This window comes from Lutjanus erythropterus, chromosome 13 (assembly GCF_056507025.1).
Source record: "Lutjanus erythropterus isolate fLutEry1 chromosome 13, fLutEry1.hap2, whole genome shotgun sequence".
NCBI lineage: Eukaryota > Metazoa > Chordata > Actinopteri > Lutjaniformes > Lutjanidae > Lutjanus > Lutjanus erythropterus.
Genome location: NC_139329.1, coordinates 32,654,267 through 32,860,358, shown reverse-complemented (window position 1 = coordinate 32,860,358; position 206,092 = coordinate 32,654,267). Strand labels below are relative to the sequence as shown.

At 40.2% G+C, this 206,092-nt stretch overlaps 2 protein-coding genes and 1 long non-coding RNA gene across 14 annotated transcripts; all 3 read left to right on the top strand.

Moving 5' to 3' along the window:
• Positions 1-2,920: 2,920 nt before the first annotated feature.
• LOC146316907 (pleckstrin homology domain-containing family A member 5-like) lies at positions 2,921-108,497 on the top strand. 9 transcript variants are annotated; one of them, XM_084733304.1, is made up of 28 exons: positions 2,924-3,113; positions 3,217-3,293; positions 6,099-6,156; positions 60,922-61,005; positions 71,809-71,929; positions 72,070-72,174; positions 75,858-75,930; positions 78,817-78,917; positions 80,418-80,533; positions 82,666-83,175; positions 85,081-85,561; positions 86,828-86,911; positions 87,615-87,734; positions 89,222-89,275; positions 94,270-94,332; positions 94,420-94,500; positions 95,468-95,617; positions 95,747-95,848; positions 96,476-96,631; positions 97,479-97,634; positions 98,186-98,300; positions 99,761-99,876; positions 101,360-101,575; positions 101,685-101,846; positions 103,467-103,600; positions 104,025-104,167; positions 104,442-104,541; positions 107,345-108,497. In XM_084733304.1, the coding sequence occupies exons 1-27, from the start codon at positions 3,022-3,024 to the stop codon at positions 104,531-104,533; spliced, it is 3,762 nt and encodes a 1,253-aa protein (XP_084589430.1). In that variant the 5' UTR covers positions 2,924-3,021; the 3' UTR covers positions 104,534-104,541; positions 107,345-108,497. The 9 variants fall into 9 exon arrangements, with proteins under 9 accessions (XP_084589431.1, XP_084589430.1, XP_084589432.1 ...); XM_084733305.1 differs by lacking the exon at positions 104,442-104,541 and having other exon boundaries at positions 2,921-3,113; XM_084733306.1 differs by lacking the exon at positions 87,615-87,734 and having other exon boundaries at positions 2,926-3,113.
• Positions 108,498-110,269: 1,772 nt separating this feature from the next.
• LOC146316906 (zinc finger protein aebp2-like) lies at positions 110,270-138,242 on the top strand. 4 transcript variants are annotated; one of them, XM_084734305.1, is made up of 7 exons: positions 110,275-110,928; positions 112,524-112,734; positions 114,354-114,461; positions 115,269-115,444; positions 118,148-118,272; positions 127,422-127,489; positions 138,102-138,223. In XM_084734305.1, exons 1-6 carry the CDS (start codon positions 110,384-110,386, stop codon positions 127,481-127,483), a joined length of 1,227 nt encoding a protein of 408 aa, XP_084590431.1. In that variant the 5' UTR covers positions 110,275-110,383; the 3' UTR covers positions 127,484-127,489; positions 138,102-138,223. The 4 variants fall into 4 exon arrangements, with proteins under 4 accessions (XP_084590429.1, XP_084590431.1, XP_084590430.1 ...); XM_084734301.1 differs by having other exon boundaries at positions 110,279-110,928; positions 115,269-115,455; positions 138,102-138,242; XM_084734303.1 differs by lacking the exons at positions 127,422-127,489; positions 138,102-138,223 and adding an exon at positions 121,728-123,035 and having other exon boundaries at positions 110,270-110,928.
• A 1,917-nt stretch (positions 138,243-140,159) lies between these two features.
• LOC146316905 (uncharacterized) lies at positions 140,160-142,019 on the top strand. The gene is made up of 2 exons (XR_014771757.1): positions 140,160-140,224; positions 141,624-142,019. It is a non-coding gene; the product is annotated as an uncharacterized LOC146316905 (long non-coding RNA).
• Positions 142,020-206,092: the final 64,073 nt, after the last annotated feature.

Genomic DNA, 206,092 nt, shown 5'->3' with positions numbered 1-206,092 from the left:
CTTCTCTTGACTAAGAAAGAGTTTAACTAACCAGTTCCACTCTCCTACTATGTCATATGGTTTGTTGATCTGATTGATTTAATTTAGTCTGTCATTGACAGGTGGTTCATCCAATCACCTGCCAAGTACTTTATGAAAGGGCCTGGCCTTTTCCAAACAGTGTCCAAGGCTGACTTCTGAGATGGATCTGTGTGACAAACCATCTGGCATGTCAAGTGAGTGAAATTTGGGCACGATAAAAGAGCAACTCAGTTTTCTTTGTCCAAAGAGCGGTTGAAAAGAATCCAATCGTTCACAAACACTACTCTGCCGCAGGTAAGTAAAACAAAGAGCTCAGTCAGAGCTTAACATCTGACCAGGAGAGGCATCAGAGCTTAACTGCTTTCCCACCCTTCAGAGTGAATGACCTGGCAGTTGGCAGATACATACACTTCCCACCACCACCACCAGCAGCAGCCGCCTCAAAAGCAGTGGCTTACCATGTGTCCAGAGCACAATGCAACACAATGCCAACAAACAGGCCAGGCACAGTGGTGTTGGATGACTTGTCTTTGTATGGTGTGAAAGGCTGATGCTGCAGTTTCACAGCACAATGACAGAAGGTGGAGACCAAGAACCTGCAGGTAGAGTTGAAAGTTTGTGTTGTCCAGTGCATATTGTGTGTCTGTCTCTCTGTGTGTATGCCAGTCTGTCTGTGCCCCCATGCAAGGCTGGATTACCAAGCAGGCAAACCAGGCCACTGCCCCACAACACCAGAACTCCAGGGGCCACAAAAGCTGCAGACTTGTGCGTATCATCTGGTTTTCACTTGATCGTTTGTTTTTGAAAGTACCAATAATGCACAATACCATCCAGTTAATCAAATTTCATACCAGTTAATCAAATTACCAAAACAAACTGACATGCATTCAGTGAATTTGAGGCTTTTGAGGACACTGGGTCCTCGGGTCCCTGGGTAGCTGACGATCCAGAATCTATAAATTGATGTGCTTAATCAAATTACCACTGAGAAAAATAGCATTCCAGCGAAAAAGTGTAGAGCAAGGAACAAACAGGCCTTTTTCACCAAGGTTTAGACATGTCACAATAGGAGAAGCACGAGAAATAATCAAATTAAAGGGTGGGTCCATTCTTCTTCTTTTTTTAAAACAGGCTTTTATATCATTCTCTAACTTCCCAATAGTGTTCCTTATGTATTAAACCTGAGCAATCAAATTTTGGTCAAAGTACATATGTTTTAGTGTAAAAATGCTATTTTCCTAAGCCCTTCATACATCAGAATTTTTTTTGCTAATGGCTGAGTGGGAGTTTCCATTTGACAAACCTGAAGAAGAATGCAGATGGAACCGCTCCTTAATGATAGCTGAATTCTGTATTGCTTTTTCCTTTTGAGGATCCCTGTCGTGTGCACACTGGCTCACTGTCACACTCTTGTGTCTTCCCGGGACACTCGAATAAAGGAGCCATCGTTAATCGCATTAATACCACCTGTGATTTTTCTGTACTATGACGAGTCAAACTGTCTGCCTTGAAAAACACATATAGGGGTCCAGCAGATCAATTTTGCCCTGGGGCCCCTAGGCAGGTTAATCCTGCCCTGCCCCCATGGTTGTTCATCCTACAGAGAGGTGTCTTTGTTTAGAACAATGTGCATCCACGGCCATGCAAAAGGCAACAATAGCACAGCCAGTTGAAAACAATGTGCATCCAATATGGCATGGCTATTGCAAAAAGGAATAGTTTAACCTTTTGGAAGAAATTATGATGTGTCTTCCTTTGAGAACCGGCCAGCGGAAATCACAAATTTATTTCATATGGAGAGGGTCTGACACAATGTTTTTTGTCAACTCTACAGCCTTTGATAAAATACGGCAACTATTTCTGTCTTATCTATCAAGAATGGCCTAAAGCGTTTGTGTATATGTATGTATATTTGCCCAAACATGGGCATTCATACTTTATATATGCTTTTCTTGGTTAGTGTATCATATTTTAGGCATCTATTTAGTGGCTGGTGCTGATTGTCTTGCTAACTGCATTGATTCTTTTGTTTGTTTCTTTGTTTTTATCTTTTTTTTTTTAGTCTGTTCATCCCTAAAGGTATGTGGTGGGCATTTCCTTTATTGTAGCACTTGATCGATATATCAGTTGACCAGCCTTATTGGCCTGATATTGGTCCATCACAGCTGTAGTGATCTATATCAGTGTAGGCATAAATGTTGTCTGATATGCACCTATATGAAAACTTTTTTTTTTTTTACCAGATCATACTGCAGATTGTTGTTATTTGTGAGCTTTATAGGCAGCATTCTGTTTATCTTTGATAATTTTTCTTGCTCTGTTTGTGTTGTTTTTTATTTAAATATCAGTGCAAGTTTACTGTTTCAGTGCCCTGATATCAATTTGGACATTAAAGGTTATTGTTAAAATACCCTGCCACGTGACATATCTTTGTCACAAGTGTTTGATGATCACATTTAAGTGACTGTTGCAAAAAATGTGTGTTTATGTATATATGCTATATATTATTTTCTGTAGAAAGAATACTGGTTGATATATTGACACTGGGAATTGTTGTACTTTCTAATATCAGTAGTGGCATCTGCCGCCAAAATCCACAATTGTTCTTTATAGATGTGTCACTTGTTTACAAAACTATAATAATAAAATGACCAAACAAACAAACATAAGAAAAAAAAAACAACAACAACGTGCATCCATGAGCACACAGAAGACAACAATAACGCAGCCACCCTGCAACAGCAGAGCAAAACAAGTTTGAGGGCATTCATAAAGGGCAAACAAAAACAATGTTTAAATGTCTCTCAGTGACCGTATTTAACATGTGTGTCAGTGAAATCATGTCCCAGTCAGATGAATGGAGTGTACCTGGCTGCCCTACCCCCTGCAGGGGTTCCTGCCCTCCTCTCAGCCCTCTGCCGTTGCCAAGGTTTCCGTGTACGCGCTGCCTGCCTGCCTGTGAGAGCGGAGCCGCGCGATTGTCATACAGTATTGCCAGACATGGCGGCGGATCTACAACCCGAGTGGATTTCTTGTCTCCCTTCTTCCTGGAGTTACGGGGTTACTCGGGATGGACGCGTCTTCTTCATCAAGTAATTACCCCGTCAAAGAAAACGGCTCAAGTGATTTCTTTCCGTCTGCGGCTCGAACAAAGTCTCGGTGTGATAATGAATGATTTTTCTCCTCTCTCAACAGCGAAGAAGCCAAGAGTACAACCTGGCTGCATCCAGTGAGTGGCGAGGCGGTAATAACCGGGCACAGAAAAACTCCAGGTAAGGTGTCACCGACTTAACGGCTGTCAAGTTTCTCTCGTATGCGTCTCATGTTCGCCGTCATGTGCCGTTTGCTTGCCCGTGGACCGACACTTCCCACACCGAGTGAAAGGCTGTGACATCCGTGCCCCTGTTTTTTAACGCGCGAGTGGGCTCGAGTCGCTCCTGCTGCGAGAAGTGATCCCCCTCGTGCCCACCTCTGCCCCCTCAGCCTCGTTCTCAGGTCGGTCAGGTAGTGAAGTTGACGAGTGGACGTTTGCTAACTTATGAACTTGTTAAAACGAACGACTTTGACCGTCAACCGGCAGCGCCTGAATCAATTTCCCCAGCGGTTCGTTTTGTTTTGAACAAACTAGCGGCTTCTGTCGACCACATAGCCCGTCTGATGTACACTTGATAGGCTGTTAAAATGATGAGTTAGCTAACAGTGGCTGAGCCCGCTAAACGGTGATACCCAGCTTGACAGGTAACTACACAGCAACAGCTGCTGTGGACCCAAGAGCTAATAAAGGTTAGCCGTAAATTTACATAATTAGCTTCCCTTTCTTCACCACTTCAAAAAAAAAAGCTCTTAACCAGTGTGTTAAATGATAAAATGAGCTCTCTTTGCGGTGTGTTTTACTGTTGACAGTAATGTGCGACTGTAGCAGCCTTCTCGTGTCTCTGCAAAGCTTTCCCACTAATGTTGTTGAGTGGCTGCTACATCTCAGCAGGGCTTAAACTAAGGATGGGGTATCCTGAGGACTTTATTGATGGCAATATCGACGCTGATACTGCTTACAGATTAGGGCTGCACAGTTAATCACAGTTGCAATTAAACCGCAGTATGGTAAGTGCAATATCCAGATCGCAGGAAAAAAGGGGGGGAAAATAATGAGAAAACAGCATTATAAGGAGGTATTGTAGAGCTGCATAGATGACCTGGTCTAAACATCTTGTTCTCCAGGTGAAAGAAAACGTGTGTGGTACAGACCTCAGTAAATCATTATCACTAATCATATGGCATGTCACAATTGCAATTTCAGTTAAAATAATTGCAATATGACTTTTTTACCAAATCGTGTGGCCCTATTACAGATACTGATACTTACTGACAGTCTTATTGATACTTGATGCAAAAATAGACATGATAAGAGAAGATGGGAGGAGATTCAACAGTTATTTTAGTTAGTTTAGTTTTAAATTAGCCCACAAAGTGTTTTCAGGGATCTAGTGGTATAAACAGAGTTGGGTAAACTGTAGTTTATCCACCTTGTTTCCCTTCATGATACAGTTGATGTGAACATAGGTGAGTAAAGGCTGGGCCTCATTTCAAAGAGGTGGATAGACTGAGTTTGTTTGGGTTTGCCAACCACTGTACCCCTGAAAGTTTTGCCCTGTGCAGGTAATTTTACGTAAATACAGACAGCAGTATTGTTTGTCCAGGAGCTTACTGATATTTTGGTACTGACCAGTCAGGAGCAGGTACAGGTTTAGTACCAGATCTAGACTAGGGTTGGGCAGTATATTGATATAGTATCAATATTGCGATATAAGTCTAGATGTTGTTTTAGATTCTGGATATTGTTATATGGTGATATAGCGTAAGTATTGTCTTTTCCTGTTGTTTGAGTGATGTAATCACTTTGAGTGATGTAATCTCTGAACTTTCCAGACATTTGTTGCTCATCTGTAACCTGCCTTTACACACTTAGTCATGATATCCACATTACTGATGATCAGTCAAAAATCTCATTGTGTTAATGTATTGTGAAAGCATCCGTACAGTATTGTTGCAATAGTGATAGTGAGGTATTTGGTCAAATATTGTGACATTTAATTTTGTCCATATTGTGACATTGTAATGTGTATATGGAGATGTATATCATTAAACACAGAAAAGCCTAAAATATCAAGATATTATTTGTATCAGGTACCAGTGAGGTACCAGATACTCATCGCTAGCTTCAAATAACAGTTGTTTTCATTAGCAATGAATCTGTTTAGTCTCTAAGATGTCAAAAATTGTGATAAATATCAATCAGAGTTTCACATAGCCCAAACCCATTAGCGCTGAAACAATTACTTGATTAATTAATGTTTAAGTAATTTTTTAAGAAAAATTTCAAGATATTCCTTAGTTCCAGCTTCTCATTTGTGAAGACTTTCTGGTTTTATTTGTCTTATGTCATAGTAAATTGAATATCTTTGGGTTTTGGACTGATATTTACAGTACATTGAGCTTTAAGAAACTTGATGGGTAGGTAAAATAAGATAAAATAGAAAATAAATACATAAAACACAGGGATACTAAACAGTTTAATTCTAAACAAATACATTTACTCTGCATCCACAAATCTATCTTCTAGGGGTTAGACAAGTAATAATATTATAGGTGATACAGTCACAAGGCCACCTGGATACTTGGGGTAAGTTGAGAATATCACTGCATTAATGGGTTCATTATAGGACTGTGGTTGATCAAGATAATAGTTGACAGATTCATTGATGATGAAAATAATAGTTAGTGGGACCCCTTAAAGTGAAGTTTGCAAATTGCTTTAGTTCTCCATTCATTGACTGTTATATAAAAAGCATCAAATCCTTGCATTTAAGAACCTGAAAATCTTCAGTATTCCAGCTTGAAAAAAATGACTGAAATGATAAATCCATTTTCAAAATATCTGCTGATTCATGTTTTTTTTTGGTCGACTAAAATTTACTTATTAATCGGCCAATTGTTGCAGCTCTGCATCTCAAACAACATCTGTTTGTTCCACCAGTTTGTATTCATATGTTTTTTGTCCACCTTTCCCTCTCTCACAGACCTACCCACTGGATGGGAAGAAGGATATACCTTCGAGGGAGCGCGGTGTTTTATCAAGTGAGTTTAACACTCTCCCTCCACAATACACACCCATCATAACCCCAGAACCTGCATAGAATATCTAAACGTGCCGTATGAATTCAAAGCACTTCCCCCATTGCATGTCAGCATGATTGCAGCATGCCTTAATTATAAACTGGATTGTATTTATTACCAGTTTTATCAGCTCAAATAAATGAAAAGCTCCTTCATATGCTGCCTTATTCCTGAAAACATGCTGTGTCTTAGAAGTAAATACTACATGGTCATAAATTTGGAACCTTTACTCCCTATTTCTGTACTGCAGAGGCCTATCGCAAAAGTTAATGATTACATAGGAACATTGTGCAAGTACTAGACAGACACGGGCAAAGTGTGGTTGCTGTCTTCTTGAGGGCTGTTTTTATTTATTCAGACTTACCCTGCTTAGAGCTGAGCCTGCTTGGAGAGTTGAGCCAAAGTATAATGTGTTCTCCTTTTCTGACAGTTATTAAACCGTCAAAAAAAAACAGTTATCCTCCCTGTTTAGGTTTATATGGTCTGCTTATAGTTTTAAATGACACTTGTCTTAAGTAGATGCTGGAAAATATTTCTGAGGAACATGCCAGCCAGTGGCATTAAAGACTTCTTATTTAAAGTCTCCTTCCATTGATTTTGTTTGAACATCATATCCCCAGTTTGCTCATTTGTTTGTGGTGTGTGGGCAGGAGAAAATGTGATATATCCTCCATGTCCATGAAAACACTTTGGTTTGTTCAGTTTGTGCCCCTCTCTGTTTGAGGACCAGGATCTACATGAATTACATTAGTAGCTGGCTATGTTACATACCCGCTGATCTACAGTATAGTTCACATTTTCCTCTCTCCTCTCCATGGTAGCCTGATGCATGCGACTAATAAAAAGAGATCACAAGCACTGTCATTCAGTCAGCACTGATTCATCATCTGTCCTCAGAATGTTTTAAATCCAAGGATATGAGCTGAAATATTTTATTTTGTATATCCTAATGAAATACTCCTCACATACACACAGCAGGTATAGATATTTTGCAGATGAATTTTCTCTGCCAAAATACAAGAATGCCCCTGTATGATTGAAGACACTGCAATACACAGGCTACGAATTTAGGATATTATGTGTTATTATCCTCACTGAATCCTCTCTCCGTCTTTGACTTCCTCATGAATTTGAGCCGCTTCATGTGGCAGGTTGCCAGGCACTCTGACTGAAAGGCAGTAATTTTATATTCCAGTATTTTATCACAGCTTCTCAGTGCAAAACAGACTTGGGGACCACATTCATTAGTTGATCACTGTGATTCTGGCACAGTTCAATGACATGGTAATGTTCTTTGTGAAACAAGTCACAAACTAATCATGCTGTCCTACTAAGTTTACAGACTACATTTTGCAAGTTAAAAACTATTGGTTTTATGCATTAGATGCATTTTAGTCACATTTTAAGTTTTAAGAACTAATTTGGATTCAAGTAATGCATCCTTAGAAACTTGAGATGAATTTGCCGTCTTGTTATTGTGTCTTCCACAAATTATTTAGCTGTCAATAGGGGTCAGTGTGTGACCCCTGTATGCAAATTCAAGATAAAAATGCTTTGCACAAAGTTTGACTGCAGTGTAGACTCTAAAGGGATTAAGGGAGCATATATGAGGGTTTTATTTGAACACCATTCTTAAAATGAATAAACCAACACCAGTTTGATTGATATTCCCCTGAGTGTACAATAAAAAACATGATTTATGAAAAAAGAGTTATCTTATCAAAACAACAGCGTCAGTGCACCCAACACCCCACGATTTATGGAAATAAATAAAAAAAACTGAGCTTTTGTTACATGAATGATAAAATATCATCTATTTGTTTTGTTTTATCTCAGCTGCTGACACTTACGTTTGGAGCTAATGTGATATTGCGTGATTACAGACATTTAAAATCTGCCCCAGTCATCTTAATAGGAATGGAAAGTCTATTGATTATCTGACAAACTAAAAAGACGATTTACAGCAAACCATAAATTAGCTGATGCACCACTGCTCAGCAACGAGGCCTCATGGTTTTATTTGTTTGTCTAGAAATAAGCAGGTGAACCACATATGACTCTTAGTCACCTATAATTACAAGTAAGATCCACAATAAACAAACTGCAAACAAAAAACATGTGTTCAGATGGTTTAACTGGGCCACAGAGAAACAGACTCAGCACATCTCCCTGTTTTGACCTTAATCAAAATCTGACCAGCGATGTGACCATAACTGTGCAGTGAAAAAAAACATTTTTTACAATAGAGCAATTTGACAAATAATTTCCTAACATTCATTTGTTTAAGATATTTTTAATTTAGCAAACATGCACCCCAAAAATACAAATTGCAGTTCAGCTGATTACCTCTCCCGCTCTCCATTATGGTGTCTCTAAATCCTTTCACACCTCTGTTCCCCCTCTGTCACTCATTAGTGCTGCATGTCGCTTACCTATGTCTGTCATTTATTTTTCTATACTGCATTAAAAAAAACAAACTGAAAGTTGAAGTGTGAACTCACATTTGACATGAAAATTTGTTTCAGTATAAAGAAATGTTGCATATAATACCCTTTAGTGGGCCTACACAAAATACAAGGAGGCATACAAAATGCAGTACTGCCTGCTCATTTGGTACACCGCACTGTTTAATTTGAATGAAAGCTGATGCAGATTTTGTGGGTGAAGTGCAGATAATTAGCCTACATGCAACCGAGGCTGCCACAGTCTGGTTTGTTTGGGCTGTTTTTGCAAGACACATTTTCCCAGATTGTTTACTGGGACTGGCCCAAGAGGTTCCTCTTTGTTGTTTTACTTAGCAAGAACTTTTAGAATTGTAGTTATGTGGTCACCAGAGTATTTATTTATGTCATTAAGCTGGCTTTGTGCACTGATGAACTAGGATTCAAGGCACAAGATCAATTTGTCAGTCTTAGATGATGAAGACGTATCTTAGCTGTACTTAAACCTGAGTAATTGGACTATGTAAAACCATGCCTGTTAATTTCATTGAGACTTATTGTTTTGACATAGAGACTTGTTGACAGGTTTATGTGATAACCGTCTCGGACATTACTTGGGGCATTTTGAGGCTCTATGTGAAGCTGCCAATAAAATCCTCTGAAAACTGTCCAAAACCATTAGCCTGATGACAGCTGGATAAGTCTGTGCCTTATGTTTTATAGTAAGTTATCATTACTTTGCCATAAATTTAGTATTTGCATAGTAAAGGGGAAATTCTGCACAATGTAGCCACTTGAACCTATAAATTTCTCAGTGCATGCTATGGACAAAATGGCATTCTGCTGCAAAATCTGTTCTTCTTCCTGCATATGTCACAGCAATGTTGTAAGGAAGAGCTACACACTACTAGGAGCATACTAGATGAGTATTTTTGTGGCAACAAAGTAATAGCTATAGGCAGGAGTGGTAAAAAAAAATACCTCATCACAATTTCTTAGAGCTCTAAGTAACGTCTTCAGATTGCTTCTTTTCTCCACTCAACAGTCTGAAATCCAAAGACTCTTCATTTACTATCATAAATGGCGATGAAAAGCGGCATATTGTTTAACATTTTTGCTTGAGAAATGTCTGATTTTCTTGGTACGTTAAGGCACTGCCTGGCCAGTGCAGCTCTGCAAACAGGATAACTCAAATTTCTTGGTCAATATAGCACGCACTGAGGGATTTATTGCTTCAGTTGACTGCATTTACCATCATCTCTGACCGGACAGTCTCACAGAAAGTGCTTAATTTTCCCTTTAAGTATTGTAAGTTGCGGATTATATATTTGCATTTTTAATGCACATAAACAAGGGGCAAATAGTTTAAAACAACTCCTTCCTCTTGTTTTCAGATGCTGGATCATTGATTAATTTCTATGACTCAAGGCTTTTTTGAACCTGCAAAAGGATCTGGCCCATTCACATGCTCGCTGTGTGGCTTGGCTGTTAAAATTGGCTGCACACTGTGAGCATCAAGAAGCAGATTGTGCTGACGTAGACCGTCCTCTGACGGGATGTGTTCAGGAGGATGGAAGGTGCAGATTGTTGTTGTGATACTGTGGACAGGAGGCATGGCCCATCACAAGATTTGATTATTTTATGGTACTGTGAGTGTCGAATGAGTGAAGATCAGCGCAGATGCTAATTGAATCAGTCATGGCTTACCGCTCTCCTCTGACTGAGCAGCTCTTCTGAGTTTCTGGGTTGTTTGCAAGTGGCTCAATGCCAACACGCCTTTTTAGTTTGGGAAGTGTCACCCAGCCAGCACTCGCTCCCCCACTGGCAAAGAGTGAGATCATGAGGTGCAAATCTGCAAACTGTTTGCCTCTTAATTTCATTCACAGGCAGACGTGTACTACTCAAATCAGTATGTTGTGACTGTTTTGTTTCTAAGTCAGATAAGATTGCATGCTGTGAAAAATGTGCCTTTTGTTAAGATGCTACAGTTAAAAACTGCCTCTGTTCAACTTCGCTATTAATCTTCTTTTCAAGTATGTTTGTTTGTTTTTGCCTGAAGAGCACATATCCATCTCACACACACATACACAAGCAGTATCATTGTATCTTCTCATCTGCTGTGGTTCAACGGTCAATAGTGCCCACCCATTAGTCAAGTTTTTTAGCCAGTGGCTTTTGGCCTCGGCCTCAACTGCTGAACTTGGCGATAAATCAGAGAACACTGAACTCCATCCAGCCATTCTGCTGCTCTGGTCCTCCAAGAGCTGAAACAATAATCCACACATTAGAGTAACAGGCACATACTCCTTTAGATTACCTGTCTGTTACTTTCTACCCTGTGTCAAGAGTTGGGAGCTGGGAGATTTATCTGTTAGTGAACTACACTTCTGTGCAAAGATCCACAGCTTGGCTCTCTGATTAGGAATGGCAATCGAGAACTGCTTCCATATTGTCCAGTCCGTTGGAATCACATGCCTCTGACCTAATCAGTTTCTTTTGTTGATGTTGGCATGTTTTTTTTGGACAGTTGCACATTGCAAAACAATGACATCAAATTCATGCATCTTTGCTGCTGGAAACCCGCAGCATGATGGAGTCATGATGGAAGAAATGGTCCACAGTGTGGCTTCAGAGTGGCTTCATTTCATGAAAACAGTGCTAGTTGTGATGTCTGTAAAAAGATCATTTCATGAAAGGGTGGAAACACTGGCAATATGCTGAAATATATTATTATGCAACATTGACTTAAATTCTAGGAATGCAGTGTATTTGATATTTTGCACGAGTGCTGCTTCCTAACTGATCTGCATGTCTGTTGCAGAAGCTAAATATTCTGTTACAGTGAAAAAAGTGCCACACAAGTAGGATTAAGAACCTAAATGAAAACAAAATCTCTATATGCCTACTTTTTTCCCCACAGAGAAAATAGATCAGGAATCACTAAAATCCTATTGATTCCCATTCCTGATCCCATCACTAATGCTGAAGATGTTTTGCAAAAGCACCGAATGCTGCACAGGCTCTGTGCAGAGTACTATATGGCAAGTTTGGCATTGGACACTTTTATTTTCAGGACATTTTCGCTGTGTCCTTCTCTCTGGTCTTCTAGTAAATTCTACAGCCACCCAGAGTGCAGTATCTGTTCAGTTTGTTTTTGTTTGTGACGTAAACACCATTTTGATGAGGCTGTGCCATCTGGCAGATTTGCTTATTCCATTTTATCTCTGTAACACATAATCCCACATTTTAACTTAAGCCTCATTTTGAACAAGACGGAGGGACATGATTTGGGCAATTGAGCCAGCGTTTAGTCAAAATGGTTGTCCATCACTGTCTGCTAATGAGGATTCTTGACGACTTTTCAGTAGTTTGTATCAGGATAAATGGGATGAAGTTAGCTTCACTTGAACAAAAAGCTTAATATTTTCGGAGAGTGATGACCCTAATTATGGGTTTGTTGCCTCACGGAAGCAGGAAGTGTTTACAGCAATTATGTTTATGAATAGACAGGTGCAGATCTCCTGCCAGCTCCCTCCCTTTGTTCCCTATTCTTGTCTCATTTATTCAGTCTGGAAAAGGAGGGGAAAAAAAAAACCTAACTGCTGAAGCCAAGGCTAATTGCATAGGTTACACAATGAGAAAGCTGACATCTTGTTTTGAGGCTAATGAGTAAGGCTCTAACAGCTGACCCTCACAGGGCTATAGAGCAAGAGTCTTGCTTGATTACTGCCCAGTTATTAATGTTTCATTTGGTGACATTTTGTCAGCGTCCTCTGAGGGCAATTTGCCGCTTCCGAGTCCTCATCAGGATAAAGTGCAACATAAAATATAAATATTGTACTAGACTGCTCTGCAACCACCACTTTCATTAAAACTGTTCACTTCTTCTGCTGCATAATTCATCACTCAGCACAGAGGAAAGCATGTCAATTGAAATTTGGCCAATTATGACAAAAATCTCTCTAGTGGATCTCTGTTTAGCTGTTGGCTCGTTTTGTGCTTTGAAGGCCCACACACTGGCTGACTGCACTTTTAAACGCAGGAGTATCAGGTTACAGTGATTTGGATCGATATTCACTTGTGGTAATTGTCATTCAAAGATAAATTATCAAATCATCTTTTTTGATGACTCTGTGGTTTCTTATTGATAATCTATTAGAGCCTCTGCTTGTCATAATGATCCTGCAACAACAGCAGACACAAACTGGGAATACAACACTGACATATTAAAGACGCCACGGTGAGAAAATGTTCCCACTAGTTAATAAACTCATAACAACACCAGTGTATTAACCTTTAAGCATAATGTAATTTAAGTGGTCTAAGAGAAAACTAGACTTCTGCTGCTACTAGTCCATGTTGGGAGACTTTGGCTAATCACAGGTCAGTAATTGTGGGTCCACACCTAAAAGTTTGGTTCCTGAATTGAACCAATGAGAGGACGAGACTTTGTTGCAATTCTTCATAAAGTCAAAACTCAAATGGTTCAGAAATTTAAACACAATTAATGTGATAGAAATGCCATTTGGTTATTGGTTATACAGTTGTTGGGTAAAAAGACAACAGACAGCTGAATCTCTACCTGGATATCGTACATCACAGACCACCATCTGGTTCTGTTCATGATTGTGATGATCTGGAATGCATATCAGCAGACTTTAGAGGCATACGAGTGTCTCTTAAGACAGTGGGTATTAAATAATTTAATAATACAGGCATGTCTCACTTCATAGTGAGAGATAACTTTTTTAAACTAATGAAATGACACATACAATGGCATGCGTTCAGTATAGAAATGAACCACTTCAGAGTTTACTTGATGACCTAGGAATGAGACTCAAGAGACTCATTCTCCAGAATTGGTTACTGCACCATAAGTATATTTTTGTTGTAATGTAAATTAGCACCAGCTAACACCTTCGTAGTAATGTACTGAACAACAGAATACTCTTACGTCTGTCCACGCCCCACAACTGTTTGGTGTTGCCCTTCCGTCCGTCATTCACATTGTCATTTGATCCATTGTTATCATAAAAATATTGATTATAGCCACTGTAAAGAAACATTTTGGTGGATAGATTAGACTGTCATATTACGTACAGCCAGATGAGTAAATGATTATAACAGGGAAGCTGTTTGCCTCTGAACCTAGTATAATTCAAAATACCCTACTAAGTCTTTCAGTAATACTTTCAGTATAGTTGATGGTAAGCTCAGCTAGCCTTCGCATAGTTAAATTCATGTCATTTCTCATGCCATTTGTCCATACCAGTATTTCTGTTCCTGTCTTTCCTCTTCTCTTTTTAAGTTTCATCTCTGCAGTTCCCGACACTTCAGACACTGACACTTAAGGGCATCAGTAAAATGAGGCATCTTATCAGAGATCTGAAGAATGGATTAGCATGTCACAGACTTCAAGCATAGGGGATTTGTTTTCATTTTCATGATTGACATCAGCTAAAGAGAGAACAAATCCCTAATGCTAGGGGACAATCTGAGGAATGAGCTCACAATGATCCTCGTGTTTCTGTGTCGTGATTCTGTCTGTGTGGGCTTGCAGTGGCTTTGTCTGTAGCCTCACCTGGAATGCAGTTGAGTGTTGAGAGTTGAGGTCTTGATCTATTAGGGCAAACACAACAGGAGTCCCATCAAACCCTCCATAACTGTCAGACACTCAGTTATGGCAGACTTTAAAGGCTTTCCCTGCTCTCCAGGGAATAATCCAGGCTTCTATCTGTGAGCAGAAGCCTTATATCAGACCTGATTATGTAACCCTGAAAATCCAGTGACAACAGTGATAATGTGGGAGAGGTGACCAAGTGTTTGGACTCTGAATTAAATTAAATGCAAGATAGGGCTGTATAATTAATCTTTTAATAAGTGAACTTCCATATTCAGGCTAAAGTCGCTCAGGTGAAATATTAATAACACCTGCTCTTGTGCATCAAATCAAGTTCTCCCCAGTGAAAAGAAAGCTCTGACCAATCACAAACACTTGTTTCAACTAAGGCTAAGCAATATGGCCTTAAAATTATGTCACAATATTTTAGGGTATTTTATGTTGACGATATTCTTGATGATAAACAGTATATTGATAAAAGATTATTGCTTTAGAACTCACAACAGCTGTTGTGGCCTCTCTTCTCCTTGTACTCAGTCAGATGCTTCTGCTTGAGATGCTCCCTGTTGCTGTTGCCATCTTGGACTTATTACATATTACTGTGGTTTGTTGGATATTTGATCTTTATAACCAAACCACTTCCACGGTACTGGAAGTCACTTCCCATTTTGGAAATAATGCCTCCACTGTAATATTGTCATTGTCACAATATGAAGTCACGATGTTGTAATATTGCCATTATTACAATATGATTTTTTTATTCTGAAAAACAATATATTGTGAACCATATGATATGGCACACACCTAGTTTCAGTTATGCTTTCATTAATCCTGCATTCATGTGGTGTTGGGATAATAGGAAAAATTAGCTCCCGACTGGGAAAATTCACACCCAACTCAGAAAATGTTGTTATACATCATGCTAAGTTGTTGTCTGCTGATGTCATATGTGCAGAAACATGGCAGATGAAAGTAAATGTTAGATTGAAAACTTTATGTATTAGCACTGACCCTGATAACAAGTCAGCCAGAAACAGACTCAGCACCCTTGAATAGCAACATGAATCTGTAGCGGGATGCTAATCTCAACCAACCATCACACAGATACTACATCAAGTACAAGAACAACAACAACAACGACCATACCTGCCGTGCGCTTTGTAGCATCCATGTGTTTTCGATGTAGGACTTAAAGGCACATGATCACACTGAAGTTGGACTAATAACTTCCCAACTCAGGAAATGGGACCATCTGAGGACTTGTGAATTAGCCTCTCTGCATCCAAAACATGATTGCGGCTGCAGGCAAGAGCATTGTCATGTCATGTCACAGTTAACCTTCAGTGTAATGTGTGATGCCTATACAGGGATCAATTAGTTTTATGCCATGGGCATAGAAAATACTTATGTCTGATGAGGTGGCAGGTGTAAAATGTATATCAGGACATCTCAAGGATAGCTCTAATCACAATTAAATGTTAAACCACTGTTGTAAATCAGCTTTCATAGTATATTGCCTCTGAATCTCTGCCAGGTCCACCAGGGGCTCTATAAAAGGTGTTGTCCTTGTGCTGTTTCATAAAATGCAGACAAAAAATAGACAATATACTAAATGCATCAAAAAGTGTCAAACGTGACCAAAGTTGTGCACAAAACCATGACCATAATGTTTTCATTTTATAGAATTGTTTAGCCTTAAAAATTTCAAAGTTTTCATATTCAATTCAGTAAATCTTCATAGTCCCCAGAGGTATTTCTGGTTTAGTTTAAACATAACATTAAAAAAGCATAGACATCTGGGGAGAAGCAGAGGCTGATTATACTATAATTTTTATATATTGTCTAAAAAATCATCTGACTATGTTAACCTCAAACCTAATTGAACCTAATTAACCACGTCCTGTGCAGGATTACAAATGTTTTTGTTTTTGCCTTTTCTTTCAATTAAATCAGTAGCAACAGTCTACTTTCCCAAACAGATGCTTCTCTGGCTCTGCCTTCCTCAGCATGTGTGTCCTGGCTGGTAGCACCTTGAAGTGCTTCAAGAGATTTATTATAAAGGCAACAAGTAGAGCCAGTTTCTTTCATTTGTTTTGTTGGAGCTGTAACCAATCCCAGCACACACTGGGTGAGAAGCGCTTGCACACTGGACAACTCGCCACCCTGCCAAACAAAGACAGACGACCTAATTCACACCTATGGGCAAATTAGTTTCCAGTTCGCCTAACCTGTGTGTCTTGCATGTTGAAGGAATCTTGCCCACCCATAGAAAATTCACACTGACACAGAGACAACATGCAAACATCTAAATGGACTATAACCAAACCTTCAAAGATGAATGACAAGTTAATATTTCATTATTGCCTTTGTATAGGCAAAGCATTATAATCTGAAGTGTAATCCGATTGAGAATAATGAGCTTTCAAGGAAATACAACCCCGTCTTCTGCTGTGCCTGTCTTTGTCTTTACCATGTCCACTATAATTAGCCTATACAATGATTTAATAGTGTTAGTGTGCCTTCAGTATTGAATGAAATGATCCTGATGATTATCTTAACCATAATTATGAAGCCCATATGCAATGTCTTAATGGTATGTTTGTAAAGAAGTAAGATGTTTGTTCCCGTACAAATGGCACATCAGGGACAATGTCTTATTCAAACTGTAAAGCTCTGAGAGAGTATTTACTCACCCCCTTGGCAGAAGGAGGCTCTGATGGCTGTGGCTGCTGACTCACTAACTCTGTCAGTGCTCGGCACTCATGCATTTCACTTGTGTGTGTAATGTGATTTAAGAGGGAAACCAGCGGACCTGGATCTGCTGTACATCATCCTCGTCTCTAGCCCCATAACTCTCTGTTCTGAGGCTGGGTGCTGTCTGGGAGGCAGACAGTCAACTAGGCAGGCTTTGAGCAATTCAGGCTGCTCTCACGCGTTGCAGCCTCTGTGGGGTCCCTGCCATCTGGCTCGCACTGGAAGAAAATTGTGTATGTGTTTTGGTGTTTGTTTGGATGCTGTGTGTGTGAACATATGTGTTAAAGATCCTCTGATGTCGGTGGCTGCCCCAGGTGCTGATTAAGACGGTTCCTCAGTGAAAATCCACATCAGACCAAGTTATCCTCTGTTGTTGTATTCTTGGCTACCTATCCCAGAGTTCTGTGCTGCATGTGTTGTTTACAAATTGTGTTCACTCTTTTTATCCTATGGGAAAGATTTTTCTCAGGATTAGAAACTAAAGGTGTTTCTGCTTTTAACAGGATCAAGAGACTCTTTTTCTGCAGTGTTCTAATTTGCTATCAGTAAGAAGGTGACAGCTTTGTAAGTGTAATATGATAGACATTTTTGTAATTTTTAGACTCTCAGAATACGCACAAGCCTAAAAGCCCAAATGCACTAAAAGCAATAATTGATGCGAGTCAAATGATGCTCCTATGGCACGCTGCAGATTTCAGATTTGAAATGCCAACACAACAGAACCAGCAGGATTTTGGGAAAAGGTTGTTATTTACATGTATCTATTGATTTATTTAGTATTTTTTATTAATAATATTTTTTCTTTATTAAGACATTGTCTCCTGAGGTGCTTTATATTCATGATATTAAGGCAACCAGGATCATTTACATCAGTTTCACTCTGACAGTTTAGATCAATGAAAACAATTTACATGACAGCAGAGAGCAAACTTCAACACCAACATACACTGAGGAAATAAAGAGGGAGAGACAGCGTGTGGGCACTTCATTACAGTTAATAATAATGCAGTGCAGTGACAGATGTCACATAGAGGAGACAAGCATCTGTCTGTCTGACGCTGTAACAGAGACTCAAGTCTGCCGTGTATAAACCACAGAACTGTGCAGTAAACATTAGGATTCATGATCTGATTGGATCCCTTGGGTATTTACACCCTTGGTGCAGTTTGTTTTGGTTGGTAACGCCGGACTCAGGCTCTGGTGCAGATCAAACAGCTACTCTCTGCTCCGCCTTGAAGTTTCTGGAGTGAACACTAGTAAAACAAAATTCGGAAGTGTACCATTGTTTATGTCATTCCATTGGTTAGAAAATATTTTCTCTTCCTTTTTTTGGTGGCTGGTAAACTATTACTGCATTTGCTACCAAGACGTGGACTGGCAATGGACAAGCCTGGATTCACAGCGAAGTGGGAAATGCCAGCATTGTTAGTCTTTTGACTCACCGACTATATGACCAGTAATTGTAAGACATTTCCACCACATGACTTGTGTTTGCAGTTTCTGGACTGTTTTTAAGTTTTGTGAATTAAAGAGTTTGTAAATACAAATTGGACCAGTAGGAAAATTGGTTCACAATGGTTTGATTCAGGAATCAGACTTCTAGGTGTGAACCCGCCCTCAAACTCTGCAATGATTAAAGCACAATACTAAAGAATATGTGTGTAATCCCCAGTGGTATAGAATATGTTGATTAAATGTAGGCCTACCTCTTGGGTTTAGTAATGTAGCATACAGCCTACAATAATTCTTTGGTTCTAAAGCCTCTTAGTTGTGTGGTGTCTTTGATTTAATGCTGATGGAGCTGTTGAACTTAAGTAATCCCTGTAGTAATCTGCAATGAGCCGCCCTTTGCTGATGTTGTGCCAGGTTGAATTGAGGGACAGCTGCCTTCATGGGAGGTCATGCTGCTGGTCAGCTATTATTCTGCACTTTATTAATTCTACATATTCTTTATGAACTTGGTACTTCAACCTTGTTGCTTTTTTGTTTTTTGTTTTTTTTTCAGAACAGATCAGATAGACTTTTCACAATTTATAATTGTAAGGGAACCAGTATGTTTTGCCATGGATACCAGCACCTTACCTTTGTTTTTTATCCATATAGCTGGCAGAGAGAAATGTGAAGTCAGAGAGGCACAACTTAGACCATTTTTGCAGGATATGATCTTAAGCCATGTGTGAGACTCCCCTATCCTGGTGGTTCTCTGGACTCATCTGATGTCAAATGCTCCAAATACCCATCCAGCCTGACTGACTGCTTCAAATGATCTGTTTAGTTGAGGAACTCAATATTTCTTGAAGTCCAAAGCTGAGATAAAATGGAAAATGCCTTTTAATCCTTTTAGAACATACCCCTGATCATATTGTGTGCCTATTTAACAATACATGCCAAAAAATACCAAAACATAGTTGTCCAACCCTAGTGATTGTTCTTGTTAAGTAATATGACGCATGCTTACTTAGCCTTGAACCACAGTCTTCGTCTTTTCATGGCACAGAGCTAAGATTCTTGCCCACTTTTTAACATTCTTGTCAACTGCCTGCCTGCCCTGCTTCACTTAGAAATACATCACGGATAGATACTCTGAAAATGCTGTTTCATCTGGACTTTAAACAGGGGACCATTACTGTGATCATGGTGAGATGCTGTAGAAATAAAGCAAGAGCTGATCAGTGCTTGTGCAGGTGGCTCCATGATACTTGTTTTGTGATCTATGTGATGGGCATCTCTTAAGCTCCTAAAATGGTACAACTGCAATATCGTGCCATGGCAAACTCTCTCTCTATCTCTTTTCCTTCTCCCTCTGTTTCTCTTGTCTGTCTACCTCAGTCCAGTGGACAGTGCACGGCCCAGTTGTTTTCCAGATGGTCTGTGATGATTAGGGAGCTTTTGGAAGCCGTCACTCTGCTCAAATGTTCTACAGCTGTGAGCTCTTGGAGCACCATGTTAAAATGTCCACAGAGGGCTTTGGAACAGAGTACTGTTTCCTGAAACAAATTGTTACAAATTCAGCCTCTGAATTTGTCTTTATCCGCATCCAAACAGGCACTCGGTGCAGTCTCCTTTTTTTTTCTTAACCGGCTACGCAGAAAGGGAACCCAAGCCTCTGTTTTCACAGTGGTCACACCTTCACCAAAAGTTTCCACTAAAATATTGCAGCGTATCTTCTTTTCACACTCTTCCAGAGGATTGAATAAAGGGTGTAGCGCTATATTGATGTACAGGTTGCAGCCAAGTTTTCAATTTAGCAGCAGCAGTGGAGGGATTAATATCGTACCTTCCTGGTCCTGTGGCTTTGGCTTATTCCCTCCTGTCTCTCTCCTGGCAACAGTGTCAGCTGCACCGTTCCCCCTGCAGACCTCACATGTCCCACACTTGTCTCTCTCCAGCACATCATTCAGGCTAGCAAGACATACAATAATGCATGCTATCAGCAGAACATGACTCTTCTTTATGTTTTTTACCCTCTCTCAGTGTCTGTTGAGCTCAGTGACAGCATAAATGCTTTTGGGTCTTTGGATGTCGTCTTTCTTATAGTGAGTGCTAATGATTAGGAATAAATGTCTGGCTGCCCTGTATGTAGATTCGATAACCCTTACCTTATCTCTAATGGTGTAATCACTTCCAGGAGAGATTAGATCTGCTGATAGGCTTATTTCGTCTCTAGTCCATCTCCAGGGCTGGCACTTGTCAAAGCCATTCATCTAAAAAGTCCTTATGTAATATCATAACTGTGTGAAGGACTTCCATAGTTATTCCCAACAAACTTCAACCAAAATTGAAACTGCTTTTTACAACCACTTTGTTCCTCTTGTATGTCTGTGTGCATGCAGATTAGTGCGAGGCCCATCATGCCTTGAGTGCACTGTAAATTCTGCTGCTAGATGGGGCACTTGACTGATATAAATAGTAGCCAGGTCATCACGACTGCTGCAAATAGCACCAAGTTCTCTGAGGTACCATCAGACCCATCATATTCTAGAGAGAGAGTGGAGATATTTCAAACTTACTTAAAAATAAATCCACATAATGTCAGAATATCTGTATATTATGCACAGTACTGGTGGGGATTTGGTTCTCTTTCTGAGGACAGGGAGGGTTGCATAGTGGCAGTGATTGGATAATAGACTGCATTTATTGCTCAACTGTTGGGTAGTGACTCTTCTCCTGTCAGAGTCCTCTCCCACGCTCTGTCCTAGGATCTGGCTGTCCCTGCTTAAACAAATATTTGAACTCTGTGCCAAGTACCTCAATGAATAATGTATACCTGCTGTGATTGATATTGTACAATTGTGTGTTCCCAGAAGCTTAATGCCATCACTGGAGTTACCGGAAAAAGAATGTGCTATAGTGTGGGTAGAGTCACAGAAAACGTGCTGAAATTGCTCTACCTCATTACAAATTAACACAAGCTATTTGTCCGGTAAACACAAAGCCCTGGAAAAAACAAACTGCTAAACGTGCATCCCTTGATCTAAATTGGTGCTTTGGAGGCGCTGCATGGTTCCTGCTTCCTGGAGTCTGAGCCGTCTGTTTGAGGTCAGGTGATTCACAGATAGCTGAGGAGAATAAAATGGCTGGGTGCTGGACATAGCCTCACTCCAAAGTCTTACATCAGATGTTTGTCAGAATCCCAGGTAACCTGTGTTTTTGCTTTTGTTTCACTAGAAGAACAAACATTTTAGTCCACCTTGCGATCCTTATCAAAATCCACTCTACTTACTTAGGCTGAGGTAGATTTGTAAAAGAAAGTTTGAATTGCTTCATATATTTTTAATGCTACATACATTGGTTTTTGTCTTTCCTCTTTCATAATGCAGTTTGACCTTTTACAATGGGGCTGTAGTCAATCAGAGAAAGTCTTGATTGGGTGAAAGTCTGCCTACTCTTCAACCAATCAGTTTGCAGGGGAGAAAAAAAACTGCATGCACTGAGTGTACTTTACCTGCTAGCCTAAATGGGTGCAAATTAGGGGTGTATAAAAATATCAGTACACTTGAGTATCGCAATATTATGTTTTATGATAATGTATCCATTCTCAAAAACACTGTATCGTGATATTGTGATACATGCAAAGATTCGTGCAGTAGTTCGTTTTGTTTTTTGTTTAAACCCCTGACCACTAGACAGCAGTGTTGTTATCTGTCTTCACTGATCTGATTGCATAAACAAGTTAACTAAAACTGTGATTTTATGCATTTGGTTATATTCTTTATACTGTGACAGTTTTATGTAAAATTAGATTTAGAAATAGCAATAAATCGCCTTGCTCACAGTGACACAATATAAGATAAGATAAGATAAGATATTCCTTTATTAGTCCCACAGTGGGGAAATTTTCAAATGTAAGAAAGTAGTAAAGAACGAAAACTAGTTAGGAAAAGGCTCGACGGTGAGCAGGAGCTGCTGCAACAGGCTGCCACTAGTGCGGCGCCATTTTCCGACCTTCCGATATTGCAATATACTGAATAGTGACTGTTTTGTTGTGATACATATCGTATTGCCAGATTCTTTCTAAAACACAGCCTTAGTTCTAATCAAAGTTAAACAGTTTTGCCAAGCACATGAATTCCTGCAGTTTGACAATATTGTATTCGATTTTTGTAAATTTAGTGTCACGTACGTCAGCAACACAGCAACAAGGGTCACACCAGCTTCTGTATACGAACAAAGCTCAGCGCTAATGCAGCTTGCGTCGCACTATAAACTTTAAACAGTAAGAACAGTTACCAGCATCTGACCTACTACTGCAGTTACTTAGTTGGCTTCAGATGAGGCTTGACTTTCACACAATTTTTCTCGACTGCCTCCCAATTTTACAATATTAGTCCAACATCACTCCTGCTGGCGGGAATATCCACACAAAAGGTGTATAACATGCTAATGCCAAATTCAGCTGGATAGCCTACAAATTCAACAGTAAAACAACATAAAACAGGGCAAAACCTATAGCTTTAAAGTTTGAAGTTGGGTCACAGACAGCAGGTATTGGATTGATCATTGAGCTCGAACTGCGAGGTAAAATCCACACACATGATTTCATCAAAAATAACTTTTTATCCCTCCAGCTATTCTGTCCCCTGAGGCTGGGGGCCGATATAGCGATTTGTGCTGCTACTTTGACATGGTGTCAACTAGTTTGAAGCCAAGTAAATGTTCAGTAAATTGGCCCTAGCTCAAAAATAAAATACATCAGGTCTGCATATGTCTCTCGCCCCTCATATTAATGGATTAAGAAGTGCCTTTCTCCCAATTAAAGTAACACCAACGACTGTCCAACCAATGAGAATTTAATTAGGCCACAAGTTATCAGTCCAAAATTGTCAATGTGTATCACTACACCCCAGGCTTGTGTATGTGTGTCCTGGTGCATATGGTGGCAGACATCAGGATACAAACAACACAGGGACCTACTCATCAAAACATCACTCTATCTTGCCACTGTTGGTTACAAGCTCCATAAGTTACCTTTAAAGATGAGGTGCAATGAAATCAATCAGTCCGTCCTTTCATACTGCATATCAGCTCTGTGCAGCCTGCTGCTTTCGGTTTCAGTTAGAGAGTGTGTGAGAGTATGAAAGATGAGGCCACAGTGGAGGTAAGCTGACAGGGGCTTCATAACTGTAGTAATGGTTGCACCACACAGCGATCCATCAGTCTAATCAGCTGTCAGGCCTCTGCAATATGTTTCTGCAGCAGTAGGGATGAATGTCTCTGGAAGTCAAGAGTCTGGTTTAAATATTAGCACTACTTGCTCAAGGATAAATGCAGCCTTCCCACCTCTGTGCTGCTATTCACAAGCCGATGTGTGCAGGCATTCCTCCTCCTCGCAGGATGAGAGGCATCCCACTGTTTTTCACTGTAAGACCTCTGCTGGTGGTTCACATAAATGCACCCTCAACTTTGACGATGATGTTATGATTACCACATCTCTGCCTCTGTGCTTCTTGTGTAAGGTAGTGGGATTTAGCAGAGACCATTTCAAGATGTCTTCCCTGTGTGACAGCTTTATTACAGCCTGCCACTGGACTGATGATGGCCCTTATTGAGTGTGTGGGTGGTGTGGTGTGTGTATGTAGGGGTGGGAAAAAGAAACCGATATAAATGTCACAATGGTAGAGAGACGAGCCATGATATGAATTTGACTATACTGTTTGCAACAACATAAGGTTTACTTAAGTACACTGAGAGGATCAGTACAACTCACTGCATGTTAGGATTGCAGGTGTAATACATGTTATGTTTTCTAGGATATAAAAAACAAGTGAGCATACTGCATTTAAATCACATTCTCTTGAAATGTGTGGCAAAATTCTCTGATTCCAGCTTCTTAAATGTGAAAATTATCTGATCTCTTTATTCCTTAACGACAGTAAACTGAAAATGTTTGGAGTGTGGGCAAAACAAGACATTTGAGAATGTCATTAGGGACCATTTTCTGACATTTTATAGACCAAACAACTTATGAATTAATTGAGAAAATAATTGTCAGATTAATGAACAATGAAAATAATCATTAGTTGCAGCCCTAGTTCCATGTACTCAAATGTGACAGTTATCTCCCTCTCTTGTTCTTGCATCAATGTAACTTGAATGTTTTTTTGGATTTGGAATGATATTTGATGAAGTTACCTTGGACTCTGGGATATTATGGTATTTCCAAGTGAAGCCTCATTTTGAAGCCTCAAGATTGGCATTGTGGGGGTCAACCATCTTGTTTTTTGCAACCCAAGCATGTGCAGTCGATGAGATTGTGGAGCTGGTGGGTGACAGACTGCAGCTTGGGTGTTGTTTGGTTTTGGCTCATCCATTCAGCGGGAAAAAATGGCGGCCCATTTGGGCACAGAGTTTCTCATATTTAAACTAACCAGTACATTAAAATATGTTTTGCAGTAACAGAATCTTGATTCATGTTTGATCAACGTTGTTTGGTTTGATCTGAGTTTCATGAGCCTGGTGTGTTGCACTGGACTGGACACACTGAGAATGACCTGTCAGTCGCACGGTAGCCCCGCCCTAAAGCATACCCTGCCTTATCGTCTATTTTACACTAAATGGGACCATCCTTTTCAACATTAACATCATGCTGTATTGAAGAAGACTTGAACGTAGTGATTAAGACCATTAACTCATTAGGAAACTGTTTACTAAAATAAAAAATCAAATGAGAAGTAGGGTCATTTTTCCATAAGAGTACATACAATCTGACCTCTTATTGAACACAATGAAGTTGCCCCTTTCAGCTATTAGAAAGAATACATGTTTAAGGCACTCAGGGGAAACTTTGGTTTTGGCTTCATTTTTCAGACCCAGAAGCTCCATCCACTATTTAGTATACAGTGTATGAATATTTCACTGTTTTCAGATGTTTCATAGACCAAATAGTTAATTTATTAGGCTATTAGACACAACAATAGGCAGATTAATAAGTTGTGAAAATAATTGTTTGTTACAGCCCTAATTGTATTGTCTTTGTGTGGGTCTGTGTTTCATTTCTGTCCGGGGTTCTTTTGCTGGCTTGGTGGTTGTTTTTGGCAAAAAGTGTATGTTTTACTATTCAGTTGTACGCCCACAAGTAAACCCATTTTCTCTGTTTTTCTCCTGTATCAAATCATCAACAGTCAGCTGGTCTTTTGAATGTCTTTAATTCACAGCGTAACAACTCACAGTAAAATACAAGACGTCATCTTTAATTTCATTAGGCTCAGTTTTGTATAACAGTGATGTCATTCACTCTCAAAGGAAAACTTCTACTCCTTTGTGAGAGTCTGCATGTGTAGGAAGCCTCTCTCAAGTCTCTTTGAGTATTTTTAGTCCTAGTCAGACGTGATGCGCGTGATTTTGAAAGGTTTGGCCCTTGATGCTGCAGACTTGCATCTGTTCGTCTAAGCAATCTGAAACGTTCCCCAAATCAATAGGAAGTTTCTGTGTAGTGATTTGGAACAAGCCCTAAGTGGACTGTAAGATCTTGTGAGATGTTAGATTCGCCTCTCTCTGCCTATTTGTTTTCATTGTTTATTTATGGAGGAGGGAGTCTCATTAGTCATTCAGTGTGACAGTGTAAATGTGTACACAAGAAGTTTGCTCTTTGCCAAGAACTAAAGCACAGTTGAAGCTGGCTCACTGCCAAACTTAAAATTGGCTTTACCCTACCTACAGTCAAAATGGCAGCACTCTCAAAAACATGCATTCATTCTTTTTAGAGACCTTTGCCAGGACAGTGCTTGACAGGAATTAATGTATGTTGTAATTTTTTCATCTTTAAATCCCCAGCAATGTCTTTAAATAATGCAGAATTCAAATTGATTTTTCTCTATTTTCATTATTGGCAAAAGGCTTCAGTAAAAAAAAGTGGTATTTAGGTGTGGCTATTAAATTTTGTACTGCCCCACAAAAAATCCGAAAGGAAAATGAAAATAGGAAGCTGTAAGGATTCAGATTAATCCCATATAGCACTAAAGTTATGAAGTGAGAAGAGCTGTTATGGGTCTTCAGTAAAAGTTCAGTTTATTTTTTGCATAGAAAGTGTCAGGTAACTGGCAGCCGGAGCACTTCTGAGGCTTTGTTTGGCACAAAACTCTCCCTGTTGAATCATCAGTACAAGAGATGAGCAACTGTGTTGGAAAATATCTAATTCTTAGATTGAAAGCCAAAGCCGGTGTACATGAAAACCTAAAGATAGTAGTCAACTGTGACTCCAAAGCAGCATTTTAATCAGATACATAAAGGAGGAAATTCTGCTGCTTGTGTCACTAGCAGTTGTCTACAGAAGAGTATTAGGGCCAGAGGGTGAAGACAGTGAGAGGAGGAATATATATATATATATATGTATATATATATATTTAATCTTGCATTTCAAGGAAAATGTTGAAATGTTGAGAATAAGTTGAACTCTCAGTATTAGTGCCAGGCATCAGAAAAAATAAATCGGACAAGGAAGATTTATTTATTTATTTATTTATTTATTTGCATTTTAAGAATAAACTTGAAATGTTTCAAATAAAGTTTAAGGCTTTAGAATTAAGTTAAAATGTGTCAAATAAATTTGAAATGATATTTCAACTTAATTCTTAACATTTCACTCTGAACTTGAACTGAAATAAAATTAAAAAAAAGTTTTCTCCTAACACTCATCTGCGGTTTAAATCAGTTCACTTTCTGAATTTAGATCACTTCTAGATTAATTCAGTAACTGCTGACACCGATTCAACTTGGTAATGAAACAAATTTAAGTCCTACCCACAGTGGCTCTGATTGGCTCACTTGTTTCTTTCATGGAGCCAGCCTTTCACCAAAGTAACGCCAGATCTGGTTGACTCGCTCGACAGAATTTTAATTGCGGGCAGGAGATTCCACGTCTGGAGCCAGCCTGGGCAAGATGTGTGGGAGACACAGACACTGATATCAGTGTACCGTCTTGGTGTTCATGTTTCTTGTTGTCCTCATAATGACCACACACCTGAAACCTCTTTAGTCAAACCTGGACAGAGACACTTTGGTGCTGTCCATGGCGTTTCAGATTTCACCAAAGTACCACAATTACAGCTTTGTATCTCATGCACTTAGTCTCATACTGTTCCTCTTGAAGCATGAACAGGTCTTTAGTTAATGCTCAGCAGCCATATTGAACCGGGAGGTTGTTGGTTGTGTTCCAGCAATGTTAACAAGGCTATCCTAATAGTGAGGTACTTATAGACTCATGTTGAGAGATTTTCTCAGGGAAACATGTGAGACGTATGTAAATTAGACCAGGTTGTCATTCATATACTTGCAGAACTCATTGCAGCACTGCACACAGTTTTAAAAACGCACAGAATTTACCTCACCTTAGACCTTGGTGATAAAACATCTTTCCACTTAAATTAATTAAATGCAAGCTGCCATGAAAGCACATAACAATAAATAGCCTATCATATAACATAAGATAAAGAAGTGTGCTATGGGTGACACCCAAACAGCCCATCATTTAACAGGTTTGTTTTTCAGTTGCATCTTTGACATGTGGCACAACAACAGAAACAGAGTGGAGTGAGGACGGTGTAGACGGTGAGGAAATTCTTAATTAAGAGGACAAATCAGCTTGCCTGTATGGCAGTTCTTTTTTTTTTTTAAAGGTCTGTTAAGTGTATTACCTTTGTGCCTCTATATAAAAAGTGGTTGAAAAATGAAGTTGTTAAAGTAAAACTTTTTTCTCCTGGTCTTTATTAGAAAAAAAGTCATTAGAAATGATCAATAATTGCTGATAGTGACTGAAATGAAACACTTTAGAAATAATACATTTTTAACTATATCGCCCAGACCTACCTCAGCTCAATGCAGTATGGCTTGGGCATTAGCGCATGTTGCTAAGCCTCACTTTTTCATGCTAATTGTGTTTTAATTATTGGCATCAATGTGAAATGTCATGTCTGTATGTTATGAGCCTCAATCATGGAGTTATTACTTTCCTCCAGGCTGAGGATACACAATTGAAAGGTGTGCCTGGATTTAAACAGGGCTTAATTTCCCCTCCTGGATGAATGCACTGACTCTGTGTGACCTGATGTGACTTCAGCAATAAAACCAACACAAGGAGAGATTAGTGTGTCGCCTGAGAAAGGAGCTTTATTTTGTTGAATAAAGCAGGACTATTGTAGCTCGGTCACTGCCAGGGAAGCAGCATGTGGAGCTACAGTGGAACAGACATCAGGCATTATGATAAATCAACAACAGATTTTTTCTTGCAAATTTGTCAGTGTTAACGCTGCGGAGTGTTCCTGAGTAGAAGGCTTTAAAATCAGTGACACACTACAAGCAATATTAGTTATTCCCCTCCTATCACAAATTCAGGGCCACCCTGTTGCTGTCTTTGTATTTACGTGGTTTTCGTGTAATCTTTAGCCGTCACCACCCTCAGAGGTGCAATATACATGGAGATATGAAATCATACAGTACTTCTCGATTCAAATATCATTTCAATAATGCAGCTGGTATCACAGTGTTTTGTTGACAGACCTATTGGTCATGTTCATTAATATGGTGTACTCAGGTGTGTCTGTGGCTCATAGCTTCATTTCCTAGTTTTGTGATAAGGTGCAGTATTGTTGTGGACACAGGCAGTGAATGCTGTAAAGGCTTCTAAAGGAATTTTAAAGGAAATTTTCTCTCCACCACTGCAGAGATTTTCTTCTGTTCTTCTAATGTGACTTAACAAGGTATGACATTCCTCTTTAGAGGACTCATATTATTGTTTTGAAAATATTTTGTTGGGTTTTGTGGAGAATATGAGCTGGCACTAGTTATCTTAAGTCTAGGAGCTTTTCTACAAATTGAACTGAATTCCTTTGCCCTTTAAGTGGATCTCAATTACCACCTTGTTTTACAATTAGGCTGGCTGATATTGTAGGGGGAATCAATCAGGCCTGTTGGGAACAAGTTCATGCTCTGTCTGCAGAATTTGTCCCTTTTCAGTCTCACTTTCTCCAGTCCTAATTCTGTTATTAATGGACACTAGTGCTCACACAGATGTTGTTTTGCCTTGCTCTAAGCTCCCTTTACCCTACAAAACTTCACCAAAGATGATTCTGATTATCCGTGAGTCATGGAATTCTGCTAATCCTGTTTACATATGTTTTGTATATGGAAAAGGCCCACGCCACAGTTCCTCACAGTATGTGGCAGGAGATGCTGTGGGTGCATGAGGCAAGAGTTACCCTTGGTCTACTGCAGTGCTCTAATCAACTTGTAATGAAAAGAGAAGAAGGCATAAAATAAAAAAAAGGGATATAACCTTAAAATGTGATTAAAATTGGAACATCTACCAGCCACTGACAGATAAAAGTTCAAATTCACCAGCCACTGAATAGTTTTCATTATTTTCTGGCTGAACTCGACCAGGCACTCTCATATTTTACCAGCCTTTGGCGGATTTTTGGTGCTAATTTTCCACCATAGATGGGACTGAATATAGTTTTGATGTGCTCTTTTCTAATACTGTGCTTTAAAAGACTTGTGAAATTCTTTTGTGATGGTTTTTAGGTCTATTTTTTCTGCAGGACTTAGAGAAGAAGATGGCTATTAGTTTGTCTTTTATCGCCTGTCTGAAGCATAATCAATTCTTCTCTTATAAATGCTAGCAGTGGCACAGGAAAAGCAGCGCATATCTTGATTGTGCTTACTTGAGGTTTATTAGTCCAGTGTCTAAGATTTACAGGGATTTATTAACATAATATAGCAGAAATTGAAATATTCCGAAGTATATTTTCAATAGAGCATAATCACCTGAAAATAAAAAGTACGTGTTCATTAATGTAGAATGAGCTGTTTGTATCCACAGAGGTATCAGAGAACTTTTTATTCTTAAAAACATTGAATAAACTGATTGGATTATCAAAACAGTTGGCAATTAATTTAATGATAGATTAATTGAATAATCAATTAATCAGTGCAGCTTTAATATTTCTGCATTGAAATGTCTAAAAACAACTCGACCAGGGCTATTCAACTTCAATAGCAAGTGAGTCAAATACTTACTTAACACTTACAGTATAATTTCAATAAACATATTCATCCAAGCCCTCAGGAAAACTGACAGAAAACTAGCCATAATTTATAGAGCCTCTTCATGTTGTATTCTTCCATCACAGTAAAGCATCCGTTACACAATAAACCCACTAGTTTTTTACTCATTGCAACTGGCAAAGTAAATAAATGATTGTCAGTCCTTTACTTCTGGAACTGGTGATTTTCACAATCAATTTTATGTCTTGTTAGCTTTGAGAGAAACATTTTGAAGCCTCTTTTTAGATTAGCTAACATGAGTTTCTCTGTTGTCCTTCAGCCCAGAACACAACATGAGGCTTGACTGAGTGAATAGCAGGTGTGGAGCAGGTGTGCTATAATCCTATTGCAGTCAGTCACATGAGCAGATGGCTCATTGCAGTACATAAGTGCTTTAAAAAGACAACCAATACTTCGGATCATACAGTCTATGGTTTAGATGTTTCAGAGTAGCTTTCAGAGATATGTAGCTTTTTATTAAGTACATCATGCACATGCCAGCCTGATTTGTAGGCAGCCTCCTGCGGGTCATGGATAAATTCAAAAGGGCAGGGAAACACTGGGGGCAGCAAGCCATTTGGTATATACACACTGGCAACATGGCAGCGTGTCCTCTTTATTTATGATATCAGTGTAGAAAATACTGTATAAAGGAAAAGCTGAGGCTTGAAGAGCAAGAGTGTCTTTATTGTCTCCTCAATTTTTGGCTTCATTTGACTGTTACCTCCCACTGAAATAATATTGTTTTCCTGCTGAGTGGGATGTAGTCAGAATAAGATCCAACATCTTCAAATCTAAGACCATTTTCCTCCTTCTAAAAAGGGTGGTGTTTTCCATTATTTCACAAAGCAAGCAGATGTCCCAGTTGGAGGTGGTAAGAGCTTGCGAGAGAAAGAGGGACTGTGACACTGAGTGCAGGTTTTGTACAGAGGATGTAGCGATGTGGTTGTTATGTCTGATTGTGGGGTTAAGAGAGAGAGCACAGTAGTAATTCAGACCTCTTGTCATCAGTCAGCATTGTTCTGACCTCTACCTCAGGTCAGGAATGAGATCGGGGACAGAGGCAGCCAAAAATAGTAGCTTGCATCACTTTTCAGAGCAGAGTGACAGGGAGTTTAGTCACCCTGGTGGACCTTGGAGTTGAACAGCTGATTCATACTGTATTGAGTAATCTGAGGTGATTTAGGCATGAGGAAATGATGTTTCCTTTTCGAGGTTACCAGGGCAACTGATGACTGAAAAGAGACCTTAAGGTGCAGACCTGTGACTCAGCACAGAGGCCACATGTTCAAACTGGCCTGGGGCACCTGGGGATCCCCCAGAAGCAGCTGGAGGAGCCTGCTGGTGAAATGATGTAATGACACTCTACCTGCACCCGGTGTAGACAGACAATGGAAGAATGAATGAATGTTGCTTATGTTTTTGACGATGCCTGGGCTGTGTACGTCTGTGTGTCTGACTGTCTGTGTGACACATACGGCTGTTTTATTTCCCCCCAGCGCAGCCATTAGCAGAACGGGTTGCACATCTATGTGTGCAGCAGCAGAGAGATGAAAGACACTTTGATCTGAATTATTTTGAGGTTTCCTCATTTGATTGAAGATATTTTCAAAAATTAAATGCAGGCTATTCTTTGATCAAGGTTTAGTTTCTGACATTGTCTGATTGAGTTTTAAGCATTTGTCTCCTCTTTGATCTAAATAATGTCTGTGCCCCTGGGGAAGTTTAAAATGCATGAAAATATTATCATGTAAAAAAACAACAACAACAAAAAACAACTTAAAAATTTTCACAGGTTGGCTGTAGCGTATGCTCCAACACGCAAACAATAACATCCCAAATACCAGTCTTGCTTTTGTGATTTGGTTTGCATTACCTGGCAAAAAACAAACTGTGTTTCCATATTGCTCAGTGTCAGAATTCATAAAGAAAATCAATATCTGCATATGTCTAGTGCTGCTGTATTGGAATTTGTGCAAAAATACAATGACAAATAAAACATGGGGATATTTTTGCATTTAATGTCTGGATTAGTGTGGCCACTGTCATGGCTGAAAGTAAGCAAGATGATGCCGTTGCATATTTGCATGTGAGGGAAAAGGTAGTTGACAGAAAAAAAAAATATGACTCATTTCTGCTTCGGATTTACGTCTTGTCTGTTTGTGAGGCTTCTCTCCTAAACATAGACGGGTCTTAACAGTCAAGCAGCCGTGCTCGCAAATCTCCCTCTTTGTGCTTTCTTTGATGAATATGCATAGATTTAGTGAGATCATCCAGTGGCTCCTGTGATGTGGGGTTAATTGTTTATGCCTGCATGCATTCCTTTGCTCATCTCCACAAAGTGCTTTTCTTTGCATCCTTTTCCAGCTGCAGGGGTAGCTGACTGCGCTGCTGAAAGTGAGAAATAAGCACTGAGATTAAGACCAGATGTCAGCCTGCATGCGATTAGTGACTTTGCTAACCAAGTAAAAAAAATGTAATTACTGATTTTGTCCAGCAGAGGGCCTCAATGTAGCACAACATGGTAATCCTATAAACCCAGTTCCTAACAAGACAATAGAAGAAAGGAGGTCTGTGTTGCACAGTTCATTTCAAATTTAGTATTTCATTTCACATATTATATTAGTATTATTCAGTTCTTGGAAGTTGGTTTTGGTAAACTTTGAACAGCTTTCATATCATTGGATTTTATATCTATTGTTTGTGGTTGCACACCCTTGATAAACAGAAACCATTTCTCCCAAACTTGTACTGAAGTAATTTCCAGCAGCTCTATTACTTATTCCTTTTGGATTACTTTGATTAGTAACTCTGTGTAATAACCATCATAAATAAATGGTAAATTGGTAGTTAATTAAACTTAAGTTCATTTTATTGTAAACAATCAAACAATGAAAGAATAATAACATTTACTGTTGTAAGTAGTTATATATTTGACATTGTTTGAGATGTTTTTGTTAAAATTCTTAACCAGTGAATCAGACTGTAATTATATGTCTCCTGTCAGGTATGATACAAAATGTACATTTTGTTACTCATATTACACAAGCCAATGATAAAAACATAAATTATAGCATTACTAATACTTAGTAGACATTATTTACAATAATTTAATTGTTTGTTAACAGTAAAAAATATATTAACTAAATTTAATTATCTGTCAATTTGCTGGGGCTGCAACTAACCATTATTTTCATTATTAATTAATCTGTCAGGTATTTCCCAGATTAATCCAACAGTTATTTGGTCCATAAAATGTCTGCAGAGGCTGCAATCAGAAAAAAATGTCTCAGCCTGATTGAACAATTAGCAAAGTAGCTGGGGATTAATTTAATAGTTGACAACTAATCGATGAATCATTGCCAAATGTAATATTTTGTATTGCTCTGTAGATATTTAGTGTAACTAATGATTGTAGCCATTGGAGGGCAGTGTTGTAGTTTGGCCTTAACATTAAGCATCTCTGTGGACATTGTAATTATACCTAATTAAAATCTTTACTCTGTTAAAAAAATATACTCCTGAGTGCAAATAACTGTGAGAGAAGGGGTTTACATTACTGTATAGACAATGTTGTGTTCTGTTATTAACAACACATCTTCTGTTTTCTCTCCCTCCTCGCCCCCACTTTGTGTGCCTGTTGCATCATCAATCCAGGTAAGTGGCACTTAAGTGCATGTTTTACTTAGAAAATAAAAAGCCTTGCCTCTGCACAGAGTAGGCGGATGACTGGGTGTATTCACCTTGAGGTGTTTACAGTAGAGTATGGTGCCCAACAGGGACCATTTCTTCATACTGTCTTACTGTTCACTGCTTCTCACACAGGTGCTAACTCTATTTTTATGGAAATAACTGTGTACATGTGTCCCATGCTACTGTAGAAACACTTCTTGATGAATCTGTTTGCAGGTCTTTTTAGTTTCACCTTCCCTTAAGGAAAGCATGGTTAAACCATTCCCCCAATTTTTTCTCTGTCTCTCTCCCTCCTGTCCTTCCATGTAATTCCCTCCATTCTCATAATCTATGTGCTTGTGAGGGTGTTGATGCATTGCCTTTGTGTGACCCCTTACAACTCTGCACCTGACACATGCAGCTGTTGGACAGAAGGCTGTAACCAGGAGGGAGTTGCAGCCAAAAAGATTTACAACAGATTCTCATGCTTGTTTGTCTGAAACAATATCATTCCCACACAATAATCATGAATAAGCTGGACCTGACTGCTCAGTTGTAGGCGTGCTGAGCTTTGAAGGAACAGGATTTGAACCCTGACAGAAGCAGCTTGTTGTTCTTTTTCTCTGAGGATTTGAGTAATGCAGCTGCACCTACAAAAACAGCAGCGGGTGAACTCAGAGGAGACACTCCCTGTTAAAGTGATAAAAATTTGGCCTCTCCCTCTGATGAATCAGTGCTCTTATTTCAAAGCATTACAAATTTACTTCATGCTATAAAGTCAGAAATAGACTCTGTTGATCTGAATGAGGAATATGAGGGAAGATGACAAGAGGAAAGAAACAGGAACGTGCCAAACTCCCATCGGAGTGAGTCACTAACTCAGTTGACTGCCCAGCTCTGAAAGCTGTCCTCAATTTGTCAGCTGTGCCTTCCCCTGCTCACGCCCAGGCCTTGTTTTAGAGTGGCATTGATTGCCCCCATTTCAAATATGGATTAACAGGGTGTCACATCAGAATGTCACATCAGGATGTGGGAAAGTTCACTGGAGACATGGTCTGGGATGCACTTAGGCCTTTTGCTTTTATTTTATTTACTACCAATACTTACAGGTTCATCTGCTACTTTTACTAAAAAACAGCATATAGGTACAAACTGACTACTCAAGTGCTAATGATGTACAACTAGAGTAGCAAACTGGAGGAGATTTGCAAAGTTTTGAATCAAGTTCTTTGTATAATAGTATAGTAGTGCAAGTTTTCTTATCTAGATGTCTGTCAAGTGCAACATCTTGATCTGGGATGCTTTGATGGAGCACGTCTCTGATGTGGACACAACAGTCTGTAGTTTCCTGTTGTGTGGTCGGCCTCATTCCCAGCCTTAAATCCAAATGCTGGGGTGGGCTGCGGTGGTGCATCCAGCTGATCTGACTGGTGGTTGAAAGATGCTGTGTGCATATTTAATTGTCCCGAAGTTGCTGCTCTTTAATCCAAACTCCACGCTTCCTTTTCCAACCTCTGAGTGTTTTTCTGTTATAGGTGATTCAAGCCAGAAAAATGACAGATTTAAAGAGAAAAGTAGCAAAGTTTGAAAAGATGTACCAGCGATCTACATGCACAACTGTTGCCATAGCAAATAGATAGAGATGTGTATAATAGGGGTGTAATGATCGATCTGGATTGATATATCAATCCACTGTTCAATGATCCAATATGATCCATGCAACGTGAAAATATCTACAAGCTTTTATTTTGAAATGGCATGGCTGTGTCACAAATGTCTGGAAGAGTTCAGTTCTAAAATTGTTGAATCATAATTTAGTTTCTTTTTGTGAATTGACATAAATGTAACCAAATGTGTTATATGTTATCGTCTGATGTTGATCAGAGGCCCCAGAATTGAATCAAATCAAAATCTTATTGAGGCAGACTTTGTAATATCAGCAAATATCATATCATTGTTCAAAGAATAGTATCGTGATGAAACTTGTAATTTACACCCTTAGTTGATAATAGATATAGAAATCTGAATTTTGAGGTGAGAGGTCAAGAGCATACATGTTTTTCTTGCTTTAAAACTGAGGCTGTTACAGCCTATGTAAGACGAACAGATAAAGCATTCATGCACACAACATACACACACACACACACACACACACACACACACACACACACACACACACACACAGCCAAATGCGTGATCTCTTTCAGGCTTATACTTTGGCAGAGACAATTAGAAATTCACCCTGCACTGTTTTGAAACCAGCTGACAGACAGTGATTGCCGAATGACTTAAATGTCATTATGATTATTAACTTTAAATACTAATACACTTAATACTAAGTAACATGTTCTAATTCACTGACAGAGAAATTAAATACACATGAGCTTCTGTGAGTGTTGAGCAATCATGTCCTGTGCCAGTGTGTGCTTCCAGTTCACCGCAGCTTCTCTGTGTACATCTGTTGACTCGGATTAGGCTTGCTGACTAGACAGCCGTCAGGTTGGAGTTTTGAAGCTGTAGCCAATCCATTTTCTTCTAGGATTCAGCATTCAGCGTGACGTCTGATCCGTTTGTTGTTGTGTCTGCACAGAAGTTTGTGGCAATTTTCGTGTTCAGAAGTTTTATCAGTCGCTGATCTTTTGCCTTTCCATTTTACTTTGTTTACTTGATACATTATTTTGCACCCAACAGAGTAAATGCACAGCAAAGGTTACAATCAGATAGGGAAACAAAAAGTAGGCTGTAGAAATGGTAGGTAACTATATGCTGTGTGGCACTCATACTTCACATGACTGAAACTGTAAGAAAGCGAACAAACTGGAATTCGTGCTCTCCACTCTGTTTGTTTAGTCATCTGCTGTTTGCGTTCCTGCAGCCTGGAGATGATAATATTTGACAATCCGCAGCACATGATGAGTGTTTTGTGCTTGCTGTCAGAGAGCTCATGTGGCTGGAAAAAAACAAAAAGCCTGAAAAATCATGATTGCCATCAACAAATGTACATGTAATTGTAAGGTAACACTCATGTCAGTAAATATCGCCTGGCGTGATTACAGGCTCTGTTTACTCCACAAATCCCCTTCCTTCAAATTTCCAAACTTAGATAATTTTTTGAAGTCATACACAAACTGTCCCTGTGGCTCTCACTTTTCTTTTCTCTCTCTGCCTCTGAAAGTATCTTGTTCTGTCACTCTCGGGGCTGACCCATTTCTGCTGGTCATCTTTTCTATAATCAGTTGGACCGATGTCTGAGTGAGGCAGTGCTGCCCCGTCTCTCTGCTCACGCTAGCAGCTATCTTTGCCCGGGGACTAGAGGAACTAGAGCTTAACAGATCCTTTATTGCATTTCATTACAGTGTCAGTTAAAGGCTGCCATTTTCTCAATATCTTAAGTACTTTTCCTTCAGCTGCAATTGTACTTGTGGTTTTTCCAACTAGAGTATGTGCTTATCTTTGCCTGTTGAAGTTCTGGATGATAGACGGATCAATAACAGCCATCACCAGGGGTGGTATTATTGTTTGTGGCTGCGGTTGATGATATTGGATTTTGCTCCTATATTGAGGGCACACACGCTCCTCTCTGTCACACACACTGTCAGATTTACACACACACTCGCTGCAAAGAAACTTTCCATGACATTATTGGTTTTATCAGAAGTAGGCCAAAGCAGTAGTCTGGCCCTCTGGCAGGCCTACTGAGCATGCTCAGCACTGCTGAGGGCTAGGTAGTGGATCAAAACGCTCTTCTACTACTACCACCACATTTCTCCCTATTTCTGTTGATCACAGCACAGGCTCAATGAGCTAAATAAATGGGGGGGGGGGGTGCAAGATTGAAAGAAAGTTAGCCAAAGTTTCATTCTAGGGGCTACAACTGTGTTTCACCATTACTGATATTTTTATTAGTGATTTTCTGCTGATTATCTTGCAGTTTAACCGATTCTGAGGGTTGTTGAGTTCCCAGGTCATGAAATAGTCTCATTTTGGGAATGAGACTAAACAATAACCTATCGTACTGACTTCTGACTGGCCAAAGTCTTCTGTTGTGGGCTAGATTTTCTAATGGCCAAAAACAAAGCCAAGAGGAGGAGGAGAAGTCTAGTTTTCCCTCGGATCACTTGAATTACAATGTGTTTAAAGGTTATTGTGAAACTTTTGTTGCCAAAATAAACTGCCTACCTCAGCTTTAATCAATTACTCTTTTGCTTTATGAAATGTGAGAAAATATGTCTACAAATTACTCATTTTGTCCAAAACCCAAAGATTTAATTGCTTGTTACACTCCAACTCTGTGGAGTGGGCGGATTAAAAAGTCTGCGCCCAGGCAAAATGTTTGGCACTTTTGCATGAAAAAGAACTGAAACATTCAACTGGCTATCAAAATAGTTGCAGATTATTTATGTAATTGTTTCAGCTCCACTTTATTCATAACTGTGTTAGAATTCCACTTCAAATTAAACTTCAACAGGAAAATGCTAAGTGTCTCTCTAAGGATTTATAGCTTATTTTTATGTTTTCTGCAGAATTCCTGGACTTGTCTGAAGCCCATTTGCAAACTATTTTTATTTTTTGCATCTGTGAGTAACTTTTCCATTTTCTCTCCACTTCTGCTACTTAATTTAGTAAACATACTTTTTTGATCACACTTTATTCAGCCACTTTTCTGTATTTTGTCTGAACACACAGTCTTAGAATTAACTAGGGCACAGATAGTATCTCTTTCAGCTTTGTCTTAATTTTTCATGTTTATGTTGACATAGTAATTTTGTTCCTATTCAACACACAAACTTAAACTTAAAATAGGGTATTAAGAATCAAGAGTTGCCGCCACAACAGCACAGAGAGAAATATAAGATACATAACCATATTTTCAATCTATATTTGAAGCATCTATGATAGCCTTTGCTGTAGGACCTTTCATGACCTCCGATACTCTCTTCCCATCCCTCTTTCTCAAACATACAATCCTGGTTGCATAAGCTGAAGTAAATAGGGGCTGTGACAAACTGATTCTAAAGAAATTTCAGTTCTTTGTTCCCATTCATGTGCATTCAGACAATTAGCTTGGTCTTCAAATAAGTGAGTGTCATAAAATCCACTTGAACAGCTGTGTTGAATAGACAGTTTTCACCCAGTTTCTTAGCAATGAAGGAAGTAGTTGTGAGGGGAAAAAAGGCGGCCTTTTCAAGACAATAAATTGTTCTCTTGGCTGTGATGAATGGAAATCTGATGTAGGTCTTGAGTCGCTCACTGAGAAAATAATTTTTTTGTTTCCTTGGAAGAGCGATCAATGTTATTTTTTGAATATATACATAACTAATCTTTTAGTACATGCAGACTCACATTGCATCAAGTCTGGCAAAGCCGAGTTGATTATGTTCAAGTTTGTCTGAGCTTTGTAGCTGCACTGTATATAGTCAACGTTTGTGCAGCAGAAGCTGATGCTGCATCTGAAGTCTTCACCATAATCAATCTAAAACGACAACATAATCTCTGGAGGGAAATGAGCTGATAGGATGGGCGATGATACATGCTGTGCTGTGCTCTTCCAGTGCTGTATAATCATCAGTTTTGTAGCTGGTTATGGAGGCTCCCTGTGTATGTGGATTGGGTTGCTGTTATTGGCTCTATCAAATCAGCACCATGCCCTACATTATCCACTCCCAATGGGTTCATTACACCCAAAGACAAGAGTTGATACATTCATTAGGCTCACAATGAACTGTGTGCATCTTTTTATGTGCCCGCTGTGGAAGCTGAAAGTGAGTGAGGCTTGACTTAATCTATAACACTTCTCAGCTAGCATTTACCTGGAGGAAGTGTGAGTAGATATTAAAGCGTCTGTGTGGTTTTTCTATTGCTTTTTATAATTAGTTCATGGCTTAACGATGATACCACTGTGACTAAGATGCCATGGTTCGTCATGCATTCAGAGTTATTTTAGTATTGGCTTGTGTTCTTCACATAGACTGTATATGGTTGTGCTGCAGTAATGTCTTCAGCTAATTTTATGGTGAATTTTATCATCCTCTCATTAGAGGACTTGAGAATTATGTCCAAGTCCATGATTTTCTTATAATGCTTTGCATTATTTATTAGTTTTTATTCATGTTGTTGGATACTGGTGCTTCTTGTATACAGTATATTTGGATATTTATATATTCATATTTACACTTCTTTTTACATCCATGCAAACATAACACTCCTGGTTACTCTTTACCTTTATTTGTTCAGCTTTTTGTTCTTCTTCTTAGCTACTGTAGTCTATTCTTGTGCAAGTACATTGAGAGCAATGAAATAGTGGAGTGAGACTCTGTGTTTCTGTACACACACTTGGCCAGTAAATCTGATTGGAATTTTGTTATGTCTACTGTGACTATAGAAAGTCAGCCGACATGCTGTTCTCACACTCATGTTTATATGAGAAACATCCATATCTAATAAACTGGTCCACTGAATGTATTGTCAGCCTGAAGTTTGACTCAGTTACATGAGACTGCTTTCAAAGGTTAAGCCCTTGTCATAATTGTTTACAGTCTTTCTTGAGTCTGCAGCTGTTTTTCCATGTTTACTGCAAACAGACAGAATTGCATGTTCAGTAACAAGTAACATTTCAGTTTCACTTCTAACTACACATGCTTGTCTAGTCTTGCTTAACATTGTTTAAATGTTGCTTATATGTCAATAGAAATCCCCATTTTTGATAGAAACACCTGTCCACTGGGTTATCTGCTCAGGTAGTGCATGTCAATCCATTCTAAATAATCACACTGACCCTGATTTGATTTGCATAATTGTGTTTATCTTTTAGTTAAGGGACAATGGTGTGGAGCAGAAACCTAAATTAAAGTATAATTGCAGTGTAAGTATTGTAATGTTTACACAAGAATGTTCAAAGTTATTTGCAGGGCCAAAACAAAAATAATCTTTCTATACTATACTTTTTCCATACCACAAGTTTAAAATGATAATATATCTGTTAATTATAGTGCTGAAAGTACCAAAGCTATTAAAAAACATCCAAGTGGTCATTCAAGACCTCAGTACTGTTCAGTCTTTATTGGCAAGCCTGAAATTTTGCTTGCTGCAAAACCAGATTGTGTTCAGTGACTTTCTCTTTAAGGAAAAATGATCCTATTTTGTGTGCCAAGGACATTTTTTTCCTTTTGTATCAAAAGAATTATTGAGTATCCACGTTTAATGCCAGTATTCTGGTATTGGTAGAGTATTTCACAGGATGCAGTATAACATACTTTTATCATCATTCTGCAGAACTGAGACCCCATAGATTGATGCTGTGCTTACTCAAAGGTTTTTGTGTTTATCTTCAGCAGTTTAACTATAAATTATTCATAAACAAATAATTACCTCTGTGTTTGGTTGCCCCGGTGTTGTAAACACAAAGTTGACAGGCTGATGCTCTCATCAGGCTGTCATGATCCAAGACATAAAGGATCTATAAATATTTCTTGGATAACTGGAGTTGGGGGGCCTCTGTACCCTTTGCTGATACTGGAAAAAGAAAGTCAAGCCTGGTCAGCACACAGCAAGCAGTCATGAGTTGGCTGAGTTGTGCTGAAGGGGGCTGGGCTGTGTGAGGGCTCATGCTAGAGTGCATCGCTATTGGTGTTTTGACTTGCAAACTTTGGAATTTGTGACTGTCAGTGCTGCCAAGGCTCACAAAGCAGCCTGAGCAGTGAAGCGAGCCTGTCCGACCCCACTGTTCTCTGTTGACCCTCTGTGATGTCACTCATCAGGGCCATTGTGCTTGAGAAACACTCTGTGTTCGCTGATCTGCAGGCCTAATCTTCCTCCCACTCTTTTGCTTGATCACTGGTGTGACTTGAGCATCTTGGTGTAATCCCAGGACTGCACATTGCCTGTGCCGCCAACTCGCATATCTGCTCAGTTTCTAGACAGATCCTAGAAACTGCCTTTCGATTTTCAATGTGTCAGTAGCAGTGATTTTTGGCCTGCACATGTAATTATGATCACTGGGGTGTTGTAATTCATGAGAGGATTCAGCTCTCCTAAACTTCCTGACAGCCTGGAGGGACTGCGAGTTTGACTTCCTCATTGATTGGTCCATTTTGTTAGCCTCTGCAAAACTAGTCATGTTCTTTTTGATCTTTTTCTAATTAGTCTTTTCTTCAGTGTGCTAGTGTAAACACATTTTCTTTGCATTATATCCTTCCAAAAAGGCATATGGAAAAGATTCATGGATAAAACAGTTGAATGAAGTCGATCTTTAGTAGCTATACATTCTGTACACTTTGAAGCACTGACAAATCAATGCAACATTTAAGAGTCATCTCGGCTGGCCTTTTCATTCAGTACAGACATTCAGTACAGACAGTGTTTTATTGTAAGTTTTCATTTGTTTTGACAGAAATACTTTCTGTTCACTATCAGATTCAAATGCTTTCATCTCTGTAGTTAAAGCAGATAATAAAACCTGTCTTGTTCTGAGAATTCTCAAATCCCAACAACTGTGTCTCCATGGATATGGAGATGGAAACTGCTCAGGAGGTTTGGAAATCACGTCGGTATCTTCCCTGGGGCATGCCATGGCTTGTCATGACTTAGCTAGAAGTCTTCTGAATATATCAAGTTATCTTCTCAGTGTTTCCAGACTGTATTAGCATGTGCGTGATCTCTTGGCTTAATCAAAAGTTAATATTCATTGTATATTTGACCTTTGCAAAGTAATTTTCAATTCACTGATGTGAACTACATGTCGGTCTTGTGTCTCTGGATGTGACCGCTCAGGCACCCAGGAGTCTTTTGTTGTTTTTCAGCTCCATTTGACACACACATCTAATTACCGGAGCAGGAGAGACCCCCTTTCTCCACATACTCAAACACCAATGCACCAAGAAGGGTGGCCATTTCAGCTCATCTTCTCGCTGGCTCCCTGAAGACGAGCTGGAAACAGAACTGTTTATGCATGCAGGATTCTTTCGCTATCGCTCAGTTGGAACAGAGGCCCCTGCAGAGTGCTGGCAAATGCTCTGATTCAGGCTGTCTTCTTCACCATCAACCCCGGGCTACTGTTGCTTTCAGCTACTGTACCTGCAGCTGTTCAGAGCACCAGCAGGTAGGTAATAACCTGCAAATCAGTGACAAAGGAGAGAGCGTGGGAGTGTAGGTGGATGAGGAAAGAGCCAGAGACGAGAGCGAGTGGGCAGGTAGAAGAGGATCCTCTGAGAGTGGATAAACATGTGAACACTTAGCGATTCCCTCTCCCTTCCTGTCTCTCTCTGACTCTGTGTGGGCAGTTAATGAGTCTGAAAGCTTCGCCTCGGCATCTGTCAGCTGAGAACCGGATGAAGCCTCTAGAGCAAGCTGTAGCTGCAAAGAAACGCTCTGTTGCTCATTGATAATTGGTACAATGTATAGGAGATTTTTTTTTGTATTTTTGTGTCTGAGCTTCCGCCATAGACTATCCTATAGGCACAGTTGCACTGTACTGCACAACATGACTGTTTTTAGACACAAAACAATGTTATGCAGCTCACGGTGTACTTGCTTTCAGAATGGAATAAAAGGTGGAAACAATACAACCACAGGACATATCAATTAGCACAGCATGTTAGAGCTGCTCACACTTTGGATTTATAAAACTTTGTTCATGAAAGAGTTTTATTTTCTACCTTTTTTTGTGTACAAGTGGCTGACAGAATATCTAGAACAAAAAATAACGATCAAAAACAAGTTGTCCTGGAAAAAAAAATACCAGAGATGACTCACCTGCCTGATGCTGTCTAAATAAAGACAGAGCACTATAACCTTTTCAAGGATAGTACAAAACCAATCACAATGTTTGTTTACAATACCTTGTGGGTAGAAATACATTCAATTTAATGGCAGCAACCGGTGTTAAAAATTATGTTAAGGGGACAATAAAAATGGCATCTGGGACAATTCTGGGAAAGTCGAGAAACTTATCATTACAACATCTTTGTAGCAAATTTCCAAATAGGTGTTAATTGGATAAACTGACCACATATCAGGAATATAAATGGTTGCTTACTTGCCTGAAAAAACATTAAAACTTAAAAATATTAATATGCAGTGTTTCTCAAGGATGCTTTGTTATATTTGTGTTATACTTGCTAATAGAGCTACACCATATTGATCATTGTCAATACATGTGTTCTCTTATATGTCATCTAATGTGCATTGAAAGTGTCAATGCAATAATAATTGCACTGTTAAAATTTATGGAATTGTGTACAACCTATAGTACTTGTCTGTAGTAAAGTTTAATTGAGCAAAGGGGACACTGAGGAAGAAAAAATCATTTTGAGCCATTAATGAAGTTTTCTCAAAGGGTGTAATCTCATTCATCTAAATTGTATGCTTTCATATCGCATTAAAAGCAGCAGTTTCACTAACATTCGGTTGGAGACCTAATTTACCCGTTGAGCCACTGACTATAGAAAATGACAGCTTAAATTTGCCCAAAATGAGCACAGCAATTATCACAGGGATGTGCGGCAGTGTGGGGGTGTTTGTTTGTGTTTGAACATAACTCCTGGGAAATAATCAGAAAATAACTTTTTCCCCCTGAATCACTGGATTTCTCGCTACTACTGCTCCCTCTCCTCATTTTTTCAGGAAAAAAAATCAAGCAAGGAAACAACTAGGAGAGTATCGTTGTTTGGTCCATGAACTCCATCTGGATAGAGCCCAGTTTCAGAGATATTTCAGGCTGGGCGTAGTCTGACTGGTGGTGAGATATCACTGTTCGGTGGTTTACCAAAGACATTAGCAAAGCAACACAGTACATAAAAGAAGCACAGCCGCAACGTCAGATAGGTCAATCCAGTGTGTTCAACTATATATCTTCAAACTTTACAGTTACGTCTGACAACAGAAATAAACAATTTTACATATCGCCACAATTCACATCTGTTGTGAGTTGTCTACCTGGAAGTGACTGTTGTTGTTAGCCCAATATCACAGTGATTTGCACCACTGAATATTGCAGGACTGTTGTATTAGATTTCTGTTATGTTGTGCAGGTGTTACTATTGTTCATAGTCTCTGTATCTGCCTTCACGCACAGTGCATCGTTACTTTACGAGGTCCTCGGCTTTGACGGCCAGACAGGAGTGGTGGTGGTGGAGCCAAACCTCTGTGATAACATCAACAGATATGAGCTTGCCCACCATGTTATCCTTACTCTGTCATAAAACCTAATGGTGTGTGGCCATAAAATGGAGAGTAGTTAACTTTTGTTTGAGATGAAACAGAGTTTGTATGACCTTGGCATGGTCATACTCCCCCCCTTAAACAGATTCTTGGAACAGTAGTTCAGTCTCCCACTCCCACTGAATGCCTGATGAACTGGTCTAAGGACTATTAGGGGTTTTTCCACTATTAAGCCAGAGCTTGGCGTGTTTCCTAATTTATATAAAAGAAATGAAAATAAATAGCCTACGGTTGCAATCAGTTCTAATGCTCAGCCTCTGGGTTGATCGTGACAAGTGCTTTTGGTCTCCTGACAAAACATTTTCAGCACGAAGAACCAAAATGTGAAACACCTTAAGCTAATTAGGTCACTGCGTCTGTGATTTTGAACACATCCTAATGTGTAGATGTATGTTTGGGATAATTCAGGGAGGCTCAGTGACTGTGACGGTGAAATTTACTTTTTAATCATCGAGCAGATGCCCTCAGTCTGACTTACAATGAGTTAGAACTTAAGAACGCTCTGCCTAGGAGACTTCTTTAATAGAACTAAAAGTTGTTAAACACAACAAGGGAATTGTGAGGTATGTATTGTTGTCTGTAACCACCCTCTCATGTTATTTGTAACACTGGCTGTGTTTTTTTAGTATTGCTTTATAAAAGGTTAATGGAACTGATAATCGTCAATTTTGCAGAAACATTTTATGCTTGCTTGTGGGGTTTTTTGTCTTTTTGAAAAAAGAGTTAATGCACTGATTGGGGGATGGAAACACTTTTTCCAAATAAATTCTGATGTAGTGAACATTTAACTTGCATGATTGATCAGCCACTCTGGCAGTCTTCTCATTGCTCCCATGGCTCTATAATACATCCATAATTGCTTCACACGAATCTGATGTAATATTCTTCACATTAATACATGAAAAAAATTCTAAATTTTTTTTAGCATTTTATTTTTGATTGTTTTTTTTTAATTAGGTCATCGTGCTGTGCCCTCTCCTTCTGTATTGTTAATAATGGTTTTGACTGGAGAGTTGGCACTTTATAAGGATAGTAAAAGACGATATCCACCCCAGCCACAGCCTGTTCACCCTGCTGCCATTTGGCAAGAGATACAGAAGTATCCACTGCTGTATCACCACACTACAGAGCAGCTTCTCTCCTCAGGCTGTAAATCTGCTTTATTCATTCTCAGCATTGTCATTGTCTTATTATTTTTTATATTTTTTTCTGTCTTATTTTTATTCAGCTAATCTACTGCATATAATTTTACCATTTTTTTGCAAGTAGCAAAAACAGAATTACAACTTAATCTTATTATACGATCCTGTGTTGTATAATGAGAAATTAATCTACATTGTACCTTGCTTACCTCGATGAGCCAATTCTAATAATCGCATCATTGCAGTAGATGGAAACAAGCATTAATTCACATTTTCTTTTAAGTCAAAATTCTGTTAAAATTTGTTATACATTTAAATAGAAGCTATTGTGAAGTGCTTGGCAGTGGAAATAATTTTCTTTAGAGCAGTAGACTGTTGTTTGATTTGGGCGTTGACACCACTCCTGGATAAAAAAAAACATTCTCTCCTGTGGCAAGACAACACACACACACACACACACACACACACACACACACACACACACACACACACACACACACACACACACACACACACATACATACATACACACAGATGGCTGAACAGCTTGCTTTGACTTTCCCCTCTGACACCTTTTTTGTGAGCATTGGAGCACAAGCTCCTTATTGGCTGTGGATCCCTCTTTCATGGATTTGGTCACTAAATATCATATCACATATCCTCCAGATATTTTTCCCCTCTCTCTCGGGGTATGGTGTCCATTATGTGCCCCAGGTGGTGGCCATATCCCCTGGCTCCAAGCTCCAGCATGGGTAGGCCTCCCTGGAGAACCAAGGATAGCTGAAGGACTGAATGTTTTAGCAGACCCCCACACCCCCCCCCCTTGCTTTATAATGGAAGCACGATGCATTATTTATGCGGTTGGGCTGGTCAAGGTAGCTCACGCATTATTACTGATGGTGTTAATATCTGTAATGCCTCTTTACTGTGTTTTCAACCCATAAAAAATTCATTCAGTATTTGTGTTTGGTTTTTGTTAAAACTCAGTGACACTGATCACTACAGTACACTCTTAAGACATGCTGAAGGATCTCTAAAAAGGAGGGATCAGAGGGAGAGAAGCAGCCACTAAGAGTGCATTGACTGTCTCTGGGTGTCTTCCTGCACCATTGACTGCACTCAGCAGGTTGATGAGTGGAGGAGCTGTTTGGCTTCTAGGTTTGGGCCGAGGTCATTGTCCGGGCTTTCATGTCTTCAATAGCTGCAGGCTCCCTGCTGCACCTACTTGATATTCAGTTCTTTCTCTCACTTCATCCCATTGAAACTAACAAGCTTCCACTAGATAGCATAGCTCCACGCAGTGACTGGGATAGACAAGAAAGGAAACCAGACTGAGATACAGAATATCAATTCCTTGAGCCACAACTTGGTTTTGAACCAACTGCTGTGATATCGCTAAATTGCCTGTGGATTGTCTGATTAATTTGTTACCATCATAACTGTGATTGGATGTAAAACTTTCTGCTTCAGATGAAACAAATAATTTGACTCTTCTCTGAAATGAAGTTTTTGTTATTATTACTGGCTGTCACCCCTCCCCTTCACACACAGTCCAAGAAAGTGAAAACAGGATTCGGAAGAAAAAGAAGAAAATCCACAACAGCATGCAGATTCTGCAATACAGAGCCAACTGAAACGGCTGGGACTGTATCAAACTTTTATCTGCACTTAGAAAGGAAGCAATAATAAAAGAGCAAAATGTAAGTGATGCTAGCAAAGCTAGTTAGTAAGTTAAATTTTTGCTTTTGATGAACAATAGTAGACAGACCACATAAAGCCCCCTCACTTTAACTAATGTCAGGTCTGACATGAATGCCACATGCTGCAGTACTGCTCCCTCACTTGAGTGAGAGAACAAGAGATGTGACAGCACCTGGTCTTGACATGGTCTAAAAGTTTTGGTCTGGTCTCAGTCACTCTGATCTTGATCATCTCCTGGTCTCGGTTTAGTTGTTCTTGACTACAACACTGCAATGTGCAGCGTCTGTTTCCCGTTTTAATGTGTCTGACTCATTCATCCAACATTTTTTAAAAGGGATTTTTGGTAGAGGACACGAGTATGTTGTTCACAGTTAAATGTGGTTACTCTAAATGAAAGTGTCTCTGTGCAAAAAGAGAGATACAAAAAAGTTAAACTTTGTTCCCTGCTCTCCCCTACTTTCATGCTGAGCCGTTTAAAGCCTGGTGCTGCCAGAGTTCAGTTTTCAACATACCCCTTTGTCAGGACTTGCTGAAGAATGAGCTTAAGGAGGTGCAGCTACAGGGAGGTAAATGCCAGAAATAACATAGCTCACTGAGGAAACCAAGCTCAAATTCATTTATGTGCATATTATTGACCTGCCTGGATACAGTCCCAAATAAACAATGGAACAACTTTAAACCTGGGATACGGTGTCAAACTTCACTTCTTCCATGTGGTTTAGCAATAATGCCTTCAACTGCAAAGGAGTATATTATGTTTTTCCATGCTCTTTTACATTTCTTCGACGTGTGGAGGGAGGAAATTAGTAAATTGCATGTAAAGAATAAATCCTGCGCGGCTTCTGTTGAGGAAAGTCTTTTATTCATTTCACCAGGGCACCATCAATCCCCCTGTCTCTCTTTCTCTGTGTGTGTGTGTGTGTGTGTGTGTGTGTGTGTGTGTGTGTACATCCCCTTTTCGCTCGGTTTGTAATTGTGCTGGAAGGGAATCATAAAAGCGCCACCGGCCACCTTGCTTGCTTTACATCCGGACCGTGACATCATCGCGTCGCTCTCGGGTTTCAGTGTGGCTCTACTACGGACGAGCGCACGCAGCAGCAGCAGTCAAGCTTGAGGGCTTCTGCCGTGCAGCAGCAGCAGCCAGTGGACTGTGAGCGGACTTCACAACAACAACACACGCTTCTTCAAAGTGAAACAACAAACTCCCACGTCGTTACATCTGACGGTCACATCTGGATAAAACGGTCACTTGTTTATCTCCGCGTGTCTCTGGCTCCGTTTGACTTCACCGCGAGTGTTAAACTGCCTGTCTGGACATTTATCCGAGCTTTTCATTGTAAGTAAAAAAAAAACCTGCAGTGCTGTTTGTGGATGTGTGCGACATATATTTAGCGTGGTTCGCTGTGAAGATGCTATCAAAGGGCTGTGTACATGCAGCCCCTGTGATTGCCTACTGTATTGCAGATCTATGCAGCTCCTGCCAGGCGTGTTGTTCCTCACATGGCTTCATGTGCAAACAGCGTCTTTTGCACTGGACTTTGTCATCGTTTTGTCGAGGCTCCTCTGTGTTGTCAAGATACAGGGTTGGAGTTCACATAATGGCATACAAGTACCATATTTCTAATGTGGACCTTTTTTTTAGTGCTATCTTCTTTAGAGCTGCAACAATTCATCGATATGAATCAATGTTTAAATTAATGCCAACTATTTTGACAATTGATTAATCAGTGAGCAGTTTTTAAGGACAAAAACTCGAAATTCTCTGATTCTAACTTCTTTAATGTGAATATTTTCTGGTTTCTTTACTTCTTTGTGGCAGTAAACTGAATATCTTTGTGTTGTGAGCAAAACAAGACATTTGAGGATGTCGTCTTGGTTTTTGGGAAACCCTGATCGACATTTCATAGACTCAACAACTAATCGACTAATCAAGAAAATGATCAAGGGATAAATTGTTAGTTGCAGCCCTGATCTTCTCATTTAGTTATATCAATAATAGGAATTTTCCATTGTAGGAAGTAAAAGAAATTGTGTGTGTGTGGTGTTTGGTCTTTCTTTCTGCAATGCCAAAAGGAAATTGCAATTCAAATGTTAGATTTGTATCTTTTTAAAAACTCATATTCTGTTGGTCTTTAAAGCTCAGCCCCAGGAGTTTCAAGTGACTGTGCAGAACAGTAAAAGCAAACCCCTGGAGGAGAAATACTTTTGACTAGCTTTCTCAGTTTCTATTTTGTCCCATTATTCCCTTGCATTTCAGTACAGTCTGATTTTGATGCAAATCTCGGTACAATCAGAAAAGAGTGCTTGTCCTGCCAATTTTAATACACTGTTTGCAATTATCAAAATAGCATTTCCATTTTCCTGAAGTGTTTGCCATCACTTTACTGTAATCAGTCATGAAGAGCCACTGTTTTTCCCTCATGACTGCTTTCCATTACTTTGCTTCACATGATAATTTCTATTCCTGACAGTACTGAACTGTACAGTGGTTCTGTGGTGATCTTTAAAAGCTTTTATGTATTAATCACAGTCAGTTAAGCCATAATTATAGCATTGCCCACTGTCTCTCCTGCAGTGACCTTCTGTAGACTATGTCCTCTTTTTAGACCAAATCACAACCACTGGATCTGCGAAGCAGCATGTATTTTATTGAGCTTTCTTTTTTGATCTTGTGGCATGCAGAATTCTTGGAAACAGACAAGGAACATTTTAACCTGTTTCTCATTATCCAGTAGAATGAGTTTTTATGCAGGATGGTTGTCTGATTTTGTTCAACTTTCATGTGAAACATCATCTGTAAAGCTAGCCACTGTTTTTGTGTCTGCATGCAAAAACTATGGGAAATCTGAAGTTTATATCTTGAAGTATTTCTGTTAAGGCTTGTTGTCCTGTCTGTATGGTCTGAATGGTTGACTACTAAGCGGCTCTTTGCATACAGCACAGTTGTTTGTAATGTCTAACGTAGACCCTTTATATTCATCATAGTAGTGTGGTTTGGCATGTGCGTAGTGTTGCTGTATCACTGTACAAAGCCAAAAGATTAGGATGACACCCGTCAAGCCCACAAGCAGAGGATGAAGGGTGGTACTGTCACTTTCCCTACGAGCTCACTCAGAGACCAGTGTCCACAACATTCAGTGTTTCTTACAGAAGTGGAATCACAGACATTTCAGCAGTGTTTCCTACTGACAAAATGTACTTGTGATGTTCAGCCTGAGGGCGGGCCGCTTCGTCATCCAACACTTGAGTTGACTGCAAAACATCCTTGCACAAACTAGCCTTATGTTTAAGGAAGTCATTTTACCAGTCTGTATGACTTTACATCAAATGATTACAGCCCTCTTGCAGATCTCTTTGACAGTTCAGTTTGATATACTGTTAGGTGTAATATATATTAGATAAAAACTGAATCTGTATAGATGGGCCATCTAAATAAATTGTATATACTTGAGATACTGATATCATTAAAGAGCAGTCAGCAGTAATGGATATGTACAGATGCCCTGTTATTGGCTGCTGGATCAAACCCAGCAGCACTCACTGTGAGCAGAAGACATCAAGGGGAGAGGAGGGCGGGGTCACATTTGATTTCAGGCTTTGAAATAAACCAGCAAAATGGTAAAAACTGCAGAGAGGTGTCCACTCCCATATTCAGCCAATTTACTGGTTGTCAAATACACACTTACCATCCATGTCAAATGTAAAATTGTATTTTTACTGAAGTATGGAGAAAATGAATGTAAGAGGTGCTTTCTGAACTTAGTTTTTCAAGTGATTGCTAGGTGTTTATTTTGCATGATGGCAGCAGGAATGTGTGCTCACACATTTTGTAAGTAAATTTTGGTAGAAGCATGACACTAGCTTGCATGTGCATAGCATTTTGAAATGAAACATTTTTGAGTTTTGCATGAATTCAAATGCTTCTCAGTAATTTGCCTCATTTTTCCTCCAGTATGTGGTTAAAAGAGGAATGGAGACCTGAAAGCAAATTTTACTTCCCACTTCTTACAACTAGTTTAGTCTGTAATAGTATGGAACAAAGCTGAAGGTAGGATTTTAGACCTTTTGAGTCAGTAGTCTAATCATGGCATTTATCTCACTTTTAATTGCCTGCAGCTTCGCAGCATTTCATCCATCTATTCCTTTAAGGAGATGACCTTGATTAGAAGAGTCTGAGTACTATTTTGGGTGCTGCACTTCTGCTCTTTGTCCTGCGGTGGACCTACATATCTACACAGTATGGATGTGATTTCTGTCCCACTTTCATGAACACAAATATGATCAAGGCGTTTCTTGATTCAGTGCTTTGTACAGCCTGCCTTTGGGTTTCTTCCATACACTTTATCTGCCATGAAAGCCACACAGAATGCTAGCCTGCTGTTGCCTTTAATGAAGCCTGAAATTGAACATTGAATGGTTAACAAGGAGAGTTTTACAGGCAGTGAAAGTGAAGATAGAAACTTTAGATGTGTGGTTAATAATGTAATGTTTGGAATTTCTGTTTCATAAATAGAACTTTGAGGAACCAATCCCTTTGTCTGATGAGGAACAGTTGTAACCTCTGGTCAGGGGGGCACGCTGCAGCCTGGTTTCCCATGACTACAATGCGCTGTACTTGTCCCCCCTGATAACTTTGTGAATTTTCTTCATAAATACAGCATGTCCCCTCTTTCAATCAGAGCTTTATTTTTCCTCGAGAAGGCAGCTTGTTTCCATGGCTCTGAAATCTTCTTGAGTCACCCGTTCAGCTGTGTCACCTTGACACACTTTGCACGCCGTCGCAGCTGCTCTGAGGGAGCTGCTAATTGAATTGTTTGTGAAAAAAAGGAATCAGATTTGTAGCCTGAATGAGCAGCTGTTTTCTGTGGTTAAGTAAAAAGGTCTAAGGTGAAAGTCAACGCTCCCACAGCTGAAGCCATTGGCTGTGTTCTCAGTAATGATTGTGGTGTGATCCGGGGTTTCCCACCATTTTTACTTAAAAAATATGTGGCCGAATTGCTTAAGGATATTAAATTAGTCCAGGTATTGCCATTTTGTGATAGCACGTTGCTTCATGCTGCTGCACTGCATTTCATGTGGCCTCTCGGGGACTGCAAAGCCCCTGTTTTGTCTTTTTTGTCTTTTCTCCTGCTGCCCTCCACATGCCCACTCACAAACTGCCTATTCTGCTTATTCAGCTCAGCCTTTGTGAGGAGGGCTATTCATCTCTCCAGTCAATGTCCATGTGGTATTGAGGAGTTCCACTGCAGCCAAACTCTTTTTAATGCTAGTTAAGAGTACTCACCTGATAATGTGAAAGCGTTAATCAGTACTCACTGGCCATGTCCAACGTTGTGCCCAAGTTCCTTCCTGTGTAATAGGATTAGATTTATGGGCATTAACAGGAGGATTAATTATCACTGAAAGGTTCTGTTTGGTGATTTACAGTTGGATTTGTTTAAGGGACCAGTAAGTTTTCCTGCTGAACTCTTGTAGACTTAGCCTGCAGGTTTTCTTATGTGTGTAATTCCTTTCATATTTTTATATTTAGAAGTCAGAGTTAAATGTGACTTTATCAGATGCATAATATGGATGTGGGCTAAGGGAGCTAGAGCTGAAATGTGTACCATGCACTCTGGTTTAAATAGGATGGTATGATTTCATTAGCACAACACTGCGAGGATAAGGGTGTGATCCACAATGTGTGCTAAAATGTTCTCACTTTAGCTTCTGTGAGGGCTGTGTTGAAAGCATCTACAGTGCTGCATGGAGTATGTGTTATTAGATAGTCATCATGCTCAGAGGACTTGAAGCAGCTTGAAAGGCATTCAATTAAAAACCAGAAGGGCACTCAGAAAGCGTAGACCTCCGCAAAGGCCAAATGCATGTATCTGTCCTGTGATTTAGATCTGCTCCAAAATTTAATGGGTTCTTCTTTGGCCCATGCTCCACCCTTTCACAAAGTCTCATGAAAACTGGGCCAGCTGTTTTCCTACCGACAAACAGACAAATGTCAAACAAATGGCACAGAAAACACAACCTCTTTGGCAGAGGTAATAATAAAATTTGCTGTGGTAAGGTAGTATGTATTTATAGACGTTGTGAGGACAGACAGAAAGGCGTGGCACTCTCAGCTTGTGGTTTACCAATGTTAAAAATCACAGAGCTTGAATCTTGTAGCGGCATGAGGCAAACAGATGCAGATAATGGGATCCTGTAATATAAGACATGATGCATTTGGCTATGAATTGTTTCTTCTAATGCAGCATCAATGAATAAATTAATAAATAAAATAACCTCTTAATTAAAAGAGTATAAAAAATCAGTTTCCTCTATTCTGCACACCCCATATTTAGATATAAGCCATATAAACTGATGCCTCGTCCATTTTTAGAGCTCAGCTTGCCTGCCACAAATAGTCCTTAATAGATGTGATTTATGTGACACATCAATCAAAATCTTCCTCCCAGTTGTTTTCTATTTGCCATAATATAAGAGTGTGGAAGTTGCAGAGCTTTCATGATGAGTCTTCATGACATATAGAGATTTTTTTTTCAAGTTTTTTGACACAACACAAGGAAATCCCCTTCAGTTTTTGCAGTTACACAACATGGAAAAAACTGACAAAACAAATGATAGTGTGTTTTTAGTTTTTCTTCCATTTGGTCTTTAGAAAGTCCTATTTAGTTTATTCCACTGCACGTTCAAACAAAGGTCGGGGGAGAGACTGTTTTGAGTTCAGATTTTTTGACAAATTTACATTTACATTACATTTTCTTGAGCTGTGTACTTACATTATCCCTAATGTTTCCAACAATTTTCAGACTCAGAGAAACCCATAACATGTTGCTAGCTGCTATAATTTCCAGGAAAACAAGGGATGTAATAAATTGACAGCCTCACCTACAAGACAGTGTGTTGGCCACTATATGTTCTTCATCCTCCGTTTATTATTATCATTATTATTATCAGTTAATATCTGATTTTGTTGGAAGTCCATTTCATTTTGGTACATAAAAACTTTGTTATATTTGCTTTTGGTTTCCTGTTCCTTTTTACCTGGTTTAATATTTACCGTTACTCTCCTCATCTCCTAGCCAAACTTTAGGGTCATAACAGTGAGATATGTTAAAGTGTGAGGAAGGAAGTTGATGAACGTAACTTAACATAACGTGAATGAAACTTCGTTGTGAACATGATTTGTGCCCAAGTAATGTCAGATAGATCATCAGCTATGGTGGTTGTTTAAAAGTGAAGAAAATAAGTCAATGATCCCATGCCACTTCATGACTTCATCAAACTACGTCTTTTATTATTGTTTTAATGTGATGGTAGAATTCACTGTGCATTTAATGGACTTTTTGTTATTTTGTGAAGAAGGCCCAAAATTAAATGGCTATTTTTGGCTTCACAGATGACATGAGTAAGGTTGAATACTAAACCAAATTTTTCCCCCACCACCTCACTTCCTTAAAAACATATCAAGCAAAGATCTGAACTCCAGGTCTGTTTTCAATTAAAATAATTACATAAAAGAGCCAACAGTAGGCTCGCAAATTCTAGTGTTAAAATCCAATGATATGTTGTCAAAATTCATAAAGACCTTTGCCCTCTCACTAATGTAAATATCCTTTTGGAACCTGAGAGTTGTTTGTGGTTAAACCGTAGGAGAAGAAGGGGAGTGAGGGATCAAAGACCCACCCAGAACAATAAAAGCTTAGCCCGTGGAGTGTTGACCCCCAGGACTTAAGCTCTTCATTACTGCAGCTCACTGCTAATTGCTGCAGACAGGACAGTCCAGACCCCAGAAAACTGGCCAACCCTCCACACTACAGGGTGGTCAGCTCTTACAGCCGCTCCTAGTTCCCCTGAGGTCAAGAGGCAAGGAACCCCCTGTTGCCCTTCACCCACACCCACCCCATAAACCAACATCTCCCACTCGAAAACAAGAAGAAATCCTAAACGTAAATGAAGAGCATACAATGTTTTTGCCTTCTACTGAAGCAAAAATGTTACCATATGCTCCTGTTACTGTACAGCCCCATGATTTTATGCTAACTGAATCTTGACTGTAGTGACCACAGACCACATCCTCCACAGCATGTGTGACCATTTCAAATGGTGCTGTAAGCTAAGACTGGTTGGCAGAGGTATTTTGAAAAACATATTTACTCAGAAGAAGATCTGAGCTGGTAGCTGTGCCGCATCAGTTGATTTTGATACAACAAAGGCTGCTGTCATCAACTCTGATTACATTATCATCCAGTGTTTTCAGAGGGCCCTTATGTTGTGTGAAACAAGGCAGCCGACCCACATACTCTGTCAATAATTGTTTCGCAATATGATCCCGTCATATTTGCAATCAGTTATTGATGCCATGTGGAGGCAATATTGATTTTGAATAATAAACATATCCGCCATGTGGGCTGGCTTCGTCCTTTTCTCTGCGTTGTCAAGCCCGTCACAGTGATATGCTAAATGTCACTGCTGTATAATGTGAATACGCTAACGAAACAGCTTAAAGAGTAGTTCAAAGGAGGCAACCGCTGATTGTCGTGGGCTTCTTTTTTAGGTTGTCTAAAAGGATTTTTCTGCTGAACAGGAAAATGGGTATTTCTGTTACTCATCCTGCCTATTTTTGCCTGCACACAACCACAGCCATGTTACCTCAGAGCCCCCATGTTTTCCACTGAGGTTTAAAGACTTGCTGTCCTCCCATGCCACATGGATCATGTTGGAAATGTTAAGGACCTTCTGAAATAGCTTCCGTCCACAGAGGTAGAGGGACTCTTTGATGTCACACACCCCTATTAAAAACGGTGACCTTGCACACGTGTCAGTCCGCACATCTGCAAAAACTTTCTTAACGTCAGGAGGGCCTTTAATTTTATTGATTTAACCCTAAGAACCCTCGGTCAACTCCATTTCGAAGATGAGATTTAAACTAATATCTTTGAACACTTTTATGTAGCTAACATGATTTCCATCCTTTTCATAACAGGTTCATCTGCAGGTAGCTTTCTAGCAGATAAATCTCTATGCCTTTCAGTTGATTTCTTGAAGTCAAGCATTTAGCTTTATTTAAAATTAATTTGATGTGACATTTCATTGAGTTTTATAGGGAAATTTGTCCTTACAGTATGTCTGTCCATTATGAGGGAAAACTGTGGGTAGGGTAAGCTGGTAGGGATTTTGATCATGATTAATGAACCAGAGACATTAAATAAATATTGATTAACCATGTAATGCAGTACTTCAGGAAGGAAATATCAAATGTTTTTTGTGCTCAGAGAAATCGGCTGCATCAGCTGGTATATTGAACTGTCTTCTTTGATTTCAGTGTCTTGTCAAAAAGTCCTGATGAACAGGTGTTGCTAATGGGGGTTGTCTTTTAATCAGGGTGGTTTTGGGCCGGTGCCAAGTTTCCAGTATCGAATTCCTATGGCTAATATTTTTGCAAACAGCTGTCTAACATTACTTACATCAACAGAAACAGCAACATGGGTATCATATTAGAGTCCTTTTTTTAGTGTGGACTGAATTGGTCCTTGGTTTGGTCTGCCTTCTGGGAAAAATGTCTGGGTCTCTTTTGTCCAGCTACAGTAAATGTTTTACTTGTTTTCTTTGGCTGTTTTTACTTTGCCATTTTCATTGGGCAAGTAGTGTGCAACCTACTTGTGTGAGCTTGTGTGCTCAGAGCACATACTTACTGTACCACGAATTAGAGTGGTGTACCAAACTAAAACAATGAGCTGAAACCAGCTGAAACCAGCACAGAGCTGCAGACTGGATGCTGGTTCCCAGTGTGAACTGTAGTAATAGCAACCTTCCATAATACAAAAGTTATCTGATTTGGTGTAAATAAAAAATAAGAAAACCTTAAAGGTGCAGTAAGAGATTCTGGACAAAGATAGCTGCTTGTTGAGTCTCATTACCAGGTCGTCAAATACTGACATTTTTGGAAGGAGACTCAGTCAACTGTGATTGGCCTAAAAACGGAGCCAAGAGGAGGAGAAAACGTCTACTTTCCTCTCAGACCACTTGAATTATGCTTTAAGTTTATCATGGAACTTTTTCCCAATGATGCCAAATATAAACTGTCTATCTCAGCTGTAATTGAAAATCTAACAATATTTTTAGCAACATGAAAAGTATGCATCATGGTATATCCAGATACCCTTTTGCATAGTTATTAGGTTGCATGTCATTCTACCCTAAGGAACATGTAATATATCACTCAAATTTATTAGCCTATAGGAGAAAATATACCCACCAAAGTGGATCCAGTGGAGAGATTTTCTTTAATTAGATCATTATTTTATAAAATATCCTAGAAGGTATCAAACGCTTTGCTCTCTTATAATGAAATAGCATGCATTGCCAATTAATAGGTCTGCAAAATGCACCCGTATATTTAAACTTCATTTCCTTTTAGCCATGGCTAAAGTACCACATGAAAGAAAACTTGTGGTGCGTGCATGAAGTCAACATTTGCAAAGTAATCAAGAATATCAAAGCTAAAAGATACTCAAGTGTATTGGATAGTTTTGAATTGTTTAATAAATCCCACCCACTGTTGCACATAACATCATTCTTTCTTCCCACTTCTGTGTACATAAATACCTATACAGACTTTCTTCCTTCCTCTTAAATCTGTAGCCAACCTACATGCAGAACAGTATAGGCATGTGTGAAGGGATACCAAAGAAAAACGGTGCCGTTGGTCTGCCCCAAGACCGCACAAAGTGCTCTGCTGCCAACAGTGCCTCCAGTAATTATAGACCAGAGCTGTGGAGACTGTTGCTCTCCAGGCTAAACTGAAACTAAACCCCCTATTTCATGCTTGGTATTTGCTCTTTTCAGGACACGAGTACCCCATGTTTAAAAACTGTTATTTTTGGGCTGTAGCTCAACTCCATTCTGTTTATAGTGCAGCCTAACTAAATTGAAATATAGAATGACTTCAGAGCACGTAACGCCTGGAGTAGCTTTGAAGACTGTTGTTGACACTGCAGGTCATCTCTTTAATCATTTTATCTAATGTCTCGTTTAATCTCTGCTGCTGTCAATATGTGTGATGAATATATTGACAGCACAGTCTCTACAGTTACTAAACTTCCCCTCACTGTAACTCACTGGCAGAATAATCAAATTACTATTGATTTTCCATCTCTAATTTGTAGGTTTTAAGATAGGAAGCTGATGAACTGGATCATGATGTTGAATTAATGTAGCATTCTAGTCGCTATTCCAATGACACTGTTGAAATAAAAGCTTGATTTAGGATTTACTAGTAACAGTGAGGAAGAATTATAAGCTTACTGAGCTTTCCGCCTCTAGGCCATCCAGATCACACACAACACTGACCACGCTCTGCTTTACTGGGAAGCTGCTGTTGTTGTCGTCGTCTCCAGTCGTCGGACTCCTCCTCTCCAAAGACTGTGTGGTCTGTGTCCTGGTGTTCTATTCATGTTAGGGTGGAAGTGACTGTGGGCCGCCGTAATTGTCCAACAGGATGGGTGGGTGGCATCTTCTGTATCTCTGTCATTACATGTGGAGTGTAGGATGGCACAGCAACCTGCTGGAGCTTGTAAATCCTGGTCATTTTTAAGATTTCTCAAAAGTGAAATGGGCATTTAAAATGGCTCTTTTCTCCTCTTGTTGTTGTAAAAGCTAAAGCTGTAAAGCTCTTATCTGAAAAGGAAAGAGATATTTTTTTTACTGTGGACTTTGTTGTACCCTATGTAGCATCTTTGCTGTATAGGGTACAGCAAAGGCTTACGCCCTAATGCCATACTTTTTCTTTTCATGTGGTACTTAAGCTGTTGTTTTTCCCACAGTCTCAAGCTCCATTAATTTGTGTTTGTTTGGATTTTGGTGTGCCCGTGCTGCAAGTGCTCATTTTGATGTCACACTGACCCAGTATATGTCAGGTTGGACCAGTTTTCACTCTTGACAGTATGGACAGATTTTGAGTGATGGGTTCCTCCTTTAGCACAGCTTGAAAAGATGAATGAATGGATGGAGGGATGGGTGGTTAGATAAGAACAAAAGAGTTAAAAACAAGACAGATAGTATGATGGTACATACAAGATGTTATGTGCAAAACTGCAATATGTGCAATATGGGATTTTATGTGCAAGACTGCATTATGTGAAATACTATAGCAAAGTGTGTTGTGTATGAGGTTATTGCTCACAGCGATCAGTCTTTTTCAGTCTTTGGTAGCAGAGAGTAAGCAGAAGTTCCAGCTTTTGGAAAGAAGTTGTTTTTAGGTCTTGTTGTTCTGCTTCCAGAGGGGACAGGGGACAAACAGACTATCCAGTCCACGGTGGGATGGGTCATTTAGAATACAGCTCGCTTTCTTTTTGTAAGATCATGTATCTGTATTGTGTATTTGTCGTGTCTCCCCTCAGTATTCCCATTTCTACCCAGTCAATACAAACTCTGCCTCAGGTGCTCTAATGTTTTGCAGGTGAAGAGTTCACTCAACCCTTTTCTGTTGTTTTCAAGGCAATAAGCAGCATGTCCATGAATCATTTATAAAGATAGATCAAGTATTATTGATGGCCTCATTTTTACTGACATGTGTCTGCAGTGTTTTATAACATTGATCACTTTTTTCTCTCCCCCCCACCCCCCCCCTCCCTATCCTCATTAGTCACAATGAGCGGAAGGTGACCTGCAAGCATCCTGTCTCAAACTTACCCTCACAAGACAACTGCATCTTTGTCGTCAACGAACAGTAAGTCTCTTGTTTTGGCTTTTAGAATGCCACTGGATTGCATTTTTTGAGCTCTACAGTGTGCCGTCGCAAACTCCTGATGTGTAGGCAACGTTGCACAAGTCTGCGCCTTGACACCATCTATTTGCAGCACTGCCCTTTCAGTTCAAAGCCTCCTCTATTCACTGCTTCCTCAGTTATCTATCTTCATAAATAAATTCCTTAGAAATAAGATCTAACTATCTATATGAAAAAGAAACTTTTCAGATACTTTGTAGATACTCATATATTAAAGATGTTTTATTTATTGCATAATTGTGCTGCTGTTTTCTACAAGTGCCAAGGCAGGAGGTCATAATCTTGTTGCTAAGGGCAGTCAATGAAAAAGCCATTATATCATGAATGCATCAGCGTGTGGGAAAGCAATGAGTCACAGTTCGTCTCTCGTTTTGACCTGGATGAGAGTTCATGGCCTTTTCAGTTGTCATAAGTGCACAGATATGTCCCCCAACAATGTTATGTCCATGTGATCGTCCACACTGCTTTCAGCACAACAGTCATCACAAGTCTTCCCATGTGACTGGGTCAGAGGCCAGTCATCTTGAACTTTCACTTCAAGGAGAATGACTCTATGAATCTGTCAGACTAAACTTAGTCAGTTTATTTCCACCTGAGGAATCATCAGTTCTCTCATTTTATCCACCTTTTACTCTTTAACCCTGTTCATGGGCCACTCATAGTGAGATATGCAAGAGGTCTGCAGAGTCATACACTGCAGAAATGCAGAAAAAATAAGGCAGATGCTGATCTATAACTTTGCCCTCCCTTGCAGATTCCCACTTGTATTTACTTCTGTGTCTCAATCTGTAATGACCAAAGATTCATGATGAGACAAAATTGATCAAGAATGTTGCAGGAAAACGTTTACGCTGATGGCATTGCTTGTGACTAAGCTTGTCAAGCTGCAAGTTGCTGGTTTTAGAATGTAAGGCACATCACCTGTTTCAAACAGGAAGGCTGACGAAAGCATGGGAATCTTCTGTCTCAGGTTCAGGGCATAAATTTACACCCTGGGTGTTCTGCTGAAGCACCCAATGACCGCTCCAAATTCTCATTCTTTCAAATCTCTTGGTTTTTTTTTTTCAAAAATGTTGCTGTCGTTTCATCAATGCTGGAAATGCAACTATAGCAAGTAACTCGCTATCACCAGCCTCATTCATATTTTAATATGCTACAATGATATTCAGCTACAAAAACATGAAAACCTGGCAGTTAGAACAGAAGTACAGAGAGTTGTTATAAAAGGAAATTATACTAGGGCTGTAGCCAACCAAAGAAAATCTTGGTCGACTGAAATTCTACCTGCTTTTCAACCAATCAATTGGTCACTGGGGGAAAAAACTGGGTGCTAATCAAAGTTACACAGTCTTGACAAGCAAACGAATTCCTGCAGTTTGACAATTTGCTTTTTACACATAGCTATAGCGTTACCTTAAGGACATGTAATACTACATACAGCAGCAAAATAAACACACACACATTAATTAAACCCTAAAAAAACATAAAACATGGCAAAACATGCAGCTTTTGAGTTTGTCAGGTCACAGACAGCCAGTATAAATTTATCATTGAGCTTGAACAATTACCTGCTGACCTTGTTGAGAAAGCAGCCCAGCAAAGTAAAATCCAAACATGTTGTTATCAGAAAGAAAATGTTATCCTCTCTTCTCTCCTGTTCTCTAAGCCTGATCTATCGATTTGTCCTGGTACTTGAGCATGGTGTCAGGTAGTTCGCAGCCGAGTAAATATTCAGTAAATCTTGTTGACAGTAATGGACTAAGAAGTGCTTCCCTCCTTATTAATGTAACACCAGCGACAATGTCCGAACAATTAGAATTTGGTTAAACAGGAGCATATCGAACGTTACACCATCTCATCTAGTCACATTTGTGTAAGCTGGCAGATTTCAGAACATTGCAGACCGGCTCATTGCAAGTAGTTGCAAGTTTCAACTTGTCTCATCACAAATCTTTAGTCTGAACTGGCCTTAAGTGTCCTAAATATACATGTACTAGACTGTTTGTCTCACAACCCACACCATGATACTGGCCTCAACTTTCATCTTCCACCCGAGCCATCTTAGCTTAATGCTGCATGACATGTATCAGTTCCACTTAGTTTCTCACTTCCTGCAGAAACCCCTGTCACAGCAGACTCTCCATAATGTTGCATTGAAGTCACGTCATCACAACTGGTGGCAATTATCTTATTGAGCAATGAATGTTAAATGAAATATGTTCTGCTTCAAGACAAGAAATTTTACTCCCATTTGGGGAGCCAGACTCCCAAAACTACTGGAAGATGAATTCCCTGATGGCCCATCATGGGCACAAGTTTCAGCTGTTTTTTTTTTCGCAATATGTGGCTTAGAAATTAAAATCCTGGTTTTAATTCTGCCTCACCAAGCTGCACTTTGTTCAGCAGAGATAGAATATTCAGAAAATGGTTGTGAAGAAGCTTGTTGTGCCAGAACCGTCACGCCGCACTCTCTTGACACATTCCTCCCCTCGCTGTGTTACTCTCACATCTCTGCCGTTTTTCGCACCGAGAGGCACAACATGCCCCTGCAAGATGATATCTAATTTAGCAATTATTGTTTTATCGTTGTAAGATAATCTGCAAAATGGATCTAGCATATCAGATGTACTAGAGGTCAACTTTGAGAAAGCAACATCAAAGTCATTGTTATTTTTTTTTTTAGTTTATTACAGTGGTTTTCATCCAACAGTTGGCTCTGTTTGAGCAAAAGTAATAAGGGGGAAAATCTTCACACTGGACGAGTAATAAAAGGCAAAGACGGATTTAAGCTGCCACAGGGATAAAGAGGCCAGGCTGAAAATCACTGCCTAATCTGCTCTGCACTTTAAGTAAATCCAAAACACCGAATTTACTTCAAATTTGGCATTATAGTTTTTAGTAGCAATCTAGTGTAATGTGCAAAGAACATAAACTCAACCTTCCTTAAGACACACTATAATATAAAACACAAAGCTAAAAAGGAAATCTGAGTAATTCAGATGAAAGAAACATGAATTCGTTTTGAGTGAACAGATCTGAAAAGCCTTCTCAATTCTGAGACTGCAGTTCTATCGCTGTCTAGGAAGCAAATGTAGGTCTGCCATGATGTGTGAAACTTATTTACACATCAGTGATCAGTTGCATAATCGTGAGACGATGGGGCAACGATGACATTTAACAGTCTAAAAGAAAGGCAAATATACTGTAGCTGTACCACACAGTGTTAATGATAGTTAACATTGATCAGGACAGATTCTCAAGTGTCTGCTCAGTAAGAATGACTCAATCACAAACTTAAAAGTTGATGCAGATAAGCAAAACTCTTTTAACCTTTAACCCAACCAGAACAGGTGAATCAGTGCCTGGGCCTTGTTGTCTTTTGTCACTTCAAAGTTCAGTCTGTCAGTTTAGTTTTGTGAAAGTGGACAAATCACTGCTGGATAAATGTGTTGCAGGAGCTATGTGTTGTTATTGAGGGACAAATCTAAGCTAGGCTATTACTTGTACATTAGCCATATGGATTACAAAAAGACATACACAAACCCATATACATCTGTCACTCAGACTTAAACTCTCAGTTATCCTGTGATGTAACTTACTGATGAAGTCATGGCTCAGACCAGACTCGCCTTGGCTTTACCCCCCCCCTCCTCAGTGAAGGTCAGCCTCAGCATTCTGCTGTCATTACTGTACATGTCTGTGCCTATTTCTAGCAGTCCACATGATCATTTGCGAGCTGACATGAAATAACTCACATGTAAACATGTTTACCAAAACATGAACTGACCACGTCTGCAGTAATTAAAAAATTATTTCAGGATCGTGTTGGATTGAATTGGGCGATATGACAACATAAAATATGGTTTTACCATGCTGTTCATATCATGCTAGATATCCCTTTGAAATCTTTGGATATATAAAATCATGATAGGCATTTTTGAGCAGGACAACTGTAGTCACTGAGTTCACCCCAATGTATCGGCCAGAACCCCACTTAAGGCCAAAATTTCCAGAGTATGAAATAAAAACCTCAGTGATGGTCAAAGAGGCTTTTTACTTTCTTCCTTTGCAGTAGCACATAAAGGTTTTCTATACAGATAGAAAATAACAAAATGCAGCAAGATGGAAGATGGAAGATAATATGCGTATACATGAAATTCACCCATATGCAGGAATATGCACAGTATTACCAAACTTAACAATAAACAGTAATTGGGAGATATACAAATATAACTAAATGTCTCTCAAGTGATCATAAACAAAGGGAATAATAATAATAATTATTGCCAATGCTCACATAGCACTTCCTGCCATTTCATAATGGCCTTAAATTCTCCCACTGCCGAAAGGACAGGATGCTTTTATTGTGAAAAACTGATAATCACGCTATGTTCAGTCACATAGTTAGCGCAGCCTTAATTAGCAGTATAGTTAACAAAACTTGACGACAGCTGCTTCGTATTTCAGCTCAAACACAGAGCAGAGAAACAACAGGTAATAAATGAAAGAACATGTCCTGAAGTCTAACATGCTGAGTCAGGTGAGCAGAGAGCCATAACTGCCATGCATGAAACAGGCTCTAATTAGCATATCCATCCCACACCTAAACTCTGAATTATCATCCACATTTGCCACCAGAAATCCTCTACAGCTGCATCAACACAAGTAGATATAACACCACAAGCAATATAAAGGACAGTACTCACTTTTGCATTCACACACAAATCACAATAAAGTTACTGCACTGCAAACCCGTCGTCCATCAGTTGAAGTTACATTATAGCAGTTTTGCTTTTTTGCATTAAACCTGCAGTGCAGGACTTTTACATATATGTAAATGAACGTTCATGATGTTCAAGCCCTTGTCAAACGAGTTCGTACAAGGCTAATCAAGCTTACCACTGCCAGGTAAATCTCTCTGTATTTTGCAGCATACTAGAGTGTCTAAAACTGGTATCTGTGGCAACATCCCTACGCTGGGGCAGCGGTTGTAATGCGTTTTAGGTCAACCAGCAATGACTGGTTGGTCAAAGCTGAAGGGAGGAGCAGCTATAGTGAAGGACTAGACAACAGTATGACAGAGCATGTGGCGGAAAACTGTAGCATCCGTCATACGCACGCGTCAACACTGATTTTGTAATTACTCTCACTGCCAGAAGGGGGAGACAGCAGTTCTGCTCTGCAGATTTAATGTGAATAAGTAAATGTAACATTTTGATCACATATATTAATCATTTAATAATTTAAAATTATGCATACTGAGATAGCAAATGTTATGTATGTGTCCAGGGAGGAAGTAGTTGAAAAAATAGCAGTAGTCAGTTTGATTTGGTATGGAAAAATATTGGACAGCCTCAGTAGAAGAGTAAGAGTAGAAGTTTTGGTATATATTTTAACCAGTTTCCCTGTTAAATTGGGATTTTAGCTTGAATGGGTCAGTTAGGCCATCTCTGTGAATTCCTTGTTGTCTTTTTCACGAGAATTGTTCAAACACGCGAGAAGGAAACCCTGAGAAAAAAAAAGAAAGAAAGAAAAACACTATAATGATGGGGATATTGATGTGGGTGTAACTGATATAACCTTTTGGATGTGGTCAAATTTATAGATTCACCACATAACAGCACAGCATCCTGCCCCTGTGCAGCTAGTCTTCCCCTCAAACCTCTCATTTGTCAAAACATTTGATCTTTCATTCTGAACAGGTTTGTCCTTTCTCTGTTTTGTAGTGTGAATTGTGGAAAATTGTGTCATCCAGCGTTTAGCAGGTAATCCACTATTAGGTGCAAATGGATAAATGTGTGTTCTCATTTGTTTTTATTTTTATGTAAAAGACTTGAACGTGTGTGTCTGTTAATAATTCTTGTTGTTGCACACTGCCAACAGACTGTGGATGTTTTGAATGGTGTTTTGCCTGACAACCTGTTATGCATTTGCATTCCAAAGTCCTGTAAGGTGCACTTTACTGTCTGAACCATTTGTTATGTTCATCTAAACCTCCATGAACAACTAACCGCAGGGAGATCATTACTCACTTTTCCTGAGCTGAAGGTCAAGCTCTGCACCCCTGATGGCAGGCTTTAGGACAAATCTTTTATCCCAGCCATTCAGTCCTCTTTGTTGGCAGTTTACTGATTTTCCCAGGAAGCGTTAAATCTGCAGGTTGCACGTTGCACTTTATGATACGCAGCTCAGTTATCTGTTCAGTTTGTTTAAACAAACTGTAAAAAACCTTGACTTTGTGAACACTCCTTTATGCTCTGTCCCTTATGGATGCACGGGCTACACAGGTAAGAGGCCTGACTCTGTTCCTTTGCCATGCTAGAGCTGGGTGATATGACCAAAAATGAATATCATGACAATTTTATATGTTTCCTTGACATCTATAAACTGACCACACATTTCAAAATAATTAAAATTATAAATGATAATTTATTAAATGCAACACAATATTATAAATATTATTTTGACCTACCATCACAACTACAGGACAGCTTTGTAACTTCATAAGATTACCATAATAATCAACTGAAAAATCATGTTTTAAATACGCTAAACTAAGCTTTAGTTTAGAATGCTGTCTTGTTCCTTTCCACCTGTTTTTGAAACATAATTTAGAGCAAAAGTGAAAAATTTATTTTAGTTTTTTTAGGGAATTGCTCTTGAAAGTATCACACTTTTATAGAACATAATGATATGAGTCAAATAAGGTTGGTAAATAATGCTGCTGTCTGTAAATTTTTTTGCTTTATCATCCAGCTCTGTGCTACGTTGCATCTGTGAACTTGTGACAAACGTATACACTGATATCTTGATCTGTGTATGCTTGCCTTGTCTCCTTTTGTTCGTTTAAAAAGATAAAGGTCAGGTTCACCGCCAAACAAAAAGTGTTTGAAAGCAACCTTATTTCTTTAGAAATGCTGTGTGGTCATTTTAAAATGCACCCTCAGCCACTCAGTTCAGTGTTTCCCCCCAGTGTGCTTAGAGCGCCAAGCTTCAGTGGCAGAGTAATCCCTCCTCACTCTTTTTGCACACACAGACCCACACAGGCTCACAGAAATCCATACTGGAATCAGAGCAGGCAGTGATGTGACACTTTAATGCATATAGGTTAGTCTTAATAAGTGGAAATAAATAAGATAAAAGGGCTCTGTCTTGTGGTTTGGTCCACAAGACAATATGAGAGCATCAGTGGTTGTTTGTGCATACACTTCAATTTATTAGTTAACTTTGTATGGTATATACAAATCATTTGATGTACTCTATAGAGTGGTACTAAAGTGTAGCACATGTTGACCCGTCATATTGAAGCTCTATATCTTAAATTTTGATCATGCATGTTGGTAAAATCCACTGACTTAAAACTTGTACAGCTTAAAGCCCTTAACTGTGAGACTGGTCACGGTCATCCCTCGTGAGGCAGCACCATACATGGCACTTTGATCTCACACTGAGAGGGTTCTGAGTTTGATCTATGGGCCTCGATGTGAGGAGTTGGCATGTTCTTTGTGTGTCTACACCTGTGTGCATCTCCTGGGGCATCAGCCTCCTCCAGCAGACCAAAGGCGCACAAGTTATGTTGGATCAACGAAACACACCAAATTACCGCTGCGTGTCAGAGTAAAGCCCGGTTCACACAGGACTAGTATTATCTAGTTTTATCTGGGGACTCCATGTGATGCCTGTGTTTTGTGCAGTACTTTCACACAGAATAAGGAAAGTCTGTGTTATATTTGAATGTATGACATGATGTCAAGGCTCTTCACAGCGTCACCGTTTCAGAAGTGGAAAGTCTGTGTGTTACAAACATACAACATTTGTAGATAAACTTAGTTAGGTATATCTTAAAAAAGAAAAAGAATTAAACTATTTTGATAACTGATTAATGATAAAAGGGCTTTTTTCATGCAAAATGGCAGATAAGGCTGTTTTCAGCCCCTCAAACATCGCGATTTCCTGCTTTTCTGTGTTTATAATTATATTAAACTGAATATCACTAGGTTTTGGTCTGACAAAACAAGCTATTTAAAGACATCTTGGATTAAGATTAAGATTGGATTAAACATGACAATCAACTTTAGTTATTATTTGATGACCGTTAATAAATAAAAGGGCATGTAAAAACTGACATACCCTGAACTGTAGTTAATGTCAGACTGCTGTTCAACATATTATGAGCTGTCATCAAGCACTGCCATACAACTGTAATTGTTAAGTTGTCTGACAACATAAAACAGATGTAAAAAAATATACAACACCAAATCACTGCGATATTATCACAGGACCTGAAATATTGTAGGTAATTTGTGGTGGATTTTCTACTTTAAAAATTACGGACATGGTAGATTCACATGGGATGAAGATCACAGACGACCTCAGCAATTATTACAAATTACTAGGAGTCCCCAGGTAATACTAGTCCAGTGCAAATAAGGCTTAAGTACGCTTAAGTGCTTGTCTGCCTGTGTGTTGATGATGGACATGCAACTTGCCCATGTTTTTTTGCAGATAGATGCTGGGTAGCAACATTGCTTTTAACTGCACCACCATTTTATCAAACTAAACCTTTTGTCTGCTTTACAGGAAATTTTAGCAATCTTTTTTTTTTAGGAAACTGGCCATTTTATTGCCCTCTCAGGCTTAAATTTGAGCTTTATTGTCTTTGCTGTTGACAAGGAGCTGTGCTAAATACAAAAATGGCTGTTGTTTAGCTCTGGCATTTTTTGCTACAGCTATCACCGTGTCTGTCATATCCGCTGTGGGCTGGCACCGTCCTAAACAAGGAGAAAACAGTAATTTAAAGCAGACAGACACAGCTTGTTGTGGATATGAACAGTGACATACTCCATGTGGAATTTCATGCTAACACTGTAGAGGAAGCGAGGGAGAGCACAGTTTCATTTTGAAATATAGATGGAAACATTTGGTGGTCTCCATTGCATGTGAGCATTGTAACTATTTGAGAAGTAAACACTGGAGAGTGGAGTGAAGACTTGTCATGTTAGGTCACATCCTCAAGGCTTTATTTATTTTTTATTTATTCTGTATTTCCCCTACTTTGTGGTAGCACAGTATTAACACTCGCTACTTTGCAGTTTAACTGCATACAGATTGATTATCAGGCCAAACGTAATTATCAACAACAACACACAGAGCCCCAATAACTACAAACACTGCAGATTAGTGGCTGGAAATGGCCTATTGACCAAGTAGAGCAATATCAGTGAAATCAGTCCACTTTGTCCACACCTCCTAACCTGTGTGTCTTGACGGCAGGTCAACACACTATTGATTATGCTTCAGTTAGGATTTCTCCTGCCACTGGAAGCGCTGAAAGTCTCCGCAGCTTAATTTTCTGGAATGAGCTCATTAGATGGAGAAGGTGGTAAATCTCAGTGGCCACTCATCACTCTGCACAAGCAGCTATTTTAGAGTAGGGACTTGAAAATTATGTGCTTTTCAACTCAAGAGAGCATTAGTCACCCACTTGTCCACCCAATGACTTGCTTAATGGTGTCTCCAGGGAATGGTGTCACCTCATACAGAGCCCCCTTATGTTACATATATAGTCACTTAAGACAGGCAGGGAACTCTAATAAGAAAACTTCCCTTTAATGTAAGAAACTCTCTCATTTGAACTTGCAAAACATCTCAAGTATATAGTTGTAAGATGTTGCTGCCTCTTGCAGCAAAGCCTTGCCTTGAAAAATACATGTAACTTTTCCTCTAAATACAGGTAAGACGAAGTCACTCTGTGATTGTCATTGTTTTGTCTCGTCTTTGTTTTGAAGGGTGTGCAGGTAGTATCAGATCTGTCACTATGCTGCACGGAAATGAAAATCCTGTGTGTGTTGCCTGCTGTTGTGAGCCGAGCTGATGTTATCCCTTGTGATCCCGTTTCGTGTTTGTGCACCTTGAGCATAACAGCATGGAGTCTGAGTTGTTAAACCATTTTTAAATTGACTCTGAGTTTCCTTTAAATAATCTCGTCTTTGCTTCAAACAGACGGACAGACTGAAAGATTGATCTAAGTGGTATAGATGGAATGGATATAGAATGAATGGATTCATTATTTCTTATCAAATGAGCTCCTCCTTAATGCTGAATGGTACCATATTATAATCTGAAGTCTGTGACTGTTAGATCATTAATCAAAGGAGCAGGTTCGATGGGGGAGTTTGCAGTGCAGGGTTGGCAGTTTCTGTCCTTATTCAGTGACCTGAAACCAGGACATGAGAGAGATTACTTGTTTCACTGCTGCAGTATTTCTGCTCTACTCTGGTTTTCCTGTCTTGTTCCCTCTAGACCACAACGTTGTTCCCTTCCTAAAGAATGTAGGACATCTCCATGGTCCAGAGACAACTTATTTCACAAGGTGTTCTATCCTATGGCAAATGTATTGAACTTACTACTATCTACTAATTTTCACTTTAAAAAAAAAGTCTTCTAGAGGCATCCTGACCTGATTCACTGCTGCAATCTAGTATGTCAGGCAGAGTTTGCAGACCATTTAAAGCTGTTAGAGGACTGGGAACGTATCTGCAGTGACATGGTGGGAGTAATTGGCTTGATTCATCGGCCCATGTTGAGATCTCATTATTTAGCGAGTTTGAACTTCAGAGGAAGGATCGGGAAACAGACAATAAAGTCTGCTTCCTCCTATTCTCCTTCTTTTATCGAGGTCATTAAATCATATATATAATTCTGACTGCCTGTATGCTCTCGGTATGCTTTGTATCTTCTGTTTAGATCTGCCCCCAAAGTGCCGGCGAATGAGAGGAAAGAACGGCCGCTAAGCACCATGAGTGAAGCCTCCAACTACACAGGCGGCTCGGACTATGCCGCAAACCCCAGTAGCCCAGCAGGAAGAGTGAGTGACACACATGAGGACGGGATTATATCAGCATGCCATATTTTAATGACTTCAGAAGTCCAGAGTCCAAAAAAATGCTGTTTTTTTGTGGATTGAGCTCACTTCGCTGTTTACTCATTCTTTCACTGTATTTCTAGCCCTCAAGACCTTCCAAAAAAGTTCATAACTTCGGGAAGAGATCCAACTCCATCAGGAGAAATCCCAGTGCCCCAGTAATCAAGAGAAACTGGCTTTATAAACAGGTGAGCAAGATTATATAACTTTAATAAATCCAATAAATCCTATGATGTGCTGAGGAGCTGAGTAGACAACTTGGCATCACTGTAAGCCACGGCGCCTGAGCTGATCTTAGCCATTCTGCACAATGCTTGTGATTCCACCAGAAGCACCACAGTGCGTCCCAGAAGCGGCTCTCTGCTCTGCTCTGCACTGCTCCGCGGAGAATTTGCGCTGAATCTATTTTTGACGGATGCCGTGTCAAGCTGCACAGAGAAGATCGAGCTGGGCGAGAAGTCAGACACAGGAACATGATAGAGAATCCAGTCAGTTTTCAAAGTAAAAGACTGTGTGCAGACCAGTGATCATAAAAACAGACAAAAATGAAACTGCTCAACTGTAGCCTACTGACCCATGGCAAGGAAAAATGACCAAATCAGCAAAATCTGAGCAAGTTAACAAAATGAGGCCGGGAAAACGCTCCACTTCTGAAATGCTGGTGGGGTATGAAGCCCTGTGGAGGACGGATCAAATCCGCAATATGCCCAGTGGAATGGAGGCGTCATAATACTGCCATAAGCCTGAGCTGCATTTTGTGTTTAGTACTAATTAGCAAATGTTAGCATTATCATTGCGAGCTCTTTACTAAGCTGACATATGCATTTAGCTATAATCACTGCTGTGCCCAAGTGCAGTCTCAGAGAGCCGGTAGCATGGCTGCAGGCTGTTGCTAAACTGTAGCATTCATAGTGCATACATAGCAAAGAAAGTCTTGCTTCATTGCTGTGTTTGCATTTTTTGACATTAACTCTAAAAGAAAATAGCTGAATTAAATAGGAACCTAAAATAATATGCCAGTAACACAGAAACCTATTTAGCAAAAGAAAATAACTAATTATGATGCAAAACAGTTTAGATGACAGGGGCTGGAGTTTATTCTCTGATTTATTATGTGCAAGTTGTTATGAATGTTATTCACATATTCATATTAGTTTATATTTGTTTATATTGCAACTGATATTTAGAAACAAGTATATTTGGCGTAAGTGTATAAATTTAGCTTCTAACAGGAGGTCATCTTGTGAATGCAAACTTTACTTTTATAAGACTTTCATAGGTGAAGGTCTCCCGCTCCTTGTAAGATTTGCGGCAGCAGCCTTACGATGAGCACAAAGGATGCTTTTTGATGCTGTACAGGATCTGAGCATTTCTTTGTCCAGTGTTTCTGCTCAGCCAGTCATCCAGTGCGGGCAGTGTTTAAATACCAATCCCTCATCACAGCTCCCTGGTTACTTACAGAAGGGTGAAAAGGGGGTGCTTGAGGCCGCTCTTGGCCAGACAGGACTCTCTCATGCTTCTTAAGTGGGAGATTCATTTAGTTTTGATTGCAGCCTCCCGGCGCAGCTTTGTGAACACATGATGGCTTCCTTTAGTACAGCTGCCAGCTGCTATTTCTTTGGGGACCTCAATCAGGGTGACGTAGATCAAGCAAAAGACTCACAAATCTGCTACACGGAATAAAAGCTGGATTTGCACTTTTATTTTCCTGCCTCATTGAAACCTGGAAGCTATTGAGGTCCTTGGCTAAGGAAAAGCTGCAGCCCTTCAGTTGATCCATTGGGAGAACAAAATGCCACAGTGATTGATGTGATGGTGAAAGGCTCGTTTTTCTCCTCCTGCCTGAACCTTGCGAGATCTGACAGAACTTTTGATAAAGTTTATTCATGAACACACTGTAAACGAGTGGTTAAGACCTTCATTGAATGGAGGGAAAGTGATGAATAAATGGACACAAGAAGTTTGAATCTATTTGTTACATTTTTTATGTCTCTCCATTGCGAACATACTGAGCAGCATCTGGTATTGTGACTTTTTGATACTAATGTGTTAAACATGCTGGTTCATGGAATTGAATTTCCATTTAAAGTAAACTGTGGCCCACATGCTGTTTTACCATAATGACAGAGTTGTTGGAGTCCCTCCCCCTGCTTTTGTCTCCGGGTAGAATCCACGATTAGGGACTCCGCTCAAGTTTTCCAATAAAGCGAACGGGGGAGTTAATACCCTTTTCCTCACCCTTCATCCTTTTCAAGCAGCAGCCTGAAACCCCCTTTGATCACAGCAGTTTGATACCAAAAAGCGGGGAGGTTTATTTTTTTTGCCTGTTGAACAACCTACTTCCTTTTAAAATTGAAGGCTGTGTATTTGCTTGAAATTACATACACAGTGGAGCATTCTCTTGTTGTTTCCCCTGAACTGAATTATTTACACTCACCCCATCTCAGGTCAAGAATATGTAAAATTTAACTGGCAGAAAATTTGCAGTACAAAGTGAATGAGTTCCTCACAGTCTCCAACTGAACATCCGTGTACTAACAAAAATTAAAAGTCCAGTGTGTCAGATTTACATGGATTTATTGGCAGAATATGGCAGAATGTAATATTCACAAGTATGTTTTCATTGGTGTATAATTACCTGAAAATAAGAATCGTTGTGTTTTTAGAATAAGGCGTTTATATCCACAGAGTGCACGGGCCCTCTTCATGGAGTCCACCATGTTGCACTGCCATGTTTCTAAAAGTAGCCCAGAATGGACAAGCCAAACACTGGATAGGGTATTTTGCGAGTTTGGTGTCCACTTCTGACATGCTAGGAAGGGGAGAGTGAGCTTAGGTGTTTGCAAGATCGCCCTTAGATAACACTAAATCCTACAGACTGGTCCTTTAAAGGAGTCCAAAGAGGCATTTTGTGTCACTGTGTGCAGAAATACATACGCAGAAGCACAAAAAGGAAAAGACAAAGTGGTGTCAAGTTAGGACCATGATGGTAACCGCTTTGTCATAATACCATGGAGAGGTGGTGCCTACCGCAGGGTTACGCTTATTGCCATCGTCATCGCAAATTTTATTTTGTAGGGTCAATATCTTGTTATTCCACTGCGCAGTGCATTTTAGATCAGAGTTGCACACTAGACATGTCAGGAAAACAGCCACTGATCGGTTAAAAGACTTAAGCCAAGCCATCATGTAATTGCCAGTGGATGGCTAACAACACGCCAACAACAAGAACACTGGTTTGAAGAGGGAAAAATGGATAAATAATCACAGAGGACATTCAGTATTGGATTTATCATTATTATCATGCTTAACTTGCTGTGGTCCTAGCCCCCTGCACTTTAGCATTTTTTGGGAAATAACAGACAAGACTTTTGTTGGTCTTGATAAATGCTTCGGCGTTTATCAACTGACACACTGTAACCTGTACTGTACATTTACTGCCAGACTGACAGCGTACTGCTAACCTTTTCCTGTGCTCCACTAGCAGCACCATCACTCTGTCTGCTCCTCGCTCTCCCTTACTTGCACGCCGCACACACATTACCCACTGCCTTATTCCTTAAAGAGAGCTACACTACTCATATGGCAGTATCCTCCAATATAGGCCAATAGAACCTAATTATTTGGGCAGCTGCAGTAAACTGCCTGTGGGGAAAATGTTGCTCTATCTCTGCGGCAAGAAAAAACAATCCATAATTGATCGGCTGCTGCCCTTTGAAGGTTCTACCCCAGTCTGTTTAGCTACATATAACAAACAGTTAATCACACAGAAAGAATTGAGCTGATTATATTTGAGGTGAGTGGACAACAGTTAGAACATTGTTCTTGTTTGTGAAGTAAGTGTGCCCTGTTCCTCTGGTGTCTTTTTCAGGACAGTACAGGGATGAAGCTGTGGAAAAAGAGATGGTTTGTGCTGTCTGACCTGTGCCTCTTCTACTACAGAGGTGAGTTCTGTCCTGTCACCCTCCGACATGTTTCATTAGTATTGCACTGATTGAATAGTGGCTTTAGATCAGTAGTTCAAAGGGCTGTTGTGACCTTCAGAGCCACAAGCTGTGCACTTGGCCATTGTTAATATATCTGGATCCAAGTCCCTGTGGTAAGCAGCCTGTCAGGACCAACTGAGGAGACGTATTAATTGAAACGGCTCTCCCGTCGTCTGATTTGCCATTTGAGGGATCATTTTTTCCCTGAGCAAAGCCAGGGCTTTAACCAAGGCTTGGATGCAGCCATAATGTTGAAAGAGAGAACATAGCAGCAAATTGGATTTCACACTAACGTTAAGTTATAAACAAGTTTCCAGAGATGATGCTCTTTTTGTACAGTGGTTGCATACTGGCATACATCTTGGAGTCAGTTGCTGTAAACAAAATTTATCTTGCTAATATTTAAAGGTCTTCTTCTAATTCCTCACCAGAGGGATCGTTCTTTTGAATATGTGTGGTGTTACATGGTTCTGTAATTTAGTGAGGACAACTCATACTTTCATAACCAAGTCATAAAAAAGTCAACTTTGACTGAAAATAGTAATGGAAACTTTATTTAAATAGACCATATCGCCTCATTCGTCATCAGTCATAATCTTAGCCATGTTTTTCCATGATAGGCTTATTGTTGGAGTCAATTATTTGAATCTGTCTCTCTGTATAAACCTTCCTCTTTCTATTGTGCAGTGGGGAAATGTTTGCAAGTGTTAAATGTTCTTTTTATAAGATGCTATTGACAGAGCTGCTATCGATTGGGCATTTCAGCCTCTCTCATGCAAGACTAATGTTCATATCAAATATTGACACAGCTGTGTCCAGAGAACATTTCAGACACTTCCTATTTTTTTCTTTTAACGAAATGAATACCATGAATCATTGAGGCCATAAGGTAAAGATGGAGCAGGTTTACTGTTGGGCTGCATATAAGTCTTCACTGGCACAGGTCCACATATCCCAATGCCCCCTGCTTACTGGATGCGGATACAGTCATCATTTCTGCTGATCAGGATGACGTCTAGTCTGTGTTATTTCTGGTGTCTGCCAGTGCTGTCGCCTTCTTTCCGCCCACTGACTGACAAAAGCCACAGACAGCAGCAGCGGACCCAATGGCTTTTATTCAGACGGACATGTGGAGAAATCCATCCATCAGCAGAGAGTGGGCAGAGAGGTCATGAACTGCGCTGCCCCTCAACTAGACTCGACTGCAATCTGCTGTAGTTATCAGACTATTATTGTGCGCTCAGGATCTCCCACAATGTTAGATTATGTCCAGAGACTGCTCTGCTGAATCCTCTGTGTTTGTGTGTCTGTTAGAAAGAGAGAGGCAGAAACTTGATGAATAAATAAACGCAGGGCCAGTTGGCTGGAGGTACAGCTGATGCTTGCGATTGGATCAATCCATCAATTCTTCAGACTTCAGTGTTGGAGCCAGGACTCTAAATCAGCTCAGGGGCAAACGGCTTTACCTCGAAAGTACCAGAGTTCAGATACCACTTATTATTATTTCCCCCAAATGTTCACATTTCGCAATGAATTTTAGGACAGCAGTTTATATTACAAGGCATATATCAGGACGAGGACAGTTCCATTTCCTCTGCTGGCCACAGATTTTTACAAAATGTAAGAACTTTGTACATTTTGGGAGCAGTAAGAGCAATTAGTATATTAGTTATATTAGTACTAGTAAGTATATTACAAGGAGATTGGAAAGGAAATTAAATAAAAAAAAACGACAAACAAAAGGCAATGAAGTTGGCCAGAATAAAACATTACAGGGTCATTCATTCAAAACCTCCATAAAATCTTCACATATTTGACCCACTTGGTCCAGGATTTAATGAGCTAATTTTTCTTAAGACAGAGAGAAAAAGTAATCTTTTCCATAAACTAAATACTATTTTCACTCCTGTATTATAGGGAGTTTAGTAAACTTTTTAACAAGCGGGTATCAAAATGTCAAACATATTCATCAGCACTCCTGACCTGAAAATCAACATGAAGTGAAATGGAAAACTACAAGGGCAGGTCAGAGTCAAGTATGCTTTACAGTGCTTTGTGAAACTCCTCCCAGGAGATCCAATCTCTGCGCCCTCCAAAAATACATGCCAGTTGACTACCTGAAAACCAACATTTAGCATCCTCTCCAGCAAAATGAGCTTTCTGCTTTGCTGTATTAAAGAATCAAATAAAGCACGTTCACCCAAACTCCTGACCATTTCCACTGGAATTTTCACATTCAGCCACTCTTCATCTTATTTTGAAAGAGTACCGTCTCTCTCTCTTTTCTTATTCATAATGAGCTTTAATCATCCCATTTGTCACCAGTATGTGTTGGGACACTTTTAGATAACATCCCCAGTCAACACACAAACATGCACATATGCACAGCAAAGAGAGCAAATGCACATATGGGTCTGCAGCGGCACTTCCCTGGTATATTTTGTTTCTCTGCACTGTTTTGGCCAAGCAGTGCAGATTGCTTATATCAAATTAAGAGGTTAAGCAATTCTCTGCTTAAAACTCGGTACTCAATCTAATCCCCCCTGTGGAGAGCGCTCCATTGTCAATGTGGAGCCCTGTCTGCTAACTTAATGAGGATTAGAGCAGCCTAACTGCATAGGACATTGAATCAATGCTCATCTTTTCCACTGATTGGACTCACCACCAACACACTCCTGTTTTAGTTTTTATCTCACAATCCATATGATTTATCTCTGGCCTTTTTTGTGTTTATAAATTAGTGTTAACACATAAGAGGTTAGTGTAGTATGATGGATAACTTGTTGACTGACAAAGAAAGAAATAGCCCCTAATGCATTATATTGACTTAATTTTTCTCTGCAGATGAAAAAGAGGAGGGGATACTTGGCAGCATCCTCCTACCAAGCTTTCATATATCCATGCTGTCTGTGGATGATCACATCAACAGAAAATATGCCTTCAAGGTCAGTGCATGTTTTCACTCCTGTAAAACTTTGTTAGACTGCACATTCTATGGTTGAGTACATTTAAGGCATAGAAAAGTAAAGCATTAGTAGAATTTAAAGCTCTAATAAAATAAGATTATCAGAACCAAATGTACAGAGGTCTCAAACTGAACTTTTGATCACTGGTATATCGCTTAGAAGTTAGAGAATAGATTTATGCTGTGGTGGTCTTATCTTCTTTCGCATATACATCAACTTCTAGGTTTATTTTGCTTTGAGCATGTTTTGTGTCTACTGTAGGAATAATTTTCAGTTGATTAACAGTGAAGTGCTAAAAATAATGCTAAGCAAGCAAAGAAAGCCCTCGCCAACAGTGATATGTCTGTGCTGGAGTACTCGAGCACTGCAGTATTCTTACTCGAATTGGAAACCCCAAGTTTCAGGGCAACAGGCATATTTTATATGTGGCCTCAGTGGTGTGTAGAGTATTTGATTGTGGGTCCTTCATAAACCCTGAGAGACAACAAAGTTGACCTGCCAAGTACAGCCAAACACAGACGCCCGGGAGTCTGCTCAAGGTCCCTCCAACCACACGGCCCACTCCTTTTCCAACTTAGGCTCAGACTGAAAAAGAGCGAGAGTTGAGGCAAAGAGAGAAACATGAGAGCAGGGCCCGACCTCTTCAGTTTACAGCGATTCACTCAGGAATGACTTTTTGACTGCATAGTTTTCATCCTAAACCTTTCCTGTCCCTTGTTGTTTTGACCAAAATGGCCATGTCATTAAAAAGTTCCTTATTTCTTAAGATTATTCTGGAGTAAGTGGAGTAATGACAGAGCCTTTTTTGTCTTTCAGACATCGGTAAACAGGATATTGAGGTTGTTCACTAAACATTCTGTTTTTCTCTTTCTTGGTCTGGCTGTAACAATAAATTGGTTTGTTCACTGCAAGCGAACAGAGAAACTACGGAACACTGTGTCTGCCATTCAATGCACTGTGTGGTAAGTCCTACAGTACTGTGGTAGATTTACTGCCCTAATGTAGTGGTATGCATGAAACTCAGGTGACTCATTGCTTGATTTATATGGATGGTACAGATGCCCACAGCCAGGAATAATTCATGAGCCATATTTTGTAAGATTTATGACATGTGTCTCAAAAGCTCTACATCTTTCTTATTTGCTGGTAAACCTACTTTTAAAAGCAACCCACATTGACTTACTGGTCAGGGTTAAAGGAGTAGTTCAGATTATTTAATGTGGGGTCCATAGTCAGTACACAGTAGATGCCCGCAGTCCACTAAAAAAAATCAACATCAGTTTAAGTGCACGCTATATTTAGAATATTTTCACTGCTTTACCTTGCTATCAGACAGCCTTTTCTCTGACAGAAACTGCCTTTTTATATGGCAAGTGGTAAAATTCCCAGTTGATTTGATGTTTTTCCTCTTCTTTCTTGCAGGTAATGTTCTCTGTGTGTCTCTTTACCTGTCTCTGATCCTGTCCATCGTCAAAACAGGCTACACATCCCAACATGCGGACATACTATTTTTGCACTGACACAGCCAAAGAGATGGAGTCATGGATGAAAGTAATGACAGATGCTGCACTTGTACATGCGGAGCCAGTGAAAAGGTTTGTAAGAGCATCACTAAAACAGTCAGTTTTACAGAGAGTCTATATTGAAGTTGGGAGGTTGCGCTGGGTTGTGTCGCTTCTGAATGGAGAAAAAGACATTTAAACATGGCATTTGAGCACAGTTCTTAAAACAAGTGTGATTGACTTTGAATCCCTTGGTTCGTTTCTCCATCCCTTTTCTTTTTTAGCATTTGTTCCATAAGCAAGTGCTTTGAAATCCCTCTGCTAAGCCTGTTAAGTTCTTAAGCAACAGTTCAGCACCCGCTTTTGACATTTCTGGTCTGTGGGTTTTGTTGAAGAAGCTGCAACTGTGACTATTTATACTGTCAAAGTTTATTACAGAGTAACATACACAAGGATGCCATGTGCATGTGGGCATATACCAATGTGAATGCATGGTGCGGGTTGTTCAGGGGATGTTGTGCACAGTTGTGCAGGCTGATCAGGATCACTGACTCATCAGGAGAGGGTTTTTTCCTTCCTTTTTTTAAAACTGTGTTAAATGTCTGTCATTTGGCAGCCTGCCTGTCTAATGCCCTCCTTTTATATGGGTGAGCAGAGGCGTAATGGTAAAGTGGTTTGTAATTACACAGAGCAGTAGTGCCTGAAATCAACTGGATAGCACTGTTAAATCGGTCACTGATGCTGTTATGAGGATATATAGGATAATACTATTATAATGTCTGTCTAGACTAAAGGCTATCCTAATTTCAATGGACAGCAATACATTTTATAATATCTTTTCATATTTTAACCAGGATAGTGTTAAAAAAAAAGAGCAATATTCAGTACCTTAAATCCTACAAACAGTCTGAGTGAGTGCACACAGACTTTTCATTGGGCTGAATGTGTGCTCTACTGGGCTGGTGGAGCCACAGAAGGCTGGAGAAGACATTACGTGACTAGTGCTGCTATTTAAAAGGATACAAGTGGAAACTCTGAAGGAATGCCTTTCTTTCTGCCCTCTTATTGCTAACCCAGTGAGCAGTGCTGCTGAGGGAAATTTGCCAAACTTTGAAGCTGTGACCTTGAGCCTGTCTCAGGCCAAGGAGTAGTGGTGTCTATTACTTCAGGAGACCTCCCCAGGGACCACAGAGCTGTAGATAGGTCTTCTACAGAGGGGGCAAAAGGGAGCGGCAAATGGATTACTGGAGTCTGAGCAGCACCTTTGTGATGTGCCCCAGCAGAGGCAGCATTATATTGGAGATATCTGATTTCCTTTTACACGCCTGGCCTCCTCTGGCAGCTGGAAGAAACATTGTGCACCTCCGCCCACTTTCTTTGCACTTTCTTTTTGTTTCGGAGCTGCCACCATTAACAAAGTTCACAAAGGTGGTGTATGCTGTCTGCGTTATACTTTATCCTTGATACAGTGTCTGAAAATCCTTTTGCTGTAGTAATCTATGACACAGATGTTAACAGTTTAACCTAATGTAGTTATCATCTCTCCATCTCTGCTCTAGTGTTGTCACAATGCCTGAATTTCTAACTTTAATACAATACCTTGAAAACTATATTCAATACCATTTTTGATACCACAGGGAAAATTGATGGCATAGATTCTTAGATTTTTATTAAAAGATAAATATAACAAGGCCACAACATGACAACGGACATTTGTAGCTGGTACTCATGTATCAATATTGAGGAAAAAGACTTGATATATATCAGTATTGATGGAAACTTGTTTTTTTTTTTTGCACTGTTTTTTTAATGTATTACACATTTTATACACAGTCTTGCACACTGCATACTTTCTGTTATTCTGCATACTGTCTATTGCACTTTTTTCTTTTCCTTTTTACACTTTTTATACTTTTGTTTGCACTTAACTATGCATATTACATACCCTGTTCTCACATTAATATTATTATTCTTGATATCTTTATTCTTTTTCTTGTATTACCTAGTTTTTGTTTTTTCTTTTTCTTTATTTACTCCTACTTTTTTCATATCCCTTTGCATCTCTGCTGCTGTGAGACTGAAATTTTACCCACGGGGATAAATAAAGAGCTACCTACCTGCCTAAAAAAATAGATATTCTTGATAACACTGCTCTGTGCAGGTGATGTTGTGCGTTTTTATTGACTCTCTTTATTATTCTACTCCCTCCTCTTTGTCTTCACCAGGTTGGACAGGCTAAAAGTGGAGCAGTGTGGACCACAAGAGATCAATCATGTGGCTAATCACAAGCCGCCACTCACACAGCCTGAAATCCAGAACAATGAACGCAACCGTGAGGTGGACCGTGAGCGTACTGTGGCAGTCCCGTCCACCAACACCACAGAAGAAGAGAGGAAGCAGCGAGACGCCGAGCGCTACGGCTTCCAGAAAGATGGGGCGGAGCGCGAGCGTCCGCTCACCAAGATCAACAGTATCAAACTGCAGCCGGCCCAGGCAGCTGCCATCAAGGCTAACATCGCCTCGCCGCAGACTCCGACGGAAATGGACGGGTCACACCGCAGCCCCCAGGTCAATGGATCTGGTGAGCAGGGTCCAGTTAATGGCACTGCAGCCCCTTCTCAGCGAAGTCCCACCCACGAGCCAGACCGCACCCTGAGCAGGACCAGCTCCATGCAGCAACTGGAGCAGTGGGTCCGCACGCAAAGAGGACGCAACCAGGACGATGATACCAGGAGGTTGGTTTGATTATATGACCTTTTGCAGGTTTAAAACAACCTTAATCTGTGTGTTCACGGGTCCTTATAAGTTCCTAAAAAGTCTAAAATCCAATAATCTGAATTGTAGGCCTCAATGTTTACAGGTCTTAAAATCTTTTTAGATTATGAGTTAACATTTCATTAACTTCAGTCTGGCTTTTTAATGTGTTTTTGGGAAAAAATGTATTCATCTTACTGTAACAATTACAAAACAAAACCAACAGGGAACCAGTATCTACTTATTCAAACTGTGCAGCGTGCCCAGCAAGCTTCATGGTCCACCTTCAAGTATGGAAAGGACAAGGTCTTACATTATGCAATTTAGATTTCATTAACAGGCCTTATAAGTCTTTTTAACTTGTTGAAACTTTCCATCATTTTATTGAGTAATATCAAAATGTGTCTGCTGCCAGAGGTGAAAATATGCCAGCACAAGTTGTTCTAAGGTTATTGCTCAAGAGTCCAATCTTGTCCTACCTTGACAACAAGACATGGAACTTGGCTTAACTTGTATAATCCAGAAATGCTGATTCACCTGCATCTTGAGACAGGAGGGATTCTCTTTAAGCATCTGAGTTTCCACACGCGGTACATATGCAGCTTCCCATTTTCCAAAGCTTCTTAGTCCCATTTCTTTCTAAAGCCGTAGGATTCACACGCTCCTCACCATGATTTAAACACTTTGATATTACACTACATGTAGAGTGTGGCAGTAAGTGGAGCAGGGGATAAACAATAGTTGAGCAGAGCTTTTAGCCAGAGCTACTGCCTGCCACTGACCCTGCTGTGACAGCCCCGTTTTTAATTGGTTGAGATTAAACTTGCTCCCTCACCGTGTCTGTCTGCCTGCCCACTCGCCCGTCTGTCAGTGTGTCTGTCTCTCCATATGTTTTATCTGTCTCTCATTTTATCATCGGCTCACTTGTATGACACAGCCTTGCCTCTTTGCCACAGCTATCTCATTGAATAAGTTTATTTTAAAAAATGACACACATTTGTTTTGAGCAATGCATGAAGATTATCAAGAGGAAGATAAAACCACAGGCCTTGGTCATTGTTTCCGTAGTGGTCCTCTGTGATGAGCTCATACACTCCCTCTCCGTTCATCTCTTTCAGCGGCCTCTTACATGCATGTCCTCCAAAATGATGTTTAGTTTCCATGTAGTCAAAAGCCTGTTTTTATGCTACTGGGTTTTTTTAAAAACCAGGAAGAGTCTCAGTCGGAAGCTTTCTCAATGCCAGCTGCACTGACTTTGAACTCACTGTGGGTGTGGAGATTTCAGAGCGTTGTTGTCAATGGAAAAGTCTAATTTTTCCTGGGGAGGTTCTCAGTGAGGAGTCTGGATTGAATCTACATAGACTAGACAGGGTGGGGTTTTTTTTTTGCAACTACAAAGTAAAAAAAAAAAGGCAAATGAAAAACTTCCACTGATTTGCTATTTCATAACATGACATTGCTTTGATGAGTGAGTTAATTATAATTGGGTGTTTTTGTTTGCTGTTATTAAAAAAAAAGAAAGAGAATGAAAGTCTCATTGACTATAAACAACTTCTCTACTTTGAACCTGCCAGGAAGAGCCTATTATTCATGAAACAAGACTGTCTTAGAAAAATAAAGAATAAATGAAAAAATTAAATAATAAAGTAGATGAAGAATGATTAGAATGTTGTACCTCCTTTGAAGACTGAAGATAAAATCCTAATATAAATATAGATATATAAAAGTAGCAAAGAAACTCTGTCCAAATTAAACAAACAACTAATCAATTAACAGAGAAAATGATGATCAGATTAATCAATAATGAAAATAATTGTTAGTTGCAGCTCTAACAATAAGATTTCTTCAGCTTCCTCATAACAACTCTTGTTTTTTCTTTCTTCCAGCATTACGTCATACCAAACTCTGCCTAGAAACATGCCAAGCCATCGGGTACCCTACATGCCCCATTATGGCGACGGCTACTGCAGCATGCCCAGGAATAGCATGGCACAACGGGACAGCATCTGCAGCATGTCGCCGTCATTGTACGACCAGGCCCTGGGTCCCTCGCCGGCCGACAAGCGTCGCTCCATGCGCGACGACACCATGTGGCAGTTGTTTGAATGGCAGCAGAGGCAGGCCTACGGCAGGCAGTCGGGGCTCTACAGCAATATGGCCAGTCCCAAAACCATGATCAATCTGTCGGAGCACGCCGCGCCGAGCCACTCCATCCCCCCCTCGCCCTCCCACGGCTCCCTGTCCATGTACGGCGGCTACTCTCCGATGCGATCGTACAACATGAACAGCGCTCGTTCAGAGGTGTGCTCTCCCATCTACAGAAGAGACATGAGCATTGACCGACGGCACAGACCACCAGTCAACAAGGTCAGTTAAGGCAGCATGATGTTATACTGACTGTTTGGACGATAATATGATTTTAACAGATATCACAAAATCTGCCTCAGTATGATTACAACTCGATTTGATTCAGGGGCTTTCAGTATGTATCAGACAAAATCATTTGTTTACACTTAACACAGTCATTTACACGATCACCAGGACAGCTGAGTGTAACAGCTGTCTTGACACTCACAAATATGAGCAGTCAGTAACAGGTTTGAATGGCAAAAGTCTGTTTCTGTTTCACCTACGTTGGTTTATGTGAAACAGAAAATCATCCCTCACTCTCTTACTGCCTGGTTGATTTCTGCCTCCTTTCACACAAGGCAAACAATTCAATTATTATACTTTTTCTGACTCACATTATCCCCACTTAGTTTTGTTGTGTAGCTTTTGCAATCCGAACTGTAGCACAGCCCCACTACAAGCTTATACAAGCTTATACGTTGCTTTACAAACGACAAACTAGGAGCTCACAGGCCTACAACACAGCGATATAACTGCGTACAAAAGTCTTGCTAGTTATTGTCGGTGTCCACCAGATCTCATGTCAATAACTCACAACCAAGTTGAGGCTCTGACTTTGCTGATTCACCGAAATTGAACTCTACATGAAGATGTGAGTTTACGTTGCCACTGGAAGCAAATGCTCTATTTGCTTCTTTGTTTACATGGAATGGAATTAAATGGGAGGTGAATTTTGATTTTGTGCATCTGTGACTGTGCCATTATGGTTTTTATTTACTCAGACTTTGAAATACCCACCCCTGAGATAAAATGGGGTTGAGCTGAGTTTTGTTTGTGAAACATACCCCTAACCCAGCATTAAAAACTGTGTTTTAGATGAAATAAAACGGCAATATCTCATTCCACAATCAGTGTCAGAACATGCTGTCAACTGTTTCCATTAGAACTACCTTTTATTTCAGAAATAGTCTTTGTAAAAAACGTTGACAGGATGTACTTTGTTTTATCCAGAATAACAGGGAACTCTAGTAGGCTTTTAGAGTGAGTAATTTTCGATATTTTTTTATCTTTCTTGTATTTGTGGTGACAGAAATCTCAGATGGAAATCGCAATAATTTGGCAGATGAAACAAAAAAAAAATCTAAGTGACAGAATACCACTGAGGGTTTGTGCAAAATGCTTCTTTGTATTTGGTTGAAGCGTTCAGCTGTGAATGATTATTTAAAACAATCCATGGTGTAAAATAATGGGCTGTTTTTGTTTTTAATTCGCTGTGTCCTGCAGTATGCCTACCCACCTGACAGGAGGTCCATGCCTGCAGGGATCCCAGTCCAGACTATCACTGCCCAGTCTCTCCAAGGCAAAACAGTAAGTCCTCATCCGTCCCTTCCGTGTCCATCACTTCTGTATTACACCATCAAGTAATTTCAAGCTTGGGCTCCAGTCCACACACTTTTACACTCGGGTTTAATTGGACTTCTTTGAGCGACAAGGCTATTTTCATAACGCCACCTACCCTCCCCTTCTCCCTCTCCCTCTTTCTGTCCTTCATTTCCCCCCAAAAAGACATTGTGGCAGAATCTTTAGAGACAGATTTAGGCAGAACCCAGATGTATGTTCCAAGTGGTAGGATTTAGGGGTATGTTCACTTCAGGAGCTCCTTTGACTCGCTTCACATCAGTGGAGACTTAAAAACCCTGTCACTCACAACTCCCTAAGCCAGATCGGGAATTTATGTCAGAGCCGCACACAGTGCTGTGTCCTCATGGAGCTGGTAAAGTGTGAACTGGATTCTGTAATAAATGCTAAACTGTTCTTCTGTCTTGAGTGGACGTGTAGAGTTTGCATGCTGCTGACAGCGATAGCACCTTGGATAATCTCACAGTCCTGAGCTGCATGAAAACTCAAAGCTTTGATATATAGTAGCAACTGTTCACCTGTTGGGAGGCTGATACCTCTAAATCTCCTGTCCTGGTGTGTTCTCTCCTCTCCTCTCCTCTCCCACTCCCCCCGCGCTGTGTCCCTGTTTCATTGTGGCTGTATGTCCCTCCCTCCCCTCCCTCCCCTGCAGCCTGAGGAACTGACTCTGCTGCTGATAAAGCTGCGGCGGCAGCAGGCAGAGCTAAACAGTATCCGGGAGCACACTGTAGCACAGCTTATGCAACTAAACATGGATGGCGACAACCCAAAGGTCAGGCCCCCAGAGATGCCCCTGCAGGCGTGTGTGTTAGAGTGTGCTGTGTATGCCATCTTTACCCACTACCATTATCCATCAGGATCCAGGGGATTTTGTTTTATTTTATTTATTTATTTATTTTTGCTCACGGCTGATTTAAGGGGAAAAGGCGCTACAGTAGGCATTTTCTTCATAAAGGGCTGTGCTTTGGCTTGAAGTCGGCCGTTCATCATATTTAGGGATCAGCTACCTTGCTTCCCCAGAACTTGTGAAACAACTTCAAACAAAGATAATCTTGTTTTACAACCAGAAGCTGAGCTCGTATAGTTCATCACATCATCGCATTTGATCCATTTCAGTTGGGCAAGCAGTTGATTGAGTCCTTTTACGACCCTAAAGAGTCCAGACAGATGTTAGCCAGAAATAAAACTTAAAGCCATTGGCAAGCTTTAAGAGTGACCGACTAAGGAGGCCACTGGCATACGTAAATGTTAATTCAGGATTTTTGCATTTTAAGTCTCTTCTAAGACGTCAGAGTGCAGATTTGACTGTTGCTGATGTAGGTCAACGAGCCTGAGGTGGAGAGTGGTTGGATATGAAGGATTTAGGTTTGTAATCACTTTCGCAATGTTTTCAGCTGCTACTCTACAATTTAAATGAAGTCTCCTTGTAACAGTATAGCCAACAACTGTAATCTTATGTAGAATAGTGGAAAGTAGTTTAATGCAGTTAAGTTTTATTTCAGCCTCAGCTTACTGCTTTCTTTGTGATTTGCCTGAATGGCCATTTGGTCATTATGGATCTTATCATCTGCTACCTAATGCACATGGGAGAAGTTAGCTTTCAGGGTTTTTTGACAGAAAGCCTTTCTAACACATGGTTAATGGTCTATTATAACCCAAACCATGATCCTTTCCTAAACTTAACCAAGTAGTTTTTGTTGCAAAACCTAACCAAATAGTTTTGATAACTAAACTGAACCAAACTGCATTAGAAAACTGAAAATACATGTATTTATATTTTAAACTGAAGATAATAAGTCAGCAATAAGCTTCACATTTGTAGTCTAATCCTGGTACTGTAAAACAAAAAAAAAATGTTGAGAAAATTCAGTTTCAAGACAACTGCCTTCACTAGATTTTTAACTTTTCAATCAAAGTCAAATTGTTGAGTTTTGCTGTCCTATAATCTTTCCCTTAAACCATTCACACACCACTACCTGCCCCTGCTGAGGTTTTTGTCACTTGTCACCCGACATCCTAGAGCCCTTTCTGGAAGAAAGCTAACCTCTCCCATGTGCCTCCCTGACCTTCCTTCTTCACCTTGACTGGTCCCACCTAGCTTTTTGTCCAATTATCTTTGGGTGCACTGTACATGACATGCTTGTGTGTTTGTGTGAGTAAAAGAGAGAGACATCAGAGAAAAAAAAATGTGAGGTTCCCTTCTTTTGTCTCACTCTCCTTTTGCCTTTTCTATTCTGTTCTTTTTGCTGCTGACGTTAGAACGACATTCTCTCCCATCACCTCCAAAGGAACCTCATGTATTTGGACAATCAGGTGGGGTAATGCATGGATGCATGGCCCTGTCTCCTCCTATCATGAACTGAACTCATTTAATGCTTTGCTATTATTATTATAATTATCAGTACTGTTTGCTGAAATATAGTTTTCCTAGCTAACCTCAGTAGCAGAGTCAGTAATTCGTTTAATGTTAATTTTTGTAGGCACAATTGTATAGCATGGATCAGCATTTTTAGCCTAGTTCCGTTTGCAGCACTCGTCCATAGGCCTCTTCATTCATTCATTAGCCTGAATATGTCCCTTAAACTCACTGTCAGCTATACTAACTGATATCACTCTATTCTGCACAGTTGGGAGACGTAGAAGCTTTATGTCTTTCATATACAGTGCACGTAGAGAGGCGTGTATCACATCTTTCATCTTCTGTTTTATTACACTGAAGTGCTTTGAGAGTTTGAGTAATTACAAAAGTGCAGCGTGTACTACACAGAGGCACAATAACACATCTCCAATAATGAATATAAGAAAGATAATTTCATACATCAGTGAGCTTGCTTCAGATTTGTGTAACCACTGAGAAATGTGTAATTTTGCTCTTCACATTGAAACTAAGGTGATGAAGCTTAAAGGGATAGTCCAGATTATGTGATGTTAGGGTTTTTGAGATACTTATTGATTGTTAGTGAATTAGCTACAGTAGTTGCATAGAAGGGCGCCAACATAGAAGCTAAGCAATGAACTGCTGTGGACCGGGTCAATAACAAAATGTATTTCAGCCTCTTAAAAAAGGTCCACCTAAAAAAATCTATATCAATTAAGTTTTACTTTTTATGTAAATATTTTTATTGCTTTACTTAGCTGTCAGATTGCCTTTTTCAAGGGAAACTGTTGTTATATGAGCCAAATATTGTTCTCTCCAAGCTAACCAAACTCCATCAGTTAAAACAGTAATTTTACCTCGCAGAATACAGGAGTTACTTGACTACTACTGCCTGGATCTGTTAGTTTTTTTTGTGTTATTGTGTGACTTTGGTAATTCTGAACTGTCCTTTTACGCCAAAGTCACACAAGAATACAAACAAACTGATCAGATCGATCGATCAAACAGATCGAGGCAGCAGCAGACGATCAACTTTGAGTTGCCCATGGAGTTTGGTTGATTTGGAGATAGATAGGAAAAAAAAAAAAAAAACTGTCCACAGCAGTTCATTGCTTAGCTTCTGTGCTGGTGCCACTCTCTGCCTCTACAAACTGAAGGTTGCTTAAACACTGACTCACTAAAAAACCCACTTCAGATAATCCGAACTACCTCTTTAACATTCACCATCTACTGCCACATACATCGCTACAATCACGCTTGCTATATTTGCATCATTATAACACATCAAAATTAAACAGGAGCTTTCCGACACTAATAAGTGAGCGTCTTAGAGTTTTGCACCACAGAGTCTTCCTGAATCTGTTTGAAAGCTTCTCTTATTGCTTCCCGTTGCTGTATCCGTCCCTGTCCACTCTGGATGTTTGTGTTTGAGAGAGAGCAAACGAGGTGTAACAACATTGTCGGTGTTGTCTCTGAAGTGAAGCACTGCTATAAACTGACTCTTGCTATATTGCTCCTCTCCACACTGGACTAGATGAAGGAAAATGACCCTTTAATCGTCATGACTCACACTTTGATTGAGAACTCTGCCCCAAGGCCTCAACTTTACCAGCAAGTAAGGCCAGCCAAAGGCTTTGCTCCGCCTCATCCTCACCAGTCGCTGTTGTTATTTTGGTCTGTCGTGCAATGCTCCTCCTCCGGTGTCCTCATGGCATCTTGAGACTGGTCTCCCTGTATCGTTTGTATCGCCAGCACCTCCTCATCCATTGCTTTTGACTGTTCTCCTCGTATTATGAGAAGTCATGCCAATTTGGGCATGACTTGTGAAAGAGTAGTATGGTGTGTATGCTTCACTGTTCGGTTAAATCCCTTCTTCACTTTCAGGTTTGTGTGTGTGGGGGGGGGCTGGATATAGTTTACTCTAGAGGTTTCCACGTGTTTAGAAAACACTCTAGCTAGCTGGGGCTGGGGATGTTCGAAATCAAAAGCTAAAACTGTGGTTGCACCCAGATAATTTAGGTACCACAACAGTCTTTTGTTTTGTCTGGTTAGCCCTAACCAGTGAAGGTTAGTGTGACTTTTCATCACCAAATTGTAGAAGGTGTTTCCTCTTATCAGCCAAACCACCTGGACCTGACAAAAAGACTCTAATTAGTGTGACTTAATTCTGTATCATCAGACATGTCATTTCTCAGTCCAGTGTATTACCAAGTACTATGTCTTTTTGTAGAACAAGAATTTAAGTACAATAAAGGTAGTATTACAGTATATATTTTTCTTTTAGCAGAGTACATGAATATTCAACTGTCCCAACACACCAAAATGTAATGTAATACTTAAATTTGGAGCAAACCAGTTGCTGTTTTATTGATTTGATGTTAGGATTTAGTGGTGTAAAGGCCTCATTGAGATAATCTATAGTGCATGGTCTAAAGTGCATGGGACAAGTGTATTTAGGGTGTGTCTAACTCCACCTTTGCAAGGTAAACAGCACATAATCTGGGCACAAAGTAAGGTGCAAGGTTCAAATGGGTTGTATTTAGTACGGCGGCAATGATTATCAATTATCAGTTAATTAATAATAATTAATTATTAATTAATTATTAATTAATTATTAATTAATTAATAATTAATTAATAATTTTTTATAATCAATTAAGTGCTTTGAATAATTTTCTGAGAGAAAAGTTAAAATTTTCTGATTTCAGCTACTTAAATGTGATTTATTTGGTTTATTTAGTCCTCTGTGTCAGTAAACTGAATATCTTTTATTTGTGAGGACGTCATCTTGAGCTTTGGGAAACACTGATTGACATTTTTCACCATTTTCTGACATTTTAAAACAAACAACTATTAGTCGATTAATCCAGAAAATAATCGACCGATTAATCAACTTTGAAAATAACTGTTATTTGCAGCCCTAGTACTTGGTCTCTTAATTAATCATGGGTGTGTAAAATGCTGGGTTTGGCAATTTGGAGAAGTGAATAGGGACGCTGAAGTTATGCTGCACTATGCGCCACTTTGCGCCAGGTGGAAGATAGAACCCTAAGTATAGTTAAGCATCAGCTGTGGAATAGACTCTATGCCTAATATGACCAGGGAGTCACATTGATGATGAAGATGATGACTCTAGGTAAAGTCTCTCTTTTCTTTTTATCTGTCTGCATTACTTCTCTCACTCCCCTTCTTGTCATTCTGCTGGTGGAAAGGATAAAGAGGGCCGGCCGGCTTGTGTGTGTGTGTGTGATGATGGCTATGACATCACTATGCCACTTTTGTGACTGCCTCTCGGGGTGTAAAAGTGTCGCTGAAGACTGCCCCCACCCTCACCCCTCCCAACCATTCACTGGCGCACCAGCCCAGCAACAGCTGCATTCCCACCTGTTCAGCCGCCAGAAGTCTGTCTCCCTCCTCCTCCTCCTTCTTCCCATGTCACTCGTAATCCACACCACACAACACCACAGAGCTGTGGGAGAGTCTGCATGTTCTGTGTGGAATGCCATGTGATTCTCAGGTCCCACCTGCTTTAACTGTACTGTGTGGTTCAACTGAAGAGAAAGGTGTGAAGAAAAGTATGTGTGAAAGAGTGCAGGTGTGAGTGTGGAATGTCGGTACTTAGTGGAGTCTAAAGATATTTGGACAGTGAGTCATGTTTTGTTGTTTTGGCTCTTCAGGCCAGCACTCTGGATATGAAATTAACAGGAGACTTAAGCCAATCACAGGTCGGTAAGATAGTTGATTGACGAGTCTCAATATCCGTGTCAGCATTTGATGACCTGGGAATGAGACTCCCAATCAACCGTCTTTGTCCAGACTCGCTTATTGCACTTTTAAACCTTAAAGAAGTTCAGGGCTGGCAGTGTACCAGGGGTCTGCTGATGTCTGTAGGTTGTAGACCAGCCAGTCATTGGCTGCAAAGGATTTCAAACCATCTATTAAGCAGGATTACATAATTCAAGTGTATGTTTTTCTGCAATATGAAAGTTGGCACTTTGACTTTTTAGTTCTTAGGTCATTTCATATCCAGTGTGACTACCAACATAAAACAACACAGAAATGTGTCACTGCCCTAATATTTGTGGACTGCACATGTATAGATTTAGAAGGGTGGGTGAATGATGACGCATTATGTGATGGATGGATTTTCTGGAAACACGGGATCCAATGCAGTTGAAATAATTTCCACAGTTTTAGCACTGAGGGTTTTTTTTTATCTTTAGATGAGTTGTATTAATAAAAGTGAAAGAAGGACGAGCTTTTCTTCTCTTGGTTTTGCAACTACATTAATGCACGTGTTGTGACATCAGCAGGTGTTTTAGTATAAACTAGTGAACACGTGACTGCATTACAGCCCGGCATTGAACTGCTGATGTCTGTTTTTTAGCCTGGATTAAAGTAACTAAACATCTGTTTATAATTGTTCTGTACTGTACAATAAGTGTTAAGGACATCTGTGGTTATGTCGTTATTCTTGGAATATCTTTAAGTAATATTGCACTAAACACAACACACACTCAGTTGACCGCTACCAGACAGGCAGAGTCCTTGGACCAATTAGCTGCAGGGCTTGTGCTGGAGAAAACACAGTTGGTGGACACAGCTTATGCGCTGACTCTAGAGTTTAGTAAGCAGGATTGTTTTACATGTCTTCCCCTCGCATTTCCAATAAAACCACTGCGCTGTGCTGATGGAGACAAACGACTGTGGGTGATGAAACACGAGGCACCAGAATCTGTGTTTAGGCTGGCTGCTCTCCCACTGTTGGTTTACTAACTTAGGTTGTCTCATTCAGGGAAATATGAGTTTCCACTCAAGGACAAATCCCGTGGCTCAGTGAGAGAGCCTTGTCATGACACTGCATTAGATCTCCAGATTCTGTGTATGTACATGTTCAATGTCTCTGTCTAATGTTCTGTCTTTCTTCCCAGTTGAGTCCAGAAGACTACAGGGAACACGCCTATACGTGCATGCCAGAAGAGGTGGACATTGATGTAAGTCCACCGTTGTACTCAAGCATGACATGATGCTGTATTTAATTATACATGATGGGTTAATACCCTTTCTCGTTTTCTCTTCAGACCAAACTGAGCAGGTTGTGCGAGCAGGATAAAGTGGTGAGGACGCAGGAGGAAAAACTTCAGCAGCTGTACAGAGAGAAGGTGACTTAACACTCTGCACATCAGTCATCGCAACTTTCTCTCACAGAAAACACAGTTTGAGATGTTTATAACGATGTTGGGGGAAAAAATAAACTAAAAAGAATAAACTGTTTACATTCTGTTTACATTCTAAAATAGCTTAAGTCTAGTTTGTAAGCATAAAACTGAAAAATGTAGAACAAACAAGCTCTTGTGTATCTGATGTAATGCGTAATTATAGCCTAGTTGCTCTCATCAACAGTATGCAAGAGTTGTCTTGCTTGAAAGGTTTACATGGTCATGTCATATTTAGCATATCTGACTGTCCACAGTCAGCAGATGTAATATTTGATCTGGTCACTGTGCAGTGTTGACATGCATACAGAGAAAAAAATATACTGCAGTGATATGCTGTGTTTGTCCACCATGTCTAACTCATCATGGGACTCGTTTTTGCAAACAGAGTCAATGGAGATTGCGTACACCAAACTTTTTATTTGTTTGATAAAATTAATAAATAAATTGTGAAAAGTAGCATAATTTGTCTCCCATTTAGATTTTTACATCCATGCCCGTAAAAACAAAAAGATAAAAGGTTGTCTAACTACTAACATTCAAATTAAGCTCTGAAATGAGTGGCTAAGAAACAGTTTTGCAAAACAATAGTTTTGCTTATTGATTAATGAAGTAATTGCTTAAATACTCAACAACAGCTGTTTCAAGTTCCTCCAATTTGAGTTTATGGAATGCTGAAAAAAACATAAGCAGTTTAAAAACTATATTTTGGGCTCCAGGAAAGGCTTGTGGGCATTTGATATTATTTTTATTTATTTATTTATATTGCAGACTAAAAAAAATCACTTAAAAAAGTTGGAGAGGCTTGAATAATCCATTAGGACTTTGCTGAAGTTACCTGATCTAAAAGGTCACGGTGACAAATTACCTACTCATGCCGTGTGTGTGCTTTATATGTTGCGTGTTCCTCCAGCACACCCTGGAGACGGCGCTGCTGTCAGCCAGCCAGGAGATAGAGATGGGCTCGGATAACCCTGCCACCATGCAGAGTGTCATCCAGCAGAGAGACTTACTGCAGAGCGGCCTTCTCAGCACCTGCAGAGAGCTCTCCAGAGTCACAGCTGTGAGTCATACAGTACATTCACATACAAACTCATGCTGGACTCTGATACTGACTTTATTTTTAAGGAATTCTAATAAGATTTTTTTTTTATAACATTGTCATTCACGAAGTGTGTCTCTCCCACACCAGGAGCTGGAGCGGTCGTGGAGAGACTATGACAAGCTGGAAGGAGATGTGACACTGGCTAAGAACAACCTGCTGGAGCAGCTTGAAGCGCTGGGAAGCCCTCAGGTAGAATAATTCTTGAGACTGAAGCTGTGCTGCTTTACTCTTTCAGAGCTTCTGCTGCCGAACACTGGCATGGTTTAATAGTCAAACTTTGGTTGGAGTACATGTACTGCAGAGCTTCAAAGACAGTTGAAAATGTGACAGATTACCTTGAACATCCTTTTGTAGACACTTTTTTTTTTACTTTGGGGAAAAAGTAAAGACGATTTCTGTGCTCCAGTGCCCTAAGCAGCACCGAGGAGGGAAGGAACTAAGAGATCAAAGCAACATAGTGAGTGATTGATGACTGTAGCGATGATAGAGCTGGTCTTAATTAAGTCTGCCTTTTATCTTGTCCTTCATCGCGGGAGAGGTGTAGAGACAGAGAGAACAGTTATTCCTGGTTGAGCCTGAGTCAGAGCCGATGCTAATTCAGAGTAGAGAAGTCAGAGGGCCAGCAGGGAGCCTGGACATCCTCTACTTAAGTGCCCTTCACTCACAGACAACTGTCATCAGTAAGGAGGAGATAATTAAGCTTCTGTTTCTCTTGCTCTTCTGCTCTTCCTTGTGTCCTGAACACAGAAGTTAAGTGTAACATTTGCAGGTAATGTTAGGTGCATTTTTTTATGTGTGTTTTCTGTGGACACCCAGACGGAGCCTCCCAGCCAGCAGCACGTCCGCATCCAGAAAGAACTTTGGAGGATTCAGGATGTGATGGAGGCGCTCAGTAAACATAAAGCCCAGAGGAACGCTGCTGATGGTGTGAACTCCTTCGGGACCATGAACTTCAGCAAGCACAGAAATGAGGTGAGGCACCGCTGACAGAGACGCCAGAGTATGCTTTGTCATACAGTTCTGCTAGATCATCTATGGCAATAGCTAGCTTGTTAGCTAGCTAGTTGGATGGCGTTTTGCCAACATTAGCTAATTTAGGATGTGACTACATATGTGTAGTTTACAGGTCCCCATAAACATCTTTTAAACATCTTCAAAATTAGCTTTTTCTTCCGGCATGCACAAGACTAGAACACAGAATATCAAAGTACAGGAAACAGGAAAGAAAGTTGGCCGAGGTTCTGTTGGGTACCGAGCTTACTCAACTGTTATTGGAGTACAGAGTAAAAAAGGGACTTAGGAAGGTTCAGTTAGGAATTAAAGCGATTAGTTGAGAAACAGAAAATGTATTGACAACGTCGTTTATCACCATGTGCTGATCCCAGCTTCTCAAATGTGAGAATTTGTTTCTGATATCTTTTTTTTATCTTTTGGTTTGGGACTGTTGATTGGACAAAACAGGCACTTTGAAGACGTCACCTTAAGGGAATTTTTCAATATTTTCTATAAACTGAAAAATTATTAAGCCATTAACTGGAAAAAACTAATGATTGCAGTCCTGCAGTATCTCATGTGTTTGTGTGGATGGTGACCAACTTGAGCTGAGTGCTCAAACTGCCAGCCCTACTCATGGACAGTATGAGTGGTGGTCTCTGATTGGATGTGTCAGTCACCGTGTAACAGCATGTGGAGCTTTCTCTCTGGCCACTCAGCTGGTAGGCAGAATTACTCTGTACCAGATGGTGGTTGCCCTGAGCATGCGTGGTGGCGCCATGTGTCACCTTGCTTTCTGTCCTATCATGCCCTATATAATCCCCAGGAGGAGGACTCGGTACCCCCACGGCCACCCTTACCCCAGTCCTACGAGCCCAACCCCCCCACCGTGCCCCCTCTGCCCTCTCATGCTGGTGTGCGCGCTTCATCCCTCCACAGGCCGGAAGACAGGAAGGCCAATCACAGGAATGGCACGCACAGCGTAAGCTCGTTGACCCGCTGACCTCGTGGTTGCCCCCGCCCTCAGATGTGTCATCACACGTCATTGCTTGCTGTGATGGTGTTCACTTTCATTTTGACGGACATCTCGTGTGTTTTGAGTTGTTTTTGTTGGAACAAATCCCTTTATTTATTTCCATCATCTTTATTTTTCAGTCAGTCGGATGAAGCCTCAATCGCACTTTTTTTTTCCTCTTTTTAAAATAATTTCCGTGTCTTCCTGTTTTGTGTGTTGAAAAGTGGTGATTTTGTTTTGTTGTGTTCTCTCCCTTTCAAATTAGACTATGTCTGAGTTTTAATGTGTCTGCCTGCTGCCTACATTTTCATTTGGCTGTAAAACTTCAAGCTGTATACATTTACACTTCAAGATTGCCGTGTCTGTCAAGCATCATTTTGTAGAAAATGGATGTTTGTTTGTCACTGTCTTTGAAGTCACTCTGTAAGAGAAAATGTAACAAGTTCGGAATCAAACTCTCCATAAATTAGAGCAGCTTTGTATGTGTGTTGAAATTATTCTGTCTTTATCGTCGACAGGGCCCAGACTACAGGCTGTATAAGAGTGAACCGGAGCTCACCACGGTGACAGAAGTGGATGAGAGTAATGGAGAGGACAGATCTGAACACCCGTCTGAACATTCTGGAAACAAAGGTACATTAGATCAGAACGATGCCGGGTAATATGAGGCCAGTCTCTGATAACTGTGCAGTGTTCCAATGGATTATTAGTTTTGTTGGCACTAACAAAAACTCAATAAATCACCCAATGAAATTATACTCTGTAGAACTGATAGTTGCCAGGGTTACCAAGGCATTTACACAGGCATCACTTTGACACAGAGGATAGATACGAGGTTTGGCTTTTCTACAAAGACTAGGTCACTGTATCGCAGTCAAGTAAATCTCATGGCAACCATTATTTGGCCTACAGTGGTTGGTTACCATGGATACAGTGGTATTTACACCTGCATTTGTCTGGATTTAATTTGCACTGTAAACCTCTGTGATAGCACCAGCCGTGACCAGAGGCAGTTTTATTTCTGTGTATCTGTAAGTCAGTCCATTCGTCCCATCTTCCTGAACACGATGCCTCAAGAACGCCTAAAGGGAATTTATTCATGTTTTGCACAGACATCCACTCAGACTCAAGGATGAACTTAGTAGATTTTGGTGGTCAGTGGTCACTGCGAAGTCGAGTTTCACAATGTCACATAAATATCTAGGATATGATTGAGGTAATGGCATTTTATATCCAAAAGGTCAAAGGTCACTTGCAATGTGACACCATCATGCAGAAATAGTCTGTAAGTGAAGGCAGCATCTTCCTCACTGAAAATTAGTCACTGGAATCATACATGTTAATATAGAGAGAACTTCCATTTTTTTGGATTTAAAATGCAAGTTGACTGGTCTGATTGGTGAAAGCAAACAACTTTGAGGTGGTAATTCTAGTTTACTAGGTTAAAATGTGTACCACTGCAGAAATAACCTAGTTATCCTGTTTACTCAGCTGTATTTAGATTTTATGCCACTGTACATTATCTGTGAAAAGGTGGTTTCGAATTTCCAAAAGAGCAAATTGGTCTAAAATTTGGTGAAACAGCTTGCACAGCATAATCCAGGTATTCTGAAACTGAATGATTACACCGTAGCTCCACACTTGTTCTGCACCACCACACAATCAATAATAGCAACCTGCAGATGCTGCCTGCACATGCTGTGGAAAACACTGTAATCGTTGATAGAGTGTCCTCGATGCCAGATTTCATATTCCCAGGGTTAAATTTGAAGGTCTCACTGATACACAGATGATTTATTCCACACGTGTAAGAAAATATGAATTGCCAAACTGATGGGATTACTCCAGTAGCTGTATTATTGACCATTCTCATACTGTTAAGTACAAGCTTATGATTAAGCTTATGTACTAATATGTCTTAAATTTGGATAATCCTCCATTAAGAATTTTCTGGTATGACACAACGGTACTGTATTTTTTACTCAGTTCCTGTAACATAGCTTTAATTTCCTAAAATACAGTATACTACTCAGTGATTTGCTGTTAATGTGTTGTATAAAAGCCAGTGCTCTCTTGTCTTTTCTGTCTGCCAGGGATGTCCTACCCAGTTGGCATTGTCCCACCCAGGACCAAATCTCCAGTGCCTGAGTCTTCCTCCATAGCTTCATATGTCACCTTAAGGAAGAGCAAGAAGCCTGACCCCAGGACGGTGAGCCCCTAAACTTTAGTCTTTACTGCTCTGGAGAAGAAGTGACGTCTAACAGTAACTATAAATTGTTCTTAGCATTTTTTAACCTTTATTGACAAATGGATGCTGCTCGGTATTTGCCATGAGCTGTTGGAACCTAAACTTTAAAATGTGAAAAGGGCAAAACTTTCTAGCACTTATTTTCCTATGTGAAAAACAAGACATCATTGTCTCTAAGCAGCAGAAAAACAGTGACAATAATTATAATGATTAACAAATGCTTTTTACACTTGTATTCTTTTCTTGTTATCTCATCATTGTGAGCCTTCTGTGGGCAGCGGCGAACTGGACACCACTTAGCTTTCCTTAATTGTGTTTACTTGCCTCTTAATTGGTTGTTTTGGTTATTAAGCTGTTGTTTGAAGGCGAACGTGTGGCAGGAGAGGCCACTCGTCACATGGTCAGAGTGTGACTCATGCTCTTAAAACCAGACTGTTGTAAAATAGATGCCAAACTTGGTTTACACAGTTTCCAGCCTCAAACACTATCAACTTAAATATGCTAACCATGTCATTAGCGCACCACACTGTTGGGTGTGTCCTGTTTTTTGTGCGTCTCTATGTGTTTGTGTTTGGAAAAAGAGATGGACATATATTATAAGTGAAGCTATGTGAACGTCATACTTTAGTCTTCCCTTTAGGCCATATTTCCCGCGGTTGTAAGAGAATGTGTCGCAGGCTTGTAGAGTTCAGTTTAGCCCCTTGGATACCAGCCTCTTGAACCATCTGGACAGTGGAGGCTGCGTCCTCGGGCTCTGGACTGAATCCAGATATCCCGGCCCCCTCCAGCGTGGCGCGAACCTGAAAGTGAACAACTTCTCCTCAGTTCACTTCACATCATCAGCCTCTCCTGCTCAGGCATTAACAAGCCCCAGCTCTCTCTGAGTGCACCCATGTGTGCCAGCAGGAGTGCACGCGCGTGTGTGTGTGTGTGTGTGTGTGTGTGTGTGTGTGTGTGTGTGTGTGTGTGTGTGTGTGTGTGTGTGTGTGTGTGTGTGTGTGTGTGTGTGTGTGTGTGTGTGTGTGTTCACAGCAGCCAGTCAGGTTGTTTCCACATGTGTTTGAACTTGTGCTCATTTGAGCTCTAAGTGAGTGAACATTAAAGAGCCATTTCACAGTCATTATTGTGGTTATTATGTCAATCTCAACTGTTTAAAGAAGCAAAACGTTTTTCCAGTGTGTGCAGTATTGCCAGAGAAGATGTGATTATTCTACTTGGTCAAATTTAGACTGTTTTCTACAATATGTAGTATTCACTAGCAGTGGGCGGTGCATTGCTGTTATGAGATCTGACCCAACCACACTGATATGCCATGTAGCATGGTGACACTTGTCTCCCAGCACTGAATATCAGACTGTGGTGCTACATTATTGTTAACTTATATCTATTGTGTGTGTTTGCTGTGTTTCTTTGTCCCTCTGTGGTTGTCGTCTCTGGCTAACAGGAGCGTCCGCGCAGCGCCGTGGAGCAGCAGCTGTGTGCTACAGAGAGCGGTCGGCCCAGGATGAGCGTGGAGGAGCAGCTGGAGAGGATCCGCCGCCACCAGCAGGGCGCCCTCAGGGAGAAAAAGAAAGGCCTCAGCATCCGGGGGAGCAGCCAGGAGAACACGCCCTCTCGCAGTCACTCATTCACTAAAGAAAACCATTTTCGCAGCGTGCAGGTATTGTGGTGACTCCTGCAGACACTGAGGCGGCACTCAAGTTCAGAGAAGGCTGAATTAAAATCTTGGAATCATTTATGTCTTGTTTTTTTTGTGTTTGTGTCTTTAGTCCCAAATGAGGCGCAGAGATGAGGTGATCAGCAGTGACATTCAGGAGCTGGAGGCCTCACTCAGGCAGCAGGAGGTGGTGAGGGAGCAGGAGACGCCTGCTGAGGAGATTGCTCGTCTGAAAGAAGCCTCGCAGGCTGACCACTTAAATGTGGACCGAGAGGTGAGGCACAGCAGTTGGCAGTCTCATCAGCTGCTGTCTTAGTCATCACACTGAGAGGGCTAATATTATCATGGGCAATTTATTTAGGATATGTTTACCAACAGCACATCACGTACTGGGGATTTGAGCCTTAATGCCACACCAGAAAATGTGCTTTTTAAAACTAAAGTGCCTCTATAAACAGACCATGGTGTTACTCTTCTCCAAACCTGCGATTTGTTTGACTTTTGAATCTATAATTCAATTCAATTTTTGATTGAAACATATTTTTCCACTGCACAGCATAGCAGTGACAGCCATGCAGAATCCTGACTTGTTGAGATCAACGGATCATTAGTTTTATGCTCAGACAACTGTCATTTATATTTTCCTCTTTAAAAAGAGGAAAAAGTGCAGCTGCATGCTACCAGTAAGCTTTACTATGTTGTTTTTGAAATGTTTTGTTTTTTTCTTGGATCCTGCTTTTGATTTTGATCCATTTTTGATTGAGCACATTTCGCTCGATCGTCGTAGAATTGAAATCTTGACACCCCTATAAACAGCTCTAATTGAATCTGTGGGCGAAGGACAAGAATTTGAGATCTTAAGCATTCTAGTTTCCGTTTGTAGACCAAGTAGTGCTGTCCACTTATATTTGAGCAAGCCTTGGTTGCATGGAGCTAAACGGTCCATGTGGAGAGCAAAAGGGGCAGAACAAATTGGCCAAAATTTTGAAACCCATCATTTATGGTCTGATGACGATGTAGCTTAAAAAAAGATGCATTCATATGCAGATATCTGTTTATAGAGATTACCCTCCAACTCCATTCTCGTGTCTTAAATCGCTAATTGGACTGTAAACAATGGCTGGCACATGGAAGAGGAAGCCCCGGCCCGGATATCCGCCGTTTACACTGGAAGCCCCAAAATATTGGCCATTGTCCCCAGAGGCTTAATCATCATCAGATGATGGCTGATGGGTTCTGAGACTGAACTATATGAGGAACCATGGCTCTGTGGAACACAGTGTGTTTGACATTAAATTTCACAAACAAAACAACTCTTAAAAATATTAATGAATGAATAATGTTCACTCATACTGCAGTCGCTGCAATACCATATTTACAGAGCTTCCTTAGAAATTAATGACTTTGCTATTCATTTTTTTGGAAACCAATCTAAAGTTGCAAAGCTGCTGCCCAGATTTTTTCGCACTCCAAACTGAGCATGACAGAACGAGCCCAAAATATTTTTGTACTGTCTGTAAGCCTTGCACTTGATTCTGAGATGTTTGTTGTTGTTGTTTTTAGAGGAGTTCATGGCCTTTCTCTGGATTACATCAATGAACTCCTCACAGTTTATGTTCCCAACTGATAGCTGCGCTCTGCAGAATGTCTCACATTTAGTGTTTCTCGCTCCGGGACAAAGCCTTTGGTGATGCTCCATTTAGCTCTTACGCACCCAAAATGTGGAACAGCCTCCCTGTACTGTAGATAATGATGAGCATCTTTTATTTGTTCATTTGTCTTTCTGATTTAGATCTGCATATTTTTGTTGTTGACACTTTTAGCTTATGTCTGTTCTGCACATACTGTAGTATTCCATTCATTAGTGTGAAGGGTTTTCTTTCTGTTCCTTCAGCTTTCTGTGCCTGACAAAGTGCTGATTCCTGAGCGTTACGTGGAGTCAGACCCCGAGGAGGCTCTGAGCCCTGAGCAGGAGGCTGATAAGCAGAGAAAAGTTGATCGCATCAAAGCCCTCATAGCCAAAAACAGGTAAACGCACCTTTGTGATTAGTCTGTACCAGTTACTTTTTATCAGCGAGGACAGCTCAGACCCTTGATGTCAGCGAGGATGCTGCGGTGAAAGGGTTATCTTTGCAAGCAGGGGCTGATATTTCCCAGCAGATGTCATGCATGAAATTCTTTGTAGTAGTGATGGATAAGTCTGGGGTCATAGCAGGACATCACCATATATGGCCTCCCATGCAGATGAATGCTTTAGATGTGCAGAAGCATCCTTGCTCTCATCTCCTCGCCACTGTGACATTTTAGTCTAAATGTCATCCCTCTTGAATTGATTTAAAAGAGATAGCTTGTCTGTCCTGAGGTAATTCTGTTTATTCTGAAACTATGTTTCTAATTAACACCGAATAATGCAGATTACATAGCTTATTTTCTATACGTTTGTGTGCCCCAGCATGCAGAATGTGCTGCCTAGTATGGCTCTGAGCCCAGAGGAGGAGACTGAAGAGGAGGCTACCATACAGGAGAAAGAGAAGATGATTAATATCTCCTACGAGCTGGCAGCAGAGGCCTCCAAACGCAGCAAGCTGGTAGCAGGTATGTCTCTAGAGAGAAGAGGGAGGAGGTTGTTCTTAAAGTTCACTACTTCTTTTATTGTGGTTTATCAAACTGCAGCTGCATGCATTGTGTTTCTGTTCAGTCATTTATCACTGTAGTCTCAGTAGTTTCTTCGTTAATTTCATCGACTTCGGTCATTATCTTTTTTTTGTGTTGTTTGGCTGTTTAGTCATTAGCCGCTGATGTGATTTGTTTTTGTTATTTTGTGTGTTTGCCTGGTGTTTGTTCAACATCTTGTTCTGTTTCATTGCAGTGAAAAGCGTGTCATCCTCTTCCCCACCCCTTCCACAGTCTCCTAACACACCCCCTCAACTCACTGATGGGTCTCACTTCATGTGTGTGTAGTAGCACCAGTAAGGGCCTTCATCCACATGATTTGTCTATACTCACTATAAGTTTAAATGTTGCAATTAATGTCTCTGATGAGAAGAAGCACGTCAGAATGAAGGGATTGATGAAAAGTTGCGTAAAAGTACGGGGAGGGGAAATAGTTGTCATGTGTTTGCATGTATTCTGTGTCACTCTGGACCAGTGGTTCCCAACCTTTTTTCCCTCGAGGGAGGCCCCATTTCTATTATTTAGTAAACTGACAACCTCTGACTAAGTGACACTTTTTATGGATATTCCATATTTCATTCAGTAAATAATGGTAACAGTACAGAACAACAGATAAACTGCACAATTAACCCAAATTGTCTTGGCCAGGTCTCTCTTGACAAACAAGATGTCAATCTGAAGGGTTAAATAAAGCTTAAATTAAAAAATAATCATAAACATTGAGTGCCTGCAGGAAGGTTGTGTCAAATAATCAACTTGAAAGAATTTTGAGCAGATTTTAACCTGTGAATAATGCATCACAGCATTTTAGAAACTTTTAATGCAAGTCTCTGTCTGTATGAGGTATTTTTAAATTTTTAATAATAATTTCATACATACTTAATAGGCTTCTTTTTTGGCAAACTTGACTAGTTTAGTTCTTATCTCTGGCACTTGGCCCATGGCCATAGTTCTATTAGCTCTTTGGTTGTTTAAAAAGTTCTCAGAAAAGTTTTCTTGCACCCAATAATGTCAACCCCACCCCCCTTGGCTTTGGTGACCCCTAGTGGGGGTTGGGACCTCCAGGTTGGGAACCAGTGTTCTAGACACCTTTATTTTCTCATATTGTGGTATTTTTGTGTTCTCTGTAGTCACATGACAACTCACTGTTGCTGTTGTGTAACGATAAAACTCAAATGGCCAGTATACACTCAGTGACCACTTTATTATGTTCACCTGTACAATCTGATGCAGTTTATAAAACAGCAATTTTAAAAAGTTTAAAATGTTTAGTTTTTGTTGACATTTATAGAATTAAAATCAATCATATGTTTGTTAGTGATGTCATAGTTAAAAGTTGTGACATTATTGAGAGGATTATTGATTATATATTCAGGTATTTTTTTGTCCTTCCCAGTTACATACATGTAAACTTTCGAAACAGTCAAAATGGGATGTACGGTGCAAACTTCTTAGAAAAATAACAATAATAACAACAAACAACAACAATAAACAAAAAAAAACTACCCAGAGGGCAGACACTTGTTCATTAGGCCTTTTACCATGGCGAACGAAGGCCATGGTAGTTACATATATCTAGTGATGCACTCGGACACATCAGGCGATGTGTCCAGAAGTGAACAGATGTGCCTGTGTCTGAGAGACACTGGTCCATGGCTTGTCCCTCCAGATCCACAGTATTCTTGAAGCTTTCCTCCGCTGCCTCTGAAGCTCTGCTGATTGCTTTTCTTTTATGTGCACCAGTGATGCCTTGGATGCCTGTGCGCAGTGATTTTCATGCAGAGCCCATAACCCCCATTTCCAGAGGTATGCATTCTGCACGTAACCCCTGTCTGCACATCCACATACTTCCCCTTTTTCCTCTCGCTGGCCTCCTCCCTCCACTGCTCCCAGGGCACTGTAAGCTCCAGCTTGACCACCTGCCTAGATATTTCAGAAACCAGCACGATGTCTGGTGTAAGACCATGATGCCTCCACGAAATCTGAGTTGCTTTCCCAGGTCCACCTTCATCTGCCAGTCATGTGCTTTTCCAAGGAGGCCCGCCAGGCTTTCGGTTGGGGATTTGTTCTCCCGCTCTCACAAATGTAATTCCGCATCTTGGTGGGCGGAGGACCAGGAGTCTGGTCGACGGTACTGCAGATGGACTGACTTGGTAGTGGTGCTGGCGATAGCAACCCTCCCCTGGTGCTTTAGGGCATCTGCTGAGGATGTGCTCTAGTGTTGCTCTTTCTTTCCAAACGGGGCATGATGGTGTTTCAGCCTTGACTCAAAAAAAGAGGTTAGATGTGCTGGGCAGAAGACCAGACATGGACTGGATTAGAAATTTGATCCAGACGGATTCAGCCTTTCACAATGCGAACCAAAAGATGTTGCAGTCCAGCGAGGCAAAATGCTAGAAAAACCCCAATCCCACCACTAACAACAACCCCAGTGTTAGAACAGATTATTTAATTAACTCCTCTATGATGGTGTCAACCATGTATAAAAATGGACAACATGACAGCTCTCCTAAAGTGAAGCCAGAACATCTCAAACACCACCTGGTGGCTGGTGACAGTACAGCTCATAAATCCTGCCCCCTCGGTTTCAGCAGAAAGGACATGGGCCAAACTAAAACAAAAATACACATCAAATCACTTTTTTTAACATGGTTTCTGTCATTTTAGGTAGTTCTCATCACACTGCCGTATGATCACATTTTCATTTTAGGAGAAGTTTGGTTCTAATTAGTTTACTTGATGCTATAAAAAGCGGGTTTCACAACATGACTGACAGCTGAACCCTGCTCAGTACTGCGGTTCCAACACTGATCACTGCAGCACAGACTCTGGCTCCAAAAGACGTCAGCAGCACAAGATGCAGCGCTCATATCTGCGATATTTTGGTTTCATTTTTTGTACTTTATTTATGTCGGTGGTGTCAACAAAAACTGAAGTTATAGGCATCATAAAAGTAGACAAGTATGCCCAATAAAATGGTCACAGAGTGTATAATAGAACAGGGAAAATCTTGGGTATGCATTCTCTAGTATTATTTTTGGAGCATACTGTAATTCGACCTTCACCCTCATTATAAACTCTGCGCTTCTGTTTCTGCAGCACAGGCTCTGGCCTCAGTGAAAACCTACACATGAAGGAGACGGCAGCGAAGGTATGAAGATGCCTCAGAAGACTTCCTCCAGGGACATCAGCACAAGGCCTCGGCCTACAGAGAGACAAACTGCCCACTTCGTACTCTGGGGTCTTAACCTCTGACTTCTGTATGCTCACTGTGACGTCTTAAGCTCCTATGCCACCATCAACAGTTTTTCTGTGTGACATTTCTCTGTTCATACTATTGTTGTTGCAGTTCAATTTTCAGTTTTTACACAGCTTTTAAGGTCATTTTTTTTATTATTTATATGGTTTTATTAGGTTGTTCTTTGAATATGAGCCAACATCTATCTGTATATATACATACAGTATATGAGGCTAATAGACTGAGTTCCGTTGTGGGCCACGCCACATTTTTCATTCATGTTTCTCCACCCGTGCAAAAAAGGGTTCAAGAACAAGTTTTCACATGATTTTAGTTCAGTTAAGTCTTTTATATGTCACTCAATATATTTTTCAGACATTGGTCATCAGCTAACATTCATATTTATCAAACATCGTTCATCAGCTAACCATTCATATTTATCGACTTATTGTAAAGAACATTTGTCAATGCGAAAGATGAGTATATAAGAGATCCCTCCATTATAATGAAAGGAGGGGCCACTTTATTGCTGCAGACTAAGATTATTTGTAATTTCTGGGTTGTAATTATTTAAAAATGGGATCTTCTGTGGTCCTTGTCGCATTGTTGCCGACACATATGTGAATGTTCTGGCTTTAGTCACTCTATACTGTCTTTTTTTTTTTTAATTGCTGAGAGATATATTTAAACTGAGAGAAGGAAGGAAAAAGTCAGAGTTTGGATCTATTTTATGACACGTTGATTTGAAGTCTTGGAACTAAAAAAAAAAAAAAAAGAAAAGGAAAGATTAGCACATGTAAAAAGCAATAAAAATAAAATGTTTGTGGATCCAGGATTATTTTTTGTGTGTGTACAAAGTGTAATTATCAGAGGTTTACTGTGTATATAATGTACATGGTACAGCAGGATGGGAGGATGTATCCAACATATGGTTACATACTAGATTTGATTTGCAAATGTTCATATTCCATCTGTTTTATACCATGTTAAATAAATGTTGCAGTTCTTAACAAACGGTTTCAGTGTTTTTCCTTTTAACCACACTTTTAGCCAGCTGTTAGCCAGCTGTGGTGGACAATAAAGCCATACCATGAACCGTACCATGTACAAGCCAACCTACTTGCTGGACTAATCATTTTAATTATCAGCAGAATCAGAAATAATCAAATGTAAAGTGGGTCATTTGTCGGGTTCAGATAGAGGTGATGTGGGATGATCTCATTTGGTCATTCTGGTTTGACTGACTGCCATTTTAAAGATAAAACTATGACTCCCTCTTGTGGTCAAGCTGCAGCATTGGTGATCTCTTGCTGTAAGTTTGTACATTTATATTGGAGACTTCATCTTTCCAAGACTTTAGATTCACAGGCCCCAAATTGGATGATGTATATATTTCTGTCACCTGCATGTTTTTATTCTGTGTGAACCACATTGTTTTGTGACAGACAATTTTTTTCTGATTCTCTGACTCCAGTTTAGATTCAAGAGTCAAGGTGTTTGTAGTCACATCAGATATGCAAATAGAATTGTGAAAATAATAATTAAAAAATAAATAAATAAAATGTGCACTTATGACATACAATAAGAAAATAAAATATTGTGTAAGAAGACATATAATTATAGAAAAAAAATGACAACATATTCTGGGTCAACTTCCTGAAATGTTTTAATATGCTACACAACAAAACCAGGAGGATAAATTATTCACATCTCCAAAGTATTGGGTCTAACCTCATGACAGCTGAGTTGATGCCAGGATTTAACCGCTTTAAATTAATTTAGGTTTTCAAGCCTCAGGCCAGTGGTTCACTTTTCCCAGTTACTAATCCAGCAATTTATGTAGCTAAACTTGTAGCAGATTATTTATTTATCTTTAAAAAAGTAATAATAAAATGTAGTATTAGTATAAAGTATTACCTCTAAAAAATATATAAAATAAAATGGGTACTGCTATCTAAGAAGGCAACCCCTTCATACAGGAATTATCAATAATAATTAATAATAAGTTGTAAAGAATTATTTTAATAATGGTTTATAAATAATTTGTCAGTGCCCTGTATTTTTGCTTGTTCTGTGGCTGGTTCTTATCTGTCTGGCAAAATAAATATTGATAAACAATTGAATTCTTGTAGATTTAACAGTTTGACCAGCCATCAAGTCTAGAGTTAATAATTATAAAAAAGACATTAATAAATAATCAGCTTTGGTCCAGATACATTAGTTCACAGGATTTTCCAGAGGGTAAGTGATCGAGCACAGTGTTTACCTGATGAACTACATTTGTACAAAATATCCTGTAAATCACAAGTGTCAGAAGTGTCAACCTGGAGGAGGATGAACACCACTTAAGGAAACTTTTCACGACCTGGCAACCCAAAAGTTTTTAATTAATGGCTTATGACTTGGAAACATTTTCAAAATGCATAATTTTAGGAATAGTTGCTGTAGTAATTATACATTAAAACTGTAATTATAATGCAGATATGTGCTGTTTTTTCTTGAAAACCTACGCAAGTTGCATAAAGATTTTATTAGACAATAATATGCACTGCTGTAACAGAAATATGAAGTACTGCATTTTGAATGTGTTCCTTTTCTCTTCTTTTGTTAATGTGTTTAATTTTAATGCAGCTTCTTTCTCTGCATAAATATAATAAAGTATAGTGAAACGTGAGCCTATAGTAAACACTCACTGGCCCACTTAAAGGAAGCTGTGTGAACACATGGAAAGTTTAAATACCAACGTCAGAGTTTCTTCTCCTCGTGCCGCCCTCGACCAATCAGAGAGCAGACAGTGTGATTTGGCCCCGCCCTTCTTCTGCAGTGGAGCGTTGGACGGTGCCACGGTGAAATTTTAATACCGAAAGTGTCTGCCCACGGTACGTGCGTACGCCGCTGAAATGGCTGCTGCGGCTCCAGAAGAAACACCCGCGCTGAGAGCTGAGAGCGATGGACCGTCCGTGGAGACAAACGAGGGCGACGGCGAGGAGAAAGAAAAGGTTCTCGCCGAGCAGGAAACGGAGGAGCCGAGCGGCGGCGTAGAACCGAAAATGGAAGAGGTGGACGCGGAGGCCAGCGAAGAGAAGCCCGCCGCAGCGGCAGACAAGGCCGCGAGCGAGGCGGCGACAGACGACGGCGCCGTAGCGGTCATCCAGGAGGCGACAGCCGCTCCCGAAGAACCGGAGCAGAAGCCAGAGTCGCAGCAAAGCCCGGCGGGAGACGGCAGCAACGAACCAGCGGGCGATAACGCCATGAAAGAAGCGAAGGAGGAACCGGGAGAAGACAGCCGGTGTTCGGGGATGGACTGCGAAAAGAGCAAAACAGTTTGTGAAGACGGTGAGAAACCCAGCGGCGGGGGCGGAGAGCTGGGCGACAAGAGGCGGCCGAGTGTGGAGATCTCCTCCTCGGATGGTGAACCACTGAGCCGTATGGACTCAGAGGACAGGTGGGTCTGGGGAAATGACAGGTCACTGTGGACCAGTGCGGGGTGTGAACGGGTTAAAACAGCTATTGACAGTAGTAGTCCTGCCATCCCAGCACAGGTTAACAGCTAATTAATTTCTGCAGTCAATAGGTCAAGCTGTTAAGAAATAATAATAAAAGCACCTTTCATACAAGAAATGCAGCCCAAAGTGCTTTACAACAATACAATTACATGCATCAAGTGCTTCACATAGGAAAAAAACAGAATGAACAATAAAAACAGGGATTACATGCTATAATTAATGGAAAATAAGATGGAAACTAAAACCCAAGTTTAATGGATAAAAGATGAGCATGCGAGTTGGCATTAATAAAACCCAATTTATAACACAAAAAAGAAAGATAAAAGACGGACGTTAAATGTATATATGAGAGATTGAGATTAAAAATGTCCTTTTCAAGAGTGACCTGGCCAAGAAGGCTGCATAAAACATTTCTACAAGTTTCAAGATCTGCATTATAGTCTGCAAAAACCAACCAAACAAACAAACAAACATAGAATTGTCATATTGGTGCGTGTAGATATGCCGACCGATACAGCTGTGATAGGCCAATAACCAGCCAGTAATATCAGTTAAGCTCTAGTTTGAGTCATTTTCTTTACTCCTCTTTGATAATTAACTGAACATCTGCACGAGACATTTGAGGATGTCATCTTAGGTTTTGGAAGACAGATTTTTAACAGTTTTTCTTACATTTTTATAGATTAAAAAACAAAACTATTAATTGAGAAAATAATCAACACTGAAAATAATTGTTAATTGCAGCTCTACAAAAAAAGTTAACCTCACACTGCTTTGTTAAAAATGCATCTATTTACACTCTTCCTCCCTCATTGAAAGATCCAGAATCTATGTATATGCAAATACTTTATTATTTCTAAAGTTTCACTGCCTGATGCAAGATGTTTCCTACACCACAGTAAAGTCACTTTATCAGTGTGTGTGCTGAAGATTTCATATTTCCCCATCGATCTTTTGTAAGTTCCTTATTGTACCACGATTGGCTTGCAAATTAGTTGTCACGTCACAAAATAATCTTTTACAGAGGGGCCTTCAACTCAGATTTAAGGTGCGCACAGAAAAACTTGCCACCTTCAACAAGTGACTGGGAAAACATCGCTAGTGTCAAACATCTTCCTGAAAATTAATACTGCTGATACCATTAATAAATAAAATAAAATTAAAATATTGGGCTTGAAATTGTAACAGGTAACTGCCGCATCATTTTGAATGATTGATGAGTAAAGTTTTGCCTATGAGCCCTTTGGTGATGTTGACAGCACAGCAAATTAATAAAATAGTGCTAGGAGCAGTGAATACAACAATAAAATTGATTTGGCATGAGTGATAAAAATGGTATGCATGGAAAATCGGTTGCAGCCTGAAAGCTTTCACGCATAGTAACTATTTAATGTGGCAAGTAATATCTGCACCTGTTCTTCATGGCTGTGCCCGATCTAAGCTATGAAGATATTCTTGATGGCCTTAGACCCCATATTTTATAACTCTGTGACTGAATTCTTCCTCCTCCCACTTTCCCTCTCCTCCCTCTCAGTATCAGCAGCACCCTGATGGAGATGGAGAGCACAGTGTCCAGCGGGCGCTCCACCCCTGCCATGATGAATGGTCAGAGCAGCGCCGGCTCCTCCGGGGCTAAGACGGTAGCTTACCCTTGCTGCTGGGACCTCTGTCCTCAGTACTTCAACTCCAGTCCTGATCTGGCAGAGCATATCAGGGGCATTCATGTGGACGGGCAGAGAGGAGGGGTCAGTAGACTTTAAACTTCTGCACAAGCTTCATGTTGATCTCCTTTATCCTACCTGACGGGTAGCCAAGCAAGATAATGTCGCTTTTCGCTGTAGCTCCACATTGACAGCCCACACACCCAAGACCTGCAGTTGGACTGCGTGCATAATCTTGTCCTGAATATTAACATGCTGGTTCAAAATGCTGTGGGCAGTTTTCAGTGGAAGTACTTTCTGCCAAAGAGACAGTCCCTTTGAAAACTGTCCACAGTGTGATCTGTGGATTATTTGGAGTGACAGGGACACTTTATGGAAAGAGATGTTGTTAGTGTTGTGTATGCTACAAATCAGATTTCACTGACCTCATTTTTACTGGAGTGAACAACTAGACACCACCACCAGAGGTGCAGCAAGTGAGAAAGTAGTGTTTTTCTTTATTTAATGTGAACTAACCCTTTGTAATTATAATTGTAATTTGTAATTGGTCCAAACTGCAGATGCTTCAATAGTAAAGCAGACCAGTTATCTAACTTGTAGGCGTTAAAATGTCTTAAAATGCCGAAATGATTTTGACAGGCCTTACAAGTTAATTGTGTACCGTTTCCCTGCAAATGGCAGAAATTGCTCTTTGCTTACATGTGCAGGAAAAACGGGTCCATTAAAAACACAATATATCACATCCAAACAAAACATTTACTTCTATAAAGTTGCACATCAGCCCCTCTTTTAAATGTGCTTTTGGGAAAAAAAAAATGTATGGATCATGCTTTAACAACTACAAAACAAAACCAACATGGAAATGCGTATTGTGAAGCCCAGTCAGAATATTTCCAAGCACACCCAGCTAGTTTGTCACATGTGTTGCGTGTGCAAACATGGTGTCTGCTCTCATTATGAAAGAGCTAATCGTAGAAATTGAAGCCTGTTGCACCTTCTGCAAGAAAAGACTCACATCAGGAACTTTTGGTGTAAAGGCATTTGAGTTGCATGATGAGAAAACATAAAGCTGCTGTATAAAGGCACTAGCAAATGCCTGCTGTCATCCAGTATTGTTCTGTATGCACATCTGGAGCATCGTTAACGTCAGCAACTCTCATTAGTGACCTCCAGACAGCAGTTGAATCTGTGTCAACATAAATTAATTCCCTTTGAAAGCAATGTTGCGACTCAGATTTTCCTTTATGCATTTTGGACATGACATAGGTCTTAAATAGGTCTTAAATTGCATTCATAATGATCTTCAATGTCTTAAAAAGTATTAAATATAAGCCTGCAACATTAATCCGCTCTGATGATTGCAAGTTGCCTTTTTCTCTTTTCTCTTTCAAAAGCAGAAAACACACAGACCTCTTTCACCTGTATGCTGCGCTCAAGAAAGTCTCCACACTCCAGAGAATGGAATTTAGATTTAGGCAACTCCACATATATAATTTGAGAAATCTATCTTTGTCTTCCTGTCTAACAGTCCTTCTCCCAGCTGTCTTGGCAACTAACCTCTTTTTCACTGTTGCTTTACGCTGTCCTACTTTTTTTTTTCCCTTTTACTTTTCACCACTTGCATCGTCTCCTCATGTGTCTGTTCTCTACGCCCACGTAATCTCTTTCTGCTCTCTTCACGTCCGTTCCTCTTTCTCCCTCAGGTGTTTGTATGTCTGTGGAAGGGTTGTAAGGTGTACAACACACCGTCCACCAGTCAGAGTTGGCTCCAGAGACACATGTTGACCCACAGTGGAGATAAGCCCTTCAAGGTAAAAAACAATCATTTGATTACAGTGCACACAATTAGCAGTTTGTCCAAATTCTGTTTATCAGTGAACTTTACTATATGATAATTATGGATAATATTTATAGCACCAACATCTAGACTGAGCCTGTGTTGTTTTGTTCATCTGATTGCACAAGTCACTTCCCTTTTTATGTGTATATTTCATTGTTGTGGATGTTTGTTGCGTGTGTCAGTGATTACATTTAAGCAGTCATCAGTTCCCCAGTACTTATTCTGCCACGCCACCAACTAAGTTAAAATGTGTGAGTAACTTCTTTCGAAGTTGGAGGCGTGTCTCCCCCAGGGGGCTCCAAATAGTTTTAAGGGAGTCCCAGTGAAGAGAACTGAAAAATATTACATTAGTTATAATATTAGTCATCAAAAGGAGATCACATGGAATATCCTAAATGTGTGTGATTGAGTCAATACAGTAATGGGGAAATGTAATGTTTCTAGCCACTTTCCCAGAGTGAGAAAATAATAAATGCCTTTGTACTGATCTTTTTTAGGTATTTAGTGTAGTCTGAAGATATTTCAAACAGCAGTATTAGGCTGTCGTGGCTCTCTTGATGTGTGTCTACAGGATCAAATAACATAATCGTGATCCCATAGGCATCCAGGAACGGAGCTGAACTAAGAAAGTAAAAAAAGGACGGGTCATTGTTCCACGCTGTGAGGGGAGTCCCACTGAACTTTGAAACCCCATGGCTTATTTAAAAAGTTGTAATTTTCTCTTGTTAAGTGGCAAATACTGTAAATTTTCTGGGGTTTTGTTTGTGTTCTGCTGCAGTGTGTAGTTGGTGGCTGCAATGCAAGCTTTGCCTCCCAAGGAGGGTTAGCTCGTCATGTCCCCAGCCACTTCAGCCAGCAGAGCTCCTCCAAAATGTCCAGCCAGGCCAAACTCAAGGAAGAGTCACCCTCAAAGGCCGGACTCAACAAGAGGAAGAAACTCAAGAACAAACGCAGGTGCTCCCTACGTACGTACCTACAATAACAGACACACAAACTAACCCCGATTCAAAATGTTTATTGTGATTTCCCTCTTTGAAGATTACAAGGTGAACACATTTTTGAGGTGCTGCCATATTTGTTGTGCCAAAACAGATTTTTTCAGCTTCCAACCTCCCACATTTCTTTGTTGGAGAAGTTAAACCTGAGCCACACACACACACAAACAGGTACATATGCTTGTGCCTAGCTAGACAGGCAGATTCTCCCCATGGTAATTTTCTGCGTTTTAGAAAACAACTATCTAGCCTTTTCGCATGGGTCCTCTGAGCTGATGCGTCTGTGTTCAGGTTGATAGTGATAGTTACCTCCCTCATGGCTGGTTTTGTCTCAGATGGTCTGTGTCTGCATAATATAAACATAGTCTGATTCCCCTCTAGGTAGCAAACAAAATCAGAATCGGCTTGCAAAGACGTAAAACTCAACTGAGGTAAAGATCCATCCAAGTAAACTCTTTTCTTCTTGCTTTAAGTTTGCATTGTAATCCCTTTGAAAACCCCTCAGTGGTGATGGCCAAATGCCAGAAAGCATTCTTTTCATGCAATATTTTTGCTAGTAAATAGAACACAGAGGACACATGGTTAGAAAATGTACATGTTGATTTAAGGATCTTTCTTGCCCTCAAAAACAGATGTCTTTGAATACAGCAACAGGTCAGGGAACGGTATTAACGAGCCACACCATTACAATAATGAAAAACAAACAGAAAAGCATTAAAAAAGATAAAGGAATGTTTCATATAACCCTAATTCCAGAAAAGTTGTGTAAAATGTAAATTAAAAACAGAATGCGATGATTTGGAAAGTCATTTTCAACCTATTTTCAATTGAAAACAGCATAAAGATGAGATAAAATAATGTTCAAACTGATAAACATGTTTTTTCTAAATATACATTCATTCTAAATTTGATGCCTGCAACACATTTCAAAAAAAGTTAGGACAGTGGCAACAAAAGACTGGGAACGTTGTGAAATGCTTTGTATCATTTCACGGGCAAACAGGTTAACTTTTAACAGTATTAAAGGGCATTTGCAAAAAGTAATGGACTGAGTGAGGTTCACCACTTTGTGAAAAACTGTGTGGGCAGATAGTCCAACTGTTTAAAAATGTTTCTCAACACAAATCTGCAAGGAATTAGGGGATTTCACCATCTACAATCCATAATGTCATTAAAAGATTCAGGCAATCCCTGCATATAAAGGGCTGAACGCTCATGAGCTTTGACCCCTCAGGTGGCACTGCATTAAAAACTTAAAAAGCCTCATAACTGTATGAAGGATGCTACACGAGCTATGGAAAACTTTGGAGAACCTTTGTCAGTAATCAGAGTTTTTTTGCTGCATCTACAAATGCAAGTTAAGAGTTAGGACTTCATGCAAAGCAAAAGTCACATGTGCTGCCATCCAGACAATTCCAAGTCACATTCTGCACGTGTTACAACACTGTGGCTTCGTAATAAAACAGTACTTCAAGTCGTATGTTAAGCAAGAATGACAAAGAATTTCGCTTTCCAAACTTAAAAAATTAGCGTCCTCAGTTCCCAGACGCTGGCTTACTGTTGTTACTTACTTACTTTTTTGGAATGTGTTGCAGACATCAAATCCATAATGAGTGTTTATTTACAAAAAACAAAGCTTATCATCTTGTCTTTGTACAGTAGTCAGTTGAATATAGGTCAGAAAGTTTTTGCAAATCATTGCATTCTGCTTTTATTTATGTTTAAATGTTGTACTTGAGTTGAGTATTCTTATATTAACCACTTTTGTCGTTACTGTAAGTTGAAACTGTTGCTAGCATCGTTTTTGTGGAGCAAATCTGCAAGGCTCCTGCATCAGAGCAACATCAGCAGGCTGATGTTTGGGATTATTATTTATCCATCTACATGTTGTCCTTCATCAGAGCTCATCTCAGGACATGACACAACTCTTACAATTAAGTTAGAAGTTGACTTTAAACGACTTCTAATACAGTATTAAACATTTTAAGACCCTCTAACATTTGATAGTAAAAAATTAAAATGTGTGGAAATAGAATGCAGAATAAATCTATATTTATGTTGCAATTCAGTCTTCTTATCAAAAGTCATGCATTATCGCATTGAGTCTCTCCAAGACGGGTTAGTTTAAAAGTTGTTAAAGGAAATACTGTTCTGAACCTCTAAATAAGATGCGACTGTGAGGTCATGATGATCATATTTCTGGGAAGGGAAGGTGCGAGAACTTGAAAGAGTTTTCTCTGTTGTTTTAATTTTATACTTTTGCATACTTCGACAAAGTGCTGTTGGAGAGACCTCAGTCCAAAATCCTGAATAAATGTATTTTCTAATAACTTGAAACGTCACAAGGTCTTTGTATCTTCACCACTGAAAATGTGCAGCGAGGCAGTTATTCAGAACAGCTAAACCATAAGAATTTCATTCCTGCAGCTCTCAATGGAGAGTTGTACCTCTTTTGTTACACATTTGGACTTTTTTGTTGCTGCAAAGCAACATTTAAAAACCACAAAGGAACAGCATTTTTCAGTCATGAGCAGCTTCTGACGTAGTTATGGTTAGTTACAGAAAGCCTTGGAATTTTTATATATCGGGGTCACAGTGGGGACCCTGGTGTTATGTTTGTTTGACTCTGCTCTCATCTGAGTCTGTCCTTCTCCCCCTCCAGCGAGGCCCCACGACTTCTTCGATGCCCAAACCATGGATGCCATTCGCCACAGGGCCATCTGTCTCAACCTCGCCACCCACATCGAAAGTGTGGGCAACGGCCACAGTGTGGTCTTTCACAGCACGGTGAGTCCGCGTGCTGCTGCGCTACTTTTGCATCATCTCATGGTGTTTGCCTCTGGCTACCTGTTTCTGCTTGAATGAGCTGAAACTCAATGGGATGCATTCCTCTTACTTAATTACTTTTTTTCTTCAAGGAGTCCGGTGCTGACCCCACTTTCATAATCCCAAACTATCCCTTTCAGGTTGACTCCGTGCAGAATACCGGCGGAAATATTAATTCGTGTTGCGAAACGCTCCTTAATCGGCATGTAGCCGTCCATTTTAAAAGGTGAAACTGTCCTACAGAAACAAAAAACAACCAAAGGTATCAGAATATTTCAAATTTAGCATTTACATACTTACTTGCTCCCCATCAACATAAATTTCATATGATAAACTACACTTTTAATCTTTTATGTTGGAGCTCAAGTTAGGAAGGTCTAAACAACGGTGAAGACTGAGAACTCCACGTCACAGAGGCTCAAAATATCCTGTCAAAGGTCTGTGAGTTATGAGCATAATGTAGTAGAAGTATTCCTGTGTTCATAACACTGACATGAAGGTTATTGTTGGTGCTTTTTCTTATCATCTATCTTATGTATAAAAAAGACAATCTGCCGAGTTATTTAACATCCAGTCTTTGTTTTTATTAAAAATATCTTTACTTTTTGGTTATTTTCTTTTTAGCCAACAGGGGGCATGAAAGAGTCACTATTTAAAAAATCAGCCTCTGATAACAGTTGGATTTTCTTTTCTTTTTTTCTCTCGGTGCACTTGAAGTGAACCTTGTGAATTGCCCCGGGGCTTGATGTTGTTTTTCTCTGAATCAGGCTTCACAAGAAAAAAAAAAAAAAGACAATTGGATTGTTTTTGTGTGTGGTGCTCGGTCCACTATGAGCCCGGCGCGTGATACATTATTAATGAGCTCTAAAATGCCTTTGCACCTCACTGTCGAGGGCACTCAAAGGGAAAAAAATACTATTTTTCCAGTGTAAGATTCTCCATCTCTGTCGCTGAAAATTGTCTCAAAGAGCAGAGGAATTCGGCATTAAGGGAGGTTAACTGGAATGATATTCTGAATGTGAAGGGGTTTGAATGACAGGCTTCTTTTATTTTTTTTGTGAATGACTGCTTTTCTCGTGCAGCTCCACTAGAGAGCACTCTGTCTCCTGTTCAAGACCCTCAAGTTGGATGACTGGAAAAAAAACAGCGGGTCATCATCCGCCTTCTCACACATACTGTACATTAGCAAACACACACAACCCCGTTGCTTGTCTCTCAACACAATCTTTCATGGCAATCACATAGAAGCTCGCTCTGTTTGCAGTGACATCGATACTGTTTACAGTGGGGTGCCGTAGGGCTGATATTTGGCCTGTATTATGTGATTCTAGCACTCTGTGGAGAAAATTTTCCATTTGGTCATTTTTCCCCTCAATGAGTTAACTCGTATATAAATTATACATTTAATATGCTGTGCTTTCGTAGCGTGCGACCACTGGCACAACGTAGCAGAAACTATTAGTGCAGTCAGGAGAAGAATCTACATTTTTTTTTCTCCCTCAGAGAAAAGTGAAAATATCTCCCGGTGCACCTCACATGTGATTTGATAGATTGGATACTCTACATTTGAAGGCACAGATACATGCACAGAGTGAAAGGCAGAGTAAATAAATGCAAAATATTGCTACAATTGTTATCATATGATACCAGTGTGTGTCACTATACAGCAAATGCAAGAGTAGAAGTAACAAATCACAGCTACTCAAGTTACTGCAATTAAGTCATTTGTTGTACTTGTACTTTTATGGTTATGTTTTCAAGTCTGTAATTTTATGCGTACTCAAGTATGCATTAAACTATGTTATCTAGTTTGTTAGTTTTAAAATCAGAATTCACTATAGATTAGTCCTACAGTTTCAACTAATATCCAAACATTTTATCTGGGTTTTTCTGACCGTAGCCACCGAACAGGGCAGGAGATGGGGGTAGTTAAGATGGATATTTGGAGAAACAGAATGAATGCCGTTGATAATACATTAAACACCAACAGTTAAAACGTAACTAATACTCTGAGTACTTTGTTGAGAAAAATGCTTTTAGTTTTAGGCATAGTTCACTCAAAAATGAGAACTGAAGGTCGGGTTTAGTATTTTAGTCCATAAAACTCTGCTGGAGTTTCACAGTAAAACAGTGTCGCAGAATCTCCCAAACAGTTTCAGTGAATTGTGACCAACAACAACCGAAAACAAAAATCATGAGTCTAAATCTAAGTCTGGCCTAAATCTTCACTGTAGACCCTGTTTATGTGCACACCGTCTGAACTGGACGTGTGCGGTGTGATGGTGTGCACATGCAACGGCATGTCAGGGCTTTAGAAAACTTAGATTACACCAGACGAGCAGTATGGAGGCATTTTACTTATTTATTTCTTTATTGTTTGAAAACTGGTCCTCATTCACTTCAGTTGTTTGGGAGATTCTGCAACGCTGTTTTCAGTGAAACTGCAGCAGTGTTTTGTGGGGTAAAAAAAAAACCTGACCTTCAATCAGCGTGAAGGTGAGAAGATAATGAATGAATTTTCATTTTTGTATGAACTGTCCTTTTACTACTTTTTAACCCCAGTGGTTTTACTTGTAGTTGGGTAATATTTCAGTAAAAGATGCAACTTATGCTTATTTCTATTATCAGTTAATCTGCCAAATATTTTCAGGATTAATCAAGTAATTGTTTAGTCTTTAAAATGAAAAAAAAAAACTGAAAAATGCTCATAACAATTTCTAAGATCTCAAAGTTATGTCTACAAATTGCGTCTTTTATCTAACAGTCCAAAAGAAAAGAAGCAAATCCTCACATTTAAATGAAATGAAATTTTGCTAGAAAAATGACTTAAATGGTAAATATATAATGAAAATAAGTGTCAGCTAATTTTGTTTTGATTGACCAGTCAATTAATTGACTAATTATTACACCATTAATATAACATTACATTTAGTTGAGTACAGATTTGGGCAAATGCAAAATCAAATCACTTAAAAAAAAAAACTAACATAAATAGTAACCTAGCAGATATTTGCAGAACAAAAATCAGTAAACTGTAGTAACATTGTAGCCCAGTTAGTTTTATCTTTACTCAGTCAGACAGACAGACAATAGAGATCAAAGAATCCAATCAGGAAGTTTAAATTTGTGCGTGTGTGGTGTCCACGAGGTTCATGGTCGGGCACAGATGATGTAAGTGTGTGATAGACCTGCAGGTTATTTCATCATGCACACAGATAGCAGCGAAGCCATGTCATGCTGCTCTTTCCCAATAAATCAGTTTTCACCAGCAATAATTTAAGCACGTCTGAAAATGTACAGTGTTGAGTTCAGATTTAGACAAACTCGCTGTTGATGCTTCTGTTCATGTTTAAGTGTAATTACAGTGTTGACATCAATGCTGTCCTCGCGACAGTATTGTTCTGCTCTTTGCACAGTCCCTTTCAACTCTTTTCTGCTCTGCCCTGCTCCAGCAAACCTCAACTGCTCACCAGCAGCCAAGAATTTTAAAAGAAAAGCTCAGGGAAAAAAAGTGAAGATAAAGCTTGGGAAGAGGTTAAGAGAGGTAACCGCATATTTGGACACAGACTGAGAAGGAGGAAGAGGCAGCCAGGGGAGGGAGAGTAACAAATGGAGAGAAACAGAGACTTGGAGAGAAAGGACAAGGAACAGGGGTTAAGTGAAGGTCAGGGTCGTGGAGTCGGAAGGAGATCTGGACAGTTGGGCATTCATTCTCCTTCTCTCTAACCCCTGGAGGATTGTGGCGGAGAAGTACTGCGGCGCTGCGTCAGACCCCAGGCCCCAGCGGACCCTCCCAGGCCTGGGGTGATGGAGCGGAGCTGTGGGGGTTCGGTGGAGTTTGGCCAGTGGGCCTGCTGACACGCCAGAGCAACTCAGTCATGTTTATGATGGGATATTTTTGTTATTGCGGCAATCTGCGTCATCCACAGCTTGACCCCCTGACACTAGACAGGCACCCAGTTTTAGCAGGCCGGCCCTCCCCCGGCTTCAGTCCTGCAGATTTCACTGCCTTGTTATGGAGCCACACTAATATCCACTGTTCACTCCCTGTTTCCTCCCTCCCTCCCTCTCTCTATTACCTCCGTCTCTGGGGCCTATGGAGGATTAAGATCTGTCCCTTAAAGCACAAACTTCCATCATCAAACCACTCAGCTCACAAATCACTTCATGCTGCTTAAACACAAGCCCACTTCTTCATCTCCGGCCTTTACATACATGGTCATGGCTTCTCCGAGTGTAGCCTGGGCTTGTGATTATTAACCTAGTGCTGTGAGGAGCCCGAGGGCACAGGTTAACAGCTATGCATTTTTAATTAAAAGGGCAGTAAAGCAGCTGCTGGTGTACTGAGCCATAGCCGCAAGGCTTGAGACGCTCATTGCAAGGCCCATTGCAGCAGGAATCAGGCTGCAGCCAGATCTTGTTGTTGTCTCTGAGATGATGTCTCCTCTCTCCGGGTTTACTGCGGAGCAGCAGTAGCCGGCCAAACCCTGATGGAAAGCTAGCAGATAAAGACAGAGGCAGATAAACAAGAAGAAAATGCAGTGACGCTGCTAATTTATGAGGTGCTCTGGAAAGCTTGGAAGGAGTTTTTACATCTTCTAAGGGTTGAGTTGGAAACGTCAAAGAGGGGTCTCTAATGTCTCTGTAAACGAAGGACAAGAAAATGTTTTGATTGTGTATCTTGATGGATCTTTGTTAATCTGCCAATACATATATTTTTTAAAGAGACAGTAATAACAACATTGAGTGGTTCTTCATATGACTTAATAGGCACAAGAGACAGTGGAAGGAAAAGCAGCAAACTAGGCAGGGATTTACAGGATTCGTGTTTGTGAATATAAAATTTAGCCATCAAAATATTGACACTGCATTGAAACTAATCACTTACGTTAAAAAGCTAAATGAAATGAAAACATGGGCACCTGCCAAACAGACATCCCGTAAGTGGAGCAGCAGGAAACGGTGCGTTTTCATGGACTTAAGCAACGAGGTTACTGAGAAACCAGGTGACGTGGATAATCTGAGAACACATGAACTGAAACTGGTAACTGTGCATCCATGTATCCATGCAGCTGGTCAGTAACTAGATTTTTTGACTTACTTTGGGAGCACAACTCACACATTTTAACTGTAATGGGGACGGCAGACGCTGTGATGTTGCTTTCTGATAGATGGAATCATTTAAGACACAAGAACACGTCACGTCACTCTACATGATGTCTTCTTACATCCGGCCGCTCTGCTGTTACTTTTCCCGTCTGCATCTTTTTGTCATGCACATACAGACTATTAAAAAGCTGATTAGAAACCTGGTTTCCCGTATGAATGGCAGAGAGATCTTTGTTCTTTAGGTGAAATCTGCCTGGGTGAATCAGGTTTCCCTAATCCCCTACCTCGATTAACAGAAACCAGGTTTCTCGTTTACAAGAAATGAGCTTAGTCGAGAAAGCCGACTGTAGCCCCATTACTTAATAGACCTTTTTCATGCCATCGCATTGAGATGAAATGGTAGGGTAAACACAGGTGTTACCAATGATGCAAATTAAGGTCCCGTTCTATTTAGTGTAGCACAGCCTTTCCAGTGAGCCAACATATACACACAATAGCTGCATTGTGACTCTGCTTGAGCGGAATGGCACAGAACCTTATTTAGTACCATGGTAACACCTGTGATTACCTTAATATTTCTTATCAATGTGGCTGCCTTGAAAAATGTCCATTGCACGGTGGAGCAAGAGAAGGTGATGACATCCAGTGGTGGAAAGTAACTAAGTAAATTTGTTCTAGTACTTTCAGTATTTTCCTCTACTTTATGTTCATACATCACTACAATTCAGAGCCAAATATTGTACTTTTTTAGCCAACTGGATTTATTTGAAGCGTTTAATTACGTATTAGTTTGCAGATGTGGATTTATAATACAAAATATAATCAGCAAATAAAATGTGATATATTATTATAGAGTAAGATGGGGGGTTCACAAGTGAAATTGACAGCTAGCAAGTATATAAAATAGTTAGAATTAGCTCCGCCTTTATCAGATGCAACAATAATGTGGAGTACTTTTACTTTTGGTAATTGAAATGTGATTTGAAACTATTGCTTTTGTTTTTCACTTAACCTTAATATTTAACATTTGACATATGTTATATACTTTGTTGAGTTGTGTACATTATTAAACATGTTTTCCAGCAATGGTAAAACGCAGAGAAATCCGTAATTTATTCAAGGCAAAGTTGCGTTTCCTGCTTGCTGCTATTTGCTATAACTTCTAGGAAAGCAAGGGATACGTCAAACCTGTCAGAGAGTGAAGAAGCAAGATGGCAAATATGATTAAATGTAATGTGAATAAAACTTTAATATTACCTCGTCCAAGAACGCGATTTCTGGATGTTTAGAAGTGAAGAAAACTCCCAGCATCCCACACCACTTCATGACGTCATCCAAGTACGTCTTTTGTCACTGTTTTTAATGTGAGAGAGACCCCTAGCGACAGACCTTTTAATGCACAATTTTAACACTGTGGATCACTAGTTTTACTTAAGCAAAATATCGACTTTGTTCCACCACTGACGCCATCACAGTCTAACCAGTGAAATCATACCCAGTGTACATGTTCGCAACGTGTCAGAGAGCACCGGCCCAGCAGGATGTCCAGGATTACAGCTTGTACTCATGCATCACTGTATCCTGGTCTTTCTGTGATTCACTGGAGCGAAAATGGATCTGTTTCCGTTTCCTTGTCAAAGCCAGACTGTAGTGCACACATTTGTTTTTTAGGTCATAGGGAGGGTTTAGATTTCACACCAGCAGCACCAGTATTTCTGTTAAAGTGTGAGATGCTCACTTGTTTTTTCTCAGTTTCATCACTCGCGGTGTTCCTGCTGCGTTGCTCTGCCTACTTGTTCTCTTTTGCACTCTAAGGAGTTGTACGCCTGAACACTGTACGACCGACGAGAGGCAACAACTTGGCTGATTTGCCAACTTGGCTGCTGTTTGTAAAGCTCCTCACTGACAAACATTAAGGCACAGAGCCAGCATCAACAAAACTCATATCTGTTGACCGAGCATGTATTTCTCGCTAAAAGTTTATCAAACTCAAACTAAACGTGTTTTTGTCCTGTTTGCTTTCCTCAAAACTTGTGCCAGACAGCTCTATACCTGGAAGCTTATCAGAATATAAATATAGATTTGCACAACCCTCCTGAATTCACAAAAAACATGGGAGGGGGGTGTTTTCTATCACACCAGCTTAGAGAAAGTATGGAAAGAAACCAATACAAGAAGCAAAGCAAGTTTCTGCTTTGTGCGAGACAGAACACAAAAGCATGGACATGAGCCTAAACATATGCAGAAATGTTGGATCAGTTAGAACAATAAAACTTTTTGAGTTTCCTAAAAACAGAGAAATTACAGTAATACACGTTTTGGCTCAAAAGTGGGAGGTAGAGAAAAGCTGTAATATGAGGAGGAGAGTAATTCTAGGTCTTTGTCTGTGTCTCTTGTCTCAGTGGAGCCGTCTCCCTCCTGTCCTCAAACCAGTTTCCATCAGTGCCGCAGCCAGTCCCCAGAGTCACAGAAATAATTTCAGATATTCATGTGCGTAAGCGAAGTTCTTCACATGTGAGCTCATTCCCCGTCCTAAAAATAGACATTCCTAACAAAAACGAGCCAATTGACGCAAGAGGTTATATCTGTGGCTATTTTTGACACTCCTGGTTATTTTTCTATCTTTTCTTCTCCCTACTGACAATATTTGTGTGAATTCCAGACCAGTTTTACTATAAACCAACACAGCGTGATAGATGAAATGTTATGCATGAAGAGGGCCAACTATTCAGGAAATCTGGAGTTGTCTCAACTGTATTTTGAGAAGAAGAAAAGCCTTGTGGTTGTGTTGGCAGATTAAGTCTTGGGTAGTTAAACCAGGTAACAAAACAGTAAAAGATGAAACTGGAAGAGGGCACGTAGTATTCGCCAGGCAACCCGAAAGGAATATTTGAATGTAGCCGCTTTGTAATCACAAACAGTTTGATTAACTGTAATTTAATTGCATATATTTTCTCAGTAATAGTTCCTTTCCTGCACTGCTTGTGTGAGTCTTGGGTTATGGTCAAATCTGTGAGAGATCACAGTAACCTTTGACCACAAAAACCTGTTCAGTTCATCCTTGAGCTCAGGTGGACATTTGTGCCAAGTTTTAAGAAATTTCCACGAGGCGTTCTTGAGATGTCACGTTCACAAGGATGGGATGACCCAAGAACACGTTGTCTCTGGCTACAGCTGTTGCTGGTTGCTGTTGTTTTTAAAAAATAAATGAATCACAGAGGTTCTTACCATGAATCTGCACAAAAAAATGGGTGATGGGTCCAGGAGTATGCATGATTAACTGCAGACTTGTCGTGTTATTGCAGTAAATGTTAATACTAGTCTCTATCAGATCCACTCCTGTCTCAAGCCTTGAAGCGTCTGGTGCTGACATAATCCACAACAAGAACAGTGACTCGTTTACGGTGATAACCGCTCAGTGTGCGCCCCGTGTCTATCTTCTCGACTCTCAAAAAAGTCAGCTGCGATAAGCAAGTCCAGAGATGGGAGGCGATATGTAACTTTTGTCTGGATTTGAATTCCTTGGTTACAGTATGTTGCAGGGGAATGTGGGATTGAAAATAGAAATCTGACTGAGCTCTTGCATGCATTATTAAGAGTGCTCACATTGCTTATTAGTTTAATGATCAGCCACTGTATCACTTGGTGAGATGTTTGAAGCATGTAACCTCATTATTCATTAGAGAGATGGGGCCGGGATGGGGGCACGTCTTTGAAGCCTCTTCTCAACAGACGAGAGAGAGAATGCCGCAATAAGAGCCAAACCCAACACATTTATGCTAATCTGATGCTTGTAAAATCACAAACTCTCTTGAAATTAACCATAATATGTAGGTTAAATTATATGCCTATTCTTAGTGGCAAATCTGCTTTCTTTGTGATGCATATACGAAATGCCAACAGTACAGCAGAGACAGACTGACAGGAGTCGTCATTTTCTTTGGCTTTCCACCCTTTGTGTGTCTTATGACTCAACTTGTTGTTCGATTATGTCCGTGCAGGTGCTCGCCAGGAGAAAAGAGGGGTCTGGCAAGGTGAAGGTCCTCCTACACTGGACACCTGAGGACATGTAAGTAAAACGTGCCCCACGCTACACTATACATCTGCATAAACCTTTACCTCGGCTAATATAGGACATCATTTTAAAAACTGAGAAAATAGAAAAATTTGTAGAGCAAATAGAGTTGCAGATTACCAATGATGGTGCAACACATGAGTGAAAGTACAGGGTACCATCATATAAAAATCATTAGCAAATAAAAAAAAAAAACCTGTACAGAAAGGTGCACCAGTGTATCAGTGTGTCATGTCACAGGTAGGAGTGGTGAAATGTTTTGTTGTTCGGTGTAGGGGATTTGATAACCTCACGAGGAATTTTAGGCCTTAAAATGTCTAAAATACGATTTTGGCAGGTCTTAAAATTGATTGGATAATAAAGTTGACATTACTGTTATAAAGTTTCATTTACTTAAGTCCCTGTTTACCTGTGTTTTTGAAAAAATTGCATTGATCAAACTGTAACAAAACTATAAAACAAAACCAATATGGAACCTGTAATCACTGATACAAACTGTGTCGCCCAGAACTTATCGGAGCACCACCAGCTATTGTGATGTGATGTGGCATCTCATCATGTCAAAAAAGAAAAGTCTACTTCTTGAAGTAAGAAGTTAAAATTGTTTGACCTTACATGAGTGTGAGTTCAGCCAGATCTGGCTTGAGAACACCACATTTAATGCTTGGCTGAAGCCTGCTGAAAATAACAGATTGTAAGCCTGCTGCACTTTGTGCAAGCAGACACCCAAATTAGGAACTTTGGGTATAAAAGCGTTAGAGTTGTATGGGAAATCAGAAAAAACATGAAGCCATTTTAAAACGCCACCAGCAAACACCTGCCATCACCCAGTATTGCTCTGATTCACACAGGGAGCGTCCCAGTCCGGTATAGTGCAACCCTCTCTGTACTAACATTCTGGTTCTCTGATTTTCTTTCATAACCTTTTTTGCCATAATGGCTGGAAAATATGTCTTAAATTGTATTCATGGTGGTTTTAAAAAGATCTTAAAGTCTTAAATGTACTTGTTGAAACCTGCAGAAACCCTGATAATGTACACTGAATGTCTCTGGTTGCCAACAACAAGAAAGGATGCAGCCCTTACATGAATCCAGGCGAGCTCGACGTGTTCGCTTTCTGCCCTGCTCCACAGTCTCCTGCCCCAGGTGTCACTCACTCGACTGACAGTTGGAGTCGGTGTCGCCAACCGTGCACTGAACTCTGTGTTGGGTTTAGTTCATTTAGGTTAATAAATAGACACAGACATAAATTAAACCATGACATCCTCTACTCTCCTCCTGTCCCCGCTGACAGACATTTTAGATTAGAGGAGACCCGCCTTCTTGAAACTTGGCAACTAATCAAATTTGACAAATTACGACTTGTGATCATGATGTATTTTACAAATTTACAAAAATAATAGAAGAAATTAAAGGATTTAGACTTGATTTTTTAATATTAAGTTCAGCTTTCAAGATCAAATTGTAATTGTTAGGATTGTTTATGATGTATTCACTCTGACTGACCAAAGTAAAATATTATGCACTGGAAATCCTGTAGCTGTGTGCAGAGCATACAGTAGATGGGTCAGCTAGCCAGATGATGAAACTACCTGCCTAAGTTATTAATTGTATCTTTATTCCTGCGGGGTCACAATAGGTTGAAACGCTCTTCAGTATTTATTTTTAAGTAAAGGGTTTGTATGCATGTCATATGTGTGTCCATAAACACTTCAAGATTTGTAGATAACCTTTAAAATGTCCCTGATCTACAATCAGGCCACTCAGCATCACATTAACAAATCTCCTGCGCATGCTTACCATGTAAAGCCTGGGACTGTCACACAAACATTTCCTTTTTTGAGCAGCAGATGTTCATGCATGTTCAAGCGAACGTCAACAACGTGTGTGTTTCTCTCTCTGATAGTTTTACGATTCTCCTCTCCATCCAGTTGTGCACTCAGCATGGTGGCCTTCATGTCAGGGTCTCCATAAATCTTTCCAGCATTCTTCTCTTGTCTGATCCAGTATTTGTTGCGGAGAGTGCATGAGTAGTCCAGGTCCCCTTATCAAACTAGCACCTCTACTCGAAGCCCCAAGGCGCTCTTCAAAGGGAGCATCAGCCATGATTATCAGCCACGATCTTCACTCAGTGTTACATTCAGTGGCACGTTCATGCCTGGAGAAAACTGTTTCTGCTCCTCTCTGGGTCTGGCGCCGGTTCTGTACCATCTGCTTGGCTTGGTCTTACCCAGAGGAACCTTAAACTAGTCGAACGAAGTGTCTTTTAAACAGTGGATCAGCATCCAAAATTACTTGGAAGCTTCTTTTTTGTCACTCCTCAATAAAATTTTCATCAACTCCCACAGTATTTTGGTGTAACCTCTGGATGAACTTGCGCTAAAAAACCAAGCTCAGCCCACTGGGGTACGAGCTGCTCCACCCAGTCCTCACTAGCTGCATACTCATTCCCAGCTTAGCCTCATCAGGCTCAGCCCACTTAAGGCAAACCTTGGCACAACTTAAGCTCCAGCTCATTTAAGCATATGGGCAGAAGGGCACGCAGGTCCGACACTGTGCTTATAAAAGGGTCTGTCTCATAGAGAGAGCGGGCTTTACAGAACGCTGTGATATTCGGCGGGGCACTTGCTCAGGGGAAGCTCCCATCACACTTCCAACACTCCCACACTCCCATTAAGGGGTTTGACTGCACGGCTTCTGAGGATGATCAGAGAGCAGAGAGAGGAAGAATGAAAGAGGGGAGGAAAGAGGGTTGGAGATGAGAAGAAGCGAGCAGAAAGGGGGAAGAGGTGAATAAAGAGAGAGGAGGAGGATGAGGGGGGAAGAAGGAACAAGAACAAGGTCAAGAGAGAAAAATGGGTTTGGCGAAAAGAAGAGCAAATATCACATTGGGCAAAGAAACCTGGATGATGCATCATGAAGTATATTGTAGCTGACAGCTGCCGATGAACATACTGTAGCTAAACCCTTGTTCTCTCAGCCCTCTGCTTCTTCATCCTCCCATCCTTCCTCTTCTTCTTTCCTTTCCCCCCTTCTCTGATCCACCTCTGCTGTCTCCTCCTCACCCCACACGTGGGAGTTTAATCTTGTGCATAGAGAAATAACGAGGTGAAGGGGGAGGGAAAGAAAGATGAAGTTTGGTGATCAGGAAAGACTTCTCAGATTAATTCCAAACAGAGAGACACAGATGGAGATTGATACCGAGACCCAGAGACAGATAGAGGCAGAATGGATGAGAGAAAGGATGGTGGAGACGGAGGAATGGAAGAAAGTGAGAAATGAGAGTGGGAGCAAAATGGTTGTGGGGGAGAGAAATGTGAAGAGGCAGAATGAAACCAGAGAGAGTGAATGATGGGGAGAGAAACAGAAAGATAGAAAACAAGAGTGAGATGCCTTTTGGCTCCGTCCATGCAGGAGAAATCAGTGATGCCACTGAGTCATATATTCGCCCCGCGGCAAGCGAGCACTCTGGTTATTAATATGCATAACCGATGCATAGCAGGGTGGTGAAGGAAATGCACAGCGATATCTTAAACTGTGAGGGTGGCTGTATTATCTCCCAGCAGATTAAAGGTGATCAGGAGATTTAAGTATATACAATATGTATGCATGTAACATGGGAACCAGAGGAGTTCTGCAAGCTCGTGTCTCATTTGGCTGATATGTCTGGCCACCGTCACGTTCAGACACGTGTCCATCCATCCTGAATTTCATGAGGCCAGTCACGGCTGTTTATTTAAAATGGGGCGGGTTCGATATGATGTACAACCAGAGCATCAGCGGCCCAGGTTTGGAAAGTCACACAGCTCATGCATAGACAGCAGAATAAGTGGACTGAGCCACTGATTTGGGGACTACTGTTTTGAAGCCATGAATTTGACGTTTTGGGAGTCGCCATTTTGGTTTTTGGAGTTGTGCGGTGGTGGTTTTGGCTTGCCCATTCACCAACAGCTCTAAAATAGGTTTCTGAAAACGAGAAAAGCGAGAAATGGGCAATGTAATAACAGAATTTTTAGCCAGATTTGATCAAGAAAATAACAACTGTGTCAGTCAGAAAATGGCAATGACTACTGTGCTGTGTGCTGCTGTGTCACTGTCTTATACGACTTCATACAGACTTACTAAGCCTGTGTAGATTTCTGTTCTTGCAGAGCACATATGCAGTTCACAGTGACAACAGATTTATCACTTGAAATTCTAAACGGGGTAATATTTGTAATGATGGATCCAGAAAGAGGCTTCTCATCTCCAGCCAACAACATCCATCGATTTTCGAGGGATGAAGTCACAGTTGTCGCTGGCAGATTTTATCAGCTGTACCTAACTGGCTAATTAAGCTAACATAAGGTCTGTGAGTTGGCTGGAAACTTTGCCTCAGCTTAATGTTTCCAGTTGACTCTTTTTAAAACAAGCATCTTGTAAAAGAAAGGGATCTTGCCCTATAAGCACTTGACAGCTACATGAGGCTGAAGCTACATGTCACAGGAAAAAAGCCAGCACCCTCACCAGCTGATCAGCCATATGGAAGTCATGGAAATACTTTTATTGCTCTATAAAAGCAGTTAGTCCCAGTATCATAAGCATGACAAGAAAGCTTGTAAGATAAGCTGATCTTTTGTTCAACACAACCCTGTTTGGCTACTTAACTTACATACTTGTTCATCTTTTCAGTTGAGGAAAACTTTTTAGGCTGAGAACTAACCAAAAGGTTTGCCCAGTGTAATGCTATTTTGGGTAACTCTGGTGGGGTTTCTGGTCTGTAAACTTTGCCAAACTCACTTAAGACTTCAATAGAGCTGTTAAGTCAGCCTGAAATCTGGGAAACCCCCAGCTAGTTAGTCGAACAACAATTACCACTAACATAAGAGGGGATAAACACACTGTTTAGTCTAGTCCTTACTCTTTTGCTTTTGCTTTGTTTTTTGGTTTTGGAAAGGCTAAAAAAACACCATGCACACTCTTTAAACACCAGATATTGCCTTTAGTACATCCTCATGCAGTTACAGTTCTGGGGAGGGATTTGGTGCACAGTAAATTGTTTTGAGTCAGGGATGGTGGACGGTGAGTGTCAATTCGGCCAAGTTAATATTTAGTCTTTGACTCAGTGTAATGTTCTAGTATCTGACAGACGATCTGGTGGTCATTTAGACCGCCATCAACTGTCATGACCCTCAACACCGAGGTCAACATCAAATGCTGCACCGTGTGCGAATGTGTGTGCGTGTATCTCTCTCAGTCACTGAGTCAATGATTAGCCGTGTGAATGTGGGAAGTCATGTTTATTAATGCTGGAGCAAACCATTCACATCCTGACTGACACTCATTAACTCCATTTGGATTAATGAGTAACTGATTAACATGAACCATTCTGAACATGCACGACCAGCAGCTCACTAAGGAGGAGGAGGGCTGAGGGAGCTGAGATAGACAGAAAGAACCATAATTGCTGTCTAATCTTTGATGGATGGGTGAATGGATTCCCCTGCATGCTGTTGAATGCTTTAGAATACACGGTCAGTGACAGTGAACGCCTCGAGCCACTGGATTCATCACTGTGGACAAACTACACGCTGCTTATCATGCATAACATGGGTTTATCTCTTAAACCTTTGTCAGCTAGTGTGTTTTTGTGTTGCGTTGTTTATATCTAGGCTGTTCCCAAAGTGCACAAAGACTAACACAAGCAGGGCTCTCATGAATAGCACTTTCTTTACACATTTCCAATATAATATCAGATTATGCATTCTGGTTTGTCAACAAAATCCAGTTCAAATTTAAGGGGAAAATATACTGATTTAAAGTGTGTGGGCCATTCAAACCTTTCAGAAGAGGCTTCACTCTTAAAACCAATTCATTCAACCTAAACATTTTGTAGTAACAACTAATATATAAACTTATAAAACAAACAAAATATAACTCTAGTCTCAGAATTGTGTGTCTCCACCTGATGTGGCTATGTAGGGCATCACTGTGTAGGAAAACAAATGTGTCAAATTATATTACTTGCATATAAACCTCCCCGACTCCCGAGGGAGAAAAAAAACATCCTGGGAACTTCGTCACATCAAATTGGCAGCACTAATTCAGCGTGCAGAATTAGGGCAGAGACGAAGGATCTCTAAATGCATTTGTGGTCTGTACAGTAAACGACATCCATTGGAGGTGTGAAAGTTTTTACCCTTCTTTGTGCATATCTTTGATCGCGGAGGACCAGCAGTACATTAATGGCATTTTGAGCGAGCAGCCAGTGAATATGCGTGAGTCATTCGTAGGCCTATATATGGCCAATATCTGCTAGCTTAATTGCATTCCTGCTGTGCTATTGGAAAAGTAGGGAGTGTCATTTTGTTCTGCACCATAAACGGTTACGCATTTGATCTATAGGGTAGAGAATAAAAGAAACAGAACTGCAAGAAAACGCTTCAGTGCCTTTTATGTCTGTTATAAAACATTATAGGAATGGCTTCTTTGATCTAATAGTAATAACTAAACAATATTCAACCTTAAACCTCAGGGTTAAACAGTAACACACAGGCAAATCAGTCATATATGGACATCAACCAAACGTAAGAATTTGCTAAACAGTATCTGTCTCTAACTGATACAACCCAGTGCCTTGCCCCTGAGGAGGACCAGTGTGAGGCTGATGAGTGCTGGTCTCGTTTGTAGGTCATGTACCAAGGTCTTTTTGACTCTTTTTTTTTATTATTTTATTTTATGAAAGCAGTACACCTTTTATGTTAACTTGTTTTTGCAGTTTTCTCGCCCGCAGACATGAAATTTTGTGAGGCAAAGATGTGGTTGAAAGAAAGGCGTCACACATTGGCACTGAACTTAAAACAGCTGCAGGCAGGAGTGGATATCAAGCAAGGAAAAAGCACCAAGTCTGAATAGCAGTAACTTGTCAGACTTTTTCTTTCTCCTTTGAAATTTCAAAGCTGAGAAGTTATGTGCGTGGATCTAAATCCATTGATAATTCCACAGCCTGATGTACAATTAAATTTTGATGCAAGTAAGCCCAACTATGAATATGAATTAGCATGGCAGTCCCCCCCACACCCGCCCCTATTATCATTATTTGGCCATGCTTTGTATTTGATGTCCTGGGATTGAGACCAAACAAACAATTATCTTTCTGATGCATTAAACAGCAGCTGAATTATTCTACCTTTAAGCTGTGCAGTCTCACTCTTTTTGCCAGATTTGCCAAGGTTTTTCTTTGGGCTAAAGTGTCCTCTGCAGCCCCTGAGCCTGCTCCCCTCTGCTTTGCAGAATGATGCCGTTTATAAGGACATTAAACTCTTGCAGCTCTTCTTGCTGAGTTCCATATAAAGCCATTTAATGTGTTAGCGATTTAATATACACTTTGCTGCTTTGTGATGAACTTATTGCTCCTGTCACCACTGTGAGCTTCAAGGCCTGAAGCCAGCCATCAATCTAGCCTGGAAAGACTGGGCTCCTCTCTGGCAGGAACCCCCAGTCGCTCTCCCTGCGGAGGCCTCACTCACAATATACATTTCTGGCTCGTAAAGAAGCAAGCCAAATATCGGTCTCCTCTGGAAAATAAAATAAATCCATTTGTCTTTATTTGGCTTAGTGTGACTGAATGGAGTCTTTGGGTGGAGATGCCTTTGAAAATCTGTTTGTGTGTGCGTGTGCACGCGTGTGAGTGAGTGATATGAACACTTTGGTGTGTATGTGTCTGTGTGACATGTGTGTGACATGCTGACCCTCCCCAGTGCAGCCCTCCTGTGTGCCTGACATCCATCAGAATATAATTACTCATCAGTACACAACACACTCGCTCTGACATGTTTACAGTGACTTTGGAGTGGAAGACGTGCACACACGCAAACACACGTGGGTGTTTACTGCGTATTTAACACTCAGCAGGTCCTCCTCTGTCATTTGAGGTTTGCGTTGCACAAGGACACTAACTCAAGACTAACCCAAACTTTAAAGCTGCTTTGAAGGGGACTGTTTCTTGTCTTGTCCCTGCCTCTTCTCAACTTCCTCTTTCTTGTCTCTCCACCATTAAAGGGGATGGACGCACTTTTACCATGCTCTGCAGGATCAAAAAGAAGAGAAACCTGGCTAACAACTTAGTATAAGGGTAAAAAAGTAGGGGAACTATTTCTCTGATACATTAGTGTTCATCTGTAAATCTATATTTAGGGATATGATGGCAATGATATCTGATAATTGTACAGTTGATTGCAGTTTTTGCCTATAAGACCTATACATGATTACTGCCGCATGGGCAAGTTTCTGTAGTTTTTGTTTTATTTGTGTGACTTTCTATTTGAAGTGCTCCGTCCCCATTTTCTTAAAGGGCTAGTTCGGATTGTTTGAAGTGGGGTTGTATGTGATACTTATACAGTCAGTGTATTACCCACATTAGATCAGTACATCCCCGGTTAAGAGAAGCAGAGAAGAATACCGGTAAGTAATTTACTGCTGCACACAGGGTCAGCAAGAAAATGTATTTTAGCCTCTTAAAGGAGGCTCACCTTAAAAAAAAAATCAATATCCGTTTAAATGTACGCTATGTTTAGAACATTTTCACTGTTCTACAACCCTGACGGGTTAGCTTGTTTGTGTAATTGTGTTACTTTGGTGTTTTAAGTGGTCAGTTTGGATTCACTGAAGTCACAATAAACAGAAACAAACAGATGGATGCAGTGGTACACCAGCAGCTCGTGTTCTCCGGAGTTGTGTTCTGTGGAGTTTGGTTGGTCTGGAGAGGGTGATATTTGGCTTGTGTAATGGCACTATACCGTCAGAAAAGGCTGTTTTCACGGCAAGTAAAACTGTGAAAATATTCTATATATAAAGCATACATTTAAACTGACAGTGATTTTTTTTTTTTTTTTTTTTTTTGGTGCACCTTTTTTAAGTGTCTGAAATACTTTCTGTTGTCCACCCTGTCCAGAGCAGTTGATTGATTAGCTTCTGTGCTTGGGCTCCTCTCTGCCTCTCCTAACTTGGAGCATGCCCACTGGCATCTATTGTAGGTAATACTGTATACTGACTATTGATAAGTACCTCATGAAACCCCAACAACAATCTGAACTACCCCTTTTTATCTACAGGATGAGTTCGGCTTTGACTTCATGTCATGTAAGGAGAGTTGTAATTGGCTCTTGGCATTTTATTCTGCTTTTCTGTTTCTGTTTCTTTGTAGTGTGCACATGCATGTTGAAATAACATTACTTTGTTTCTATGTGTATATGTACACAATAAAAGGGCACTGACAGACAGAAATCTAGTCAAGTTCACAACAAATGGTGATTGCAAATTGTTTGTGTAACCTGAAGGTTTTTGTTTAATGCAGCATCACAGGATACTGGTAAATTAAAGGCACACTACTGTGGCTTTCTGAGCTTTATAATGTGTACTAAAGCATCCTATGTGGCTTGCCCCACCCTCCAGGCACTTAAACATGCCATAAAAGGATATGCAACCACTGTTAAAGCAAGTTGTTGTACATTAACATGAGCCACTTAATTTTTTTCTCTCCCTCTCCACTTTCCCTTTCTACCCTCCTTTTCTGTTCTTCTTTTGTCAGTTTTCTGGTACTTCTTAATTCTTTTGTTCTTTCTCTACCTGCCCCCAGTTGCGCTGAATGTGCTGCATGTGAAGCGTTACCTGCACACCATCCCTCTGAATGGGCTGACTGGGCATGTGAATGAGTGATTTGGCTGGGTGGCTGCCTGCTTGCTTAACTGCCGCCTGCAGTGTGTGTGTGTGTGTGTGTGTGTGTGTGTGTGTGTGTGTGCGTGTGTGCGTGCGTGCGTGCGTGTGTGTGTGTGTGTGTGTGTGTGTGTGTGTGTGTGTGTGTGTGTGCGTGTGTGTGCGTGCGTGCGCGTGCGCGCGCGCATGTCTGCATCTCTGGGGGCTCCTGTGATGACGCACATAGTGACGGGGGGAATGCTGGGGGTGGAGACGGGGTGGCTGGAGGAGGGAGGGGAGGCGCAGTCGACTTGCTAAGCTCTTTGTTTCCTCTGCACCTCGCCTTGCCACGCCGGTGCTGGCTAACCCTTCTTTCACAGGGGGATCACACTGCTGCTGTGGGTACAGTAAGGTGCAGCAGAGCAGTACAGTAGATCATGTGCACATGTGTGTCTGTCACTCTAAAGACATCAGCTCTGTACACTAGTGCTTACAGGGCTTGAAAAATCTGGTTAATCATGAAGATATGGTGTAGAAGTTACTTGATAATTAATAACATGGAAGCACAGCATGCTTTGTCCTGTTTGTGTGTGTGTGTGTGTGTGTGTGTGTGTGTGTGTGTGTGTGTGTGTGTGTGTGTGTGTGTGTGTGTGTGTCAGTGTCAGTCTTAGTGCTTTGGTCAAGGCCGTGTTACTTATGGAAATGTACTCGGTGTTCAGACGAAGGTGTTAACATGTGTGCAGGATTCAATGAGGCTCTTTGTCCATCTCCCTCACCCCGCTCCATTCAACCTTCCTCCCATCCATCCTCCCTTTTTCTCTCCCTTCTTCTTGTAAGAGCGTAAAACCTTGACCACATGCCCTCTCTGTGTGTGTGTGTGTGTGTGTGTGTGTGTGTGTGTGTGTGTGTGTGTGTGTGTGTGTTTGTCTTACAGACTACCTGACGTGTGGGTGAATGAAACGGAGCGATCCCAGCTGAAGACTAAAGTCGTGCACTTGTCCCAGTTACCGCAGGACACAGCCATGCTGCTAGACCCCAACATCTATAGGTGAGTTTGTGCGCAAGAGGCTACTGGCGTCATCACACACACACACACACACACACACACACACACACACTGCTGCAGATCCGTCTTTCTTTGCCAAACACATGTTGTCCATGTGGAAACATTATCTAATCCTCAGTAGGATTCATTGTGTGAAGCATTTAAGTGTCACAAGAAAGTGTTTGCAAGCGCTTGCCTCTTCCCCACACACCTTTGTGTGTGAATGTGTGTGTATGTGAGGCTCTGTGTTTGTGTGTCTGCATCCTTTACGCTTTGTTCCACCAGGTGGCACCAACTCCTGACTTCAACAGTTGAGTTAAAAAAGACAAGTGCAGAGAAAACACATTTATGTTTGTCTGGCTGTTTGAAACATTGTACAACCTGATCAAGGATGTCCTTGAGCAAGATATGGTTTAATTTGTCAAAAAACACACGCAATGATAATGAAGAGGCCTGTTATTTATGTATTAGAGATGTTTCCTATATATTCAGACTGCATTTCATGTGTTTAAGCGCCTTGTTTTAATATTAAAACAGAAGACTTATTTGAAGAAATGATGCAGTCGAAATCACTTTGTTCATTCCAACATAGAAATGATCACAGTTACAGATTTTAAACTAGAAAAATAATTTCTTTCCTCTGTGCAAATTCAACTCCGCAGCCTATATTTTCTCTGTCTTCAAGTGCACCACATTCCACTAAACACTAGCTCTGATATTATTTGGATCCTGTGCAGCTCTGCCAGACTTGCACTCATCACTGAGATGAAAAAACAAGGTTAGCTTTATGGTGCACCATAAAAGGCTGAAAATGCATCCTGAAAGAGGAACAATGCGCCTAAAATAACAGAGTGGTCATCTTACCGGAGATATATGGCTCGCAAGTGTGCTGATCAGCACACAGGCTGGCTGATTTTAATTAGACCTGAAGGCTCAGTAACTGCAGGGGCTGCTGCTGGCCTCTGGTTTCATAGTTGAATATAACCGTCAGCACTCAGCCAGTTTATGTCAAGGTTGTCCTAATGCATGAAATCCCCAAACAAATGAGGTGGTTGGTGCCTGTGGCAGTAAATATAGTAGAGAGTTTGAACCCCTGTACATGTGAATGGGATAGACAGAAGGAGACTGACGTAGTGGCAGAGTGGGATTATATTATTTCAACAATGTTTCCATGCCAAGGTTCTTGCATTTTGTCACAAGTCAACTGAAATCAGCTCAAACATTTTCACATTGTGTACAGCGCTCGAAATTAACTTTTTCCTCAATGGCCTGCAACTGTCAAAATTCTACTTTCAGCTGTCCAAGACTTTAACGACAGTTATCCCAAAATGACGTTTGTATAGTTATAAATACTATAATACAGTTAATTTTGTTTCTTTGTTTTCCACATCACTTCATTGACTCACTGGAAGTTCTTTTAGTTGTTCTCTGCAATTCTATATTAATAGAAATTAATTCACCCTGGTTTCATCAATCATTTTATTAATTGATGATAATAATAATTATAATTATTTTAGTCTTAGCTGAGTTACTGTTTCTGGTTCATTTCTCGCTGTTTGATCAATAAATGCATCAGTGCAAATGCAAACTTGTTTCTGATTATATTCAGTGATGGAAATGTACATACACACGCTTTGAAGACACAGACAGGACAGGACACACAGACACACTTAATTTTTGTTTCTAACATCATGACAGTGTGTGTAAGCGCACAGCGCAGTTTGTGCCTGTGACACCTCACATTTTTCAAATTCACCTAACCGTTCAACTGATATTGATGATAATGATGCATGAACGTAATAATTTCATGTGTAATGACAAGTTCTCTATTGTCCCAGCATTGTCCCAGACACCATATCCTTATGTCCCGTGTGCTATTTTTATTGTCCTCGGGACAACAGTACGTCCTCAGTTTCAAACTCTGATTGTATAACAAAGATACTCTTCCACAGTGGTCTCATGAACTCCTTCTGTCTCTACAGGGCTCTTCCTCAGAAGCGGCTGAAGCGCAGGTAAGCTGAAGCAGTTCAACATGTGTACATATTAAATACACATCAAATATATTGATATATATACTGAAAGATATATTTGAATATTGATTCTGCACACCAGCAGTACTATGGTGTGTGATTGGCCGAAACACAGCTCTGTAGTAGCTCACAGCCAACAATTAGAATGGAATTAATCGATTACAATAAGTGCATTACACATTACACAACAAATGCACAAGTTAAAGAGGATCTTGGACGAAAAGTAACACAACGTCACATACTGCATTGTGTAGACAGGAGTACACTTGTAAACTTGTAGACAACACTAATATAAAAAAAACAATACTCAACAAATAAGAAAAAAAAGCAAATAAGAAAAAAAAAGTCCTAGGCACACAAAATAGGATATTTGTTGTTTCTTTTTTTTTAAATTAAAAACCTGCACGCAGAGCTGGTGCAGAAAAAGTCACTGAACAAAGTCTTCAGTGAGCACTTGCATCATTTTTTTAATAGCTGTGGTACTTTCAATACTATTGAACGTATAATCAACAGAAATCTTATTGTTTTAAACGCCTTAGTACACTGTATTGGAACTGCAGCAAGTCTAACAACTATTTTATTTGAACTGCAGAAGTTTACATTTTTTCATCTCTATAAATGACTTAACTCTGTCCTTTTGGTTGTTTTTCTTCTTGTTTTGAATTAAACTTTAAATGTATTTCTAATAAGGGTAGTGTTGCCATAATTTGTAGCAGTGATGGTGTAGAAATAGATGTACAGAAAGGGTAGGCTGATGCACTAAAAAGTATCTTTTATCAACATCTGTGCACAACTTTTGAAGTTCACAGTAATGTTGGTCTTTGTCTGCAGACAGTACAGAGCTTTTTTCTTACTTGTTAACTCAACTGCTTCATGTCTATGCTGCAGTATCACACACACACACACACACACACACACATTGAATTTCCATATTATTTTTGCTATAATGGAGATCAAACAATGCCGATGCTTTGATGGTATGGTAATGTTTTGTGCATCCACAGTATAACCCGTGGCTCTGGTTCTCCTGTGGTGAAACATCATCTCAGATGATTACTTATCGCCCACAGTTTCACAGTTCCCGTGTACCGTGAAGCCAGTTAATTGGGAAGCAGGCCATTTTTGAGCCACGACCCTTGGCATTCCCCAGTCTAACTCCAACGTGAGGTCATGTTTGGACGTGTTCATTATTCCATTAATTGACCTCAGTGGTTCATTGTAGCAAAAGCTCTAAAATACACAGTGTAATGTGTTTGCAAAGGAAGTCAGCTCAGTTTTCTGCACATCCATTATAAAGGCCATTTCTCATACTGTAATCTCTCTCTTGACACACTGAGAACAACTCATTCTCTCCGTCTTTCTCTCCCGTCTTTGTGCTCAGCCTGTAAGGAGTCGTCTGTGGACTCGATACTTAAGGGGAAAACGCTTGTTCATAGGAGGTTTGTCTTTATGGGACGGGACGCTCTTCATCTGTCTCTGCTGAACGGGGGGAGAGTGAAGTGGCGATGAAAGGAAGCGAAACTTGGCTATGCTGCACTTCTCCTGTTTTCCCTCTTCAATTTTGTATATCTGAAATGACTGTTGTAGCCAAGTGTGGTGTAAAATGGGACTAACAATTTTTTGAAAAGTTTGTGTTCATCAAAAACTTAAATGAATGGGTTTTTTTTTTCTAACAATCACCAAACTGATAATATGCTTAATATCCAACGGTGTAAAAAAAAATGTTTTGTGTAACCTTGTCAGAAAACAGCATATTTTATAACTGTTTTGTGTAAAATATTTATGCAGATTTTTAACTTATTTTTATACTATGAAATGCTGTAATGTGGATTTTTGTGAAGGTTTTGAATAGAACCGTATTTACTGTGATAATCAATGTTAACTGTCACTTGTAGGGATATTTGGAAATTTGGAGTTGTAATTACGTTGTACATGACAGAAGTCTTAACAGATAATCCTATTTATACTTACTGAATGCAGTACTTTTACTTGTGTGTGTGTGGCAATGAAGTGTGAGGTTGTAAATGCAAACTGTCACAGGAGCAATAACTCAGTAGTTCAGGACACTACCGCGTAGCTCTGAATCTTACCCAGACTGTAGACAGTGCAGCATAGAAAAGACTGACATTTCAGCACACGCTTAAAGTACCAACTTAAAGGGATAGTTCGGATTATTTGGAGTGGGCTTGAATAAGATATTTATCCGTAGTCAGTGTATTTCCTGCAGGTGATGGTGGGCCAGTTAAAAAATAGGTCTACCTAAAAAAAAAAAAAAAATCTATCAGTTTAAGTGTTTGTTATATTTAGAATATTTTCACCACTTTACCTCGCCGTCAGACAGATTTTTCCAACGGAAAACTGACGTTTTATAAGCTCAGTATGTCTCTCTCTTGCTTAACCGGATTTCTTACAGCAAAAATAAGAATTTTACCTCACAGAACACAGGAGTTGCTGGTTTGCCGCTGCCTTGATCTCTTAGTTTGTGTTACTGTGCGAATTTAGTGAATCTGAACTAACCTTTTAAAACGCCAAAGTCACACAATAACACAAACTAGCCGATCAAGGCAACAGTAGACCGACAACTCCTGTGACATATTTTGATACATATAATGGCGGGTTCCTGTCAGACAAGGATGTCTGCGGTGAATTATTTTAAAGATAGCGTACACTTGAACTGACATAGATTTTTCTGGTGGCTGAAATGACTGCTGACCACCTCTCTTCAAATAATCAGAACTATCCCTTTAACCACTCAAGTAACACCCAAGTAACATGAATTGTTTATCATAATTGTTATGATAAATTTGCATTCTTACTTTTTTTTATTGTTAAAAAAGGTGTGTTTTCTACTGTATGTTGTCCCTGTTGGAAATGGAATACTGTTTTTGTAATAAAATGGGGGAAACAAAAGCAACAGATGTTGACTAACACGAGTTGTTTGTACAGATGAGGATGCGAGGTGATGGAACGGCAGGAAGGAGCGGTGCATCCATTGTGGTGTGAATACGAGTTCCTTATGTGTGCGTTGGAGGGATTGGCTGGATTATTATTTGGCGTCCATTAGCAGAACAGCTTTGGGAGCGTGCTGTGGAGGAGCTAATGACTGGGCCAGCAGGGCAGAGCCCCTGCAGGCCTCAGCTGTTAGTGAACAAGCCTGCAGAGAAAACTCGAGTTCAGGGAGAGGTCCGCTATAATACGGCTGTCCTGCCCTTCAATACACGCTCACGCACAATTCATGGGCATTTAAGACTCCAGCACGTGATGTAACGAGCCCTTCAGGTGCTGTTCCTGAACGCCCTGAAAGTTTTTTTGGCAACCTGTTGTTTTTGTAGGCTTTGTTTTGTGTGTTTTTCATATATATGTAATAGGCTGTGTCAGTTCAGAGAACCGTTTCATTAAAAAAAGATAAAAGATGAGTCCAAGATATGCAGGCAGCACAGTTCAGGGTCATTACAATAACCCCACCATTTACATTACAGTAAATTGTGAACCTTTTCTCGTGTCAGCAAATACATTTCTCTGTGGGTTCTTGGAAAAAGACAAGTTAAAAAAAACAAGCAAACTGTTAACTAAAAAAAAAAAAATCATCTATTTTCAATTTTTTTTTGCCAGATAAACCTTTTTTTTAAACTTCTTGTTTGACAGAGTTGAGCCTTCATATTTGAAAGCGTCTTTTGATGCTGTCATCGCTTATTCTCAAAACTTTAATACTCCAAACTGCAAGAAAAATAACGTGTCAGTGAACATTTATAACTAATACTTGAGCCAAAATAAAATAAAAAAAAGTCCAACAAGCTGTGTAGCAGTCACCACTGGGCCAGTGTGAGTTTTTAAATCCTTATTCTGTATTATATTTGTCACCTTTTCCTTGGGTCATTGCATGTCCAAAAAAATCATTCAGGTTATAGTCAAAAACATATTTCCATCCTCCATAGAACCAGTTTGACATTGGAATTGGGCTGCAACTAATGATTATTTTCATTGTTAATTTGTTGTTTGGTCTATAAAATATCATAAAATGGTGATCAGTGTTTCTAAAGTCTAAGATGAGGTTTTGTCCACAACCTAAAGATATTCAGTTTACGGGGTAAAGTAACCAGAAAATATTCACTTATAAGAAACTAATCAGAAAAGTTTAACTCACTTACTCAAACTGATTATAAGAATACTTGTTACTTAATTTAATAGTTGAGTATTAATCAATTAATAGTGTCAGTTCTAACTGGGATGCTTTTCTTGTGACCTCTGCAGAGGATTTTCATACTTCAATCCATTTAGCAATTTGATGCATTAAAACTGACTGGAAATTTAATCGGCAATCGTTCCAAAAATACTAAGATTTAAAGGTTATATTAAGTTCTATTTTACCTGGTTAAAGTTGCATTTAACATCCACTTACTTTTGCATGTGGTTTGATAAGTAGAACTTATCACAGGAGTAAAGCCGTCGGTGAGCAGGAAACTCTCAGTGATAAGCTCGTACTCTGAGAGCGCACACATTAGTTATTCAGTCGCTCATGAGTCATATAGTGAGACAGTTGAATAGACCTATCAGTTTCTTGTCGCAGTGAGTAAATAACATTCCCACAGTTCTGTCGACAACATTCGACTAATTAATAGCAGACCGTTTGGCTGTGACAGACTTGGAGTCGGTGGTTACAAACAGGAAGAGGGACAGATCTGCAGTGCTTTCCTCCAGTAACGATCGATATTTCTCAGTAGACGGACCACATGTTTACGATGCGTTCTGCTTGATGTGCTCCTGCTGTGAGATCTCCAGTTTACAATCAAATTAAACTTTGTCAGTGACTCAACATGGAGTCTAGCAAAGTTCGTTTCTGCTCTTCCAACTTTAAAAATTACTGTTCATTGTTTCTGTAAAATTGTCATTATTTTAATCAGAATTACTTAAACATGTCCCTCAAAACTACAGATATTTAATTCATTACTTCTTAATTATTGATTTTATTATTCCTTTTTTTAAACTAATTTTATTTAGTATCAGTTTAGTACATTGATCACATAAAGTCTTCCTTGACAACAAACCTCCTCCAGTATATTTGATGACCAATCACAGTTCTTAAGAAGGGTAAACAGAAATTAAAGAAGATAACAGAAGCTAAAAATTAAAAAAGGTATATTACAAAAATCAATCGATCAATAAAAATAATAAAGGTAATAAGGGGATGAATATGATCTTTACTGTGTTCTGTTCAGCCAGATACTGAGTCCATTTCTGTACAAAAGTTTATTTTTTCGTTTGCAGTTTTTTCCATCATGTCTCAGTATTTTAGTCCATTGTTCTGCTGTAGGGGGTTGATGTTTGCCACCAAGAAATAGTTAATTTTATTTATTTATTTATTTTATGTACCATAACTTTTGCCAGGGAAAATAAATTTAGATAAGCAGCACTTGGTAACATCCACATTCTTATAAAATATCCATCTTCACATATAGCCAATATTTATCAGCTGTAATTTAATTATCAGAATAATAAATAATAATATGAATCAGTCTGGATATGAATGAGAGTGTTACCAAGTCATATTTAAATAAAACTTGTGTGTAATGAAGCAAGTTTTGAACGGGCACTCATGGATTGTTGGGACACATTTAAATAATTTATAATAAAATAGATAATTTTAGAGATTTTTAAAGTAAGAAAAACAAAATAATAATTTCTTAATTTAATTTGAAGTCTTTTGGAAATGTTCTATGGAAGATGACGTATGTTATTAATGATTTCACTTTTCTTTACCAGAAAAAAAAGAATTGAAATCTGTTTTCTGTTTTTGTTGTAATACTGATGTCAGTTAGATGTGGTTTGGTCAGAGCTTGGAAATATTAACACATCCATCTTTGCTCACCACATTTTAGCCTGTCTTAACCCAAGGTGTACATAGACTAGAGGTTCTTTTTAAAATACTAAAATGTTAAATTAGTGTTTATCTTGTTGGTATCAGCCATGAGAATCAGGTCTGTTATGGATATCAGGTGAAAAGAATCTGTATCCTGCAGGTTAATAATCTGCTATTGGACTGAGTTTCTTTAATGTCTTAATTTCTCTTTATCACCCTGTGTTTCCAGCATTTCCCACAAATGATTGTTTGAGGGATGTTTTGAATTAAATAAAACCACATTGTTACCAAGGTTTCCCTGAACCATGACTTCAGAGGTGACATCATTCGGAGCGAACAGAATGATTGATAGAAAGACTGGCAGGCAGATTTAGAAAGCGGACAGCGGCTCTGCCTGCAGGACCTAATCCTGCCTCAGCCTGTCCGTGAAGGAAACGCTGGGATGCTACCCTGAAGTGACGTCTGTCCGCTCAACCCATGAGATGAGTTTTCCTCCTTCATCTCCTCTTCCTCCAAACACCCAGTGTGATGCCAATCCCCTCGACGGCTCCGTCTCCACTGGAAAATCCCAGATAAACTGTTTTTGTTTTGGATTAATCATAGCATGTTTGCAGATGTGAATTTGTTGATGTCACACTTTTTAATATTGATCTAAGTTACATCAGTAATGGAAGCACATTCTGTACCGTGACATGCGAACCTCATTAAGCCGGTCCATTAGTCATGTGTGACACTGTATCTGTAAGTCTTGTCCACCGGCTCTGTAGTCCAACTGCTCAAACCTGGACGTCTTCCATCGTCTGCGGCTCTGCTTACACTTGGTCTTGAATCATCCATCTGAGTTTCTCATTGTGCACCGAATCTTGCCTTTGCTTTGGCTACACGCACCGCTGTCTCAGTAAAGAATGAAGGCATTACATCAAGAACAAAAGCGATGAGCTGCTGCTCTAAATCCTGGAGTGGAATTGGTTTTCCTCACTGTTTCACATATTTTAGAGAAAGAAATGCGAGGAAATGAGCAGGACTTGTTCACCAGTAAACCTCTAGTCAGGAGTATTATTTTAGAGGCTGATTAATTATTGTGGCATTAAAAAGGTTATTAACAGCCCTTAAAGTTAGGATCTTATGATCAAAACCTTTTGATTTTGTTTGGCAATTATACTGTAAATTTGTACTTCATACTTGCAGACATATATGGTTCAGCAATAAATATTTAAATAATTTACTTGAGTTCAGATAGTCATACAACCCCAATTCCAAAAGTGTTAGGGCATTGTGGAAAACAGAATTCAATGACATTTAATGTTCAGACTGATTAACTTTATTGTTTTTGTAAATATGCACCAATTCTGAACTTGATGCCAGCAACATGTTCCAAAAAACTGGGCATGTTTATCACTGTGTTACATCACCTTTTCTTTTAACAACACTCAATAAATGTTGGGGGGACTGAGGACACTAATGGCTGAAGTTTTTGCAAGTGAAATTCTTTCTCATTCTTGCCTGATACACAACCTCAGGTGTCCAACAGTCCAGACATGTCAGTCTAGTACTATGAAACCACACTGTTGTAACATGTAAAATATGTCTTGGCATCGTCTGGCCGAAACAAGCACAGACGTCTCTGAAAAAGATGCCGTCTGGATGGCGGCATCTGTTGCTCCAAAACCGTATGTACCTTTCAGCATTAATTGGGCCACAGTGCCATCAGCACTTTTACACCCTCATACCATCACAGATAATGGCTTTTGAAGTTAGCACTGGAAACAACCTGGATTGTCCTTGTCCTCTTAAACCCAGAGGACACGATGTCCCTGATCTCCAAAAAACAATTGTTTCATTTTTGCTTTGATGCTACAGTCTTAACTTGCATTTGTAGTTGCAACAAGAAACTGTGTTTAGCAGTTACAGGTTTCCAAAGTGTCCCTGAGCCCGTGTGGTGTCCTTTATATAATTATATGGGTTTTTAATGCAGTGCAGCCTGAGGGGTCAAAGGTCACAGGCATTCAGTGTTGGTTTTCACTCATACAACTTACATGCAGAGATTCTTCTTATCTTTTGATGATATTATGGATTGTAGACGGTGAAATTGCTTCATTTCTTGCAGTTTTGTGTTGAGAGACATTCTTAAACTGTTGGACTATTTGCCCTCACAGGGCAAGCCTTTCTATGATGCCCCTTTAATACCCAATAATCATACTATCACCTGTCACCAAACAGGTGTTTGAACATTGCACAACTTTCCCAGTCTTTTGTTGCCCCTGTCTTAACTTTTTTGAAATGAGTGAGTGTATATTTACAAAATACCCAATAAAGTTTATCTGTTTGTACATTCAATATATTTTGTTCTGCATTTAATTAAGAATAACAGAAAAGTATTAATAAATCACTGCATTCTGTTTTTATTAACGTTTTACACAACGTCACAACTTTTTTGGAAGTGGGACTGCATGAGCAGCCAGTCAAACATATTCCATTTCATCAACATCTAGCTTTGGAAACACTACTTGTAAATATGACAGAATCAGAGAAATCATATCAGACAAACGTGGCAGTTTCACATGCCTAAAGTGTGACAACAGCCCATATAAGGGATTCATGCAGGGAGCAAGAGCAAGTATACACATGGTGCGTGTCGACAAAAAAATAGTCCTATTTTTGCTGATGTATCAGCTGCAAGAGTTCTTGTAAACTGCCTGACTCTTCCTTTGTAGATTTCATTTTAATTGGGTTTCCGTCATGTTTCTGATTCGTCTGCTACAGCAGGAAACCTTAATGGTCTTTTTATTGAGTGGTCTCTCCATCTCACTGTTTTTCTTTTAAGTCTATTTGAGATGCTGCGAGTCTGTATTGTGGCACAACTGTCTGTCCATAGCTTCATCGCCTTGTATTATTCATCCTGATGGGTTATTCATTTTGTTAAGCGTTGTGCACAAATATATTTTGACAGCTTTGGAGCCGTCCGTTAGTGCAGTCTGAACAGAGAAACGGTCAATAATCTATCCTTAAGTGGCCCTGACTGTTGACCCCTCCTGTCAACACGAGGACCTGATCCTGTCTAAACATCGTCCAGCTGGGGCGGCCAGCCGCTCGGCGATGGTCTCCAGCTCACTGTCCACCAGGTTACCGTGCAGGATATCCCCTCCTATGATTTATCTTGGATTTTGTGGAGCTCAGGATGTTTTCTGTCCTCAGCACAGAACAATCTGATCAGAAAAAGGTGGGAGGAACTGTTGATGCAATGTTTGTCGCAAATAATTTGAACAGTCTGATGCTGAATCTCAGCTTTTTATCAAATGACCATAACATGCTCTGGGGTCGTCCTGGTTGCATGGGTGTGTGTGACAGCTAACATGCATGCACCTATTAATGTTTAGGGTAAACAATATATAAATTGCATGAAAAAATTATAACAGACAGATCAAACATATTGTCCAAATGATCAAGTATATTTAAACTTGTAGCAAACTCAGCTTCTGCTCTATAAAACAGAAAGACACTGTGAAAAATTTATATGGACATCATATATTATTAAAGGTACAGATCAACATTTTGGGAAATACACTTATTTGCGTTCTTGCCGAGAGTTACATGGAGCCAGAGCCAGGAGACGATTAGCTTAGCTTAGCATTAAGACTTGAAGCAGAGGGATACGGCGAGCCTGACTCCCTCCAGAGTAGGAAAATCAACCTGCACCTTTGGAGCACATTGTGTCTTTGTACACAAATGGAAATGTAAGGAGGACTTAAATACTGTAAATACATTTTGGCAAACAACATCCGGACATTGTACTGTAGAAAAAGGGTAAATAGTAAGTGAACAGCAAAGTCGATCTTGTCATCTGACTCTTGAAAAGAACGTTAATAATTCCCAAAACGTCAAACTATGAAAGGAATAGTTTAGACAATATATCATATCTGTCAGTACTTATACACATGATTGCTTCCTCAGTACATTCAGTCCAGTAGACTCAGCTGACTTCATGCAAATATCACACCACGACCGTCTGAAGGGGAAAAGTCAGTGTGTAGAGGTTATATAAGTGGTAATTACAGTTGACCTGCAAGCAATGGGACGGCCTGCATTAATGAGTTAATGTCCAGCTCGCTCTTTGTGCTTGCCCAACACTCATTCACTGCCGTTACAACATTCAGGCTCTGCCACAGTGTCGAATGGCCCTTTGGCCATTTACCCAGCATCACGCTCCCTCTCCACTCTCCCATCAGGCCGCGCAGCTGAACGATAGTACGAGCTTTTATTTATAGACGATAGTATTTCATCAGATCCACAGTGTGTCATCAGCACTGGAGGAAAAACAGCGACAATGGGGAGCGGAAGAAACACAGTGTATATGATTGGGACATTATGTGTTTCCTATTTCAGCTCGGAGTAATGTTCTGTGTTTAGATTTGTTGTAAAAAAATATGTTAATATATCATACAGCATCTATTTTTTGTTGTTTGTTTCTTGTTCTGGTGGGAATAAGGGAGGATCTGGTGGGATTTGATTCTGCAGAAAGATAAAACTGTACGACCTCCAGCTGGTGATCATCATTTGACAAATAATCACCAGTATAAACACAACCCGATTATGCTCCGCTTCCCGACTAGCATGAATTTATGTTTCTGACCTCTACTTATGATTTATGTGTCTTATATTTATCTATTCTTGATTATTTATCAGTAAATCAGGTTTTTACTGTTTTGTACTAAGCACAATGACGTGAGATTTAATTTACTCTGGATTTATTTCACTTCACAACGGAGGACACGCAATTTTGTGTGATTTTTAGGAGCCTGTGTGGCTGCATTCCTGGCCGGCATCAGCATATTTGATTCCAGACAGCACTTAACTTGTCTCAGTTTTGACACCGCGACTTAATCGTGGCAGGTTGACGTGCTGATTCATGAGGGTCAAGGGAAGCGGATGGGATGATAGTGATTGCGGCGTGCTGTGTGCTGATGACAGATGCAGAAATAAATGGTTAGGGCTGTTTTCTGTGTTCTGAACTCAGGCCCTGGGGAGAACCAATTAGTGAAGGCACATTAGCCATGCCTAACGTCAGCTCCCCTTCTACCTCATGTGAAATAGAATAAGTCTCAATCCTTTAGGTATTGTGTGCCATAACACATTTCCCATGCATATGTCTCCGGAGGACGGAGGCTGTGTGTGACCGAGGTCGGCATATGGGAATAATGTCATGCTTCTTGTCTGCCTTTTAACCAATTCCATCATGTCAGATTGCTTTAGATCATCCTCAACCTCAGACGGAGTGAAAACTTCTTTCTCTGTGACGAAGGGGACACGTGAGAGAGATGGAATAACACTGCGCTATTGTGCAAGATAATGTCAAAAGAAATTACTCACAGGACATCAAGTTATACACTAATCATTCCCAGATTAGTGTGGCTTAGATTCATCACCGTTATCTCCACGTCTTTGGCATCTCTCCCATCGTCACGATACAGGTTGATCCGTATCAGTGGGGCACACAAGTGCTAAAAGTACCATTCTTTACTAAAGTAGAAGTATACAGTAGTAGCAGTAGAATTTGGTAAAAGTAGAAGTACTGATTCACAACTTCTTTACTTCAGTAAAAGTATCCCTCTGAAGGACATTTCTACTGTTTCTGTGCAAAGCTAAGTTAACCTCACCTTTTCTCTGCGGTCGAGACATTTGTCACATTGATTCTTACGTCTTTTATTTCATTTTCATCTTACGTCAATTTATCTTCTTACGTCTTTCACGTCACTTTTGTATTGTTATGTGTTTTATGTTGTGTCCAATTTTCCAAGATTTGTCAGAATTGCTGTCCAACTTTTTGTGTGGTCTCTCTCTCTCTCTCTCTCTGTCTCTGTTTTTATCCCTTGCCCTTTTTTCCATCCCCTCCTCCCTTCATTATCTTCTTACAATAGAAGATAGACGACTTCAAGCATGAGGCTGTGACAGCTACAGCTCTCTTTCTCTGGTTCCTCCTCACATTAAGCAATATCTCAGAGCCCATCAACCCCATATGGATTTGGCACGCCTGCCAAACAGGAAATAGAAAATGATGCGTCTGATTTACCGAGTGTGTGAATTGCTCATTTATTGTACATGAGCATGTTTCTTTGGTTACACAGCAGCTTGATGTGTGCGCATCACTGTGACTGTTGACACGTTGTTGTCATGTACAAGTAAAATACAGTAAAAGATGAGCTGCCAAGATGTTTCATTAGGTAGTGTTATGGATCTCAGATTGTGCATAAATTATAAAAAGAAAGGTTTATTTGAAGCTAAATAAACTCTGAACGCTTTCAATAAAATTAACCTTTATGAGGGCAGTGTAGTCACCGAGACAACAGGTAAAAAAAAATCTCTGCTATAGTTACATTTCCTGGTAGAGATTAAACAAAACATCCTCAACTGTGCTCTTCGTCTCTCAATAAATTGAATTTATTACGGCAACATCGACATTTTTTTTTGTCTTGTCAAGTAAACATCACCGAGGGGAACAGGCTAAAATATACACAGACACACTCATTAGTCAGGTGGTTGCGTTCTGAATAATTAATAATCAGTCATCTCCCAGACAAAACCAATCAGAGCAGCACTAGACAAAACTGTCTGATGCATTACTACAAGGTGAAATCTGTGCCCCTGTTAAAGGAAACGGAAGAAAAAGTTGTTAATTTGGTTCCTGGTAGAATCTTATGTAAAGGTTCCACTCGGAGCCTTTCAGAGTCCTACCTAGAACACAACATCAAGAGTTATACCTAGAACCATCTGTGAAAGGTTTCACCCAGAACCTCAAATGAGGTTTTACAGAGAACACTTCTATAGTGTAATGGTTCCTCTCAGAAGTCTCTCTGGAGTTCTGTCCATAACGAGGTTGTGAATTTTGTGCGTTTTTCTTAACTGACTGTTGAAAACAGCAACAACTGATTGATCAATTAATTAAGATAGCATACAAAATGCGTGTTTTTTTTTTCTTTTTTAAAAGTTTTTATGTTTAAGTTTCCTTATTCAACATATAGCAAGCAGATGTGTTCTTCATGCGCAAATGGTTGTAGGTAGAACCCCAGTTGTTCAGGAGGAACCCCCTTTTTTCTAATAACCATCTTAAAATCAGTAAAATAAAAACAAGCTCAAGTTAATCGTTCTCTGCTTGTCACGGTCTCATCTCGTGCAAATCAAAGTGTTGAGCTGAGCTTGTTAGATCCAGCTGACTCGTAAGGGAAGTGTGTAGTTTGTTTTGCACACTCAGGTCAGATTACTTAATGCAGTGGTGACCGGTCTCTCCCCTCCCCTCTCTCTCTGTCTCACACACAGACACACACACACACACACACACACACACACACAGAAGGAGTGGGCATGTCATGCTAACTCTGGCATGGATGCTACCTCTTTCATCTAAAGGCCAGCCCTCCTTTCTGAATGGGCTCCCCAACGCCAGCTGCATTGCCTGATATGGAAATAACTAGTGACTGTAAAACTCTTAGTGTGTGTGAGAGGACGCTTGTCTCTTTTTAAACCGCCAAACTAGCCTCATGCAGATGAAATAAAGTCTTGCCTGTGCAGGACTTTTCAGAAGCCCGAGACAACAAGAGGGCCGCTCCGTTGCCAGGTACTCTGCATCTTTCCAAGAATGGCCGGGAGGGTTTTTCAGACTTGTCAGAATCAGCACTGTTTGCACACAGGTAATAGCTAACCAAATCATTAGCCTCTGATCCTTCTTGCCAGAAGTGACCACTTGACAGCTCTATCCTCCAGATAACACCATGAAGCTCATCTCCTCTCATATTAAAGATGTTTCCTTGAACGCAACATCAAAAGATATCTAATCTCCGATGACAACACCGTAAATCACTGAGCACTATTTTACCGCTTGCTCTCAGCTGACACATTGCTGATACAAGCCCAACATGGAGCTTTTAATGGACCGTCTCGACTGGTTCCTTTCTAAATCTGTTTTCCAGGACGATATGTCATGTTTGTTAGTTGCTATTGGTCCCACTTGTGCGCTAAATCACAGTTAGTGAAACAATGGTTTAACATGGGGACAGAAAAATGGAGGCTTGTATAAATACCTGAGCAGGATTAATGTTGGCTATCTGTCAGTTTTGTTTTGATCATTTTCATCCGAAGGGAGCGACTAATCAGATTCCGGCTCAAAATATAAATACTGACATCATATTTACTCTTTTAATGCATCCCAACGAACATTTAATGGAAAATTTTATTTGTTCTCACGTTTTCACTCTCTCGTCATCGCTCGTCATTGTTGGCCACATGATCTGACCCTAACCTCACGATGAGATACATGACATCCGCACATAGCAGCGGTGGCTAAAGGCATGATGACAAGCTGCCTCCTGCTCTCAGAGAGACTGAAGGAGGACATTGATGATAAGAGCTAAACACAGAGCGCTGCGATGCGTCTTTGCGCTGCAGTTGGGGACGACACGTGGGGAGAGGGGCCTTTGCAGCCTCCTGCCTCTCAGGGCTCCTTTGGCCTGTGTATAATTGATGAGTGGAGTGAATAAGAGATGAGTTTGTGACTGTCAGCCAGCCTGATGGGGATGGACAGAGCTCAAGTTTGGCTCTCCTCATCTGGCTGATGATGACAATGATGGTGATGATGATGCCCGTGCTTCTTCCGCGACACTGTCCTGGACTCTGCCCGGGTCCGTGCATCACCGCTATCGTCACTGCTACCTCTTCTGGATGGCAACACAAAGACAGAGGGACGTGCCAGAAAAGGAGAGGCAAGGAGAGGAGAAAGGAGGCGAGAGGCGGGGTTGGCGTGTGTGTGTATGTCGGGGGGGACGATGAGCGCAAGAATGGAAGTTAGATAAAAGGAGGGCAGAGGATAGGAGTGGGGGAAGGGAAGAGCGAAGCAGCTAGAGAGTGGAGAAAATCACTTAAAAGAAATGATGACATGCAGATCAGGATTTGAGGGGCATTCAGTTAGAGAACAAATAACTCGTTAGTGTCAAAAAGTCTGAAATTTTGTATTTAAGCAGCTGGAATTTGGTAAAAGCAGTGGCAGTTTATAAGCTGACTGGGCAAAATGATTATATCTTCATTCATAATCATACCATCTTCAATCTCATGTATCTTCGAGGAAAGAGGCAGTTTGGGTAGAAAACACTGAGGACGGTTAAAGGTAGTGGGTCTTATAGATGTTAGGACATTAGCGTGCTGCTGTGGTATGAATACATTAGCGGGGTCGTCCCTAAATCATTTTCAATCTACAGTATGTCCCCTCTTTAATAACCATTCTGCCATTCTGAGACAACAATTTACATATCAATGTGTTCCTTCAGAGAGGGATTACCAACAGAAATTGGACTTGTTACAGATTTGATGGAAAGAAGCGTTCTACAAATGGCTCATAAAGGAATGCATTTTCTCTTTCCCTGACATGAATGCTGATGCTAAGTTATCATCGTCGTGTCCAGACCGAGATAACTCTGCTATGTACAAAGTTGCTACAAGATGGACAAAACAGTAAAGGATTCACCCAGTGAGGGCAGCATTGTAACATGTGATCTATGTGTAAATTTGAAAGTATGTATTTATATATTTGAAAGATAGAAGCTGATATTAAAGGTCAAGATTCATTTTATCAGATGGACCATAATGAGCGAAAACAATGTTGTTATTGATCAGGTGGTCACTGTATATTCTGTAATCCATAGAAGACAACAATAAACACTGGAAAATAAGAATTTCATAAAGTTTATTCTCAAGATACAGTATAAAGTTGGGATATGCAAATTAAGAATTTCCAACCTTTGCATACATCAGTTTGCAATGTCAGCATTGCTGGGGATAGCTATTCAATAAAATAAAAATAAAATATTTAAGACTATGAGAGCAACCAGAATTTTTGTATTAGTAACCGCAAGTTATTGGTCGGCGTGTGGAGTTCAGGAGTATTACACCTTCCATGTCAGTGAGTGTGTGTGGGTCCGCGAGGGTCTGTGTGATACACATTTCATCATGGTGTACACATGGTAAAAATTTGTTTCGACTGCATAATGCAAATCCAGCAGACGCTGCTTTACTGCAAGTTTGAAGAATGTAGCTCACCATGTACACGTCCATTTGGGAGTATAAACCAGGCGTGAGGGACGCTGGCCAATGACCAAGTGATTATAGTATTATATCATTATTTCATTATTTCTATCCAGTCCAGCGGTGGGCTGTCGGGGCCTTCTGTGCCAGCCCTGTCAAAATCAAAATCATACATTTTTCAGAATCATATTTATGTGTGTCTGAATGTGTCTGAATGAAATTACTTTTTCAGTAAACTACTATAATATATCCAGAACGAATATGGTTATTTTATCTTGAGATAAAACTGGGATTTCCTATATATCTTAACGCCATCTAAACGCATCACAGTGGTATAGCTAACCCTTCGTTGAAGCCGGAAGCTGCCGTTTGGTTACAACTTTGACTGACCGTATCACCAGCCAATCAAATCTTGACGTATAGTGACAGAACGCCCCCAACGGCCCTGCGACGTGTCGGCGCGAGCCCCCTGATGTCGTCATCAGCGCGTTTGCACCTGTGACGATTTGGGAGTAAGCTAAAGCTACATGCGGATATTTACACCTCCTACCGATTACAAGTGATGGGTGAGTGTTACTGTTTACTCCGTCTGAGAGATAAAGTGCTGTTTTAGTTTATAAATAATCGTTTATTGTTGTGGTTGTATCTGACTGATACTGCTGGATAGTTTTGGGCTGTTTGTTAAATTAACTCGCTCTCAGCTACACCTGGTTTAATATTCTGGCTGGATTAGCTGTGGTAAAATATTTGGCACAAAGGCCTGATTTCCACGTTTCGTTTTTGTAACTGACCTGAAGGCGGTGCCCTGATACTGCTGTGGCCGCAGTTGCATGAAGTGGATGCATGTTTTTGTGCCATGTGGTGTTCAGGTGCAGTCTGGCTGCTGAGTGACACAAATGAAGATCTGATTGTGACGCAGCAGTAGCTGTTATAAGGCTTTGCGGTGCGCATCTGTGCTGTGGTTTTTAAAGATGGACTGTTTTTGATGGTGTTTATGCGGTAGTGGCTGATTTGGCTGTATCAGCAGCCACATGACAACTTTGTGCATGTGTGTGTGCATGTGTGTGTGGGAATGTCAAGGGGTGGTGTTTTCAGTTTGTTCCTAAGGGCCCTGACTGAAATCCCATAGTACACTACTTGCAAATTCCTATATGAGCCTATATGAGTATGTTTTACCTGATCGACTAGCGTTTTAATGCCTTTCTTCATCATCTGTGATGTGATATTATAACATTTTCATACAGTCAGAAAAAAGTGTTTTCGTCCTTCTTTTGCTCCACACTCCTTTATTGAAACAGAGTTTGTTGGGACAGTGGAAAGACGAACCAAGACGTTTTTGTGTAGAATTTGAATGAAGATGATGGTCATGCCAATGGAGTCTGGTGAGTTTGGCAAAACAATTAAATAGCTGCTTCTGGTTACACAAAATGCATCTTTCTCTTTAGAATAAGGTCTTTCACTGTTGTGCTCATTTCCATAATGTTTTCAGGCACTAATAATGACAGTCTGAGCCTGTCAGAGGCAACAATGAGCACAAACAACAAGCGAATGAGCGAGCGCCACCTGCTCTGTGCAGTTAGTTGGCTTGTAGTGATTTTGAGACTCACTTTGTAAAGTTCACAGCCTGTCATGCTGTTACGTTGCTCTGTTTACAATGGCGGATAAACAGTACCAGCTGAAATTTGTTTACCAACTCTTCCTTTCACTCTCTCTCATCGGTCAACTAACAGCGCATGTGGTCCCGGGGATGTTTTTTAATAAGTGCACCGGCTAATATAAAAATAAATTTGTTTCTCGTTAATTTCTCGCTGAAATGTTCTCCCTGTGCCTTTTTCTGAGCTTCTATCTGTTTTATTCTGAAACTGTAATGCGCACTGACTGACAAAGGAAAAAAAAAACACATGCTGGACTGGAAGGGCCTCAGATTGGCATAAAATTCATTGAGCACATAGAAGCTTGTTAATGAACTCCATTTTCTTATCCCCTCAGGCCAAAATGTCAAATTTTCCGCACAAGATATATTGGAACCTAAAAAGAAGACTATCATTGGTGCACATTTATTCTTCCAAGGTGATAATCCCTTTTGACTTTTATGAACAACCGACCTTTCCTCTATAGTGCCACCTTCACAAAAAACTTTTTTTTTTTTTCATTTTTCTTTATAATTGACTTTCAAATAGGTACTTTTGTGGTGGTGTAAGTGGTATAACGGATAACTGATTTGAAAGGAAGACTCCTCAGAAGACTTTTCTATTGCTTAAAGGCCGCAGTCTGCATGTATATATCGTCCACGGCTGTTTGTCTGCTCCATCCTTTGAAAATGAAATGTAGACATGCGATGGGAATCTGCTGGTTTAGTGGATAGCTGCGGTGGTGCCACGGAGAAAGAAAGTCTGCCCTTTACACAACCGCTGGGACCGGGTGACTGACATTTCTGCTAATGCCATCACATGAGCCGTGCCATTTCAGTGAAGACATGGACAGATGCCACCCTGCGCTCACACCACTGTGACCACACAGGAAACTCCATGTCTCTCTGTGTTTTCAAGTGAAGGCCTGCGGAGGTAAATCCTTACAGCCATCTATGGAAGTGTGCTGCCTCCTTCAACGTCGTGTGCTGGATTCTTCAAGTGATCAATGAGTGCAGGTGACAGCGTGGAGGAAACACTATATATTAGCATATAGCACAGTTGTATAGCACAGTATATGCTTGGAGATTGCATGGCCGCACCAAATACCACATGGTGGAGCTTTTATATGTCGCATTTTACAGCTTCAAATGAATCTCAGACACGGCAAGCTGCGTGTCTGAATGTCATTTACAGCTAACATTTTGCACTGTGTTGACCTCAGACGAGTCCCGTTCGTTAACAATACATGGTCCACTTTTGCAGCACTCCTCGTAGTCTGAGGGGAGTAGGAGCTCAGAGAGCTCAAGGACTCTCTCCGCTCTCTGATAGACTGTGTTCTCCCTCCTCTACTTTGTGTCTTTTGGGGGAAGGTGTTAGTTGGATATGAAGCAGGCGAGTACGCAAGCAGTGTAGCGAGGGGAGCCGAGAGTTTCAGCTGAGTCCAGCGTTTTTCTCTCCGCTCCCTGATGGCTCCCAGATGTTTTTTAAAGCAGCCGCTCTCTCTGCGTTTGCTCTCTTTCTATCTTTCCCCCCTCTGTGTCTCTCTCCTTTCACATATTCTGCCCCCTCCTTCTGCCTGTCCTTCCAATTTTCCCTCTCTTCAGGGATCACACCCTTCACAAAAGTGCTCGCTTCACCTTGTCTGATCGTAATCACCCCTCGTCAAATAAACAGTCGTTCTCCACACTTGTTCTCTTTATTTCTCTTTTGCTTCTCCCTCCTCTGCCTCTTTCTCTCTCCCTCATCCTTCATCACTCATCATTCATCTGGTCTGATGTAGGAAAACGGCGTTCAGTTTCTCCTATAATATACCGGCCCGTGTTATGTTTTTGCAGCGTTTAACCACAGAGCCAACTGGCTTCACCATCAAATGCATCGTCCATGCAAAATTCATGGGATTCTAAAGCACTCTATAGCTCTAGTGAGATTCATTCATCTGCTCATTCACCAGGAGTCCAAAACATAGCAGACACTGACTTCAGCCATTGTGTTTCAGCACTGAAATGCCTTTGGCTCAAGTGCAGAAATAGCTGTTTTGCTTGAGCTGTGAGTGCTGTATAAAAGCCTGTTTCCTCATGCAGGAATGAGTGTGTGAAAATGTAAAGACAGAAATATAGAGTGGAAAGGAGGAAGTCATACATCTCTTTCCCTCAGCTCTCCTGAGAACACAGGAACCCGCATGAATGAAAACAACAATCTCAGTGAAGACCGTCAGGCTCCATTCACCAGCAACATGTTCACATAATCTTAGAGGAATACACCTTTTTTTTTTTAGTTGACCCATTAACTGATTTAGCCAAGAAATGAGAGCATCAACATCCAAAATATCTGTGGGACTGGGAAAGTCCATTGTTCCAGCAGCCCGTCATTCCCATTGGACTGTAATGCCCTTTGTCTGAGAGCCTGTCACCTAGAAAAACAAAATCCCACTGTTCTGAAGGCCCCTGAAGTTTTGGAGCAATGGGCCTTTGTTTTTGGGATAACTGACAAATGAGTTTTTGGTCCAGTGGGGCATTTTTCGAGGGTTTGGAATAATGGTCCGTCGGAACAACGGCATTGAACCGTGGGTCTCATATCTCTAAAGCTAACAGACAGATAATTTCAAACAATTTGTACAAAAATTTTAAATGGTGTAATATTAAATTGAGTTTAAATGGCTAGTATGTAATTTTAATGATAGTTTTGTCCCTAAACATATTGCAATTTTTGGGCACAGGTGAAAAAAAGTAAGCGAGGTAAATGCAATCCAAAAATTTAAAGTCAGTTTGTGTATCCATTTCCTACTAATTAGTTTTGAAACCTGACTTTTCCAGTTGGAAGCTTATTTCCACAAGACTTGGAGGTTCATTATGTTAAGAACAGAAACAAGAACAGAAAAAAGAGCATTATTTATTTTTGGGAAATTATACAGTCTGTCGTCAGCGCTAGTGCTGTATTTCAGTGGACGAATCTGCAGTTTAACGCGGAAGCGAGATGGAAAAGCCACCACGGAAAAAACGCTGTACAGTTGAGGAGGAAGAGTTTAATGTTAAACGCTGTTACGAGGCCAATCACAAACCATATGACGAGTTCATGTTTTTTTTTCTCCTGTGCGAGCCTCAATCATATGCTGGCTCCAGACTTTGTCATCAAAACTGTGAAAATCCCTGCTTTAAATCCCCAAAACTAGTCACTAGTTAGTGTTTGCTTGGAGAACTTGGCGTATCCGTTTGTTTTGGAGCGTTTGTTTCATGCATCTGTTTTTCCAGTGTTGTATTTCTTTTCTTTGTTTTTGTTGCCCGTGTTGCATCAGCATTCCATCTTTGTATGGGTTTTGACATTTGCGTCATTTCTTGATGTGAAACTCTTTTTTTGTTTAATGTTTGTGCTTTTGTATGTATTCAGATATTTTATGCACTCCATAACTCAGAGAATATTTCCCCAAATGTTTATCCTTATGCTCTTAAAGCATGATTGTCCACGAGGGCCCTAAAAGTTATACTGTGGCTTGGCTCCAACATACGAGCCGTAAACTTAATGTTGCATCCTACACTTCGGAATTACTGACAGCTCCAGGGGGAATAACAACGTCTTTTTAGTCGTTGAAATATCACACGCAACATGTCAGAGGCTACTAGTTTGATCTCTGATGCCACATGATATTAAATATCAAGTAAAGAAATATATTTTTTACTCACTGATGCATTTCTACATCATTATTGGGCCAAACAGCTGTTAGCAGATTGCTGTAACAGTAGATTGATATGAAGGACATCTGTGACCGACGGCTCCTGCAGACTGTGTGACTGCAGCTCTTCCTCTCTCTCTCTCTCTCTCTCTCGCTCTGCATTCAGGTTTCACATGAGCGTTCACCGACAGACAGAGAAGTTGACTGTAAACACTGTGATCTGTTTTGATGACGCACAACCCAGTGCAAGCTCATTGGTATGGAGAGGGAAGTGAGGGCAGGAGCTTCCTCATCAGCAAACACATTCCTGTGATGTTGACAGAATGAACTCCAGACCATACAGTGTTTAAAAGTGTGTGGGCACATGTGCATAAATAGAGCAGAGCCTTTAAGTTAGTGCACATGGACACCCCGAGCTGCTGTGCACGAGTCCGACATGCTCCAGAATATCCAACTTAAAGGAAGATTATTATAGCATTCTCATGTCTCCCATGACCTCCTGCCTCTTGCCTTTATACTAAGCTAGGCTAATTGCCTGTTGCTCTAGCTTAATTCTTAATAAACACACATGGATTGTCTAATCTAACCTAGCCAAAAAAGCAAATAAATGTAGTTCCCAAAATGTTGAACTATTATGGACTCTCAGTGCCCCAGCCACTCCTGCTAAAATCCTGCTTTTTGGCTTTTTTGGAGGTTTGTGTAGCGCTTTCTCACCGCTGCTGTTTTAACTCTCTGATAGACGTGCCCTGAAGGTAAAAATATGGCTACATGTGAAAAAGAAATGGTCAGTTTACAGGAATTCATTTGCACCGTTGTTTTATTAGGACTAGCATCCTGCAGCTAGCTTATTCAGACCGTAAAGTTGCCTGCTGTGAGGTGAGATCTACAGATAACATTTCACTTAGTGTTACTGCTCCAAATTACTTCATTTATCATAAAGGAAGTAATTTGCAAAAACAAACAGAAGAACAGCACTAATACTGCATAGCACGATGTTGAGCCAACTTAAATAAACGCTGGGGAAATTACGTCACTTCAACAGCCGAGTCAAAAAACCTGAACATTATAGACATCATAAATGTAGACTTTATGGCAGAACAATTGTAATGTACTGCAAGGTCAGAGCCACACACTAAACTCAATATTACTCTGAATTCACATTTGTTTCATGTGAGTTGTGCATCTGAAATACTGTAAGTGCAATCATTTATATTCACACAAACACAAGGTTAGACGGTCTCACACATGCCTTGAGCAATAACACATTTTCTTTCCCTGTTTCATTTAACTTTCTCCGAGTCTTTTTCATTTATTAAATTCTCAAATCCATAAATGAAAAACACGTATGTCTGTGGTCATGTTGATACTGGAGTTTAGAGCGATGTGATGGAAGAAATCCGTAGGGAGGAATGTTCCTCTTCAAAAGAGACGGGCATGAATGTAATTATCGCAGAACAATGCTTATAATTAGCAGGAGTACAAGCTGGTGCACTTTAGCACAATGACGAACCTTGCTCCAGATTTTTTGAATCATATTGCTTTTTCTTCTTGTTAAAATGTTCATTATCATACGATGAACTGTGGACCTGCCTCTTCCTGCTCCCATCTCGCCCTGTTTATTTCTCTATCACTGCAGATGAGCCCCTTCTTCTTCTCTCCTTTCCTTTATTTCATTACACAGCCATATTCCTCACAAAGAGTTTTTATCTTTCTGTTCTCTTATGTCCTTTCACTCACTCTCTCTGTCCTCTCCCACTGATTAACACTTACTGTATCCCTCTACCCCTTCTTCTCCCTCCTTATTCTTATTAAAAACTCTCCCACTTCAGTGCCACCCTGGCTCAGGTCCCACTCTCCTCCGCTAACTGATCCGAAGCATCTTCCAGGTGCTTCCAGTCCTTTCTGTCCTCCTTCCCTCCCTAACTCCTCTCCTTGTCCTCCCTCTCTCCTTCCTGCTTTCTTTCTCTCCCTCTCTGGCTGGCTCGGCATGTAAGGAGTGACGCACGGCCCTGCTGTCAGGGGGAGATAGCAGACTTGACTCTGGCTGTGACGTCACCAGGTTATCTCCAAGCTGTCCTTCTGCAGAACCCAGACCTGCTACACACACACACACACACACACACACACACACACACACACACACACACACTCGCAGCAATACTATTTGAAAGCACATAAGCATACACCCTCCACGATTATGGCTCTTTGCTTTTACAGTTTGTGAGACAGATGCACACACATGCAGTCATGTTTCACGCTTACAAACCAATTATCAGTATGCATGTCGCAGCGCCACACTCTTGCATGCCAGTCACACTCAGCATAAATCTTTCACACATCTATATGAAGTTATTAACATGCAAGATTTATCCGTCACCCATTTCTGCAGCTGCAGTGAAAAGCCCTGACTCTGACTTTTAAACAATCCCCCCTAAAATAAGATATTTTGTTCTGTTAGTATGTTAGGATCAGACATGCTACATATGCAAAAATCATGAATTGTCCTACTTTGTGCTATGAAGTCTCAAATGTTTAATGAAAAAAGAATTTTAAAGTAAGGATGTGTGACATGAACTGAGAAACTTTATGGAATAATAAAATATACATTCTTTCTTTCTTATATTTCCCAAACTTTATACATTTATCATTAAGTTTTATAAAAATCCATCCATTATCTATAACCACGTATTCTTTGAAGGGTCACAGCTGAAGCTGAAGCCAATCCCAGCTGACACTGGATGAGAATTTTCAAATGATCATTGTCATTATAAAATATAATTTGTGTCAAAATATATAAAACCAGAGAAACTGAGAGGCAATAATAGAAAATTGTTGAATTTCTGATCTGTAGCTGGAATAATAGGGATGGCTTGATGCGACTTTCTCATGTCAAGAAACCGACACCGTTACTTTGAGCATTTGCTGATACCAATCTAAACAACTAAACTCTAAATAAAACATCTGTATGGTTGCACTTTGGTTATCCCAACCATCTACAGCACATCATGCTCAAACTGTGAAACAAATATTCTGCTTCCATGAAAGAAGAAATGCGTACATTAAAAAATTTCCACAAACAGAACCTTTAGCAGCATTTTTGATTGGTCAGCACCACTCCTTATATACAGCATGTCGTTTAGTAAAGCATTTACTCGTTAGTTTAGGCTCATGAATCTTCGATATACACTTTTTTCCAGTGAATTTGGCTGATATTGGACCGATATCAATACTGGAATACAACTGACAAATATGAAAAATACCTGTGTGCAGTAATATTAGTATTAGATGTGATTGATTCTCCAAACAATCTACTAAAGGTCCAGTGTGTAAAAAAAAAAAATGCAATATAATACTCATGAGAAAGTTTTCATCAGTGTATAATAATGTATATTATAGAATATTATAATGCATAATCACCTGAAAGTAAGAACTGTTGTGTTTTTGTTACCTTCGATTGAGCCATTTATATCTGCTGAGGTGGTGGGTCCTCTTCCATGTTGAACTGCTGTGTTTCTACGGTAACCCACAACAGACAAACCAAACACTGGCTCTAGATACAGACTTTTGCATTTTGCAGCCACTGTAGGTTCTCCTGCTCGCTTGAAAAGGAAAGGTGAGACAATGCAATGCAATGCATCTGCAAGCTAACCACTTGAGTCATTGTTTTATTTATAAAACAGAATAAGACACATTGTGGATAGAAAATAATAAGTCAACACTGAAAAGTAACAAAAATAGTAAAAATGAGAGCCATAAATAGAAAAACCCAATGCAGTATGTAATACCCCATTAGAGAATACACGATAATCTGCCAAGTGAGGCCCTGCTCCAAAGACAGATGATGCAAAAGTATCCCAGCTGTCCGACCATTATTGGGGTTAATTTGGAACCAGTGGGCTCCGTTGCTGCACCAGTTCCTCCAGTAATGAGAGGAGAGGTGTGCTGTGCTGTGTCGTGCTGTGCTGTGTTTTCACAGGTGGGCAGTGGACCCAGACTATCCATGATGGATGGATAGGGAGGCACCAACCCCTGGACAGCTGTTTCATCAAGACTCCCAGCTTGTAATTAGGTTCTCTGTGTACTGGATATTAATGAGCATATAAATTCATAATTGTTCTGTGTCGTTTGTGTCTTCTTTTCCTTTCTGTTTGTTTCTTTTTGTGTCTTGATTTTTTGTTTTGTTTTGCTTCTCTTTCTCTTTCTCTCTTTCTTTACTTCTGTTCCTCAGCAAATGTAGTTTTTCAGTTCAGTTTTTCAGTTTCAGTAGTTTTGTAGTTCCCCAAGTATCCTAAATAATTCAAATATATGAAATAAAAAACAACATATTTCATAGTAGGGATGTAACGGTACCAGAATCTCAAGGTATGATAATAACAAGATAAAAATAATAAAAAAAACAAAACAAAGGGAAATGATGGCTTTGAGAACTGTCTTTTATTAAATGATAAATCTAATGTGCACAGAATTTTCTGTTCATATAAAATGCATTTTTCCTTTTAACTTCCTTTCCTTTTTTAATCAAATAAAATAAAAGTAGCCAGCCGTGACCTAAGCATGTGCAAAAAAAACCCAGCATGCATTGTCTTTGGCAATGAACGCTTGAATTATATTTGTACAGTTGCACAACAAAACCAATGCAGCAGTCAGTGACAGTCCTTTTATGAAATATAACAAAATAATTAACGGTGTGATATTATAGTAGATATCATCACAGTCAGTTTATTATGATATTTGGTGTATTGTTATGTCCTTATTTAATATAAATGGCTGTCGAAGGGTTAAAGTGGGTCAAAATATGTTAATTCATCCGATGTCTACAATTCTCTTGGGGTTCTGTCCCTTAAGTTCCGTCCAGTTCAACGTTTCCTTCGTATCTCTTGCTGCTAATACAAAGGTAACCTTTGTCCTTGTTCTTTGTTAATGTGACAGCACTGATCCCTGAGGTGCTGTCAAAAGTACACCAGCTCCACAGAGAGCTGCACAGGAAGAGAAAGGAACCTTTTTTTTTCTCCCCCTAATAAAATTTCCATTGCCTGATTTCACATTTACAGTCAGTCTTAGAGTAAACCCCAGCCACGTCCAAAACTGATTGGAACCTTTACTCACAAAGCAGAAAAAAAAAAAGAGCCACTCTCTCAATATTCCTTTGAAGTGGAAAATCAGGCAATGGTGAAGTTCAGTGGGTTTGGGTGGGATTCACATGAATAAAATTGGATGGCCCGCTTTTTTCCATTTCATTGAATTCAGATCAGGACACGACGCCAACTCTTAGATGTGTCGCAGAATTTGGCATCGCTGGCGGTGGCAGAGACAGCTGTATCCAGCAGCCCCCCCCCCCCCCCCCCCACCTCCATTAAAACTAGAAAACTCAACCACCCACAACGCTGCTGCATTTTGATCATCCTGTTCTTTGTTATGATTTATGGATCCGTCTCTTTCATCACATTCGTATTCTCTGCTGCTTTCCTTGAAAAGAATGTTCCAAATTTCATAGTGTTGTTCTCGTCTTGCACACAATTGTTCCCCAGATACGTTGTCATCATCATCATCCTGCCCAACACTTGGCTGACAGGGATCTGTAGTCTTACCAGAACTGGGACAGCCAGAGACAGGCAGATGTTTGGAGTGGTGTCTGGGTGTGACCGGGGACTATATCGGAGCACAATAGAAACCGCAGGACAGGCTTCCCCAAAGTAATGACGCTGAGTGCGAGCTGCTGCGTTCTCCTTTGTGTTCACCAGCTTACATCAGCCAGCCATGATGCAACATGGCAAAGAGGCTCACAAAAGACATGTTGGCAATGTTGCAGAATAGCACTTTGAACATGAACTCTGCATGACAGCACCTTGTGACATTTGCAGCTTGTCAGGAGAACTCGGATCACCGTTTTCTTTTTAGGCGGAGGACTGGCGCTCCTAGTCCTCTGACCATTTGATCACACTCCCCCTCTGTTCACTCACTTTCAGCTGAATCTGAGCTCCGTGGAGGAGGGATAAAATTACACTTGTGTGGATTTAGAAATGCTTGAGTACAAATAAGATCAGTTGTACTAGGTAAAGAGACTTGTCACACATTTGTACAAGTGGAGAACTTGTGCAAATAATGTTGATAGAGATGATTTTTGGCATATGTGGTGACACTGTTATGACACATACACCTTTTCCTCTCACATATTTACTTGCCTGATAGGTTTCCCCTTTTTCATTTTCAATTTAAAACCTTATAGTCCAAATTATTTTTTAAAATAGATTTACAATCTCTGAAATTAGCCAGTTAACATGTTATATCTGGTTTGTTTAATTGGTGCAAACTCAAAGTGCAGTTACATGTGAGACTATATTTCTATTATTCTTAATTTTCTGGAGTCTCGTCCTCTGATAAACACCATCACAAAACCGCAACTTGTCAATTTTACGCTTCTTTTTTTTTATTAGTTAGAGGGCATCTCTATCTGTGCTCTTTTTTGGGTTTTTCAAATGGAAACACCCACTCAATATTAATAAAAAGCAAACATAAGTATAAGTTAAAGCTCTGATGCCCACCTCTCCCCCAAACTAGGTGGTTTTTATGGAGCAACACCATCATGCAGAAACTTAAGTCAGGTCACATGGAAAACATTTTAGAAGGGCTTGCAAATAGCAAATAACATTTTGATGCAAAAACATACATACTTTTTGATTATTATTATATTTTGAAATGTAATAAACTAAATAATATAATTAAGAAAAGAACAAGAATAATAAACGAACAGCAAATGTTCAACAAATTCACAATAAATAATTAATGTCCCAAAAGGAGTAGAAAGACGTGAATACCTTTAAAGTCCTAACCTCTTTTATCTATTTCATCAATAACCTTTGTTTTAAGCATGAAATTTCCAGCTTTTTGCCCCAGTTTTCATCATCAACTCAATCTAATCAAACAAAAAAAGTAAACATTTATAACACAGCAAGAGCAAATAATCAGAATAAAACAAACAAGACAACACAAATCAAAATCGACCCACACATCCTGTCCCCTGTCTTACGTTGCAAGTTCCCCTCTCTGATTGTCCACCCGCACTTCGACCAGATTTGATTGCTCGAATTTGAAGCTACAGAATAATGCAAACACCTCGAACAACAACACCAACAATGGACCCACCCTTTACTGAAAGGTGGATAGTCTTATTTCTCTACATTACGAACTGTTCCTCTAAGTTGTGTCTAAATTTTAGTAATATTGTTCCAAGGATTTCGTAAAGTTTGAATGTTCATTAGCTTCACAAAACAATCATAACCAACCTCATGGTCATCAGAGTTTGAAAACTTTAAACATCTGGTAAGGACATATGTATATCGACTGATGTCAGTCAGGCTCTATTGTTATTTTATAACTTTTTAACGAAGTTAGAAAGTTATGCTTCATTGTGACTTCACCATGTAAGTCTACACTGCAGTGAAGAGTGAGAGACACACAGTAGCAACAATAAAGCATGACCAGCAACTTAGACAAACTTTCTGTCTTCTTCTTTGGTGAATTTATTTCTGTTCGCTGTGTTTCTATTGTAGTTTGATGTACAAAAGCCTGCAGTCACGGCATATTCATGCAAAACACAAGGGATGAATAAAACAGCTCTCCACATGTCGCATATTCACCTGTGGTACAGTTCCCTTTCAGTATGTAACACATTACTGTCCTCCATAATGCTCTTGATGCACTGACTTGTTTATCAGAGCATCAGAATGCCAGCCTTTATTTATTGGAAGCTATAAGTAATTTAGAAGCATAAACAATTCTCCATGAACAATACATGAGGGTGACGAGCGACAAAAGGTAACAGTCAACTGATTACATGGCGAACGGATGGGAGGAAATCACCAGAGAATGCTGACAGTCACTTCTGATTACATTAGAGCTCCTATCATCATAATATATTCACCATGTTAGGAGAAACAGATATAAAGATGTGATGCTGAAAATAGATTTGTGGATGCAGATGAAGAAGCCTTGTTCTTTCATTTATTTAATGCTTCACCTCAAGATTCAAACCACACTGCTTCTGTTCTGTCAGGACGGGATCAAGAATTTCCACAGAATTAGATGCCCATCCAAATAATAACTTCAAGTATAGATACGCAAATAGAAAGTGCTCAGGTTCAAGCCAAGGAATTAATAATAATTTTATGCATTTATCTCATCTTATTGTCCTGTCACATCCTATAATCTGCAGTGCATCTTGATGTTACTCATATTACTGTGAGATACATACAAATCACATTATTATAATTTAGAAATAAAGCTCACCCCCGAGTGTAATATTGCAGTTATACAATGGTTACCAACAAAATAAAATGTATAATCAAAATGCGTTCATATTGTATATTTTGCTAGCGTTATCTCCATTTCCCTGAAACACACACGGTCTAACTAGCTGGATAACAACCAGTCACAACAGTAAAACTCCAGTAGTAATTCACCGGCAAATAGACCGATCCTTAGTAAATGACCTGCAACAGAGACGACTTCTAGTCCCTGTTGAGTCAGCAGCCAACTTGAGCTAATGTTAATGCTTCCTAGAGATTGTGGGGTTTCCCAAACACATATAAACTCAAAACTGCTTCGCTTAAATCAACTTAAAGATTTCTGGACAGATTTTAGCTACTACATTTGTAAACTTCACATGTATTTTTAAGCTAGTAGCACCATGTTACAGCTGATGGAGGACGCTGCACAGAGTTTCCGTGTGGCCCAAACATTTCCAATTACACCAGAGCGCTATAAAGTCCAAAAGTCAAAATTTATTGGAAAAAAGGTAAATGTAGTTATTTCCAAAATTCACAACATGTTTTTACTGTTTGCCGCACACAAGGGAGGCACACACTGGTATTAATGAGGCGATGTAGCAGCAAACTAACAGCAACATAAATTATATTCGTTAAAGAAAGTTGATTTAATTATTCTATAAATGTCACTTTAACAGCTGCAAGAAGTAGCCTAACAGGAAGTCATAGTCTGGAATAAATCACAGTGTTTGTTTATAATATCTTCCAGGCAGAAAAAAAATGTTTTTTATTAGGTTGGTGACCTAATTTGCCTTTTGGGCCACAGAATAAAGAAAATCACGGCTTCAGTTTATCCCAAACTAGATACAGTTAGACTGTGTTGAGACCAAATCAGATTTTGCTCCAAAGTAGCACAGGGTTGTGCAAGGCTGAGTTCATTTGTGCTTTGAAGACGACCGCCGTGAAAAAATTGGAGCGGTTCATTTCTCTGATTCGCTGGCTTTCTCACACCTTGCACTATATGTCTTTAAATGTTACAGTTACAGTTTTCCCGGACTGCTGTTGTTAGCATGATGCCAGTAAGCCGGTCTGTATGGCCCACTGTAGTTTGTGATTTATGTTCATGAAGAAAAACGTTGGACACTGGGTGGAGTGATACTGTTAGCGATGAGCATGGTGTGTTGTCATGCTCCAAATGTCTGGTTGACCAATCAGATTGCTTGGTCGGGACAGCTTGTTGTATAATGCATGCATTCATACGTGATTCTGGGTTCTACACTGTCTGGCCCACACGAATCAAAGGGAATAATGCAAACTGAATGACGAATGGGTGGAAATGGGAATAGCTTCAAATATGCAGGAGTGTTCCTTTCATATTTCTGGGCTTCTTCTTCCTGAATGCTCAAAACATGTGACACAGCACCAGGCAGCCCAAGCGTCTCTTGGCATAGAGAAGTAAGCAATGTATGGTGATGACATTCCTCTCTTTTTGGGCTCTCGCTCACTCCTGCAGGCCTGATAGCGTGATTCATAACTCATCTGATTGTAAGTCAAAGAAAGGGGAAAGCAAGGAGGGGGACAGCGACCACAATCCCTCCGTGGCCTGCAGATGTGCCAGGGAGTCTTTAGTTCTTTCCTTTACAGTGATAAGTGAGAACTGAGCGATCAGAAAAAAGGGGAGTTTGTCTCCTGAGCTCGGAGCTGTTAACCTGGCAGAGGGATACAAGAGTGAAACTTCGGTTCTTCGCCGTGATCAGAGGCGTCACATGAGATGTAGGCAGCGCCAGAGCTGGGAAACAGTCTCTTCATTTTCTCGACATCAAAAGAATGTACTGTCTGCAAATGTAACGACTCTAAAGAGGACAGGAAAGAGATTAGTGTGGAGCTTAAAATTGGAGGAAGATAATCGTGTCCTCAGTTTGCTTTGGCAAGATGCTTTCCTCACTGAGCCAGAGAAATCAAACAGGTCAATGAACTATAGAGGCAGATAGCCTCCAAACCGCAGCCAGTTTCATCAGACACCCTTCACTGATGTCGGATCGCCTTCCTCATTCAGTCTATTAAACTTATGAGGATTCATAAGTTTACCTGATCACTCCAGTAAATCCAGTCAATAAAAGTTGTTGCCCAGTTCATTTCAAGATGACAGATAGATAATAAAAATCCAAAGCATGTCCAGACTTCATGATCTGACAACACGCCATTATTCCGTGTTGTGTTGCTGGGGAGGATTTATTGGGCCAATTTAAAAAAAGATGACTATCTGGAGTGTTTCTCAGAGTTTGTGTCTACTATGGAAATGTCGCTGTGCTTACAGTGCTGTCCTGTGTCTTGGGAATTATTAAAGTGTTTATCAGTGATTCAAACTACTTTATAGTTGATTCATGAGCGATAACACTGAGGGGTTCAGTCAGTGTTTACATCTGTTCCAAATGGCAGCACGTCTTGCAGAATGATGTATGTTGCATCTCTGTTTGGTGTAAGTGAGCTTGTACCGTCTTTCTCTCCTAACTCGGTAGTCAATCGCTGTAGGAGGACACTCTATAAATGCTGAAGGCAAGCCCCACTTCCTGGTCGCCTCGCTTCCTGTTCACCTTGCTCTGCAATTGCAGGTATGGTAGCAGTTGTTATGGAAGTGAGCCACCTGCAGATCGCTGCTGGTAGGCCCTCCTTTTCATTTGCGTGGTAATGTTATGCTGCTGCACGAGTAGTATACAGCTGTTTCACGTTTAGGACAGTTCTGTAGCAATATGAGCGCTGTATCCTTCTACCTTCGTCGCCAAGTGTGCTTACGGATGCTGCCTGATCGGTATATAGGCCACATGGCACCAGTTTTATTCTTTCTAGATATCATTTTTGTTATTAACATAAGTTTCTTTTATGTAGAATAGAGAATGTGGGCTGGTCTGTGTTGCGGCGGCTATGCTAGCTCTCATGCAAAAACGCTGCTACTTTGCTTATACGGCAGCTGTAGCTGGGTTTAATTCTCGATCTTCAGTCTGTTTTGCTGGTGTACTGACATAACCGTCGGCTCCACTTTTAAATTTTGGCCGTCTTAATTGTGTGAATGTGCGAGCAGCGGTGTTAATCTCATTATGTTGTTCTAATTTCTCTGGGTCTGATGATCCCAAATGGGTGATCTTACTTATCTGATTTTTTATTTGCTCCTGATTTGCTGTTTCACACTATTGCATGACTGTTTATTTCTTTCAGTTCATATTATTTTTGTTTTGTGTGGTTTATGGTTTATTTTGTTTAGTTGCATCATGAGACTGCATATTTTCTGCAACTAATTTTGAAGTTGATTGTGGTTATTTTGAGCAAGTTGCAGTTATTAGTTTATTTCTTATAGACAGTATTTTCTTTATTTGCTTTTGGTTTGTTTAATTCGAGTGATTCTGATAAGTTGCAAGTTAATTTCTATTCCTTTGAATTAATATTGACTTTTTTGGCAGTATGTTTTGTTTATTTTGGTTAACCCCACAACTGTGAATGTGTTTTATGGGTTTTATACATTTTGCATTATTATAGTAAAATAATAGAATAAATTTTCTTGTAAATGGAACTATGTCTCCTGCTTTGTTTGTATAATGAACCTGAATGCCTTCTCTGGTATCACTACTGTTCAAATTGAATATAATGGATGAAATTCCCAAGGTGGTGTTGTCACCACCCACTTCCCTCACATGCATGGTGAAAAGCCTGCCATCATAGAGAGGGGTGAAATGCATTGAATTGTACAAATGGGGATAATGGTCCTCACTTCTGGACAAACTCGCATCTGCGCCCGCAAACCTCTGCAACTACATAATTGGGGCTGGCGCAGGCACCCGGCATGAGCCTCTCAAAATAGAAAACATCGTCCTTGGCCACCCCAACTGTTGATGATTGACTTGTTGTTCTGTGAAACCCCCATCAAAATCACTTTCTTTTCCATCTCGTTCCAAAACACACCAGTATCCAGAGAGCTGATGCATTTTCAAAAACAAGAACGATGAGGAACGAGCCAGAAAAAAGTCAGTGTGTTGTACACTGGTGACATGCAACCACATTAATTTTTTAAACAAAAAATGTCACGTAGGTTTTCACAATTTACTCTTCAACAGCAGCCTTCCTGTATATTGCTATAGAGGTACATTTTGCCCACAGCTCCCATTAATAGAAACTCCCATGTATGTACATATGACAATAATTGTTGCACTCAGCCGCAGAGGAAGTGGCACATGCTCTGGAGCAGGGACCACCATTCATGGTGTTGTACTTGGTTGCACACATGAGAGGTGACGTAAATACTTGTGTGAAGCAAGAAAGAGACCTTGAGAGAGAAGTTCACATCTTGCATAGTTTCTCACACAGCCCCACCAAAGTCCAACAATGGAAAATTTTTGAGAAGGGGGTCCCAAATGCTGCTAGACAATTCGACAAGCACTTTATTTGAAGAATACTGACACCTATCAGCCACATCTGCTTCTGTTTAGTGAAAACCCTGGATCTCAAAACTCCTCAAGGCCTGAAAAAAAAATACTGTGCTGCAGGTGCAAAGCTGAGGAGTGCAATGCCCTTTTTTTTACTTCCACTTTTTTTTTTGTAATTCCATTGATCTAAGGTTGGCGGAGTTTGACAGCTGAGTTTGCAAGTTCACAATCGACTTTTCCTAAGTCCTGCCCACTTTTGCTCTTTTCGCCAACTTCAACATTTGAGCAAGCTTGGTACCTCGGTCAACTTTTTCCTCTCTTGTTTCCAGTATGTTGATATGCTATATGCTAGGCTCGTCTTAAAATAAAACCAAATTTTAAAATTGGTTGAAAGATGGGGAAACTGAAAAAGGAACATATATTCACATCTTAAGTTAGCTTATGCTAACAAAAGGCAAGATAACTAACCAGCTAATCTACATCAATCACTAGCTAACTAGCATTTTGCTAACACTAGCGAATTTAAGATATAAATATTTGTCGTTTTTACAGGAAAGGATCAAGTTGACCAACTCACCAGTCTTGCTCAACTGTTATTGGGGCACAGAGAAAAAAGGGGCAGGACTTACAAAGGCACAGTCATCCATTGCAAAGTCATCAATATTTTTTGTCACAATAACATAATTGTTGCATCATAGAACAATTGCTTGCAACTGTGGATTATCATCACAATATCATTATATAACAACACAGTTAGTTTTGTGTTGTTTTCATTTTTTCAATTTTAGTTACAAGTTCATATTTCTTTTTATATATATGTATATCAAGTATTTAAATTTATTCGAATGTGAAAGATTGGTGTTGACTTTGGAAATATTTAAAAAAAAAAAAAAAAAGAAATCTTAACTCTTAATGACATCTTAGCAAACTTTCAAACATTCATTGTTGAGTTTTGGAAAAAAAAAGTTTCTGATTTAAGGTTGCTTTTTGTCCAGCTGTGGAGGTCTTTCTAATTGTTTACCTGAAATTCTGCATTTTGATTGGCTGCCGCCCCTCAGGTTATCCAATGATCTGTTAGATAATCTTCCGGTGCTGTCAGCATGACAGCAGAAGGCCAAACCCTGAGGTGGTTGTGATGGATTACTATGTTGCCCCCTGCACTGTTTATCAGACCTCTTCCTCTTTACTGCCTGCATATATCAGGCTCACAGTAGTTAAATACTGAAGATAAAAGCATATAGTGCAGGGGCCACATAAAAACAGCCACTCAGCTGATTTATTAGGTTGTCCTCCACCAAAGATCTGTGATTCTCAGGGCCACAGTGCAATGACTTCCCTGTGACATGTATCCAGTGTTGTGTTGCATCCAGTGACAGCTCTATCACTGTGCCTCCTGGCAGTAATTGTCGCCTCCTTAATGGCTCTGTTTCCCAGCTTTGATGCATTTTTCTCATGCTGGGAGAAAAATGCAGAGCTACCTGGAACATAGTGTTCTTTAGGTGTCTGGCTGATGGCGCACTAAAGGCCAGCCTGTGGCACGTGTTGCCTCGCAGTTTGCCGAGCCACAGGTGACGTCGGTGCTGCCGCTTTTCATTCACTCTTTGAGATTCAAAGGATTTCTTCATTTGATCGGACTCGAGGAGACGCATCTCCTGTGACCCGCCTGTGGTTAATCTGAAGCCGACACTACGATGGTTGTTTTAAAATGTGTTGCCTGCAGTTCTCCTCTGTATTTGATTGACATTTAGAGATAGCTGAGGCTGATGGAAAGGGTCTGTTTGCTCATGGCGATGCAGGGAGAGGCTGGGGAGCCTGGAGGAGATAGACAGAGCGATAGAGAGAAAATGTGAGAGCAGAGCATCCTGAACTGCGATAACCTTAAGTCCTCCTCTGATGACACATGCTCCCATCTCTGACTGGGTTGATTATGGTGACAGCAGCCTTTGCTCATCTCAGTCTAGCCCCTTCATCACATTCCTATGATGAAGACACCGGAAAGGAAAAACAGTCTTTGTTGTTTGCTTTAGGAGCAAAGCTTCTGTGTATCTCTGCCTTTACTGTGTCTCGCTATTGAAGAGGCATTTCTTTTAAACAGAAAGAAAGAAGGATCTGCTTTTGAAAATATCAGATGAAAATGTTGAGGTTAAACAGACAGTTCAACCCCAAAATTAAAAAATACTTATTGTTCCTTGTATCTGTGGTGCTATTTATCCATCGAGATTGAGTTTGGTGAGAGCAATAAATCAGCTGTTTCTAGTTAAACAAAACATATCTTACTCTTTTAAAAGGTCTCTCACTGTCACGATCCTGTGCATAATGTTGTCAAACTCTGAGCCTGTCAGTGGCAAAAACAAGCACAAGTAAAGAAGCAAGCCTCACCTGTCCTGTGCTCTCTGCGGTGTGCCGGTTGGGCTGTGTCTCACAGCGTATCACCTGTGCTCGTCTTCTCCACTTCCATCAGTTAGTTTTGTGGTTTGTGGTGTTTGTTGTTGTGGTTTTGTAAAGTTTACAGCCTGTCATGCTGTTGCCTCGCTCTGTGTGCCGTGTCACAGCTTAAAAGGCCTCGGTCCAAGCCTGGCCAGAGCTGGTCTCTGCTTTTGTGAGCGGCAAGCCCCGTCTTTTTTCTTAATTTCAGTTTAGGTTGGTGTTAGATGGATCCTGAATGGTGGTGCAGCTGTAGAGTGTCCTCAGTGGAGCTTTGGCATCCAGTCATTCATCTCACACACTCCTTCTACACAAACCTGGACTCGCCCCATGATGAACTACACCAGTGGATGCATGTGCACCTCGCAGTGACATAATTTCAACAACACAGCTTAATCACACCTCATTATTACTTCTCCATGAAAACCAATCCAAAGGGTTTTGAGAAAAGGAAAATAAAAAAGGGGAACTATAACCTCCTCCATCTCTCTTATCACAGCGCTGAGTTTTCAAATGTATTTTTTTTTAGCACTAGTTGAGTGCCATCTAGTTCCATTATATTTGAGAGGCAGTGTCTCCAAATCCCTCACTCATACTCACACGATTTAGATGGATAAATACACCTACAGGTAAAAAGAAAAATATGCATTTTGAGCATCTAATTGTTGTGCAGTTAGTGTCGAAATAATATTTATTATCTTTGCTCCATATTATCTGTCTTAAATGTTAAGAATATTACTTACAGTAGCTTTTTTATTTTGATGAGGGGAATAAAAGCAGCTCTCTGATCACTTTCTGAAGAGAAATGAATATTCGTTCAAAACTGAAATGACCAAACAACAGTTTTATTTACGGACGTCTGAGAGGAAGTGCACGGTCTGCTCGGAGATAACTTTACCAGGCTGTTGACAGGGAGTCTGAGAAAACTCGCTCGATGGACTCACTGAGAGTTTTATGGCCCTAAAGTGAACTATGATGACCCCCACTGTCACCACATTGTTACTGAAAAATTCCAATCATCTGAATTATCAAGTTCAGTGTTAGCTATTTACTGTGATCAGGTGTGGCCTATTGATCTCTTATAGATGCTGTCGTACAAGTTGTCCTTGTCTTGAGGCCCACATATTTAATGCCAAGGCCTTAGTTAATGGATGGCTACCGTCAGAGTCTGTGTTTCTGACTAAATGTGTGAAAAAGAGCATGGACATTATTCATTTTATTTTTTGTTTTATTTTATTTCAGCACACTAAAACAGGGCAGCAGAAATGCAACAACAAAAGAAAGAAAAGCAAATTGTGAGCAAAGACGTCAAACGTACGCAAATACAAAAGTCCCGTAAGCCAACATGAGCAAAAACATAAAATGAATGAAATAATATGGTGAGAGTATATGTGTGTTAGTGTATGCGTGAGTGTGTGTGTGTGTGTGTGTGTATAAAAAATGATTAACTGTAATGTCATGTGCGTCACTAATGGTTTCAACATCAGTTTTCTGAAAACATCTCACTGTGTGGTCGAGTGTCAGTTCGTCTAACAACTGGCTCCATTGCAAGACTGGAATGTTCTCTGTGCAAATGAGTGACCCTTATTTTGTTGAATATTTGTGTGTGTTTGTCATTTGACCATTATTATTATTATTTAACGAGGATTGCCTCTTAGATTGAGTCCTGTCCATACAGCATGTTACACAAACCAACGTTCACAGAGGGAGGAATAGTAAGAAAAGAAAGAAAAACACTAAAAGGTATTTGGGTCATGCACGCATATCCTGCATATGTGCATGCATATGACTGTGGATGCATGCAGGTCTCGGTCTCCAGAGATTCCCCACAGCCATTTTTACATCGCATCATGTTGTCTTATTTAATCTCTCACATGAAACCATGAAGGAAACACAGTGAGCAAGACTATCATGCCTTCTAACATTCAGTGAAATACGATTCTTGCATGCATTTTTTTTAAATTTCCATCTTGTCGCTCATCTCATTCAGGATATTTAACATACATGCTTTCAGCTGCAGCAGCAGACGCAGAGCCGGTATGTGATTAGAATCTTCCAGCCCGACCGCAACCACCACTGCCGTCACCACCGCTGCCACAGTCCTTCTAAGAAATAGATCACCTCCAAATATTGTGTTATGTAACCTTTAAACAACTGCAGATTTCTCCCTCCGCTTCTTTCTCGAGAGACAACGGACCACAAGCGTGCCTGGAGGCCAGATGCAGATGATGGTCTGTCAGTTTGCGGACCCATGGTCAGGCCATCATGATGACATTAACACTCCAAGAATGTCTGTAGCACTCACTCTCAACCATCTTTCCAGCCTCAGCTCGAGCAGTGTAGGCTAATTCTCCCCTGCAGAATGTGGATTGTTATGAAGGATTGCTCGTGCAGTATGTTTGTCAAACCGCAACGCTCGCTCTTTAGGTAAGCCTGATTTTTCTTTGTGGTCTGTGAGACTCCTCAAATTCTTCATATAGTATGATATATAGTATAGATTACATAAACCTTTAAAGTGACTGGTAGAAAGACAAAAATTAGGGCTGCCCCCTTAAAGTCAAAGATTCAAATCATCAGTCAGAAACCCCTCAGTCGAGTGGTCTTTTTTTTTCCTTTATTGGTCAACATGCATTACAATAACATGATTAACAGATAAGCTTACAGAATACACAGAATAAAATTAAAATTAAGAACTGTAAGTCAGGGGAATCATATATATATTACTGAATTAGCTGTCACTAATTTTTGTGACAACATGCACTGATGGTTAACTGACTAGAGGGTGAAACAAGCGCAAGTTTCTGCTCTTGTTTTACGCCGAGTGACGCAACAGCATGGCTGTAAACTTCACAAACAGGATTTCAAAATCACCACAAAACTAAAACTGATGGAGACAGAAGAGTGACAGAAACGGCGTGCAGATGACGCACCACGGAGCTTGCGGCGCAGGTGATGCTTGCTTGTTTGCTTGTGATTGTTTTTGCCACAGACGGGCTCAGGTTGTTATTCAAAGTGTCTGACAAGGTTGTAGAAAGGATCCCTGCAGGGAGAGACCTTTTTTAAAAGAGTAACCAGTGACGTTTTGTTGAACCAGAAACAGCTGTTTTATTGCCCTCGCCAAAGTAACCAGACTCCCTTTGCAAAAATTTTAACATCACCCTCATCGTCATCATTCAAACTCACCAAAACGTCTCGGCTCTTCTTTCCACTCGTCCAACAATCAACATGTCTGCCTCAGTCAAATAAACCCTTCATTCATGGTGTCAAAGCTCCTCCTTGGGTGGTGTCATTTGAGCTCCCGCTCAGCTGCTCTGGTTGTCAAAGCACACAAAGAACTTTTTCAAGGTGTCAGGGAGTGAGACGACATGACTGATCTGTGAGGTGCAGCTCTTGTAGTCTGTTGTGACTTTAATGCTTCTTCATGCTGCGGGGGTTGTTGTTTTCAAAGCGCCCCTCAGTGCGCTGCTTGTGCCTGTGCTTAGCTTTTCTGATGCCCCTCTGCAGTTCTCTGGGTGTTGCTGTAGGCCAGCCTGTTCCCAGACAGCATCTTGTCTCAGAGCCTGTGCATTTCTATCCAGCCATGGTTTTTGGTTTGGATACACCTTGATGTTTTTGGTGGTTAATACTGTTTCAGTAGAGAAGTCTATGTAGGCCAAACCATCTAAGTTTGCTGCAGTAGAGAGGTGGCTTCTCCACTCCTGACTAACACAGTTTTAACAGCTGGTTTGCTTACAGATTAGAGGTCTGTAGGATGGAGTCATTTCCAGTGAAATGTGGCCTGATAAACTAAAGTGTGGAGATTGGGTGGCTTTGTTTGCTCCCAGGATGTTTGTGTAAACTTGGTCAAGAATATTCTTGCCTCTGGTAGGGAAATTGACATTAATATAGGAATCTAATGTGGCGTATTAAACTAAAAGAAAAACAACAAATCGTCAAATGTTAGTACTGTGAGGCTGATCTGGGGTGTGAACATCCACTGAGTTATGGATGATGTGGTGACAACAGCGAGCTATCAGCCAGTTTTGACCGTTGGAGCAATGCCGTGCAGCATCAGGGAGTGTAAGTGAGGACGGATGAAAAGAGATTTTTCATGCATCACAGAAGTCCCCCTGGATCTGCTCATGACATGCACAAGAGCTTCAAATACTTTGAGGGGGGTCAAGCTTACTTCCATTGGCTCCATCTCACCACCTGATTCCAGCCTCTCCTCCTCCTGCTCCTTTACCCTCCGCCTCCTCCTCCTCACTTTTTTTTTGCGTGATAGCAGCCCTGATATGACGAGGGTTTCATGAAAGAAATATTTAGACAGATCACAAGCTTGAGCCCGTGCTTTGAAGCCCACGATGGTGGTGTTGACAGCAGCTACTGGAGCAGCTAATTAGGCTGTGGAGACTGCACCTCTGTGAGGGCTTCTCTGATGCAACTTTGGAAGTCACCCAGCTAATGCCACCACACAGTAGCACTGTGAAGATAAAGCCTGCGAAATAACTGATTAGTGTTTACACTGTGTCACTTACATCTACAGCTCGGATTTACAAGGGTGTGATTGCTGGGCGCTTTGGAGAACAGCCGGAGGAAGTTGTTAGGTTGTTAGTACACTGATCTGAAATTTGAAGCAAGCAGGGGTGCAGGAACTGGGCTTGGCTTGTCCCTCGTTTTTGACGTACAGCGTGCTGGACATAAATCTTTCCGTCTTGATAAAATATCTGAGGCAGGAAAGTGGAATGGCTGTCGCCTGTAAAGCCAGCTTCCTGTACGCAGCCTCGCTCTGCGGGGCTTGCATGAATTAAACATGGACTAGGGCCATTATAAATGACAGGGTCAGAACAGCCAAATAGGGATGCTGGAAAAACAATGCGACCAACAGAATCTATCATCTCTGCCAGCTCAGTGAAACTTTGTCAAGTAAGGCCAAGTCAGCAACTATAAGACTACAGCTCCAGTAAACACTAATACTGAACTGAACACGGCCTCATTCAAATGATGGTGACAGTAATGTGCAATGATGTCGGTTGTTTACTGTGGTATTACTATTGGTATTTGGTGAATTATAATGTCTGACTGCTTATTACCCTCTTATTAATTCACACATGCACAAAAATAAAGATGTTGCTTTACAGAACATCCCTGACAGGCGATTTGTCATGTCCTGAAAAACTTCTAGGTCACCAGCATCAGGGTTCCATTGTAAACTTAAGGAGCCGCTTTAAACGTTAGATGCAAAACTTGATTTTAACCTTTTGATATTTCAAAGAGCAAAAAGTTTTGCACGCCTGTAAGTGGACAGGTGCATAGGACAAGAGTCATCAATGAAAAGCAATAAGACTCCTGCACACTGTCCTCTGTACTTACAAATCCAAGATTTGTGAACAGGAATAATCCACGTGGACCAATCAGGTCACACTGCAACACTACATTGGCCCATGTGGATTATTATATATTATTTAACTCTCCTTGCATTTTGTTAAATTAGTCTGATGAAGGTCCAAAACATTAATAAATCTTGAACTTGCAATTAATCTAAATTTCCCAGAGCCCAAAGGCGATGTCTTGATTTGTCTGACCATCACAGAATAGATAAAGAAACAGCAAATATGTTCTCTAAGTTTTTTCTCTGCTGTCGTGGACGTTGTGTTTTTGGGTTGTCTTTTCTATTCTCGCTGAATGCGGTAAGTCAACAGCAAAAGGTCAACTTCACTGTGACGCCATAATGTTCAGCTCTCTATCAATCCTCTGTGCCCTGCTGTAACAAACAACAGTGGTGGAAAGAGTACTGAAAATCCGTACTCAAGTACAAGTACTGTTACATCACTAAAATATTACTTAAATATTTGTCCTGTATGATAGTAAACTGAGTTTATGATTATTATGTCTTTACATTAGCTTTTGAAGTGATGGATGGATAAAAAGACACCTTAGGCTCTGAGAAATCACAATGTCATATTTAACTATTTTCTGCCATTATTGCTGACATAAGGATTAAAAGATTAATTAAAAATGTCAAATCAATCAAAACAATAATTAGTTTCTGACCGAATTTGACTTTATCTGGACATGGTCTCTGTTGTTTAGGTCGAGCCCAGCTTATGTCCAGTGTGTTGGTGTCTGTGTATGTGTTCTGTGGCCTGTGAGACACTTCTCTTTTCATAAAAAATTAATTGCACTTGAGAATTTAATGGATTTTCAAACAAAGCCACAATGGCATTTCCTGACATCATTGACTCGCTGCTAGCAACGCGTCTCTCGGCTCCAGGCACCTTGCATTCTCTGTGAGTCTGTTTCTTTCACTTCAGCTAGAAGTTTGGAGAAACATATGGAGAAGTTTTACTGCATAGTGATCAAAAAGAAAAATATCGCCATCGATCAGTTGTTTTCAACACTTGTGTAATTGTCGCGGCGGCCTTAAATGCACTGTGGTATTGTTTGCTCTCTCTGGGCATTGGTTTGTCACATTTGTTCAGCCTCTCCGTTGCTGATGAGGATGACGCGGCGTGCCAAGACTCTGGCAGCTCCATCCAAATCTCTCACTGGATAAAACTTGGACTCCCCTGTTTGTCTCATACGCGTGAGCTTTTTTTTTTTTTTTAATCTGGACCAGGAACAGACACACTGATGAAATGGACCCTTGAAAAAGAGTGGAAGTTGACCAAAACACATCTGTCTCTCTCATCATGAAAAAAAACAGAAGTGTTATAATTACAATGCAGACCAGGGCGATCCTTACTGAGCAGTAAACACTGTTGGTTTTTGTTTAATTCTGAGATATTAACAAATTACAGTAAAAGAAAAAAATCCTTTACATGATATCACATCTCTTACTAGTGTTGTTATATTCTTCATACATGGATAAATTACTTGATTTGATTGTGGATAAAGTTATATGATCCTGGATTTTTTTCAGGTCTCTGAAATTAAATAAATTGATCAGTCAGAGACTTTTGTTTCAACAAGAAGACTTTAACCTGCAAAAGTATGAACTATTTCAGAGTTAAATAGATCGTGAGCGAGCATTTTTATGCTTACTCCACCTCTGAACCATCACCACTAATTTTATTCAATAATTTTAACTGTGTCTGTGCCAAATCCATAAATTATAGGGTACATTAGAGAGGGTAAATGACATATGTAGGTAAGTTAGATGCTATAAATTAGATTATTTTACCTGAATTTTGATACACTATCAAACCCATGCCTTTCCTTTCTTATTTCGGCCTGTGGTTTTGATTTATTTCAGAGTTAAGATATGTTTTAGATAAGATATGTCCCTGAGTTTTATATTAACTGCAGTAAAGAGGTGCTTTCCCTGTAAGATATGGAAATGCGCCAGCCAGTTCCACCTCACACGACCTTTCTTTCAGAATAAGAACTTGCAGTTGCCCGAGCAAACTTCACCCAAGGTTAACAAATCAATTCTCCACTTGTGTTTGAAAGACCAAGTTAAATCTACGACAGAGAGTTTTTATGAAACGGTCTCAGTTTAGTAATGACGCCTCTATATGACCCACACAAGCAAATGAGACCGTCGGCAAGAAAATTTCTTAGTGGTTATTCTTAATGCCTGCCAACAGGTCTGATTTGGAATCAGATGAAATTATTTAAGGCAGCAGCCCAGAAGAGCCTGTGTTTGCATTTTCCCAGGCAAAGTTGCAGCGAGTAGGATGTTAAGCAGTTAAAAGAGAGCAGCAGGAGATTTTTCCTCAGAGAATTTTGTTTTGGACGAACAGAACTGAATGCAGGATTTGAAAGGATTCAAAACTGATCCTAAATTGGCTCCTATGTAATGTGTCTATTTTAAACATTTGAGTGTTTTAACCACTCTAACATCTTATGTTGGCCTCGCCGCTGAGCTGTTCGCTGCTGTTTGATTATTATTATGAGACATAACATTAAAAGGGAATGTTGATAACTTAATCTTTCTCAAAAAAATGCTGTTACCAAGCAACCAAACCTTTTAGTTGCAGGCTTGCATGTAATCTATGTGTGTGAAGGGTACTAAGATAGAGTTTACTTTTTCCATCGTCATATAACAATTGTTAATCTCACATAGCCAGAAATATACATCATCTCACTGCTATGCATCTTTCAAACTGTTGTTAATAAAAAGAAAAATCTTCCAAAACAAATTCATGTGCCATCCCGATCAAGATCTGCACGATACGAGGTGGCGGAGGCACTGCTGCTTTTGTCCACAGGGGCTTTCAAAATCAACACAGCCGCTTTAACACCTTGATAATTAACAAGATATTTTAGCTCTCTAGTATCATTATAGTGTGTCAAGTTGCAAAGAATGAGGACAGCTGATTATCAATTTGCACATTTACTTTCCTGAGTTTAACATTATTGCCCTGCTCGTGTAATTGTACCTTTTAATACACCTCGCCTGATTCAGTATATATGCATATATGCTAAGAGGTCAAAGATCAGGATAAACCAGGCTGTGGGTTGTTTGAAGCACTTATGGGGACAGTTTAAAGCTCTGACAGGGTTCAGCTGTATCATTGTGCAAATATTGTCTTTTTTGAAATCATAATCCACTAACAAAGATCTCCGTTGTACGATGCTCTCTGCTCTTTTCATCTCTTGACATTATCTTCTCCACTTTCAACGCCGGGCCTTTTCCCAGCCATAAATCCAGTCCCTTACAAAATGCTCTAAAAACCATCTAATTCTACATTGCTAACCAAACAGATTCCTTTGTTAATTGCTGCTCAGACGCTCAGGCCAGCTGGAAAGTTTCCCTTCTAGATTTGGCCCCGAAGACACAAAAAGCAGACAGTCAGAAGAAACATTGGTGGGGTAACAGGGTGGCAGGGTAGCCTAGTGTTGAGAGATACCCTCCCAAAACTGAGAGGTCATGGATTTGATTTGCACTCCCACAAATGCAGGATCACCCACAGCAGTTTGTAAACTAAAATACTGCAAGTAGACAGAATAATATAATAATCCAACCCCGATTTTCCTTTTTTTTCCTGCTCTAACATTGTTTTATATGTGTATCACAGTGTGGGTGTCCTGCAGTGTTAGTATGACTGTATCTCTCACATTCTTCCTTGTCAGATAGACTATCGTCTAGTGTGGTCCGAAAGGTAAACAGGACCCAGGGGGGTCTGGGAACTCCAGTCTGCGTTCCCTCCTCGGTGTCAGAGTCAAGTGTTGGCTAATGGAGCCTGTCAAAATCCCTGTAGCCTAAAACCACCTGCCTTCAGAGGCCTCGTGTGCTGATGTCAACTCGCTATAGTAATACCCACCGCCAGCCCTGCAGCTAGACTCAATACTGTGCTGTCACACTTGATTTATACACTAAGTGGAGAGGAATAAATGCAACAATTAATCTTAATTAAGCCTGGGTAATCCTGACAGAACTCTATTAGCTCTGACTTGTATGACCTCTACATTGAAAATGCCTCCGTGTTGACTTGGTCAATATGGTAACAGGCCTGCCATCAGTTACATTTCAGATCCAACTGTGGCAGAATTTTCATGTTTCTTCAATATATTTGATGTTATGTCATAATTTGATTGTTTATTATTATTACTGAGTGTTTTAGTGGTAGATGGGTGCTAAACTGTAAAGGATTCAAATGCAATATACCCCATCTCAGCCTGTATGCATGCAAATGAGCACACACACACACAGACACACATGCACACACACACACACACACACACACACACCATACCCAGGCATAATGAAAGAATAAATGCTCAGTGATATCACTTCATAATAATTATGAATCCGAGTTTGATGGGGCATGAAATATTACTTAAACTATAAAAAATGTCATTAACATTGCAAGTGATTTACACTGTTAGCGTTATAACATTGTTACAATGCTGCTTTGATTAATTTAAGATCAATTGGTTATGACTTCTTAAATGCGAATATGTGAATATTTGGTGGTTTTTGAATGATTCTGTGCTGTTGGGTGGATGTGAATTTGAGTTCTGGTTAATTATACTGGCAATCTATCAGTATTTTCAGACATTTTACAGACCAAAAGATCAATCAATTGATCAATTAACCAAGAAAATAATTGCAATATTAATTGTTTTTATGATTTAAAAAAAAATCATGCCGGGATAATGGCAATATTCCAACTCATAGGCAGAATGATGTTATACCTTTACACACAGCAAAAAACAAACACGGCTGAAAGCAAAACGTAACGTTGCTATTTGCTCCACGGTGGAAGAGTTAGTTCCAAAAAGTGGAGCAACTTCAATGCAGTAACTTCAATACAACAAACTAATTTCACTGCATCAAGCTGAAGCCGTGACTGAATGCAAGGAGATCCAGAAGTCCTGCAAGGAGAAGTATTGTGAGCTCTAAACCAAAAAAAATTTTTCAGTATTTCGTTGAGTTGTCAAGAATTTCATTATTGCACAACCTCCTCAATTGTTAGTTGCAGCCCCAGTTCTGTTACTGACCAGCGGGATTCACTGCTGGGGGCAGAACGAGCAACTTGGCTCAAAGACACGCAAGAACTGATTCTTCTTTTAGCTGCCGCAGCAAATTCCTCTCGCTGAGTCACATATATGTGTATAATATCCTGTCGCAGTTAAGACTTAGAAACCAAGCTGTTCCTAACTCAGGTCACTAACAACAAAAGCTCTGTGTTGTAATGTGGTTGTTAATGTTGCACTCAGGGTAAAATCAACAATAGTAGATATTTGTTGTGATTTCGGAAAAGAATGAAGGTTTATTGGCTCTGATTTTCTTTGTGTTGATCATATTTATCAATATTTACCATGTGTCCCCAAGGTGAAGAACAAAGCTTCTCTCTTAAAAACTAAAAAATGTTCAAAGATAATGGGCAAAAGAGTAACAGCATGTGAGTAATCATCTGAATACAGGGTGAGCGATATCAGTCGACAGTGAAGTGCAGCGTTTCAGCCCCTTTTCACTTTGTATGTTTTATTAAATGTAAATTCATAAGTTCTCTGAAAATTAGCCCATGACACTGTTTAAAGATGCACTGTGTACCACCATCTCTCTGCTCCTGGTGTTCACACATGCAGAGTTCATTCATGCTGCAGACACACTGCCGGGGAGTTGACTGAACCGGCTCTCTCGGCCTGCGTTACCAGCAGCTGCTCTGTGAGCTGGAGAACCACAGCGAGTGCAGGAAAGTAGCTGATGCACGCTCAAAAAGTCTTGTATTTATAGCTGCAGAGTTTGCCATTCCCTGTAAAAGTTATCTGTATTTATTTTCGTTTATCTACTCTGTATTAACACAGGCTTGGTTAGCAGAGCATGTATTCCATTCTGCAGCAGTGACCTGGTTACAGACAGACAGGACAGATGAAGTAAATGGCAGACTCATACAGGGTTAGTTAGAGCTTTTATAGGTGAGTTTTTATTGCAGTCGTTTAATCACAGAGGAGTTTGCATGTTTTACTCTCAGTGTTCTTACAATAAAAGAATTCTTTCCTACATCACTTCTAGTATGGGCTCCTGAAGCATCAGCCAGTTGTTGGCTCGAGTTAAGTATGGACCTAAGGTCCAAAAATGAGATATAAGATGGAAATTATCCGACAGGGGCTTTCTAGATAAATAAATACCAGTGGTTATTACGTCTCTCAGTCAACCAACCTTATCATATAAAGTGCAGTGGTGAGTGTTGTAATTATTTCCAGTAATGAACCTGAGAGCGAATGGTAAACCGGACCTCAGGGCCTAAATTGTGGACACAGCATCATGTCTATAAAATTACATCCTTGTAATTCAGGATTGAGAGGAAAATGCTCTCAGTATTCCTTTTCCGACAGCTCAGAGGGAAGTTGCCTCTGTTTACATAAAGCTTAACTTTTTTTTTAAGTTTACCAAAAAGGTTTTCTGTATCAAATGTAAACTTTCTTGTCAGCTCAGGCTATATGAGACCCTCTCCAAGCTGAATTACTATGAGGAACTGTTTTGTGTTTTCACCCTGGGCTTTAATTAGTCTCATGTCACTATTTGTAGCTGTATACTGTATAATATACAGCAGAGGTGACCGAATTCTTGCATATGAGGAGCCAAAAATTAATGTGGATGGAGGGCAGTGGGCCAAAAATAAATGGTAATGTTAAGTGAAATTGTATTAAATTAAAACAGATTATATTTTATAGAAAAAAATAGAATGAAGTTTCAAAAATATTTGCGATACAGTTTTTTTCTTTACTAAATAATGGACTTTTAAAAAATAGTCTTTTTTTTAAGAATAAATTCAGAACAGAGTTAGAAATGAATATTTTTCTAACTAAATGTTTCTAGAGTAGCAACAGTGAAGTTTACAACAGCCAAGTCATTATATAAATAATATCTCACTGGAAACAAATGTAAAATGTGTGGATACTATGCTGACAAACAAACAATATGATGACAATAGACATGGTTATACATAAAGAAATGGGCTAATTGTAGTTCTCATGATTGGACAGAAATAAAATAATTGCTGTCTGTGTTTAATGAAATTTAATGAAATGTGTGTACTGTGCTGCTGAATGGGAGTCTGATGCTGAGCCACACCTCTCACTTGTCGTTTGGAGGCAGAACATTCAATTAGCAATAATAAATGAAAAAAAAATGCTCAGAAAACTAATCCATGATAGAACTTGATAGCTGGTATATTTGTTAAATCGCCCAACCATAGTAGGTGTTCACATGCTGAATACCTGCGTATATGCCGTAGGGACAGTGTGTGCTTTTTAAAGGTTTACTTTGGGTCAACCCAAGGTCGGTGAATGAAATTACATGATGTCGATGTCTCTACGCTGAATGCACACTACACTGTTCCTCCTTCCTCATGCAATGGAAACGCCATGCATCCACTCTGCCAGTCATCATGGATCAGCAAAATATCCAGCCAAGGAAACTTTCAAGCACTGAGTATGTTCATCCCAGATGGTGTGCCTGCTGCATCGGCCAAACACGATGTGCATGTGCCCTCAGCTGCACATACAAACAAATATAAAGTGCTCTCACACACATGCAAATAAAGCTGCAGGCCTGGTTTGTCACGCACACTCAGCCATGGTTACATGCTCATAACATCCATCCAGCGGCGTACGTTAACAGGCTTAATCTGTGGATTCCTGAGTGGTTAGTTAGTCTGTAGGCTTATCTGGCTGCCGAGGCCAACGTCAGAGTGCCTGAGTGGAGGAAGGAGCACTTTCCTCATGCACCAGACTAATAACAAGCTGTGCAGGGTTTTTCTTGCCCAGCACAGATTAGATCAGAGCCAGGGCCTGATGGTTTGGTCTGCCTGAGAGCTCCAAGTCTTTGGCTTTTACCACTTGGACTACGTGGAGGCCCTCCCCCCCCAGGGAACAGTCCAGCTGAGGCCAAGCAGAGTGGAGTGCTGCAGGGAAAGTCCAAGTCCAACACACAGAGGTCTGAGCACCAGGAAGCACAGACAGGAAATGACCTGGGTCTTTGGAAGTCATTAAACCCTTAATCTGATACCACAGGGATAGGACACACTTCAGGAGCTCCCACTGCCTCTCCGTGCATATTTTATTCAGTCTGTCCTGTGAATTTTTCAGTTTGTAGCCTAATTTTAGTGGGTTTTTTAACTGCAGAGGAGACTGTATTTGTTTGATTTTATTTCTGATGACAACTTATCTAAATTATTAAATCCAGGGATGTGTTAATATTTTAAAAACCAGTGTATCATCATGGTAAAGTCAGACAAAAATGCTCTTGTCACTAACATACTAACAACAGAGAAGTCATTATTAGAACTGTGACTGTCAAATATTAATCAAATAGAGGATTAAAAAAAGAAAGAACTCAGATTCCTTTTTTTCTTCCAGGGTCAGCAGGAATACAGAAAAACTACTGGTCTGATTTTCATAAAAGTTGGTAGAAAGGGAAGAACTCATTAAATTCCAGAGCAGATCTGAATCACAGGGTGGATACACAAATTATTTTTTCACTTTCATTAACATTGTGAGGTAGGTATTAGCCTTGGTGCAGGTCTGCTTTCTCTGAGTGCCCCTCTAGTTTTTTATTGTTTCATGTTTTGCATTTCTTTATCTTGTCTTTCTATCTCGTCTGGATTGCTTTGTGTGACAACAATGTTATTGTATCCTCTTTATTGTTGCTATATGACACATCCCTCATAAACATCGCGCTGGTGGGATAGTGAGAGGAACAGTGCAGCGCACAAGTCTGGCAAAAGGGGGTGTTTAAATTTTTAAACATATGCCATTTTAGCACTTTAATTATTGAACGCTCCCAGTGAGGCGTGAATAACTTGTGCATAATGCAGACCCACAGAAATGTTTCAGCGCCATATATTCTGAGAAATTTGGCTGTATGTCTGTACTCACTGTAGTGTAGTGCTCATTACGGTTTTCTGTGAGAGAAAAAAAAAGAAACAGTCAGGGGTTTGTTACGTCACAGGGCTTGGAAGTCAGCAAAATGTTTGGTCAACATGAAAACAAATTCATAGAGAAGATGACCTTGACTTATAACGTACTGATTTATTCATCAGGTCTCCTGAAGTCGAGTTGTAAATGTATCAGTGCTGATACAAAAGCATGTCAGCACAGATTACAGAAGGCACAGCCACTCGTGCACTTTGTCTCACCTTAGACCCACAGATTCAAACAAAGACTTACTGTGGTCTAAAATAATATGAGAGGAAAAGAAGAAGTCATAAGGTGTTTGAACTTGATTCACAAGGTTTGGACTCAATTCTAGTGATCAGCGTTGTTTAAACCAATCCGACATCATCCAATGAAGGAGCAAGAGAGAGCCATGAAGATTAATGTTGCATTACTGAGCTCCAGCTGGAAAAAATGATACCAATGACAAGTTTGTTTGTGCAGAAAAACCTACAAGGTTGTCAACAAAAACATGAATTGCAGACTGCAAAACATGCAAGTCAAAATTACTGACAGAGACATAATGACTTCCAACTTTGTTCAACATTTGAAGTTACACAAAGAACATATTATGACTTGTTCAGGACTCATAACTCTAGGACTTGGGACTTGACCTGGGACTTCTCAGTCTTGACTTGGTACTTGAGTGAAAAGACTTATGACATACCGTAATTTCTGGACTATAGAGCGCACCTGATTATAAGCCTCATCCAGTACATTTTTAAAGGAAAAACCATTTTGTACATACATAAGCCGCACCTGTCTATAAGCCGCATATGCCCACATTGAAACATGAGATATTTACAAAGAAAGACGGTACACAGAAAGAGTTTTCAAAGTTTTAATAATATACCTTAGCTTTTCTTTCCAAACAGTGCCTGTGACGCGGCAGTAACACAGCAGCAATACGGTAGTAACACAGCACTAAAAGGGCTGGTTAAAAAAACATACCGGTAAAAGTCACTGAGACGCGGCAGTAACATAGCAGCAACACGGTAGCACAGCGAAGTTACATTAAACTTGCGTCTTCCTCGACACATATATTCCACCTGTCTCACTCTTACCTTTTCTGCTCGAGCGCACCTGGCGGCCGTTAGAAAAAATGCATAAATTAGCCGCATCATTACATAAGCCGCAGGGTTGAAAGCGTGTGACAAAAGTCGCGGCTTATAGTCCGGAAATTACGGTACTTGTGGCTTGCAAAACAGTCACTTTGCACTGTCTCTGCCTTTTCTTGCACACGATGTTTCACTTGAAATATTCTGATAACTTTATAACTGTACTTCAGACCACCGTGCAAAACGTCTGTACCCCTCATTCTCAATCATTATTTCAACAATAACACATATCTCCGCTGGCTTTTCCTTTAAAGGTTAACAGGGATCTGTTGGTACAGAGAGCCTGTGCATGCACCCGGCTCTTATAAACACTCCTGACACGGGGTAGTGTTCAGTGTATCCCAGGGCACACATGCCGTCTGTAAATTGTACCAAATCTCTTTTGCTCTCTAAACAAAAGAGGAGTCAGATGAAGCTTATCATCCAGTAACAGGGAGAGACAAATATCACAGCTTTGATTTTAATTTTTGTAATTTTATGCCTTGAAATATAGCAATGAAATCTAGGGTTTCTTGGTAAATTAAACACACGCCCTCCTTCTGTGCCAACTCTGAATCTCTGTTTAAACAACGTCAGTCAGAGAAATCCCTATTACCAACAAAGCATTGCATTTATAGATTAATCCAGTGCAAATGCTTTTGCTGAGCTGCTGCTAACTGATGGTATTATATTTGCGTCAATTTCCATGGTAATCTAGTAAATATATTCAGGGGTTGAGCGCTGAGAGAAAGTGACTTGACACGAACATGAAGAGAACAAATGTAGGAAAACGTGGGGAGGATAAAGTGCTTCGACAAACAGGAGAAGTGTTTGCATTGTCACCGCCATCAGTTTGGTATTATAAGCCAAAACGTCTTAAATGTCTCCCTCTTCCTGGGCAGCACCTTGTGGGTTTTGGGAATAGAAATGCTTAGATTGCAGAAATTATGAATATGGGAAAAGTACATTTTCAAAAAGAGCACACTTTGCTGTTTGTGGACGAAATATGAAGTAAAAATACAAAGGTTACTCTCAAAATCTGAGAGGTGTAGACCCTACAGTATCTCTTTCTCCTTCTTCTGTTTACTTCTACAGCACATCCGGATTTGTGAATTATTATTATTGTAATTATTATTTTAACTATTGAAGTCAGACTCTCATTTATATCTGTTTGAATCACTGAGACTTTAACAGGATAAACACAATAAAAAAGCATTACAATCAGCTAAAGCACTTCCATGATTATTATCATAAGCACTCATTCACAATGCTTTATAATAATTACACATTAGAAAGCATTTTATAAGGACTTAAAAGGTCAAGTGCCATAATACTGTTGAGTCTCATTCCCAGGACGTCAGATACTGGGTTGGTTAAGTGTCCTATGCGGCGCAAAACTATGAAAAAATGAGAAGGTACGGGAGGAGGGTGAAGTCTCTGCTGATGCAGGCACCGCTATACGCCTCTGGTGCATTGTGGGTGATGGTTGAAGGGGATTATATTTGTACAAGTCAATGCATTGGTTTTGCCGTAATAACTTCTGGCCTGTCATTTTTTGCAAGGATCATATTGTATTACATTAACCCTAATCCCCTAAACAATGGTTCAGTTCAAATAAAACAATTAATAGCAGGAGTATATTTAAGAGTAAGCTAATGTTAACTGATTATATGTCCTTTCTAAAGGTGCGGCCTATTTCAGGGGTCTTCAGGCCATAGATCCCTTAGAGCAGGGAACCCCTACTACATATGTTGCTTTGAATATTTTCAGGTTTGCTCTTGTGTGTGCTGGCCTGTGTCTGCTAAGTCAGCAGCGGTTGTAGCATGGCTAATGTTAGCTGCGTTAGCCTCACCCTCTGCACTCTCACTGGTGGTTTCTGAGGTGGAGTGGAGGTTGTGTCAGAGTATTTTGCTCTTGAAGGTACAAAACGATCCATTTGGCTCACAATAGTACATAATAATGTTGGGAATTTGTTGGTATATTTAAATAATATGTAGTGAACTAGTTCACTGTCACAGAGATTATGTTAGTTAGCTAGCTCACCTGATTGCATGAGGATTCATGGGTAGCCTTTTGTCATTGTTGTGTTGGACTCATGTTAATGTTAATTTTCAGACATATTTTAAAGACTCCGTCCAATGGAAAACATGTTTAACCGTGTTGAAATGTCCATGTGGTGTTTTTCATGTGTTACAAGACATATCAGGGGTGAAATAAGCAGTAAAATTTAGCTTTGAAACTGCAGCGAAAAAGGGCGGTATCAGAAAACACAGATTCAGTCAGGTTGTGTATATGATGTCATAAACCTAAGGAATCAATCCCGCTAATCGAGGGGGCCAGGCTATACATATAATAGCCCACAGGAGAAGCCAAAAGTAGCTAGTTAGAGTGATTAGCTAGCAAAATGGAGGGGACGCCAGGTGCAGCAACTTACAGGTAGGGGTGGGGGTTGGGGGTGTATTGCATATTCATAAATGCTTGAATACTAAAAGAAGGCAAGGTGTAGAGCATTATGTAAGCCATTTTAACAAGGTATTTCAACTTATTTTGTGGAAAAATTAGAATATATTAGACACAATTTATGATTTATTACAGAACATTTTATCCTGTTTAAAACATGACAGGAGGTGGACTTTAATGTTTGAAAAAAAAAAAAGCTCTGAGGACCCTCTGGGGGTTGCAGACCCCCTGTTGAAGACCCATGGCCTATTTGAGTTGACAATGCTTTTTCCCTTCAGTGAGAAACAGCAGGCAGGGTTAGGATTATTAGGAAACTCAATACTTATAATCACACTATAATTATATAGTATTATAAGAGTGATTTGAATGCATTATAAAATTATTAAATTATTTTAATACAGTATGGTCTCTGCAAAAAAAAAAGTCAGTGAGTGACCACTAATTTAAGAGGCACTGTGATACTTTAACTAAAAGTTAGTCATTATTAAATGCTTTAAAATGTGTTGCAATTATTGTTATAAAGCATTATGAATATTTATGAGTGCTTCTAACTCTAATTATACAGTGCTAGTATGTTTCTAATGCATTATAGATATGGGCATCATAGTGTACTTTATTAAGAAGTAAGAAGAATTTCATTCTTGTGTTAAGACACAAATAATTAATATCCTTTAAAATTCAGCTGCATTAAAACTTAACATATAGTGCATATTGTGCTCATCAGAGGCTCATGAGCGGCGAGGATCATGTACGATTTTTTCCCTGATGTTTACAACGCTCAGGCTTAACCAAATGACAACTGTAAGCCGTTAGAGAGGTTTCTCATTTTTGTCAGTTTACTTAAGACAGCCTTTCCTCCATTAAATGACGTCAAACAGCCACTGGAAGACTAAATAGGGCTTTTTAAAGTCTGTTGCCGTCTACACAACTGTCCTCACGCTGTTCTTAATGGGAGATTTGAAGCCCCTCCTCCTCGGTTGATGAAGGGAGAAAAGTGAAGGGGCGGAGATGCTTTATATTGTCAATTTAAGAGGCAAAAATGTTGCCTTAAAAGTCTCTGTTTAGGGTATGAACCACGGAGATGTTTCCCATAAAATGTTATTGATAGAGGAGAGAACAAGAGCAGAGAGTGAGACTTTGTAAATGGAGGCCTCAATCTGCCTGCTTCCTCTTGAGGGACCACACACTTTATGGATCACTTCCTCCTCCTCTCTGGTCCAGGAGCGGCCTGACGTGTGTCGGCGCCACGCTCTGTGATGGCAACCAGGATAAACGGTACAAACAGCGGGGGATACATGGCAGCTTAAAAGCCTCTGTCCCAAATAAAAGTTACAACAAAACAGACCCAGGCAGAGGAGGCTGTCAGAATCTAGAGATGAAGACCAGCCATGTGAGATGCGAGCTGATTGGACAGAGCCAGGATGAGGCAGAGCAGCTTCTCGGGTACAGGAAGTCTGCTGTGGTGTCCTGTCTTCTCTCCGTCTCTCCATCCGTTTAGGTGCCAGCTCGCCTGTCTGCTGTCTTTGTCTGGGTGCTGCTTTGAGCGCCAGCCCCGCTATAGGTCAGCCAACATCGAGCTGGGATCTCATTCTCTCCTTTTCATCACGGAGCTAAATCGTGTTTTACAGTAAATCACCTGACAAGTGATTCAGAAAAACTGACTTTTATGAAGGTCTGCTGAAGTTTGTAGGACTTGGCCTCAGGAGAGGAAAGTTGACTTGCATGCTTCACTGAAAGCCCACAGCTGTTGGCGGATTCTGAGTGGTACCCTAAATTGTTCCGTAGCTTTTCATCCTTGATGATTGTTTGTGTCTGGCATTTGAAAGGCCAATAGCATGTACTTCAGATTCCTCTGTGTATGAAGTCCTCCCTGCGCAGCCAGACACATTCTCCAATAGCATATTTACACCCCAGGAGAATAAAGTGGTCTGCCAGCCTGCAGTGTCACTAAATTATTACATACAGCTTGGAATCTGACTTTCTCTCTTGCCTGATATTTGTTCTGACACCTAAACACAACCTCAGGGCCATTACAAAGTACTGATACCAGTGCTCACTTTTTCCCAAATTTAAAATCTTTAAACTTCACTGCACAGAATTTATTCTGATAATTCGTATGAGACTGCAACGCTTATCTAGAAATGTTTTTTAACCTACATTAACTGATGTTTTGGTCACTTAGGGGCACGTCTCGTCCATTTGTAAACATATTATGCAGTGCAAAATGAGAGCTGAATAAGCTGTTCACTTACACTGTGCATTAAAATGCATCACTTGTGAAATGTGCTGTAAATTACTGTGTTGCAATACCAGACAAGATATTTAGCCACCTCACTCATTGTGTAACAGTCAACCAGCACAAAATTACAGTTACCAACATAAACCACCATGTTCTGAACAAACACATTTCAGACGCATTACAAATGCTTGACAAACAAACACATTTTGGAACATAAAATAGCAAATTTAAGCTCCTGCAACACCGTTTAATGGTTGAGGGACACCATTACACGAGTTACATTACACAAACTACACGAGCTTTCCAGACTGAAGTTCAGTTTCATCCCCATGTGTAGAGCGCTGGTATCACTGTAGTATCTGTAACAGCAGGTATCAGAATTCAGATATCGGAGCAGAAAAAATTGGGTCGGTACATCATTCGTAGTGACTCTGTTTTAGCTCAGTTTTTTGTCTCTGTCATAGACTTTATAAATAGTGGATGGAGCCTCTGGGTACGAAAAGTGAACCTGCATTCTTTTTAATGGCCAGCAAGGGATGACTCTATTGGTTGCAAAAAGAAATCCAATCGTATGTAAGATTATGGGGAATGACTCTACTTCTCGCTTAAGTTATTAGCTCAGTAAACAATTTCCTAATGAGTTTATGGTCTCAGCCGCTAGTTTCAAGTCTTCTTCTATAGAGCATGATGTTCATTTTGTAAATTATGGTCCCATTTAGAGTAAAATAGACAATAAAGCAAATACCCATCAATCTGCAGGGATTTGAAGGAAGGGGGTATCCTCCTGATAGTGTGCTCACACGTGCATGTGTACGGTGCCTTCATCGGGGTCAAGCAAACATTTTTTTTAAAAGCAACATACTTTAGTTCAACTGTCTTTACACTCTCGCTGTGGCTCTGCGTCTTATCCCAACTCTGCTCCTCTCTGTCACCACCGGCAGTGTCAGCTTCTTGTGGTTGTGCTGCTGCTGCACTGCTTTCAGGCTTGACAAAATTACCGTGTCTCATAAGTAACATTGTGACTGACAGGTCTCTACCATGGCGACCACCCCAGCTCCACCCTCTCATCCAAATATGGTCACTTCTGGCTCCAATAAATCCAAGATGGTAACAGCCGTAATACCAAACTTGAGGCTTCCAAACAGTCCATAAACCAATGGCTGATGTCACAGTGGTTTTGCACTTTGTTTCACCAAATTCCTGAGGGAAATATGTGGCTCTTTGTTTGTTAAATGCTCCAGTGTGTTCGACAGCGTGTTGCTAACTTCCTCTGTCTGACATTTGGTGCAGAGCAGGTAGAGTACAGGGAGTTTTTTCCACTGAAAGCAGCTGACTGATGAGGGCAGTGAGAGTGAACCAAAGCAACCAAAAGTTGTCATCCATTGTTAATGCAGAAGTAGTTGATATTACTGTTTTAACAATGTTGTTCTGGACCACAGGTTATTAAAGCGGGCCTCCTCAAGGGGGCTCCAAACAGTTTCAGGGGTGGCTCAGTGAGTGGAAATGAAAAAATATCACATTTATTTATTGCATTATTTATTTATTACATTTACTCTTACAATGCTTCACCCTCCGTTGTGTTTTTTTTTTATCATATCCTGACCTCAAGGAGGAAATCCTGTCAATTTTTCTTCATTTTCTTCACAAACCAAAACCAACCATGAAAACGCTCCTCTATATAGTTTTTTTCTCAGACTGCTACAGTTTGTAAGATAAAGCACAAGTCCTTGTTGTCTTCCGTGCCTCGCTTCTCTATCAAGCTTGTTAAACATTTAAACATCCAACATTCATAATTCAGAATGGCCTCTAGTCATTAAACATGTTCCCCTTGCTCTGCACAGTGGCTGTTCACTGTGCCAACCACTTAGGATGGGTTAAATGTACTGCAGAGAATGAATATCCCTGTGGGGATCAATAAAGGATAACTCAACTTAAAAGAAGAACATCTATGCAACGCCTCAAAACAACTCATTGACTGAAAGTGCAGCCATGATTAAATGAATGAAAGTGAGAGCGGAAACGCCTCGTTTTATTTTGACTCTTCAGAAAAACTGTCAGTACTGAACCTCCCCACTTTTATTGTCACATGTCCATCCCCAGTGGATTGCTAGAAACAAAGATGCTATAATAAACCATCAACAAAGGTCTTCATTTGAAATTTTATATTTCTGCATTCAACGGGTCTCAGATAATCTTATCAATCGCAATTTTGTTGCTGCACAGTGAAAGCTTGGGCCTTCAAAATGTCAGCTGCTCAAAGCCCAAAGAAACTTGCTTGTCTTTAGCTTGACAGTCGTGCATTTTTTACTTCATTTAGTTGGCTTGGAAAGAGTTTCATCAGCACGCGTGTCATGGGATTTTGTCATCCCATAAAGGTCCTTGTGATCTTTCAGAACCGGAGTTGCACAGTTTCTCCCAGCAGCGATGATTCCTTTTGAGGGTTGTTCCAGGTAATTAGTTATTTAAACACACAGAACACGGCAGAAGTACGCTGCAGTCAATAAGAATCTGTTTGATTGTTGTTTGTGATTATGCTTTTGGAAAAGGTTGTCCATTACCCTCATCCTTTTTCCCGACTGGAAAGTTGCCGTGAAGCACTTTACCCATGACCCCCTGTTTCCCTGACAAGTGAATAGAGCCTAAGGATCTGTTTCTGGGCCCGAGCTCCCGACAGCATTCCTCATGTTTAGGAAAACATGTAAACTGACGTCGAAAAAATAAAAGTGAGCAGTCAGCTCCCTTGGCCTTTCTCGGCTGGCCCAGATGCCCATATGAAAGCTGACTTTTGTGTGCTGGACAACTCTCATACAAGGTGGACGGCCAGTGTTTTTCCTGGCATGTCTTGCACAAACACAGACCAATTACACTGGGCTGCCTGGTGTGTCAAGCCATGATCTACAGTTTTATTTTGCATTATTTGAGAAGGCTTAGGAAGTAAATCTGTACTCCACAGAACAAGAGAGACGGAGATACATAATAGAAGTTCCTGCAGTTTCCCTGGGTTAGCATAAATCTCAGGCTCAAGCAGGTATCTAGTGTCTAAGACAAGCAGCACGTCCCACGCCAGCTAACTGCCACATGGTCTGAGCGAGCTGCGGTGGCAGCACAGCCGCTTTGAAAACTTTGATCTAAAGTATTCAAAACTCATACATGCAACTTTCCTAACTCCGCTGAATATATATGCAATAAAATGTGTGGCTCCTTTCCCACTCAAACCTTGGAATTGCATTATTCATCTGAGGCAGTGTTTCAACCCTCTCTCTTTCTCTGCCCGCAGTGCTCCCACCCACACCCGTGAATTAAGTACCCGTCTTCTGATTCAAATCCCAATATTCTTCCCCATCGTTCTCTCCAAAAACTGAGCCTGACTAGTGCGCACATGTTCTGTCTGTACGTGCACGGTGGAGACACACAAAACCATTTTTACTTAAACATGCCAGAAAGTCTTGGCAGATTGAGATATGATGAGTTTGTCCATAAAGAAATGCACAATTGTGTGTTATATGTAGTGTTAACGGAGGTACTGGTAGTAAAAAGTGTTATACTGTTTGATTATTATTACTAATACATTAATATATGAGCAGCATTTAGCTGATGAAGTGGAGCTAATTGCCACTAGGGGTCTCTCTCACATTGCCATGGGAGTTGTTGTCTTCACTTTTAAACAACCACCATAGCTGATGAAAACCCATCTGACATGACTCAAGCAGACATCATGTTCATGGATGAATATCCATGTTATGTTTAGTCTCGTGCACCAACTTCCTTCCTCACTCTCTGACGTGTTCAGATGTTTTCCCGGAAGTTAAAGCAACTAGCTAGCAATGGCTGGCAGGAAATGCACCATTACTTTGAATTAATTACAGATTTCTCTGCATTTGATCATTGTTAGAAACATTTGGGATAAAATACACAACTCAGCAAAATATATATCATATGGGTAGCATTTTTAGGCGTTTTATGCAGAACTGTTTCATATGATAGCTTTTTTTATGCATCATGTTTTATGAGCTATTCAGACACTTTCCCTGGCATGAAAATGAGTAATTGTCTTTGTTAGTTTATTCTAAGCCCCTGTTTGCATGTACTGTATATAGACATGTTATGGTGTGATATTTTATAAACCCCCTTCTACATACTGTATGTTACAGTTTCCATGTCTGGAGAGTCAGCAGTGGTATTTACCAACAAGCACAGAGGGACGGTGTCAGACAGAGGCTGTCCTCTGCAACAGTAGACTGCAGTGACCTATAAGCAGTTGGTTAGGCATATCTTTATTATCAGTTCATCTGCAGATCATTTTCTCTATTATTCAAGTCATCATTTGATCCTTTAGAAAACTTTGAAAATTGTTAATTGTGATTTCCTAAAGCCCAAGGTGATGTTTTGTACAACAAACAGCCAAAGACGTTTAATATAATGGAAGACAAGGAAATGAAATTTGACTAATCAGCTTTTAAAATTTTTGCCAATCTGTTGGTTTATTAATCGCTTAATTGCTGCAGATCTAGATCATAGACTTTTGTATTTCTCATTACATCAACAACACTTGTTGTATAGAACAACATGTTTTGTATATTGTTATATTGTGATATGCCATTAGTGTCTTTTCCTTGTTTTAAAGGCTGCATAACCGTCAGCAGTTGTATTATTTGCCATTACACACTTAGTCATTATATCCACATTATTGATGATTATTTATCAAAAATCTCATTTTGCACTGAACACTTCTTGTCAAGTTTTCCTGTGATGTTTTGAGATTAATATTACTGCTGTGTTAATGTGTATGTTGCATTTTACACCTGTAGGCATTTTAGGTTGAGCTCATTTTAACTATTTAATATACTTTTGGCAGAGAGTTTTGACCTCTTTAGCTCTTTTTCCCTTCAACATACACCTTGGAAGAAGGTGTCAGAAACCCCTTCTCTGCTTCTGCTGTATTTGTCGTCAAACCAGAGGGGATTTACAGTTTGTCTTGATAATATTGCCACTGTTTCATCATCTTTGGCTTGAGCATTTTATTTCAGTAGATATAGATTCATAAAATTTTATATGATACATCTAAATCCTGTTGCCAATGAATCCCTAGATTTTACATGATTTAAATTGGAAAATTGACAGGAACGTTTTGGCAGATGTTGAAACCATTGACCCAGACTCATACATAATGCAGCTGGCTCTGCTGTAGGTTCCTGCTCAATTTTTGCCCTGATTGTGTAATACAAGATAGCACTGACTAATTTAAGTTTGGGAAACAATGTCGGCTCAGATCCGTGTTTTTTTTAAAGTGAAGGAAGCTTGTTGGTTCCCCTGGAGTCCGGGTCAGAAGGCCGCTGTTCTGCGAGCAACTAAATGACTGTTAGGAAGTGTATGCACGTGCGTGTCTGTGTATATGGTGGCACTGGCATTTCTCTGTGTGTGTGTGTGTGTGGAGACGGGTGTCCACAGCACCTCAGTGGAAACTTGGCCACGAGCCGACCGTTGCCCATGAGGGCTGGTAAACACTCAGTGATGGATCTCACTCTGCACACAAGTGCCAAGCACAATGTAAACTTGTTTCCATCACTCCATTCAGCCTCTTTTTTCCCTCTGTTCCCTAGTCTTTTAACTCTGAATCTCACTGTATTTTATGTTTAGTGTATAAATCATCTTAATAGTTTGTAGCTCTGTCTGCTTTTTGTGTTTCACTTCCTGTCAAAAAGTGACCAAAAAGACAGCTGCTCCTGTTATACGATTATATTTAAGATCATCGAATGCTATTTGCAACCAGGTTTGCCTGAAGGTGTAAATTAAGTGTAAGATATGTCATCAGTTCATTCATATTACATACAAGGAGAGCATATAGGGGCTGCGGGTTAAAGTGGTTTAATGGTAAACAACTCTGCAGGAAAGCAGCCTCTGACATTCACACTTCCTGAGTATACATCAGATCTGTCAGCCACAGCAGCAGAGGCCAGCGTGGGTCTGAGCGAGGTCACATCAGATGACTGACCCCCCCCCCCCCCCCCCCCAATGCAGCATCCATCCAAACCAGATGTCTGATGAATTGCTCCTCATAAAAGGATTCCTCTTTTACAATGGACCGTGGCATTGCCAAATAGGGTAAGACGGTTACGTGTTCATTCCCCTAGTCGTTAAAATTCTTACGGGTAATTCAGAAAGGCCTCTAGTCATGTCTGTAAGGACGACTATAAGAAAATTTCACAATGGTCTCCGTCCTCAGATGCTGGGTTGTAGTGGCTACCGAGGACTGTAGCGATTCGTCTATATCCGCCTCAGACTACATCTGAACCACAATGTCGTGATTTTTCATAGGGGAGATATGCAGGTTATGATGAGTTTCGTTCGTTCTAGCCACTGACAGTTCACAGGGAAACAAGGGCAGCTGTTGGTTTTCACATTTCACAACACGTGTGCTGTTTTACATATTCCACACCAGGCTACTTTTTCTCGTTTTCCAGCCTGCATCATTCACCATATTCACATAGCGGCCATTTTCCTCTGATGTCACGCTCGGGGTGGGAAGCTTGAATGTTGTACTGCTGTGTTCCAGGTTGCACGCTGTATGAAAAAGCACAGAATCTGACAAAACATGATCATATCACTGCTTCCCAATTTGTCATCGACTGAAAAGACAGCGGATAGTGAAAATCTGGAGGGACATCGGGCCATATTACAAGCTAAAACACTGATAACCCATTAGCTACAACAGTTAATGTTAGCTTTTAAACACTTCCTAGCTAACATTCCTTATCAGCAACTGAAAAGACAACAGATAGTGAAACTCTGGACAGACATCGGGCCATATTTCAAGCTAAAACAACATATTTAACAACCCATTAGCTACCATGAGACAACAGCTAATGTTAGCATTAGCATTAGTTTATTTAATGCTGAACGCAAATGTAGAATTATTTAACATTACCACAGGCAGATATTTTATTTTTGGACAGTCTTTAGCTCTGCACATAAAGGATTTGTCTGAAATATAAAAGAGGACCAACAGGGTCACAGCAAATGTGCACCATAGTATCCTACAGTTAAAATGAGTGCTTGTATATCCCTGCTGCTTTCTGGCTGACTTCAACTCCTCTCTCCTTTGTCTTGCTCCTATCTTCTGTTTGTAAGGAGCGAATGTTTCTGTTCCTGTCTTCCACGAAATAAACCAGTCAGATGAACCAATCATCTCTTCCAAAAACAAGTTACCCATGGGCTCTGATAAGGTGAAAAAGACAGATGATGTCGCGAAAATCTGCTCACACTCAGAGCCGGCAGCTGTCCTGTGTGATGCACCGCATTGAAAGGGCTGTCTGGCACTCGTGTGAGCATGTGCTGAGAGGTGATGGACAGGACCTGGCCTCCTCCGGCTCCTATCGCTCCCTGTTAGCGCTACTTCTCCTCCCGTGCGTCCCACTAATCACAACTGACAAGGGATACACAGGACTCTGTCTACACAAATGGATAGAAAAGAGTCGTGCTGACCTGTCTCATTCTGGGGGAACGACACACGTAGAGAGAGGATTGAAGGAGTGGGGAATAAAGCTCAAGATTTCAAGAACATCGGCATCGCAGTCCTACTAAATAAGCAGCTTTTTCTCTGTTTTGAAGGTTGCAGGATTTCCATAAATTAATGGACGTGCTTTATTTCAGAAAAATGTTTAACAGTAATTAATGGCAAGAGAAATAATTTTTTGCTCCTTTTTGAATTGTGTCACAAATTACACATATTGTATGTCCATTTAAATGATAATTTTACAAGTCAAGAAAGTTGCAGTTTTACCGAGGTTTGTCACAGTTACGTTTTGTGTGAAATTGTTGAGTGAACTATCTGTTCTACTATTATCTTACCTCAAGTGTTTTGTCCAGCGACTCCTGGTCCTTTTATGAGCAGGGAAGTGAAAGTGTGCCGTGTGTGACTACATTCAGGTATGAAAACGCACGGGCATCGTAGCTTCAGCGGCAAACGTCAGCTTTTGGAGGGCAAAACTCATGACGTCACTTGTACGACTTCTTGGTGTGTCATATTTGTAATTACATATTTTCACAGTCTGATACTTCTACAGTTTTATGACAAATTGCGACCTTCTCGACTTGTGAAATTACAAAACTTCAGAAGTTTAATTCGTGGCACAATTCCAACTAGATCAAAAAATAATTTCTCATTCACCATTGACTATTTTTTCCTCTTGGTCCCCTGGATGGGGCGTGACTTTGCCTCTCTATAGAGAGAAAGACATTGGCTTATTAAAAGTCACAGGCATGGCGGGAACAGGCATGGAGAGAACAATTATTGCATTGCAACATGCAAAGTTGACCAGGGTGACACGTCTAAAGTATATCTAAAAGCTAAAGAGTGAAAACAAAGTTCCCAGTGGTCACAGCTAATGTTAGCATGCCTGGAACCAGCATCTTACAGTGTATCTTAACCCGCCATGGTCAACAAAACTTTACAAGAGGTATCAACAAGTTTATTGACGGTGATGAATTAGCTTGTTGCTGCTGGAGATAATTAAATAAGATAATAGATAAAAAGATAATAAATTGAGCATTTTTCCTAGTGTTAGCCAACACTCAGCTGCTGGCTGCATCCAAAATTCCCTACCAATATGCTATTTAGCATATTAAAACAGTACATAAGAAACCTTAGTATTAACCGAATACTTGTAAACTGCATACTATTAATGGGGAAATCTTATAGTATGATTTACTATGATAGTAATGACACAACAACGTAACAGGCAGGAAATCACATGTGCTTCCACCTGGACATTAACAACAATGTTAAATGCCCTGATAACAGACTGACAGGCTGCAGGTTGTAGGAACAGATTTGGGTTTTTATTCCATGTGATGTGTAAAATGCTCTTAAATAAATAACCAAATGTTGTAAATACATAACAATGTTGAGATTGAGACATTTGGACAACAAGACCATGGCACGACAAAGCAGGGACTCCTTTGTCTTCATTTAGATGCTGTGAGAAGAGCAGATGTTGAAAAGCTTCGGGGTTGAATATATTGTTTAAAACAGTGAGTGTGTGTGTTAAAGAGACAGAGACTGATGACATGCACAGTATGTACGTCAGCTCCTTTGTGTGTGCATCAGCAAACATTACATTTGCTTGCCTGGCTGTAGATGTCTTTATAAGCAGGAGGGTGGGATCCCATGAGAGCATTACATGGACATCTGAGGGAACACACGTGTGCCTTCTGAACTGTGAACACACAAGTACTTGCATGCACACACACGGGGAGATCTGCATGCTGAAACATTGATGGAGACCTGTGACGCAACACATCATCAGTGACACTTAAAGTGTGATGAATATTTCAATGACCCGGTGGAGCGGAGGACATCAGG

What these genes read in the sequence shown, in the direction of transcription:
- LOC146316907 (XM_084733304.1), top strand. Translation starts at nt 3,022, where the DNA reads ATGGCGGCGGATCTACAACCCGAGTGGATTTCTTGTCTCCCTTCTTCC. An exon ending in TGGATGGCGACAACCCAAAG is followed by an intron (nt 87,735 to 89,221) that starts GTCAGGCCCCCA and finishes TGCTGACGTTAG; the next exon opens with AACGACATTCTCTCCCATCA. An exon ending in AGCAGCTGTACAGAGAGAAG is followed by an intron (nt 94,501 to 95,467) that starts GTGACTTAACAC and finishes GTGTTCCTCCAG; the next exon opens with CACACCCTGGAGACGGCGCT.
- LOC146316906 (XM_084734301.1), top strand. Translation starts at nt 110,384, where the DNA reads ATGGCTGCTGCGGCTCCAGAAGAAACACCCGCGCTGAGAGCTGAGAGC. An exon ending in GTGGAGATAAGCCCTTCAAG is followed by an intron (nt 114,462 to 115,268) that starts GTAAAAAACAAT and finishes GTTCTGCTGCAG; the next exon opens with TGTGTAGTTGGTGGCTGCAA. An exon ending in GTGTGGTCTTTCACAGCACG is followed by an intron (nt 118,273 to 127,421) that starts GTGAGTCCGCGT and finishes ATGTCCGTGCAG; the next exon opens with GTGCTCGCCAGGAGAAAAGA.